The sequence below is a fragment of the Pelophylax lessonae genome, assembly GCF_965119305.1.
Source record: "Pelophylax lessonae genome assembly, chromosome: 9".
NCBI classification, from domain to species: Eukaryota; Metazoa; Chordata; class Amphibia; order Anura; family Ranidae; genus Pelophylax; species Pelophylax lessonae.
In genome coordinates, this window is record NC_138776.1 from 101430395 (window position 1) to 101718752 (window position 288358).

Consider the following 288358-nt stretch of genomic DNA (forward strand, 5'->3'; position numbering starts at 1 on the left):
GGAATATTTTATATTTTGCTACAAGTGTCGGGAAAATTATTATTTCTTTTTTTTTTGTTGTTTTTTTACAGAAAGTTGTCACTAAATGATATATTGCTCACACATGCCATGTGTATATGTGAAATGACACCCCAAAATACATTCTGCTGCTTCTGAGTACAGGGATACCCCATGTGTGAAACTTTTTTGCAGTCTAGCCGAGTACAGGTCCCCGAAAACCAGTCCCCACTTTCAGGCTTTCCAAAGGCGTAAATTGTTGATTTCACTCCTGACTACCTATCACAGTTTCGGAGGCCCTAAAATTCCAAGATAGCACAAAACCCCCCCAAATGACCCCATTTTGGAAAGTAGACACCCCAAGCTGTTTGCTGAGAGGCATGGTGAGTCCATGGAATATTTTATATTTTGCCACAAGTTCCGGGAAATATATATATATATATATTTTTTTTTTTTTTACACAAAGCTGTCAGTAAATGATATATTGCTCACACATGCCATGGGTATATGTGAAATGACACCCCAAAATACATTCTGCTGCTTCTCCTGAGTACAGGGATACCCCATGTGTGAGACTTTTTTGCAGTCTAGCCGAGTACAGGACCCCGAAATCCAACCTCCACTTTCAGGCTTTCCAAGGGCGTAAATTGTTGATTTCACTCCTGACTACCTATCACAGTTTCGGAGGCCCTAAAATTCTAAGATAGCACAAAACCCCCCCAAATGACCCCATTTTGGAAAGTAGACACCCCAAGCTGTTTGCTGAGAGGCATGGTGAGTCCATGGAATATTTTATATTTTACCACAAGTTCCGGGAAATATATATATATATATATATATATTTTTTTTTTTTACACAAAGCTGTCAGTAAATGATATATTGCTCACACATGCCACGGGTATATGTGAAATGACACCCCAAAATACATTCTGCTGCTTCTCCTGAGTACAGGGATACCCCATGTGTGAGACTTTTTTGCAGTCTAGCCGAGTACAGGACCCCGAAAACCAACCTCCACTTTCAGGCTTTCCAAGGGCGTAAATTGTTGATTTCACTCCTGACTACCTATCACAGTTTCGGAGGCCCTAAAATTCCAAGATAGCACAAAACCCCCCCAAATGACCCCATTTTGGAAAGTAGACACCCTGAGCTATTTGCAGAGAGGCATGTTGAGTGTTTTGCAGATCTCACTTTTTGTCACAAAGTTTTGGAAATTGAAAAAAGAGGAAAAAAAATGCATTTTCCTGTTTTTTCTTCATTTTCCAAAAAAAATGAGAGCTGCAAAATACTCACCATGCCTCTCAGCAAATAGATTGGAGTGTCTACTTTGCAAAATGGGGTCATTTGGGGGGGTTTTGTGCCATCTTGGCCTTTTATGGACTTCAAAAGTGTGATAGGTAGTAAGGAGTGAGATCAACAATTTACGCCCTTAGAAAGCCAGAAGGTGCAGATTGGTTTTCCGGGTCCTGTACGCGGCTAGACTGCAAAAAAGTCTCACACATGGGGTATCCTTGTACTCAGGAGAAGCAGCAGAATGTATTTTGGGGTGTCATTTCACATATACCCATGGCATGTGTGAGCAATATATCATTTACTGACAACTTTGTGTAAAAAAAAAAAAAAAAAAATATATATATATATATATATATATATTTCCCGGAACTTGTGGCAAAATATAAAATATTCCATGGACTCACCATGCCTCTCAGCAAAAAGCTTGGGGTGTCTACTTTGCAAAATGGGGTCATTTGGGGGGGTTTTGTGCTATTTTGGAATTTTAGGGCCTCCGAAACTGCGACAGGTAGTGCAGAGGTGACATGAACAATTTACGCCATTAGAAAACCTGAGAGTGTTGATTGGTTTTCGCGGTCCTGTACACAGCTAGGCTCCCAAAAAGTCTCACACATGGGGCATCCCCATACTCAGGAGAAGTGGCAGAATGTATTTTGGGGTGTCATTCCACATATACCCATGTCATGTGTGAGAAATTTATCTTTTAGTGACAACGTTGTGTAAAAAAAAAAAATTAAAAAAAAAAGTTGTAATTTTCCCGAAACTTGTGGCAAAATATAAAATATTCCATGGACTCACCATGCCTCTCAGCAAACAGCTTGGGGTGTCTACTTTCCAAAATGGGGTCATTTGGGGGGGTTTTGTGGTATCTTGACATTTCAGGGCCTCCAAAACCGTTATAGGTAGTGAGAAAATGCAATGAAAAATGTACGCCCTTTGAAATTCTGATGGTGGTGATTTGTTTTCCGGCTCCCGTACACAGCTACGCTCCCAAAAAGTCTCACATATGTGGTATCCCTGTACTCAGGAGAAGCAGCAGAATATATTTTGGGGTGTAATTACACATATACCCATGGCATGTGTGAGCAATATATCATTTCAATGACAACTTTGTGTAAAAAAAAAAAAAAAAATTATTTTTGTCATTTTTCAAACACCTGTGACAAAAAAATAAAATATTCAATGAGCTCAACATGCCCCTCAGAACATTCCTTAGGATGTCTACTTTCCAAAAAGTGGTAGTTTGGGGGGGTTTTGTACTGCCCCGCCATTTTAGCACTTCATGAAATGAGATAGGCAGTCAGAAATTAAAGCTTCGTAAATTTCAGTATTTACACCATAGTTTGTAGACGCTATAACTTTTGCGCAAACCAATAAAAATACGCTCATTGATTTTTTTTTGTCAAAGACATGTAGCTAAATATATTTTGGCCAAAAAAAATGACATAAATTGAGTATATTGGATATTTTTTAAAAGACAAAGTTGAAAATGTCATTTTTTTGCAAAATTTTCGCTCTTTTTTTATTAATATCGCAAAAAATAAAAAGCGCAGAGGTGATCAAATACCACCAAAAGAAAGCTCTGTTTGTGGGAAAAAAAGGACGTAAATTTCGTTTAGGTACTGCATTGCATGACCGCGCAATTATCAGTTAAAGTCACGAAGTGCCAAGTTGAAAAAAGGGGTCTGGACCTTTAGCAGCCAAATCCTCCGGGGCTTAAGTGGTTAAAGGATAACTCCACTTTCGAGGAGAAAAAAAATAGCAAATAAAGAAAAAACAATATAGCGTATACAATTGCGACACAAATCATATTGTGATTGAATGTTATTAAAAGTTACCTTTCCTTTTCAATCTGCAGCTGTTGTATTTTCTGAAATTTCAATGCAATATGGCTACCTGGAGTGTTCTTTACACAGAATGTGTACTGACCACACCCCAGAAACATCATTTCCTGCTTGTGTGATTGGCACACCAATTTTCCCAGAAGTCTGTCTATATAAGTCAGATTTTTGGCATCCCCTGCAACAAAAATGTCGCTTATGGTGAGATACTCCCAATAGGAACACGTCTAAAGGGATGCAGGCCCAGCATCTTTCCTCATTAGTGCTTTGCAGCTGCCACAGCTGATAGATAAATATGAAACCACTCCCATTTGACCCACTCACACAAAGGCATAGAGGAACAAATAATGATTTATTCAGAATAACAAAAGGTAGGAATCTGCAACAAAGTTTGTTAAAATCCTTGTAAAGTACATAAATCACCCAGAGGAGAATGTTTTTTTCTCAACTAAAGTGGAATTACGCTTTAAGCTGAACTTCTGTGTCTCATACCAGCATTACTCTGTTACCACTGTGCTCTCAGAACTCTTGTCTTCTTTTTACTTGTGTCTCAACATAAATCATGACTCCTCCACATCCATGGATCCTTCTATGGTCTCTCAGAATTCCCTCTATTATAGGTCTATTGGTGGGTGCGTTCTCCTTTAAGATGCTCCTCTGTGTATTTTCCAGGATTAGCCTCGCCCAAGGTATAGGAAAATGTGGAAAAAGCCTCTCATAGTGTGATATTGTTTAAACCATTAAATTGATTAAACCTAAAAGACCACACTTACAATAAAACAACTTGGTACAAGCATAAAACCACAAGAACAGGACAAACACATCTGCTTACGTCACCTCCAGTACCTCGCGTGCCTCCGCGCACACCCTATGTGTTACGTCACCATCACGTGACTTCCTCAGGGGATATCCCCTATTAAAATATATTTTTTATACAGATGGATGCCTCACCTGCTTAAGTGCTTTAGGTCCCCAGTGAGAAAAGCTCTACAGAAATAAAAATTAAATAAATGCTGAAAAAGTCCCATGTTAATGAGGCAGGAAAAACTTGACAGCAGTTTTATTCCTCTTCCACTCCATCCACAGTAAGAAGAAAAGTTTTGCTGTACTTACACTTTAATCACTTCTGGACTGGAAGATTTTCCCCCTTAATGACCAGGCCATTTTTTGCGATTTGCCACTGTGTTACTTTAAGGGACAATTGCGCGGTCGTGCGATGCTGTACCCAAACAAAATTGATGTCCTTTTTTTTCCCACAAATAGAGCTTTCTTTTGGTGGTATTTTGTGCAATTTTTATTTTTTGCGCTATAAACAAAAAAAGAGCGACAATTCTGAAAAAAAAACAATATTTTTCACGTTCTGCTATATAACACCCCCCCCCCCCAAAATGTATTTATGGGAGAGGGTCCTATAGGGTAGGTGAGGAGGTGGGGCTACCCGAACGTATGCTGCCATGGAGTCAGGAAACAATATTTGTCACTTTCTGCTATATAACATTCCCAAAATAAAATCAAAAAACAAATTTTTTCATAATTTTAGGCCAATTTGTATTCTGCTACATAATTTTGGTTAAAAAAAAAATCCCAATAAGCGTATTTTGATTGGTTTGCGCAAAAGTTATCGCATCTAAAAACTGGGGGAAAGATTTATATAATTTTTATTTATTTATTTTTACTAGTAATGGCGACGATCAGCGATTTTTAGCGGGACTGCAACATTGCGGCAGACAGATCATAACCCTAACTGACACTTTTGACGCTTTTGGGGGGGGACCAGTGACGTTACTACAGAAATCAGTGCTAAAAATATGCACTGTTACTGTAATAATGACACTGGCAGGGAAGGGGTTAACCCAGGGGCGATAAAAGGGTTAAGTGTGAACCTAGGGGGTGTTTTCTAACTGTGAGGAGGATGGCCTTTTAATATCAACACAGAGACCTGTGTTCCTAAATAGCAAGAACACAGGGGCTCTGTGTTGATAGCAGAGAGAACAACGGTCTGCTGTGTTTACAACAGCAGACCGCCATTCTCTCCTAATGGGGAGAGATCGCGGGTGCCCAGCGGCAATCGCGACCTCCGGCCCTGCGCCTCGGCTTCCTCGCTGGTGATTTGGCACGAGCGCGTGCCCACAGGATCGTTCCCACCAACCGCCGTACCAGTATGGTGATTCGCGGGAACCTGCTAACCTGCCGCCGCATAACTGACAAACTAACAAAGTATATATTAACCTGCCTGTAACAATGGACCTGTTCAAGAGAGGTTTTTAGTAGATAACAAGCAAATATTCATTCTCTTAGGGGCGTGTAACCTTATTCACCTATCAGCCATAACTCTATGACTATCCACCCAATATTGAGTAAGTCCCCCTTATGCCGCCAAAACAGCCGTGACCCATTGAGACATGAATGCCACTAGACCTCTGAAGGTACTGTGGTATCTGGTACCAAGCTGTCAGTAGCAGATTCTTTAAGTCCTGTAAGTTGCAAAGTGAGACCTCCATTACCGGACTTGTTTTTTCTGGCACATCCCAGAATATTTGATGGATTGAGATCTGGAGAATTTGGAGGCCAAGTCAACACTTTAAACTCAATGCTGTGTTCCGCAAACCATTTTTGCAGTGTGGTAGGTGCAAGGCACATTATCCTGCTGAAAGAGGCCACTGCCATTAGGGAAAGGGTTTCTATGAAGGGGTGTACTTGATCACCCACAATGTTTAGGTAGGTACACCTCAAAGTGTCATCCACATGAATGGCAGGACCCACGGTTTGCCCAAAGCATCACACTGCCTCCGCCAGCTTGCCTTCTTCCCATAATGCATCCTGGTGCCATCTCTTCCCCAGATAAGCGATGCACATACACCTGGCCATCCACATGGTGAAAAAGAAAATGCGATTCATTAGACTATGCTACCTTTTCCATTGCTCGGTGGTCCAGTTCTAAAGCTCATGTGCCCATTGTAGCTGCTTTAGGATGTGTATACGGGTCAGCATAGGCACCCTGATTGGTCTACCGGTACGTAGACCCATACACAAAAAACTGCCATGTCCATTTTTTTCTGCTTTCAACACATCAACCTCAGGAACAACATGTTAACTTGCTGCCTAATACAGTATATCCCACTGACTTTCAGGTTCCACCGAAATAAAATAACCAATGTTGAGACTGAATCAGACAAGCCCCCCATATTCAACCTGGTGGTTTTAACACTGCCAGGGACTTGCAGAATTTAGTACCAGCCGCAAGTGATAATCGTATGTAAAATCTGGCAGGCTGATTGTTTTCAAGTTGATCAATCGATCAATGTGGTTAAATTCAGCCTGCCAATACATGGTTCGAATCTTGGCTGGTCTCTGCTAAATCAAACCATCTATGGCTCGGCCTAAGACTGGCCATATATGGGTCGAAATTTGAAATCATTTTCTTTTGAAAATTAGAAATTTTGTGCATTTTGTGATCCAATGATGTCACCATTTATTTCGAAATTCAACCAACCAAGCCTTCAATTTCACCTCATATTGCTACAGAAAAGAATCTTCCTTTCTTCCGGAAATTTTCTTTTCTTGCACTCATGCGCATTTCTTTTTCAATTATATTTCTCACACGATTCTCCAATCATTGATTAGAAAATCATTTGTTTTCAAAGAATTTCCAACATGCCTAATCACTCAAATTCGATGACCGCACGAAAATCGGCCATTGCTACGGCCCACTAATGCTGCAAAATTTGAACAAAAATTTTTAGATAAGATTTTTGAAAGAAAATTTTTTAGAAATTTGACCCATGTATGGCCAGCCTTAAGCCCCGTACACACGATCAGATTATCAAACGATCTGTCGTCCGTTTTTTGTGGCATGCTAGTCTGATGTGGAGAGTGAAGAGGTTATTTATTTTCATACGAATTTTCCCGTACGACAGAATTTTACTTCAGAAGTGATGTCATGTGTTGGATTGCTTTGTATGCGTTCTTTCGTCTCTGAGCATGCCTAGTCTTGCTCTTAAGATTTTTTTTCATTGAAATCTGTACTAATGAGAAGAAAATCCTGCCCACCAGGATTTTGTCAGTCGAAAAGTCGGAGTCGGCTGTCGAAAGCACCATACTAACAATCCGAAAATCGACAGATCGGTCGTCGGACAAATTTTCCCTACAGATTTTCTTATCGTGTGTACGGCCTTTATTCTGACCTAATGTTGTGAATCAACACTCTCTTTTCTTTTTATTTTTTCTCTCTTGTTTTTTTCTGTATTTTTTTTAGCTCTTACAATGATAAATTAAAGATGTATAATTGTATTATAATAAACATATTGCAGCACTATGAGTGAAAATAAATGACAAACCCATAAAATTATTCTCTATCGAGAATAAGGACTCATGCACACTGGACATTTTTACAGCTGCTGTTTTTGGCATCAGACGTTTTTTTTCTACAGCCAGTAAACTCCCCAGCATGTTATCCTATGTATCCATGCACACATAGGCTGTTATCAGCAGTTTTTGGCAGGGCCATTTTCTGGCTGGAAAAAAACCCCAGAACCAGTGGGTTTAGGAGGCGTTTTTCAGCTGTAAAAACACTCTAACTCTGATAATAGCTTATAAATGCCAAAAAACACGGCTTTTTGGCGTTTATCAACGTTTTTGAGCCATAAGATTTTGTGTGAATATAGTTTTGCTTAACCACTTGCCGACTGCCGCACGACTATATACGGTGGCAGTCAGCCCCTCACAGGCAAAGTGACGTAAGGTTACGTCACTAGCCTGTGAGGCTCTAGGGGCGAGCACGCGCCGCCGGAGGCGCGCTCCCGCCCCCGCTCGTTCGCGGACCCCCCCCCCGCGCGTGTGGCCGGTGGACCCGATGTCCACCGGTCACTCGCGATCGTCGGGTGGAGAGGGAGAAAGGCAGGCGGCTAATGTAAACAAAGCCGCCTGTTATTCTCCCCTGTGTAAGAGCAGAGATCATACGGTCCTGCTATGCAGGATCGTATTTCTCTGTTGTTACACAAACAGCCACATCCCTGCACAGTAAGAAACACGCCCTTAGGGACACACTTAACCCCTCCTTCCCCAATAAAGTTAACCCCTTCCCTGCCAGTGTCATTTTTACAGTAACAGTGCATATTTTTAGCACTGATTACTGTAGTAATGTCACTGGTACTCCCAAAAGTGTCAAAAATGTCAGTCAAGGGTCCGATCTGTCATCCGCCGCAGTCCCGCAAAAAAAAATCGCAGATCACCGCCATTACTCGTTAAAAAAATAAATAAATAAAAATTACAAAAATCTTTCCCTTAGTTAGTAAACGCAATAACTTTTGCGCAAACCAATCAAAATACGCTTATTGCGATTTTTTTTACCAAACATATGTAGCAGAAAACAAATTGGCCTAAAATGTTAAAAAATTTAGATTTTTACATTTTTTTGGGGGGAATTTCATATAAAAAATGTGAAAAATATTGTTAGTTTTGCAAAATTGTCGCTCTTTTTTTGTTTATAGCGCATGATCAAAAAATCGCACAGGTGATCAAATACCACCAAAAGAAAGCTCTGTTTGTGGGAAAAAAATTTCATTAGCAGTGTCGCACGACCGCGCAATTGTCCGTTAAAGTCACGCAGTGCCGAATCGCAAAATAGGCCCTGGTCAGGAAGGGGGTAAAATCTTCCAGGGCTTAAGTGGTTAAAAAAAAAAAAGCTAAAAAAACGCTACAGCTGAAAAAAGCTAAAAAATGCTACTGCAAAAAAACCTGAAAAACGCCTTCTACAGCTACAGCTTTCTACTGACGTTTTAATAACTTCTAGTGTGCATGAGGCCTAAAAAGGTGCATACAACAGTGGTATAAAAAAAAAAGTGATCAAGAGAATAAACAATTGAGTAATAAGTGTCCTTATGTGAGATAAAAATTCCAGGTGCAGATGATCAACAATCTCAAAGAATCACCCGTGGTGTCTTTACTCCACCAGGTGAACGAAGTGCAAACTCCGTCAAATCTGGATGGATGGAAACCCTATTTTCCATCTTTCCAGTGGATTGGATCGGATGGGATCGGATAAGAACGGACAGACGGTCCGTTCCCATCCGATTCCCCCATAGAGGACAGCGGGACCTGACAGCTCTGTCTCCGCACACAGCACAGAGACAGAGCTGCCGTCCACCTGCTCAGCGGTGGATCAGTGGATCGATCCCCCGCTGAGAAAAACTGAGTCCGCCAGACGGACTGCCTGTGTGTCCGTATATCATCCTATTTTTATGATTTACGGACATAATGTATGTCAATGGCATTGCGGATGTCAGCGGATGACCATCCGCTGACATCCGATTTTAATCCTTTTAGTTCTGTTCCGTTTTTTGGAAAGGAACAGAACCCTATTTTTGTTCCGTTTAAAAAACGGAACGAATGCAAAATCTGATGTCAGCGGTGTCATCAGCTGACATCCGCAATGCCCATAGACATACATTATGTCCGTATACCATCCGCAAACGGATGGGATGATATGCGGACATACGGAGCGGATGACACAAGTGTCATCCGCTCCGTGAAAAAAAAAAAAAGAAAAGTGCCGGAGCGGATCGATAATCAGTAGGATGTTGTGGATCACCCAATCTCTATGGTGAGGCTGTCAGGGAAACTGCTTACTCTCATCTGACCAGAAACAGGAAAGCCACCAATGCCAGAGAAGAATACTCATAGTGTAGTATTTATTGGAATTCATGAAAATAAATATTAAAAGCAATTATGATCCATAAAAGCATTTTGCATGAGCAGAAATGGGTATGTAATAGCGACTTTCATCAAAAACCGCCAAACACCAAATGTAAGAATGGCGGCTGGATCTTGAGTATAATGCAGTAGATACATACAAGTAATCCATACGGTGAATAGAAAACATAGATTAAATGTCACTTACATAAGATGCCGCCACACTAAACTCAGAATGGCGGCTGGACCTCAGGCATGTAAATCAAGCTCTATAGCCGCTTGACGCAATGCTCGTCATCAGGAGCATGTCATTCTATTGGTCATATTTTTTATACCTAAAAATTAGGTAAAAAAAATTAGGTAGAATAAAAAAGTTCTTGTAAATGCACTAAATAAAAAAAAAAGAAAATAAACACTGATCGCCTGCAAATCATAATCAGTGGAAAACGCTATCTGTTCCAGTTTTCATGTATCATCCTCTGCGGCTGATGTCAGAGCAGCATGTGACCATTGAAATACAATGCTATTAAACATTTTCAGTAGTTACTTATGAGTGTGAGCTTTGTGGATCTACATATCTAATTGAAGGAAACTTTTTAGGATAAAAAACAAATGCTAACCTCCTGCTCAAAAGCCTATTAGCGTGGTTGTTTCTGGCTCACTGACCATGAACAAGCATATAGATTACAGGTTCTGACTTCACTTGCTGCACGCATGTTCTGAATCGCGGGACTTAGAAAGTATCAAGGCATGAGAGAGCTAGGAAAGCAATGTTTTCTGAATCAGCATTAAGAGTCTTCTATTTCTTTGAAGATATGGAACCTAAAGCCCCGTACACACGCACCGATTGTTGGCCGTAAATTTTCGGCCAACGTCCGATCGGCCGATTGTCGGCTTGTTAGTATGATGCTTCCGACAACCGACTGCGACTTTTCGGCCGAACAAAATCTGGTGTGCAGACTATAACATTTTTGTTGGCCGTCAGCAGAACGGCCGATTGTTCCTCAGTCAGTACAGATTTCTGCCGACAAAAATGTGATGATCAAGACTGGGCATGCTCAGAGAAGAAAAAACACACGAAAAATAGACCAGAACATGACATCACTTCTGCAGTTGGTTGTTGTTGGACAAAATTCGTGTGCAGTCTAGAGCACATTTCAACCAACACAACAACACTGGACAACAGACGGCCGATCGGTCGGCCGACAATCGGTGCGTGTGTACGAGGCTTTAAAGATATAACTAAAGGCAAAACTTTTTTTCTTTGTAATGGCATGGGGAAGGATTAGAACTTCTGTGAGTTTTTATTTATGCCTTTGCTCCCATTAGGGAGATTTACCCTCTCTATTTGTCCTGTTTAAAATAATCAGCAAGAGTTAAAGTGATAGACAATCAAACAGTGGGGAAAACTTCCAATGGGGATATTAGTTCTGGCGACCCTGGTGACAACTGGGGATTCCCTGACTTTGGAGGGATTTCCTCTCACTATCTGTTTTGGCTATGGGACAGGAAGTGAGGGGAAATCTCCCCAATAGGACACAGTTTGCATAAAATAAAAAATAAATTAAAAAAATATACTGACAGGGGTTTTTAATACTCTATCCAAAATGAATATAAAATGTTTTTCCAATAGTTCTATTTTATGATAGGCCCCTTTCACACAGGCGGACCGTTCAGATCCGCCTGTCGGTTTTTTTGTGGATCTGAACGGTCACCCCATGCATCTCTATGGGGCATCGGATGTCAGCGGAGACATGTCCGATCCGTCAAATCTGGACGGATGGAAACCCTATACAGACGGTCCGTTCCCACCTGATTTCCACATAGAGATGCATGGGGACCTGACAGCTCTGTCTCCGCACACAGCACAGAGAACAGCTGTCATCCTCCTGCTCAGTGGGGGATCAGCGAATTGAGAGCTGAGAGCCTTACAGATGTTGCAAAATGCTGACATCAACCTATGATGCTCAATTTATTTAACCACTTCAGCTCCGGAAGGTTTTACCTCCTTAATGACCAGGCAATTTTTTGTTATTCGGCACTGCGTTATTTAAAAAAAATATTGTGCGATCGTGCAACGCTGTACCCAAATATAAATGATGTCCTTTTTTCCCGCAAACTGAGCTTTCTTTTGGTGGTATCTGATCACCTCTGCGGTTTTTAGATTTTGCGCTATAAACAAAAAAAGAGCGATAATTTTGTCCCAATAAAAAATTTAAAAAATCGAATTTTTTTATCAGTTAAGGCCAATTTGTATTCTGCTACATATTTCTGGTAAAAAAAATCCCAAAAAGCGTATTTTAATTGGTTTGCGCAAAAATTATAACGTTTACAAACTACGAGATAGATTTTTTAGAATTTTTATTTCTTTTTTTGTTTTTATTAGTATTGGCCGCGATCAGTGATTTCTAGTGGGACTGCGACATTGCGGTGGACAGATCGGACCCCTAACTGACATTTTTGACACTTTTTGGGGACCAGTGACATTAATACAGTAATCAGTACTAACCTCTATGCACTGTTATGGCACTTTTCCACTGCAAGTACCGGCTCGGCTCTACACGGCCCTGCTTGACCCGGTTTGCTTTTCCACTGTTGGTACCGCATGGTACGGTGTTGGAACGGTTCGGTACGGTACGGTATGGTTTGCTTTTCCACTAAAGTAGTACTAAAGTTAAGTGGGTGGGATAACAACGGGGTGGGTGGGATTCTCTGACCAATCAGTGGCTAGTAGTGACTGCATGCAAAGGATTGTGGGATATGGTACCGGGTATGGTACCTGTTGGAACCACAATCGAGTAGGTACTGTTTTTGAGAGCCGTACCGTTCGGTTCCATGCAGTGGAAAAGCGCCGCCGTACTGTACCGTACCGAACCGATCCTACACTATACCATGCGGTACCAGCAGTGGAAAAGCACAAAAGCGAGCCGAACCGTTCGGTTCCATGCAGTGGAAAAGCACCATTACTGTATAAATGACACTGGCAGGGAAGGGGCTAACACTGGAAGTGATCAAAGGGGTTAATGTGTACCTAAATGTGATTACTGACTGTGGGGGGGGTGGGCGGTCGAGGCTCTGTGACAGGCACAGAGAGATCGGGGTTTCAGCTTAGCTGAAACTCCTGATCTCTCCCTGCCTGTCTGACAGAAACAAAGCAGGCGGGTCTTTTTTCAGTTTGTCGCCGCCGCTCCTCCCGCGGCCTGCCTCCCGCGGCCTGCTTCCCGCTGTGTGTAGACACAGCGGGAGTGCGGCTCCGGTGGCGCGCGCGCTGGCGAAACCTCGTGCATGAAATCACATAGTACTACGTGATTTTGCGCAGCTGAGCCGCCCTGCCGCAGAAATACTATGGTGGGCAGTCGGCAAGAGGTTAAAGAATAAGTTGATCTTTGGAATAAGTTACATGTTCCACCATTTTTCAGGGTGGAAATGTAACATGTTCCAGCATCTGCAGCCTCTCACCCCTGATCCCTCCTCTCTGTGACAGCAAATGGGGGATCCTCTCCCTGCATCCACTGGCACAATTTGAAAAGCCTAGCCAAGCAGGGCTCCACTCACACAGCCACGTCATTCATTCACAGTTTCCTGGCCTAAAAATACCACCAGTCTTTGTGGCTGATGGCTTGTATTTCTCAAGGGTATGAGGCACTGGTGAGTGCTCTTGTAGTTCATTGATTCTTCCTGCTCTCAGATGTACGATGTATAGGCAGACAGTTGTCTTGAAGGTCTGCAGGAACCTGAGATTGTACATTCGATCTGATGATTGAGGGTGTAATGCTCTGCAGGCTTCTTAGGCCCCTTTCACACGGGCTTTCCGATCAGCCCCACCTGTCAGTTTTTCAGGTGGACCTGATGGGATGCTCAATGCACCCCTATGGGGCAGCAGATGTCAGCGGTGACATGTCTGCTGACACCCGCTGCTATCCGATCCTGTTTGTGAAATACAAACAGATGGTAACTCTATTTTCCATCCGTGTGGTGGATTGGATCGGATTGAATCGGATGAAAACGGACAGGCGACACATTTTCTTCTGATCTCCGATAGAGGAGAGTGGGGCTCTGACAGGTACGTCTCTGCACAGAGACCGGAGACTATCCCCCGCTGAGCAAAGCAGAGTCCGCTAGGCGGAACACCCGTGTAAAAGGACCCTTAGCAAAAGAAAAAAGTTAAGCACATTTTTTTTAACCTGCAGAAAATGTGCATTTATTTCTTTTTTTTCTCAAAAGGTGAATTTATCATTTAGGAGAAGTGAACTGAACCTGTGTTTGCATTAAATAATAATTCCAGGTATGGATATTTTATACATAGTTTAATTATACCATACCTGGCCAAAGCCCCTGGAAGCTAGAAACCACTGAAGTAGACACCGCTACACCAGTGATCTCCACTTGCTTCCGAGTCATGTCCTGATTGGGTGGCCACCTCATCCCTTTTAACCAGGACACATATTAACTACACAGGTTCTGTGGCTTATTAGGGTGGTAATTGAACTCAGTGCCTTATGTGCATTATATTGGCCCCAGAACCTGTGTAATTAATATGTGTCCTGGTTTAAAGGGATGAGGTGGCAACTCTATGTACTGAGCAGCTGCTCTGCAGCATTCTGCACACAGGAGGTCTGCCGCTTAGCATGGGCGTCCTTCGTAGAATGCTTTGCATTCTCTGATTGCAAAGCATTTTCCAATTGGATGAGGTGAAGAGGCAGGGCGGTGTCGTCACGCTGACTGCCTCATCCAATCAAAGCACTATCTGAATGGCGCCGTGCTGAGCAGCCGGTCACTGTGTTCAGAATATAGTAGGCCAGACGCTCAGCACAGAATCCGGAAGCAAATGGAGATCACTGGACTATCAGTGTCTACTTCAGTGATTTCTAGCTTCCAGGAGGATCGGCCAGGTATGGAATATACAGTCTATAGTTACATTAGTCCAAGCTGGATCAATGTAATCATGTATTAAATATCCATACCTGGAATTCAGCTTTAACTTCCAGTCACGTGCAGAAGTTATTTGTGGTTAGACACAGTGGGAGGAGGACCGCGGGAGGAGCAGGCTCGTTCGCCGCTGGCCTCCCGCGATCTTCGGCAATACTGACAGGAGAGCCGTCTGGAATGTAAACAATGCAAGACGGCTCTCCTGTCAGAGAGGCAGGGAAAGATTGTGTGATTCAGCTAAGCTGAATCGCCGATCTCTCTCTGCTCTGTTAAATCCATCCCCAAAACAGTTAGAAAGCACAAATAGGGAACACACTTAACCCTTTGATCACCCCCAGTGTTAACCCCTTCCCTGCCAATGTCATTATTACAGCAACAGTGCATATTTTTCGCACTGATTACTGTAGTAATGCCACTGGTTCCCCCAAAAGTGTAAAAAATGTCAGTTAGGGGTCCAATCTGTCTGCCGCAATGTCGCAGTCCCGCTAAAAATCACAGATCGCCGCTATTACTAATAAAAAAATAAAAATAAATAAAAATGACATAAATCTTTCCCCTAGTTTGTAGACGCGATAACTTTTGCGCAAACCAATTATTATACGCTTTTTGGGATTTTTTTACTAAAAATATGTAGCAGATTTTTCACATTTTTTTTATTGGGAATGTTTTATAGCAGAAAGTAGAAGATATTGGTGATGCTCTTTTTTTGTTTATTGCGCAAAAAAGGAAAAACCTGCAGAGGTGATCAAATACCTCCAAAAGAAAGCTCTATTTGTGGGGAAAAAAGGACATCAATTGTATTTGGGTACAGCGCCGCACGACCGCGCAATTGTAAGTTAAAGCAACGCAGTGCCGAATCGCAAAAAATAGCCTGGTCATTAAGGGGGTAAAACCTTCCGGGGCTGAAGTGGTTAAACTCACGTAGTGCCTTATGTGCATTATATTAGCCTCAGAACCTGTGTAATTATGTGTCCTGGTTTAAAGGGATGAGGTGGCAACCTTAGTTCACAATGTTGGGCGGCTGTGGTCCGCATTCAAAAAGAGTCCTGTGCGTCTTTTGTTCCGATTCAGGTTCGAATTCAGCAAAAATTTGGACCTGATTCACGATTTGCTTTTTTTATGTTTTTTTTTGAAAAATTTGTTGTTGGGCAGGTCCATTGAAGTCTATTACATGCAAAACGCTGTATTTTGCAGGAAAAAAAAAAGTCCCAGACCCTTTCCAAAAAACGCAGAGGCACAAAAATGCATTGATGTGAACATGTTTCAAAGGAACCCATGTTAAAAAAATGAAATGCATTTCTGAAAAAAGCATGAAAATATGCATTAGTGTGAATCTAGCCAAAGGGTAGACCGTTCATTTGGAGTGAGCTAGCTGTGCATCTTATCACATAAAAAAGAAACATATCTGCACCATTTTTGGCTACACAGTGTAGGTGTGTTGGGGTTTCATTCTAAGTGGAGTAACATGAATTACTACAACACATATTGTAGGTGGGAAGCCAGGCTACAGCAACCTTTTTCAACCAGGGTGCCTTCAGGGCTCTTCAGGGGTACCTTGGCAAAATGCCTAAAAATTGCCATAAGTTGCCCAAAAATTGTCAACAAGCCAGTGAGTGGTTGAAGCCTGCCTTTTTGTTACAACCACAGGATTTTATTGTACAGCATTAAAACCCTGGGCACCGCGTGGGCCTGCCAGTGGCATCCTAACAACCAGTGACATCATTGGTAGATAAGGGGCAGTCGGGCGCCTGCACAGCAATCTTGTTTCCCTCTCCCTTGCCCAGTGGCATCTTAAGAGCATTATAGGCCCCTGGGCAATGCAGTGCACTGGGGCTCTGCCTACAGAATCACCCACGAGAATAAAAATGCGAATCATTGATAAGGCGATATTTATTGGTATAGCAGTGCCAGGCTAATGACAGCTTCCAAGTTGGGCGGCTGGGTATAGTGAACACACACACGGACGGGGGTCAGACTCGACTGTCCTGTGTGTGCCTGTTCCCGTGGAGTTGGACAGGCATTCTTGCAGTTGTGGGCTCCCCCTCCACGGGCCAAGTGGCCTGGCAGTAGCGCAGGGCCGACAGGCGCTTGCCACCTGATAAGTTTGGTGGCGGAATGCACACAGGAATCGGGAATAATGCTTGACTGGGGCTGGGCCCCCCAGGCAAGTGGGGCCCCCGGGCATCTTCGGTAAGATGGCCCTGCCCTTGCCCCTCTCTCTCAGCTCTAAGTCATTTTAGCAGAGAAAAGGAGAAACTGAAGAGAAATCCTAGAGTACTAGTCAGTATCAGTGTGCATAGGTGGTATAAATCACCTGATTTTGGATAGCCTATGTGCTATGTGAGGATGCCGCTGTGATTTAAAAAAATATGAGTTTAGATGTTTACATTTTAGGCCAGGGCTCATAGCAGGGGGTCCGGTGCTTCCCTGTTCTCCATTTCAGGTGCGAATAAGGTCCGAATTTTTGCCTGATTTAGGATCTGACACAGAGCCAAAGACACACAGGACCCTTTTCCAGTGCGGACCGCGGCTGTCCGGGTGCTGTGTGAACTGGCTCCATTGAGAGCCGATCACACGATCATGTCATGCAAATTGGATGCAGGGAAACCCACATCCAACTTGCATAAGTGTGAGCCAAGCCTTAGAATGGGGTGCCTCAAGAGTGTGCAGATTTATTAGGCCTCATGCACACGGGGCATTTGAAAAAACGAGCTGCAAAGCCAGTTCTGATGCCAGGAAAAAGCAGCTGTAAAAACGTGCATTTAGAAGTGTTTTGTTTTGACTTTAATGCACATTTTAGCCACATTTATCAGCCTTTCTCTGCCCTCTTCTTTTTTCCAACCTCAAATCCAACTATTACAGTCTGACGTGGCCTAATGCTGTATGCGGCCCTTAGCAGCATCAGGCGTTTTTACAGCATAACGCTGCTGTTCCAGAACGCGCTGGCCCTGGGGTTTTTTTTTTACAGCTTAAAAACGCCTATGCCATTTACAGCTCCTAAAAGCCTGTGTGTGCATGAGGCCATAGAATAACATGGCGGGGCCTTTTTAACCACTTGCCAACTGCTGACGGTAATCCTACTGCGGCAATGCGGCTCCCCTGGGTCCAGAGATGTAGACCCACGACGCTGCACTCCTAGTGGTCTTGGTGGCGCACGCGCTGCCAGGGGCTCGCTCCTGCTGTGTTTAGACACAGCGGGAGTCGGGTCGGAGGAGGAGAGGCGGCGATTGCCACCTATCTTCCCCGATCGTCGAGGAAAGTGTGAGAAGACCCGCCTGCTTATGTAAACAAAGCAGGCGAATCTTTTCAGTGACAGACAGGGAGAGATCACAGGATTCAGCATAGCTGAACCTGCGATCTCGGTTTGTGTCACAGAACCCCCCCCCCTCCATGTCAGTAAGCATGAGGCATACATTTAACCCTTTGATCACCTATAGGGTTAACCCCTTCCCTGCCAGTGTCATTATTACAGTAACAGTGCATATTTTTAGCACTGATTACTGTAGTAATGTCACTGGTCCCCCCAAAAGTGTCAAAAATGTCAGTAAGACCCCATTCACACTAGCGCGACTTGTCAGGCGACTTGGTCGCCTGACAAGTCGCGGTGGGTCGCCAGCCATTGATTAGCACAGGACCCGTTCTAATAGGAGCGACATAAGTCGCTCCGACTTAGAAAAAGGGTCGTGTACTACTTTGGGGCGACCTGGAGGCGACTTGCATTGACTTCAATTATATGAAGTCCGTGCATGTCGCGCCGAGGTCACAGTGTGCACCGCGACTTCACAGGTCGTCCCAGCAAGTCGTGTCGCCCCTGTGTGAATGGGCGCTTAGAGGTCTGATCTGTCTGCTGCAATGTCTCAGTCCTGCAAAAAAATGCAGATCGCCGCCATTACTAGTAAAAAAAAAAAAAAAAAAAAACAATAAAAATAACATAAATCTTTCCTGTAGTTAGTGATACGCGATAACTTTTGCGCAAACCATTCAAAATACGCTTATTGTGATTTTTTTTACCAAAAATATGTAGCAGAAAACAAATTGGCCTAAAATGTTAAAAAAGTTAGATTTTTATTTTTTTTTTTTTTGGGAATGTTATATAGCAGAATGTGAAAAATATTGTTTTTTTTTTTTTTTTTTTTCAAAATTGTCGTTCTTTTTTTGTTTATAGCGCAAAAATTTAAAAAAATCGCACAGGTGATCAAATACCACCAAAAGAAAGCTCTATTTGTGGGAAAAAAAGGACGTCAATTTTATTTGGGTACAAAGTCGCACGACCATGCAATTGTCCGTTAAAGTAACACAGTGCCAAATCGCAAAATAGGGCCTGGTCAGGAAGGGGGTCAACACTTTCGGTCTTAAAGTGGTTAAAAAAAAACGCCTGACGATCCTAAAAGCAGTTGTAAAAACGCCCTGTGTGCATAAGGCCTATAGGGAGCAAAAAAGGTTGAGAAACACTGGGCTACAGAAACAAAGTGTTTCTCCATGATTGCATATATAGCACAGGTTTACTTCAAGCCAGTCAGTCAGCAATTAACACCTGTTCTATATATCCTAAAACACAATAGAAGTGGCCATGTTATCTTCTTACCCATAAACCATTGTTTCCCAGAAGCCTTTGTGGTGCACTCACACAGGTACGTGACAAGGAGTATAATGGAAGCCTTATGATCCCAATCATGACCCATAGGCCTACGTGCCCCAGAAACATTCAGATTTGGCTGCAGATGCTCCTGCAAACATTTATTTTATCACTTATGCAAACGAGTGTATCGATTAAAAAGAAAACCGTGTGCTGTGACATCGTATCAGAACATCTTCAGCCGAACATGTGATCCTCCCTGCGTTACACACCGCGGCTTCATTTTTTGGCAATCCCAGTTTGACAAATTGATTACAATTTCCTTCTTAAAAAGCCAGATCATGTGAGACTGTCCTTTTCCCAGCAGCTCTCCCACCAGATAAGACTGCTTACTAAACTGGACTTATTTCTCAACGGAGACAGACCTCATGTAGCCTGCACTCAGAGGGATCCATTTACATTTCACTTCTTTCTTTCTTTTTTTTTGGAATTGTTCATTTTTGTCCTTTAAAAAAATCTACAAATAATCCTCACAAGTTCTGCATTATAGATGGATAACCATAAGAAGACAGCCTTCCCGGCAAAGCATATAACTGGGGTAAGTCTCTATAATGCTGGGGAACAGTGAAGGGATTGTTCTAATGATTTAATATTAACTGGACGCGGTCTATCAATGGAACAATTTCTCTGTTTAGTGTCACAAATTGTCAGCGACTAATCAAAGCTTGATCAAAGTTGTTGTGCCCCCTCTGCAAACTTATGTAACCTGCACTACGTTCGTTGTTTTATACATTGTCAAGCCGTATTAGAACAGACGCGTGTTGTTTAGTAAGACCAAGCTCATTTGTTCACTGTTGGTCTGGCATTGATAAATTAAAAGTCATCAAATGGTGTAATTCGCACTATGCATTTGCACACGTTTTGGTTGTGGTTGGTTTAGCTGGAAATTTAGAATTCCGTGCATCCAGGGGCAGATTAGATACAGTGAATGCACATGAATTGATGTAAGCGCAGGTAAAGGCAAATACATCTAAATGGAGGAAAAAGTGATCTGGGATGCATAAAAGTTGTCTACCCTTCTGAGCTAATTTCTCTTGCATTTAAGGGTACATTCACACCTGTGTCTTTTGCCAACTGTGAGCAAATCAGTGGGTGGTCCTGGCGATTGGCTGAAGGAGGCAGCCCCACTGAACACAATGGGAGGCTGCTGGTTCCTGCTACTAATTGCAGTATGTGCAATTATTATTACTACGCTACTATTTGCTATGCGACAATTATCTGTGAGCGATCTGCCCTAAATGCAGACCGATCACTCCCAGGCGATCGCCAGATAGTGATTACATACCAGCGGCTGCAATTAGCTGCGGGAGCCAGCAGACTCCCATTGCTTTCAATTGGGCTGCCTCCTGCAGCAAATCGCTGCCCCCCCCCCCCCCCAATGATTTTCTCACCTGAATGCTGTCAGAAACGCAGGTGTGAATATAGCCTAAATAACCTAAACGCGGGAGTGCCAGTATCAATGTAACCTAAACGCGGGAGTGCCAGTATCAATGTAACCTAAACGCGGGAGTGCCAGTATCAATGTAACCTAAACGCGGGAGTGCCAGTATCAATGTAACCTAAACGCGGGAGTGCCAGTATCAATGTAATGTAAGGGGGTACTCTTGATTTTAGGGGCTGCAAGGGAAATAATCTGGAAGAGACAGACAACTTTTATACCTCCCAGAACTTTTTCCTGTGTTTATATGTTCTTACTTGGAGTGCGAATTTTACATCAGATGTTATTTACTCATTTTTAGGTCTCGTGCACACTGGGTTTAAAAAAAAAAAGACGCTTTTACAGGTGATTGGCTTTCTTTTTTTTTTGCCCGTAAAATCCCCTTTATATTAGCCTATCCATGTCCACATAGGCATATTCAAGGAGGAGCATTTACAGGCTAAAAGAAAAGCATAAAAAGGAGCTTCAAGAAAGGCATTGAAGAGCAGAAAAAACACTGAATGCTACATGCGTTTAGGCGCATTTTAAGTGTTAATGCATTCCAATGGCCAAGATTAATGAATATTCTGGCCAACTGAATCTAATAACCTTCAAACCCTTGATGAGCCTTATCGCTTGTGCAATTCGCACATTGACATTTACATATTGAGGTTGAGCGTCAGCCTGGTTTTTATGTATTTTTCTTTCAATTACGCGGTTTAGGCATGTTGTTTTTTAAGCAGCTTTCCTTCTCGCGGGGAGTTCTGGAATTCAGAGGAAAAAAGCAAATGCCCTGTGTGCACGAGGCCTTAACAGCTTCCGGACCATCTACCACATATATACTGCGGCAGGGCGGCCCTGTGGCTCAAAATCATGTACCTGTATGTAATTTCGTGCACAAAGTCTGGGGCACGCGCACCCCCAGCGACCCGCCCTGTTGTGATTGGACACAGGGAGGCAACCGGGGTCTGGCGGCTGCGATGGTTGCCGGCCACCCGCAATCGTTTGGAGAGGCAGAATGGCGGTCTGACTATGTAAACAAGACAGACCACCATTCTGTGAAAGAAAATGGAGCCCTTTTGTTTCTAAGCAGAAACCTGGATCTCTGTATTCCTCTAGTCACAGCATTTCCCCTCACAGTTAGAAAGCACTCCCTTGGAGCACACTTAATCCTTTGATTGCCCCTGATGCTAATCCCTTCCCTGCCAGTGTCATTTATACAGTGACAGTGCATTTTTTTTTTATAAGCACCGATCCCTGTATTAATGTCACTGTTCCCCCAAAAAGTGTCAGGGTCAGATTGGCCGTCCTGGTAAAAATCGATGTTCCCCACTATTACTAGTAAAAAATAAATAAATAAAACATCCATAAATATATCCCATAGTTTGTAGACACTATAACTTTTGCGCAAACCAATCAAAATAAGCTTATTGGGTTTTTTTTTTACCAAAAATTATGTAGCAGAATACATATTGGCCTAAATTGATGAAGAATTTTTTTTTTCTATGTGTTTCATAGCAGAAAGTCAACAATATTATTTTTTATTTTTTTTTTTTTCAAAATTGTCAGTCTTTTTTTTATTAAAGCACAAAAAAACAAAACCTAGAGGTGATGAAATACTACCAGAGGAAATCTCTTTGTGGGAAAAAAGACATACATTTTATTTGGGTAAATCGTCGCACGTCTGCGCCACAATTGTCAGTTAAAGCAACACAGTGCAGTATTGCAAAAAATGGCATGGTCAGGAGGGGGTAAAACCTTCTGGGGCTGCAGTGGTTAAGTGCAGCATGAATGCATTCCAATGAGTCCAGTTTACACAATTGCAGCGCTTTCATGTGCATTAAAAAAAAAAAAAAAAAAAAAAAAAAGCGGAGCACATTTTTTGCATTTAAATGTACCAGAATGCGCACAAGAGTACCGCAAACGCATGTAAATGCAAAATGTAAAAATCATGAGGTGTGTGACCTTACCCCCATTTTGTCTCCAGGCAGGCACATGTTATCTTATCTAGGAGCATTTAATAAGGAATAGCTGCGCAGTCGCCCATAAAATAATAACCAATCAGCAACTGTATTTTCTCTGAATTGATTGAAGGCGTTTCTATGTGTTGTTGGCCTTTTACATCTTTATGCACGCTGCTTTACTAAATAACCAAGAAAGGTGTTGTATTGAAAATGTAGGGTGGGTCACATTGTACCCACTCTACATATATGGGGCCGTGGCATGACAACCTAAGGAAAAATCCGTTCGATTAGTCAGTCACCGGGAGCAGAGGAAGAAGATTCGTCCCTCCGTCCCGCCCTTAATTCTTCTCGCGGTCCTGATTGTGTATTTTGGGGATTATTTGTTTACATTTTATGGGTAGTTCAAGATTTTTGGCTGAACTACAATTATAAGTTATTAATTGTTTAAAATTGGTTAGTTCAAGCTTTTTGTCTGAACTAAAAAGACATATGTTTATATTCACACTTTTAGTGTTTATTTGAATTTAATAAATGGCCGCGGCCAATTACACCATTGTAAGTCCAGTGTCATATGTGTATTTATTTAATAGGTGTATAGGTTTTGTATCATTGTTCTGCCTGTGGCACCATAATCTCTAGGGGCTTTATACTGAAGTGATCGTAAAAAGAAGTTACATTATTTTCTGACAACCAGATCCAAACCTGCTGTGGAAGTTAGTAGTTGAAAACCATGGGCGTCCGCAGAACTTTTAAGGTCACCCATGCTCCGCCCCTTTTCAACAATTATTTTTGCTGGGGAAACAGCAAAATGTATTTTTAAAGCGTTTGTTAACCTAAAAAAGAAAAAAATTAACCTGTTCCTTTTACAGCATGTTATACAGCACAGTGCTTGTGGTGTTTTTTAATTTGGCCCCTTCTATCACCTGCAATACCTGTCTGATCCTGCCTGGTTATGTTCCCTCCCCCCCCTCTGTAAACAGACCTTGGTATACCATGCCTCCGTTATCTGCAACCCTCCTGTCCTCTCTGCCCCCTCCCTTCCTGCTCCTCTGTCAGCGCCGGCTCCCCTCCCCTCTTGCTGCTGTAGTTTTATTTAAAGTTTTCATATTCTGTCTACAGCCTGTTTTTAATAATCCTGTGTGCCCCCGTGTTGTGTTTTATAAAAGTAAACCATTCTTTACCAGTTTTCAGAGCGCCGATTGGCGCTTACGTGAACCGCTGCCTCTCTCCTCCTCTCGGCCTCTCCTCCTCCTGACTTACATCAGCAGAGAATCCTCAGCCCCACCCACTGCAGGCAGCTGTCAGACTGGGAGAGGAGAGCGCTGGAGGGTCACGTGAGCGGCAATTAGCGCTCTGAAAACTAGTAAAGAACGGCTTACTTTTTTAAAGCATGGGCACACCGGGTTATTAAACAGACCAGACAGGATGGTATAACATGGCTTGACAACTACTTTAAAAGGGAAGCTGAGATTACGGAGGGGGGCACACCACCCCCCCCCCCCCCCCCGTTTGCGGATGCCCATGTTGAAAACCGAAAAGTTAGTCTGATTTTTTTTTTTTTTGTGATCTGTGGGCTCTGATGTATTGCATATTACTGTCAGAGTAATAAAGGGAGCTTGCTGAGGATAACCATATCAGTGTGCTTCTGTCCTTCACTAACCAAACTAACCAAATCCAGGGTGCAGCACCTCATTGACCAACCTGTATTGCTTTAAAGCTGGACTCCAGGTATGGTTGTGTGAAAGTGGAGATTCGCTATACTTATCTAATAGACCCCCAAAGTCTTCATCAAGAGCCCTTGTGATAGCAATACAGTTAAAAAGAAAAAATGTAATAACCCCCCCCCCCCCCCCCACACAGGCTACAAGCATGTATGTAAACTGTGATTGCACCACTCATGTGAGGTATCGCCACAACCATGAGAGCGATAAGTCGAATTGTGGATTTTAAAGCACCAGCTATGAAGATTCTGGGGTACCATGTTTTTTTGGGCAATATCACAGGTCCAGGCAATTTTAAGACTAAAGGCCCGTACACACGTACCGATCGTCGGCATACAAACGTCGGTGGACGAAGGATCTGCCGATTGTACGCGTGTTAGTATGGTGCCTCCGACAGATGTCTGCGCACAATCCGCGGACAAAAGTCTTTCGTGCAAACATGAAAATATTTGTATGCCGACACCAGAACGGACGATTGTTCGCCTGTCAGTACACAATTCGGCCGACAGACCGCAGATTTGCAAGACTGGGCATGCTCAGAAAATAGAAAACACAGGGAAAGTTAACCATTACATGACATCACTTCTGCAGTCGGCGGACAAAATTCTTGTGCTGTCCTTGTGCTGTCTTTGCACTTTTCAGCAGACACCGACATCCCGGGGAGAAAAGAGGAACATTTGTAAGCCGACCATCGGTACGTGTGTACGGGGCTTTAATATCTTTGGTATCTATTTCTGCGATGCAACCCCATCATTTATAATTTACCAAGAGTATGGTATTATTTTCAGAAAATATATGTTTTAGGCAATTTTTATGGCCAAAAATTCATTTTTTTTATTTTTTTTTATTTTTACATGCATTAACAATAAATTGCTCTAAAACAGAATTGGTTAAACAAGGTGGAAAGTCAGGGCAGTGACATCACAATCTTACCCTCTTCCAAAATATAGCTGGTGCTAAGTCTTCCCCAATAGGGTAACAGTTCAAACTGAAAGTAGAATTGTAGCTTTCCTATAATTTTCAATAAAACTACTAAGTGATGCGGCTGCTCTGTGTGCCATAACATACTGTGGTAGCATTGGCAACACAGAGTAGGTGGCACTGTGTTTTGGAAGCAGTATGGGTGACTTTCCGTCTGTTGCCGACTTGCCGTAACAGCAATTGTATCCCAGGAACGGGTATCAGAAGGGGCTGCTGTGGTGCTCTTAGTTATACAACCCAATGATTGCTGCTTTGCTATAAGGGCCTGTCACATATGTTCCTCCTGGGAGTTGCACTGAGTCGCTCCACATCTAGCTTGTTCTTGTGCCCATGGACCCAAACCCAACTTTTCCTTCAACACATGTATGGTAGGGGAGAGTCTTACACACCAGGTTGCTGGTATAACCCAAGAAGGACAGTAACTCTAACAGGGTGACAATGTTTTGTCCCTGTCTTCAGGTTGTGCTCCTGCACATGGCCTCTGATAAAGGTTGCGTAAAAAAACGACAGCACTGTACACAGGAGTGATCAAAGTAATCTATGCTAAATACTCAAAATATCCTAAGCAAAACCTTTGTGTCTTTACAATATTAATATTAAAGTGCTAATAATGTGTAAATAAAATTGATTATCAAACAAAGAACATAAAATAGGTGCTGCTGTGCTAGTAACAAAGAATGTTTAAAGTGTTCAGAAAATAGTAAGACCGCATTCACACTGAAGAGGCACGACTTCGGGGGCGACCTGTGAAGTCGCATGCAGCGCGACTTCGGCACGACTTGCACGGATTTCACAGAATAAATGTCTATGCAAATCGCTCCAGGTCGCCCCGAAGTAGTACAGGACCCTTTTTCTAAGTTGGAGCGACTTGTGTCGCTCCTATTAGAACCGTTCCTGTACTACACTATGGACCACGACGGTGCACGACTTGTCAGGCTGACCAAGTCGCTTGACAAGTCGTACTAGTGTGAATGGAGACTAACAAAGAATGTTTAAAGTGCTCAAAAACTATTTATCAAAAGTCCAACTGGTTATGTAACAAAGTCCACATGTGTTTAAATCCTGTGCATAATCCAAATAAATCTCCCAAACGTAGATTGACAGTTTACCTTCCTCTTCATATATGCTGCCACCACACCAAGTCAAACGTCCACCACCACTTATGACTAAAATCACTTACCAGAAGCAATGGCTGGTAATATTATAAACCAGCAAACAGGCGTTTATCCTTCATAAGGTGCAATCTGCAGAATCTCTAGGGGAGCTTCTCTGTGATCTTCCAATACTCACAAACGGTGTCTCCAAACAGGCAGAACCCCACATAAGAGAGGTCAGCATAGAATAGAATAAAACCTATTTTAAATAACGTTCTCAATTTATAAAAATTGTCATGCACTCCCATTTATAGGTGTCTCCAATAATGCAGGTTAACGAGCATAAAATCGTATGCGGATTTGCTCCGAATCTCTTGATACTGCGTGCTGGAACCCATTTAAGCGTAATGAAGATGCCTTCAGATACCAGCCCTACGGACGTTTCGTCATTGGACGTCTTCTCGTGTCTGGTATCTGGAGGTATTGCCATCATGCTGGTTTGGGTTACAGCTTGGGGTATAGAGAGATTCCAAGCAAACCCATGTGCGATTCTATGCTTGTTAACCTGTGTTGGTGGAGACGCCTATAAATGTGAGTGCATTATGATTTTATTAAATTAAGAACGTAATTTTAAAAAGGTTTTATGCTATGCTGGGCTTTACAGGGCTAATATTGACTATCGCCTAAGCGTGGTCAATGTTTTTCTGATAAGTTACAGGGCCTCTGATAAAGGTTACAAGTGACCATTTCAACACACATTACACTGGTGTGGTTATCACCATCAGGAAACCCACCCTATGAAATACCACGCAGCCATCACTGCATATAGACAGGAAGTGACTGCAAACAGGTTTCAGGAGATCCGCTGTTAAGGATGGAAAAAAGGGGAAAACCGTAAAAAGGCAAAAGTGCTTTAGCAAACTATACATCATTCAGATGGGCTTTACTTATACTTTACATTTCTGTTAAGGTGTTTAAGAATGGATACGCTGCTGTGCATTTTGTTAGGCCTCATCAAGAATTGACCCATCATGCCCAAAATGCAGATAAATTCAAGCTGCATTATGCTATTTCTTCTTTAAAAGAACCTTTAGTGGATACATTTTTAAACAGCTGGTGGATCTGGAACTACAAAAACGTACTTCTTTATAAAATGCATGTGATGAGCAGAGTGGATGTACCAGAGTTTAGTGTATAATGAAATTACTGTACTGAAAATAGAAAACGTGCTGTCACTGATGAGAACCAAGCTGGTATTTGCTCCCATTTATTGTACCATTTCCTGTCAAACTCCCATCAGGGCCAATTCACATATCTTGGCATAGCTTCCATGCACATGCAATATGAATGGACTGCCAATGCACCACAACAGATGAAAAAGTGTACATGGCCCTTTTCATAATGCCCTTTTCATAATGCAGTGCACAATGTGGTACACTGCAGGGCTGTACAATGCGTTGGGGTGCCAATGTGCCATTCACAATGAATGGTAACACACCACACACAGAATTCATTTTAGTGTGTGTTACCACATTGCACAAATGTAAATGTTTGTGTGGGTATTGCTGGAAAAACTGTCAATGCATCCTACTGCCAATGAAAGCACCCTGCAGTTAGGAAGTACAGAGGATGCTTCTGATGTTACCGCTTCTCTGGCTGCCATGCTGCCCTGTGGTCTCACTACTTACTAAAGGGCCAGAGACAGCCTGACAACTGCCATTTTTAGAAGACAAGCAGTGGCACTATATGCATCTTTTCCAATACAGGTCCTTCTCAAAAAATTAGCATATTGTGATAAAGTTCATTATTTTCTGTAATGTACTGATAAACATTAGACTTTCATATATTTTAGATTCATTACACACAACTGAAGTAGTGCAAGCCTTTTATTGTTTTAATATTGATGATTTTGGCATACAGCTCATGAAAAACCAGAATTCCTATCTCAAAAAATTAGCATATTTCATCCGACCAATAAAAAAAAAGTGTTTTTAATACAAAAAAAGTCAACCTTCAAATAATTATGTTCAGTTATGCACTCAATACTTGGTCAGGAATCCTTTTGCAGAAATGACTGCTTCAATGCGGCGTGGCATGGAGGCAATCAGCCTGTGGCACTGCTGAGGTGTTATGGAGGCCCAGGATGCTTCGATAGCGGCCATGAGCTCATCCAGAGTGTTGGGTCTTGCGTCTCTCTACTTTCTCTTCACAACATCCCACAGATTCTCTATGGGGTTCAGGTCAGGAGAGTTGGCAGGCCAATTGAGCACAGTAATACCATGGTCAGTAAACCATTTACCAGTGGTTTTGGCACTGTGAGCAGGTGCCAGGTCGCGCTGAAAAATGAAATCTTCATCTCCATAAAGCTTTTCAGCAGATGGAAGCATGAAGTGCTCCAAAATCTCCTGATAGCTAGCTGCATTGACCCTGCCCTTGATAAAACACAGTGGACCAACACCAGCAGCTGACATGGCACCCCAGACCATCACTGACTGTGGGTACTTGACACTGAACTTCAGGCATTTTGGCATTTCCCTCTCCCCAGTCTTCCTCCAGACTCTGGCACCTTGATTTCCGAATGACATGCAAAATTTGCTTTCATCCGAAAAAAGTACTTTGGACCACTGAGCAACAGTCCAGTGCTGCTTCTCTGTAGCCCAGGTCAGGAGCTTCTGCCGCTGTTTCTGGTTCAAAAGTGGCTTGACTTGGGGAATGCGGCACCTGTAGCCCATTTCCTGTACACGGTGGCTCTAGATGTTTCTACTCCAGACTCAGTCCACTGCTTCCGCAGGTCCCCCAAGGTCTGGAATCGGTCCTTCTCCACAATCTTCCTCAGGGTCCGGTCACCTCTTCTCGTTGTGCAGCGTTTTCTGCCACACTTTTTCCTTCCCACTGAGGTGCCTTGATACAGCACTCTGGGAACAGCCTATTCATTCAGAAATTTCTTTCCGTGTCTTACCCTCTTGCTTGAGGGTGTCAATGATGGCCTTCTGGACAGCAGTCAGGTCGGCAGTCTTACCCATGATTGCTTTTGGTTTTGAGTAATGAACCAGGCTGGGAGTTTTTAAAAGCCTCAGGAATCTTTTGCAGGTGTTTAGAGTTAATTGGTTGATTCAGATGATTAGTTTAATAGCTCGTTTTAGAGAACCTTTTCAAGATATGCTAATTTTTTGAGATAGGAATTTTGGGTTTTTATGAGCTGTATGCCAAAATCATCAATATTAAAACAATAAAAGGCTTGCACTACTTCAGTTGTGTGTAATGAATCTAAAATATATGAAAGTCTAATGTTTATCAGTACATTACAGAAAATAATGAACTTTATCACAATATGCAAATTTTTTGAGAAGGACCTGTACATGTTTCCTTTCAAGAAAGCATACACCCCCAGGAGAGATCGCTTTGAAGGGTGTACAGCAGGCAGAGGTGGGGAACTCGAGTCACGTGACTTGACTTAAGTCAGACTTAAGTCACCAGTTTTAGGACTTGAGACTTGCTTGAATAAAATTTAAAAAAAAGTCTCGACTTTGACTTGGTATTCATGACTTGAGACTTTGACTTGAGACATATGACTCGAAATGACTTTACTTTTTTAAGTTATTAAATATTTGCATTTTCTCAAGATGTGTTAAAGCAAAATGAATGTGCCTGTTATGTTTCTGACACCACAGTCACTTAAACTCCTCAGTGTGTTCTGATTTTTAGGACACTGGCTGTTTAACAATGGAAATACTTAACATGTTTTTAGTGACTGTGGTGTTGAAACATGACCGGACTAAGGATTTTGAGCTGTTTGGGCATTCAAAGTGATTCTTTAATATGCCAAGAAAAAAGCACTAAGCAGTTTTGTTAATGTTGAAAAATTAAAACAAAACCTTTCCTGACCACTGACTTTTAACTGATTTTAAAGGTGAAAATTGGGGTAGATCAGTATTTTGACTTGATTTGTGACTTGACCAAAATAAATGACTTGACTTGCTTGACTTCTAGCAGGGACTCGACTTGACTCGCTTGCTTTTCACCACAGTAACTTGGGACTTTCTTGAGACTTGAAGGTTGAGACTTGCTTGTGACTTGCACATGTGTGATTTACTCCCATGTCTGAAAGCAGGGATCCTCAAACTACGGTCTTCCAGCTGTTGTTGAACTACACATCCCATGAGGCTTTGTAAAACTCTGACATTCACAGACATGACTAGGCATGATGGGAATTGTAGTTCCTGGACAACTGGAGGGCCAGAGTTTGAAGACCCCTGGTGTACAGTATGGTAAGGCTGAAAAATATTGCTTTCATTTCGGAACCGGTATGTGATTGTTACAAATAAACTCCTGTCTGCACAAAACACTTGGCTATAGTTTGCAATGACAGAGCTATATAGAACTCCAAATGTATCATTAACACATTTGCCTACTGTATGCTTTTAAAATAAACTAGTGATGGCTGATGTATGTAGGCTGCCCCTGTAGACCACCTTCTAGAAATGCCAGGTTCTTGTTGACCCACTGGCTTTAATATGGAGTCACTGACCCAAAACAAGTATGCTGTTCAGTTGGATTTCTGATTTGCTTGATAAATAGCTGGATAGTATCTGGATAATTCAGGGGTGGTGATAAAAAGAATTGAAGTCAGAGGGTCGGTATGACAGAAGTAATTAGCATTTTTACTTGAGAGGTCTCTAATGCCATGGTGTGGGTGGTTTTTCTTTTTTTTTGTTAAGGCTGGCATTGCACCTCTGCAATGTGTTAATACATTAAGTCAGCCAGGCATACAGGAGACCACACCTGAAGTCCAGCAATGCTTGGTGGTGCATTACAACTTGCATTGCTTTAGTACATGGGGTACCATTCAAAATGAATGGCACTGACTTGCAGTAATATTGCATGCAATAATGCACATGATAACAAAAATGTAAAGCTGGTCTTGGGCTGGATTAATTTTGAATGGTAGAAACACAAACTTCACCACCCTCTAACAGGAAGTCAGATCACAGCAGCAAAAACAAATAAAAAAAAAATATTTAAAGTTGGCTGAAAGCAATAAAAGGGACTTTTTTTAAAGTTAAGTTAATACATACTTTAATATTTTTTTTTCTTTTTAAACCAGAGTTGTTCTGGATTGCCCAGGATAGTCCTGCATTTTGCAGGTCTTTCCTGGGTCCCAGGAACCTTCATTCCGGGACAATACAGTGTCCTGGAATGAACTGGCAGAGCGAGCAAACCCCGCCATAGTGCTGGCTCCGCCTCTACCTGAGATCCTACTGACCACTGGTTGCTAGAGCCGCCTGGTGACGTCATGGCCGTGACTCCTTGCCCAGTATTCAAAGCGGAGGAGGAGCTAACTTCCTCTCCGCCTAGTGCTCTCAACCACAGACAGCCACCCACCTCCTCTTATCTTCTCCAGGCCGGCTCCAGCATTCTTTACAGCAGGGGTCTTCAACCCCCCCCCCCCCCCATGATTTTTGCCCATTTTTCCACAAAAAAAGTCTTCAAATCCTAAAGGTTCCGTGGGCCTCTTCTATGAGCTGATCTTTAGTTCTTTCCATAGATTTTCTATTGGATTCAAGTCAGGTGATTGACTGACTGGGCCATTCTAACAGCTTTATTTTATTTATTTTTTAAACAAAATGAGTTTCCTTGGCTTTGTGTTTGGGATTATTGTCTTGCTGAAATATCCACCCTTGTTTCATCTTCATCATCCTGGTAGATCGCAGTCGATTTTTATCAAGAATGTCTTGGCACATTTTTCCATTCATCTTTTCTGCAATATGAAGTTTGCCAGTGCCGTATGCTGGAAAAACAGCCCCACACCATGATGTTCCCACCTCCAAACTTGACTGTTGGTATTGTGTGTTTGGGGTGATGTGAGGAGCCATTTGACATCCAAACATGGTGTGTATTATGGCATCCAAAGAGTTTTTGGTCTTATCTGACAAGACTATATTTTAACTTTAAATGAGCTTCAACATGCTGCTTCTTCAGCAATGGAGTCTGAATGTACATACAGGCCATGGCGGTTGAATGTATTACTTATTGTTTTCTTTGAAACAATTGTACCTGCTAATTGCAGGTCTTTTTGAAGCTCTCCACAAGTGGTCCTTGGCTCTTTGAAAACTCCTTCTGATAACTCTTTTCACTCCTCTGTTTGGAATCCAGGAGCACCTGATTGTGGCCGATTTATGGTGAAATTATGTTTTTTACTTCCGGAGTATGGCCCCAACAGTGCTCACTGGAACATTCAGAAATTTGGAAATCCTCCTGTAACCAATGGCATAAAATGTTTTGCATCAATAAGTTTGCAAAGGTTTTGAGAGGGCTCTTTGCTTTTACCCATCATGAGAGGTTTCTTGTCAGTGCAAATATTAATTTGCACTGACAAGGGGCAGGACTGCTTTCTAATTACTGATAGATTTCAGCTGGTGTCTTGGCTTTCCATGCCTTTTTGCACCTCCCTTTCTTCATGTGTACAATACTTTTTTCCCTGTGTCATTTCATTTTATTAAACATAACTTAATTTGTGACCTTATCTGTTTTGGTTTCTTTGTGTATAAATTGCATGGGTTGTAACTGACATGGTGAAAATTTAATGTCAATGGCACCTTTAGAAATATTTACCTAGAAAAATGGTGACGTGTTCAATACCTATTTTATCCGCTGTATCTCAAGCAGTCATGTGTACTTGGTTAGCTGCTTGTGGACACTTTTTCACTGGCACTCAATCTTCTGCACTTCTCTCCTAGACATACTGCCGGTTGTCCTTCCCACCCCAGGTACGTTCCTGTATGTCCGCTGGTTTCAGTGGTTATACCGGGATGATGCCTACACCTACGGGCAGCCATCATCCCAGTATCATTCTTTTCAGCCAGTATCTCTTTCAGGCAGAAGTAATCTGAGTGGATAATTACCCCCCCCCCCCCCTCCCGCTGCCTCTCCCGAGCTCTCCTGTCCCATCATGGAGGCCAGGAGCGATGCGGCGATGACTTCCTGGTACAGAGAGAGAGGAAATGACGTTCCCCTCTCTCTGTAACCCTGAAAACCAAGAGCGATGAATAGCTCGTCGCCTCTGGTTCTGCCCCTTTGTTTACCTGCGTTCGCATTTGTGTGTAAGTCCGTGGGACCGGGCAATTTTTTTACTTGTATACAAATTTTTTTTTTATTACTTTATTGCTATCACAAGGGATGAACAACATCCCTTGAGACAGCATGGGCTGTGACAGATCCTCTTTATGGAGAGATTTGGGTTATCTGCTGGTGTTGGTCCACTGTGTTTTTATCAAGTCCAAATTCAGCGCAGCCCTCTACCAGGAAATTCTAGAGCACTTCATGCTTCCCTCTGCTGACCAGCTTAATGGAGATTCTGATATTTCATTTTCCAGCAAGACTTGGCACCTGCCCACACTGCCGAAACGACCAATACCTGGTTAATTGATTGTGGTATCGCTGTGTTTGATTGGCCGGCAAATTCGCCTGACCTAAACCCCATAGACAGTCTGTGGGGTATTGTAAAGAGGAAGATGAGACACCAGACCCAACAATGCAGATGAGCTGAAAGCCACTATCAAAAAAACCTGAGCTTCCATAACACCTCAGCAGTGCCACAGACTGATCGCCTCCATGCCACGCTGCAGTGATGCAGTAATTCATGCAAAAGGAGCCCCGACCAAGTATTGAGTGCATACTATACTGTACATGGATATACTTTTCAGTAAGCTAACATTTCTGTATTGAAAAATCTTCTTTTTTTTTTTTTTTTTTATTGGTCTTATGTAATGATCTAATTTTCAGAGATACTGAATTTTGGGTTTTCACTAGCTGTAAGCCATAATCAATTATTAAAAAAAAAAAAAGAAATGCTTGAAATATATCACTCTGTGTGTAACGCATCTATATAAAATATTGGTTTCATTTTTTGAATTGAATTACTGAAAAAAAAATAACTTTTTGGAGATTTTCCAATTTTATGAGATGCACCTGTATATTCTAGACTCCTCTCTTGGACATACTGCCCATTGATCGATATTTGGCGCACTCTTTTGCAAATGCTGCATGACCATATGCAATCCTCAGTGGCGGCCCGTCCATTGGGAGCGAAGGTGCGCCGCCCCCCCTATTCATGCGTCGGGCCCCCTAATCTACATGCAGGGCGCCGGACGCATGGATTCCAATAAGGGATTTTTTTTTTTTTTGAGCACGTAAATAGAGCCAGAGGCTCTAATAGGCTTCAAAAAAGGGTGGGCTTGGGCGCAGAGCACTGCCCCTTGAGCCCACCCAGTTGTATGACAATAGAGAATGAATATTGCTATTATCTCACTGATTTTCCTCCCAGCCAATCAGGAAGCGGATCATGAGACCCCTTCCCTGATTGGCTGAAAAGAGAAGCGATTTTACTGGCAATTGGCCAGCAAGAGGTAGGAGATGTACGGCCGGAGGAGACTCACAGCCACTCGGGAAAGGAGTAGGTAAGGATGCTGCCGGATGTCCATACATCCCTGGAGGGGGGAGGGAGGGGTGGTAGATTTGATTGCCGGCCGTCCCGCTGGGGGGGGGGGGTGTTGTGGTTTTGCTGCCCCCCCCAATTTTCATTCACCAGCCACCACTGACAGTCCTAATCATTTCCTGCACATACTGTCTACTGTAATATCCTCTGCACTCCGCCATACCCTCCTTACTGCTTGCTTCCACGTTTATCACTTACCCCTGAAGGAGACACTTTCTCATGCTCCCTGTTCCCAATGCCCACAATTTTCCAAGCAGCAGCATGCTCTCTTACACATCAGGGCTGAAGGGTAGATATTTATTGCATCGTTCAACAATCAAAGAATGTTTCACATATTTGTTTGTCATTCTCCAGTTTCAAAATAACCTGTCCCCTTGGTAATGAACAAGTGGACCAGTGAATGACCCATACCATAACTCCCAACTGTCCCTGATTTCGAGGTACTGTTCCTGATTTTGAACAATGTTCCTCTTACCTCCTCATTTGTCCCTCATTTTGGTCTGATCTATATAGTCGTATATAAATAGCACTATTTATCCTTTAAAAAGTTTTTCCCAGTGAACCAATGGTCTGCCAGTCTTTGACAAACCATCCCCTACTGGCCGTGCATTAGGCCCCAAAGCTTGAGTTGGAGCTCTCAGAATTCAGTTCCTCCAAACTTGGGTGCAGATGCCTGAATGATGTCCCCAGTAAGCAATACTGTTCCTTTTGAGTAATGTGTAGTAGGGTATGGCCTAGGGTACTAGGGTGATGACCTTTCTTGCTCGCTGTCTGGGACTCGCCCGTGGTCCACCTCAGGAGCACTGACTCATCAGGACCTCCATCACCTGGACACCTCTACTTGGGATTTTCCAACTATGGGCTACACCCTAAAAGAGTTTGTGTACAGGTAAGCTAGGGTAGCTGCAGCTAGAGTTAGTTGGAGGGGAAGGATGTTTTGTTTCAACTACCATGAGCCTGGTCTGAAGTTATTCAAGAGGTGTATATTGGGTAGGACCACTACAAAAAGTTAACTCGCAAAGAAGAGTAGGTAGCTTCCATTGGTACCTGGTTGGGTGACGGGTCCTCTGTTAGCGAGGGTGGTCGGTGCGCTGAGTTTCTCCCTAGCCATCCATCTCCTCTGGTGTCTGAGAGCAGACTAACGTTACAGAGAGGCAAGACCTCAGGCACAGAAAGGAAAGCGGTAATGATCACGCATGGGGCCCATTATGTGCTTTTTTTTTTTTTTTTTTTTTTTAACAGTTAAATTTTTATTTTATTGTTACACATATAAACATCACAAACATTCCAATACAATACATTACTCTGCACAAGGAATAGTTTTATCCATACCTACTAACACACACACAAAAAAAAGAAAAAAAAAAAAAAAAATTCTTAGGGAGAGGGAGGGAAGGGGAATGTCAATAAACCAGTTTAGAAACAAGGAGAGAAGAAAAAAAAAAAAAAAAAAAAATTCTTAATTATAATGATAAGAGCCTACTTATATCATTATGGAACCGGTGACTTTGGCTCACCTACAGCGTCGATCCAGGCTGACCAGACTTTATCAAATTTTTTTGGACAGTTCCTACTACCGTATGTAAAACGGTAGAATGGGAGTGTCTTAGTAACGGCAACTATCCAAGATAATCGGATGGGAGGTTCGGGTAACTTCCATCGCAAAAGGATTTCTCTCCTGGCATAAAACAGGGTATATGTAATGCACATTTTAGCATATTTGTCCCCAGCCAATTCTGTAAGGTTACTCAATAAAGTTACCTTTGGGTCCAAAGGAATCATGATGTCAAAGATTTCGCCAATAGTGTCCGTCACTTCTTTCCAAAAAGTTGCCAGGTCAGGGCACGACCAAACAACATGTAAGAATGTACCTATTTCATGCCCACATCTAATGCACAAAGGGTCTTTCGTGGGGAATATCCTGGCAAGACGTTGTGGCGTATAATATGCTCTATGTAAGAATTTGAGTTGTATAAATCTGTCCCTAGCCGCTATCATTGAGGGGATATAATTATTAACCGAATCCTCCCACTCTTCAATAGTCAGATCTGGAATGTCCTCCTTCCATTTATTATAGGTTTTCTCAAGGGACTGACTATGATCTGTTGAGAGTATGGAGTATATAGCAGAGAGAGATTTCCCTATTACCTTAAAAGTTAACATTTTCTCCAAGGGGTCTGATTCCAGGACAACAGGGCCATGGAACTGAGCCCGCATAGCATGACTAAGCTGGCGGTAACGAAACCCCATGGTGGAAGGTAATGAATGGGTGGACTGAAGAGCATTAAAGCCTTGAAGTCTTCCATCTTTAATAACATGTTTCATAGTCACAATCCCTCTAGCAGCCCATAACTGTGGATCAGGGAGATGATATAAATGTTTTAAATTAGGATTACCCCACAACGGAGTGTGGGGGGATATATGCAATGGTGTGTTATATATCACCCGCGCCCGAGTCCATATCCGCAGGACAGTCTTCATCAGACTGGTTATTTGAGGATGTGCCTGTTCCCCCCGAAAAACAAGATTACTAAGGGCCGCATATGAACCCAATAGTGCTGCTTCTAGTGTAACTGCAGAATTAGTTTTGGGCTGAGAGAACCACCACCGGACCGTCACCAGGACAGCCGCCCAAAAATACAATTTAAAGTTAGGAAGCGCTAATCCTCCTCTTGCAAGAGGAAGGTATAGCGTGCGTCTTGCGACTCGTGGAGTACGCCCGGCCCATACAAAAGTTGTTATAATACTTTCTAATCTCGAAAAAAAGGTTCTAGTCATATCAATGGGGGAGTTACGAAAAAGAAACAGAAATTTCGGAAGATAGTTCATTTTTATTAAGTTAATTCTGCCAACGGGGGACAAGGGAAGCATGCGCCAAGACGCGCACTTTTTATTTAATTGTAAAACTAAAGGGTCAATGTTATTTTGCTGATATACCTCCAATGTTGGACCCACTTTGATGCCTAAGTACACCATATCCTGTACCCATTTCAACGGTGTATGAGTATCAATTAAAGATATCGATGGGTGTAGTGGAAAAAGGACGGACTTAGACCAATTAATATTTATACCTGAAAAACGGCCAAAGATGTCAAATAATTGTAAGGCCCTATGTAATGATGTGGATGCATCCGCCAAATAAATCAGGGTGTCGTCTGCATATAAAGACAACTTCTCTTCAATGACCCCCACCTTAATGCCTCGGACTTGTGGGTCCGCTCGCAACCTAATCGCTAGCGGCTCCAAAGCCAAGGCAAACAAGGCTGGGGATAACGGACATCCCTGTCGGGTACCCCTCAATAGAGGGAATTTATCCGATAGAGATGTATTAGTACGAACTCTAGCTGTAGGGTTCTCATAGAGAAGCTTAATCCATGAGACGAAATTAGGGCCGAACCCGAAGCAAGATAAGATCTTCCAGAGAAATGGCCACTCAACAGAATCGAATGCTTTCTCGGCGTCGAGGGAGGCGACCACACCTGTTCCTCCCCCCGACGCCAAGGCCATATGTGTGAGCAATCTCCGGATATTGATATCAGTACCCCGCTCAGGTATGAATCCAGTTTGGTCAGGATGGATCAATCCTGTAATAACACTATTAAGTCGATTGGCCAAGACTTTTGAAAGGATCTTCCCATCAACATTTAATAAAGAGATAGGTCTGTATGATGAACATAGTGATGGGTCCTTCCCTGGTTTAGGGATCACGACAATAACCGCTTCGCTCATTGTTTTAGGGAGTTCCCCATCCTTTAGAGATCCTAGAAGAGTGGCTAATAAATATGGGCCCAAAAGGTCCATATGTGCCTTATAGAATTCAACAGGAATTCCATCCGGTCCTGGTGTCTTATCGGGTTTTAGGGAGGCCACCACTTCCTGGATCTCCAAAAGAGTAATAGGGGCGTCTAGTTTGGCCCTATCTCTATCAGTTAAGACTGGAAAGTCCACTGCCTGTAGATAATGATCGAGTTCATCTCCTGAATAATTAACCTTAGTATTATATAGGGCCCGGTAATAATCAGTGAAGTTGTGATTAATAGTTTCTGGATTAGAGTGAAGAGTGCCTGATTGATCCTGAATATGTGCTATACTATACCCACTTGTCTGTTCCCTAGAAATTTGCGCCAGCATTTTACCGTTATACTCGCCATGTACAAAAATATGTTGGGCTTGAGAGAGCAGTTTTTTCTGTGTAAGGGCTGTTCGTATTCCCATTGCCTCCTTAGTCAAGGATTGAGATCGTGTATAATGAGTGGGGTCTCTAATTTGGACATATAGATTTTCCATATCTCTAGCTTCCTTTTCTTTTTGCAATAGATTTGTTCGCCTATATCGTTGGATCTTCCCAATAGCTGTCTGATAATACCCCCGGGTGCAAACCTTAAAAGCGTCCCAGACCATGGCCACTGATGACGTGCCCGGATTTATCTCCCAAAAGGTCCCAAAAGGCCGCTATCTGGGGTTCGACTAAAGGGTTTATATCAGAATCAGCGATCCAATATCTGGATAAGCGCCATAATCTATGAGAGGGGTTACCAGATAATTCCATTTTTAAGAGAAGTGGGGCGTGGTCGGATATCCCTCGAGGAAGAACCCGAATCTCCCGCACCCGAGATAGTAATGACCCACTTGCAAACATTAAATCAATTCGAGAAAAGGTTTTATAAGTGGCGGAGTGGCAGGTATATTCCCTAGCATGGGGATGGTGCCAACGCCATAGGTCTGTCAACCCATAGATCTCAGCCCATTCAGTGAGATCCGATCTAGAGGAAGAATCTCCAGTCATTCTATCCATGTTCGGATCTGGGACCATATTAAAATCACCCACAATGAGTATATTATCATTCTCAAATTTTGCAATTTCTTTAAAAATTTTATATAACAGCCTGATTGAGGCCGGCGGAGGTATATATAACCCTACCAGCAATAAAGTAAAAGATGATATCTGCAGATTGAGTAAGACAAATCGTCCATCCGGGTCTAAGGAGAGACCCATTAGTCTGAACGGGAGAGACTTGTGGATAAGAACGCTGACTCCCCGAGAATACGTAGAAAACGTAGAGTGGTAATGATGCCCAACCCACGGTTTCTTAAGAGCCAGCGTTCGAGTACCCAACAAGTGAGTCTCCTGCAGGACACATATGTGGGGCTTAAACGCTTTTAAATATTGAAACACTAAAGAGCGTTTCTGTGGGGAATTCAAACCTCTAGTGTTCCAGGAAATCACCCTTAAAGATTCCATATCCACTCAAAAAACAATGTATACAACATAATAACAGAAAAAAAAAAAAAAATACAGTAAATACAATAACAGAGTAATGATTCAAACATCCCCAAATCTCCCCAAAATTGGAGAGGGTTTGTATCCCACCCACCGCGGACCTCATAGTCCACCCTAGGGGGTAAGTGTCAAAGAAAGACGCTATATTACCCCCCCCCTCCTTAAGAAAAAAAAAAAAAGAGGGGGGGGAAAAGACTCCGGCGTTCAAAAGGACAAAAAAGGAGAAACTTATATCTTGATTCACCCAGCTATCGTATAAAGTTTGGGCAAGCAAACTATGACAGACCAAGAGGAAAAAAAAAAAAAAAGAAAGGAAGGGGGGTTCAATTTCAGTCTTTTTTATATGTCTCAAGCCAGGATAATACCTCTTTTGGGGAAGAAAAAAGACGCACATGTTCACCATCTTGTACCCGCAATTTAGCTGGGAACAGAGTACTATATTTCAACCCCCTTTCTCTTAACTTAGAACGGGCTTGATCAAATGACTTCCTCTGACGCTGTGTTTCAACCGAATAATCTGGAAAAATAAAAAGTTTACTGCCCTCATATTTCACTTCACCCTGAAAGCGCGCTGCTCGTAACACAGTGTCTCGGTCACCATAATGAAGGAACCTCAAAATAAAAGTACGTGGAGGAGAACCAGGAGGTCCTCGCTTCCCTGGTATTCGATGTGCACGTATTACTGAAAAAAAAGCAGAAAATTTAGCTTCTGGAAGAATTGTCGGAAGTAAGTGTTCAATAAAGGTCACCGGGTTTACACCCTCGGACCCCTCCGGAAGACCTAAAATCCGTAAGTTATTCCTACGATTGCGATTTTCTGCATCTTCTGCTCGTATTTCCAGCTGCTTAACCCTGGCTTTGAGCAGCTGAACATCCGAATTATAATCTTTCTGTGTGTCTTCTACTTCTGAAACTCGCATTTCCATCTCGGTGACTCTATCTCAAAAATTATCCATATCTTTACGGATAAGTCCTATATCTGTTTGTACACAATCAATTTTGGATGTCAAGGCTGTCTTACAGTCTACTATGGCATGCATAAGTGTCTCTAAACTTGCGGGTGTTTCTACATCCCTGGTCACTGTTGTTTGGTCAGTCTGAGACGCCATGGTTACCGTAGACCTAGACAGTGATGTCAGAACTGCACGGCGTGTCTGTACACCCCCTTTTATTTTTGGGCATTCCTTCCCCCAGAGAAAAGAGGGATTCAGGAGGTTTAAGTCCATCCAGTCCTGGTTTCAGTCTGCTATGGTAAATTTGTTAAATTTGTTATATAAGTTGTTCATGTCATGTATGTAAAATATCGCATGAACATATTTCGTGCCCAGAAAGTAAAAAAATTGTAAAGAATAGTTTATATGGCAGGCTGGCAATATGCAGTAAAGTATGTGTTTTCCCTTCAAGATCCCCTTCAAACAATCTTCTCAGATAGGATAGGATCCAGCTTATCAGTTTCCTCAGGGGGGGGGATAGGGGGGGATAGGAAAATCAGCCAGTGCAAATAGTTCAAATAACTCCTAACCAAGGTTGCTCCTCTTTACCTGGTACAATTCAATGGGGAAGGATCCTGCCAGCTGAGCCTCAAGGGAGTTGTTCAGCACACCAGCACACCAACCTTCTAATTCAGTGGACATACACTGTGGCAGCTCACACCGTTCCAGTCAGTCCCGCCACCCCTGTCTCAGTCGACACTGCAGCGGTCCGGCTTCTGGGTTCCAGTCCCTCAGAGCGGGTACTAAGCTGAGATGAAGAGGGGATGAAGGGGAAGCAGCATGGAGGGTCGAGGGAGCGGAGCGGACGAACCACACAGACCTCCGGAGCAGCCGGAAACAGCCCGCACACAGCCCGCGGCCGCTGACACAGCCGACAGAGCCGACAACCGGACAGTCCGGCGTCCAGCTATCCCCTTGCCGCCCGCACCGAAGACCAACACCAGACAGACATCAGACTGTGGACTGTGGACGCAGCCGAAAACCAGCAGGGGAATCAACTTGGGTGAGTCTCAATCACAGGATCAGACGCCGGAGTCGGGAGCTCAGTTAGAGCACGTCTGCTCCCGGCGCCATCTTAGGACACGCCCCCATTATGTGCTTAGTGGGACTTCATTCTGTTACTGGGAGTGAGGTAATAGAGGTATGCTGGACTGGTGGAGTGGGTGAAGGCTCTGCACGTCCCTCCAAATGCAACATACATCAGTTACAAGTTTGTAGTGTCATGTGATAAGACATCTTACAGGTGAACTCGTCCCTGAGTTGGGGACTGCCTTAAACTGGATACACACTATACAACTTTTGCTGGTAGATTTCCTTTAGATTTACCTTCAACTATGTAGTGCAAGGTCCTGCCTGATTGCATACAAACTGAAAGTGTTAAGGTCTGACCTCATATTATATGGTTTTGGTAAGTCTAAAGGAAAGAATCGAAAGAAAATTGAATAGTGGTGTATCCAGCTTTAATGTTTGTAGTGAGCACTTCTTCGATCAAGGTTACCCAATGTCCATGGGCACAGTGGACTCTGCCCACAGACCTCCTCTTCTTAAACCAGGAGATGTCCACTACTCAGCTTCTCTGCATCCCCGACATGGTGGAAAACAACCTGACAGCAGCTTGCAATGCTGTGTATGTGTTACACCACAATGACCACATCCTCCCTGAGACTGTCCTGAATTCTGGGAATAAATCTTCCTTTTTCTCTCAGAGATCTCTTGTAATGCTGTGATATGGAGTCCTTGAGGCAATATGTAATATAGGTTCATTGTGTCTGGGGACTTCCCCACAAGTCATAGTCCTTCCAAGCAGATTCTGTCCTTCCCACAATCCACAGCAGCTCAGTTTCTTCTTCCTTTTTGTTATCCTGGGTGGTTGGCACAGCTTTCCTTCAGCTCTCTGTTGCTGCATACAGTCCTGAAAAAGACCAGTTCTCGGTCTGTGTCCTTTCTCCTCACTGGCAGCCAGTGCTGCAGCTGTTCTCAATCTCCTGTCCGGTGTGAGTGGCTGCAGCATGTTTGACACTGTCAGTGGCAGCCTGGTCTGTGCAGCTGTAGTCCAGATTTTACCTTGACTGGGGCTACACACATATTGGCTGCCATAATATTCTCTGAACTCCTTTCCTGTGCATACTGCCCACCATTTATTCCTCCACATTCCTGTTGAGCACATGCTGACCAGTGGTCACACCTTTCAAGATACTGTCCGCTGTCATATCCTGTCCTGCACTTACTACCTAGTGATGCATATCCTGCACACTTCTCCTCTCCTGCACATATAGGCCATCATCATTCCCTATGTACTATTTGCTCGAACATCCAGGCCATGGTCTTACCCTCCACGATCCCCTCCTGCACATGGTCATACCTCCCAACTTTCAGACACCTATTAGTAAAAGTATGTAGGCATAGGAGACACACCCTGCCATGCCCCCCCCCCCCCCCAACTTAAAGTAGAATCCCACAAAAAAATATTGGATAAATCCATACGTGTTTTGTGTCATGTTTTTTGTTTTTAACACTACTATTCCTTTACATTCTATTTTTGAACAGATGCAACCATTTAGAAATTGGATGAAAGATTCAGCATTGTAAAACACTTGGATAGATAAATAGTGCATTGTATATACAACTGTAGAATCAGAACAAAAAGGAGGCGAAAAGAGGGACTCTGTCCAAAATGAGGGACAGTCCCTCGAAATCGGAGACAGTTGGGAGGTATGCATACTGCATGCTAAAACACTTTTTTAGCATTGTTTCCAATATCCCAACCTTGTCCATTCTGGAACAGTCACACTTTTTGCTAGCCTGTATATCCTATTTTTTCAAGCTTTTGTAATATAAATATTGAATGCTACATATAAATATTTTGTTTTCTACTATCCAGCCAGTAGGTTGACATGTTGGCTCATTTTTCTGTTTTAATAGTTTTTGTTTGGTTTTAACAAATAGTCAACATGCAGAACTTACGCCCTCGCAGGGGCTAGCATTGAAGTGGTAACAAGGAGTTAGCTCACAAGGAAGGCAAAAATGAGGTGATACAAAAAAAAAGGAAAAAAAACTCTAACACAACTGCAATAAATCGAAGTGTTCATGGACTCATGAGAGCTAAGTGACCCCGGAGAGGCTCCTCACAACTATGAGGTGTCCCCTGGGCCCGCCATAATCCAAAAGTGGTGCAATATATAGCCTAGACCAGTGGTTCTTAACCTTGTTGGAGGTACTGAACCCCACCAGTTTCATATGCGCATTCACCGAACCCTTCTTAATTGGAAAAATAAAATATGATTTTTTCAAATTCAAAACATAGGTATATATTATTTTAGGTATATATTTACACATAGGTGCACAAAATGAACAAAACCATTGAGAATAAAGAACAAAACCATTAAAACATGATTTTCACGCAAAAACATAATAATGAATATTTACTGCAAATTAGTGTGACTTCTGCTGTTGTCTTTCAGAGACCAGTTCAGAAATGCGCAGCTTTATCTTGGCAAGTGCCACTCATGTCATTATCATGTCTCATGTCACCTCACCCTGGCCTGCTTTAAGGGGGGATCTATATGGGGGACGGGACCTCACCTCACCCTGGCCTGCTGTAAGGGGGGATCTATATGGGGGACCAGGTCCCCCATATATGATCCCCCTTACAGCAGGCCAGGATGAGGTCCCCCATATAGATCCCCCCTTACAGCAGGCCAGGGTGAGGAGAGGTCCCGTCCTCCATATAGATCTCCCCCTTACAGCAGGACAGGGTGAGGTGAGGTCCGGACCCTGGCCTGCTGTAGGGGGGGATCTATATGGGGGACCCCAGAGTGACCTAAACTCACCCTGGCCTGCTGTAAGGGGGATCTATATGGGGGACCCCAGAGTGACCTAACCTCACCCTGGCCTGCTGTAGGGGGGGGATCTATATGGGGGACCTCACCTCACCTGGCCTACTGTAAGGGGGAAATCTATATGGGGGATCATGTCCCCCATATAGATCCCCCCTTATAGCAGGCCAGGGTGAGGTGAGGTCCCATCCCCCATTTAGATCTCCCCCCTTACAGCAGGCCAGGTTACCCATAAAATAGATCCCCTTTACATAGTCTTCTCAGTGTTCTCACACAGTCAGTCAGTCAGTCACTAGACTAGTACAGCCAGTACTACTCCAGTCCTACCTTTTTTTCACCTGTGTCCCGACTCCCAATCACAGGCTAGGTTTTCCTCCTGCAGGCTGCAGCACCACTGGCTCTCTGGCCTCTCACCTGCTGGCTGCTTCTGCTGCTGCGGCTGCCTGGCCTGGTGGTTCTCTCCCGCGCTGCGCTGGGCGGCCGCTGCACATGTTAGTCCCTCCCCCAGACAGTCCTTCTCCGCACCACATGCCTGGCCTGTCTTAAAGTGGGCGACGCCGGCTCAGGCTGGATCGGATTCGGCTGGGTGCCGAGCTGCACAGCCAGCAGTGAGAGTGAGCCAGGGGCAGAGAGAGCTGCGAGTGCGAGCAGACTCAGCGGGCGACGGCCAGCCTATCATGACAAAGTGAGGGACATGACACTGTGGAGCGGATGCGCCCCCCCCCCCCCAGATGGCGCGGCCGGCCCCCCCTGCACCCCCCACGCTACGCCACTGGATGTTATGTATTTCCATGATGACGGCGCGGAGTGGGAGCGGAAGGACATGCCCGAAACTGGAGAAATAGTCCCTGACAGTGAAGTGGTACTAGCGGAGGGTGTGCCGAACCCTCGAGACTGACCCACCGAATCCCTGGGGTTCGATCGAACCCAGGTTAAGAACCACTGGCCTAGACAGATCTAAAAAGGAGCAGAAGTCAGAAGAAAGTTAGGTGGAAAGGTGAAGCTGGAGGGAAGGAGCTCATACGACAACTGAGTAGGGAGCTAGAGAAGGAAAGAGGAGTCTAGGGGAGGGAGGCCAGGAGATGGGGGGGGGGGGGGCGTCTAAGGGCTCGGGAGAATCAGACCATCTGTCAGAGGTGGCCCAAGCTGGCAGGGGGCAGGCATATGACAGCCATGGTTCCCAAATTTTGAGAAATTTGGTATGCGGGTTGTTGCTGATGCTCGACACCTGTTCATTAAACATTAAAGCGGTCATAAAATCTCTCACTCCCTGAAAGGGGACAATGGTGTGTGTTTTTTTTTTTTTTTTTTTTTTTTTTTTTTTTTTTTTTTTCAGGCATGGGCAATTGTTCTTTTGGCTGACAGATAATAGATAGGCGAGCTTTCATTTATAAACGAACAGGCCCGCAGTTGGACGATGTTATAAGGCAAACTTGGCTTCTTTTGGTATAGGCAGATGAAACATTATGAATAGGAGGCCAAATACCTGGGACCAGAAGCCAGTTAATCTAGGAAAATTCCACCATATATGGACATCATCACCCTGATGGCCACAATCCCGCAAACAGAGGTCATTGTAGAATGGATTGGCAATGCAGGCAGGGACCCAGTACCAATGTAGGAACACCGTATATGCATCTTGGCTCGCTCTTATGTATATTCATATGTCTCTTTAGGCTCTCACTGACCATTCTTGAATAGCAGCAAGGGTCACCTCTTCCATGCTAGAAAATGCTTTTTCAAAGAGTACTGTTGCTGGCTCCACTACCTAGTTAGTGGGTCACTGACTTGAAAGAAGCAGGTTGTACATAACTCCCCTTTTTGCATGTTTATTCTAGGCCAGCAACTTCTATGGCAGTAAATCTAGAATTACGATAATGACCCTGAAGTCTACCCCCTTTTACAGAGTCAATAATGATAGTTCAGGTGTTCTGTCCCTACAGGTGTCAAGTTTTATAAGTAGTAGTCAACTTACCGCTATGGAAAGTGGTTACTAGGCAGAAAATTCTCTTTCATACCACATAGGGGAAAGACTTTGGACAGGGTTACTACTTCCTTGTGTCACTGAAGTGATGATTGCCCTCTGTATAATAGGAGGCTATATTGGCAGATTGGATATTTCCCAGAGCACAATGGGAGGCAAAATATGTAACGTCTTTAGTCTTTTGTTTGCAGGCCTGTGCTCAGGGTGCCAGGACACCATAATTCTGGTCACATTAAACACACCAAAAAATGGTTGAATTTGTTGTTAACTGTTTGAGTCCATTGCCTCTTTCTGCAAAGTTTTTCAAGTTGCTGTTCAAAACTAAGGTTCACCATTTATACTAGAGAGGAACCAGATGTGTAGGCACAATGTAACCACTCTCGGGACAGCATACATCCCACGACTTTAATAAACTTGCAAGATCAGCTCCGCTAAATTAGCATTTTATTGTCAAAGCAGATAGGAGGGGAGCTAGAGAGTAGCCCAACTGATGTCACTCCTGAGAGCTGCCGGCTGGAGAGTGCTGCTTGCCAATAAAGACCTACAAGTATTGCCAAGTTTGGCTGAAAATGGTTGTATTGGCTGACTGCAAACATATTTTTAATGGATCTTGTTATACCATGTTATGCACTAAGAATATAAGGCCACTGGTTCTTCTCTTATCCTGGCAGAGCAGTGGCAAACCGTTTTGGACAACTGATCCTTTTAATATTGTTCGGCAATGGAGTTCCTGGATGGGGTTGCAGAGCGGATGTACAATTGTTTTGTAAATGTGAACATGACCATCAGATTCAGATGACAATCCTCTCATGTCCCTGGCTGGTCAAACGGTGCTTTAAGAAAGTTAGTTATAACAAAAATCGCGCTAAATGAGATGGAACTAATAAAAGTCCAAATATAGTATTTTCCAATATTCCACACTCTGAATGTTGTGATTGGAAAATGTGTTGTCAGTCCAAAATCCCTCTAGGTAATGTGCTTACCCGAACTTGGAATGGTTAAGGCCCAAAATCCAGATCGGCAAACTTGATGACGTGGTAGTTCTCTTTAGATGAGTCTCCAGATATTGGATATGGGAAATTATAAAAAATAAAGAAACGCCATAGGATAAAATCCCACAAATAGATTGAAGTGCTATTGTTTAGTAAAACACCGGTGATGTTTTTATATTATATTGATAATAGTGAAAATAGAAGTGAATAAGTCCACCACCAGCTTTAGTACTGCTTACCAGAAACAAATGTAATAAGGCAATTCATGAAAGAGCCAAAACCAGGTGTATTAGAAGGAGCTCTTCACCAGAGGAGGAAAGCACCAGAGGTTATCCACCACAAATAGATCAGTCCCTTACCAGACTGAGTGCAAGACAGTCTAAAGAATAAATAAGTCCACCCCAAAGATCCGGCACACCAAGACCTCCAAGCCTCTTACCAGAAGCAAATAGCTAGCAGGTGTCTGGATATCATGGATGGCTGGACCTCCAAATCCCCACAGGAACAGTGAAGCAGATCAGACTCCAATGAGTACACCCAGAGGGTGATATCGAATCCCTTGGAAGCTCAATAATGGTCGGTCCCAAATAAATAAAACATAAAAACTGCCATAGTGTAAAACCGCAATATGTTTAATCGATTAAAAAAGTAGTACACTCACATGTAAAGATATGTACAATGCTTGTACAGCCGCCGGACTGATGGCCCCGCACATCTGCACTCGTCGGACGCTGTAGGAAGTGACGTCAGCATGCCATGCTTTAAGAAACTTTGCTAAAATATTAAGAGACCCCCCACATTAAAAATAACATAGCCCACCCATGAGGCCCCAGCATGGGCACAGTTACCCAAGTCCTGCAAAGAGACTAAAGCTTTTAAGTGTGAAGGCTACAGGAACTCAGTTTTAAATTGCTGTAACCCTGTTTTTCACCCCTCACTACTGTGTGTAGGCTTTTCCTCAGATAACCTTTTATTTACATTTGCTATTCTCAGCAATTCAATTTTATCATGAAGAAAACCTGTCTTGCTTTGTGATTTATTTGGTTTATTGAAGGGTTGGTGTCCCATGCAGATAATCTTGGAAAGCTCCATGTTTTTCTAAAAAACGCCTGTTTCCCAAACCAAACTGCTGTATCTGTTGTGGTTTTCTTCTTTTTTTTTTTTTTACTTGTGCCCTGTATGTGTGATGTGTTTTTTTGGTGGATACTTAGATGAATACATACATACTGTAGATAAAACAAGTGCTAACACATATATATTTTTTTCATTCCTTTAGAACTTAACATTTCCTTTGCTGGCTGTGTCCCTGCTCTCCTCTTTTGGGTCTTCTATGTTGTATGGCTACAACCTAGCAGTGGTAAATTCTCCCTCTGAGGTAAGTATGATTGATGGGTAATGGCAGTTAATTGTTGATGCCTTAAATGCCAGTTTAGGAGGCAAACTCAAACATTTGGAAAAGTTAAGCGTTGCGCTGTCCCTTTTTTTTTTTTTTAACCTTTTCCCAAAAATGCAGTGCAAGAAATACAAACCTCAGTATAGATGTATACAGGTGAAACGAGGTGCTCAAACCACATTTTGACTGGATCAAGTCCATTTAAAAACAATGTGATGGTAATTCTTATTGACAAGTGCTTCCTCCTTCACCACATCAAAACTGGCAACCCTAGCAATACATGCACTACAAGCCGGCAAATGTATACAACACAAAGGAAAAAGCCTTTAGTTCTACTTAAAGGTGCCCTCCTGCAGAAACTTTTTGTAGAACTTTTTTTTTAGGTTCATTTGGAAGGGTTAGAATTTGTGGGGGAATTTTCTCATTGCCTACATCATCACTGGGGAGACCTCTCTCTACAGACCCTAACAAAGATTCTAAACCTTTCCCACTGTTACCAACTGGTGTTACCAGGAGAGGTAACCTGTTGAGCTCTACTGAAGTTCAAATCAGTGTATTTGCAAGTTAAAAACATATCTTGAAACCAACCTGTTTTTTAATTTTTTTTTTTTTTTTTAATTGTTAGTCTGCTAAAGTTTAACATAATGAAAATAATTTTCATTGATTTAAGGTTTAATTAAAGCCAAAGCTCTTTATTTTAGTTTTGGATGAATCCGGGATTGGACCCCTGTAAATCCTTTTTTTTTTTTTTTCCCCACAAAAGGCAGTGAGAGGAGATCTTTTGAAATTGTCACTGGGACACATGTCTTCATTGGAGCGCTTCTAATATTCTTCTTGTTCAACTGAAAACCTTTTTTTTTTTTTTTTTTTTTTTTTTTTTTTTTTTTTATTAAATGATTTTACCTCACTTTCAATCCAATGGTCACAAATTTCAAAAATTAACTACAGTATCTGTTAGGTCTGGAAACCTGCATGTTTTTTATTTAGACTAAGGGGGAAAAGACAGCAATTGACTTCAGAATGCCCTAACAATATCAGTGTTCCAAATAAAGATATTGTTGTTTCCAGATCTGGCTGTAATGGATTGTTTTTCTAATCTCTACTAATTTGAATTTCACGTGTAGCACCAGCCTTTAATCTACTCTTCTCAAGCTTGAGGCTAACTGTGACCTTTGGACCACCAAGTCATATGTGTGGTCATGCACAGTAGAAAGGAATGTCAGGTGATGACTGTGCTTGTTGAAGAACCTCTAAACTTACAAGCTGGCTTTACCAAACAATATTTAAAAAAAAAAAAAAAAAAAAAAGTTTGCAGAACCTACTTGAATTAATTCAATGTACTTACAATGAGAGTTTCAAGTATACAGTTAATATCTACCATTTAAACCTAATGGAGAAGTGTGACAGCTGTCAGCTATATATTTCCTTTAGCTTATAACCGTAGCAAGCACAGAACAAAAATCCTACACAAAAAATATATATAACTTATCAGCATTTTTGTTTGAGAGTGCAGAGGTTTTTACATAGTCTTACAAATGCTATTTGTGTGCTTTTGGGTTTTTTCTTATATAATGTATATTTGTTTCAGTTTAGTAAACTTTTTAAGTTCTGGATTTTCATTTTGTTAATTTTTATTTTTGATTACATTTCTAAAGCTGGTAATTTCCCCTTGTAAATTCTGTATCTGATGTGTTGGAATAAATATTAGAAGTGTGTTCTACAGCAACCAATTAGATCCTACCTGTCATTTTTAAATACAATTTTTTTGTTTGTTTTTACACATTTTTATTCGGTTTTATCTGGAGTATCCAATAATTTTTTTTTTTTTTAAAAATGCCATTATTCATTGTGTAGAATTAAAACTTTGATAGCCTAATAGAACTTTTACAATACAATTGATATTCATATTATATCTGATTACATGCTATATTTTCTACATTTGTCCCCAGTAACTTAATAGGTATTCTTAGACTGTTATTAAAGTGGTTGTAAACCCCGATCTCTGACTTGTGGTTGTAAACCCGGATCTCTGACTTGTACCTATAGGTAAGCCTATAATGAGGCTTACCTATAGGTTCTGTAAATATCTCCTAAACGTGCACTGTTTAGGAGATATTTACTGTACAGTGTGCTAATGATGTCATCGGCACATGCATCCTGAAGGAATGGCTGCCCATGCCATTTCTTCAGAGCCCTGTGCCGTGACCAGCCGCTCTGGCCTGTTACACAGCCAGAGTCCGTGGACCCGGAAGGAAGACGGGTGAAGAATGGATGCCGCCTCCAGCAGGGCTTTGTTTGGAGGCAAGTGTCAACTAATGTGCTAATATGCGATGCATACTAGCTCATTATGCCTTTTACTTTTCAGGTAACAATAAAGGAAAAAAAAAAACACCTGACTTTACTTCCCTTTTTAATTATACCAATTGTCTTAATAAATTACTATTTTACTCTGTTTTAAGAGCAGCCATATACTAAAAGGTGGCTCTACATCAAAGTAATTTGCAGTCCAAATACATTATCTTGTAACCTTTATTAATTTTAGAGTTTTCTTATTTTGCAGCATATTAAAGCATTTTACAACAGTACCTGGCACCAGCGATATGGAGAGTTTCTCGAGCAAAGTCCATTAACCATTTTCTATTCCTTGACCGTGTCAGTGTTTGCGCTTGGTGGAATGTTGGGCTCTCTGTTTGTTGGAATTCTGGTATCAAGATTTGGAAGGTATGTACATGATGACAAAATGTCTGTCCTTCTGGTATTAGCTGTATGTTATTATTTCCAGTGAAAAATAACTTATGTGAATTTTACAGCTCGTATCTTTGGTGGGTTATTTTAAAATTTAAAGGGTATGTCCTGTAAAAACCTCCTTTTTTTTTTTTTTTTTTTTTTTTTTTTTTTTTTAATGGGGAATGATTAGAGGCCCTTCCAGCTTTATAGATCTATTTGGGACTCCATTAGAAAGACATACCCTCACTCCCTTTCCTGCTGTTATGCTATGTTTTAGCAGATGAGATGCAAGGGAGATTCTGCAACAAAAACCAAAATCTTTCTAGTTGAGCCCCAGATAGTGGTAAAAACCAATAAGCAAATGGATAAATAGGCTAAAGATAATTCAAATGAAACAGTGTATCGCCTCCAGTGTATACATGTACTAAACAACAAATAGTGAATAATAATGATCCAATAATGCAAACCATGGTACTGCAGTTCATAAAACGTAAAATAAACATGACTACTTCTTTAAAAAAAATCTTCAAGCCTCTACACCAATCACCTCAGTGCTCTCAGTGCCCTCACCTTAATGTAGTATAGAGGCATGTGCAGTAATATCCAGCTCACTTCCCCACTTGTCAGGTTGGTTTTCCAAGATCCCAGGGTAATCTGTTGTAGGGCCTCCTACTCACTAGGTTATTCTTTTTCACCTAGATCTTCCTTCTCGGTAATGGGGTTGTGGTCCCTTTTTAAAAAAGTGTGGTCCGTATACTGGAGTGCACTCGTATACCATGTGGGGACATAGAGGATAGAGAATAGTGTAATATGCTTAAAAATCGCTTAATTTATGCTTTTTAAATGCTGTTTACATCAATAAAAAAAGGACAGACATGTCAGGGATACTGTTCTTCCTAGTATGGCATAACTTCCAGTTCTCACTCCTACAGACTCCACCCTACGCGTTACGTTGCACATGACGTGACTTCATCAGGAGAAAACTAAATGGACTTCAGATCCTTCCCCATTCTATCCAAAACGTTAAAGGGAAAAAAAAACACTTTGATTGCACTGTAACTTAAAAGTGTATATCATGCAAACAGTGTTTTCAAACCTGTGAAACAAATAGAGCATAGCTTGTTTTAAAATCTGCGTAATATTCTGAATTGAATAACAGCTCTATAATATTTGTCTGTAACTTGTATTCTATTTTCAAAGCCCTTGACAGCTTTTTATAACTCACAGGGATTCCAGCAAAAAAGATCCTTTCATTGCATTTAAAGCTGAACTTTAATCTGCTTTTACTTTGCCTTCCCTTGTTTCTTCTTTCCCACCTCATCAACATGCTAATGACATTTCTAAAAAAACATTTTCTGGTTTCATTATACAGTGGGGAAAATGGTTATTTGATCCCCTGTAGATTTTGTAAGTTTGCCCACTTAAAAATAAATGAAGGGTCTATAATTTTTATCATGGGTGTATTTTAAATGATGGAGACAGAAGATCAACCAAAAATCCAGAAAAAAACACAAACAAATGCTATAAATTAGGTTGCAGTTTAGTGTGTAAAACAATTATTTGATCCCCTAACAACAAAACCTAAATTAGTACTTGGTGGAGAAACCCTTTTTGGCCAGCACAGAGATGAGAAGTTTTTTGTAGTTGGTGACCAGGTTTGCACACATCTCAGGAGGGATTTTGGGCCACTCTTCTTGACAGATTTTCTCTAAATCATTACGGTTTCTTGGCTGCTGCTTGGCAACTTGGAAGTTTTTTTTTTTTTTTTTTTTTTTTGCTCCCTCCATAAATTTTCTATAGGAAAACTATGTGGTGCGGACCTATAGGTCAGCAGGTGTTCACGGATTGCAGTTGTATGGTAGACGTGGACCATATATCCAACATGGAATAATAATCACCTTATAGGGCGTACCAGTGCATATACTGTAAAGGTATCTATACGCTTCTATGTGATATATATATATATATATATATTTAATCTTTATTATATCGTATAGGTCCAAAAGCACTGGTCTATATTTTATTCAGATGCCACCATGGAGAGAGGATATGTAACTTCCTTAGTATAAAGATATATATATAATGGATTAGGCAGGTAGTTATACAGATGGTGATCCTATGGTAGGCAGGACATGCAACCGGAGTTAAAAAGATAGGATATACTTCCCCATATGGGAAGGATACGTGGGACTATTTGAATATAATGTTTCCTGACAACTTACCTACCTCGATTATGGGATTACCTAGGTGCCTAGGATCACCATCTGTATAACTACCTGCCTAATCCATTATATATATATCTTGATACTAAGGAAGTTACATATCCTCTCTCCATGGTGGCATCTGAATAAAATATAGACCAGTGCATTTGGACCTATACGATATAATAAAGATTAAATATATATATCACATAGAAGCATATAGATACCTTTACAGTATATGCACTGGTATGCCCTATAAGGTGATTATTATTCCATGTTGGATATATGGTCCACGTCTACCATACAACTGCAATCCGTGAACACCTGCTGACCTATAGGTCAGCACCACTTGGGAACACTAGCTGGTTCTCTGGTCTCTTAAGCCCTGAAGAAGCGAAGTCAAGCGAAACGCGTTGGCTGTACAGGGACCATATCCATCCAATTCCTGACTGAGAGTCCACTATCCGGTTACTTACCCTGTGTTCTCCAATTTATAACTCGCCTTTTTTTTTTTTTTTTTTATACAAACATTCGTGTATGTGTGTCTTCTAGGCATGTTTTTTCCATGCTTTTTATGTAATACCCAATCTCATTTGGGCCCTCCAAAACCCCCATCTTTTTCTGTAAATTTTTTTTTACATTATGCAGGGGTGTCGCCCACATTTTACGGCACTTGTTTTTTGGGAATAACTCTACTGCATTACACACAGGTAAACAAATGGGGTCCCCAGGTCACCAGATTACTGACCTAAAAGTAGTGAGGTGGATTGGGTACAGTATGGCAATGCTTGGACCCATTTAGGGAAATTTTTGACAAAGTAGGATCTGTTACTTGAATGCCTTTCAAGATTTAAAATGGAAGGAAAACCTAACTATACTGTATCCATTTTTAAAAATATCACCCCCCCTCCCCCCATCGACTATTTTACCTGTATTTTAATCTGCTCTGGTCAAATCACGTGATCGCACAGCTCCCCTGTGTCAGTGAGCGGCTACTGCAAGGGAGAGGAGGAGAGTGCTGGCAATGGCTGGCCTATGGGTGACGTCAAGGCTCCTGGAATTTTAAAACATTGTTTGTTTGAGTGCTCCCATACATTCTGGAGGATCATGAGACCGAACTAGAGTGGAGTAAAAATGGAAAAGTACACAAATCTTCTTTTTTTTTTTTTTTTTTTTTTTTTATACAGGTTAGACAGGATAGGTAGGAGGAGGGTAGAGAGAACACTTTGAGGAATATTATAGCTATAATATACATCAAAATAGTTGGGCTTTTCTTTCAATTTCATTTTCAGTTCTGACTGCAGTGTGCCTTGAAATCACTTTGTTGTACTGGGAAATGTGGAATTCTGATTCTAAACTGAAACCTTAATCTTCAGTAAAAAGCTAGTAGTCTCTTATTCTAAACATGAGATGGAAAATAGAAAAAAATGCAAAACCAGCCTTATTGCCCTCCAACATCTGACTTGCGTAAAGTTGAGTAATTGAGTAAATCTAGTAATTTATGATAATGCTCCTCAAATGTTGATAATTCAAGGGTTAATTGAAGGGTAGACCTCATTGGATGCCACTTAAAAGTTAAAGTCCTTCTTCTCTGTAGGATTTATTAGTTCTGTGCCATTCTCATTCACAGTAATGATCAAACACAGACAATTAATATCCATGGGATAGCCAAGTTGCTCACATCAATAGCATGGCTGTGTATATGATGAGAACATATTGTGACTAGCCGAGCAGAATATAGTTTACTTCAAACCTCATCCAAGGCTGCCTGCTATCTTCCATTCCAGATTAACCACTTTCTCACACTATTAACCCAGGCCTTTTCATTTACATAATGGTTTTCTCCTAATGGCAGGAGCTTGCACTTCTACATAATAACACTTTATACTGCTTTATCAGATCGGGCCTTATGTTTGTCTAACACACATACATTCTAATTGTAGCACTACCCCCATAGGAGCTGCTGGGTTTTCCTACCATTTTACAATGATGACCCGTCCTGAAACTAGACCTAACAACAGACCAATACATAAACGGGCTTTACTAGAAACAGAAAGGAGGTATTTAACAAGCTTGAAAATAGTAAATGCAGTGGTTTAATGACAGTAGCAGAATTCAATATCGCAGCAATTTGAAGAGTATTGTTTTTCGTTTTCTTTCTCGCCACTGAAAGACCTTGCCCAAAATATACTGGCCACGTGGAGAACAATGCAACAATTATCCCTAATAGAGAGCAAAGAGCATGCAGCTAACTACAAGGGGTCTACCTTCAAATTACTGAACCCTCACTAACCTCTGGCCACTGTCTCAAAATCTGTAACTGTCTGTGCTATCATCTGGGCAACCATGTATACAAACAAGCCACCCCCCCTTCCTTTCATTTACCTCCCCTGTCTCCCAACATATTGAGATACCTCGAATGGAAGAAACCTTACAAGCATTTTGAATCTTTTTATAATACATTTTCCAGAATATTTTGCAGCAAAATAGAAAAAACATTTACTCCTACTTACTGTAAATATGACCCTAAGCGTACTACTGTCACAAAGCCTGGCAATGGCGGGGCCCCTTTTAAAGTTAACAGTGGAGTGCTTAACCTTCAAGTTAAGGTATTTATCGTCGGAGGTAAGAGTGTACCTTGGCAAAGTGTTTGAGAGACAGAGAACGGATTTGTGGGTTCTCCAATTATTAAAATTCTGCCAGCAGCAGTAGTGTCCCAGCAAGTGTAGACCAAATTCAACACCTACAAGGATGGCCAGAGGCAGCTCACAAATTCAGTATCGGGCAAATACTCTCCTTGGATGTAGTCTGTTCTCCAAAGGCTACCCCCTAAAGCTGGATGGATGCAGATTAGCATCAGGCCCCACAGTCCTGGCTGGATATTGGTGAGTGCGAGGTAGGTTCCACCATCCCTGGCTGCAGCTGTCTCGCTGGTGGCCTCTGTACAGCTTACACATCTCTAGGGGTCAATCATTCACTGTTTGGAGTGAAGGGCAGGATCTGATGTGGTCATAATGCTCAGGCTGCATGGCTGACCAGGGCTACATAACCTTAAAGATGTTTATTTTGCAATGCTGGCTGCTGATAACAATGAGCACAAAATCATTTTCAGGTGTATAGTATTGACCGATCAACTTGGGTACAATCAGCCTGCCTATACATGGTTTGAATCTTGTCATTTCTGCTGAACCAGCTGAGATTCGAAACGTCTGTGGCCAGCTTTAGTTTATCCCTTTTTAAAAACAATTCTAAGTTATAGGGTTTTGACTAGACCTCTCTCCCACCCCACATGAGTGCACATTGTTCCTGCGGGACCAATCTTCATGTACGGGTGTAAGCAGGTGCTTCCAAGGCATTTACTACATTATGTTTTTTATGTTTCTACTATTGTGGTTTTGATTACTTTTTTTGCATTCCTCTAACACTGTAAATCTGAATGTGAGTTTACTGCTGGGGAGGTAAGGGTTAATACTGCTGGCCAGGTTTTCACAGGCTATTTGAAAAGTACTGCCCTCTGTTGGTTCTAGTCAAATCAAATGCTACTAAAGATGTGAACTGCTCCTTGCAATTAACCACCCTCTGTGGGAACCCAACTAGAGGTTCCAGGGATATGAATTTATGCTGCTGCTAAATGGACTTTGGGAAAAACAGCTATGGGGCACTTACCAGAACAGGTACATGTTTATTGAAGATATCGTGTCAACTTAAGTGTGAGATGTACACCAAATAAAGTTGCACTGTGTGAAAACAAGAAATTGTGCAATAACAAAATCGACTCTAGAAAGTTGAGATAATAAAAAATTGTGATAATAAAAACCAAAGATGAAATCCATTCACAGTAATATGAACACCAGTGCAAAATATATAAAGAACATGTCCCAACACAATATAAAACTCAAATCTTCCCCGTGATAATATGTTCTTCCACCATCAAAAGTGATATCCTCCACCGAAACAGGATAACTTGCTTACCAGAAAAATAGACCTCAATAGGTCCTTAGCGCTTTGACTTATCCCAGCCAGGACTTTTGTCACTGAAGGAGTAGGTATACAGGTATACCTATGTAAGTCTCCAACCTTTGGTCCAGTTTCGCAGCCTCTCAAAAAGTGACATTCCCCATAAAATAGAATAAAGGATTCGCCATAGTGTAAAAACGTACCATACTTTAATAGTATATAGAAAATTGCACTTACAACAGCATAGTGTAAGTCAGCATAAAAAACATAGTCGGCTGGCTACAGCAACTTCGCCCATTCTTCCAGGATATCTACAGTGTGGTGACATCAGCACGTTTATTTGTTACTTCTTGAAAAGCTTTAAAGAGCGTTTATTGTTCACCTTGGCGTGGTCTGAAGTTACTTAAAAGTAATACTAAAAGCTCCAATTTTTTTTTTTTAAAACCAACAAACCTGTTATACTTACCTGCTCTAGGCACAGAGCAGCCCTGGTCCTCATCTTCTCCTTTACAACCACTTTAAGGACCAACTCTTTACAACCCCTTAAAGCGGTGTAATGCATGTATGGCATTTTAGAAGGAACCGGACTTAAAAAGGAGACAAGAGGAGATGGAGAAGATACAGTACTAATGGTGAAGCTGTACGTAGGAAGCTATATTGGCGTTGCTAATGACTACCGTACTAGTGTCCTGTACATAAACAGCCAGCTGGAAAGCGGTCACTTACCAAAGGTGATGGGGGCCCTGGCAGTGAAGGAGCTTTTGTGCTTTGGCTCCTTCCCTAGGGATTTGATTACTGGGTCCGACCTCCCAGCACAAGACATTCTAGGAACCCATCCTAGAGTCATGGAAAATAGAGTGAGGCTTTGGGAGAAGAGCAAGCACGAGTGATGTACATTTTCCTAATATTCAAGTTACACATGCGTATCAATGTTACTGGGAGTGGGGTAATGGGTTACTGTGCTGGTCGAGTCCTCGTACAAGCTGCGCTGCACAATACATAGAGTACACCCTCACATTTTTGTAAATATTTTATTATATCTTTTCATGTGACAACACTGAAGAAATTACACTTTTCTACAATGTAAAGTAGTGAGTGTATAGCGTGTATAACAGAGTAAATTTGCTGTCCCCTCAAAATAACTCAACACACACCCATTAATGTCTAAACCGCTGGCAAAAAAAGTGAGTACACCCCTAAGTGACGATGTCCAAATTGGGCCCAGTTAGCCATTTCTCTCCCCGGTGTCATGTGACTTGTTAATATTACAAGGTCTCAGGTGTGAATGGGGAGCAGGTGTGTTAAATTTTGGTGTTTTTGCTCTTACTATCTCATACTGGTCACTGGAAGTTCAACATGGTACTTCATGGGAAAGAACTCTCTGGGGATCTGAAAAAAAAGAATTGTTGCTCTACAGAAAGATGGCCTAAGCTATAAGAAGATTGCCAAGACCTTGAAACCGAGCTGCAGCACGGTGGCCAAGACTATACAGCGGTTTAACAGGACAGGTTCCACTCAGAACAGGCCTCGCCATGGTCGACCAAAGTAGTTGAGAGCACGTGCTCAGCGTCATATCCAGAGCTTGTGGGAAATAGACGTATGAGTGTTGCCAGCATTGCTGCAGAGGTTGAAGGGGTGGGGGGGTCAACCTGTTAGTGCTCAGACCATATGCCGTACACTGCATCAAATTGGTCTGCATGGCATAGCATCTGTGGGGCATCCTCAAATGGAAGGTGGAGGAGTGCAAGGTTTCTAACATCCATCAGCCTTGTGATGTCATCATGGAGGAGTAGAAGAGGACTCCAGTGGCAACCTGTGAAGCTCTGGTGAACTCCATGCCTAAGAGGGTTAAGACAGTGCTGGAAAATTAATGGTGGCCACACAAAATATTGACGCTTTGGGCCCAATTTAGACATTTTAATTTAGGGGTGTACTCACTTTTGTTGCCAGTGGTTTAGACATTAATGACTCCATGTTGGGTTATTTTGAGGGGACAGCAATTTACATGGTTATATAAGCTATACACTCACTACTTTACATTGTAGTAAAGTAGCAGTGTTGTCACATGAGAAGAGATATAATAAAATATTTACAAAAATGTGAGGGGTCTACTCACCTTTGTGAGCTACTATATGAAGTGTATTGAACTGTTCTCTATAGTGCATAGATTGTAATGAGAAACTGATATTTTAGAGTACAGAAGCTGGGTCAAGGATTACAAGGAGTTTATTGTGTTCCTATGGAGAATCTTTCCTTTGGAGATCTACCTTATTACAGCGGCAGCACCTGAGAGCCGATTGAAAAATCAGCTGGGGTGCTGACCTCACGGGACCCCTGGATAGGTAAGTGTCCTAATATTAAAGGTCAGCAGCTACAGTATTTGTACTTGCTGACTTTTAATTTTTGGGGTGGGGGGGTGGGGGGCTGGAGCTCCACTTTACCCCAACCTTGCATTAAACGGCAGCTTCAGTCTGCCTTTTAGGGGCACTAGTGAGCACTTTCTCTGGGTTTCCACATAGGCACCAGGAGCTTAGCCCACAAGGGGGCTTGTGATTCAGATGTTGCTGCCAAAATGTACATATTCCCATCCTGCTTCTTCTTGAATAGGACAGCTACCCAGCTGCTGTAGATGGAACCCTCCACCATATCGTGTCACACTCCTGGCCATAGGGCTGCTAACGACATTTCTGGCCGTGGGCCTTTTTAGTTGAGAATAAAGGGATGACCGCACACAAATGCATTTTCCACACTTTACTGTAACTTTGTAAGGATTCCATGACCTCTAACATCACTTTTAACATACTAGCAGAAACCTTGGTGAAACATCATACACAGGAGTATACCTTCTGTAGTTGTCATTTAGACATTGAACACCAGCACATACTTTTGTAAGTCATCTTCCTTTATCTCCACCTTTCCTTGGGAGCTATACAGAATTGGGATTATTTACCCCCATGTATACTAAGTCCACAGCATTCAGCTTCCATCAACAAGTATATTCTAGGTGCTCTCATCAATATCAATATACCTGTCTCTCCCAATGTCCCTGTCAAAGCTCTTTCTAGACAGGCATGCTTCCAAATAACCCAATCATTCAAGGGTGTACTAGTACTCAATACATCAGAGGCTCTGGCCTGGCCTAAAAGGCCGTTTGCACCCCAAGGCCGTAAAAAGAGTCAGGACTACAGCTGTTCCTACTGAGTCCTGAACCATGAACATCCAATTACTACTTTTACTTTACTATACTGTCTGTATTGGGAACAGAGCCACCTAGTAGCAAGCTAGCTGTAACAGCCTATAACTATGCCTGAACATCCACATCTGGGGGATGGTGGAGGCAATCAAGCTTATGTAAATGCAGATTTTGAAGAAGTGGTATTTTGTATAGGAATTTTACATGGAATCCAGCAGTGCACTGCAGAGGTGAGCACTAAAGTTACCATATGGTAAAGTATGGTTCCTAGTATCCGGAAGAGTGGGTAAGTTTAGCAAGTTTAGGCAGAGCAAAAGTTCTCATTATTTTGACTTCCCAGTTGCTGATCTATACTTTCATACATAACTTTAATTGTTTCTGAAGCTCGTGGTATAAATCCATTCGCTGGCTAATGGTCAGTACTGTTAATTATGTCCTTCAGGAAAGGAACAGTGATAAAGAGCTCCCCATTGGTCTTCATAGCGGGTACTTTGATGGGTTTCAGCCGGATTTTAGGATCCCCCGAGATGGTGATCATTGGACGGTTTATCACCGGCATTCACTCAGGTAAGGCTTCCTAATTGCTTGCAGCACATACTCATAAAGCAAAAAACATAACCATTTATTGTGTCCCTTTGCTGCAGTGATACTGAAACACCGATTCTGAATGTCTAATAAAATTGCTTTTCAGTCCAGATCCTGTCATCAAGTGTTATAACTCAAACTTGCCTGAGCTTAGTTTAGAAGGCAAAGAGCAATGTGTAAGAAGCAGCAGCCTGTAGACAAAAAAAAAAAAAAAAAAATTAATCAGTAGTAACCTAAAATCAATTTGGTGTGGGTTACTCCATTTTACAATTTTTTGCTCAGTGCAGTCTTTTTTTTTTTTTTTTATTTTGGAACAGATAACTTTTAAAAGTAACATCTTTTTTTCTTTTTTTAAAAGATGAAGCCTTAGGCAATGCAAACCTTGATGGACTTTATTTACAGTACAGAACATACCTGAATGGTAATAGCCTGTGTTATAAATCACTCCAAATACAATTACCCTTTTTTTTTTTTTTTTCAGGGATCTAGTGTGAAGACCTTTACTTTAAATTGCATATTATGCAGGGCTAGAAATTGATTTGGTGGCAATGTCCGTTTTGTTGGAGTTCTCAGCCCTGGGTTCATACCCTGGGACAGTATTGGCATGGAGTTTGTATGTTTTCCCATGTATTTGTTGAGGTCCCAACCCAAAAACAAAATTGCAGGCTGGTCTCGAATATGTTGTGTAGGCTTTAAAGTACCTGTCAATATGTTGGTTCTATTAACCTGGGGAAATAATACTTTGTGTTCCTGCCTTTTAATGTCCCCAAAGCAGAAGGAAAAATACTGGCTTGCATTCGGTGAGAATCCTTGTTGTGTTTTTATTTAAAGGAAATAAGCATTGTAAATTAATTTCCCCTTATTTAGGGATGGTGAATGTGTAGCCCATAGCCAGTCTGGTGTTAGCTTTCAAGGATGGGCATATTTACATGAAATGGCACAAGCATTACTACATTAATTTATATGTAGCACCCTAGGAGGTAGGTGCTAGGCAAAGTATAGTGGGCCTTGGCTGCCTAATAGCAGGGCCATGATTTTCAGCTAGGCTGTCATGTCTCCCAGGTGTTGCTATCGAGACTGAGGAGTCTACCCACTGGCTCCATGAGAAGGGTTCTCATTGGGCAGTGGAGGAAACCCAATCAGTGGCACATTCAGGCCTGTATCTACCCCAGAAAGGCAGATTCTGCCTCACAGGATTCTGGGAGTGGGTATAAGTTTGAGGGGAATGCATGATGCAGCGTCTTTGGCTGGAAGCAGAGTCCCAGGAGGGAGAGTACAGCTGTCTCTCCTCCTGTTAGAAGGATCGGGTGTCTCGAGTGGCTTGCCTGAGGATGCAGAGAGAGCTGAGCTGCAGAGAGGATCCGGTGTGCCGAGGACCAGCGGAGTTGAGGGGGCCCAGTTTCAGGAAAGCATTCCAAGTTTGTGAGAACTGTAACTGCCCTTTGGGGTCTGCCTAGCTGAGAGGGGACCGCTCCAGTGAAGGTCCAAGGGATCCAGGAGCTAGCTAGCGATAAAGGAGGCGCCTAGTGAGAGGACCCTGAAGTGTCAGGGGGGGGGTACCTAGTGAGAGGACCCTGAAGTGTCAGGGGGGGGTACCTAGTGAGAGGACCCTGAAGTGTCAGGGGGGGGTACCTAGTGAGAGGACCCTGAAGTGTCAAAGGGGGCGCCAGCGGTTGGGCCCTGAAGAGTTAATGTGTACAGTGTTGAGAGTTGCAGCAGCACAAGCAGTTACAAGGAGCTACCTCAGTGAAGGGCTGGAGGGAGCTGTTCACAGGACTTTTGAGCTTAACAGAGTGTCAAGAGTCAAGTTTCACTACAGTCCAGGATCTTTTGAGTTAACCAGAGGGTTAGAAGTCCAGTTCTAGCACAGTTCAGTAATAAAGCAATTTTCAAGCGTCAGTAAGCGTTGGTCGGCATCCAGCTGGCATCAAGACAGCTCTAACAGGCATTTTTCTACAGAGTATCCCAGTTTTACCTAGTTGAGCCAGAGGAGTATCCCACTCATTCCCTTATCCCATCCCAATTATAAAATAAACAAAACAAACCAAAGATGCCGTAATGGTCATTGTCTCAACTCTCACACTTGGGTATTCAGCTTAAATGGGCTGAAGGTGTCACCGGTAACAATGGCAGACCCATCTCAGGCCCAATGCCTGGAAAACCTGCTACATATATATTGTTGTTTCTCATTTTCCTCACATAAGCTTCCTTTTCCTTTGCTTCTATACACAGGGCTTCTTTTACCCATGCACCCCCCTTTCCTTCACTTTATTTACACATGCCTACCCCAATATCCACCTTTGTTCGCACACATGACTCCCCCTTCTTTCTTTCTTGTTTATACATGTCCCCTACTTCCCTCACACTTTTTTTTTTTTTTTTTTTGTGTGCCACCTTCTTCCCCTTGTTTGTAAATTAAGCCTAGAGTGATGATGATACTAAAGGCCAAATCTTCGTGAATACGTAAAAAAACAGTTCACTCTTGGTCCACTTCTTTGTTTCTCTTTTAAAGTAATACAATAATCAAATTCAACTAGTGCAATTACCCAAAATTGGTGCGTATATTATACTCCCATAGGCCACTTAAGGTTGCATTTAGACTTCCGGAAGCAGTGCCTGAATTGTGTTTGCCTATAGGTGGGAGGAGGTTTTCTAGCAGAAGAAACAATCCTTTTAATGATACTTACTAAAAATGATACTTAATAAAAATAAAGAAAAGGCCTTCAAAAAATACAAAGCTGAGGGGTCATTGGCAGCATTCCAACATTACAAAGAGTGCAATAAGAAATGTAGAGGCGAAATCAAGGCTGCTAAAATAGAACACAAGAGACATATAGCGGAAAAGAGTATAAAAAAGACCCCAAGAAATTATTTAAGTATATAAATAGTAAGAAAGCGAGACCAGAACACATTGACACATTAGCGATCATAAAAGACAATCAAGGGAATCTGGCCACAGAGGACAGAGAGAAGGCAAAAGTGCTACATTTAACCACTTGACCACCGGAGGATTTTGCTGTCTTCCGTCCAGGCCACTTTTTGCGATTCGGCGCTGTGCGACTTTAACTGACAATTGCACGGTCGTGCGACGCCGTACCCAAACGAAATTTTACGTCCTTTTTTTTTCCACAAACAGAGCTTTCTTTTGGTGGTATTTGATCACCTGTGCGATTTTTACTTTTTGCGCTATAAACAAAAAAAGAGCGTTTTATTTTGAAAAAATAACTATTTTTAACATTTTTTATATGAAATTCCCCCCCAAAAAAATTTAAAAATCAATTTTTTTTTTTAAATTTTTGGCCAATTTGTTTTCTGCTACCTATGTTTGGTAAAAAAAATCGCAATAAGCGTATTTTGATTGGTTTGCGCAAAAGTTATTGCGTTTACTAACTAAGGGAAAGATTTTTGTCATTTTTGGTGTTGTTTTTTTTTAACGCGTAATGGCGGCGATCTGCGATTTTTTTTTTTTTTTTTTTTTTTTTTTTTTTTTGCGGGACTGCGACATTGCGGCGGACAGATCGGACCCTTGACTGACATTTTTGACACTTTTGGGGGTACCAGTGACATTACTGCAGTAATCAGTGCTATATATATGCACTGTTACTGTAAAAATGACACTGGCAGTGAAGGGGTTAATTTTATTGGAGGGGGAGGGGTTAATGTATGCCTGGTGCTTACTGACGTGTGGGGGGGGGAGGTGACTGAGTGACAGAAGGACAGATCGGATGTCCAGCTATGCTGAACACTCCGATCTGTCACTTAGGAGATCCGCCCGCTCTGTTTACACAGGCGGGCGGATCTCCTCACTAGATTCCCCGATGATCGGGGCAGAGCAGCGGCCATCGCCGCTGCTCCTCCCCTGGCCCGACTCCCGTTGTGAATGAAAACAGCGGGAGCGCGCCTCCTACAGGGGGAGGAGTCCAGCGACGTAGGTCTACGTCGCTGGACGGGAACGAGCCACTTTGCCGCAGTACGCTCCATGTGAGCGGTCGGCAAGTGGTTAAATTCTTCTCTTCAGTCTTCACAAAAAAATTGGGGGGCTACACTAACCCAGCTTGTAATGTTAAATATAATACACCTCAGGAAGCACCCCCATGGTTAATGGAAGATAGACTTGGAACTAAACTTGAAAAACTTAACAAATAAATCACGGGGACCCAATGGCTTGCACCCGAGGGTTCTTTACCACTTTAAGACCGGAGGATTTTCCTGCTTAATGACCAGGCCACTTATTTCAACTTGGTACTGCGCAAATTTAACTGACAATTGCGCGGTCATGCAATGCTGTACCCAGGGCCGGTTTTAGACAAAGTGTGGCCCTGGGCAAACCTAAAAGTGGGGCCCCAAATTTTTTTATATTCTACCAAAAATATAGGCGCATTTAATCAATTTAGCCAAATAAAACATACAACTACATGAAAATATGCTTTAATTAAATAACATTAAATAGAAAAAATAAGAAATCAAGTGAGCTTTGCACCTTCACAAATCAGATCACCCCAATTCCTGCACCTTCACACCTCAGACCACCCCAATTCCTGCACCTTCACACCTCAGATCAGCCCCTGGTAGGCTGGCACTGGCAGCAAAAATTTTATTCAAATCAGGATTTCTTCTGCAAATAGGCTGGCATCAGAGTCAGACAATTACCAAAACCAATATCATCATGACACATGATCAAAAAATGAGGAAAAATAAGGATTTATTTTGCAAATAGCCTGGCAGTGACATCATCAGATCAGACAAGGCACTGGCAGGCATTGTACTAGACTAGTACTATGCCTGGCTGCCAGTGCCAGGCCAGCCTATTTGCAAAAGAAATCCTGATTTGAATTAAATTGTTGCTGCCAGTGCCAGTATATTTGCAGAAGAAATCCTGATTTCTTTGAATAAAATTGTTGCTGCCAGTGCCAGCCCAGCCTATCTGCAAAATAAATCCCTAAGTAAAAGTCGCTCCTCTCTCCAGTCCTCCACTTACCTTGGGTGTGCTGTGCGGTGTGGCTGCAGAGTGTTCCCGCTGGACATAGTACAGGAGATGGTCAGAGACTGCAAACATGGTACAGGAGATGGTCCGAGACTGCAAACATGGTACAAGAGATGGTCAGAGACTGCAAACATGGTACAGGAGATGGTCAGAGACTGCAAACATGATACAAGAGATGGTCAGAGACTGCAAACATGATACAAGAGATGGTCAGAGACTGCAAACATGATACAGGAGATGGTCAGAGACTGAGGACATGATACAGGAGATGGTCAGAAACTGAGGACATGATACAGGAGATGGTCAGAGACTACAGACATGATACAGGAGATGGTCAGAGACTACAGACATGATACAAGAGATGGTCAGAGTGCAGACGTGATACAAGAGATGGTCAGAGAGTGCAGACGTGATACAAGAGATGGTCAGAGAGTGCAGACGTGATACAAAAGATGGTCAGAGACTGCAGACGTGATACAAGAGATGGTCAGAGAGTGCAGACGTGATACAAAAGATGGTCAGAGACTGCAGACGTGATACAAGAGCTGGTCAGACTGCAGACATGATACAGGAGATGGTCAGAGACTGCAGACATGATACAGGAGATGGTCAGACTGCAGACGTGATACAAGAGCTGGTCAGAGATTGCAGATGTGATACAAGAGCTGGTCAAAGACTGCAGACATGATACAAGAGCTGGTCAGAGACTGCAGACGTGATACAAGAGATGGTCAGAGACTGCTGACGTGATACAAGAGCTGGTCAGAGACTGCAGACATGATACAAGAGATGGTCAGAGACTGCAGACATGATACAAGAGATGGTCAGAGACTGCAGATGTGATACAAGAGATGGTCAGAGAGTGCAGACGTGATACAAAAGATGGTCCGAGACTGCAGACGTGATACAAGAGCTGGTCAGACTGCAGACATGATACAAGAGATGGTCAGAGACTGCAGATGTGATACAAGAGATGGTCAGAGACTGCAGACGTGATACAAGAGATGGTCAGAGACTGCAGACGTGATACAAGAGATGGTCAGAGACTGCAGACGTGATACAAGAGATGGTCAGAGACTGCAGACGTGATACAAGAGATGGTCAGAGACTGCAGACATGATACAGGAGATGGTCAGAGACTGCAGACGTGATACAAGAGATGGTCAGAGACTGCAGACATGATACAAGAGATGGTCAGAGACTGCAGGCATGATAGAAGATAGAAGGACACTAGGGGGGCCGGAGAGCACAGGGAAAGCAGATAGCACTGGAGGAGCTGAAGGGCAGGGGGGGGGGGGGAACTGGAGAGAATTAAGGAGGGGGGGTTTGGAAAGCATTGCAGGGGGGTTGGAAGGCGCAGGGTGTGGATAGCACTGGGGGGGGGTGGCGGGCAGGGAAAACCAGGGGGATGGAGAGCATGGGGGGGGGGACTGGAGAGCACTGGGGGGGAACTGGAAATCACTTAGGGGGGAGCCAGGGAGCACAGGGGGGTGGAGAGCACTGGGGGAGCCAGAGAGCATAGAGGGAGATGAAAAGCACTGTGGGGACTTGAAGAGCACGGGGGGGGCTAAGGAGCACAGGGCGGGGGCTAAAGAGTACAGGGGGTTTAAGAGCACTGGGGGAGGGGGCTAAGATCACTGGGGGGGCAGTAAAAGAAGTTGAATAGGAGGGGGATGGGACAGCTCAGCTGCATATAGAGAAATTGATATTTCTCCTACAGCCGCAGAATGCCTGCAGAAGGGAGGAGAAGAATCCATCCATCCATCCATCCAGCGGCATAAGGAAACATCAAATCCTCTATATGCAGCCGAGCCGCCCCACCCCCCTCCTATTCAGCACACACATCTTCTATTACAGTGTTGGGACAGAGCTGGAAGCCATGTGAAGTGTATGTACACCATGGGAATAGGAAATCACACACACACGTATACTAGAAGCAGACAGAGAGTGTGTAGACCTGTGTACCATAATGGGGGAAGTGAGTGAGGACTACACTTCCCAGGATTCCCTGCTCTCCCTTCTCCCACTTCCTTCATCATCTGTGAGGAGAGTTTGTTCGCACACAGTACAGCTTGTTATTACAAACATTACATTACATGGTAAGTAGAACACAACTCACACAGCTCCCTTCATTAATGTCCTTTGTATCAAACTCCATGTTGTCTTTGCTAATACAGTGCTTTGTGTTCACATAAAAAGAAAACAATGTGCTGTTATGGAAGACTCGTATGCTGGGGCTCGTTCACACCATGTTCACTCTGTAGCATCCCAGTCACTTACCTTCTCTCCCCGCCGCCGCCGCCCCCCCCGCGAGCAGCCCGGAGTCGGGCTGAAGGAGCTCCCATCAGCAGCGGCCGCGGGAATGAACACACACACACACTGACTACTTGACTTCCGGACCGGCTCCGCGGCCAATCAGCCTTCTGCTCAGGGGGGTGTGACTCACACCCCCCCTGAGCAGAAGGCTGATTGGCTGCGGAGCCGGTATAGCTGGCAAGTACACCGGCCGGCGGCCGCCCGCACTAAGGGAACGTCTTCTAGTGTCTGTGATGACTCTGAGCGCCGCGGCCCACCGGGACTCTGCCCGATGGCCAGTCCGGCCCTGGCTGACAGTGACAAGGGGCCCGGGGCCCCTGGACATTCGGGGCCCTGGGCAGTTGCCCAGTTTGCCCCCCCCCTAACGCCGGCCCTGGCTGTACCCAAACAAAATTGACGTCCTTTTTTTTTTTTCTCACAAACAGAGCTTTATTTTGGTGGTATTTGATCACCTCTGCGCTTTTCATTTTTTGCAATATTAATAAAAAAATAGCAAAAATGTTGCGAAAAATTGACATTTTCTACTTTGACAGTTAAATATCCAATATATTCAAGTTTTGTCATATGTTTAGGCCAAAATGTATTTAGTTACATGTCTTTGACAAAAAAATTCTCAATGAGCATATTTTTAATCTAAGAGTGGAAGATTTTACCCCATTCCTGACCAGGCCATATTTTGGACAATTAACGGACAATTGCGCGGTCGTGCGACGCTGTACCCAAATCAGATTTATGTCCCCCCCCCCCCCCCACAAATAGAGCTTTCTTTAATTTTTGAAAAAAAAAAACAATTTTTCACATTTTGATATATAACATTCCCCCACAAAAAATTGGCAAATCAAAATTTTTTTAACATTTTAGGCCAATTTGTTTTCTGCTACATATTTTTGGTAAAAAAATCACAATAAGCATATTTTGATTGGTTTGCGCAAAAGTTATCGCGTTTACAAACTACGGGAAAGATTTCATATTTTTATTTTTAGTCCTTTTTTACTAATAATGGTGGCGATCTGCGATTTTTTTTTTGCGGGACTGCGACATTGCGGCAGACAGATCGGACGCCTAACTGACATTTTTGACACTTTTGGGGGGACCAGTGACATTACTACAGTAATCAGTGCTAAACAAATGCACTGTTACTGTAATAATGACACTGGCGGGGAAGGATGACACTTGCAGGGAAGGGGTTAACACTGTTGGTGATCAAGGGGTTAAATGTGTGCCTCATGCTTACTGACGTGTGTGAATGCTGAATCCTGTTATCTGTCCCTGCCTGTCAGAGGAGATCCGCCCGCTTTGTTTACACAAGCGGGCGGATTTCCTCAGTCTTTCCCCGACGATCGGGGGAAGAGCGGCAGTGATCGCCGCATCTCCTCTCCTCGCCTGGCCCGATTCCCGCTGTGTCTAAACACAGCGGGAGCGAGCCTCCGGCGGCGCGCGCATGCCGCCAAGAGAGGGAGGAATCTGGCGACGTAGGTCTACGACGCCAGACCCAGGGCTGCCACCTTTCTGCAGAAGCAGCAACGTGAGCAGTCCGGAAGTGGTTAAAGAACCCAGCCAGGTGATAGCCAGACCATTGTTCTTGATCTTTATGGATAGTCTACAGACGGGTATGGTGCCAGCAGATTGGAAAAAAATCCAACGTGGTACCAATATTTTAAAAAAGGGGCGAGATGTATCCCGGGGAACTATAGGCCGGTTAGCCTAACAGTAGTTTGCAGAATTTTGGAGGGGATGCTAAGGGACTATATACAAGACTTTAGTAAAAAAAACAGTATTATTAGTAGTAACCAGCATGGATTCATGAAAAATTGGTCTGGCAAGAACGATCAATTAACCTTCTATGAAGAAGTGAGTTGTGATCTAGATAAAGGAAGGCCTCTAGATGTGGTGTATCTGGACTTTGCTAAGGCATTTGACACAGTTCCCCACAAACGTTTACTGTACAAACTAAGATACGTAGGTATGGACCATAGGGTGAGCACTTGGATTGAGAACTTGCTCCAGGGGCGAGTCCAGAGGGTGGTGATAGAGAGTACTCAGATTGGGCAAGTGTTAAGTTGGGTCCCCCAAGGGTCTGTCCTGGGACCAATCCTGTTCAATTTATTTCATCAACAACCTAGAGGAAGGGGATATCAGCACAATCTCGGTATTTGCTGATGATGCAAAGCTAAGCAGGCCAATATCATCTACACATCATGTTGTAAACTTTAAAGCAGACCTGAACAAAATAATGGGGTGGGCAGCTACATGGCAGATGAGGTTTAATGTTGAAAAATGTATGGTAATGCACTTGGGTGTCAGAAATACGAATGGAAGTTACTCACTCAGAGGGTAACCTCTGGGTGAAACTAAGATGGAAAAGGACCCGGGGGTCATAGTGGACAACAGGCTTGGCAGTGGCATGCAATGCCAAGCAGCTGCAAGTAAAGCCAACAGAATATTGGCATGTATAAAAATGGGAATTCACTCCAGAAATGGATTATTCTCCCACTTTATAAGACTCTGGTTCCGCCACATCTTGAATAATTCTGTTCAGTTCTGGGCACCGGTCCTCAGAGGGGATGTGCTGGAACTGGAGAGTCCAGAGAAGGGCAACAAAGATAATTAGGGGAATGGAGAACATCCGCTAAGATGAGACTGCAAGGATTGAACTTATTCTCTCTGGAGAAGAGACGTTTGAGAGAGGATATGCTCTCAATGTACAAATACTGTACTGGTGACCATAGCATAAGGAACAAACTTCTCAGAGAAAGGGAATACAATAAGACACTGGGCCACTCACTAACACTTGAAGAAAAGCGGTTTAACCTTAAACTACATAAGGGGTTCTTTACTATCATAGCGCTAAGGATGTGGAATACTCTTCCACAAGCAGTGGTATCTGCAGGGAGCATTGATCATTTAAAAAACTATTAGATGGGCACCTTAAAGACCACAACATACAGGGGTATACGATGTACGGTTAGCAGTAAACACACATGCACACACATCCTAGGTTGAACTGGATGGACTGAAGTCTTTTTTCAACCTCACCAACTATGTAACTATGTAACTAGGTTACTAGTAATTGGAAGAGCAGGACAGTGGTGACATATCTTCAGTATAAATTAACTTTTTACAGACTTTTGATAACCAGTTTACAAACATTCAATAGGTGGGTATTCTTTGTTTTAGGGGAATTGGCTAATGTCACCCCTTAACCACTTGCCGACCGCCGCACGACTATTTACGCCGGTGGTCAGCCCCTCACAGGCAGAGCGACGTAGGGCTATGTCGCTAGCCTGTGAGGGTCTAGGGAGCGAGCGCGCGCTCCCGCGTGGTCACGGACCCCCCCCTGGCGCTTGTGCCCGGCGGCCCCGATGTCCGCCGTTCACTCGCGATCGTCGGGTGGAGAGGGAGAAAGGCAGGCGGCTAATGTAAACAAGCCGCCTGTCATTCTCCCCTGTGTAGGGGAAAATCACAGATCGCCGCCATTACACGTTAAAAAAAAAACAACAAAAATGACAAAAATCTTTCCCTTTGTTAATAAACGCAATAACTTTTGCGCAAACCAATCAAAATACGCTTTTTGCGATTTTTACCAAACATATGGTAAAAAAAAAAAATTGGCCCAAAATGTTAAGTTTTGATTTTTACTTTTTTTTTTTTTTTTTTGGGGGGGGGGGGGAATTTCATATAAAAAAAAAATGTGAAAAATATTATTTTTGAAAAATTGACGCTGTTTTTTTGTTTATAGCGCAAAAAGTAAAAATCGCACAGGTGATCAAATACCACCAAATGAAAGCTCTGTTTGTGGGAAAAAAAGGACGTCAAATTTGTTTAGGTACAGCGTCGCACGACTGCGCAATTGTCCGTTAAAATCACGCAGTGCCGAATCGCAAAATAGGCCCTGGTCAGGAAGGGGGTAAAATCTTCCGGGGCTTAAGTGGTTAAGAGTAGTGTTGAGTGAACACGGACTGTATTATTCATGTTCGTACCGAATAATTGGATTTTTGTTACCCGAACACGGACACGAAAACTTTACTGTATGTTCGTGTTTAAAATCCGTGTTCGGTCATTTTATTTCCTGTTTTGTATGTAATGGCGTGCTTTTAATGGTGGGCTTTCAACAGCCAATCAACAAGCGTTTAACTGGTGTGCCTTAAGCCATCCCAGCCATGCCTACTAATGTATTAGTAGCTGTGATTGGCCATCTGAAGCATGTGACCATGTCTTTATAAGTTCGAGAGCCCCCAGCGCGCCGCGTCATTCTGCTGTAGTTTAGGGACAGAGCACACATCATACGTGCTGGCTGCTGATTAGGGACTGACAGTGATTCTGTGAAAAATTGTGTCCGAAAAGAATACAGGGTCAGGTCAGAGTGCAGGCAGGGAGAGTTATTAGAGCATTTTAGGGCGAGGCTGGAGATTAGGCAGGGTCAGTGTTCTACATCGATTTTGCTGTGTGGGGGGTGGTGCAGTGAACACAATCTTTTTGCCCTCACTTGAGCCCACTGAGGAGGAGGAGGAGGAGGAGGAGGGAGAAAAAAAAAATATTTTTATCAGTCTGTTGTGTGCAGCGTTCAGCTATATTTTACTACAGATTGCTGTTCTAATCTGCTATTTAAAAATTACAAATTTAAAGGGGATTTTTTTAAGAGCACTTGCCATGCTCTTAACTACATTTTGCTGCCATTTGCAGCACTCTAGCCCTTTCCATTGGTGTTTTAGAGCCATTTTAGTGTCTGAAAGTTTGGGTCCCCATTGACTTCAATGGGGTTCGGTGTCCGGGTAAAGTTCGGAAAAAGTCCGGGACATGGACCCGGACTTTTTTTTTCAAGTTCGGCCGAACACGGACATCCAGGTGTCCGCTCAACTCTTAGTTAAGAGGCAACATCCATGCTTGGATACAATATTTTGGTCCCGTGGAGTACCTGTTGTTACAGGCCTAAAACCAGTCAAAACTTTTGCTTTGGATAGAGGGACCAGTTTAAAACTCTTAAGTGTTTATTACTGCATGTGTCCATATTTCCTTTTTCTGTTGGGAAGTGAAGAGAAATCTATCCAACAGGGACACAGACAAAAAACATTGTTAGTAGAGTAAGGAAGTGTTAGAACGTCTGACAAAGACTTTTTTTTTTTTTTTTGTTCTCCGTGTCCTACTGCTGTCTTTCTTATTTGTATGAGCATCACAGGAACAGGAAGTGAGGGAAAAATACCCAACAGGGTCACAGATGGGGAAACCTGACCATTTTAATTCATCCTCTGTCCATCCTCAAGCTAAAAATCTTTAGTGGGAACTAGATTTTAAATAATCCTCTTCTGACATGTAAAGTTTTGACCACAGAAACTCTACTGCGTTAAATATTGTAGCATCTAATGCAGGTTTGCCTCAACATTTGGAGACCTGTTTTTGGTTAGCCAGGACAAGACACTGGATCAATTGTTTGACTTCTTGTGAAAGTCTATCTAAACCCAAGAACATGCATTTAATATATTTCAGCTTGGAAGTCCTTAGATGCTTCATTAGTTTTAATTTAATTTTGATATGCCAGAAATGCAGTGCCTTGTCACTTCCTGTGAGCTTAGCTTAAATAATATTCGCCTTCCCTAAGATCTTCTGTGAACTAATGACCTCACTCCCCCAAGTTATAGATGAGGGGGTGTTTGTAGTCCAAATCAGCAGAGCAGCCTAGGATGACAACTTTGTTCCTCTATAAATACACTACAGTAAATTAATTGGAGACTTGGGGACTAAAAACATAAAAGCACAATACACTTTAGGGGGGGAACCTTTGGGGGAATCCAAAAATGGAGAAAGATCTAGGAGTCTTGGTAGAGGATAGACTAAAGCAATAGCATGCAATGTCAAGCGGCAGCTGCCAAAGCCGGCAGAATATTAGCATACATAAAGGGATGTATTCCAGAGATAAAACTATAATCCTACCACTTTATAAAACTCTGGTCCGACCACATCTGGAGTATTCTTTCCAGTTCTGGTCGCCAGTCCTCAGGAGGGATGTGTTGGAGCTGGAGAGAGTCCAGAGAAGGACAACTAAACTAATTAGGGGATTGGAGGACCTTAATTATGAAGAGCGTCTGCAATCGCTTGATTTATTCTCCCTGGAGAAGAGACGCCTGAGAGGGGACATGATAGCAATTTATAAATACCTCAATGGTGATCTCCGCATAGAAAAAAAGCTATTCAGTCTAAAGGATTGCATGAGGACTTGAGGGCATACAATGCGATTAGAGGAGAAGCGTTTTAACCTCAGGCAACGCAGGAGGTTCTTTACTGTTAGGGCTACAAGATTGTGGAATTCTCTACCACAAGAGGTGGTTTCTGCGGGAAGTATGGTTGCTTTCAAAAGACTCTTGGACGTACATCTCCATGATCAGAACATTCAGGGGTATGAGAGATTGGTTACGGCCACACACACCTACACAGGTTGAACTGGATGGACTATTGTCTTTATTCAACCTCAACTACTATGTAACTATGTAATGCTGTCACCAAAAGACAAGAAATGTGATATGTGTAGGATCTACAGGTAGTAATAAAGAGGGGCTACCAAATTTTTGCTCTTGGGTTTTAATATGCATACAATCTCCACTAAAACTGAAATCTTTAAGCTCTTCACACCTGCACAAACAAGATCACAAGATGGAGGGCTTTCTTGCAGGCTCTGTCTGCACAACCGTAATGTATTACATCTTCCTAGCTGCGTGACTTACTGCTGTCTAGACTCTGTATAGGAAGTGCTAACCTGTTTCTTCCCTGTGTTAATAATACTTTAATCAGAAAACTATGCATGGAATGCTACAAAAACCTGCTTAATGCAAACCTTCAAATGACTGGACCTTGCAGATTCAACCAAACTTGCATCTTTGGATAAATGTTAGATTTGCTTTTGTATTAATCCCTCAACACATTATCTTGTTTGCAGGCATTTCCCTCAGCGTGGTTCCTATGTACTTAGGAGAAATTGCACCAAAGAATCTTCGTGGATTTTTGGGTCTGATGCCAAGTATTTTTATCTGTTTGGGAGTCTTTGTCGCGCAGGTTCTTGGCCTACCGGAGCTACTGGGTCAGGTTTGTTGGTCATGTGTACTGTATTTTAAAGGATTTCCTGAAAAAAAAAATGTAATTTTATAGTCCATAGTGGACATTTTAAAAATAGGTTATTTAGTTGGTTTAATGTGTTCACTCAAATTGGAACTCCAGGAATAAACTTTTCTTCAAACTTGTAGATGTAAATATATATATCTATCTCTGATATCTGGCGGGGCCACTGGGGATGCTGAAAATCACTGTAGTAGTCCTTGCTACATACAGCGATAGCCATAATCTTTTAGGTACTGCTCCAGGTACTTCCTCTTTGGACACTGAACACAGGCCATCGTTTGGCACTCCTACCATTAAGAGAAGGCCTTGTATTTTTTTTTGTTCAGTGAATACAATGCATTCTCTGATTGGAAGAAGTGTAGAGTAAGGGATGGTGATAGCACGATCACCACTTCAACTAATCAGAGAATGAGTTGTATCTATTAAAACACCCACAGGAAATTTTCAAATAATGATGGTGCAGTTTGTGTGCAGAGGGGAAAGCCAAGGGAGCAGCACCCAGAAGATTGTGGCTATCACTGTATGTAGCACAGGCTAATACAGTAATCCCCCGCTACATCGCGGTTCAGTTTTTGCGGTCCCGGTAATTCGCGGTTTTTTTTGTAATGTTATTTTACTATATAAATCATTAAAAATGAAATATTTTTGTGTTTTCCATAGCTCTTGCTATGTCTCTTAGTATCTTTTATGTGTTTAAATGAGTTTCTATTGTTTTAAAAGTGTGTTTAAAGACCTTAAAATGCTTCTACACGTACAGTGACAGTAAAAAAACATGCCTACAATGCATTTTAATAGGGTTTTTCTATTTCGCGGAATTTCACTTTTCGCGGCTGGGTCCGGAACGTAACCCCCGCAATGGAGGGGGGTTTACTGTACAGTAATTTTCCATTGACCCATCAGATATGAATACTTGCGTTAAGCCAAGCTGGGCCCTATACATTTGAAAAAAAAACAAATAACAAGTTCTGCTTTAAGCTATCTACTTTCTAAATGTCTTAAAGCTGTTGTGTTGTAAAGAAGATAATAAAACCTACCGAATACCTTTTTAGTATGCTAAAGCACTCTATCACAAACCACTGCCATTTTTTCAAAAAATATACATTTTTTTCATCCTTTGTTGCATCTCAGTGCTGATCTCCTGCACTCTCTCTGGAGCCACTTCCTGTCTACATGCACTCAGGTGAGGCTTCATGGCATTTCTCATTGAGGGTTTCCTGTTGGTGACAACAGTGGACCATGTCTGCAATATGTGAGTTGAAATGGGCACTTTTAATTTCCATCAGAATCCCACATGACGGTGACAAAGAGCAAAGTTGCGAGACAGGAACAAGGAGCGGTGTCATTTTTACCAAGAAGTGCCTGAGCAAAGAGCTTCTTGTTTGATTCCCCATAAATTTCATGAAAGCTGCAGATTTTATAAATATTGAAAAAATTTTTTTAATGACAATTAACATGTTGAAGCTAATAAACTAAAGTAAATTGTTTTAATATGCTTAAAGGTCAACCAGTTTCTAATCTCCTCTGTGATAGTCACAGGTTGTTGGTGAAGACAAACCATTCTATTATTACTCTGCAATAACTGCAAGTAACTAGAGCAATTTTCATAATCAAGATCACTGCACTCTTCTCTATTTCAGGAAATAACGGCTTTTTTTAAATTTCTGTCTCTATTGCCATTTTTTGTGAAGGCTTTTGGTATGCTATCAAGCTTCCTTTCTGGAGCCTGCATATGAGCTGTGGGGGTGAAATGTGTATGCGTTCTAGCTGCTATAACTTTCCCGAGTTGTGAAAAGCCAGAGAGGTGGAACTGGCACAGGAACAGCTTGTGAAGAACGGCTACCTTGCAGTGGTAGCTGAGAGATGTCCTTGAGAACAGGGGCTGACGTGAATGTATAATATACAGTATATGTAAAGCGCTGCGTACATGGACAGCCCTATATAAGTACCTGTGATAAATTATAGAGCTAGCGAGGCATCTCCCACGCAGCAAAGCTTCTCTCTATGGTGGGCACTCAACAGTAGCACAAGCTATAGAAATTCAGAAAGGAGCACCAGACCAAAACCAAAAAAGAGTCAAACATCATTTTTGGTAATAAATTATATAATTGCATCCAAAGGGTTGTGAGGGCTGCACCACTCCCCCATCAGGTCTAACACAGAATAAAACTCGGATGATCTCAGAGACAACAGTGACATCACATCACAGATCTATGTTAGAACCAGTATTGAACTCCCCTTATGGAGTAACAATATGACAGCAGTTGCTAAGCAGCTCCATTCATCTGGTTTTGGTCTGGTGCTAGTTTCTGTTTTTCTATGCTGATAGATCAGAGATGTTGAGGTCCAAAGGTTCTCAAAAGGGAACTGTTAAGCCAAAATGAGGATTAATAAATCCGAACATGAGAGCATGTGTCCTCATTCAGTGAAACCGAACTGTCTATAGAGCTGCTACTAGGGGTTAAAGTAGTATGTATTATAGCAAGATTATTGCTAATTTTATTTACAATAACTAATTTCAGGGTCTCTTTTTAGCCTGAAAGGGAAAAGGAATGTAATAGGCAATGGAAATGTCAATATTTCTTTCTTTGTTTTAAAAGGGTGCATGCTCTGGGGTCATCATCTGTACGCTTGCATCATTAGATGTGTATTGGACACAGTGCAAGCAAGCATGTTTATCTAGCATTCCACTGGTGCTTCAGACTGTGTTGTCCTAAAGCAACCAATCTAGGTAAATCTGATTGCTTGCTGTAGTGTAGGACAAACCAAAAACGTTGTTCACTGAATTGTTTTGATGAAGGGAGACCTATGAAAAAAGAGCTCAAGTGTTCTTGTAGAACATAGTACCTGGCCTGCTTCCAGGTGTTACAGCCTCAAAGATTAGCGGAAGATAAATACAGGCAACAGTCTTTCTCCAGAACCCTCCTATGATGCAATGAGTGCATATGGCTGAACAGCTTATAGGGAGGTTATTTGCCATTGTTGGCAACGCTGCTCTACGTCTGACTCCATCTGCATGTCCTATAGAAGGTATTTTTGCTAGCATGTAAAATATTCTGTGCGGTCCTTTCCTATTCTCACAAAATGTTTTCTCAACAGGATGCCAGCTGGCCCTTGTTCCTTTCCTTGGTGGTGATACCCACTTTGGTGCAGATTTCGATGTTGCCTTTTTTCCCAGAGAGTCCTCGCTACCTTCTCATCGACAAGGGCAATGTGCACGCTACAATAGATGGTGAGAAACAAACCTTGTTACCCTCTGAAGACACTGAGGGGGTTCATTTGTTGAATGATGATATTTACAAAAAATGTATTTGGCATCTCTATGTAATCTTTTATGTGTAATAGATTTGTGTGTTCATAGATTGAGCAACTGAGGAAAAGCTGAAATTAGGAGAGCTAGATTCTGGAATCAACTTTATATCCATGTCATCTTTCTAAAATTTATTTTTTTTGTGCACTGGTTAGCTAAAAAGGACAAGGCAAGAAATGCAATTGTATGTACAGAAAAAGCAGACCATACCTAGCCTTGAAGTTGATATGGTGGATGGTACAGTAGTGTTTTTATTTCTAAGCTTTTAAAGTTGAGCTCCAGCAAAAGCTTTTTTAGATTTGGATAGAGTTGGGAAGTTAGAACCTGTTTTTGGTTGCGAACATATTGGCTTTAAAAATTTAGATATTTTACTGATGTGGGCACAAACTGAATAAACCTGATGGATGTTCTAAACCTTGTACACTCTGTGCACAAGATTGGCCTTGCAAGTCTGCCTGGCTGAAGCAACTTTCTGGATTTTTTTTTTTTTTTTCTTACAAATTTGCAGTCTTTAATATCCAATTACATCCTTAAGGCTTACTTCATATTTGGGGTGCTTTTCAAAAGCAATGCGCTGTCAAGCATCAGGAGTCTAGCCACTTCTTAAAAAAAAAGAGACACGTGCACTACAACCCCATTAGCATTTGGCTCATGGTTGCAGCATAGCTCTATTGACTTTAATGAGCACGTTTTAATAGGTACCGCTGCCTGTCAACTTGATATGTACATTTTAACCCCCCCCCCCCCCATCCCTGGCTGTATGACCGCTATTAGGTGGGTGGTTAAGAGGGTTGTAAACCGCCCGGTCTTACCCCTCTCTGGTTGCCTGTGAAAGAAACCAATGAAGAAAATAAGGAGTCTTCAGGAGGTTTGAATAAATCCTTGTTGGGCTACATTCAGATAGTGAAATATCTATTTATTTAGTTTGCTACATTATATATTTTTTGCACTTAACCCGAAATAATAAAACACTTTTCAATGGTATATTTAGTAGACCAAATGGGAGAAAAAAGGACGTTCATTGTTTGGATTTACATAAACTTTATGGGAAACCATTTCCGGGACCTTGGTCACACAAGGCTTCAGATATTATAACAGACGTATGTACAGCGAGTTTTTGGAAGCTTTCAGCAACAATACCTCTGTCCTGTACAATGACCAAACTTTTCCAGATGTCACAGGACATGTTCACTTTAGATATTTAGTCTACTTCGCTAATCTCAGATTTCATCTGTGTGAAAAGCCATTAGATTTCCTGCTTGACAATAAAGAAGCTTTCACCTTACAACCTGGACATTGGCTGTCGTGTCCTCCTGACAGGACGTGTTCTAGTGCTACAGACCGACTCATGCTCTTAGAAAGATGGATGGGTGATGTCCCGCACAGTCTTGTCTGTCACTTTCATTGCTTCCCTCAGGTTACCAAAGATACCTGTGAATCTCTTTTCTCTCACTCGTCTTTCTGACTGCTTGTTGAATTGCCCAGCGCACACAAAAGCAATGATCATTTGATACGGAGACAACACTGTTGGCTATTATAATGACTCATAATCACCCGGCTGGAAGTATGAGACAAAATGAATGGGAGGGGTTACATGCGCTTCTCATTCTGCCAGTAATAGCTGAAGCTTGTCTCAAATCAGTTTATCTTTATTTTTCCATGTACGGCATGCTTTTCTATACTGATTTTATAATACAAATTGTGTCTATTGTTCACTGAGCTATAATAATTAGCATCCTTTCCCTTTTTTTTCCCCCCCCTTAATTTGATATTAAACAGAGTAGAAGTAAAATGGGCAAACATAACAAACAAGGCACTTTATGTAAAAGAGTTATAAAACCATTTGCAAAATTGTATGAAAAAGACAACACCTAAAAATGTGCAATTTGAGACTCTATTACTATGCAGCCTGCTGTTCTACATAACAAGCTATTTTAGCTTTAAGGAGGCCTTCCAATGGCAGTTGGCACTATCCATGCATTACAGTGCTGTAGTAACTATTTTTTTTCTGTATATTTTCATTTAAACTGTAATAACTATGTAATGTTTGCATAAAGGTTCATCTCTTTTTGATGCCACATCAACATGCTTGACGTGTGCTCTAGGATAGCTTGAGCCTTAAAGCATACTGTTTAAGAAAACTTGGAATATATACAGTGTCTAGGCTGTTATTGCTGACCTGTGCTTTGTAAAATGCTAGTTTACTGGCCATCTTGCTGAGCTTATGTGTCCTGAAAGTATGCAGACATGGAGTTTAGACTTCAGTGGAAGGTTTTTTCCTTATTTTTTTTCTTGGTCTGTATTTCAAATTAGTGAAAATACAGACAGCCAGACAACTAGTTCATTTTAGAAAACCTGTACATTTCTGTTGGTGCAGATTTCCTTTAAGAATTAATCAAGTCCATCTCTTATTTGCGTTCCATGAATTGTCATTTCTCCAACCCAGAGGACAATTGTGGTTCTCTTTTGACTCCCTGTAATTTGGCAGTCCCTTTTTTTATATGTTGATTATTTTGCAAATTATTTTAAAGGATAAGGTCCCCTTTCTAAGTAGTTTTTGCTGTAGGAAACATTTCTTAAAGTAGAAGTCCACCCTAACACTAAAATCCCTGCATCTTACATAGTTTGTGAGGCTGAAAAAATACAGCAGTCCCTCCAGTTCAACCTATGATGTGTGTGTTTGCTATTAACCGTACATTGTATACCCCTGTATGTTGTAGCCTTTAAGGTGCCCATCTAATAGTTTTTTGAAACTATCGATGCTCCCTGCTGATACGACTGCCTGTGGAAGCGAATTCCACATCCTTACTGCTCTGACAGTAAAGAACCCTTTACGTATTTTAAGGTTAAACCATTTTTCCTCTAGTTTTAGTGAGGTGGCCACGTGTCTTATTGTATTCCCTTTCTCTAAAATGTTTGTTCCTTATGCCATCTACATATATCCACAATTGAACACTAACCTATCTAACCCTGTAAAGAAGAAATCGGTATACATACCTTTTTTGAACCCGATCCGACCCGATCCCATGCTGAGCCGTCATCTGCGGCTTCACTTTGGAGACGGGTGCAGAGGACACAGCCAACGACGGAAGCCCCATATTAAGTCTATGGGTGATGTCACTTCCCATTCATTTCACAGTCGTTGATGGCCGTGTCATCTGCAGAGCTTCTGCTGATAGAGTTTGGATCAGCTTCAAAAAAAGGTATGCATACGGATTTCTTCTGTACAGGGATAGATAGGTTAGTGTTAAATCATGGCTGTCTGTAGATGCAGGGATTTTAGTGTTAGGGTGGACTTACACTTTAAGCACTTGAGCAACTTTTAAAAATGTATTGCATACATTAAATGTACTATTGACCATTTTCGTTAGAATGTTTTGAAAGAATGCTCGTTCCAAAATCTACTATTGTGTGGCCAGGTTTACAAAATGGATTATCTGATAACTTTGTATGGGGAGTAGCATAGGGTTGTTCTAAAACTCAGTTCCTACCTGAATCTTGGCCAGTTGCAGTCTTTTTTTTTTTATTTTTTTTTTTTTACTTTGTCACACCACAATAAACCGAGGAAATGATCAAAGGCTTGAATTCCGTACTGCAGAGAACTGCAAGTAATATATATTCGTAATTCACTAAATTTACCTCAAGCTGGCTCTTATAGAATGGGCGTTACAAAATTGATTATCTGATAACTTTGTATGAAGGGTAGCATAGGGTTGTTCTTAATCTTTATTCCTACCACAAACTTGGCCAGTTGCAGGGATTTTTTTTCCTTTTTCTGTCACACCAAAATAAACTGAGCAAAAGATCAAAGGCCTGAATTCAGTAGTGCATAGAACTGCAAGTAATAAGTTTTGTAATTCCCTAAATCTGAGAACCATAATTAAGCTACTGCCCAGAATCACTGGCTGTCTATCAAACAAATATTATATCACTATCTCTTATGCGTCATGACTAATTGTTGTTCTCCTAGCATATGCATTGCACCTATAAATGGTAAAGTATAAAACAAAAGGGGCATATTCAAGGAGATCAGTAAAAGCTTTCCTAAAAGAGGTTCCAGTGTGGAATATTTTTGACCTGCAAGCCCTAGTTGGCCAGGAGAAATCTACTGCATGCAGAAATCTCTCAAACATCTATTGGTCAGTAGCAAGCCACAGAAAGTCACCTGAAAAATTTTATTTGTGAAACAAAGTGTTACCCTCTTCCTTGCCTTCTAGCTCATGCTAACTTGTTTCATGAATAAATTAAGATTAGGACACCGTTGCATGAAGAGAAAATGTATTTAGTCCAAGGCTGGAAGGCATTAGCTTACACTAACTGATTAAAGGATAAGTTCACTGTTTAACAAACATTTTACACCTATATTCAGTGTAACATGTTACAAACGTACTGGTACCCCCCCACCCTCTGGAGATCTTCACCCCCTGCTCACTGTCACAATCACAGCTTCACCCGCCCATCCGCTTTATTCATTCACAGTGTTCTGTGAATAATTGGACTACAACTACCAACATCCTTTGCAGCTGTTGGCTTGTAGTTCTCAATGAACTACCACGGTGCTTTTGAGTGCTAGTAGTTCACGGAGTCTTCCTGTCCGTGTAAAACGACCTGTCTGTATGATGATTAACACTGGTGCAATGCTTTCCAGGCTCCCCAAAAAAAAAAATAGTAAATGCATTTTCTCTTAACTATGGACACGGCACTCAATTTATTCTGACTATAGGGCTATATCACCTTCTGCAGGAGTAGGACTATGCAAAACAAAAAACGTGGCAACACCCATTGGCCGTCCTCAGCTGGTAAATAACCCTCTCTCTGCTATAGGTATTCAGTTTTTCTGTCTAGTCAGGAGTGAAGACCTAGGCTCCCTGCTTGGGATCTTTTGGTCCTAGCAGTTTTTCCCTTTTTTTTTTTTTTTTTTTTTTCCTTTCCTACATCTTTTTGCTTTTTCTCCTGGGAGATGTACAATCAACTACCGGGCTGGGCGACAGACTGGATAATCTAGATCCAGTAGTCACCCCAGTTCAGCCAGCGATCTCATGTAGACCACAGCTATAGGCTAGGTTGGCCACGACATAGCCTCCAATGGATGGAGGCTGGCCCGCGAGTTAAATGTCTCGCAGGGTAACATACGATCAGGCTCTGGCCGAGTCAGTGTCCCCCTGCCCGACATTCCCTCACTTCGGTGGGTTCTGTCTGGAGTGATACAAGTCCATGGAGAGTAAGTACATTCCTCCTCTCCTTTGTGTGGGGTGGGCTGGACTCGGATACCTTCCAGGGAGGGTCGGACCTGCCGGCAGGTTCCCTCCTCCCATCCTAATCTCTGTTAAGCTGGGCTTGATTTCCTCATCTCACCTTTATCCCCCCTCTGTGAATGGTCTATCAAAACCCCAGCTCCCCATTAATGTGCTTACAGCGGTCCTACAGTCCTTGGTACTCCGGGTGGAAGTGGCGTGTGGGCAAAGGCCTAGCAGGAAGCGTCCTCTGCTGCCTTCTGCTCAGTCTTTCTCATCTAATTCTGAGTCTGGTGCCCAGTGGACGTGGCCCATCCAGTGGGACTTGATTTCCCGCTCCTGGATTTGTCCGATAGTGAGGATGACTGCTCCACGGTCGCAGCAGCGAATAAGCAAATGCTGGTGAACTCACTTGCTACTGCAGTACCTGAGACTTTAAAAAGGAGGATGTGGCTAATGTGGCTACAGGCGTGGCTGTCCCTTTTGGTACATACAAGACGTGTACAACTAAGGTATTTTCTTATCTTCTTTATTTTGACAGATTTATCTATAAGGAGTGGGGGCAACCAAAGCAACCCTTTTGTGGTCCCCAAACATTTTGCAGTACATTACCCTTTTGAGGAATCCCTTTTAAAAATTGGACCAGTCCACTGGTGGTGGACTCTCCTGTATTCAGGTTGACTAAAGCAGCCACGATCCCAGTAGAGGGATACCCGACTGGTAGGAAAGGGGAGTTGGTGGCACACAGTATGTTTACTATGGTAGGTTTGCATTGCGACTGGTCCTGGCCTCGGCCCTGGTGTCTCAGACCCCAACCAAATGGGCCAAACTTTTGCGCCAGGGTCTGTGGAATGAGTAGGTTCGCTCTGCTTACTTTGATCTGGCAAACCAGTTGGTCCAGGAGCTGCAGTTTTTGTGATGCAGCTTTGGATGTGGCTCCAGTGCTGTTCAAGCTCTGTTTCAGCGGTAGTGATTAGGCGTGTGCTGTGGCTTAAGAATTGGGTTTACAGACCAAGCCTCCAAGAATGCTCTCATCGATCTGCCCCTTCAAGGTGATAACCTGTTTGGGGCTACTCTGGATGACATCATTAAGGGTCTCATAGGGGTGAGATGTACCTTCCTGCCACAGTCTAAGAAAGGGAAGGAGCCTCAACGCGCATGTGGGCCCTCCTTCTTAGCCCATAAATTATTTCATGCTTCCAGGACTGCATATAAGGGAAATGGATCTTTCAAGTCTTCATGGGAGGTTCCAAACAACCTTGGTCTGGTAAGCCTCGAGCTGGCTTCTCTAGGCCTGCAGACAAGACCCCTTCAGCATGAAGGTCTGCCCTCACCCATAACTGGGGTTGGGGGGGGGGGGACATCTTCGCAGGTTTCCAGCCTCGTGGACCTCCTTCGTAAGTGTCAAGGTATCCACAAAATTATCCTTTTAGGGGTACCAAAGAAGGGGGGCAGAACTTGTCAGTTGCAGGGTTTTTAGGCCCTAAGTCTCCTTGTGCGGATATAATTCCTGCAACGGTTCGGGTGATGTCCGAACTACCCAAGGTCCCCCCTATACCCGTTAAGGAATTTGAATCACTTGGGTCTGACTCTGGATTTTTTGTTGACCGATTTTTATTGTTCTTCTGGTCAAACTTTGGGAACCAGAGGCCGTGATTCGCCAACTGCTGTCACACAGACAGTCTTCTCTCCCGACTTGCATACAGGTTCTGGACCTGGTCATGTCCACCTTCAAAGCAGTTCCGTTTGCACAGGCCTGTATGCGGCTCCTTCAGCAGATTCGGTCCAACAAAAAGATACCAAGGTTCGTGGTGAGGTCAGGGGTTCCTCTGGTAGACACCAAAGTTGTCCTAGTGCCACTGTGGGGCCAATACCTTCCTTTTTCTCGAGCTTCTTCAGCTGTTCCTTTGAAGGACTGAGGGTGAAGGTCTTCTGGTCATTCGAGGGGCTGTAAACGTCCCTTGGGGGCTATCGCTCAGAGAGGACAAGTTGTCCCAAAGACTGAGCTTCCATCCTTCTTTACAGTCACTGGTTTTGAGGGCTTGGATGTTGAAAGCCAGTTACTGAGGGATCGAGGTCAGTCTGGATCAGTGATCCCTACTATGTTGAAGGCGAGGAAGTCGACTTCTAGCAAGATATACCATTGTATGTGGAAAGCATACATTTTTTGGTGTGAGATGATTGCTCATGTGAGGCGCTCCTCTTCGTTTCTTTTCTGTGCCTTGGATCTTGGCCTTTCTTCAACAGGGCGTTGAGCAGAAGTTGGCATTAAGTACCATCACGGGCCAGGTGTCTGCCTAAGCAGTCTTCTTTCAGTGACCCCTAGCCGCGCACTCGTACCTTCATTAAGGGAGTTCGACATATCGTTCCGCCTGTAAGGTCTCTTGCCACTGGGATTTAAACTTGGTGCTCTTGGTTCTCCAGAAACCTCCATTTGAGAATATGTGGGAGATTCCCTTGCCTACGTTGTCCCAGAAGGTGGCATTCTTGGTTTGCTATTAACATCAGCCCGTAGTGTGTCGCACATTGTGAGGACATTGTGTTGCCTTCCATGTGTCCCAAACTATCTCATCCCAAGGAATTTGCTCTGCATACCTTAGATGTAGTTCAAGTGATTCGGGTGTATCAGCCACGGAGTCCTTTTTCGGAGGTCCGACTCGCTTTTTGTGGTTACACCAGGACCAAGGAAAGGGCTAGCCGCTTCTTCGGCTACCATCTCTAGATGGATCAGACAGACAGTTACTCTATTCTATTAAAGGTTGGGTTCCTTCTTTTCCTGTTATGGCGCATTCTACTTGAGTGCTTAGTACTTCCTGGGCCTTCGATCAACAAACGCCAGTATCTCAGGGTGCAAGGCAGCCACTTGGTCATTGGTGCATACTTTCACCAAATTCTACAAAGTAGATATTTTGGCATCCGCAGATACTTCTTTTGGCCGCAAGGGTTTGCAGGCTACTGTTTAAGAAAGGCTGTTCTTGAGGGGTATTTTCTTTAAATTTTTATTTCAGATGGGGCTCCTGTGTCCTGGTTAAACTCCTGTGAGCCGGTTAGGGCTCTTGTGTTTTAGCCTTGGGTTATTTTCTCCACTCCTCATCTTCAGTTTTGCACTACTTTTGGACATCCCAATAGTCAGGATCAATAGAGCGCTGTGTCCGTTGATGAACTAAAGCGAAAATGGGATTTTTGTATTCACCGTAAAATCCATTTCTCTGAGCTTGACAGACACCGCACCCACCCCTCTATGGAGTTTTGATACTTCTAATACTGCTTGCTACTAAACTGAATACCTATAGCAGAGAGGGGGCTATATACCAGCTGAGGACAGCCCACGGGCATAGCCAAGTTTTTCGTTCTGTCTAGACCTACTCCTGCAGAAGGCGATATAACCCTATAGTCAGGATTGATGGAGCACTGTGTCCGTCGATGAGTACAAAAATCCTACTTTTTTTTTTTTTTTTTTTACCTGCACACCTTTTGATCTTGTTAGTTCCCAAAAGAATAAATATTAACCACTTAAATACCGGCACTTTTACCCCCTTCCTTCCCAGGCCAATTTTCAGCTTTCAACACTGTCACATTTTGAAAGACAATTGCGCAGTCATGCAGCACTGTATCCAATAGAAATTTTTATCATTTTTTTCACACAAATAGAGATTTATTTTGGTGGTATTTAATCACCACTGGGGTTTTTTTTTGTTTTTTTTTGCAAAACAAAAGTAGTCTTGTAGAGTGGGAGAATTCTTGTTTCATCTTTGGTGTGAATCCCCATTTTAATACATGCCAGTATTCTGTTGGCTTTGCTTGCAGCAGCTTGACCTTGCATGCCATTGCTGAGCTTGTTGTCTACTAGAACCACCAGGTCCTTTTCCATCTTAGATTCCCCCAAAGGCTCTCCCCTTAATGAGTAACTTGCGTTCATATTTCTTGCACCCAAATGCATCGCCTTACATTTTTCAACATTGAACCTCATTTACCATGTAGATGCCCACGCCATTATTTTGCTCAGGTCTTCTTGTAAGTTCCTGCCATATGTCGCTGGCAGTGGGCTGGCGCAGTGATCTGTCATCGGCTGTGTCTGGGAGGACGTCCTACAACAATGCTCCCACCTAGCCATCATTTTACTATAGGCCAGGTGGGAAGGCACTAAAGGGGTTGTAAAGTCAGAAGGTTTTTATCTTAATGCATTCTATGCATTAAGATAAAATAAAACCTTCTGTGTGCAGCAGCCCCCCTAATACTTACCTGAGCTCTTTCTATCCAGCGATGTCCACGAGTGCTTCAGCCATCCGGGACTCTCGCTCTCCTGATTGGCTGAGACACTGAGCACAATTGGCTTCTGCTGCTGTCAATCAAACTTGTTTAGCCAATCAGGAGAGAGAGAGGGGGCAGGGCCAAAAGGCAGCTCCTTGTCTGGATACACAGAGCTGCAGCTCCGCTCAGGTGCCCCTATAGCAAGCAGCTTGCTGTGGGGACACAACAGGAGGGAGAGGCCAGGAGCTTCAGTTAGGGACAGGAGAAGAGGAGGATCCAGGCTGCCCTGTGCAAAACCAACTGCACAGAGGAGGCAAGTATAACATAACATGTTTTTTGTTATTTTATTAGAAAAAAGAAACCAGGCTTTACAATCACTTTAAAGATTCAACCTTTTTCACCTGTATAAGGGTCCAATTACAGTGTAGCCCCATTCTTTGCAATTGACTACATCTCTTGTATATAATCTCTCACACTCAACTCTCAACAACCAGAAGACCATGAGGACCTATCTCCTCCTGTATATATCCATTCTGAAAAGGAAGTGACATGTTCAGGAGGAATACAAATACCATTTGGGCACCTGCCTACAAGGACACTACCTGCACACGGTTTGCATGTTCTTCCCGTGCTTGCGTGGTCTTCTGGGTACTCTGTTGTCCTCCCACACACCAAAGACATGCTAGTAGGTTTATTGGTTCAACTGAGGGTGCCCAAGATGACTGCCTTGCCTCCTAAGTGATTTGGGTCCCCTGTGACAAAAGCACTATAGAATTAGCAAGTATATCTCTAATACGGTCTGTAATGTGTAGAGTTTTTTTGTGGCTTACATACCATTCCAAGTGTGAAACTAAGATATGTAATTTGGGTCAAAGAGCTCACTTATGAGAAGTGAACATTGATGTTTTGGGAAATATGACGGCAAAAGATGTCTAGCAGTGCAAGATTAGGGATGATCGAACTTTTGAAAAGTTCGGTTCGGCCAGAACATCCGAACTACCCGAAAGTTCGGCCCGGATTTCAGAACCCCATTGAAATCAATGGGACCCGAACTTCGGTAATCAAAAAACACCATTTTGAAGCCCCAAAACCCAATAAATGCCCCTAAAAAGTGCCTAGGGTTCTGGGTCATGCCCCAGGGACTATTAATCACACAAAAAAAAGTTCTTAAAAATTGTCATTTTTGATAGAGAGCCAATTATTGAAAAAATAAAAAAAAAAGAGATTGGATTTAGTATCTGGGGGGTCTAAAAAGTGTACCTCTGAAGTTTCAGCTCTGTAGCATGTCCAGAACCAGAAAAAAAAGAGATCGTTTGTATTTTGTCACTTTCAGAGCACCAATATGGCTCCGCTCCCGTCAGCATTTTTTTTGCTGCAGGCGTTAATAGTGCTTTTTTGAGGACATGTTTGGATTCAGGCATGACATCTGAACATGTCTATAGGGGTATATATGCATACACCCATGTCTGTATATATACACCTGCACATATATAGGTGTTAAAGGAGCAGAACACTATACTTTTGCTAATGAAATAATTTGAACTAATATGGCTAGGCTCCTAACACACCTATATATGTGTAAATGTATAATGCATATCAGTGTGTGTTTGTGTATATATGTATATGTGTGTGTGTGTGTGTGTGTATGTATATATATATATATATATATATATATATATATATATATATATATATATATATAATATATACAGAAGTTCAGATGTTTTGCCTGCCTCCAAAGAACCCAAAAAAATGCCTGCAAGCTGCAAGAACAAACCTGGGAATTTTTTTTTTTTTTTTTTTTTTTTTTTGGCGCTGGCATTTTTTTTGGCATTTTTTTTTGTGGGTTCTTTGGAGGCAGGCAAAACATCTGAACTTCTGTATAGGGGTGTATATATATACACACACACTTCTATGTATATTACACTTACACATATATAGGTGTTGGGAGCGTAACGATATTAGTGCAAATGATGTCATTAGCAAAAGTATAGTGTTCTGCTCCTTTAACACCTATATATGTGCAGGTGTATATATACAGACATGGGTGTGTATATATATACCCCTATAGACGTGTTCAGATGTCATGCCTGACTCCAAACATGTCCTCAAAAAAGCACTAGCAACCCCTGCAGCATAAAGAATGCTGACGGGAGCGAAGCCATATTCCTGCTCTGAAGTGACACAAGAGAAACAATCTTTTCTCTATAGTGGTCACCCTGCTATGGAAGGGTTTTGTCACCCTGCCATAGCAGTCAGTCAGTTAACCCTACACTACGGTCCCCTTACACTTAGCACTTTCCCTACAGAAACTGAATAAATTAAAGCGAACTATAGTGAAAAATAGCACCCTAACTACACTAGATATCCCTTTCCTCACACTAAAAATTGCTAAATGACACTTTGTAACACATTGTAACAGAAGTAACAGAACAGCATTCCATTCTCTTTCATGTCCCTGTATGAGAATGCTAGGAATTTGGTGGGGGCTATCTTATATACTGGGGGGCGTATTCACTAATGATTGGACTATGGACCCCCTAGTCACTCCAATCACATTTCTAGCATTCTCCTGCCCCTCAATTGTCTTTTACTGATGGTTCTGGTCCAATCACTGGCTTTTAAAGCCCATTTCCTGAACCATTGCATTTTGGTCGGTTCTGGTTGCCGAATTCCGAACTTTTTGGGCAAAAAGTTCTAAATTCGGCCGAACCTCGAACAGCCAATGTTCGGGTCGAACCGATGGTCGACCCGAACCGTTCGATCATCCCTATGCAAGATACCTATTTTTTCACTGCTGCAGTTAAAGAACAATTACATGTCTTGTCTTTCCCCCAGCCTGTAACTGGACAGTGAAAGGAGAAGCCGCAGGTCTATCAATAACCATCCATTTATTCTGTATGTGTGTCATATCTGTAATAAAGCTTCTTGTTTGCACATGAGGACTTTAGCACAACTGGTCGGCTCTTTGTGCTGCTTCTACTTTCCCCACTCTAACCTGTGCTTTACAGGGACTGTACTAGGCTGATACTAAATCAAAACAGACCCTCATAGTACACTGTTGGCATTTAAATGCATAGTCATGTGGTACTGACTACAGAGCTTCATGGTTTGTTTCTTCTATTTGCCCAGAATTTAGCTTTAAAGGTAAACTGTCAGAAAATAAATATTGGAGCTTCCTTTTAGTAACCATAAAAGCCTTTAGAGTTGCAATCCTCATCCTGGCTCTACAATCCAGCAGAGCACTGACTAAGACTATTTACCCAGCAAAGATAAAAATCCAACATACATACTTTTTCCAGGCAAGCAACTTTGGAGGGAAATGTGGCTCGCATGTAGAAACAGGGGTAGTAATGAAAGCTTAACTTGCTGAACTCAAGGCAACACCAATAGGCTTCAGGCCTTGTTTGACGCCAGGGTATATCCTCACTCCCATAGGGAGAACTACACTTTGTATTCTGGGCCATACTGTATACCCGGCCCCTAAACCACAGGGTCCTAGGACAGAGTCTATGATGCCCTTGTAGATTATTAATATTACTTTGACTCATTTTACTCTTTCCTTAGTCCCTGGACTAGGGACTAAGGAAAGTGATATTTGCATGTTATTAAAAAGTGTTATGCACTGTACTGAAAAATGAACAAAACCTTGCCATTCATTCAGATGCTCTAAGGTTTGCATACCTGATGAACACATTTTTTTTCTTTTTTGCTTTGAGGCTTTAAATTGAAACCACAACAAACAGCCCTGTGTTTAAAAGCGCAGTATATGGCCTTGTTGCACAGAGCAGCCTGCTGTACAAATGTGCATTGTGCTCCGCTTTCTTCAGGACTCAAAGCAAGCAGAGTACTTTTCAGATAAACAAAGATGAAGAAAAAAAACTGGGAGGAGGAGAGCTTCCTCACAGTTAAAGCGGTGCAGCACTTTGCAGTTTAGAAGCGGAGAAAAAAAAAAAGAATCGGCCTTTAGTCACCCAAAAGTCCTTACCTGATATCATCCATTACCCTCTCTCACCATTCTCTTCACACAAAGAATGAAATGGTAGAGTCCCATTATGTGCTGGGGATTAATTAGGAGGTATAAGTATTCACCATTTGCAGATAACAGGAATGTTGTTTCTTCAGTAAGAGGGAATGGTAGAAAAATGGGAATGACCACCAATGTCACAACAAATGCTCATGACACAAATCTAAGTGCTACCTACAACTTAATATTTGTGAGCATCTCTGTCGAGCAAAGAAGTCCCAATGGCTGTAAACTCGTGAACTTGTTGGTTGGCTGTGACAAAAAAATAAAAAGTAAATTGTAATCTAATGCAATGTCCAATACTCATCAGGTCTGTCTACTTAGCTCTTAGGTGTTTTCGTGGAGAATATGATGTCCAAGACGTTATTGAAGAGATGCAGGAGGAGCAGAAATCTTTGTCCTCTGTGGAGATGGTCTCTGTTTTCCAGCTATTGATGGATCGGACTTTATTCTGGCAGATTCTGTCCGTCATTGTGATCAATATGGGTATGCAGCTGTCTGGAATAGATGCTGTAAGTCATACATATATTGGCACAGGTAACACTAGTGTAAGAAATGAACTGAAAACTAGTTACCACAATTTTAAATGGCTGAAGATTGAAAGAAAATCAAATGCAAAAAAATGTTGCTTTAATCTGCAGGCTGCAGATCTAAATGTCTGATGACCTTAGCTCAGGTATAGTATGATGCCATCATGTTTCGGATATCCCTATACATGCTATGCTGCAGCTTCATCCCTGGAAATGTTTAAACCCAGAAATATCTCTGAACTTGTGTAATGTCTAAACATTCACCTTTAAAATGTTTGCTAGTTATTTTAAAATGTTACTAGTTTGCTCTTTTTTTTTCTATCTTTTATTACAATTTTTTTTTTTTTTTTTTAATATATTCCATCTTTATTACAAATTTGTAACCGTTTACAGAATAAGGTCGAGGCACTAGAACAGACACAGCTCATTAGTGAAACCACTGCTAAATGCATTTAAATCTCCACTTATAAAAATAAATTGAGAGAGTGCTATAGGTTTTTCTTCTAAAATTGTCACATTACATGGATAGCATGTGCCTATTTTAAAATTTGCAGTCTAGAAGTAAGGATTGCTGCAAAGGCTCAAGTTGGTTTTATATGATGTTTTTACTTGACACCGGAAGATTTGCTGTGCAAAATACTATATAGATAGAACACTGTGAGGTATTGCATGTTCAAGCAGTCTCTTGGGTGGGGGGAGAGGTTAAGAGGCAATGAAGTATGAATGTTGCTGTTGGGTTCAACCCCTATGGTAATAGTGGCACCAGAAGAAGTATATTTCCCCCCCCCCCTTGTCTTTTAGGACAGCCACCTCTCGGAGACCTTTGCTCCTCCCTTCTCAGGAAACACCGCCTCAACGATGTAGATTTAAACCCCCTGTCAGCCGGTGCCCTTCAGTTCTGGTGTTTCCTCCAGTGGAGAGACATCGCCAGAAACCAGGGCTGAAACAGCCAGAGGAGGCTAAGGCTGTGTTTCCTGTCACGGGGAGGCTAAGGTCTCTACAATGCGCAGCTAATGGTCTGGGTAGGGAGCCTGGATTACATATTGGGCTGCCTGGTATCACCCTAGCTTCTCCTCAGGGGTCTGAGGTTGCAGGGGTCCGCTCTTTGTCGCTCGGGGGAGCAATGCAGAGGTGCGGCCAGTCCTCCCGCATCTTGCGGCCAGCAGTGGAGCTTTCAGCTGGACCAAGTGGTGGGTGACATCACTTTCGGTTCTAGCCGCAGGGAATTTCAAGAGCGGGCCGGACGATTGGATGGTGTGAGCCGAATGCTGGGTGACAACTGGAGGCACAGCAGGCTTGCGACCACCCCTGGAGATGTCAGAGGCACAGGCCACAGGGACTGCTCCAAGTGAAGCCAGCACCAGCCGATCCAAGGTAAGGAGAACCCTGTGGTGGTGTTACCTTACTTTCCCCCACTTGCTCCATGGTGTATTCCCCCCCCCCCCTTGGTGGTCTGGAGGGGGGGGGGTGATATGTGGTGGTGATTCTGGGACCTTGGTGGTGGTCTGTCCTAGGTACACTCCTTAGGGGCCATACTGTGCTTGCATGTGCTGGGGGGCTCAGTGTGGGTGCTTAGTCTTTGTCCATTTCTTTTGTGTTACAGGGTAAGGCCTCAAACAAGTCTGCCACATAGCTCCAGAAGAAGATGCCCATCATGCAAGGCTAATATGGGGGAATCCTGGACCAAGGTGCTTTGTTAAGAGTGTGTTGAGGGCCTAGTTGGGAAACATTCAGGGGAGCAGTGTACTGATCTGACTGCATCCTTCAAGGAGCTTTCCAGCACCTTTCAATCGTTTAAGGATTTATTTTCAAATTTACAGTTTCCTCAGCCCCAGAGCCCCCCTCAGCCAGCACAGCCGGGGGCACTGAAAAAGAGGGGGAAAAGTGTGATGGTACACATTCAGCCTCCCAGGGGGGAAAAGTGTGATGGTACAAATTCAGCCTCCCAGGGGGAGTCCGAGGGCGAAGGGGTGGATGGTGAATCCACTAGAGCTTTTTGGTACAAACTAATCCTGGAAGTGGTGGAGGATCTTTTGGGAGCTATCCACACCACTTTGGGAATCCAGGAGGAGAAGACTTTATCTCTTCATGACCAGATGTACCAGGGCCTAGATGAACAAAAAGGAGGGTCTTTCTGGTACATGAAGTCCTGGTGGAAGCGGTCAAAAAGGAATGGCAGGATCCCGAGAGAGCCTTTTTTATTTTTCTAGGGACCTGAAACAGAGATTTCACATTTCTGAGGAAGACTTGTCAGAGTGGAACAAGTCACCCAAATTGGACACAGCCTTCTCTCACGTCTTGAGGCAGACAAACCTAGCCTTCAAGGATATTGGCTCTCTTTCTGATCCCAAGGATAAAAAGATAGATTTTCTTCTTAAAAAGACCTGGGATTCCTCATTGGGGAATCTTAAACCCACCATGGCTATGACGTGGTTGCCCGTAACCTGGAGTACTGACTAACCCAGATTAAGGCACACATTGAGGCTGGCACCTCGGAGACAATTCTATCTTCCTTTCCTACGCTTCTACGGGTCATGGCTTATATTGCAGACACTTCAGCTGAATCTGTACGCATGTCCGCTACATCTTCAGCCCTGGCCAATTCTGCAAGGAGGACTCTTTGGCTTAAGACTTGGCAGTGTGATAGTGGGTCCAAGGTTAAACTTTGTGGGATTCCCCTACAGGGGACCACCTGTTTGGGCCAGGCTTGGAAACTGTCCTGGATCGGACGGCGGACAGGAAAAGATCCTTTCCTGTCAAGCGTGGAGGCAATGAACAATTTAAAAAGGTCTTACCCCTCCAGAAACAAATTTCTGCACTGAGAAATGAGGGGCAGAAGAAATCTTGGGGCCAAAGGGGCAGAGGCCAAGGGGGGAGTGATTTTTTTTTTTTTCACCCTCCTGAACAGCCCAAGAAAACTCAAAGGGCATGGCAGAGGCCTTGGCTTACTTGCGGCTCAGGGGCGTTTCAGTAATTGCCTACCTGGACGATCTGCTCCTGTTTGCCCCTTCTCAAGAACAGTTGTCCAGAGACCTACTTGCGTCAAGACGATTCTTGGAGAGCCTTGGGTGGCTCCTGAATCTGGAGAAGTCCAGTCTAATGCCCGTACAAAAGGTCACCTTTCTGGGCTACGAGTTAGATTCCACACTTCAGAAGGTCTTTCTTCCTTTGAAGAAGAGTCAGAAGATTGACAGAGCTATGAGCCTATTACAGAGCAGTCGGCCTGTATCAGTAAGAAAGGCCATGTCGGCACTGGGGTTGCAAACGGCCGTAATTCCGGTGGTACAGTGGGCGGGACTTCACTTCCACCCTCTACAACCGTTCATTTTGGGGGTGTGGGACCACACCCAGTGCTCTCTGGATTCCCTGGTGCATGTACCTGTATGGATGAAAAGATCCCTCTGGTGGTAAAGGGTCTCGAACCTGTCTGTCTCTCATAGGTCCCGACAGTGTCCATAGTCATCACTATGGACGCAAGTGGCACAGGTTGGGGAGCACACTTGGACTCCCAACTGGTGCAAGGGTCCTGGAAGAGCAAAAATTCAAGGCGATCTTCAAACTGGAGAGAACTGAGAGCAATCGAGCTGGCTCTCAGAGCATTCCAGACAGAACTACAGGGACACAATGTGCAGGTCAATTCCGCAGCAGCTGCTTATGTCAACCGACAAGGGGGAACAAGGAGCAAGCCTCTGTGGTCTCTGGCAGAAGGAATTCTTCAGTGGGCCAAAGCCCAGGCGCTCTCCCTGTCGGCAGTTTACCTAAAGGGGGAATTCAACCAATTCCCTGACTTCCTGAGCAGAAAAACCTTAAAAGAAGGCGACTTGACTCTCAATCAAGATGTCTTCACAATGAGATGGGAGGTACCGTGCGTGGATCGGTTTGCCTCTCGGCAGAATAAGAAAATGCAGCTGTTCTTCTCCTTGAACAGGTGGAACAGGGCTCTTGGAGTGGATGTGCTCTCTCAGAGCTGCCATTTCTGCAGACACTATGCCCCCCCCCCCTCTGCCTGTACTAATACCAGCGGTCCTGAGGAAGTTTCAGAAGGAAGACACTACCCTGATCCTCATTACGCCACATTGGCCTAGGAGACTGTGTTTTTTGGTCCTGAAGAGTCTGGCTGTGGAACCCCCCTAGATTCTACCAGTTTGGGAGGACCTTCTTTTTTGGGGTCCAGTTTCCTGTCCCCAGGTGGAGCGCTGGAATCTTGCAGCTTGGCTTCTGAGGAAGAGTTGCTGAAAAGCAAGGGGTTTTCGTATCACTTGGCGAATCTGCTTAGTAGCAGGAAAAAAGAAATGCAGGCCATTGACCTGGAGGCGTTTTTAACAGCTGGTGTGCAGAGAGCTCCTTGGATGTAGGCAGTCAAGTGGCAGTGCTGGAATGTCTGCAAAGTGAGGCAGATAAAGGTTTAGCTGTCAGCACCTTAGAGAGTCAAGTCTCGGCAATAAGTGTCTTTTTAGAAGTATGCTTAGCCGAAAACTCTTGAGTGATTCAATTCTTTAGGCCTTAAACAGGCAGAGACCAGTGAGCAATCCCCCTTTTCCTCTTAGGAGAGCCGTTTGAACCTATTAAGTCTTGTACGGTGACGTTTTGTGACGTTTTTAACCCTCAAGACAGTTTTTTTTTTTTTAGTGGCGATCACTACCGCCAGAAGGGTTAGTGAACTGAAAGCTTTCTGTTAGAGCTCCTTTTTTCTAAAGGTTTTTTCCAGATAACATTGTGTTTAGGACAGATCCCACTTTCTTACCTAAAGTGGCCTTGAAGTTCACAGAGACAAAGAAATAATTTTACCAACTTTCTGCTCAAATCCTTTGAACAGGAGAGTAACTATCATAAGTTAGATGCTGGGTGTGTCCTTCAGTACATGGATCGTGTAAAGGAATTTAGGAAGTCAGATTCCTTCTTTGTTCTATTTTCTGGCTCTAGTAAGGGTTCTAAAGCCGGAGGTCCCGGTGGATATCAGGGCACATTCCACTAGGGCTGTGGCGACTTCCCAGGCAGAGAGAGCTTGTGCTATCCCAGAGCAGATCTGTCTGGCAGCAACCTGGTCCAGTTTTTCAACGTTCACCAAGCACCACAGGCTGGACCTGTTGTCCGCTAAAGATCAGGCTTTTAGGCGCAAAGTCCTTCAAGCGTTGGTCCCACCCTAGGGGTAATTACTCGCTTATCCTCTCAGAGGTGGCTGTCCTGAAAGACAAGGGGGGAAAAACAGAGTTACTCTTACCGGTAACATCTTTTCCAGGAGTCTTTCAGGACAGCACTGTTACCCACCCGAAAAAGTTCTGGGCATAAGATGGTCAGAAGAATGGAGGTTGGTATGATATGTCTTTGTGTGTCCCCAGCTGGCCTGAGGTACTCTTGGAGAACTGAAGGGCACCGGCTTGACAGGGGGTTTAAATCTACCTGGTTGCGGTGGTGTTTCCTGAGAAGGGGGGAGCCAGCGTCTGAGGTGGCTGTCCTAAAAGACTCCTGGAAAAGACATTACCGGTAAGAGTAACTCTGTTTTTTAGGCCATTTTATTCATTGATACTGCTACAGGCTGAATAAACCACTATAGATTGCTGCAGAGAAAGTGTGTCTGATATTAAAAAAAAAAAAAAAATGCTGTAGCATAAAATGTAAGGCTCAGGACAACCTAAACATCCACTTTAATTCCCAACTCTGGGAGACTTGAAAATGATCTCATGCAGTAGGATTTGCTTGTTCTAGGAGAGAGTAAAAGCACTTTTACTAGCCTAATCCTCTACTTCCCGGGATGGCATTGCAACCATAGGCTGGGCATAGATGGATTGGAATTTGGCCGAATCAGTCGCAGTTTAATCCAACTGTTGGCAGGCTTGTTGTACTTAAGTTGAGCTATCGATTGACTTCAGCACAACCAGCTTGCTAGGGTTTTTTTTATTTTGATCACGAACAGTGGCTGTAGCCACTGGCGGTGATCATTGTATTCTGGCCGCAGGGAAACCTCCCACTGTCAGAATACAATGGCTCAACAGGAGGAATTCCCCCTTAAAAACACTGTACTGATGGGAGAATCAAGCAATATACTTTCCTTTTAACCTGAGGAAAAGAAGATTTCATAATGTATGGCCTGGCTAAAGCTCTAGTGGACTGTCCCTTGGCATCATCATGTCTCTGCAAAGATTAGTCTGGCTGTGTGTAGGTTTGGGTAAGTAAATGTTTTTAACAAGTCACCTTGACCAAAATTTGCAAATAACCCTTGCAGTGTGGGGATAATTTTCAAGGTTCCCAGAGTTGGGCTTTATGTTTTAGTTTTAATTTTTTTTTTTTTTTTTTATCCACTAACAAGCTGCAATTTCACAAAAAAAAAAAGACTATGCATAGCACAATCCAGAACCTAGAAAAGGGGCAGGCTTAATAATTCTGACTCTGATTTGTGCACGTGTACATAAAGTGGCCCTTTCATTTGTTTGGATGACTGATTTCTGAAGCTATGTTTATTTGCAGATCTGGTTCTACACCAACTCTATATTTGAGAATGCTGGCGTCCCTTTACCTGAGATCCCATACACAACAGTGGGGACTGGGGCTATAGAGATAATTGCTGGCATGATTGGGGTAAGTGCTCAAGGTAAAGAATTGCTTAAATGTTACCTTTTATTGTACAGTCTGTAAAAAAAAAAAACCATGCCCCTAACTATTCTGCAATCCTTGTTCTACCCTTCTAAAATATTTTAGAGACTAATCTTTTTGACCATGTGACAAAAACAGCTAAATACAATGGCTAAATACACAAATAAAAACAGATCTATGAACTGTTTAACCACTTAAGGACCGGAAGGTTTTACCCCCTCAACCACCTCTCCCTGGGCGGACGTCATATGACGTCCGTAAACTTTGCGGGAGTATACCGGGATGATGCCTCTAGCTAGAGGCATCATCCCGGTACCGTGGTTTAAAGCCGACGTTCGGCTTTCCGTCGGGACCGACCGATTCGGCTCGGGAGCCGCTCGATTGTTACCCGGGGGGCGGGAGGGGACGTCCCCCCCCTCCCGCCGCCTTCCGTGGCTTTTACCAGGGCTCCCGTCCCACCGGGAGACCCGAGCACCCAGCCGGCGCGTCCGCCGGCTGAATGGAGTCCCGATCAATGCCGGAAACGGCTTCGATCGGGTCTCCGATGACGTAACCCGGAGGCGGCGTCCATGACGTCACTTCCGGGTTAGTGTGTTGCAAAAGGCGGCAAATTTGAAAAACGGCTGTATGCAAAAACGCCGTTTTCGGCGTTTTGCATACAGGGAAGTGTAGTGGAGGGGTCTAGGGTCTTTTAGACCCTCGATCCCTCCATAAAGTGTACTGCATATTGCTGTCACAAGGGATGTTTACATTGCTTGTGACAGCAATAAAAGTGATCAGATTTTTTTTTTTTTTTAAACTGTAATAAAGTTAAAAAAATAAATAAAATAAATGGGGAAAAAAAAAAAAAAAAAAAACGTAGCTGCCCCCGTCACCGTTAGCTCGCGCACAAAAAAAACGTATACGGAAGTCGAGCCGCAAATGAAATCGCTGTTCAAACCACACATGTGAGGTATCGCCGCGATCGCCAGAGCATGAGCAATAATTAAAAAACAAAGAGCTACACTCTAACTCTAAACTGGTAACCGTTAAATAAATTTAAAGCGTCGCCTATTGAGATCTCTATTGACCGTAGTTTGTCGCCATCCCACGGGGTGCGCAATTTTAAACCGTAACATGTTGGGTATCTATTTACTCGGCGTGACATCATCTTTCACAATATGCAAAAAAATGGGCTAACTTTACTGTTTAGTACTTTTTAAATGCAGTGAAATGTGATTTTTCAAAATTTTTCCAAAAAAAATGGCGTTTTAAAGACCGCTGCGCAAATACCGCATGACAAAAAATATTGCAATGACCGCCATTTTATTCTCCAGAGTCTTTGCTAAAAAAATATATATAATGTTTGGGGGTTCGAAGTAGTTTTCTAGGAAAAAATACTGATTTTAACTTGTAAACAAAAAGTGTCAAATAGGCCTGGTGGGGAAGCGGTTAATGACCAGGCCATTTTTTGTAATTTGGCACTGCGTGACTTTAACTGGTAATTCTGCAGTCATGCAAAGCTGTACCCAAATTAAATTTATGTCCTTTTTTTTTCCCCCCACAAATAGTTTTCTTATGGTGTTTGATCAGCACTGGGATTTTATTTGTTGCGATATAAATGAAAAAAGACCATTTTCTACTTTGTTTTTTTCATAAGAAAAAAAAAATCAATAAACTCAATTTTTGTCATACATTTAGGCCAAAATGTATTTAGCTATGTCTTTGATAAAAAAAAAATCTCAATGAGTGGATATTGTTTTAAAAGGTATAGCATCTACAAACTGTGGTATATACAGTATCTCAAAGTGAGTACACCCCTCACATTTTTGTAAATATTTTATTATATTTTTTCATGTGACACTTTGCTACAATGTAAAGTAGTGAGTGTACAGCTTGTATAACAGTGTAAATTTTCTGTCCCCTCAAAACAACTCAACCCACAGCCATTAATGTCTAAACCACTGGCAACAAAAGTGAGTACACCCCTAAGTGACAATGTCCAAATTGGGCCCAATTAGCCATTTTCCCTCCCCAGGGTCATGTGACTCGTTAGCGTTACAAGGTCTCAGGTGTGAATGGGGAGCAGGTATGTTAAATTTGGTGTTATCGCTCTTACTCTCTCATACTGGTCACTAGAAGTTCAACATGGAACCTCATGGCAAAAAACTCTGAGGATCTGGAAAAAAAGAATTGTTGCTCTACATAAAGATGCCCTAGGCTATAAGAAGATTGCCAAGACACTGAAACTGAGCTGCAACACGGTGGTCAAGACCATACAGCGGTTTAACAGGACAGGACCAGTTCCACTCAGGACAGGCCTTGCTTTTGCCAACCAAGGAGGTTGAGTGCGCGTGCTCATCGTCCTATGCAGAGGTTGTCTTTAAAACATAGACGTATGAGTGCTGCCAGCATTGCTGCAGAGGTTGAATGGGTGGGAGGTCAGCCTGTCAGTGCTCAAACCATACATGGCACACTGCATCAAATTGGTCTGCATTGCTGTCGTCTCAGAAAGGAAGCCACTTCTAAAGATGATGCACAAGAAAGCCCGCAAACAGTTTGCTGAAGACAAGCAGACTAAGGACCTGGATTACTGGAACCGTGTCCTGTGGTCTGATAAAACCAAGATAACTTACTTGGTTCAGATGGTGTCAAGCCGTGTGGCAGCAACAATGTGAGGAGTACAAGGACAAGTGTATATAAAGAATAAGTTGCGCTGTGAGTTGAACCATCAAATGAAATAGTCCATAAATGTCCAATGACAAATTGTGAATGTGGAGACTTACCAAAAGCTGAATAAAGAGAAGCCAAATGATGGGTAATTCCACTTGTCCTCAAGGTTGTGACACAATAATTCTCCCAATTCCAGTGTACGTCTCCTCAATGGGACATTGAAAATAAAAGACAAGCACCATAGTGTAAATCCAAAAAATAAATGGGAATAGCACCCGAAATATCAATTCACGCCTTGTGCAGGTACCGCTTACCAGAATTCTAAAAAAAAAGAATGGCCAGATAATATAGGGTAACTCCAAACTTCAGAAGTTGGGGATCAGGGGACCTGGTGGTTCCGATGTGGATCTCCAGCAGCGTATGTGTTGAGTTATAAGAAATAAAAAAGGGCAAACGCCATAGCGTAAAACCACAAACAAAAACGGCAAAAAACAGACAACACCCAAGTGATGTGAACACAGCAGGTCTCATGCAAAGGAGGGTCAATGTAGATAGATGAAACACCAACACCATCAGACTCCGTAGGTACCCCTTACCAAATGCTGCATGGAGGATAGCAAAAAGTATGTAGGACACCTATCCCAGTGGAAATGGCTGCTTACCAGATAGACAATATGGAGAGCATAGAGAAGGGGGAGGGGAGACCCCGAACATGCAGACCGGGTGAGCGATGATATGTGTAGATACTCTTACCGACTCCACAAATGAATAGGCAGGGGTGCAAGTAACTCAGCTAAAAACTCCAATGTAGACTCCGCCAGCCCAACAGGTATGTAGGTAAGGAATCGAATAAATCAGCTGGAACCTCTGCTCTGGACTTCACCAAAGGGCTCAAGTTGTAAGTCAAGGGTTAACCAGTGAACACAGAGGAGAGAGCCATAGCGTAAAACCCAAGACAAATTTATTGCACAAAAAGAAAAACACAAAACATCAGAAGAAGGGTGCATGGATGGAGAGGGATGTACAAGCCGCCGGCCGGACGGCTCCGCTCGCCCGTCCTTCGTAGACAGATACGTAGGGATGACGTCAGCACGCCGCGTCCTGATGCGTTTCATCAAAGATGATATTCTCAAAGGTACGGGCGGCGTGCTGACGCCACCTATAAATAGCAATGGAATAGATGACCGGAAGTTCCCTTACCGCCATCTGAACTATGGTAACCCGGAACATTCAACATGGACCGGAACAGGATGTAAATAAACAATAACAATAGCAGTAGTAAATCCCATAAGGGAATTAACCCAGAATTCACACTAGCTATCGCAATATGTAGACACATATCGCAAAGTCAGATCTCCAAAAGGCAAATGGGCCGGGATTCCAACCTATTTGGTCAATGTGCAGAACCACATCGAAAATGGAATTAAATAAGACAATTGGAATAAATAGCCTAAATATAGGATCGGTTGAATATGAGATCTTCCGGTAATGGACTCTTATGTATATTTCCCATAACATTCCATCATAAGAAATAGAATCACATTGTATTTCATCATTAATTTAAAATAGGATAATGTGGGCATTATATAAAAATAAATATTGTACAAATGAATATTATACAGAACCCATTACATTCATAAAATAATTTATAATTATGAATAGAAAATAAAATAAAATACATTCTTCATCAAATACCATTAGGCATTGGAAGACATAAAAAACCATCTAAATGTCAGTATATCGGCAATAAAGGCCACATCAAACCCATAGGGGTTATAAAGCGATAATGATGAGCATTGTGTAAAAAATGAATCATCGAGTATGGCATACATTTTTATGGAATTTTGTGGACATCCTTCAGGAAAAACCCTTACAATACATATCTTGCTACAAGACTTGCTATGAAGCCCTTCTCCACATACCTCTGTACACCTTGTGGTTACGGGGTTGGCATATTGCTCAGTTCTCTCCCCGCCATCATCTGATGTAGTCTTGGGGTTGCTGCCGGGTGAAGGTTTCCTTTTGAACAGGTCTGAAGGAAGAGCGTCCACATGTTTGGCACTGTTACAGAGAAAACATCTGATGGCGATCTTACAGTCTCTAGCTAAATGATCGGAGGATGCACAACACTTAAAACAGATATTATGCTCTTTGAGAAATTACTTGCGTTCAATAGGCTTGTCCTTAAATGCACGACATTTATAGAGAGTTTGGCGCATTATGAATAGGACACTGTTGATTTAAGATTGCTTGCTTTAATGTCTGTAGCTAAGACGTTGGATGCTATCGTGGTCTTCCTCACGGCAATAGGATGCCTTAAATCCTTGAATTTACTGTTGGTGGCAATACCCCTTGAAGTACTTAAAGGAATGGTGGTTGTATCTGGATAGAAGAAGCTTGGGTCATTCTTGGATCTTGCAACCTTCCGCACGAACTCTGCTAAATTAGAAAAGGGAGGGAAGGAAACATGATGTTCATACTTATACTTTGATCCTACACTAGTCCACTTTCCCTGAAGATAACTAGGCAACTTTGCTACAATAGGATTTACGCCCTGAGCAGTGTCTAAATAGCTAAGACCTGGTAAACTAGGATCTAACTTGGCAATTTCAAGTTCATGAAGGAGGTCACCTAACTCTCTAAGCTTATGATTGTCCTTAACAGAGATCTTAGGAAAGTCGTTTAGTCTCTGGAATAAGGCAGATTCAATGACTTCGGGGCTCCCATAGTCTTGTTCTAGACGTTCCTAGGCAGCATCAAGGCCTGCTTTAAAGTTATAAATGTAGACAGATTTAAGTCTCTTTACTTGTTCTGAAGATTGACGCCCCAACCACTTTATTAGTAAGTCAAGTTCTGCTTGAGGTTCAATGTCCAAGTTCTTGGTTACCGCCTTAAAGGTAGATCTCCAACGCCTGTAGTTCTCTGGGCAGTCATCAAATCTAGACAGTCCAGTTGTAATCAACTCTCGTCGAATCATATACTTCCTGAACTCTGCAATGTCAGTACTTTCAGTTTTTATAGCCACAGGGGGTACTGATGGTGCGCCATCTTGGACCATGGTTGGTATATGATGTTGGCTGGTAAGTAGAGAGAAAGGTGTTGCAGATAGGTTTAATCTAGGTAAGGGTCTGTCGTCTGAAGGTCTCTGAGCATTTGAAGTTAAAGAGAGCTGTATCAAAGGGGGTATAGTGTTCATTCTGTAGTCTTCTGCTGTGCCCTTGTAATCTCTATGCACATAGGGTTGTGGTGGCACATGAGCTGCATAGGTTGATTCACTTGATTTTGTGACGTGGGGTAGTTGTGGAGGGTCTCTGTTAGTAGGTGTGTCTAGTTGACCAGCTTGCTTTGGCGACACATTGCCTTCTGATCCACTTGCTGGATGATTATGAGAAGAATCTCCAACTGTAGGTGGGACTGTATTGTCGTGGTTCTGAGTTAAGACAAACTGTAGGGTCCTTTCAACAGGGTCTTGACAAGCAGCCAAGCTGGTACAAGCTGCTCCTTCTTCTTCCAATAGGGCTTGTTCCAAAACAGATAACTCTGCTAAAGCTACTTCCTTTTCTCTATTCTTCTGAAGAATTTCTAGCTGAGCCTCTGTTTCTGCTTGTATCCTTGCTTGAATGCGTTTAGCTTCGGCTTCCTTGCATTTAGCTTCTGCCTTGAAGGCTGCTTCTTTTTCAGAGCAGGCGGCTTGAACCTGGGCTACTGCAACCTTTTGGCGAGCTTTGAGTATTTGGTCGCTCAGTATTGACCTTATAGAGCAGGACCGCAATGACTTAGAAGATTTATGATATGAGCGGACAGACCTAGATGATTTTCCTGAGTGTCTGGAAGAAGCAGATTTACAGGATGTAGTTTCATGTAGCTGTGCTAATCTACCTTCTATCTGTGCCTTTGCTTCAAGATATGTACTATGCCTCTGCTGGTCATTAGAAGTAAAGTCTTTTAATTCCAATGCAGCTTCCTGTATGTTGGAATGTGACAATAGGGAATAGTACTTCTCAGAAAGTCTTTTATAATTCTCAAATGCCTTCTTAACCCTTGAGAGAGCAGTGTTCAATTGCTCAGAATTGTTGCTAGTTTCATTAGTGGCTGTTTATACAACTTAAAGTCTTTTCCCATAATGCAGTCGGGTTACTAGATGTTTCTTCCTTACTTGCTTCATAAACCTCCCTTGCCTTCAAAGATGGATGAGGGGCTCTAACAGGACGAGGAGAATGAAGTAAGGAGTCTGCTTTATCTTGACTAAATGCAGGTAACTCTGTGGAATCTGTCAGACATAAAAAGTACTGTATTTTTGGTGTCTTGTTAGAAATCTGCCAGAGCTCAGCTCTGTAAGTAGTGATTTCTGTTAGTAAGCAGGCTGAGCTGAGGAGCTGGGTATTTGTGACAATAGCTAGCTAGTGCTGCAACTGGTTCAGACTGGATAGCTCAGCTCAGAAGGCTGTAACAGTAATGAAGCATTCAGTAGGTGGCTGGTTTCATATGCAGAGTAATGCTTCTGGTGACACACAGGCAAGTGTTTACTCACGTTTCTGAAGCTGCAGATACCTGTGATGGATGCTTCTGGAATTTACTTTCTGAAGCTGCAAAGATAACCATGTGATGGATTCTTGGAAATTGACTGTTCTGTCTCAACATCGATTGTACCTGTGACCTTCTTGTAGACCCAGTCTGAAAGTGTGTGCAGCAGGTTGAATGATGGCTTTAACAGATAGTTTACTCAATGAATAAAGACTCCAGAGGTGTTCTCCATTGCTTCTTTATGCTTCAAGCTAGCAAAGGCATAAACATAGAGACTTTTCCATAGGTAAATTTCCAATGAAGTTACACAGCTTCCACTCTCTGCAGTCTCCTCATAACTAAACAAAATGGAGTTACAGCAGGAAATGGAGGTGGGAGCAACCAACTAGCCAGAAACAGCAGGGGTGCAAGGAAGATACCAATAACATAGCATAACATGTAAAAACAACTGCTAGACAGTTAAAGCTGCGTGGCAGCACACCTACAGCACTACATTTATTGATTTACTTATAGGCTGAGCGCAAACGCAGTTGCTGTCAGGATAAAAAAAAAAAAGTGCTGCAGCTGATGGGTGTACCTGCAAAGCAAACAATGGTAACCAAAAGCACAGTAACTATAATATACTGCTATACTGTAATGTTTTAAGTACAGTAAGAACAGAACATTAACTCAAAACGACAATAATTTTTGGCTTTTTTAATGTATTTTTTATTTTGTTTTTTTTTTTTACACTTTTTTTTTTTTTTTTGTAACTGTAAAAAAAAAACTTTAAACATACCAGGCTAGGGTCTTTCAAAATGCAAAAGCCATCTAACATCTTTCGAGACCCTGTGTGAAAGTGTACCCTAGACTGTGCCGTGCTGTACCCTATACTAATACTCCACTAGTGTGTGGTAGTAACGGAAACAGTCCCCGATGCAGAGACCAGGTTGGCCAGGACAGAAGGGACAAAAATAGCACGTGTCACGCCCATATCCATGTTTTCTACAGACACGACATCTTCTGTGTGAATTTGGGCCACAACACTTTCTGGATACAGAAGGGCTGTGATGATCTCTTCCTGGAACTTTAGGAAGGATCCACTTCTTCCTTCCTGGCATTTTTGTATAGCACATAAGCGTTCAGCAGAGCCAATTGAAATAAGTTTACAGACACCTTTTTTACCAGCGTCTGGCCTTACAGGCAATTAAGTACGGCACTGTCATCTGGTTGTTGAAGTCCACCCCTCCCATGTTAAGGATGTATTCGTGGACACAGAGGGGCTTCCCAACAACACCAGTCGCGGTTGTAATTTGGACAGTCGTATCTGCTTGAATGGAAGACAGAACGAAAACATTCTGTGTGTCCCTCCACTTCACTTTATTACACTTCAAGCAGGCTCTCTCCCCCCATCTAAGTCGGGGAATCTACGAGCTGTTGGGGGAAGCCCCGGGGATTAGGTCGCACGGTGCAACATGCGCCAATTCCAGAAACAAAAAGGAGTCTAAAGTGGCATGCTTGTGCAATAATTGTCCATGGATAAATGGTATCCCTTCATGAATAAGGATGACACCCAAGTCCCAAACAATCTTGCTCCTGCTCCCTATGTAGTCTGGGCAGTCGGGGGGGGGGGGGGGGGTGCTCCACACTGCTATCTTTTCCTTCGTAAATTCGCAACAAGGCGGCCAGAAAATTTAATCAGGGACTCGTCAATGCAGACAGCTTGTTGAGGTGCATACAAGGCAAGGGGGTGAGGGGGATACTACTACCTAAAATATTTTCTACCTTAATGGAAGGAGTGCATTAAAGTAAAAATGTTTAGGCTTTATACCCACTTTAACACACCCCACTCACACAGCACATTCAGGTGGATGACCTCATTTTCAGTTACAGGAATGTCCCCCTCCAATCCCAGACTGGTGAATGGGCAGTGAAGGAGCAGAAGGGGGTTGATGAGGTCATATCTCTGTTTGCTCTATTATGTTTCTTGTCCTCCTATTTGCACGCAGCACACCTGATCACTAGTTTTATTAGCTACAGTTAATGGTTTATTCATGAATACAGAGCTGCATTTATTTGTATCATTTGTATGTGCCTTGGGTCCAGCTTTTAATGGCGATGTGTAAAAGAATAGCTAACATGTATTTGTTTTTTTTACGTATAGTATTTCAATCTGGTAAAAATGGAGACCTCGTCTACAGAAATTGGGGTTGGATTTCAAGCTGTACTCTGTGTCAAAAATACAATACATATAACCGAAAGGAAAAATATATTTTAATTTGGCTTGTATGATTACATTATTGTAAAATTAATACCCGGCTACTATGCTTCGAGATATTCTATGCTGGCTTTAGGTTTTCTGTGCCTGGTAGCACAGATGGAAAATTGAGCCTTTTTAAATTGCTTACCTATTAGTAGTAGCAGTGTTATTTTTGTGGCCCATGAAATCCATAGTGGGATTATTTAAATCTGTGCTAAGAGAAATACATGGAAAATGCTATCTGTTTGGCTAGTTTGCTGGTCCAAAGGCTCCAGTGCCTTTTTGAGCCACTTATTCAAAACTGTTATGTAGATCCTAAAGTCCTGACTACCAGGTTATTTAGTCAGAGAATGCTAGTGCTAAAAACAGCCAGGCAACTAGTATTTTTATTTTCTTTATGTAGCACCCTCCTAGATAGGTGCTAGGAAGGAGAATAGTTTGCTCTGCCTGCTTAACAGGGGAGCAGCAGGCAAATCCTAGTCTGCTCCATCTGCTTATCAGGGGAGCCTGATCAGTAGTTATGCCTGTTGCATGTGTCCATTTGTGATTCATCTGGCCTGAGGGAGTGTCCCCACTGTATCCAATAGGGGAGCCTGTTGGACAGTGGAGGAAACCCAGCCAGTGACAAACGGGCTTTGTAACTGTCCCAGTGGGTTGGCACAAACAGTGGTGCATCCTGGGATATGTTATAAATGCCAAGGGCACATCTGACAGGGTGTCTTTGGGCAGGAAGCCAGGTCCCTGGAGGAGGGTGACGGCTGTCTCTCCTTCTGTCTGTATGGAAGGTGGTCACAGGTGGTCGGCTAGTGAACCAGACGTGTGGTGCTGAGCCAGGAGGTCCAGTGGATGCTGACAAGTGGAGTTGAAGGAAGAGCAACCTTGGGTCTGTGAGTATCTGGAAGCTTGCCAGGGGTCTGCCCAGGAAGGGGACCGCTCCAGTGTAGTCAGTGGACAGGAGCTAGCACCCACAGCAAGTGAGAAAGGGGGTGCCAAGACAGGATCATATTCTTTATCTTCACTTCAGAGACAAGGTAAAGCAGCGGCTTTGCCACGCACTACAGCTCGTTGTCCTCCGATTTGTGCATGCTTCATAGTTGGAGTATCCCACTCATCCCTTCTCCCATCCCAGTTCAAAATAAAACATAAAAAACAAATCGCCTGGACTGTTCATTGTCTGAGCCAAGCATCTAAAGTGAAACGTTTCCACAGACTGTTGCTACGGGTAACCCAGGGGAATCCAGAAGGTTCAATTCTCAGCAGTCCTCTAGGGGGCAGTGCTACATTTAGAAAAGGTCAAAGATCATTGGCTGCTTTTTCATTTCTCTCCATATTCCTTTGGAACATAAAAAGAGCTGGTGTTGATCACGGATGACCAGTTCTTAGCAGCAGCAGCAGCAGCAGTATGTTGGCATTGTTTTTGGTGGAGTGCTATAAAGATTGTTGTTTCTATTTCAGGAATATGGGGCTGTAATAAGGGTTAATGTAGAGTTTCTTTTAGGATTTGCGTGATGTGAAACACAAACAGCACTACGCTAACTATGTCAATGCTAAATGTACTGCTTTTGATTGGTGTTCGCTTCACTTTTTCTAGATTGTACATGTTCAGCTTTAGAAATGATCTCATTTCTTTATATTCATGCTTCATAGAGGTAAATATTGGGGATCAATAAAAAAATTTCTGTTATGTCCAATGGTAACCAATCCAATTACTACTTTTTTGATATTGAATAAAGCACACTTGAATGACATGTGTTAATCTTTGTTCTTCACTTCTGGACTGCAAGGTTTTAGCCCCTTAATGATCAGGCCATTTTTTGCGATACGGCACTGCGGTACTTTAACTGACAATTGTGCAGTCGTGCGACGCTGTACCCAAATTAAAATTTGATGTCCTTTCTCCCCCCCCCCCCCCCCCCCCACAAATAGAGCTTTCGTTTGGTGGGATTTGATCGCCTCTGCTTTTTTTTTTTTTGTGCGATTAGAAAAAAGCGACAATTCTGAAAAAAACAATATTTTTTACTTTCTGCTATAAAACCTCCCCCCCCCCCCCCCATAAATGTAGTAATCTGTTTTTTGTTTTTTTTTTTCATCATTTTAAGCCAATATGTATTCTGCTACATATGTTTGGTAAACAAAATCCCAATAAGTGTTTATTGATTGGTTTGTGCAAAAGTTATCACATCTACAAACTAGGGGAAAGATTTATGTAATTTTTATTTATTGATTTTTTTTTGCTAGTAATGGTGGAGATCAGCAATTTTTAGCGGGACTGCGACATTGCGGTGGACAGATTGGACACCTAACTGACGTTTTTGATACTTTTGGGGGCACCAGTGATATTACTACAGTAATCAGTGGTAGAAATCTGCAATGTTACTGTACTAATGACACTGGCAGGGAAGGGGTTAACACCAGGGGCAATCAAAGGGTTAAGGGTGTACCTAGGGGGTGCTTTCTAACTGTGTGGGGGATAGGCTTGCTGGATAAACAGAGTACTGTGTTCCTAAATAGGAGGAACACAGGATTTCTGTGTTTATTACTGACAGAACGGCGGTCTGCCGTGTTTAAATTGGCAGACCGCCGTTCTGTCCCCACGGGGAGCCATCGCAGGTGCCTGGCGGACATCGCAGCCACCAGACCTGTTGATTGGCTCCCCCTGTGGCCAATCGGTGTGTATGCCCCCACTAGCGGCTCCTCTAAACGACGTCCAGGTACGTTGTTTCGTAGGAGAGAGCCGACCTGCCGCCGTATAAGTACGGCTGCTGGTTGGCAAGTGGTTAAATTATTCATGAAGAAACACCGCTTGAGGTGAGTACTCCTCAACTAATCCTTGTTGACCTATGCTACGCTGTATGGATTTTATTTATTACAATAAATGGGAGTTGTATCAGAGTGAGGCCATCCAGACATTTTTGTTTTCTTCTGGTTAACCTATTACAAGGGCTTATGGCAAATGTTTAACCACTTACCGCAAAGTGACGTATCGGTACGTCGGCTGACTTTGCGGTATTATACCGGGGTGATGCCTCTAGCTAGAGGCACCATCCTGGTACTGTGGTTTAGAGCCGGCGGTCGGCTTTCCGTTGGTAACGACCGATGCGGCTTGGGAGCCGCTCGAACATTACCCGGGTGAGCGGGAGGGGACATCCTGCCGCTGCTCTGCCTGGGTCTCCCGTCCCACCGGGAGACCCGAGCAACCAGCCGGCGCGTCCGCCGGCTGGATGGAGTCCCGATCTAAGCCGGAAGAGGCTTCGATTGGGTCTCCGATGACGTAACCCGGAGGCGGCATCCATGACGTCACATCCGGGTTACTCTGCTGCAAAGGCAGCAGATTTAAAAAAAACTAATGTATTCAAAAATGCAGTTTTCGGCGTTTTGAATACATGGAAGTGTAGTGGAGGGGTCTAGGGTCTTTTTTAAAAAACATGTGATAAAGTTAAAAAAAGTAAATAGGGAAAAAAAAAGTTAGCTGTCACCGTTGGCTCGCGCATGAAAGAAAACGTATACAGAAGTCGAGCCGCGAATGAAATCCCTGTTCAAACCACACATCTGAGGTATCGCTGCGATCGCCAGAGCGTGAGCAATAGTTTAAAAAAAAAAGAGCTACACTCTAAACTGGTAACCGTTAAAAAATGTTAAAGCGTCGCCTATTGAGATTTCTATTGACCGTAGTTTGTCGCCATTCCACGGGTGTGCGCAATTTTAAAACATAACATGTTGGGTATCTATTTACCCGGCATGACATCTTTCACAATATACAAAAAAATGGGCTAACTTTACTGTTTAGTTTTTTTTAAATACAGTGAAATGTGATTTTTCGTCATTTTTCCAAAAAAATGGCGTTTTAAAGACCGCTGCGCAAATACTGCGTGACAAAAAATATTGCAATGACCGCCATTTTATTCTCCAGAGTCTTTGCTAAAAAAATATATATAATGTTTGGGGGTTCTATTTAGTTTACAAGTTAAAATTTGTATTTTTTCCTAGAAAACAAAAAGTGTCAGAAATAGACCTGGGGCTTAAGTGGTTAAAGGTTCAAGGTATGCTCTTAAAATACTGATGTCAACATACCAAAAAATAGCCTAATCTTTGCAAAGACGCTGCTCCCTCTGCTGCCTTTTGTGAAGAAATAATATACAATGAATATTGTTTTCATCGAGGCTGGTTGTAATAACCATATCATTCCTATAAAATAAGATGAATTTTAATAGTGATGTGGGAAGACGCAGATATACTCTCTGTACTTTATTGTGACTTGAGGCAGAATGGAGGACCGAGAAGGGTGTTGGCCATTAGGCCTTTTAAGCACAAAGAAAAATTGACACCTAACAAGCTGATTGCTTTCATGTCGCTGTCTTGTGTCCCCTCTTGATCCCATCCCCGACCTTCCTTTTCCAGCAGCCTCTTGTTCTAAACCATTTATAGTCTCCTTATCTAAGAGTTACCTCAGTGGCGAACAAATTTATAACCGCGCGCGCCTTCCATATTTTTAACCCAGGGCTGGCCTGTGCTACATAACACTAAATTAGATTTTTGACAATTAGAGAGACTAATGTGAGCCATCAGCTCCCAGGAGCAAAATCTCACAGTACGGCCTTCCTTTAATAAACACATCGCAGTAAAGAAGTGAAATGTAAAGCCTATAACCACCCCTATCCTGCTTATTTACCCCTTTCTGTCTTACTGCAAATCCCCCCTCTTTATTCCACTGTACTCTGACCCGCTAAATGGTCCTCGCCCTCACTATCCACTACTGAGCAGTAATAAAAGTGCTCGAAGTGGTGCAGAAGGAACGGGCTGTGCAGTAACTGGTTCACATTCACTCAGGCAGACTCATAGCTCTGTTCATCTGATTGGTCCTGAGTGGAGACAGAAATGGCACCCAATGGACACTGGGAGATTGGTTATAAAATTACAAGCATTTGTTCTGCTGTCAATATTTTCTGCTGGTTTTGCTCAAAGCTTTTTTTTTTTTTTTCTGCATCTCCTTTTCCAGAGGGGAGAAAGAAAGTTGAAGCAAATGCAGCTCTTCAAAGATTCTTTGTTATGTAGTTTATATAAAGCCTTCAGTTTATTTGATCAATTGTAAAAGAAGAAAGACGGTATTTAAGTTGCAGTTTATTTTCTGTTTGATTGCAATCTTTTTTTATTCTGTTTCATGCCCTTAACCAGGGGTACACCTGATAACGATAAGAGACGGGAAAGAGGAAGGCCTTTTATTGTCAACCATTTTGCCAGAATATATACCCTTGACCCAGCCCCAGTTATTATTCCAACATTTCATAAGGACAGCAGACAGACCAATGGCACATCTGCCAAAAAAACATTTCCATGCAAGTACACTTCAATCCAATTAAAGTAGATCTAAACCCAATCACTTAAATCTCATAAAATACTTGACATGTCTATGTAATTTTAACAGTCGCCACCTTTATTAAATGCCCGGTGAGTCTGCCATAAATGTGCTTGTTTTGGCACTTTGTTATGCGGTTACAACATTCTGTCCCGGTCAACCATTCGCTCTCCTGTGTTGTCACCCTGCCACATATGCTTACTGTTTACCAGTAGGTGACAATGCTGATGCTCACTGTGCAGGCAAGTGACACCATTAGGAAACCCACCCTAAACAAAGACAACCAGGAAGAGATAATCAGCACTGAGATGCAGAGAAAGACAAAGTGAACATTTTATGAAAAAAAAAAATAATACATGGCAATAGTTTGACACATAGTGCCTAAGCAAATTAAATGCCATCTGATAAGGATTTGCATGATATTCTTGCATTTATCTGGTATCGCATTTATCCAGTATTGCATAGGTTTGTGGCCTCTCAAAAATGGGAAATGTTTGAAGAAGGAAAAAAGGCTTTGTGACCACATTCTTTACATACTGCCCATATATTTATGGATGTTTATAGCCCTGTTAGGCCTCAGTCTCACCAACCTCTTAAAGACTTTCACAGTGCTTTGAAAGGTGCTTGACGTTGTAAACATTCAGTTTTTTTTCTGAAGCCAAGTACCATTCCAGTCTGGTAAATCATCAGACAGTTTTAGATGCCAAGCCCTATATTGGCTGAAAAATCGGAGAAGACCATGATTACACCCTTTCTATTATTCACTCTTGAGTGATTTCACATAGAGTAACCGTGCCCTTTATTAAATGATTACATTGAGGACAGACAAATTTTTACATTGATCATTGTATTGGTGCATGCCCACGTGTTACATAGTTACATAGTTACATAGTTACATAGTAGGTGAGGTTGAATAAAGACAATAGTCCATCCAGTTCAACCTGTGTAGGTGTGTGTGACTGTAATCATCTAACATAGCCCTTTATCTCCTGATCCTTGAGATGTAAGTCTAAGAGTCTTTTGAAAGTCACCATACTACCCGCAGAAACCACCTCTTGTGGTAGACAATTCCACAATCTTGTAGCCCTAACAGTAAAGAACCCCCCACGTTGCCTGAGGTTAAAACGCTTCTCCTCTAATCGCATTGTATGTCCTCGAGTCCTCATGCAATTCCTTCGAATGAACAGCTTTTTTTCTAAGCTGAGATCCCCATTAAGATATTTATAAATTGCTATCATGTCCCCTCTCAGACGTCTCTTCTCCAGGGAAAATAAATTGAGCGATTGCAGCCGCTCTTCATAGGTAAGGTCCTCCAATCCCCTAATTAGTTTAGTTGCCCTTCTCTGGACTCTCTCCAGCTCCAACACATCCCTCCTGAGGACTGGCGACCAGAACTGGACAGAATACTCCAGATGCGGTCGGACCAGAGTTTTATTGTTGTTGTTGTTGTTACCTCTAAATAACTTTAAAATAAGGCATTCAAATGACAAAATGCAGAGGAGACCTTTTTTGTATTTCATTTTTATTTTGCTGTCATTAGTGGTATCTTACATTATAGAACAGAATAGGAATGATCGTTTCTGGCACTGGGACTCCACCACCGAACCTAACAGATAATGTAATTGAATCTTCCCACAAAGAGTATTGTATCTAAAAACCTTTTTTTTTTTTTTTTTTTTTTTTTTTTTTAGGGGAGTAGAGAGTGTAGGATGTTAGGTTTATTGGGTTGTTGGGTATGTGTGCCCCTCTTGGGGAGATTCACCTTTTTTTTTTTTTTTTTTTTTTTTTTTTTTACCCAAACAAGGGAAATCTAACTTGTTTGTCACTAGAACAGAAATAGAGGAGAAATTCTCAAGAAGATATACGTGTCTGGGGACAACTATGAATTGCGTACAAAAACAGCCGAGCCTATGGGCTTGCATAACAGTTATAACCCTGGGACTAAAAATTTGTGAAAATCTTAGTGTAAAAGTGAAAATATTGGTAGCTGCAACTCGCCACATGTGCCACCGTACGGGGAGGTTATTCGATTACAAAAAAAAGAGCGCCACGCTTACCAAAACTTTTAAATAACCTTATAGACCCTACAATCTTAATTCTTACTCAGTGTGCTAATGCAGTACTAAGTAAAAATGTGAAATGTGCAATACAAGGTGCTGAATTGAAAAAAAAAAAAAAAAAAATACAAAAATGCAAAGCAATCTTTGTAATCTGACTGTGACACATTCACAGTGAGCCCAATATAATCCTTCAACAAACTTAAACCAGTCAGGATCAATAAATCTTCACAACCTTCAATGCCAACTCGTGCGACTTTAAGTGTGCCTACTCCACCGGTTTTAATTCCCCCCCCCCCCAAATATGTTTAATAAGTGGGTGCTCAAAATGGCGTTTTCCTCCTCCAAGGCAGGACAACCTCAGAAGGACACAGATTTGGTCATCCTATATGCATGTAGTACATAGGAGACACACACCCATAAAAATATCATTGCGCAACACCTTTTGCTTAAATTACCCAAAAAAAACATAGAAATTTGCACTCACAATAGGTCTGTGCCCATCCAGCACCAGGAATGACTGCACAGTACGGTTTCAGGAAGTTGCCACTGCACCGTTTAACCTTGAGCCAGCCTGCATTCCCCCAAGAGGTAATGACCTCACCAGAAGTCCCACATGCTCCTTAAAGATTTCAAGTTGGTGACAAAATGCGTACAGGTGATTGACGAAATTTCCGCTCGGTGGAACGCAATTCAGTGGTTGGTCCTACTGGTTGCCTCCTGAGCGACATCCCTCGATTTAAATATCAAAGGAGCCTAGTGTAAAATTTGTTAGAGGAACAGTGCCCGAATCCAATCGGTTGCAATTATTTGGGTATTTGAGAGCTGGTAGGCCAGCTGTCCAAATACAATAGCCACAGAAGATATGTCCTTTGCGGTGAATAGAGGAATCTGTGAGATTTTTTTCCATTCAGCCCATAGGCTGTATGACCAGCTTTAGACATGTTTATCACTTCCAGCTTTAGGATACCCTGTAAGCAAAGCTGTTCCAGTACTGCGATTTTGGACACAAAAACAATCTACTCCGGTTCAGCCTGGTTTATTTCCTCATCACTGTGTTATCAGTGCCAAATAATGAATTATGACCCTGTTTGGTATTCTTTGGCAAAATGTCATATTGAAAAATATTTTTTTTTTTTAATTTTCTTTTTGCAGTGTTTTACAGTGGAGAAGCTGGGCAGACGGCCTCTTATAATTGGTGGATTTAGTTTCATGGGATTTTGCTGTGCTGGTATAACTCTGGCTCTAGTTTTTCAGGTAGGTTGTAAAAAAGTAAAATAAATATGTAAAGTTATAAAAAAAAATCATCCTTTCTGCATTCATGTTGTGAATTCCAGCAACAAACACTTAAGCATACAGGCAGGATCCAACAGTTCTCAGGCTTCAGCATTGTGGTGGCTCCATACATGTGCAAACAGCACAGCTGAGTTGCATGCTTAGGCCATGGAGAAGGAAGTAGGGTGCCCAATGCTAATGGGGCCTGATTGTAAGCTCTGTTTCCTTAGGCCTACAATTTTGGACCACCCCTTCCTTTCTCCACCACCACAGTTGGAATTGGTGAATACTTACTATCCATAATATCACACTAACCTAATAGAATGTCATAGCTGCACAAGGCACACTGAGGCTGGGGATGGATGAGCTGTAATCCGTGCATCTGCAACCAATAGGATAAGATAAGTAAAGTAAATTTTCCTCCATCTTTCAGATTGATTGAGTCTATAGCACTAGCTCAATGATTAGTCCAGCTGGTTCATTTGATAGGAGACCTGACAAAATAACCAGTTGTGGGCACTTGTGGACTGGAACTGAGACACTGCTCTGTTCCACCAGAGAAACTTCTCACTGTGCAACAATTAGGAACCGGCTTTATTTAACTCAAAATGCAATAATAGGCAGCACTCCAAGCCATACCTAAAAAATGTTATCGAGGTAACCATCCCAAGCGTGAAGATGAAAAGCATGTGACCTCAAAACATTATTGAAGTTTGGTTTTCTTTGTTCTTTGAACTATGATATGTAATTAGGTGCTTTATTTACCTGCTCAGAGGAAATCTACAAAATATCTCCTGGTGAAGCCTAAGGACAGGTTTGAGAAATCCTTACGAACGCACCTCTGTTCCTACAGAGTATTTCGTTTCTATGCTTTTTATAAGAACTGATTTTGTTGTACCCTACACTGGTTGAAGAATGACCATTTGACTATGGCTGCATCTGAGAAATATAGCTATATCTTTCTTTGTATACTTCAATGCTTTTGGTCTCAGACAATGATCCTCTGGATGATAATAGGTGACATGTTCATGTTCATTTTCAGGCAAGAATCGCTTGGATGCGGTATGTTAGTGTGGTTTGTGTCATTGGAATTATAGCGGGTTTCTGCATAGGTCCAGGTAAGTGCTTGTTTTTGTGGGTATATTCGCAAAGTTAATTTTGTTTTATAAGAAAACCTGATATATGGACCATTGATCAGTTATCTGGATCCAGTAGGGATCTCTCTTTAAGGCCACTTGCAGCTTATAGGGCAAGAGTCCAACAGCCCATGGGTGACTTCACCATCATAATAAGAACAAACTTTATTGGCTTTTTAAGATAACGCCTAATAGTGTAGTGTTCTATTTTGTTAGTAAGTTGCAAATTTTTATCCTATAAACCCCACAAGCATTAAATGTGGTAGCTCTGTTAACTCTGATTGATTTACTGGTTGTCCTCTATAAGTTGGAGTCCAGGTTAAACTCCTTATTGAGTGGACTTTCTGTTAGGGATTCTGCAGTGCTGCATATCACTGAACTGATAATTTGTCTATTAGAAAACCATTTATCTGATAAATAAAAATATGTTGTGTAAAGAGGAAATAGATTGTTCTGTTTTACTGGGCATACTTCACTCTCCTGCTCTGTTGTGCCCAATTGTAAATCGGATAAATACTGCATGCAGTGCAAAATAAAATAAAACATTTAAAAAAAATTGTTACTCCAGAGAGAAGAGATCCACTTATAGGTAGACATCCAATCAGTGCAGGCATAATTTGTTCAGACCATGTTAAATAGTCTAAAAATCTTGCACTTTCTTTATCTCTGCATTTAAGTTGAAAATTCTGATTAAACATTCAGTTCCGGAAGGTTTAAACCCCCCCCCCCCCTTCATGACGGGGCCATTTTTTTGCGATACGGCACTGCATTGTTTTAACTGACAATTGCGCAGTCGTGCGACACTGTGCTCAAAAAAAAAAAATTGATGTCCCTTTTTTGATCACTTCTTCGTTTTTTTTTTTTTTTTTTTTGCACTATAAACAAAGACCGACTATTTTGAAAAAGAAAAAATAAATCTGCTATAAAACCTACCCAATAAAAAAATGTAAAAAATATTTTTTCTTCATCAGTTTAGACCAATATGTATTCTGCTACATGTTTTGGGTAAGAAAATCCCAATAAGCATATATTGATTGGTTTGCACAACAAGTTATAGCGTCTACAAACTATGGGAAAGATTTTATAGAATTTTTATTTATTTTTAACTAGTAATGGCCACAATCAGACATTTTTAGTTGGACTGCGACATTATAGGGGATAAATCTAACACTAAGTGACACTTTTTGGGGATCAGTGACAGTAGTTAACATCCGGGGCGATCAAAGGGTTAATTATGTTCCCTCGGAGTGTTTGCTAACTGTGTGGGGGATGCTTTGACTGGGGGAAGACAGAGATCTGTGTCTCTGGTTAGCAGAAACACAAGATCTCCATCTTCCTCTGACAGAACAGTGATCTGCCTTGTTTACATAGCCAGACCGCTGTCTGCCTCTTTCGGAAACTATCGCCAGGTGCTGGCGAACATCGGGTCCACTGGACCCACTGATTGGCTCCCAATGTGTCCAATCACAGCAGTAGCGGGTCGCTGGCAGAACGCATGCGCATTCCGGACCTAAAAAAAAATGTACAGGTATGTGATTTCACGCTGAAGGGGCCGCCTTGCTGCAGTATTTATGCGTGGGGCGGTTTGGAAGTGGTCAAGCTTCCGGTGTTTCATAGGTGTATACAGTATCTCACAAAAGTGAGTACACCCCTCACACTTTTGTAAATATTTTATTATATCTTTTAATGTGACGGCACTGAAGAAATGACACTTTGCTACAATGTAAAGTAGTGAGTGTACAGCTTGTATAACAGTGTAAATTTGCTGTCCCCTCAAAATAACTCAACACACAATCATTGTGTACTCACTTTTTTAGGATACTTTATGTATGGAAAGGGCTCTCAGGAAATGTTATTCTGGCGGCATGCCTGCATCAAATAGAAACAAAGCTCTAACCAGCTTCCCCTGAAAGAATTTTACAAACTTGATTTCTACGGTACCAGGATGAAAGACTAATGCAATAAAAAATGCAGGGACATGCTCTAAAGTGGGAGAGGTTGGTTTGAGAGCATAAGGTTAATGTCTGGACAGACCTCTAAAGTCAAAGCCCTTATCTGTATACTTTTTTTTTGGATTAGCAACGAACAGTAATAAAGACAGAGGGTCAGCATACCACTTGAGCAGCTATCATTAGCCGAAAATGTCAACTGCAGCCGCCAAGACTTTTTCCAGTAAAGTTTTTACTTTAAGATGTTAATAGTATGCTTCAGTATTTTAGGGAGGGCTTTTTGTTTTCATAAGCCCCTCCTAATTTTTTCTGGTTATGCTGTCTCATGTTATTTCCAAAATGTATGCTTTAATATTCTATTATAAAAATACATGTTTGCGCAAATCCACCTAGAACCTGATGTTTCAAGGCCGCCTAACTAGGAAATAGTTAATGCTGTATTTAGATGCTTTGCAGAGTCTATCTTAAAATGATGGATGGAGACTGGGGTGGTTTATCCCATTGATATATTAACTGTGCCTCCAACAAATCTATAATTCATTTTCAGCTAAGAATTTATTCAGTGTAATTACATCTTTAATTAGGATTTTTATGGCTCATTGTTCATAAACAATGATGAATATGACTTTAAAGCATCCAGGATTAGGAAAAAAAAACTACATCAACACCATTCCACAGTCTCCATGTTCTGCATGAATTTTTCTGCATTAAGAGTCCTATATGTGGCATGATGTTGAAATAATGAACTGGTGTCTAAACTTGCTTTTGAAACACATTAAACTAATTACGGCAACAATGGGCTGCCAGTGGAAGATGTTCTATTAGCGTTGGTCTATAATCAGCTGGTGCTCTAGGATTTGATTAAAATGCTAAGTCTTGTCATTCCTGCTGAAACACTAACAGCACAAAATGGACACGACATTTATATGGTTTGACTTCTCTCAAGCAATATTGTCAAATCAATCTGAAAACTATTTTAAAGGAGATTTGTACTGTAAGGGGTCAATACAAGCAGGAAATACTGTATATTTCAGGTTTCAGCGAATGCTAGTGTCCCGAGTTACCCTCTGTCTGTGTATACCTCTTGAGGTTGCCCGTATTGTATTGTCTCTTTCATAGTTGCAGTTCTTGGCTCTGTTCCTGCCCATCTTAGAAATCTACACTTTCAGTTTCCAATTTAATAGATTAAAATAGCACTAGTGGGAGGCCCTTCTAAAGAATGCTATAGAAAAGGAAGTCTAGGAACTCAAGTATAAAAAATCTGAATCCTCAAGAAATATGCAAAACAGTTAAAGCTTGAAAACCCTAATGCAAATAATCATTCTACTGAAGACTGATCAATCAAAGATAGAACTGTTTATTAACAGTAAGAAATATATTTGCAGCAAACCTAAGACAATATTTCAGGAGAAAAACCTCAAATATGGTCAGTACAGCCCAAGTATTGGTCCAGGCAACAGGCATATGTTCCATAAAAAGTCCTGGGTCAGTACAGGCAGAGATATTGGGGATGATCAAACTTTTCAAAAGTTCGGTTCAACCAGAACACCCGAACTTCCCGAAAATTTGGCCCGGATTTCAGAACCCCATTGAAATCAATGGGACCCGAACCTCGGTAATCAAAAAACACCATTTTGAAGCCCTAAAACCCAATAAATGCCCATAAAAGTGCCTAGGGTTCTGGGTCATGCCCCAGGGACTATATTAATCACACAAAAAAAAGTTCTTAAAAATTGCCATTTTTGATCGAGAGCCAATTATGGAAAAAAAAAAGAGATTTCTTTGGATTTGGTGTCTGGGGGGTCTAAAACGTGTACCTGTGAAGTTTCAGCTCTGTAGCATGTCCAGAACCAGAAAAAAAATATTATTTGTGTTAGAATCAATATAGAACAGGGATATGGCTCTGCTATTTTCACACCTTGCCGGTTTTGTAGCAGGCATTTTTGTGGGCATTTTTTGTGGGTCTTTGGAGGTCTTTTATATACCCCTACACAGAAGTTCAGATGTTATGCCTGCCTCCAAAGACTCCCAAAAAATGCCCAAAAAACGCCAGCTACAAAAACGCCCAGGTGTGTTTTTGCAGCTGGCGTTTTTTTGGGGAATTTTTTGGGGGTCTTTGGAGGCAGCCAAAACATCTGAACTTCTGTATAGGGGTATATATACACACACAGTTATATGTATTTATACACATACACACATATAGGTGTGATAGGAGCGGAGACATATTGGTGATAATTATTTCATTTCTCGCAAGCATAGTGTTCTGCTACTTTCACACCTATATATGTGTATATATACAGACATAGGTGTATGTATATATACCCCTACACAGAAGTTCAGATGTTATGCCTGTCTCCAAAGACGCCCAAAAAATGCCCAAAAAAATGCCAGCTACAAAAACACCCAGGTGTGTTTTTGCAGCTAGCGTTTTTTTTTTTTTGGCATTTTTTGGGGGTCTTTGGAGGCAGGCAAAACATCTGAACTTCTGTATAGGGCTATATATACACACACAGTTATATGTATTTATACACATACACATATATAGGTGTGATAGGAGCGGAGACATATTGGTGTTAATTATTTCATTAGCGCAAGCATAGTGTTCTGCTACTTTCACACCTATATATGTGTATATATACAGACATGGGTGTATGTATATATACCCCTACACAGAAGTTCAGATGTCATGCCTGACTCCAAACATATCCTCAAAAAAGCCCTATAAACGCCTGCAGCAAAAAGCTGGGAGACAGGCGAGAAGCCATATCGCTGTTCTGTAAGTGACCTAAGAGAAACTATCTTTTCTCTATAGCGGTCACCCTGACATGGAAGGGTTTTGTCACCCTGCCATAGCAGTCAGTCAGTTAACCCTACACGACACTACAGTCCCCTTACACTTAACACTTTCCCTACAGAAACTAGATTATTAAAACTAACTATAGTGGAAAATAGCACCCTAACTACACTAGATATCCCTTTCCTCACACTAAAAATTGCTAAATGACACTTTGTAGCAGAAGTAACAGAACTGCTTCCACTCTCTTCCATGTCCCTGTATTACAATGCTAGGAATTTGGCGGGGGCTATCTTCTATACTGGGGGGGCGTATTCACTAATGATTGGCCTATGGACCCCCTAGTCACTCCAATCACATTCCTAGCATTCTCCTGCCCCCTCAATTGGCTTTTACTGAGGGTTCTGGTCCACTCCTGCCCCCTCAATTGGCTTTTACTGATGGTTCTGGTCCAATCACGGGCTTTTAAAGCCCATTTCCTGTACCATTGCATTTTGGTCGGTTCTGGTTGCCGAATTCTGAACTTTTTCAGCAAAAAGTTCAGAATTCGACCGAACCTCGAACAGCCAATGTTCGGGTCGAACCGATGGTCGACCCGAATCGTTCGATCATCCCTAATTATCAGCACAGTCAAAGTATTGGTCCAGGCAGCAGGCAGGACCATCAAGCTTAGGGCCTCAATTGGGAGAAAATGGGGACAGGGGTAGAGTCTTCACCCACCCAAATCGCTTTGAAGCCTCCGACTCCAGACCCTGTTCCTGGATTACAAAACCCAGAGAAAACCAAAAACTGGTTTTCTCAACTCAGAACACTATTCTGAAGCCCCTCACAAAAGTGAGACACCTGTGTTATTTTGAATCCCACTACTACAGTAGCAGGGCGAAAGATCAGTCTAAGTGGCAGGCACAAAACATGGTCAGAACAGGCCGAGGTCAGTGCAGGTAAAAGGCAAAAATAGACGGTAGGCTAAGGCAGTGGTCCTCAACCCTGGTCCTCAGGGTCCACTAACAGGCCAGGTTTGCAAGATAACTGAAATACATCCCAGGTGATGTAATTTGCTGCTCAGTGATTGCAGTACTCTAGTCTGCATCTCCTCAAGGTTATACCTAAAATCTGGCCTGTTAGTGGGCCCTGAGGACTGAAGTTGAGGACCCCTGGGCTAAGGCATAATCGATAAACAGTCCAGGGTCAGTTCACATGAAAGGCAGAAACGTGGCCGATAAACAATGCAGGCAGAGGTTGAGTCGATCTACAGGCCAGGGTCGGTTCACATGGAAGGCAGTGATCTGGTTGCTTGAGGCAGCAGGAAAATATTTAGCACCGAAATTGAAAAAGGGGAAGTGGCAGTCTGATGCAATCTCCGATGCATAGGCTAGGTTGGGAGGGACATTGGGCACAATAAAAACTGGTGTCTTTCCTAATTTCTCTTTGCTACACACCTGACACTTTTTTTTTTTTTTTTTGGCGTCCTCTTCCGGTTTCTGATGGTGGGATATGGTCAGGGAAATGGTGCTCATGAACTCTGCTGACACAATCAGAACGAATGCTTTCTGGGGGGGGGGGGTCCTTGCTGGTAAATCAGGACAGTGGCAATATCTTCAAAAAAACTGAAGGAAGGTGTTTGGTGTTTCTGTAGAATTTTGATAGGTGACATATGCGTTGTAAATGGCTAAATGGAAAAAGTAAATTGCGACTTTTTTATACCAAAAGAGGGACTTTCGTGTTGGAGATGGGGCTGCAGCATTTGATCATTTAAATCCACCCCGCCCATGAACTTATTGTACTCATGGATACAACCAGGCTTTCGAACGGGTCCGCGTCTTCTTCGAAGTTCCACTGAGGTGTCATCGTGGATGGTGGGCATGATGTAAACGTCCTTCCTATCCCTCCACCTCACAGCCAACACTTTCTCATTCCTAAGGCTTGCGGATTCCCCGTTTTGTAATTTTGTGGTTACTAGACGCTGCGGGAAGCCCTTCCTGTTTTTTCTTGCTGTACCGCGGGCCAAGGTTTTCCTCAGGTACAGGTGGTGGAAAAGGGGCAAACTTGTATAATAATTGTCCATATAAATGTGGTACCCCTTTTGCAACAGTGGGAATGCTAGGTTCCAGACAATTTTCCCATTTATTCCCATGTACATTGGACACTCAGGGGGGCTGGAGCTGGGAGTCTCTGCCTTTGTACACGTGAAAGGCTTACACATACCCAGTGGTACTTTCACAGAGCTTGTTTAGTTTTAAGCCATAACTAGCCCTCTTACTGGGAATGTACTGCTTAAATCCCAGCCGGCCTGTGAAATGGACCAGTGATTCGTCCACAGAGATGTTCTGGTTAGGGACATGAACTTCAGGAAACCTCTTAAAAAAGAAATCAATTAGGGGGCGAATTTTATAGAGTTTGTCAAAATTGGGATGATCTCGGGGAGGGCACTGCGAGTTATTGCTAAAATGCAGGAAGCGCATTATAATGTCATAGCGGGACCTGGACATGACCGATGAATAAATTGGCATGTGGTGGATGGGTTTGGTGGAACAATAGAAATGAAACTCCTTTTTTTTTTTTTTTTAAGCCCAATGTTGATGGTAGATCCCAAAAACAATTTAAGCTCTTCTAATGTTAGGCGTCTCCATTTGAAAGGACGGGCATGATAGAAGTTGGGTTTGTTCTCTATGAACTGTTGGGCAAAAATATTTTTGTCCACGATGCCTTGAAGGAACTCGTTAGGGAAAAATAAATAAAAAAAATCAATGAGAGACATTTTTGGTGTTGACCTTCAAACCTGGCCAAGTGAAAGTTGTCCTTATCAACTTTATATAGTTCCAGGTGGAGTATACCACTATTCCCTTCTCCCATCCAAAAAAAAAAAACACCCCTAGACTGTTTTGACTAACAAGCCATTGGGAGTAAGGGTGAATGTGTGAACTGTACCCTAAGTGACTGTCTGCAGGTAATCAGAGGAGGCCCATTAAGTCATCACACAGTAAGCCCTACAGGGACAGTGCTACACATGTATTGATAATTTTGTTATGGAAATAAATGAAAAGGCATTTTTGTCTTGTGGTTTTAATTTAAGTGTATTCCTTTTATCTGTATACAATGTTTGAATAGAGATCTAAAGTTTGCCTGCTTGAATATGTTAAATTCACAATTTCCATTTTTCATATGACACTATATATAGATTTGTTTGTATGTGTATATATTCAAGTAAAGAATATTTGTACTTGAATAGTGGTTTAACTTGCCTGGGTTTCCATTTCTTTAGTAAAACTATAAATTGAGGGTGTCTGCCATCTCCTGGCCAGTACAAACTCTGCTCTGTATTTATAAGCATGCAGCAATATGATGCATTCTAATTAGTACCAGCACAATAGGAATTCAATATAAACTTTTAAAGCCAAGTCAGAAGACTGGGGCATATTTACTGAGTGACAAATGATTGGTTTTGCAATCTTTCGCCCCTCATTTGTTCGATATATATGTTATGAAATTGCTTCTACTGTGTGTGTATGTACGTGTGTGTGTGTGTATGTGTGTATATATATATATATATATATATATATATATATATATATATATGTATATGTATATGTATATGTATATGTATATGTATATGTATATGTATATGTATATGTATATGTGTGTGTGTGTGTGTGTGTATTCTGTCTCTGTCTCTCATCTCACAATTAGAACCTGGCAAATACATTTTCTTGCAGTACATGTGAATAGTAAGGGATTATACTAGGTCATAGTATAATGTGCAAATAGTAAAGGATTCTCCCCAATGGGAACACAGACCGTAATAAACTGTAGCCAAACATTTGAAAAATAGTTTTAGCTGGCTGCAGTTTGACAAATTTGTCTGTTTTACTTTATAGTAATAAAGGGTATCAATGTAACCTGCCCAGCAGAGGAGGCACAAACCTCAAGAGAACCTTGATTTGCATTGGATACTGTCATTAACCACATAACGACCGCTTGCCGCAGTTTTACTGCGGCAGGCAGCCGCTGCTGGGCAAAGCGACGTTATGTTATGTCGCTCATTCAGGAGACTCTAGGGGGCGAGCACGCTCCCGCCCCCCGCTCGTTAGCTGGGTAGCCAGTGCGTGTGACTGGCAGCTCCGATTTCCGCCGGCCACTTGCAATTTCCCGCAGCAGAGAGAGAAGGACAGACGGCTAATGTAAACACAGCCGTCTGTCATTCTTCCTGAAGTAATCACAGAGGCTATGTGATCCTGTTATATAGGATCGCATGTCTCTGTGATTACTTCACAAGCCACGCCCCCTGACACTTAGAATCACGCCCCTAGGGACACATGTAACCCACTGATCACCAGTAATGTTAACCCCTTCCCTGCCAGTGTCATTTTTACAGTAACAGTGCATATTTTTAGCACTGATTACTGTAGTAATGTCACTGGTACCCCCAAAAGTGTCAAAAATGTCAGTTAGGGGTCCGATCTGTCCACCGCAATGTCGCATTCCTGCAAAAAAAAAAAAATCCCAGATCGCCGCCATTACTAGTAAAAAAATAAAAAACAATAAAAATTACATAAATCTTTCCCGTAGTTAGTAAACGCAATCAAAATAGGCTTATTGCGATTTTTTTTTTTTTTTTTTTTTAACCAAAAATATGTAGCAGAAAAAAAATTGGCCTAAAATGTTAAATTTTGATTTTTACATTTTTTTTTTTTGAGAATTTCATATAAAAGAATGTGAAAAATATTGTAATTTTTTCAAAATTGTCGCTCTTTTTTTAGTTTATAGCGCAAAAAATAAAAATTGCACAGGTGATCAAATACCACCAAAAGAAAGCTCTATTTGTGGGAAAAAAGGACATCAATTTTGTTTGGGTACAGTGTCGCACGACCGCGCAATTGTCCGTTTAAAGTAACGCAGTGGTCATTGAGCAGCCAAATCCCCTGGTCCTTAAGAGGTTAAGAGTGTTCAATGATCTTTGTAACCCTTTGCATTTATTATGAAAACCCAGTGTCCTCATTTAACAATAAATGTGAGCTCCCAAAGTGATAATTTAGCTATAAATGAAGCCTGGAGGGCTGGGTTATGTTTAGCTTACTCAAGTAAGAGATACCTGCCATAGTTTCAAAATGTTCCTGTCCACCTAGGGATCTAGGTATGGTCCAGCATAGACTCTCCCCCCCTCATGTATATAAGTTCCATTCACAGGAAGGAACTAATACACAGTATTTCTGAAAAGACCAATAGCTATTTTCTGTGGTTGCTGAAAATGATCTTAACCTGCAGAAAGAAAAGTAACGTTCAAGTTGAGGTTCTTGCATAGTTGTATTGATCCATCTTACACCAATGTAACTATGCATTTTCCATACCTGGCTGCCATTAATATAGTGATCGCCTCTGGCTTTCTCAATGAATGCAAAGTATTCTCAGATTGGATGAGATGGAGATTGTGAAATCACCAGCCTGCCTCTCCGCCTCGTCCAATCAGAGAATGTATTGTATTCACAAAGAGAAGTGTTATCTGAATCACATCCAGAAACCATAGTCAATCACTGCAGTAGCGGTATCTACTACAGTGATTTCCAGCTTCCACGGGGGAAGCTGTATCTAAACTTTGCCTTTATTGCAGCCATCAAATCTACGGGCTAGTAAGCTGCAATATATTACATTTCTGTTCTTAGATTTAGATATCCTTTAACACTCTAGTAAATTACTATACAATATATTAATTGAAATTTAATCGAGTATAGATAACTTTAAACTTTCATTAGATTGTTTAGTCAATGTATAGTGGTTATGTTTTATCTCAAGACTTTACTTTTTTGTTCTGCTAGAAAATATATGCTATTTGATGACTGATCTGATTTAAAAAATGAAATTCTATTTATTTTTTTCAGCTGGACTACCTTTTATAATGACAGGAGAGCTCTTCACGCAATCTCATCGTCCAGCAGCTTACATTGTAGGAGGAACTTTGAACTGGTTGTCCAACTTTACAGTTGGTTTTGTGTTCCCCTTCCTTCAGGTATTGTAATTGTCCTCTGTGAAGCTACACCGGGTGTGGGGAGGTGCTGCATGATGCGATGACAGTAAACACTCAGAATCCAAATGCAGAAAACTGAACTTGTATTAAAGTTAAAGTTCAGCAATTCACAACCAGCGCGGGGGGAAGGCACCTGACCAGAAAAACTCAGAAGGTGACAGTGATGTGTAGAAGAGCAGGTTTCGGGAATGTGCCGACAGTGTCTGTCTTGAGGGGCAGAATGCAGTGTGGCTGGTCTGTGCCCAAATGGGGAAGTCTCAAGGAAAGATGGTGTGTCCCTATCCTTCCCCCTACTCATTTGGAACCTCTCCATGTTGCTAATCACTGTCCCTGTCTGACGGGTGACCTATCCCTACACCACTCACGTGAAATGCACACCAAGCCAGGGCCTTACATAGGCTCTGCCCAACCCAAGATGGCTACCAGAGTTGCATGGGGCGGCAGCATCCAATCGGATAGCTTGCCCAGTTACCAAGGAAATCGAGGAACTATGTTCCTCTAGACTTCCCCCTCCAACTGCAATGCCACTGTGGTCAAGGGCTGCCTGCAGTGGAGAAAATAGACTGCAGCTGTCTACAAGGGTGCTGGGTAAAATCATATTTCATGCTGGTGGCTTATATTAGAGCTTAGCAGAAAAGGTGCTTCTAATGCCACTTTTTCGCTACTCTAAATTAGACTATAGTAATCAAATGTTATGTGTGTATATATATATATGTGTGTGTGTGTGTGTGTGTGTGTGTGTGTGTGTGTGTGTATATGTATGTATGTATGTATGTATGTATGTATATATATATATATATATATATATATATATATATATATATATATATATATATATATATATATATATATATATATATATATATATATATATATATATATATATATATATATATATATATATATTATATATATATATATATATATATAATATAAAAATTATGGCTGTTTTATACAACAGCAGCAGTTGACTGCCTGAAATTTACTTTGCTCACAAACTTGGCATGTGTGATTTTGGGTAATCTTGCAATAAAACAGACGCTTATGGGTCATTACATAGGACGGAGGGAAATTAATTAAGCTGGACTTCAGACAAGCCACTAAATAAACAGATGAAATCTATGGGAGCCATTTACCTACCAGAGGTATTCCTGTCCACCCAGTCCTGAGATTTACAGCGCTCTGCCACACAGCACAGCCATGTCTAGCAAATGGGAGACCTGATTTTGTTTTGTGTTATTTTTTTTCTGCCACAGTTGAGTAATACTTATTCTAGTTCCTCATCCATCCACTGTGACTATAGTTATTCAATTTATTTTATCTGCAGAGTGGGCCATGGTTGTCACCCCAGTACACAACTACAAACATGTCTTCCTCTCCATCGCTATTACATGGGGGCAGGGAATTAGTAGTTTAAAGAGAACAGATTGACGATCGGCATATACCATTTGGGCCCAATCGCACTGCAGCCTATCTTTTTTGGGTTGATACTTCTTCTCCTAGTCTGACCTGTGGCTAATACTAAGTCAAATTCAAGTACTTCCACTTCTTTAATTTAAAATAAACACATAAATTAAACAAGGTATTAATGAACATAGAGCTTTAATTTCTATATTTTAGGGCACATTAGAAGAAGCACACGCAATTACTGAATTTAAATGCAGGATCTTTCTGGAAGCCAGATCCTGTGTTTAATACTGTACACATGAATTGTTTGGATAATGTTTACATGCGTACAGCATAAATGGAGCATAATGGCTATCGCTGGCCGGCATGTAAATATCATCAATTCCTAGTCATAGACTATACTCCATCAAAATGATGGCTATAATAAAGCCCTTATGTTTAGTTATATTCTTTGTTGCCCCCACGACTAAATTTATTATCTAAAAATATCAACAATGTGTAACCAGTGGTGCCTGCATCCCTAATTGCACACTATTGGTGTTTACATGTCTCATTGTGTCTGTCATGTGGCAGTGACGTATGCACAGAATGACCTCAACCTTCAGTCATTCAGAAATGGTCAAATCGCTAATGCATGATTGACTTATTCACTGCCAATGAGTAAACGTAAGGCCCATTTCACACTTGTGCGACTTGCCCTGTAACTGCAAAGTCTGATGACGACAAGTCGTACAGCGATTTCCAATGAATACCATTCATAGCTGTGCGACTTCAAAGTAGTCTATGCACTACTTTGGTCTGACTTTGATGTGTTTTGAGGTCCATAGACCTCAAGATTACACAGGTATTGCTTCAAGTCCAGTCAAAATCGCTGCAAAAAATTGTGGCAAAACCGCATGAATTTTAGGTCGCACAAGTGTGAAAGGGGCCTAAGTGTGTAATCGGCAACGTAGGCACTCCTGGCTACCCATAGTTTATACTGACACGTCTGCTTTGAGCAGCAGCAATTTTAGAGTCCCAGACGCAGCTTTTTAATTAATAAAAATAAAATAAAACCTACACACAACATATATATATAAAAACCTCCTGGGATATTTGATCTGGTCAGTTAAGTAGCAGAGGGGATTGTTAATCCGTTTCAGCTGCTTTGGTGTTAATGGAATTAACAAGTGCACTAGAGACAATGAGACGAACTCCAAAAATAGGAATGATTTTACAGGTGAAGGCCATTGACATTTCTTTTCCCTATTCCTCTTTTTTTTTTTTTTTTTTTTTTTTTTTTTACTGTTTTTTTTACTGTTTTTTTTTTCACCAGTTTTTCATTTGGCTAGGGTCAGTATCACTATTGGTAGCATGAGACGATACCTGGACCCTACAGAGATTGTACAGACAGTCTTAACTCCTCCAGTATGGCACATCAATACGTGACATTGCCAGAAGGTTTCCCAGCACAGTCTCAAGGGCATGGAGGAGATTTCAGGAGACAGGCAGTTACCTAAGGAGAGCTGGACAGGGCCGTGGACAGGGCCTTAGAAGGTCCTTAACCCATCAGCAGGACTGGTATCTTCACTTCCAGAGCCCTTCAAATGACCTCCAGCAGGCCACTGGTGTGAATGTCTCTGACCAAACAATCAAACACACTTCATGAGGGTGGCCTAAGGGCCCGACATCCTCTAGTGGGCGCTGTGTTCACTGCCCAGCACCATTGAGCTTGATTGGCATTTGCCATTGAAGACCAGAATAGGCAGGTCCGCCACTGACACCCTGCCCTTTTCACAGATGAGAGCAGGTTCACCCTGAGCACAAGTGGCAGACGTGAAAGTTAGTTCTTAACGCACTAGCCAGTCCATATCAGTATAGATATCCAGCGTGATACTTTTCACCATTGAGATCTGAAGTGTTCCTTTCATTTTTTAGAGCAGTGTGTGTGTGTGTGTGTGTGTGTGTGTGTGTATTAGTATCTCGCACTCACATTTTTGTAAATCGTTTATTATATCTTTTCATGTGACAACACTGAAGAAATTACACTTTGCTACAAAGTAAAGTAGTGAGTGTACAGCTTGTAGAACAGTGTAAATTTGCTGTCCCTTCAAAATAACTCCACACACAGCCATTAATGTCTAAACCGCTGCCAACAAAAGTGAGTACAACCCTAAGTTAAAATGTCCAAATTGGGCCCAAAGTGTCAATATTTTTAGTGGTCACCATTATTTTCCAGCACTGTTTTAACCCTCTTGGGCATGGAGTTCACCAGAGCTTCACAGGTTGTCACTGGAGTCCTCTTCCACTTCTCCATGATGACATCACGGAGCTGGTTGATGTTAGAGACCTTACATTCCTCCAACTTCCATGCGAGGATGCCCCACAGATGCTCAATAGGGTTTAGGTCTGGAGACATGCTTGGCCAGTCCATCCCCTTTCCCCTCAGCTTCTTTAGCAAGGCAGTGGTCGTCTTGGAGGTGAGTTTGGGGCCGTTATCATGTTGGAATATTGCCCTGCGGCCCAGTCTCCTAAGTAAGGGGATCATGTTCTGCTTCAGTATGTCACAGTACATGTTGGTATTCATGGTTCCCTCAATGAACTGTAGCTCCCCATTGCCGGCACTCATGCAGCCCCAGACCATGACATTCCCACCACCATGCTTGACTGTAGGCAAGACACACTTGTCTTTGTACTCCTCACCTGGTTGCCGCCACACACGCTTGACACCATCTGAACCAAATAAGTTTATCTTAGTCTCATCGGACCACAGGACATGGTTCCAGTAAGTAATCCATGTCCTTAGTCTGCTTGTTTTCAGCAAACTGTTTGCGGGCTTTCTTGTACATCATCTTTAGAAGAGGCTTCCTTCTGGGATGACAGCCATGCAGACCAATTTGATGCAGTGTGCGGTGTATAGTCTGAGCACTGACAGGCTGACACGCCCCCCACCCCTTTAACCTCTGCAGCAATGCTGGCAGCACTCATACGTCTATTTTCCAAAGGTAACCTCTGGATATGATGCTGGGCATGTGCACTCAACTTCTTTGGGCGACTATGGTGAGGCCTGTTCTGAGTGGATCCTGTCCTGTTAAACCGCTGTATGGTCTTTGCCATTGTGCTGTAGCTCAGTTTCAGGGTCTTGGCAATCTTCCTATAACCTAGGCCATCTTCATGTAGAGGTGCCAAGTTGAAGTTCCAGTGACCAGTATGAGAGAGTGAGAGCGATAACACCAAATTTAACACACCTGCTCCCCATTCACACCTGAGACCTTGTAACATCGAGTCACGTGACACCGGGGAGGGAAAATTGCTAATTGGGCCCAATTTGGACATTGTCACTTAGGGGTGTACTCACTTTTGTTGCCAGCGGTTTAGACATTAATGGCTGTGTGTTGAGTTATTTTGAGGGGAAAGCAAATTTACACTTATACAAGCTGTACACTCACTACTTTACATTATAGCAAAGTGTAATTTCTTCAGTGTTGTCACATGAAAAGATATAATATATTTACAAAAATGTGAGGGGTGTATCTGGCCCAGGCCCTCTGCTCACCACTGTCGCTTGTAAACACAAAAATCTAGCTTTTGTTTTTACAAGTGACAACTTGTATACCAGCGGCTCCCATAGATCTGACCTCCCAAGTGGTTGCCACTAAGTGCAGGATGGGGGACAAGGGAGATGCAATTGCTGTGGTGCAGTGTGGATGCCAACAACCCCACTGGATGATTTCCCTGCAAGTGAGAGAGGTGGAGCCACCTACAGTGTGCAGGAAGGTAAGACTCGTCTGGGTGCTTCAGCTTAATGCAACAAGAAAAGTAAGATGGAAGATGGTGGCACTTTTAAGGAAGGGGGGGCGGGGGACAGAATATAGGGGCAGTGGAGGTGGGTTGCATGCAGAGGTCAGAGCAGAAGAGGGGTGAAACTGAGATGTGGTTAAGCAATGCAGAGGCAAGCAGTTGTGGAAGAAGGGTGAACTCTGCACTCTGTACATAATACATCCTCAAACTCTGCAGGTAGGGCACCCCTGAACTGTGCACTCTGTATCTAATGTATTTCTGGCATTTAATGCCCTTTCAGGACTCTCCCACTGTTAGTGAAATTTGACCACGGCCACTAGTTGATGCGGCTTTGATGGTGTGTGTGTGTGGGGAGGGGATTTTGGGGGGTCGTGATTGAGTTCTTGGTCCTATTTTCTGAGAAAAAAAGTGTGTGTGTGTGTGTGTGTGTGTGTGTGTGTGTGTGTGTGTTTATATGTATAATATATATAAATTTCATTTTCTTTTCTTTTTTTTTTTTTTTTTTTTTTTTTTATGCTGCTGAACACAGTGCAACATTGCATTGCCAGGTGCAGCTGTGTGAATTGACCCAGTGTTTCTCAACTCCGGTCCTCAGGGCACACTAACAGGCCAGATTTTAAGTATTACCTTGGGGAGATGCAGACTAAAATACTGCAATCACTGAGCAGCAAATGATATCACCTGTGATGTATTTCAGTTTTCTTGCAAACCTGGCCTGTTAGTGTGCCTTGAGGACCGGAGTTGAGAAACACTGAATTGACCAATAGATTTGCGAACAATGCAATCATGACTTGAGATAGGATATCAAATATGGAATATAGGATATCAAATATGGAATATAGTCTAATCACCATACACTACTATAAAACAGATATAATATACTTTTCAATGGAATATTGTCAATATAACCATAATTTCCACATCCACTTGGTATATGATGGACCATGGAGGTTATAGATACTTGTGCTCATATTCTTATATGAAAATAATGTCTGTATAAAATGAGTTGATGACAAGAAAAAAAAAAAACAAAAAACATTCTTCTGTGTTTTACTTTCCCAGAGTTGAGACAATGATCTGGTAATTGAATAACCCATTTTACAGCTGTCTCTTTGGGGTCTGTTAGATGTCCTTGTAAGTAAATCTTCCCCCACAGTTGTCTCACCTGGGATCAGCAGTTTCATGGGCTGTGCTTTCCAGAGTATTATATTCACGGTTCTTCAAATATGGTGACTATAGAATATAGCTCTTTATCTCAAGGGTTAGTAAACTACAGCGTACCACTCTTCAAAAACAAAGGAAAAAGAAACATGACGTCAAGTTTCTCTTTATTGGGGCTCATTCAGTTCTTAAATCTTCACAGGCAATTATGAAAAATATGTCTATTTCTTACAATAGTTCTGACAATTTCTATATATCGCCAATCACAATTGCCAACCATTATGGCTCTGGATAGACTTCTAAAATTTGAATGAAGGCAGCAATGCATACAATTTAACAAGCAAGTCCTAAACTACTCTTGTCTGTCTTCTAGGTATCAGCTGGAGCCTTCTCCTACCTGGTATTTTGTGGGGTCTGTATCTTTGTCGCAGTTTATGTTTATTTTGTGATCCCGGAAACAAAGAATAAAACCTTTATGGAAATTAGTGAAATGTTCTCCTCTGGAAAACCCCTTTCTGCACCCATTGTAGCTGTAGACAACCTGAAACTGAAGAAGATGAATGGGTATGGAGCATTAGAAAGCAGTTCTCTGGAATTTTCTTTATCCTGAAAGACTGAACTATAGACTTAATTGGAAGACCTAGTCAAACTCTCACCAAGTATGTCCTCTACAGGATGAGAACAAGCTGGAAATATCAGTATGGTTTATGAATTGACACATGTCCCATCTTGGGTTTGTAATAAGAAATATGGTAATTTTTGTATATAAATACCCAATACCTTGAAATGTTGCTAAAAATAAATCCTATTGCCCACAACATTGATAACAATTTATGTTTTCACTTTCTTTTAGCAAATATGTGTCCATTGTTGAACAGGGTCATTTTGAATTTTGGAGAGGCTGGTTGCGGATTGCCATGATGTTAAATGTTTCTTGTAAGACATTTCATTTTTTCATTTTGTGTATATATGGGCGATGAAACACACATTATATCTGAGGAAATTATAGCAAAATGGCAAGGGGAGGTCAGGAAATCCCCTGATTTATATGAAATTAAATATCACAATAAAGCCATCTGGAGAATAGTGGCATTTCACCCCTCTATTTCTCTTGGTGACCATCATGAGGGGAAATCCCAAACCTTTTCATTTGTAAATAAAGCAAAAGGTGAGGAGAAGTTTTGTTTCTTCAGCTATCTGGGGGTCGGAATTCTTTTGACAATGGCAAGATTTCTTTTCATTTTCTGTTGTGTTTTCATTATGAAGTGAAGGGAAACCCCCAAACAGAACACAGGCAGAAAATTACTGAACGGTACGTTAACCCTTTCCTCCAAAAAAGTAGAAAAATGTTGGCATTATGTACACTTTAATAGGAAATACGGCAGTGACAACATTCCCCTATCAATTTTGCAACTTAATGGTAAATGACTGGTGGGGAAGTATCCTCCTATATTACAGTTTATTTACAGAGGTGACTAAGGGCTCATTCACATGATTGTTCAGCCCCCTAACACAAAGAGCACTTTGCTTTCCTTTTGTCCTAGTGCTGAGCTGTGTCTAGGCAGCCCATATTACTGGATGGACATGCATGACAAATACATCCGCACAGCAAAGTTTGACAGGTGCGCAGGGACTGGGTCAATGGACTGGAATGAAAAGGTTCTGCGGTAAGGTCCATGTACCCTTCCTTCCTGTATAGCCAATGTGTGTTTCTCTGTCGCTCATTGACAGACGTAGTACTCCTTGATTAATATCAACTCGGGTTTTAATGCCCTCTACAGGAGTAGGACTAGACAGGAAAGAAAACGTTCTGGCCACACCTTAGGGGCAGTCCCAGAGGGAATATCCTCTCTCTCTCTGCTACAGCAAATCATTTTTTTTTTCTGTCTAGTTAGGAGTAAGGACCTAAGTTCCTTGCTGGGATCTTTGGTCCTGGCAAGATTTTTTTAGAAATACTTTTTTAGGCAGCTTTTCTTCTCCAGTGTTCCTGTGAGATCTTCAAGCAAGTACGCTGAAACTGGGCGACGGGCTCGGTGTTGAGATCCAGTGGTCACCCCAGTTCAGCCTACGAGCGCGTGCAGGCCATAGCTCTGCGCTGGGTCGGCCGCGACATAGTCCCACTGGACGGGGACTGACCCTGTAAGTTAAACGTCTCGCCTGGATGCCAATGACCAGTTGCAAACTGAGTCACGGCGTCCGTATTGGTCGACAGCCCCCCCACCCCGGTGGAGAGGGGTTCTGTCAGGAGTTGGCGCCCGCCTGGTTCCGGTATGGTGAGTAGAATGTTCCCCCTCTCCCCCTGTCGGGTTTGTTGGGGGACGCGGGCCCCTCTCTGGGATGGTCGGACACTCAGTTTCTGGGTCCCCCCTCTATCCTATAACAGGTCACAGATCCCCCAATTTGAGTGTGATTTTGTGAATAAGAAACCAGGAGGCTTGTTTTGGGAGGGGGGTCAAGAAAGCGACCCCCGCCTACCCCTATTTCATCTGATACTTCAGAGTCAGATTCTGAGATGGTCATTGCAGCTGCAGGTCCCTCTGCAGGAGCTGTTGTAATGCTCCCTCAGATAGTGAGGAGGACGGTTCTACCTCCGCTATAGCACAAGAAGAAGCATTGGTGGACGCACTAGTTGTGTCTGTCCGGGAAACCTTGAGACTTGAGGTTACACCGGCAGAGGTAACCGAGATGGAAATTCCCTTTGGTACTAGTAAACCTACCAAGACGGCGAAGGTTTTTCCCTTACCCAAATGTTTTGGTAATAAAATTAAAGAGGAAAGGGATCATCCGAGACGAATCCTTACTATTTCTAAACGCATTGCTAGACGCTATCCGTTTGAGGAATCCCTCATTAAAAAAATAGACGTTACCACCAGTGGTGGATCCACCGATTTCCAGACTAAATAAAGCCACTGTTATCCCGTTGGAGGACGCTCCGTCCTTTAAGGATCCGGTGGATCGAAAAGTGGAAGCGGAATCCCGCACTGTTTTTTCCCTGATAGGGTCAACCTTTAGACCAGTGGTTGCCATTGGTTTAGTTTCACAAACATTGACAGAATGGGCAAAATTGTTGCGCCATGACTTAAAGGGGAGAAGTATTCCCCAGGCAGCGTCTGATTTGATGGAGCAAATTATACAGGGATTACAGTTCGTCTGTGACGCAGCCCTGGATGCCACTCCCTTGTTAGCGCATGCATCGATGTCAGCAGTAGTCCTCAGACGTGTGCTGTGGTTAAAGTGTTGGTCGGCGGATCAAGGTTCCAAGAAAGCTTTGGCTAATCTCCCTTTTCAGGGGGATCGCCTATTTGGGGCCACCCTAGATGAGATCATAAAGGATGTCACTGGGGGCAAGAGCACTTTTTTGCCACAGACTGCTAAAGCTAAAGGACCTCGTAACAGGCGAGGACCTTTCTTTTCCGCTCATAAGAGGTTAGTTCGCTCTGCTGGGGCGAGCGTGAAGGGCAAAGCCCCTTCAGGAGGTTTCAAAAGGCGCTGGTCGGGTAAACAAAAGGCCGACTCAGCCAAGCCTGAAGATAAGGCTAATACAGCCTGAAGGTGCACCCCCACCCAGCTCAGGGGTGGGGGGACGTCTTCACCGGTGTTCAGATCCAGGGCTTTCCTGAATCCCGGACTAAGAGGTTCAGGAGATCATATGATCAGGATACAAGATCGAGTGTCGATCACTTCTACCGGTGCGATTCTTCCCTTCCAACATTCATATGCTACAGGGAGCGGTAGTTCCCGTTCCTTGAGCAGAACGTTTTCTTTACCTTTTCCAAAGATCATTCCCAGTTCCCTCCAGGAATCGGATCCGGTTGAGCGAGCGGACCAAGGAGTCTCTAGTCCGGTGACTTCAGTCTCTAATGCTCAGCCAGGAGAAGTCATCACTTCCGATAGGAATTTAGTTTCTGATAAATGTGTGGGAACTGAGAGCGATCAGACTTTGTCTGATTGCCTGGACCAAGCAGCTCTAGGGCAGCCCGGTTCGGATCCAGTCAGACAATGTCATGGTGATGACTTGGGTCGATCACCAAGGATTTCACCACCTGTGTCTTCAGTAGGGCATCCCGCAGGTGGATCTGTTGGCATTTCGGCTCAACAGTAAGGCCCGGAGGTTGGTAACTCGCGCCCGCGATCCGCTAGCGGACGCAGCAGACGCGCTGAACGTCCCGTAGGGGCAGTATCAGCTACTATATGTCTTCCCCCCCCCCCTCTCAAGTTACTGCTGAGATTTCTCCGCAGGATAGAGGTGGAGGGAACTCCAGTTATCCTGGAAATTCCGGGCTGGCCTCGTCAAGCCGGGTACGCCGACTTGGGCAGGCTAGTCGCAGACGCTCCTTGGAGACTTCTTCTCAGGGAGGATCTGCGGTCTCAAGGACCAATCTTCCATCGTGCTTTACAGTCGCTGGTTTTAACGGCCTGGCCATTGAGACCCAGGTACTGAAGGACAGGGGATTGTCAGCTTCAGTTATTCCTACTCTAATTAAAGCAAGGAAAGCGACTTCTAGCAAAGTCTATTATCGCACATGGAAGACTTATGCCCCATACACACGTGCAGATTATCTGCAGACTTTTGTCTGCAGACTTACCAAAACCATATAATATGAGGTCAAACCTAAACACTTTCAATTTGTATGCAATCCGGCAGGCCCTTGCACTATATAGAAAAGGTAAGTCTGCAGACAAAAGTCTGCAGATAATCTGCACGTGTGTATGGGGCATTGTATTGCGTGGTGTGAATCTTTGGGATTTCCCCCACGTACCTATTTGGTGACCCAAATTTTGGCTTTTCTGCAAAAGGGGGTTGAGCAGAAACTATCCTTGAGCACCATCAAGGGTCAGGTTTCAGCGTTGGCAATCTTCTTTCAGAAGCCTTTGGCTACTCATTCCTTGGTGCGGAATTTCATCCAGGGGGTGCGACACTTGGCTCCGCCAGTGCGCGCGCCCTTACCGCCCTGGGATCTTAATTTGGTTTTGTCGGTTCTGAAGAAACCTCCATTTGAAAATATCAGGGAGATTCCCTTGCTTACATTATCCCAGAAGGTGGCCTTCTTGGTGGCCATTACTTCTGCACGCAGGGTGTCAGAACTGGCTGCATTATCATGCCATTCCCCATATCTAGTGGTTCATAGGGATAAGGTAGTTCTTCATCCGAAGCCATCCTTTCTTCCTAAGGTGGTTTCAGATTTTCATCTGAATGAAGATATTGTGCTACCTTCCTTGTGTCCTAAGCCCAATCATCCTCGGGAATGTGCGTTGCATTCCTTGGATGTAGTTCGGGCAATCAGGGTATACTTGAAGACTACGGAATCGTTCCGTAAAACGGATTCACTTTTTGTGATCACGGATGGCCCCAGAAAGGGGTTGCCTGCATCTGCCGCGACTATCTCCAAATGGATTAGACAGACGGTGGTACAGGCTTATTCTATTAAGGGTCGGAATCCTCCGTTCCCTGTTAAGGCGCACTCCACTCGAGCGCTCAGTACTTCCTGGGCCTACCGCCATTAGGCGTCAGTGGTCCAGGTGTGCAAGGCGGCTACCTGGTCATCGGTTCATACCTTTACAAAATTTTATAAAGTTGATGTGATGGCATCGGCGGATGCCTCATTTGGCCGCAAGGTTTTGCAGGCCGCAATTTGAGGAGACCGGTGGTCTACCTCAAGGGTTTTTTTCCGTTGGAATTTCAGTTGAGTCTCCTCTTTTGATTGATGAGCCTTTAAAACTTCTAGTTGGCACTGGTTGGGCCTTCTAGATTGGATTGTTTTTTCCATTTTCCCACCCCTCATTTGTGGCACTGCTTTGGGACGTCCCGAGTTGATATTAATCAAAAAGGACTACGTCTGTCAATGAGCGACAGAGAAAAATGGATTTTTGTAAGATCTTACCGTAAAATCCTTTTCTCTTAAGCTCATTGACAGACGTAGTACCCGCCCCTCTGTTTTCTGAGTTGGGTTGGGTTAAATTCTCTGAACACTGCTTTGTGACATAACTGATTTGCTGTAGCAGAGAGAGAGAGGATATTCCCTCTGGGACTGCCCCTAAGGTGTGGCCAGAACGTTTTCTTTCCTGTCTAGTCCTACTCCTGTAGAGGGCAGTATAACCCGAGTTGATATTAATCAAGGAGTACTACGTCTGTCAATGAGCTTAAGAGAAAAGGATTTTACGGTAAGATCTTACAAAAATCCATTTTTATTCACTTGTATGGGCTGCCTGCATGCAGCTCAGCACTAGGACAGAAAAGCAAACTAAAGGACTGTATGGGGATGAGCACCCTGTAGCTCTAATAGTAAATAGGGAGCAGTGCAACGTCCTCACTGGCAATAAGTCACATCTCTCTAGGCATTAAATCTGCATTATCACCCCCATCCAAGAAGGTGATCTAGGTAGTAGTAAAGCCGAACCAGAAATAGTAAAATGGTCTATCTGGCTTTGCTCTTTGGCAGAGAAGCTGGGGAGAGACCAATGTGTGGTGGGAAAAAAAAAAATGAAAATGAGCAGATGAATAATCAGCCTATGAAATTTTTCTTTGAATGCTTAATGTTGCATTGGCAAGTATAAAACAACCCCCACCCCGCAAGAATAAAAATACAATTTCCTAAATAAGATTCTGCTCATGTTTGTTGATCCAGGAGAAGACTCCACTGGCTTAGTTGCCCACTTATGTCCCCCCCCCCCCCATGCCTATGATGGAATTGAATCAAAGTCAACCCCAGTGAACCACGATCCATTATTCTATGGTCCCAGACTTCACAGAATTTATTACATTTAGAAAAGGCAAAACCAAAGTGGGTAGTTACCCTCTCCTTTCTCTTCCTTTGTTACTGTTTAACAGTGAGGTCTAGAGTGTGAAAACCCCAGTGATGGAACAGCATAAGTGTTATTTTACAAGGGACCCAACTGTCCATTTTCTTCTCACTATGATTAAGAGGAAGGCTTGGAACAAATCTCCACTCTTAACTAGACAAAATAACAGTTATATTTTCCAGTACTAGAATGTTATTGCAATGCCCAATGTGGAGTACTTTTTTTCAGTTTTCCTATTTAACTGCCCCTGATTCAAAACTGCATGTAAAAACTAGTTTCATGTGCCATTCCATTTAAAATAATGGAAATACTTAAGCAACAATTTTTATTCTACTGGTTACAGGTTATTTTAAGGTAAACATGCCTCAAGATTATTAGAAAAAAGTCACCACTCTGTATTGTTTGGTAAATGTTCTTTTTACAGAATAATGTAATTCTCAAGTGAGCAAAAAAATGTCATTGAGGTGAAATGAATTAGACGGCACATGTGAAGCGGTAAAGATAGGTGATTAATGGCACAACAGCAGTTTCATTGAGTTGACTGCCATCCGTGAATTGATTAAATACAGCATGTTATGCAGTTTGTATAATGATGAATGGGAAGCCATACTTTTACCAGCCTCTGGGTGCAACTTTTAGCAGACTTTAAAAATGGTTGAAATTAACTGTTGTCTAAATGTTAAGTCTCTGCCCCTCCACAATTCCTGCAGATGGTGAGCGAGAGGAGTAAGATAACATGTTTAGGTCACATAATAATTGTGACTTTGACTCTACTATACAGTATCTTTACCTGGCTTAAAGGAGAATTACGTTTGTACCAGTGCCAGATTCATAAAAAAGACTCCACTGAGAATGAATCCCTCATCCAGAAGGGTTGTGTTAGTGCAACAGGTTGCAGACCTTTTAGACACTTGTGTGCTTCAAACCTTGTGGCAACTGTTTCAGGGGAGGCTATTTTCTGTTACAGCATAATGATGCTCCTGTGAACAAAGCCAGGCCCATATAGATATTGTTTGAGATGTGAAGGCATTCAAATGGCATACACCTAACCCTGACATCAGCCCTACTGAAGACCTTTGGGATGACTTTAAAGACAGCCTGCGAGCCAGGTCTTTTTGTCCAACCTCAGTACAACAATATCAATAAAATCTTTCAGACACACTCTGAAACTTGTGGAAAGCCTTTGCAAAAGAATGATGGTTAGCTATCCACAAACATTTTAGCCATATAATGCGCAAAGTTGCATGCTAATATTAATAAGGTTGCAAAAAAGAGTTGTCCAAGTTTTAAACACAAAGATTTTAGAATTGGACTGATGCATGCATCCCAATGACACCTCCGGCATCACAGTAGACTATTTTTACATCGATCCTTCCTGGCTGAAAGGCTGTCTGCTGTGGATGTCATCGAAGTGTTGAGTTCTCCAAAATTCTGCTGAAAAATTGAGTGAGTAAAGACTGCCTAGGGAAAAATGTGCTGTACACAAGTGTGGGTAAATGACGATGCAACAAAGCATTGGTCATTAGAGTACAGGAGCATACAGCATTCACTTCTGTGCCACAGTATGCCCCATTTACAGCTCCTTAGCCATGGAAAAACGTGACACTTTTGGTATGCTAGGCACATTTAAAGTGATTGTAAAGTCTTGTTGCTATACTTAACTGCTTTGTGCAGTTGGTCTTGCACAGAGTAGCCCGGCTCCTCGTCTTCTCAGTTCCCTCTTCTTCTGTGTTCCTGGCCCCTCCCTCCTGTTGAGCTTCTTGCTGTTGGGTGCACCTGAGCCAAGTCACAGCTCCCTGTGTCCATTCAGACATGGAGCCGCGACCCGTCCCCAGCTCCTCTCTCTCCCGATTGGCTGACTGACTTTGACCGCAGCGGGAGCCAATTGTGCCACGCTGCTGTCTCAGCCAATGAGGAGAAATTCCTGCAACATCTCTGGATAAAAACGGGCTCAGGTAAGTATTAGGGGAACTGAGGGGGGCTTCTGCACATAGAATGCATTAAAAACCTTCTGCCTTTACAATTCCTTTAATGCATATATATGTCCGTGTGAATGAGGCCTTATTGGTACATGTAATGACTGATGATGGCTGGGAAAAATAGCTATTTTGTGTTACTACACTAAAGACCATGAGGTACCAATTTGACTCTGGAAAACCTCTGGATAATATAAGGATTTTCAGGGATAGAAAGAGTGACTGTATTTGCTGCACTGGACTGCATGGCTCTCTAGAATCCTCCAAAAGCTGAGTTGTCTTCTTTAGATGGATATAGGACACTCCTAGGCTAGATAAGGCCCCTTGACCTATCACAGACAGCTGCAAGATTTGTCATCTTCAAAGTGCACCACTGCCAACAAAGAGCATTCTTTCTTATTTGCTGCTATTACATCTAGAACAGTCGTTCTCAACTCACTAACAGGCCAGGTTTTCAAGATAACTGAAATGCATCACAGGTGATATATTTTGCTTCTCCAGTGATTGCAGTATTCTAGTCTGCATCTCCCCAAGGTGATACTTAAAATCTGGCCTGTTAGTGGGTCCTGAGGACCAGAGTTGAGAAGAACCACTGATCTAGAACATAGGCAGTAAAAAGAACCATTCAAGATAAGGGATGGATTAATGCATCTGCGCTTGATTTGTGGGCCTTCCTTCTAACCCAGTGTATCTCATAATGTATTTATTTTTTCAAGTTAAGGCACCTTTTTACAATTTTGCACAATCTCAAGACACCCCATTCTAAAATGTAAAAACTAAACAAATCATTTTACATAGTGCAGCGAAATCCATACACACATAAGACACTCAACATTAGAAGTGATTTGTTCTTCCAAAGCAAATAAACCTTTGCGCACAAGGCAATGTTTCTCTACCTCATTCAGCTAATGTGACCCCAGTCGAGACTGAGAGAGGCAAGGGAGGGGGTAAACAAGGATGCTGTGCAGGCACCCAATGTCCCGATCAGCCGTTGATGTTTTTCCAAGGCACCCTTCTTGAAAAGGGCTTGTGTAACATATTGTAAACCTAAACACAAATCACAGTGAAATGTATTTTGAAAGTAAATTCTGGCTATTTCTAAGGCAAATAGGCCTTTGCCAGACAACGGGCACAGGGAGCTGGATACTGATATGGAGAACATGTACCAATGGAAAAATAAAAATGTATAAATGTGATACAGCAGAGAGAGGGGGGGCATAGGAAAAGACAATGCATGTCTATTGATGGGAGATGCTTTAAAGCTGTATGTAGTCTTATGGAACTGTACAATCCTTATGGAGAGCATTAGCGACCCCATATTCTGGCTTTGCATATTTTGTATGTCAAATTCTTTTTCTTTTTTTTTTTTTATAGTTCCCAATGGATTAAATACAGCAGCAGCACCCCCAATCTGCTTCAATTCCATTTGGAGGAAAAAAAGCCTTTTTAGACTTTTTCTTTTGCTGTAACGCTTGGATTTTTTTTAATATCCAGCGCTAATAGACCAGAATTGATCAAAGGACGTAGCAGCTACAACAGATCTATAGGCAAGTTTTTACTTCTACAAAAAAAAAATAAAGCTAAAGCCCTAAATTTTGTATCGCATCACATGCATGACCAACAATAATGGCCCACAGCTGCTAGTGCAGCAGGACATACCAACTGGGAAACGGCAGGGCAGCATTTTGTCTGGGCTGTAGTGTAGGCACTCTTTGCCATTGGACCGGTGGTTTTGAAGAATCACTGAATAAGGCCTTTAAGGAGCAGGAGGTAGAGGTGACGTGACGTAGCATCTCTGCCCACGTTTGCTGGAACCTGTCTGTGGACTATGCTGCTGAGTTCCAGTGGCATGGAGACATTGGCTTCCACATGCAGGGGGAAGGAAAGGATGGCCTTCTGGGTAGAAAAAAGGCATTTTGGTACTTGTCAAATATGGTCACAAAATTGTGTAAGGGGGCAGACTCTACTAACTTGGAATGGGAGCAGCTGTGGAGACTGGTAGGAGACTGAGAGGACGAGGTTGGCCTCAAGTCTATCTCCAGTCCAGGCCCCATTGAGGATGGAACCGATGGTGCCAGCAGATGTTGATGAAATAACTTGCAGCAGGAGATGCAGGCTTGGAAGTTCTAGCAGGACATCAAGTCAGGCATTAAAGTGGGGTACGACAGAACAGCCAAGGTTAAAGAGGAACTCTGCCCGTGCCACAGGTTCAGGAGAAGAGGCTTGTCAGGGCTTCCAGCAGACTTGCGACAGGAGTTTACTGATGGAGATATGAGCTAGTGGGGATGACAGCCAGAGTGGGCACTCAGGAGCCATACGAAGCCAAATTAGAGATGGAAGCAAGGTCAGAGGCAGCCGATTTCAGTAGTGGGAGAGCAGCAAGGTACGGAAATGAAGGCAGAAGCATGGTCGGGCGGAGCAGAGGTCAGGAACAGGCGGACAGAGGTACAAGCAGAATCCAGGATCAGGTCAGTAAAGCTGGATCATCAATTGGAATCGGATGCAAGATACACACAGGAAAAGCTGAAGACCAGTTAGCACTAATGGTGAGCAACAGCATCCTTTTAAATAGGCGATCTGGCGCCATTAGTGTTCGCATGCACCTGGTCACAATTCTATGGGTAAAACCATGTGTATGCGCACGCCTGTGTTCCAGTCGTTTTACCAGAAAAACTGTCAAGCCAGAATTTTGCCAAGCTGCCACTGAGGTGCAGGGTATGCAAATGATTGGATGACAATCTTTCTTCCACACCAGCAACTAGGGATGAAAACTGTCTGGCCAATGTTTCTCCTGAAGATGGAAGGGTAGGGGTTATGCATACCCTCAGCATTACTCTGTGCTGCCCATTATCACATGATGTGCTACAAGTTAAACCTCTGCCTCTCCTATCAGACTTCCATCATTTTCTCTTGAGGCTACAGATGTTGCAGCAGATGTACGTAGGAAATCATTTTGAGTGGTGGGGAAAGGTGGAAAGAAGAGAAGGAAGAGTGCTGGCCTTTTCCTGTCACTGATATTATTATTGAGGTGCTGTTCCTTTTTCTCTGTATAGGAGCAGTTTTTCTTTGAACTTTGAGATTGCTGATAGGGTTACTTTAGGGTAGACCTTTGATGAGAGCAACACTGCTGTGGCCATTGCTAACCTCCGTCTGAAAATCTCAATATGACATTGACTGTCTAGTTTCTTTTCCTTAGACCCTTGACCAAGGACAAACAGGTAGTGGGGGAAAGTCCGAGAAAAGTCAAATTCTTTTCTGCATACTCCGTTTTGAGTCTAATGCCTCGTACACACGCAACGATTATCAGCTGACCGATCGGCCGTCTTTTGTCCAGTGTTGGTGTGTTGGTTGAAATGTGCTCTAGACTGCACACGAATTTTCTTGGCCAACAAAAACCAACTTCAGAAGTGATGTCATGTGCTGGTTTACTCTCTGTGTGTTTTTTCTTCTCTGAGCATGCCCAGTCTTGCTAATCAGATTTTTGTCTGCCGAAATCTGTACTGACTGACGGAAAATCGGCCGTTCTGTTGACGGCCAACAAAAATGTTATAGCCTGCACACCAGATTTTGTTCGGCCGAAAAGTCGGAGTCGGTTGTCGAAAGCATCATATTAACAAGCCGAAAATCGGCCGATCGGACGTTGGCCGAAAATTCACAGCCAACTATCGATGCGTGTGTACGAGGCATATGTCAAAACATTGAAGCACAGCAAGGAAATAATAAAATATATGTAAACCATAACCTGGATCCTTTTTTATTCCCTTTTCTTCTGGTAAGTATCATGGAAAGCATTTTGTTCTATCTGTTCAATACCTATTGATTTTATGAGAAATGTAAAGCTTTCTGGTACACACTTCCAGTTTTATTCAATGGAGTCCTTTCAGTTCTTATCTTGCACTAGTGAGCAATTCATCCATATGCTGTGGAGATTAAGGCTGGCCATACACTATACAATTTTCTTGTTCAACTTTCCTTTAGATTTACCAAAACCATGTCATATAGGGTCAAACCTAAACACTTTCAATTTGTATGCAGTCAGGCAGGCCCTTGCACTACATAGTTTAAGGTAAATCTAAAGGAAATTGAATAAGAAAATTGTATAGTGTATGGCCAGCCTTAGAATGGCTGGGATACAATAGGTTAACAAGGGACAACTGGGTAGGGCTGACACCAAATCTTTAAATTTTTGGTGTGGTGTCCTTCACAAGTGGAAATTAGGAGCAGAGTACATTTCTAGCAGATTCAAAAATATATTTTCCATGCGTGTAGGGGCTTTAAAGGGATAAAACATGGCAAAGTGTATTGCAGAGCTGTACTTGCACATTTTTTTATTTTATTTTGCCCTGGACATACAATTCACTCTTGCCCATGTCAAAAACCTTAAAACCCACCTCTGTCCTACGGTGGCAGGAACAACATCTGAAAGATTGCTGGTTTTTTTACTGAGAGTCTGCTATAAGCTTAATTGCTATGAGATTTCCCATAATGCAATTTAGAAACTACTTTAATCTGAGTAGTAAAAAAAAAAGCAGACTTTGTAGTTTTATTATTTAAATGCAAAGTTTTCTCTCTCAACAATTTACCCTCATCTCTATTATGCGGTGATTGTGCTTTTTTTCTGTTCTGAAGACAATTGTAATAGTATATTGCCTACGTACAACAGAGTGTAAATAACTAAAAAGTGTATTGTAAATAGATTCCAAGTTTATCCTTTATTAATGAGGCACTGAGTACCCCGCTGTTTTACAGCACAGAGACTACCATAATATCCAAATCTAAATTACACTTGTGTTGCTTTGGCAAAGCACATGGAGCTGAATAATATGCAGAGCTTCGCTCTATTTAAAGTTATGAAACAAATCTCCCTATCTCTCTCTCTCCTATTTAAAGATGCTCGGAATAATACCGCGTATAGGAAATAAATTAGATTATAATAGTTATTTCTCAGCAAAATGATTGGGATGTTTATCAGGAAGCAATGCTCTCCCGTTGGGTGTTATATATATTTATACATCAAATGTATTAGTGGGATTTATGTTCTATATAGAAGGTGGAATATTCATTTCAACAGACGGTAAATTACTTTCTGCATCATTTTTGCCATGAAAATATTTTTTGTCCAGAGAACAGTACTTTGTAAATAAATAACTTTAAATTTGTTGTTTTTGCTAATAAGCTAGTGCCGATCTATGAATAACAAATAAGGGCTGATCTAATGTACCCCTGTGGCCATAACATCCTATAGCAACCAGTAAGGGCTCATTACCACCAGCCTTCATGCTAGTCTTCATTGCGTAGGAGCAGTGTTTCCTTTAAAGCGGAGTTCCACCCATATTTGCAAGTTGCTTTTACTCACATGCCCACCCGCAGTGTAGCCCTAAATGGATATTATTATTTTTTAATTATGTCTAAATATCTTTCATTTTAAATGTGTCAGCGGCACTTCCGGTCCCGGCCGCCTAGGCGATGTCGTCATCAGGCGATTCCCTTGGACTCCTGGGATATCAGCGTCATCGGTCCCAGAAGTCCAAGGGAATCGCCCGATTCTCTTTTGATTGACAGGTTGCTATAATGGAGCGGGAACTTCTGCTGCCGCCATCGCTATGGCAACCTGCAATTAGGGATGATCGAACTTTTGAAAAGTTCGGTTCGACCAGAACACCCGAACTTCACGAAAGTTCGGCCCGGATTTCAGAACCCCATTGAAATCAATGGGACCCGAACTTCTGTAATCAAAAAACACCATTTTTAAGCCCTAAAACCCAATAAATGCCCCTAAAAAGTGCCTAGGGTTCTGGGTCATGCCCCATTAACTATTAATCACACAAAAAAAGTTCTTAAAAATTGTCATTTTTGATAAAAAAAAGCCAATTATTGAAAAATTAAAAAAAAAAAAAAAAAAAGAGATTTTTTTTGATTTTTACTTTGGATTTAGTATCTGGGGGGTCTAAAAGGTGTGCATGTGAAGTTTCAGCTCTGTAGCATGTCCAGAACCATGAAAAAAAAAAAAGATAATTTTTCAGTAGAACAGGGATGTGGTTCGGGAGCCTCCTTTAACTTTAACACCTATATGATCTTTTTTTCTGGTTCTGGACATGCTACAGAGCTGAAACTTCACATGTACACCTTTTAGACCCCCCCAGACACAAAATCACACAAAAAAAGTTCTTAAAAATTGTCATTTTTGATAAAAAAGCCAATTATTGAAAAATTAAAAAAAAAAAAAAAAGAGATTTTTTGATTTTTACTTTGGATTTAGTATCTGGGGGGTCTAAAAAGTGTACATGTGAAGTTTCAGGTCTGTAGCATGTCCAGAACCAGAAAAAAAAGATCGTTTGTATTAGAAAACTTTAAGCACAGGAATATGGCTTCTCTGCTGTAACACCTTGCCGGTTTAATAGCAGGCATTTTTTTGGGTTCTTTGCAGTCAGGAAAAACATCTGAACTTGTGTATAGTGGTACTGTGCACAAGTTCTGATGTTTTGCCTGCCTCCAAAACCCCCCAAAAAATGCCAGCAAAAACACACCTGGGCATCTTTTTTTTTTGACGCTAGCGTTTTTTTGGCATTTTTTGGGGCTCTTTTGAGGCAGGCAAAACATCTGAACATGTGTATAGGGGGTATATATAGGCATATATGTCTGAATATATACCCCTAGACATATATAGGTGTGATAGTAGCAGAAATATATTACTGTAAATGATTTCATTAGCGCAAGCATTTATTTCTGCTACTATCACACCTATATATGTCTAGGGGTATATATTCAGACATATATGTCTATATATTCCCCCTATACACATATTCAGATGTCATGTCTGACATCAAACATGTCCTCAAAAAAGCACTGGCAGTGGCAGCCCCTGCAGCATTAAAAAATGCTTGCTGGTGAGAAGCCACATGCCTGTGCCGAAGCAACACAGAGAAATGATCATTTCTCTATAGCGGTCACCCTGCTATGGAAGGGTTTTGTCACCCTGCCATAGCAGTCACTGTCAGTTAACCCTACACTACACTACGGTCCCCTGACACTTAACACTTTCCCTACAGAAACTAAATTTTTGAAGCTAACTTAAGTGTAAAGGAGCACTCTAACTACACTAGATATCCCTTTCCTCACACTAAAAATAGCTAAATGACACTTTTAAAGTAAAATTAACAGAACTGCTTCCACTCTCTTCCATGTCCAGTATAACAATGCTGGGAATATGGCGGGGGCGATCTTATATACTGGGGGGCGTATTCACTAATGATTGGTCTAGGGACCCCCTAGTCACTCCAATCACATTCCTAGCATTCTCCTGCCCCCTCAATTGGCTTTTGCTAATGGTTCTGGTCCAATCAGGGGCTTTTAAAGCCCATTTCCTGAAGCATTGCATTTTGGGCGGTTCTGGTTGCCGAATTCCGAACTTTTTGGGCAAAAAGTTCTAAATTCGGCCGAACCTCGAACACCCAATGTTCGGGCCGAACCGATGGTGGACCCGAACCGTTCGATCATCCCTACCTGCAATCAGAAAACTGCTCCGCGCAGGGTCATCACTGCGCAGGCGCGAGATCAGGAGGTGCTTGCCGGGTAGCCAGCTGCATCTATTCCTGGAAATAGACACGAGCAGGCTTCAGATGCCCAGAACTGCGATGGCCCCTGTCTGCTTCCGAGATCAGGTCATTTTTTACAGATTAAAAAAAACACAGTTACATTTGCAACAGTATCCAGATATGGCCACTCATGGGGATGCTTTTAGATAAAAACTGAATATGGTGACTGGAGCTCCACTTTAACTTTACTGTAGTGTCACAAAAGGGCAATTCATGCATTGAGGTGTTGTAGTGCATAAAAATGCAGACATGCTGTATTTTTTACACAATGGACAGTAGCTCAAAGCAAAGTTATGGTGTGAACAGGGCATCTAGAAAAAATGTTTTTAGGATAAAAAAGGGACATGATCTTGTGGTGTAAAGAAGACTAGACCTCCATCCCTGATATACATATAAAAATAAGAAGGAATTGGGGGGAGCAATAGGGGGCGTTGGGACTTTAAATGAGGTCAGTCATGTTAGTGAATATCGATAACGATATAGAATATCAAAAATATTGGCATATATTGTTTAATGAGTATTTCATAGAGGGTACAATAATATAAAAAAGACATACACAGATCAAGAACTGTACATGCAATACATAAATTCATATAAATACTTTTTCCATAAATTCAATAAATGAATAACATTTGGGTCAGCACATTATATATATATAAACAACATGTCTTCAATTGATCTGGCTTCATATCTTCTAGGCTCTACGCGTTTCGTGGCTCACGACCACTCATCAGGAGCCGAAACAAATTATGATCTATAAACCAACATTAAAACATACACATATTAATTATATGTAGGGAATATGACGTCTTGCTCCAAAGAATAAATGTATACACAAAGTTTAGCTACTTACTAGGGTCAACCAGATTCTAAAGGAGAAACAAAGTTAGCCCCCCAATAATTGGCGACTGTCTATCCCGGGGCTGAGGCGGGTATAATCCCCGAGGCCAGGACACGAGGAGGAAGAGATGGAGGGATCACAGAAGAAGGGACATCGCATGATTGAGCAAAATTGGGAAGACCAAAACGTGACTATAATATTCTGAAAAAAATTCCGTTGAAAAATATAATTAATTTACTAGATATTCATCATATTGTAAGGTATTTCACCAAGTGCACAAGAGATTATGATCATGTGTGAGGTCCGAAAAAGGGATACCATCTGCAAATAAATACCCACAGTGTCAAGAGTGAGAGGGAAGTGGAAATTCAGGTGACGAAGTGGTAATAAAGGGGTTGCCATCAAAGAAGAGGATAAAGGATTAGGTCAGTCAAATACCCCATGCGTGAAAACACCAAACTAAAGAGAATAAAAGTGTAACGGAAGACATATTACCGAAGTTGAAAGGAGTAGTAAACAAATTGAACAAGTAAAGCCAACTCAGACCAACCCGTGAAAAGGAGTAGAAGAAATAGTGTCCTGGTCTCTCTCGACTCAATCTCTCCGCTGTGCTGACCAAGGTGGAGTCCCGCCAACGCCATGTAGACGCTGATAATATGGTCGAGGAGGTATGATCTCATATCCGGCGCGCTGCGCCCGGAATGAGACACACCTGACCAGCCCAGCGTCAGAGTGGACAGGAAGGGTTGCCCAAGTAACGCGATACCATGATCGCGGGAGGGACGAACTAGACATGGCGCCGATGCAAATTATGACCACACCCCCCCACCAACCCGGATGATAACAGAGACGGGGAGGGGGAGGGTGCATCAAAGCATGCATCGCAACCCCGGGAGATGGCAGGCCAGGAGGAAAAACTGTCAATCTTGACCCAGATACATGACAAACTGGAGCATAATATAGCCAGATGTCAAATTGAATATGATGTAACATGATATAACAAAAATAATTAATGATAATTGATCAAAGTTGCGCTAGATATATAAGGAGTTATAGATAAGAGAGGAGCAAGAGGTTATATATTCCTACTAACAACACCGGGGATCATGAACAAGAGCGGGTGTCTTCCACCCAATTAATACAGATTAGGATAAAAAAGGGACATGATCTTGTGGTGTAAAGAAGACTAGACTTCCATCCCTGATATACATATAAAAATAAGAAGGAATTGGGGGGAGCAATAGGGGGCGTTGGGACTTTAAATGAGGTCAGTCATGTTAGTGAATATCGATAACGATATAGAATATCAAAAATATTGGTATATATTGTTTAATGAGTATTTCATAGAGGGTACAATAATATAAAAAAGACATACACAGATCAAGAACTGTACATGCAATACATAAATTCATATAAATACTTTTTCCATAAATTCAATAAATGAATAACATTTGGGTCAGCACATTATATATATAAACAACATGTCTTCAATTGATCTGGCTTGATATCTTCTAGGCTCTACGCGTTTCGTGGCTCACGACCACTCATCAGGAGCCGAAACAAATTATGATCTATAAACCAACATTAAAACATACACATATTAATTATATGTAGGGAATATGACGTCTTGCTCCAAAGAATAAATGTATACACAAAGTTTAGCTACTTACTAGGGTCAACCAGATTCTAAAGGAGAAACAAAGTTAGCCCCCCAATAATTGGCGACTGTCTATCCCGGGGCTGAGGCGGGTATAATCCCCGAGGCCAGGACACGAGGAGGAAGAGATGGAGGGATCACAGAAGAAGGGACATCGCATGATTGAGCAAAATTGGGAAGACCAAAACGTGACTATAATATTCTGAAAAAAATTCCGTTGAAAAATATAATTAATTTACTAGATATTCATCATATTGTAAGGTATTTCACCAAGTGCACAAGAGATTATGATCATGTGTGAGGTCCGAAAAAGGGATACCATCTGCAAATAAATACCCACAGTGTCAAGAGTGAGAGGGAAGTGGAAATTCAGGTGACGAAGTGGTAATAAAGGGGTTGCCATCAAAGAAGAGGATAAAGGATTAGGTCAGTCAAATACCCCATGCGTGAAAACACCAAACTAAAGAGAATAAAAGTGTAACGGAAGACATATTACCGAAGTTGAAAGGAGTAGTAAACAAATTGAACAAGTAAAGCCAACTCAGACCAACCCGTGAAAAGGAGTAGAAGAAATAGTGTCCTGGTCTCTCTCGACTCAATCTCTCCGCTGTGCTGACCAAGGTGGAGTCCCGCCAACGCCATGTAGACGCTGATAATATGGTCGAGGAGGTATGATCTCATATCCGGCGCGCTGCGCCCGGTATGAGACACACCTGACCAGCCCAGCGTCAGAGTGGACAGGAAGGGTTGCCCAAGTAACGCGATACCATGATCGCGGGAGGGACGAACTAGACATGGCGCCGATGCAAATTATGACCACACCCCCCCACCAACCCGGATGATAACAGAGACGGGGAGGGGGAGGGTGCATCAAAGCATGCATCGCAACCCCGGGAGATGGCAGGCCAGGAGGAAAAACTGTCAATCTTGACCCAGATACATGACAAACTGGAGCATAATATAGCCAGATGTCAAATTGAATATGATGTAACATGATATAACAAAAATAATTAATGATAATTGATCAAAGTTGCGCTAGATATATAAGGAGTTATAGATAAGAGAGGAGCAAGAGGTTATATATTCCTACTAACAACACCGGGGATCATGAACAAGAGCGGGTGTCTTCCACCCAATTAATACAGATTAGGATAAAAAAGGGACATGATCTTGTGGTGTAAAGAAGACTAGACCTCCATCCCTGATATACATATAAAAATAAGAAGGAATTGGGGGGAGCAATAGGGGGCGTTGGGACTTTAAATGAGGTCAGTCATGTTAGTGAATATCGATAACGATATAGAATATCAAAAATATTGGTATATATTGTTTAATGAGTATTTCATAGAGGGTACAATAATATAAAAAAGACATACACAGATCAAGAACTGTACATGCAATACATAAATTCATATAAATACTTTTTCCATAAATTCAATAAATGAATAACATTTGGGTCAGCACATTATATATATAAACAACATGTCTTCAATTGATCTGGCTTGATATCTTCTAGGCTCTACGCGTTTCGTGGCTCACGACCACTCATCAGGAGCCGAAACAAATTATGATCTATAAACCAACATTAAAACATACACATATTAATTATATGTAGGGAATATGACGTCTTGCTCCAAAGAATAAATGTATACACAAAGTTTAGCTACTTACTAGGGTCAACCAGATTCTAAAGGAGAAACAAAGTTAGCCCCCCAATAATTGGCGACTGTCTATCCCGGGGCTGAGGCGGGTATAATCCCCGAGGCCAGGACACGAGGAGGAAGAGATGGAGGGATCACAGAAGAAGGGACATCGCATGATTGAGCAAAATTGGGAAGACCAAAACGTGACTATAATAAATTTATATGAATTTATGTATTGCATGTACAGTTCTTGATCTGTGTATGTCTTTTTTATATTATTGTACCCTCTATGAAATACTCATTAAACAATATATACCAATATTTTTGATATTCTATATCGTTATCGATATTCACTAACATGACTGACCTCATTTAAAGTCCCAACGCCCCCTATTGCTCCCCCCAATTCCTTCTTATTTTTATAGAAAAAATGTTTTGTTTATGCGCCCTTGCATTGTGCTTTCATTCACCAATGCAGATAAACACAGGTCGACAAACATGGTGTAAACAGATACTAAGATTTCAGCTTTTGTCAGTTTAGTTAGGTAAAAGCTGAGCTCTGCAGTGTCCTTCGGGGGTTAATGATCCAAATATATGGCTTACATAGCTCACTGTAGCTTGATTTAATCAGACTCCTTGCACGGTTTTTGAGTGGTACTGCAGCCATGTCACAAAATAATCTGTAACCTACATCCTCTCTCATTTGTTAGTGTTTTTGCAAGTTTAATGAAGCTTAAAACTGAGGAACTGGGGAGCAATTTTTGCAAACTTTGGGCCTTTCCAGGACCACAACTAATCTGTGCCCTACAGCAAATATTGATGAATGTAACTACTGTAACGATTTGGGGCGATTAATCTCAAGTGGTGCATGCAATTTGAAGAAGTAGTGTCAGTCCAGACTGCGTTTTTTAAGGGCATGGCAACCCATATTTATTTAAAGAGCAGAAAATTCACAAAGCCACAGCAATTTCCCTCACAGGGGGTACCACCATTACTGTATATTTGTTAAATTCAGCCTCCTGGCTTACTCACATGCCACATGGCTGCTTTAGGTCTCACACCTAGGCCTTAGGTCTGCTCCTCAGATCTACACAAGTATCTTTTGGTCAAGCTCCCTTGTATCTTCCTTGGGATCAGCTTCATACTGCGCTGTTGTGGACTACATTGGCCTCCTGCGGACCTGTACGCTCTGACTGCCACCTGCAGCCTCTCTCTCTCAGGGAAGGTGGGAGCCCTCCTGACTCCCATACACAGACTTCGTGTCTGTCTGGTGTCCTCCTGACTCCTGGGCCAGTCCTCCTGTCTGCCCAGGTGCAACTGCCTCCAACTGGGAGCCCTGAGTGCTAACCCTGGGAATAATATGAACCCAGCCCACAGGTGTGCAATCAACAGGCCTGTCTTAATCGAAACCAGGTGTAGATTGCTAACACACACGGTGACCCGGGGTCGACTCTCTACACTATACAGAAAATTAAGGCAAGGGAGTAGGTGAGTTTTTATTTTTTATAAAATGTTGATAAATTACAAATTTTGGTAAGTGAAAATAAATGTGATTCAAGAAAATGCAGTTCCTCTAACCCAGGGGTGGGGAACCTTTTTTCTGCCAAGGGCCATTTGGGTATTTATGAAATAATTCGGGGGCCGTACAAAATTATCAACTTAAAAATGTGCCTGTTATATTTGGTCAAACATTTAATTAACTCATCCCTAATGTGATGGCTGCAACTGCTTCTCTTTGGTGAGGTGTGTGATGTTAGCTGGTATTGATGATGTTGCTACTCGCAACTGGCTTTCCAGGTTTGCGTCGGTCAGTCTGGAGCGCAGTCGACTTTGTGGTGGTAAGTTTTGAAAAGAACTGCTAGCGGGAATAGCTGGCTGGTACTGCTGGTGGGTACAGCTGGCTGGTACTGCTGGCTTGTACTGTGCTGTGGGTACTGCTGGCGGCTACTGCTGGCTCAGGCTGGTACTGCTGTGGGTATTGCTGATTCAGGCTGGTACTGTGCTGTAGATACTGCCTTGGGTACCGCTGGCTCAGGCTGGTACTGCTGGCTGGTACTGTGCTGTGGGTACTGCTGGCTGGTACTGCTGGCTCAGGCTGGTACTGCTGTGGGTACTGCTGGCTGGTATTGCTGTGGGTACTGCTGGCTGGTACTGTGCTGTAGGTACTGCTGGCTGGTACTGTTGTGGGTACAGCTGACTCTGGCTGGTACTGCTGTGGGTACTACTGGCTCTGGCTGGTTCTACTGTGGGTACTGCTGGTTCTGCTGTGGTTGCTGCTGGCTCTGGCTGGTACTGCTGTGAGTACTGCTGGCTCTGGCTGGTACTGCTGGCTCTGGCTGGTACTGCTTTGTGCTCTACTGGCGGGAAATGCTGGCTAGCAGCGGTGCTGCGCTGGAGGAAGAGGCGATGTTTCCTGTATTGGTCAAAGGCAGAGTGCATTTGATATCACTCCACCTGTGACTCACTCAGACTGTCAGATCGGAGCCGGGACTATACAGGAAGCATTGGCTCCATTCTGACAGATCAGCTGAGAGACACAGACTCAGCTGCATGGGGGGCCAGACCAAATGACTTTGTGGGCCGCATACGGCCCCCGAGACGTAGGTTCCCCACCCCTGCTCTAACCTATCTAGGGTCACCACCTAACTAGTATTTTACCAGCCTCAATTGTTCACAATTGTAACCTCTATTGCTGTATGTGATTCTGTAGTGTGGAAAGTTCAATTAAGATCCCATGTAAACAGATAAGCAATCTCAGTAGGAAAGCTTGAGCATACAGTGCATTGCGAAAGTATTCGGCCCCCTTGAACTTTGCGACCTTTTGCCACATTTCAGGCTTCAAACATAAAGATATAAAACTGTAATTTTTTGTGAAGAAACAACAACAAGTGGGACACAATCATGAAGTGGAACGAAATGTATTGGATATTTCAAACTTAGTTAACAAATAAAAAACTGAAAAATTGGGTGTGCAAAATTATTCAGCCCCTTTACTTTCAGTGCAGCAAACTCTCTCCAGAAGTTCAGTGAGGATCTCTGAATGATCCAATGTTGACCTAAATGACTAATGATGATAAATAGAATCCACCTGTGTGTAATCAAGTGTCCGTATAAATGCACCTGCACTGTGATAGTCTCAGAGGTCCGTTTAAAGCGCAGAGAGCATCATGAAGAACAAGGAACACACCAGGCAGGTCCGAGATACTGTTGTGGAGAAGTTTAAAGCTGAATTTGGATACAAAAAGATTTCCCAAGCTTTAAACATCCCAAGGAGCACTGTGCAAGCGATAATTTTGAAATGGAAGGAGTATCAGACCACTGCAAATCTACTAAGACCTGACCGTCCCTCTAAACTTTCAGCTCATACAAGGAGAAGACTGATCAGAGATGCAGCCAAGAGGCCCATGATCACTCTGGATGAACTGCAGAGATCTACAGCTGATGTGGGAGACTCTGTCCATAGGACAATAATCAGTCGTATACTGCACAAATCTGGCCTTTATGAAAGAGTGGCAAGAAGAAAGCCATTTCTTAAGATATCCATAAAAAGTGTTGTTTAAAGTTTGCCATAAGCCACCTGGGAGACACACCAAACATGTGGAAGAAGGTGCTCTGGTCAGATGAAACCAACACACAAAAAGCAACACAGCTCATCATGGTTTGGGCCTGCTTTTCTTCAGCAGGGACAGGGAAGATGGTTAAAATTAATGGGAAGATGGATAGAGCCAAATACAGGACCATTCTGGAAGAAAACCTAATGGAGTCTGCAAAAGACCTGAGACTGGGACGGAGATTTGTCTTCCAGCAAGACAATGATCCAAAACATAAAGCAAAATCTACAATGGAATGGTTCACAAATAAACACATCCAGGTGTTAGAATGGCCAAGTCAAAGTCCAGACCTGAATCCAATCGAGAATCTGTGGAAAGAACTGAAAACTGCTGTTCACAAACACTCTCCATCCAACCTCACTGAGCTCGAGCTGTTTTGCAAGGAGGAATGGGCAAAAATTTCAGTCTCTCGATGTGCAAAACTGATAGAGACATACCCCAAGCGACTTACAGCTGTAATCGCAGCAAAAGGTGGCGCTACAAAGTATTAACTTAAGGGGGCTGAATAATTTTGCACGCCCAATTTTTCAGTTTTTTATTTGTTAAAGTTTGAAATATCCCAAAAATTTCATTCCACTTCATGATTGTGCCCCACTTGTTGTTGATTCTTCACAAAAAATTACAGTTTTATATCTTTGAAGCCTGAAATGTGGCAAAAGGTCGAAAAGTTCAAGAGGGCTGAATACTTTCGCAATGCACTGTAGTTGCTGAGTCTGTGACTACTATCTCGCTTAGTAGCTATTGTGACAAAAGTGCTCTGAAATAGATGATATCTGGAAAGAGATGACATCCAAACCGCTTTAAGGAGAGCGTAAACTCAACAACAAAAAATTTTTAACAAAGCAATTTGTGCACTAGCTTATGTTAATATATCACAAAACAATGCCTTCAATGAAACTGAAATCTGAATATCTAAGCTTGCCATAATGTTAACATCGGTCATCTGCCAATGGTCATAACAAACGCCCCTCTATGTGTCATACTTTAAAAAAAAAAAAAAGTAGTTCACAAAGCAGCATAATAAAGATTCCAATTTATAGGAATCTGATGGTGCTGGCTTACATATTGTTACTGCATTTGCAAACTCATATTGCTCCCTGCAATGCTTAAGTGAATCAGTATTGTTGTTTGTTTTATATTGGAGGGAAAAGCTTAGGGTCAATTTACTCCCCACAACCAGTTAAACAATAGAAGTCCGTTGTTACCTGTACAATTTTTTAAATCTTTGTTTGTACTTTTCTGCATTATAATGCATTGCGGTCAAATGACTGCAATGCCTCTCCATCCATGCAGCAAGGGCAGCTGGTGGGCGTGCCTCCTTCCTTTTTGTTTCTCTTCTGAGCATATGACATCATAGATTGGACAGGGGCGGGACGTGATGGGGGCGGGACGTGAGCTGGACTTGAGCTGGATGTGATGGGGGGCAGGACATGATGGGGGTGGGACTGTTCTGTTACTTGCACAGCCACCGACCACAGTACCTACCAGGAAGTGCCTGTGAGCAGCCACATTCAGCGGCCCAGGCTGAACTGAATAAAAAGAACAAGTTGCCATAGCTAACCTGAAGTCAGAGGCAGCCAGTTAGTATTTTCAGAAGCAAGTCAGCAATGGCTACCTCTAATGGTGTAATTCTTTACAATTTTTCTATTAGGGCTATTGGGTACAATTTCAGGAACTGAAGTCTTGCTGTTTCCATTAAAAGCATTACGGATTATTTTTAAAGCACTGGATACTTTTTGCAGTCATTTAAAGCAGAAGTCTGGACGTAAAATTTTTCATTTAACCACTTGCCGACCGCTCACTGAGCTGGTACTGCGGCAAAGTGGCTCGTTATCGTCTGGCGACGTAGACCTACGTCGCCAGACTCTCCCCTCTCTCGGCGGCGCGCGCACGCCACCGGAGGCTCGCTCCCACTGTATTCAGACACAGTGGGAGTCGGGCTAGGGGAGGAGAGGCGTGATCACCGCTGCTCTTCCCCGATCGTCAGTAAGCATAAGGCATACATTTAACCCCTTGATCAACTACAGTGTTAACCCCTTCCCTGCCAGTGTCATTATTACAGTAACAGTGCATATTTTTAGCACTGATTACTGTAGTAATGTCACTGGTACCCCCAAAAGTGTCAAAAATGTCAGTCAGGGGTCCGATCTGTCCACCTCAATGTCACAGTCCTGCAAAAAAAATCACAGATCGCCGCCATTACCAGTAAAAAAAAAAATAAACAATAAAAATGACAAATCTTTCCCATAGTTAGTAAACGCAATAACTTTTGCCCAAACCAATCAAAATACGCTTATTGTGATTTTTTTTTTACCAAAAATATGTAGCAGAAAACAAATTGGCCTAAAATGTTAAAAAATTTTGATTTATAAATTTTTTTTGTGCGAATGTTATATATCAAAATGTAAAAAATATTGTTTTTATTTTCAAAATTGTCACTTTTTTTCAAAAATTAAAAATCGCACAGGTGATCAAATACCACCAAAAGAAAGCTCTATTTTTGAGAAAAAAAGGACATAAATTTAATTTGGGTACAGTGTCGCACGACCGCGCAATTGTCAAAGTAACGCGGTGCCGAATCGCAAAATATAGCCTGGTCAGGAATGGGGTAAAATCTCCTGGTCTTAAAGAGAATTTTTTTGTTAAAGACATGTAGCTAAATACATTTTGGCCTAAATATATGACAAAAATTGAATATATTGGATATTTTTTAACTGTAAAAGTAGAAAATGTCAATGTTTTCGCAAAATTTTCGTTCTTTTTTTATTAATATCGCAAAAAATTAAAAGCGCAGAGGTGATCAAATACCACAAAAAGAAAGCTCTGTTTGTGGGAAAAAAAAGGACGTAAATTTTGTTTGGGTACAGGGTTGCATGACCGCGCAATTGTCAGTTAAAGACGCGCAGTGCCAAGTTGCAAAAAGTGGCCTGGACGTAAAGAAGGAAATCCTCCAGTGGTAAAGTGGTTAAATACATTCCTTAATAGTCACACACAGGATATAAATCCACTGTGTGTGTACCAAATGTCTTTCTAAAGGAAGATATTTCACTGGCAGTGACCTCATCACATTGATTGCACCAACTAGAGCACATATGTCAAACACAAGGCCGGGGGCTGAATCCTGCTCTCCAGGCCTTGTCATGTGGCCCTCGCACACAGTTTTGCAGCTGGAACATGGCAGAACTCCATTTCACCACCTCCAGCTCTCACCCTTCATTCCTGCTCCCTGCAAGGTGAGGCAGAGCCACTTACACAGGGAGGTACTAGAGCCAGGCAAGATAGGAGAGAGAGATGTGAGGAAGCTTCAGGGAGGGAAATTGGGTTTGCACATTGTGCATAGCGCCCCTAAACCCTGCACTCTGTACGCAGCACACCCCTGAACTCTGAAACATAACACACTCCTGAATCCTGCACTCTGTATATAGCATAATTATGAGTTCTGCACTCTGTACATAACACACTCCCGAACCCAGTACTCTTTACTTAGCACACCCTAGATACAACTGGCCCTTTGAGCGCAACCAAACTGCTGATGCGGCCCACAATGAAATTGAGTTTGACACCCCTATACTAGAGACTGCCAGCAGAGAACAGTGGGGTGGGGGGGAGACAGTACATACAGCACTGTGTTCCGGCAATAGGTCAGGGACTTTTCGTCCTGGTCCCGGAACTTATCCCCTTCATGCCTACGGAACGCAAATATGCAGCCTCGGCTTCAGGGGTTTGTACCGGGGTGATGCCTGCAGCTAGAGGCATCATCCCGGTACCGTTAGAGCGGACGGTCTGCTTTTTTTTAATGATTGATGTGGCTACAGCAGCTCGGCTGTCATTACAAGGAGCGGGAGGGGACCCCAGATCCCTCCATAAAGAGTAGCTGTCACTGCCTATTACTGTCACAAGGTATGTTTACATTCCTTGTGACAGCAATAAAAGTGAAAACATTTTTTTTTTAAATGAACAGTGTAAAAATAAATTTTAAAGCGCCCCCATCCCTATGTGCTCGCGTGCAGAAGCAAACACATTTGCAAGTTGCGCCCACATATGTAAACGGTGTTCAAACTACACATGTGAGGTATCATTGCGACCGGTAGAGCGAGGGCAATAATTTTAGCACAAGATCTCCTCTGTAACTCTAAAAAGGTTAACATTTTTTAAAACGTCGCCTATGGAGATTTTTAAGAACTGAAGTTTGTTGCCATTCCATGACTGTTCGCAATTTTAAAGCATAACATGTTGGGTATCAACTTTGCTTAACATCATCTTTCACATTATACAAAAAAATTGGGCAACTTTACTGTTTTTTTTTTTAATTCATGAAAGTATATTTCTTCCCAAAAAACTGCTTTTGAAAGACTGCTACGCAAGTACTGTGTGACATAAAATATTGCAACGCTCACCCTTTTATTCTCTAGGGTCTCTGCTAAAAATGTGTGTGTGTGTGTGTGTGTGTGTGTATGTGTGTATATATATATATATTAGTAGTTTTCTAGCAAAAAATACTGATTTTAACTTATAAGCAACATATGTCAGATAAAGGCTTAGGCTCCAAGGGGTTAACCACATTAGCCATTCACAGAAATTTTTGTATTTCCCAAATGAATTCAAGGCTTATTCTGATTGGCTGCAGTGGAAAGGCTGGTGGATGAGGTCACTATCTCCACCTCAGCCAGTCATAGGAAGCCTTGTACTCCTTCATAAAATGCAAAACATCCTGTGAATGGCTGAGCAGCACTCTGCTCTGGGAGTGGGACAGGAAGTTCCTATCCCGCTGCAGGAACACACCACTGTAGTGTATAGTAAATGTATTTAATGCTACATACAGTGTTCCTAGAGGGCGCATCTATTAGTGAATGTGACAGTTTGTTTGGACTAACTTGGTCCAAACTAATTATTTTAACCACCTCCTGCCGGCCGTATTGTAAATTGATGGGTGGGCGGCGGCTCTCTCATTCTGGCGTCATCCCACTCTCGCCGGGCACACAGCATGGCGATCGGTGGTGAGCTCTGTCCCTGGGACATGGCACATCACTGATGTCAGTGAAGAGCCAATGATGAGGCTCTTTAAATGTGATCAGCTGTGACTGGACACAGCTGATCACACGGGTAAACAAAGAAATGCTGATTATCAGCTCTCCTTTCCTCACACTGATAGTGTGAGAGGAGAGGAGAGCAGATCAGATCAGATCAGCTGCTTTTCCCCCAGAGGAGATCTGCACAGATAATCAGTGCCCTAATTATCAGTGCAGCCCCAACAGCGATGCCAGTCAGTGCTGCCTGTCAATGCCAACCATCTGTGCTGCATATCAGTGCCCATCAGTGCAGCCTCATCAGTGCACATTAGTGGAGAAAAATGACTTTGGTCACATTTTCTGTATTTTTTTCGTTTTTTTTGCAAAAAATAAAAAAGCCAGTGGTGATCAAATACCATCAAAAGAAAGCTCTATCTGTCTAAATAAAAAATAAAAAAATTATAAAAACTTTGGGTACAGTGTTGCATAACAACGCATTTGTCATTCAAAGTGCCACAGCACTGAAAGCTGAAAATTGGCCTGGGCAAGAAGGGGGTAAAAGTGCCCAGTAGGCAAGTAGTTAAAGTGACAGAAAGCTGGAGATAGGCTTTAATTATCACAAAAGAATCTAAACCTAAAAACAAAAATGTAATATGTTGCAGCTTGCCAGTCCTTATATGTGCTAGCTGCAAATATTTTCTTTTCGTTTTTTAAACTCACCTACTGTCCTACGGTGACAATGCTCACACACCAAACTGAGTATTGTCACCATAGGATTCTCTCCTGTTTGAGCTAAAGAACACTTCCTCTGCTTCTCAACTATGTTTCATAGAGGGGAGTAGTTCACAGAAGATTACTCAGAGGTGTGATGTTTTAGATGACCGCTCATTGCATAGATTGTTCCAAGATTTCTAACAGGATTTGTTTTAGCAGAAAATGTGAAAAAGAAATCTAATGTAGCCATACTAGCAAGCATATTAAAGGACTGTTGAGTTGCTATATATATATATATTTGTTTTGGCCATAGTTATCCTTTAACAATATCTTCTTACACAAGAGCAGAGGATCTAAGTGGTTATTGTTTGTGCCTGCTCTAAAGTGTGCTGTCCAGGGTCCTGAAATAGACATTGGAAAATTTTAGAGCATTGGCAAGTAATTAGAATTCTGATTTCAGAATTCAGAGGAGTTCAGCAATCAGAAACAAGTTCCATGGTTTGCATCCTTGACTTTACTTCTCTACATAGTGAATCACTGATCTGAAATAAGTATGATGTATACCAAAACATTTGCAGATGCATGTTTGTTTTACATTGACAAGGGCAAAGCTGACCGTCATGGATCCTGCAACTTCCAAAGCCAGTCACCAGTGGCAGCATTTGTACACTGCTCAAAAACATTAAAGGAACATTTTTTTAAAACACATCAGATCTCAATAGGGAAAAATATCATGCTGGATATCTATACTGATATAGACTGGGCAATGTGTTAGGAACGAAAGGATGCCACATCGTTTGATAAAAAATGATCAGCCTACAGAGGGCTGAATTCAAAGACCCCCCAAACATCAAAGTGAAAGAATGATGCAGCAGGTTAGTCAATTTTGCTGAAATTTCATTTCAGCAACTCAAAATGGTACTTAGTAGTTTGTATGGCCCCCACGTGCATGCATGACAACATAGGGGCATGCTCCTAATGAGACGACGGATGGTGTCCTGGGGTTTTTTCACCCAGTTCTGGACCAAGGCATCCCTGAGCTCTTGGACCAAGGCATCCCTGAGCTCTTGAACAGACTGAGCTGCAACCTGGCAGGGTTGGATGGACCAAAACATAATGTCCCAGAGGTGTTTTATTGGATTTAGGTCAGGAGAGCATGGGGGGCCATTCAATGTTATCAATTTCTTCATCCTCCAGGAACTGGCTACATACTCTCCCTACATCAGGTTGTGCACCAGAAGGGACCCAAGACCCACTGCACTAGCGTGGGCTCTGACAATGGGTCCATGAATACCTAATTGCAGTCAGGGTGCCATTGTTTAACCTGTGCAGGTCTGTGTGTCCCTCCATGGATATGCCTCCCCAGACCATCACTGACCTACACCACACATGCTGAACGATGTTACAGGCAGCATAACCCTCTCTACGGCTTCTCCAAATCCTTTCACGTCTGTCACATGCTCAGGGTGAACCTGCTCTCACCTGTAAAAATCACAGGGCGCCAATGGCGGACCTGCCAGTTTTGGTGCTCAAACATTTTTATATATTTTCACCTTTCGTGTTAATGTTCCATTATTTACATTGTATGGGTATCGCAAAATCCCGTTCCACTATAAACTGACCCTCCCGAGGATCATTTTTTTTTTTTTTTAAAGTTAGGGAAAGATACCCAATAGCCCTCTCTTTTGCTACCCCTCATCAAGGATTGACATTTGAAATCCTATAGGAACTTAGCTACTTTTAGTATACTATACTTCTTGTAAAAAATACTAAATAACTAATAACATTTTTTGGAAGCAAAGGGAAGAAATATGATTGTACATAATGCAATGTAAGCTACCAGCTCATAAAATGAAGTAAACATCTACTAAAGGGTAAGGGATCCAAAATAGAATAGATTTTGGATGCAAAAAGAACTGAAATGAACCCATAGCATGTATTTAAACTTTACATTTTTCAAAATTATTGTAAGCATATCAAAAGGGCAGTTCAAGCTTTACTAAGAAAAAAATGTAAACTCCAGGTAAATTATTTACATTGCAATCATTTAAATAAACTTTTATTGAGGATTCTATATATATTTTTTAATGTTCTGGAGATATAGATGGAAGTCCTGCCAGCACTTTTATCAAACTGACGGCTAAATGTAAGAGTCTGCCTTCGCTGTTACCACCTGAACAGGCTCACTGTTCTCATAAGTAAAGCATCCCTTTAGGCTAGTGCTACACTGGCAATATAATCCCTTGCTACTAAGAGATTTAACTTTTGCTGGTAGTCACTTAAATAAGCTGGAGATACCAAGAGATTTTAGCAGCTCAAACCTGCTATTAAAATGTCTAAAAATTTTAAATAGAGTTTGGAATTAATTGAGCTTGAAATAGTTAGTTTGGGCCAAGCTGGCCCTACTTGGCCCAAATGAACTATTTAAAGTGCAATAAAACCTGGATTTCTACTCTATTCCTTAGGTATAGTGGATGAATGCTAAACTAATGGAACAATTGATTCCTATGGAGCAGACTACAGAAATAGTATGTAGTAGCAATCAATCTTACAATGCTTCATTCATGTGCAATATAACGTTATGTGATGCTACTTCATGCTACTAGTGTAGTTTTCACCATAGGGAACCCCTTGTTACATTTATTTTGCCATCATTTCTTACACCTAGAGATGAAATTGTTAGCCATTTTAGTAACAGTTTTACTCCCCCATAATTTAATGTGTAGCCTCAGACTATTCTGGTGACCACCAGCAAATAGTAACCTTTCTTAGTAACTAGAGATTAAAATTGCCAGTAGTCTTATTCTGAAAAACTATTTTAAAGTACCAGCTATTGCAGGGAATTACTGTAATTTGATTTTAAGCTCACTGCAGACTTCCAGGAACTGAAGTTAGCCAATCACACAAGCAGGATTTTTTTATTTCTGAGGGTGTTCTATACACATTCTATAGAACGCCCACTGTTTTCAAAGTCATGGAAGCAACTTTGGACATTCTTGACAGTTTAGGAAACTCATAGTAATTGTATAGAGATTGAGAAATTGTACATTAACTTTGTCTAAATATGTTTGCACTATTGCTATTTGCATAACTTTGTATCCAGACAGCCTTCAGGACCCTTTAGGAGTCACATGGTGTCCTGTGGTTTTAGTAACACTACTGCTGCTAATGGTTCTGCAGCAGATGACTTGCTATACCCAAAGCTCAGTTCTTATAATAAGTGAGTGGAATTGTCTTCTGTGTTTTGAGTATGGCTGCTCATTCTAGACTGCATCCATTGCCAGTTTTCTGTCTGTACATACTAGACTTGGACTACCTGCGGGACACTTTTGCCAGTACAGTTCCATTTATGAAGCCTTGAATTGCACTTCTGTATTTTGTAAAGTGTTGATGCATTTTTATTTGAGCCTTGTCACTCCCAGAGCCACTGATACAGCTGCACGTTCTGCATTTTCTGGAGTCGCACCCTTGCCTTTCCAAATGTCAAACCAGTGTTATATGCTCAAACCTAACAATTGTTTCCAAATCCAATTTAAACAGCCTTGTCTGAGTCAGCCAAACATATCCAAGATCATGCAAAGACTTGTAAAATAATAAAGTCGACCTCAGGGCTCTCATCCACTCATCACAAAAAAGTGACAGCACAACACTTAGGCCCTTCAGCAAGCCTGGCACAAAATACGTCATTGCATACAACACATTAGGCTCGTTTAGCCTCAGAGCTGGCTGTTCTTCTAATGCCCAAATATCATTGGTTTGGTTCACACAAGATAAGCACTTGTCAGATGCTGGAGGGAGCAATGTCAGCAGTTGCCCTTAAATCTCTGATGAAAGGGTATTTACATAAAAGGATTGCCTTTGATGCCTCCCCAAGGTTGTGTACCAGCAGACAGCCTTAAACAATTTATGGCTATAGCAAGCTGCCTCTCGGAATTCACTCATGTAGTGGATGTCCTATTATATGGACAGTTGAGCTTAATAGTCATTGTGTACTTAAGCAGAGCAAAACAACAATGTAGAGAAAGAAGGGAAAAAAAAAAAACTTTCCCGTACGTTGGAGGCCCATTTGCCAGCTTGCCAGTCTATTTGTGCAGTAGATTAAAAATATGAATCACATTTTTGCTACATCCCCTAACACCCGTGTTGTCAAGCTTTACATTGTGTTCATTTGTATTACCTTAATTTAATGTTAATTATGTTCTTCATTTGCAAAGAATAAGCAATTCAGATAACATTTGGGAATTTCCCCTCTGCATCTCACTCTGCATTCTATTTGCTTACAAATATATTTGTTTAAGGGCTCCAGAATTCTTTTTATTGCACCCCTCTAATTTGTAGGATCTTTCCTGTGATTTACTCTTGTTTGCTTTTTTTATCATAAGTGATTGGATATACAATATGATTAAAGCTGAACTTCATTACAGATATTTTTTGAAATGCAAGCAGTGTAAGTACTTGCATTTCTCTTGATCACAGTCTCTTGCAGTCCCTGCACAGTAGGAAAAAAAAATGCTTACTATTGTAGCTTTGCCCTACTATGGGTACAAAGAACAAATTGGGCACACATATGTGGTATTGCCGTGATTGTCGGGAGTAGGAGGGATGGAGTCATTTTCTGTTTTTCTTTTTTCCTGGACCTGCATGGACGTTTACATCAGTCTACCCATAGACCCACATGGAAATTCCGATCAGGCCCACCTGAAAAATGGACAGGTAGATCTGATCAGAAAGCCTATGTGATGATTTTAGGCCAGATACCCAGTTATGATTTTCTCTGCCTCTAAAGAGGATTTTGGAACACAGTCCCCCTAATAAATCAGCTAAAACCGTGTCTGGGATGTAATCTCCCTTGATGATGTGTGGGTAAAGTTGAATGAAACAGCTCTCTTTCAAGTTGCAAAAGGGCCCTGGGTCACTTGAGATCAACTGGTCATATTAGGGGCACAGGTGCAGAACAAGTGGCTGGGGAGACATTGTCTATGAGTAAAAGGATGATCTTCCATAGCTATGAGGAACAAGCACTTGGCAATCTATTGTTGGCCATGGTTTTCACCCTGTGGCTCTTCCAGGACTTTAGTTACATGTTGCAGTTAGTCCATTTATACAGTAACATGTACTTGTAAAGATTCTTCAGCAACATCAGACATTTTACAAAGACCTGGAGCAAATTCACAACTGAGGATAGAAGCAAATCCACAACATATTCACATAAATTGCACTGTTTTCGCTTTCTGGCATAATCACACTTAAAAATAATGCTGACTCTAAGAAGCAGTGTTCATCAGAATTTCTATTAAGAAATACACCAATCTGCTCTCTTCTAGTGAATGAGAATAAATTGTGCTGAATAGCTAATTATTCACCGTAAAAGCAGTTTCAAATGCAGCACTACTTTTGCAGGCAACTTTATAGATGGTGGACATTACACTTCTTAGTGAAGATGCTAACTCTGCCTTTCTTCTGTACAACTCCAAGAAACAGTGCTCAGTCCTCCATTCTGTGCTCAGAGCTCGCTTCTAACCTCTCATACTGCTCTTTTACCTTAAGTAGTCTCAAACTCTGTACTGAAAAAAAAAAAATACCCTGTCATAGACAGGTAATCAGTACCTTGGTTCTCTCTGGGCTCACCATACTAGCTTCTCCAGAAAATGGCTGCTGTCCCTTCCTTATTCTTTTTTTCTCAAGTCTTTATCTCTCTCATTGGCTGACAGTGCTCCTGAGAGAAGGTTAGGGAAGCCCCCTTGTAGACCAGCCCTGCAACAGCCACCTGGTAATTTGAATTCTCTGTTCTGCGCCTCGACTCCAAGAACACCTTCAACCACTCTGACACATCTGGTTGAAAGAAAGTTACTGCAAGAACTTATTAGAACACAGGATGGATGGCTTTAACTGGGCTGTGAATTAGTACCAGAAAATAGACACAAGATTTTTTAGTGGTAAATGAACCCAATGTATTGGTTCGGGATAGAATAAATGGTGGTTTCAGCATAAACACACAGAAGGTAGGTTCAGACACAGTCTACTAGACAGAATAATCACTATGCCAAGGTTACTTAGAATAGAGTTCTGTACCACTAGACTGGTAATAATTCACGAATAAGCAAAGTCAGCAATAAACAGTGCATATAAACATTAACTGCAATGTGAATAATAATACTATAAAAAGTGTAGAATGCACTCTAGGAGAATGGCTAAAAAATGATGCAGTGTCCCCTGAAAGGTACCTCTAAGCATAAGCAATAGGTCATGATCTCTGTGTATCAACTGTAACTCTTCAGACAGCTAGTGTTGGGGCCCAGTTGTATCATTGGTGAACATGAGAAGAGTCCCAGTCAAGCCTGCAGGCAGCAATAGAGCTGCTACATGACTGATTGGTCAGTTCATAAGGGGGTGATGCTCTCTAGCAGCAAACAGTAAATCCCCACAGCAGCAGCTCACCAGTCCTAACGATATTGCAGTTCACAATCCGGTCACACAGTGATCAGTATAGTCTCTGCTCTAAACCCATACGACTCTGTTTGTGCTCAGCACTCTGGGTCCCACCAAGGTCACCGATATACAGCAGTGTTGGGGCACACTGGACAGTGATGATCTTCCTCAAAACAATAGGAAGCTGTGTCCTCCACAGCTTTAGAAAATGCTGCCCTTTCCACTCTTCCCGGCAATCTCCCCATGGAAAATGCAGTTCAAAATATCTTGAATATAGTAGAGTCTCTTATGGACTACAGTTCCCACAGTGCAGTATTGTCTGACATTCTATTGAACCCTTCCTGGTCAGAAGCTCCCTACTCTTGCTGATTTATCTGTTAATCAGTTCAGCACCACATGGCAGCAGCAACAGTGAGCAGCTATAGCCAGTGTTTCTGTCACTCTCCATTCTTACCCAAGCTACACCCCCAATCTTTTTTTAACCCATTCCTGCCACCTTTACCTGTTATATTCTTGCTTTGTCTTCAACTCACATCACCTGCCCAGCAGATCCAGCCTTGTCCTGCTGCAATCTGCCGTTCTGGTGTCACAGCCAGGGATATGTGATGGGGATGATCCAGGGGGCTGCTGGAGAGAGGCAACAGAGGGAGTGGGAACAGATAAAAAAAAAATGTAAAAAAGTAAAGAAACCGAAAAATCTTGAGGTTTATATTGTCGAGGGGGGAAGGAGTGTAGGGACTTAAAGTCACTCAGGGGAGTGAAGGCCTGCTTTAGGATTCTACAGGGCCAAGCTTCTGTGAATTTACATGTTAAAACAGTATTGAACCCAAAACCAGAAATATAATATATTGCAGCTTACCAATCATTATATGTGGTAGCTGCATTCATTTTCTTTTTTAGCCTTTTTCCCTCTGTTTTCACCCGCTAATCTTGCCAGTAACACACCTCTTGTGTGGGGCACCTTTGGATAGCAGCATTGTCAGTCTGGGGGTAGGGAAGTGTTAGTGTATCTAAATCTGCTAGTACAGCTAACAAATTAAAGCAAAACCCCAACTAATAGTTTATAAGCTGTTACAGCAAACTGTTTTTCCCCTTTGGCAGAAAGGTTTTACATAAATAAAACTAATCATTGTAAGCAACCCTGCTAGTGTTGAATGGTTTGTCTCATTCCTGTAACCGATAGATTCTGCAAGAGAGAACTTGTTCTTTTGAAAAACAACAAACTTACTGGCCAGATCACCAGATGAAAATGTCATAAAGAAACCCTAGAAAAGCTAACTAACTCAGCCATCACATCTAAGAATTAGTAAGCTACAATGTTTGCTTTTGGGTTCAGTACCACTATAAACTCTAGTTCTCTATAGGGTGTTACAGCCATGACCAAATATTAAGTTTCACAAAGTCTGCTGCTTCAGTGTTTTTAGATCTTTTTGTCAGATGTTACTAGGGTATACTAAAGTATAATTACAAGCATTTCATAAGTGTCAAAAGTTTTTATTAACCATTATATCCTGTTTATGCAAAGAGTCAATATTTGCAGTGTTGACCCTTCTTTATCAAGACCTCTGCGATTCACCCTGGCATTCTGTCAGTCAACTTCTGGACCACATCCTGACTGATGGCAGCCCATTCTTGCATACTCAATGCTTGGAGTCTGTCAGAATTTGTGTGGGGGGGGGGGGGGTTTGTTCACCTGCCTCTTGAAGATTGACCACAAGTTCCCAAAAGGATTAAGGTCTGGGGAGTTTCCTGGCCGTGGACCCAAAATTGTAACGTGTTCCCCAAGCCACTTAGTTATCACTTTTGCCTTATGGCTCTCGGGGGAAGTTTTTGTATCATTCTTTATTCGTGGCTGTGTTCTTAGGCAAAAGTGTGAGTGAGCCCACTCCCTTGGCTGAGAAGCAACTCAACACATGAATGGTCTCAGGATGCTGTACTGTTGGCATGCCACAGGACTGATGGTGGCGCTCACCTTTTCTTCTCCAGACAAGGTTTTTTCTGGATGCTCCAAACAATCAGAAAGGAGATTCATCAGAGAAAATGACTTTACCCCAGTCCTCAGCAGTCCAATCCCTGTACCTGTTGCAGAATATCAGTTTGTCCTTGATGTTTTTCCTGGAGAGAAGTGGCTTCTTTGCTGCCCTTCTTAGGCCCCTTTCACACAGACGGACCGTTCAGATCCGCCTGTCAGTTTTTTTGGCGGATCTGAACGGTCCCCTAATGCATCCCTATGGGGCATCGGATGTCAGCGGAGACATGTCCGCTGACACCCGATCCGTCAAATCTGGACGGATGGAAACCCCTTTTTTCCATCCGTCCAGCGGATCGGATCGGATGGGAACGGACTGACGGTCCATTCCCATCCAATTTTCCCCATAGAGATGCATGGGGAACTGACAGCTGTGTCTCCGCACACAGCGCGGAGACACAGCTGTCATCCTCCTGCTCAGCGGGGGATCGCAGCACACTGAAATATCCGAGTACTAGATAAAAAATTTATTTCCTAAAAGTAGATGCGCTATCACTATAAAGTGCTACAAATAATGATGCAAACTCTTCAAATATAATTGAAAAGTATCAGTGCAATAGTTTAAAACAACATATGGTAACTGAAAACTCACAATGTACTTATCAGCCAGAATTTGTATATAAAAAGAATCCACTAAAAGCCCATAAAGTGAAAAAGTGATAAAGACCTCAGTGTATATAGTCCCAATACTGGCTACTGCAAATTGTAAATCAATCCAAATAGTATGTGCTCTCCAAGTGAATGCCACCAGTGCTCACACACTCATTGCTGGATATTAAGATTGCAATAAAACGAGTTCAACTGTGCATAGCTGTAACACAGCTATTCACTCCTTATGGCAGCTCGATCCATTATGGATCCATTCAGATTGCACATGAGGCAAAGATACTGTGCAGTATGTTAAAATATATTAAAAATGTATTGTTATATTACACTCACATGAGAATCGTAGTATACAGTAACAAAGATGGTGCCGCCCTGAGAGCACATATCATAGGCGTGCGCACAGGGTGTACCGGGTGTGCCTAGGCACACCCTAATCACCTAGGGCACATTAGCATTATCGCTCTGTTTGCCAGTGAGGAGATGGGAAAGATCTCCCTCGGACCTGCTCTGCCATAAGAGAAGTGCCACACACTTCTATTTCACTTTGCCAGCAGGGAGAGTAATGTACCGGGGCCATATACATGTAGGTAAACACATGCATGTGTATTTAAACTTTGGGGTGCACACCCTAATGCAATAGGCTGCGCACACCTATGGCACATATACATTTTGACTGAAAAGAATACTGTGTGTTTTCACTTATATGCTATTTAAACTATTGCACTCATTCTTTTCAATTATATTTTGTGGAGAGCATTTCACTTTACTGACACAGGTCTTGCTTGCTTTAACTTTTACTTAATAAAGTGTAGAAAAATGCTACAACATCCATAGCTTTGATATAAAAAAATAACAGTCCCAACTTCAAAAAAGGCCTGGATTTAAAAAAGACCTGGATTCTTTCCTGGGTGTATTTAATATAAGTGGGTACTAAAATTTTTAAGTAAAGTTGATCCAGGGAATATCTCCAGGGATCAGGAAGGAATTTTTTTACCCTGCTGTAGCAAATTTGATCATGCTTTGCTGTGGTTTTTTCGCCTTCCTCTGGATCAACTGCGGGTATAGAAATGTGTATATGGGATTGTACGGTTGGATTTTCAATACTGTTTTTTTTTTTTTGGTTGAACCAGATGGACTTGTGTCTTTTTTCAACCTGACTAACTATGTAACTTTGGGCAAAACAAGAGGCACAACTTGGTGTCACATTTTCAAACTTTTGGGTTGTCCTTTTAACTTTTACATACAGTCCAGGGGGTACTATGGTGTACTAAATGTTCCACCCTGCTCATATTTTAAATTGTTTAGAAGCCTCCACAGTTCTCCCCTCTAGGCATCCCCCAGGCCCACGGGGTGCCATCCTGCTGAGAGGAAATGCTTCCCTCTCCTTTCACTGCTGCCATCACTTGGCAAAAGACCTCAAAACAACTACTTTTATAGGTATAGTAGGGTGCCTGCTGGCTTTTGTGATGCCCCGCTTGCCCCAACGCCACCCCCCTTCACTGTACTGCTCTGCTGCTGGATGTGTAAAGGAGAAAGCAAGCTGTGAAGATTCATGCCTGCATTTCTTCCTTCCCCTCTGGCCACTGCACTGGCATTGGAGTAGCTCTCTGTGAGAAATTAACCCCCCCCCCCCCCCCCACAATGGCTGTGCGACAGCCACTGACAGAGCAGCTCTGTGTGGATTTCCCCCTCCCCCTCTCTTTCTGGAAATGGTGGATGAGATCTAATCAGGGGCTAGCATGAAGCAGTTACTAAGAATGATTGGATATGTAGTCGTGCTCCATACAAGTGAGTGGAAGCTAATGGCTGCAGAACTACAGGCCCACAATTCCCTGCACACAGAGGAAGAGAAATACAGCGTTTCCTGGGCAAAATTACCAGAGCTCAGACATACCAACGCAGGGAATGAGGCAGTGCAGTCCTGTTGCTGGGGTCTGTGCAGGACGCCAGACACACAGTATGGGCAAACCAGTGTGAGCTTACCTGTGCTGTGCTTGCCTACACCAAGGACAGAACTGGGAGGATCTGAGCAACAGAGAGAGTTGTTGTGTCTTGGAACTCAAACTGTGGATACCTGTTGCCATGAGCCACCACACCAGAGACAACCTGAATGTGAGGACTGAAACTTCTGGGACCACTGATCACCAAGTGTACTGGACCTTATCTGTTGCATGCCGGGAGTGGTGAGCAGATTTACTGAGCTTAACCCCTTACTGGCCACAGTAAGTCCAGCAGCCATTACTTGTGTACAGTCTTAATGGGACAGCTACATGTGCAACACCTACAGAAAGGTCCCAACAAAAGCCGGCCAACACTGACAATTAGGTGCATTGAACTTTAGACACCACAAGGGGTGCCCCTTTGCCAGTAGTGCATAAACCTACCCACTGTTGGAGCTGTATGCATAGAGTGCACCCAAGAACATTGTTTGAGTAGCCATTGCTAAACATTACAGGGAGGTTTCCTTTAAGCCAATAATGCTTTAATGGTTGATGCTATTCTCACTGATACTGTGTGGAATAATGTAATGGGGCTTAGCTTTTTTGCGTCGTAAGTTAATGGCTGTAGGTGAGGCTAACCTTCCCATCAGTTAATCTAACATTTGTCCTATTGATTTGTTTTATGCCTTGCCTTTGCTTAACCTTCAGTAATAGGTTCACTCTCTTATTCCTTAAGTTGCTTGTGGTCTATTTTTCAGTGTGTTTTCATAGAGCAGTAGAACGCTAACACTTAAGTTACACAGGTGTGTCAGAGGGGGCCGAGGGGTTTCAGGAGTCAAGGAACCAAGTGGCTCCTTTGGGGTAAGCGCTACATAGACAAAAGGAGGGGTTAACGCCAGGAGATGACCCAAAAAGCAGGGAGAGTGCTAACTCTTAAAGGAGAATAAAATTCCACCTGCCAACATGCTGGCAATCTTTCAACCAAGATCACTGAAGATTGAAGGAGCATAGCAGAAAATTAAAAGCACTATATACATGACTAAGCAATTTCATACAGCTCTATAAAATCTGACCAGAAATGAACTTTAAAATGAATAAAAATAATCTTAACTGAATGAATATTTTTAAAGAATTACCAACTGCATAACTGTATTTTTATATGTACCTTGAGTTCAGTTTTAAGATGACTGGGTGACTTTTGAGCTATGGAGGAATTTTTAGGGGGTAAAAATCGGAACTGCTCATTATTGCATGCACCATTTTTTCCACTTTTTTTATTAGGTTACAGCTAATTGGGAGAGAGAATCAAGGGAACCCAGGTAAGCAGGAATGCGACTAAGGAATAAATGACTCAAGCCTGTCGTCTTGGTGAGACGCCTACCTATACGATGAGCATAATGTTGCATTGTCTCTCGGGAAGACGTGAATTTGAATATTACCCAAGAGGATGTGCATGCTACACTTTAGCTTGCATAATGTGGGAACAATACACATTTCCAATTAATTGATTTTGTAAGTATGTCTCTTTAAACGGTGTGATGTGCATTTTACCATTTACCAAGGAAATACCCCATTCTCATAAATGGACACAAGTAATGTGAATGTACCATTCGATCCATTCTCGGCATTCTTTAAATGGCGTACTTAACACATAATATGAATGTCACCATTGTGTGCAAAATACTTCTAAGGTTTCAAGGTACAAATTACAAAAATGCTTAAAACACTTAACTAATGGAGCAGAATAAGCAATGATGTTAATTTAACAAGTATTCATTAATGAAAGAATTCAGCTGGAAAATGAAAACTGGTGTAGTTGCTATGTTATATGATCCCAAAATACTGGAAAAAACAGCTGCTTGTATAAGCAAATTTCTTAACTAAATGGAGATATATAATATTCTTATGTCCAAAAACAATCTCATGCTATAATTTGTGATTTTCACCTTATAATTTATTAAATGTATGTTTACTAGGAGTGATGAAGAGGTTTTTTTCTATAAATGTAGTAGGCTATACTTGTGTTAAATATATAGTTCACGTGTCAAAAGCTACAGGATTCAAGTTTTCCTTTTGTCTTATACCCAAAACAAGACCTATTACCCGACCCAGAATATGTTGTTGTTGGAAACTAGCGTGTTACTTTTTACGACTTTACCTTCTAAAGGAGCAGATACAGAGAGTAGCAGAAAACAAATCTCCCAAATCTTGAATTTTTCAATACGAGTGACATTTTAAAGGATTAGATCAGTGGACATTAAATAAACACAATTCACTTGACTGTCCAACAGTGTATTCTTACCGCTTGCTATAGACACTTGTATCTTGTTATGTGCATTATGTGCATTATAGGGAGCAGTTTAGACAAGCTGAGGCTAGAAGGCATGTTAAAGGTATGTGTAAATGAAAAGGAGTTTTCGGTTGCCAGCAGGTTAAGGAAGGCACTCATTTTTCCGCAGGTTCTGGAAGGGCCTGATCTTCACCAGAGCCCCTTGGTGGTCAGGATGGATCTGACTGAAATGCACCTTCTAAGCTGTGACCCTCAGTAGAGCTGAAACTATAGACAAAAAAAGTAACAGTAGCAAAGCATGTTTGTAGTGAGGCTCTGACCAGAGGTTAGGGCATGCACTAATCAAATGTAATCATAGAACCAGGAAAAGTTTAAAACCAGGGGCGATAGAATATATAGTGATTATCTAGATACGTGGATAGATAGAGCAGGCTCAGAAGCCAAATCCAATACAGATTAGGTCTGCCATTGTTACCGGTTACCTCTCCAGCCCATGTGAGCTGCGGCCCTGTGTGTGAGAACTGACACATCGACAACTCCAGCATCTTTGTTTGGTTGTTTTATTGTAGTTTTGGGGGAGGGGAGAAGGGAATGAGTGGGATACTCCTTTGGCTCAACTAAATACAACTAAATACAATTCCGGGACTTTATAGCAAAAATGTCCATTAGCGCTGTCTTGACGCCAGCCGACGTTAGCCAACGCTTACTGTCGCTTTGAACACACTGTATATCTAAAAGCTGTGCAGAACATTGAACTTCTGACACTGCTTGCACTGCAAAGTCACTGACTACTCCCTCCAGCCTTGCACTGGCTTGAGGTAGCTTGCTGTGGATTCCTGTATGGCTGCAACTCCTAACTGATGCACTACATGCTGTGCATTAACTCTTTAGGGCCCAAAACTACAGGTACCCCCTTTATCACTTCAGGGTCCTCTGACCAGGCACCCCCTTTACAGCTAGCTGAGGCTTGGAACCTAGAACCTTCTCCGGAGTGGTCCCCTCTGACACTAGGCAGACCCCAGGGGCAATCCTTACTACTCACTACCTGTGTATGCTTTCCTGGGACTGGACCCCTCTCGCTCTCCGCTGGTTCTCGGGACACCGGATCCCCCTCAGCTCAACTCAGCACTCTCTGGATTCTCAGGCAGCACCGAGACATCCGCTTCCTCTGACAGGAGGGGAGACAGCCGCACTCTCCCTCCTGGGACTCTTGTTTCCCACCAAAGACCATGAGTCACGCACGCCCCTCAGACTTATACCCACTCCCAGAATCCTTTGCAGCAAAATCTGCCTTCTGGGGTAGTTACAAGCCTGAATGTGTCCCTGATTGGGTTTCCTCCACTGCCCTATGAGAAGCCTCTCACAGAGCGAGCGGGGAGACTCCCCTTTCAGCAGACACATCTGGAAGCCATGACACTCTAACCAAAAAAGCAATCATGGCCGTGCTGTTAGGCAGACAAGGCCCACTATGCATTTACCTAGCACCTACCTGTAGGGTGCTACAACTACATAAAGCAAAAGACAGGTTGGGATGTTTAATAAGTGTAGACTATACATAGACACTTAGACCAAGCTCAGATGATGCACCAACATTGGTTGGTGAAAAAGAAACATCTAATTGTCATGAACAAAGAGCAGTAATTAGGTAATTCGAATAATACCGATTTCGAGAATGAATAAAAGGAAAGAAAAACACAAAAAAAGGAGCAACCCACAAGTTTGAATATAGGCAGACATGACATAGCGCTCATACATTGGCATCTTTACATCATCCCCTAGTACTAATTTAACTTGCCTTTCATTAAATAAAGGCTATATATACAGTACAGTATACAGAGGAGAGCTGGCATATGAGGGACATGAAAGTGTCTTAGTCCCGATATGTATGAATACAAAAAAGAAGAATGCCAAAGGGACTTTGTAAGACACAAACCACAAGGTATAAAATGTACAGAATTTATAAAACTTTAAACACTTTGATACATACAATTAAAATAATTCTAATAAACATAAGTACATAGATATATGCATGGGTTTTTTCATAGTTACAAAAATCAAAATATAACTGACAATCCAAGGTGTAAATGTATATATGGTAAGATTCCTCCATGCGCTTCGCGAGACCATGCTCACTTCCTCAGGAGATACATATAAATGCCTGAAATTAGAGACAGTTGTTAGGCCTCAGAGCAGAAAGGGAGGATAAGAAAGGAAATAGGAGGGGGGGAAGTAGGCAAAAAAGGGGGGAGGGAAGATCAAAAAACTAACAATTGTGTATATAACAGTCCTAACAAACTTTCAAACCAGGGTAAACAGTCAAATAGATTTATGGTTCCCGTCGAACTCCCCATTGGAGATGAAGATGTAGGAAAACAGAAAGAGATCCCCAAGCGGTCCATGTAGCTCTATATATACAGTATCTCACAAAAGTGAGTACACCCCTCACATTTTTGTAAATATTTTATTCTATCTTTTCATGTGACAACACTGAAGAAATGACACTTTGCTACAATGTAAAGTAGTGCGTGTACAGATTGTAAAACAGTATAAATTTGCTGACCCCTCAAAATAACTCAACACACAGCCATTAATGTCTAATCCGCTGGCAACAAAAGTGAGTAAACCCCTACATGAAAATGTCCAAATTGGGCTCAATTAGCCATTCCCCCCCCCCCCCCTGGTGTCATGTGATTCATTAGTGTTACAAAGTCTCAGGTGTGAATGGGGAGCAGGTGTGTTAAATTTGATGTTATCGCTCTCACTCTCTCATATTTGTCTCTGGAAGTTCAACATGGCACCTCATGGCAAAGAACTCTCTGAGGATCTGAAAAAAAAATAATTTTTGCTCTACATAAAGATGGCCTAGGCTATAAAAAGATTGCCAAGACCCTGAAGCTGAGCTGCAGCACAGTGACCAAGACCATACAGCAGTAAAACAGGACAGGTTCCGCTCAGAACAGGCCTCGCCATAGTCGACCAAAGGAGTTGAATGCACATGCTGAACATCATATCCAGAGGGTGTCTTTGGAAATAGACATATGAGTGCTGGCAGCATTGTTGCAGAGGTTGAAGGGGTGGTGGGGTATCAGGCTGTCAGTGCTCAGACCATACACCGCACACTGCATCAAATTGGTCTGCATGAAGGAAACCTCTTCTAAAGATGATGAACAAGAAAACCCGCAAACAGTTTGCTGAAGACAAGCAGACTAAGGACATGGATTACTGGAAGTGTCATGGTCTAGAACTGCATGAGTGCTGCCAGCACTGGGGAACTACAGTTCATTGAGGGAACCATGAATGCCAACATGTACTGTGGCATACTGAAGCAGAGCATGGTCCCCTCGTTTTCGGAGACTGGGCCACAGGGCAGTATTCCAACACGATAACGACCCCAAACGCACCTCCAAGATGACCGCTGCCTTTCTAAAGAAGCTGAGAGTAAAGGTGATGGACCGGGCAAGCATTTCTCCAGACCTAAACCCTATTGAGCATCTGTGGGGCATCCTCAAATGCAAGGTGGAGGAGCGAAAGGTCTCTCACATCCACCAGCTCAATGATGTCGTCATGGAGGAGTGGAAGAGGACTCCAGTGGCAACCTGTAATCCTCTGGTGAACTCCATGCCCAAGAGGGTTAAGGAAGTGCTGGAAAATAATGGTGGCCACACAAAATATTGACACTTTGGACCCAATTTGGATATTTTCACTTAGGGGTGTACTCACTTTTGTTGCCAGCGGTTTAGACATTAATGGCTGCGTGTTGAGTTATTTTGATGGGACAGCAAATTTACACTGTTATACAAGCTGTACACAAAAAATGTGAGGGGTGTACTCACTTTTGTGAGATACTGTATGTTGATATAAGAAAAATGCTTTTCTTGTAATACATAGAATTTAGAAAAAATAATAGATCTTAAAGCGGACCTTCACTTTATTTTTTGTTTACTTCATATTTTTTTCTGGCTTAAGGACTCGGCCCCACCCCTCTTAACTTTGGGAATTTTCCTAAGCGAATGACGTGGTGCCCCTTGTGCCTCCTGGGATGCAGGACGTGCAGCTCCATTCAGAAATTGCATGTTCACACCACAAAAATGTCCTCCAGATCTGTTTTGGATGTGTGTCAGTATGCCCGCTTTTAACACTTTTTTGATGTGTTTTACTATACAGTTCTGTGCAGGTAAAAAGCAGCATGTTGTGCTTTTTTCCTGGAACTAAAACTTTGTTTTGTACAGTTTTGCATTCGGTATGTTTTCTTTTTTTTTTTTTGTACTCCTTAAATAAAGCAACTCTGACTGTTAAAAAAAAAAAAAAGCACTGGAACGCATTGCGCTGGTGTGAACTATGCCATTGAAACCCATATTATTATCTACGTTCCATGCTTTTTTGAGGCAGAAAAAATGCACTGTACTGTACTAAGAAAGAGGAGGCGGGCCTAGGGCCACCTATACCCAGGAGGAGCTAACAACTGTCACAGGCAACTTGGCGGCACTGGACCTGAGAAAAGAAGAGGTTCCCAGCAGCTTAAGATCCGCTGCCTAAGTGAGTATCCTTGCTGTGCAGAGTACAGTATCAGGTAAACAGGAGAAAAAAAACAATGGGGGGAGGGGGAAAGGCTGAAATTCCTCTTTATGCACACTGTTCCAACAGGCTTACAACATAGCTCCTAATGGTCCCTGATATGGAAGGACTCTGCCTCTTTTGGAACAAAATCCCTATGTCTCTTTCCTCCTCATTTGTTCCACATTTTGGTTTAATGTATATACAGTTAAGTCCATAAATATTTGTACACAGGCACAATTTTCTTACTTTTGGCTCTGTGTGCCACCAGAATGAAATTAAAATGAAACGATCCAAATAAATTTGAAGTGCAGACTTTCAGCTTTAGTTCAAGGGGTTAAACATAAATATCAAGTACAAATTTTAGGAACTGTGACCATTTTTATACACAGTTCCCCCATTTTCAGGGGCTCAAATGTCATTGGACAAACTAAAATAATCATAAATAAAATGTTCATTTTTTTTTTTAGAAATCTTTTTTATTGAGTTTTCAACAGAAAGAATAATACAACAAAACAACAAAAACGAACTACGGTGCCAGGGTCCACACTGACCCGAACTACTAGGCATTACAGGCATTAAGGCACGGTACCCACGCAGGGGTCCAAATGGGAAACATTGGCAGCAAAGACATCATAAAGGGCAAACACTTCCATCCCATGAAGCCCGACATCTGCTCAGGGGGCCATCCCGTAACAAGACATGTTGCAGAGGCACAGGAGGGCGACACCTCAAATTAGATCGACGCGGGCATCCCCGGCCGCCCTAGGGCGATGGGACGAGGGCCGCATCAGCCGCTCGCAGCCGTAGAGGGATCGGAGAGCCACTTCTTCCACACCCTGTCATGCTCCTTCGGGCAACCTCTATGCGTATACGTGTCTTTGTAAAGAGGAAGTACCGAGTTCACCAGTATCTTCCATTGTAGTACCGTGGGTGGAGATCGTCGTCGCCAATGCAAAACAATGGCTTTCCTGGCATAATAAAGCGGAAGACCCAGCAACGTCCGATCAGCCACCCGGGGCACCAGGTCATCAAGCAAACCCAGGATGCAGATTCTGGGGCTGGGGTCAAGTTTAACCTGAGAAACCTTTTCAATCAATTGAAGCACCCTGGACCAAAAGTCAGAGAGATGGGGGCAGGTCCAGAATATGTGAAAGAAATCTCCCGGAGACTGGCCACACCGCCAGCACTCCGGGGAATGAGATGCATGCATCTTGTGGAGACGGTATGGGGTGAGATAGGCTCTATGGACTATCTTAAATTGGATGAGTCTGTCCCTAAGAGAGACCAGCATCTTAAAGGGGACCTCCCACACATTAATCCAATCCTCCGAGTCCAAGTCTGGAACGTCCCGGGCCCAGCGATCATGGAGGCCAGAGAGCTCCGGAGAGCGGACTCGGAGAAGGTGGGCATACAGAACCGACACCGCTCGCTCCGAGCAGTCGTGTCGCAGAACCCGTTCCAGGTCCGACTGCACCAGCTGAGCACCATCGGGCGGGAAATGGGCTTTGAAGGCATGAGAGAACTGCAGGTATCTGAACACTAGGGATGGCGGGACATTAAACGTATCGACAAAGTGGCACAGTGGAGGGAAGGTGAGATCAGGCGACACATCCGAGAGTTTCCTGATGTTGAATTTAGTCCACACCACCGGGTCAGGAAGGGAATAGAGATGCGGCAAATCAGGATTGTGTCACAGAGGCGCGTTGGGGGAGACCGCCGTGCCCGGATAACCCTCGAGCTGCAGCCCGAGTTTCCAGGCTCGCAGCACCGTGGACATGGAGGTAGTGAGCAAAATGTTCATTTTTAATATGTTGTTGAGAATCCTTTACTGGCAATGACTGCCTGACGTCTGGAACCCATGGATATTACCAAAGACTGGGTTTCCTCCTTTCTGATGCTTTGCCAGGCTCAAACTGCAGCTGTCTTCTGTTGTTCTTTGTTTGTGGGTCTTTCTGCCTTTAGTTTTGCCCTCAGCAAGTGAAATGCATGCTCAATTGGGTTGTGATCAGATGATTGACTAGGCCATTGCAGAATATTCCACTTGTTTTCCTTCAATAGCTCCTGGGTTGCTTTTCCATTGTGTTCCAGTGTGCTTTGGATTACTATAAAAAATTGGGGGTATTGCTGCGCTAAAAATGTCAATATCAGATATGATTAAAATCATATAGAAAGTCGCAAGAACTGCATTAATACAAAGTGTATATAAAATGCTAAAAGGTCACAATGACCACATACATTGCATACAGCTGCCAACACCTAATCTTAAATTAGAATATAAGGTCATGGATAACATATAGCATATATGGTGTAGCGCTCGTATTAGTAATACATTGAACTCAACAGTCCAAATAAAATCAAATGGTTGGAAATGAAGTCCATCTAAGAAAAAGAGAGATGTGCTCCCCGTAATGCATGTCACACTTTCACCATCCTGAAGTCCAGTGCATAAAGACCACCACCAAATGGAGAGAAATGGCCCCTTACTACAATACAATGATCCCCACCACAGAGATCATTAACCGCTTATGTTGGAAATCGGATGAACCATGTAGATGACAGCCCAGCTCACTACGATGACCACATCAGCTCCGCTCAATATGAGTGCATAAATAAAGAAAGGGGACAACTCCCATAGTGAAGTACAGTCACACATTTATTGAAGCAAAGGACTAAAAAGTGGCAACTCACATTTAGAAGGAGATATTGGCTGATGAAACGCGTAGGAGGAGCCTGCGGCACGCCACGCTAAGACACACGAGGGGACGCGGCGGCCATTTTCTTGGTTGGGAACCAGGTCCTGGGATTGCTCCCTTGAGATATATGCTCTAATATCTCCTTCTAAATGTGAGTTGCCACTTTTTAGTCCTTTGCTTCAATAAATGTGTGACTGTACTTCACTATGGGAGTTGTCCCCTTTCTTTATTTATGCACTCATATTGAGCGGAGCTGATGTGGTCATCGTAGTGAGCTGGGCTGTCATCTACATGGTTCATCCGTTTTCCAACATAAGCGGTTAATGATCTCTGTGGTGGGGATCATTGTATTGCAGTAAGGGTCCATTTCTCTCCATTTGGTGGTGGTCTTTATGCACTGGACTTCAGGATGGTGAAAGTGTGACATGCATTACGGGGAGCACATCTCTCTTTTTCTTAGATGGACTTGATTTCCAACCATGTGATTTTATTTGGACTGTTGAGTTTAATGTATTACTAATACGAGCGCTACACCATATATGCTATATGCTTTGGATTACTGCCTAACTGTATTGTGAAGCGCCATCCAATCAACTTTGCTGCATTTGGCTAAATCTGGGCCGACAGTATGTCTCTAAATACTGCAGAATTCATCTGGCTCAGATGATGTTGTGTGCTTTGGATCATGAGCGGTTCCAAGCCTTCTCCACGCTTTTTTCTTCCGGTCATTCTGGTACAGATTAATCTTACTTTCATCCTTCCAAAGAATGCTTTTCCAGAACTGGTCTGGCTTTTTAGATGTTTTTTTTTTTTTTGGCAATATCTAATCTGGCTTTTCTAATCTTATGCTTATAAATGTTTTGCACCTTGTGGTGAACCCTCTGCATTTGCTCTCATGATTGTAGACTTTGAGAATGATTGGCCCACCTCCTGGTGAGTGTCCTTCACTTGTCTGGATGTTGTGAATGGGTTTTTCTTTACGATAGAGAGGATCCTGTGATCACCCACCACTGTTGTCTTCCATGGACGTCCAGGCCTTTTTATATGTTGCTGAGCTCACCAGTGTGTTCTTCTTTCCTCAGTAACATTAGGTGGCCAAATCAACGGTTTGGTACATTCTACTATCTCTCTGATGAATTTGTTTCTTTTTGAAGCCTTACAATAGCCTGTTTCATTTGCATGGACAGCTCCTTTGAACGCATGATGTAAATTCACAGCAATAGATTCCAAATGCAAATATCACACTTAGAATCAACTCCAGACCTTTTACCTGCTTCATTGATGAAGAAATAATGAAGGATTAGCCCACACTTGGTAATGAAACCGCTTTTGAGTCAATTGTCCAATTACCTTTGGTCCCTTGAAAAAGGGGTGGGGGAGGGTGACTATTAATAATCATAAACTGTTTAACCTCCTTCCATCAGGAAGGAGATACAGAAACTTGCGCACTAGAACCAGCAGGTTCAGGGACAGTTTTTTTCCATCCACCATCATACTACTGAACTCAACATTACACCGCTAATCATTACAAAACAAACACAAACAAAAGACTGTATGTAACCTCTGTACTATACATGTACATACTACATAGTATATCTTTTCACTCCTTAGTACATCTGCACTATTTATATCTGTATGTATCTTTATCATTATTGTACATTTTGCCCAATATTTCACATTCATTTGTGTATATAATGCATGTGTATGTATTTATATATATATGTGTATATATATTTTTTAATTATGCTTGATGGTTATCTGCACTGTAAATATGCTAGATATTTATCTGCACTTTTGCTACATTTTGCACTTCTGGTAGATGCTAAACTGCATCTCGTTGCTGTGTACCTGTACTATGCAATGACAATAAAGTTGTATCTATCTATCTATTAAGAGGTGTAATTTCTAAACCTTTTCTCCGATTTGGATGTACATACCCTCAAATTAAACCTAATAGTGTGCACTTTAAGTCCATATCCATTATATAACTATAGCTTGAATATGTTTTGGTAAATAAACTAAAATTGAGCCTGTGTCCAAATATTTATGGACCTAACGATACATGTAAAAAAATGCCTGAATTAAACATAAAACATGTTTTATAATGCTAAGCATATCATCCAATTTTTAAATTGTTATATTTGTACATTCTAAAAGCCAGTATAAATGAATAGTAATGGTTAAAAAGCACTCATGGAGACTCGCACTCCAGGTGTTTTTTTTAAACACTGACGCAGAGAAAGCGCTCGACCGAGTTAACTGGCAGTTTACGTTCTTGGTCCTCAGGCACATCGGAGTAGGTGACAACATGATGCAGTGGCTAGCTAAAATATACTCTAATCCCACTGCACAGGTTAAGGCCAACGGAGTTCTCTCTGAAGCTTTTCCTATTAGGAATGGAACGAGACAGGAGTGCCCTTTGTCCTCCCTCCGTTTTGCATTGTCACTAGAACTTTTTCTCTGTAGAGTCGGATTTAATACAGACATCCAGGGCATACCCTTAGGAGATGGTCAGTGTAAAATTTTGGTGATGATGCTGATGATCTCCTTTTCTCTTTGGCGAACCCGATAGTTTCTCTCCCGAATCTATTACGAGTATTTGAACATAATGATGCCCTCTCTAACTTGAAGATAAACTTCAGCAAATCAGAAGCCATGGGGGTGGGGATCAACCCCCCCATTAGGGAATCTCCGATCAAGGTTTCATTTTAAATGGACGGAATCAGCGCTGAAGTATCTGGAAATGCATAATCCTCCCAAACTGTCTAGAGCGTACGCTCTTAATTTCCCACCCTTGATAGCCACCACCCGTTACCTGTTAGAGAAATGGCACACTGGTCTACACTCCTGGTTCGGTAGATGCAATCTATTGAAAATGTGCATCCTCCCAAAATATCTATACTTACTACGAGCTCTTCCCATCAGGATATCAGGATACCCCCTCAATACTTTAAAATGGTACACTCACTCTTCCTGAAATTTGTTTGGGCAAATAAAAAGTCCCGAAGCTCACGCTGGCATCTCACACTCCCCAGGGATCAGGGGGGGCTTGGCACTCCCTGACATTTGGAACTATCATCAAGCAACTCACCTAAGCAGAGTATTGGTGCCGCCATCATGACTATAAACAATGGATCCAAGTAGAACAGGTACAAACGACAATCCTGCTAAAATCTGCGTTATGGTGTTATCACGATTTGCCTCCAAAATTAAAGCAACACCCAATTTTAGGCACTACGTTATGGATAAGTTACGAAGTCAGTGTAAAACACTCGCTCACATCACCAAAGTCCACCTTTGCTCACCATCATTGGGAATTCTCAATTCCCCCCTAGGCCCTTGTTCCCCTGTACTACTGGCCTTGGGTGATTCGGGCAGTAATCATGTGTCTCAGTTCTTAAGTTCAGGTAGATGGTCCTCTATAGAGAGGTTGAAAAGTCTGGACGGTCCTTATAAACTCCCCTTTGGGAAGGCCTTACAATTACATCATTTTCTACACTCCATTCTGAACCCTGAAAGTTTTGATCGACGACTAACTACCTTTGAGGAATATTGCTCCAATGCAGGTATTCTTCCGCAGACCCTTTCTAAAACGTATAGCATGCTAACTACACAGCCTGAGCAACCTCCCTGCCATTTATTAAAAAATGGGAATCAGACTTACAACGTACCTTTACTGCAGCTCAAATACAAAGCATTATTAAGCTCTCCCTTAGATCATCCATCTGCATAAAAATTCAGGAAATAATTTCAAACTTTTAACTAGATGGTATCTCACTCCACACAAATTGCACAAATTCTATCTCAACACCACTGATTGCTGTTGTTGATGCCGAGGGGACTGTGGGACGCTGCTCCATATTTTTTGGTCGTGCCCTAAATTACTGATTTGACATAAGAGCTATTGTTCAGAAATTCATTGAACATACTATACCTGATGATCCAGCCTTTTTTCTCCTTCACATTTCTGATATTCCTGAGAAACAATACAAAAAAATCTATTGTTTGTCATTTATTAAATGCCGCCAAAGCTTGTATTCCTTTTTTTTTGAAAAATCAACACCCACCTACCATTGCAAACTGGCTATATAAGGTGGAAGATATAAACAAAATGGAGGATTTGATAATTACTGCGCAAAACAAACACGAGCAATATCATAAAACTTGGGAACTCTGGAATCTGTTCATTCTTTCAGACAAGGGCATAGCGTTGTTGAATTCATAAAAATTAGGCAGGGAGATGTGGAAATATGTCCGGTTGTCTGATCCCATCGCCAGCTTCCCCACACAAAATGACCACCCCCCGCCTTTTTTTTTTTTCTCCCCCTCTTCCCTTCCGTCCTACTCGGTCCTCTGGAAAAGGAAAGAAATGGAGTATAGGAAGAGAAGCTACATGACTTTTTCATTACTAGAGATATGTTGTTTACACACAACCATACACACATTTGATTTAACCCTCCTCTTATGTTAGAATTCTGTTACTTTCCACGATGTTAACGGGTCGGTCTTAACCCGTGTTTTAAAATACCCTCTGAATAATTATTTATCATCAAATTTGTTTCTTACCTCTTGGTTACCTTGTTAGGCTTCTTTAGCCTTGAAAAGATTGGTTTTAATATTTTTGGTGTGACCCCTTAGACCAGGGATATGCAAACTGTGGCCCTCCAGCTGTTACAAAACTACAAGTCCCATCATGCCTCTGCCACTGGGTGTCATGCTTGTGGCTGTCAGAGTCTTGCTAGGCCTCAAGGGACTTGTAGTTCTGCAACATCTGGAGGGCCACAGTTTGCATTTCCCTGCCTTAGACCTTTTTGATAGCATACCTCTCATTTTCAAATTTAAAAAATGGTAAAATAAAGTCAGCAACTCTGAAATGTATTTGTCCTATGTTTCTTCACTTTATTTAGAGAAGCAGACAAGCAGGAAAAGAGATATGCCCCTCCCTAACTACAGCTCACAGGGTTGAGAGGGGATTGGCTGTCAGTGTTACTAAGCAGAGAGAGTGTTTATGATTTCAGTTTTGGCACTTATTAGTGTCCTAAAATCCTATATTATAACTGGGTCAGAATTGACCCTAACACCATGAATGTCTTAATTTTCACCACAGTATTTTATAATTTAGTGAAAAGGATTCTTTTTCTATTACATTGTTTAAATAGAGGTTCCTGACAAAGTAAAAAAATCTTGATGCAATAAACAAATTTATGTGATACTTATAGACATTCAAAACCTGAAAACGGGTCGGTTCTGACCCTAACATAAGAGGAGGGTTAAGTACCTTTAGAGTGCTTTGTAGTTATACATGAAACGTGCCATTTGACTGTACCACCAATATTGGTTCTTTGAGTTTCTCTTTTCTTGCCTTGCTCATTTGTAATTATTGTCATGTTATGTATTGGCCCTTTCCGTGCCTTAATAAAGCTATATTTGAACAAAAAGCACTCATGGGTTTAACCAATCATTTCATGTATATTGATTCTCCATGAAAGGGGGTGTGACAGGAGTGTGTCCTATGCCTACATCCTTTTTCTAATAGGTGTCCCTCTTTCCCATCGCAGAAAGTTGGGAGGTATGCTCACAAAATTACTCTAATCTCTACATATTGAAGAGGCATTTTTTCCATAAACATGCATGCAAATCTGCACAGTACTATAAGCCATATCAACCAACCCTCCTCGTGTGTGGTCCATTATGTTTTATTATATAGGTTACTGCATTATGCAAAGATGATATTTCATTAATAGCTACCTTACAGTATACCTCAAAAATGTTTTTTCATTTGGTATCCATGGGGACCACCGTTTTACATAGCCTGTCCTTTTCCTAGGATTAAGTAAATAGGTATTTCTTATGTCCTAATTAGCCCCATATGCATATTTAATTTATTCCAGCAACCTTCGCAACTACCTGCACTAAATGCTTAGTCTCTGTGCTTGACCATAAATTAGCAGACAGATACAGTCTAGATAAGAATCATTGTTACACAAATCTATCAGGGTATATGCAGATTCCTTTTTTGGCTCTTATTTTTGTGCGCTACAGGGAGAGCCAATACAGGTGTGGTTACAATTACTTCCCAGCTTGCTGAGAGGAGGCTTCTAGTTAGCAGGGTTAAGTGCTTGCAATGATTAACTTTTTCCCTGCCAGAGCCAATTTATTTTACTAATTTTATGCACACATATTAGAATGCGCATTTTACAAGAAAAAAAGACTTAAGCCCCCAAAACATTATCTATTTTCTGAAATAAGACCCTGTAGAATAAAGTGATGGTAGTTGCAATATGTTTGTGTTCCACTGCATTGCTCTATTATTTATCAAAAATATATTTTCAGTAGGGATGAGCAAACCTGGCTGGGTTTGCCAAACTCAGCAGGAAGTCTGTGAACCCTGAACTTAGCACTGAGCCCTAATAAGGTCTATGGGAGTCAAAACTACCTTTTTTATTTTTGGTCTCCTGCTAGTTTCTATCTTAAAACAAGTTTTAGACATCATTGGCTCCCAGGACAGAAGGGTAAGCCCAAGACACCTTGGATGGGACTAGGTGGAGGGCAGTGGACATATAAATAATTTTGTATATCATTTTTTTGTGGGCATGTTTTAACAGCCCCATTAAACATATGATATAATGCATTGCAGGAGCACAACAGTGTTTCATTGCACATTGGTACAGATCAACAAACTTAAAATAAAGGAAATTACAATAAGGAATTACAATCTATTGCTACCTCCATCTTCAATAAAAATGTCAGCGTAACTAAATTAGATGGGGACGTACAGTAGTAATAGCGCCAACAGTGGTGCGGCACAGTGGTGTGGGCGGCCCAGTGGTGTAGTGGTTTGCACTTTCCCCTAGCAGCAAGAGGGTCGCTGGTTTGAATCCCAACCACGACACTACCTGCCTGGAGTTTGCATGTTCTCCCTGTGCCTGCGTGGGTTTCCTCTGGGTACTCCGGTTTCCTCCCACACTCCAAAGACATGCTGGTAGGTTAATTTAATCCTGTATAAAAAAAAAAATTGGCCCTACTATGTATGAATGTGAGTTAGGGACCTTAGATTGTAAGCTCCTTGAGGGCAGGGACTGATGTGAATGTGCAATGTATATGTAAAGCGCTGCATAAATTGACAGCGCTATATAAGAATCTGAAATAAATAATAGTAATAAATAACAAGGCTGCAAGTGTACCTTCAGTGTCACATAGAAAGCAATTTTGCGCTAAAAAATTGTATTTTTTGATATTTTTCCAAAATAACAGTACAATGTTGAAACTTTGACTTGGATTGTTCGAGAATCATCCCAACTAAACACTTTTCCAGTGAGATGATGCTCTTCTTAGTCTATGAGTAAGAATAATAGCTCTACTAAAGTTAGGAGTACATCAGGGATGGATTGAGAAAGAGAAAAATAATTTGTTGCAACATTCTCTTTTCTTGCGACTCTAGTAATACTATTTATGATGCATATGCATCCTGGGCAGATTATAATAAAGATGGCAGTGTAGAAACTTGTTCAATATGAGTAAAAGACATTAAAAAAAAGAGGGTGGTCATGAAACAGATTAGATGCTTTTGCAAAAAATTCAGAAAAAAATATTGTCAGGGGGCAGGGCTAAATCAAAAATGGGTAGATTTTGCACTAGTAATGATTCTTTGCCCTCTTGCTTTTTTTCTTCAGGACAAGTTGCAGCTGTGAAAGTTTGAGGAGTGGTGACCAAGCGTAGGCATCTACCATCTGCAATTTTTTAACATAACAGGATAGCATAGCCATGACTAGGGTAGTTCTGATCCTACCTATTTAACCATATTACCTGGATCAGTACCAAACACCACCCCCCTTAACCTTTAAATGACAACACTAACTCAGCATTGGGATTAAATGGACGGTTCGGCCTTTTATTAAACAAAACCATAAATAACAGAAAAACATTAAACAGTCAAACCAATCCAGAACAAAGGATAGTTGCAGATCCTTGATAATATCATCTCCCACAACCTTGGAGTCTGTGGTACCATTAAGTTAGGCTCTGTTCCCAGCTGCCCAAACACCACCTCAAGGACTATCCTAACTGACCACAGACCCCCACCACCTTACACTACCTGGTCCGTCTAGACTGAACCAGACCAACCATAGGACTCCATACCTGAGATGGGTCCCACCATTTTATCAACACCAAGTTGTGAACCCTCGTCAAGGACCCCAACCGCCACAGCGGCACAAGTGTGAAACCTTACACTTGTGCCCACCCCCACACCTGGAAAGCCCTCTGAATACCATCCTGTAATCCCAAGGCTCACAGGTCAATACCCACTGCATTTAGATGCATCCCCTCTAAGGTGCAACCATATGTCTGTCTCCAGCTCCCCATGCCTAATCACTAATCCACCGTTCTTAGCAATGAATCTGCCCACCTCCATATTCACCTTTATCCGGGCATTATTCAACTTCTCTACTGACCTGGCCCCTCTCACTGCAGTGGGGGCCACCATATCTAACAATACTTTGATCATGCCAGGGAAGGAAGACCCAAGTCGCGGGAAGTCCAGGTTCGCATCCCTAATCAGTTCCCTCCTAAAACCAAGCATATAAGGCCAAAACATCCGGCGGTCTGTCCAGCTGGGCAAATCGGTTAACCTCAGGTAAGACCCACTGCCAGAGTATTCCTGGCACCCAATCCATCTAACAATGCCCTCCTTTCTTGAAACTCCCAACTGCTGTCCATTGGGCCTAACCTCCACCTTCTTAGCCCCCCAGAACACAAGAGTGCCTCGGAATCCAGATGAGACACCAGGAAAAATCTGTAAAGACATAAAGATGACCATGCACCATCTGTACCAGAAGTTTCAGCAATAAACAACATGTAGAATACAAGGAACGACAGGAAAAACAGACAGGAGGAAACCCATCTCTGATAGACTAAAGCAGGTGAGGCTGCACATATATTTTGTATCTCTTGGACTCCCACCTGCCTATTGGTTTCACCATTCCTTATTAAGACCCCACCATGACGCCTCGGTGGCTGCCCCTATTCAGAAAGAATGGGAGGAACAATCACCATCAACCAACCCCACCTCCGATAGACACTTACGGAAAACCGCAAGGGATTGAAACTTGGACAATTAATGAATTAATCATTCGAGTGGATGAACAAGGCACCCTCCTCCCTCTCTGGGCTGCAGATTCAGAAATTGTTCCATTGTTAAGACATGACAAAGCTGAGTGCTTTTGCCCCTAAACAAGTCAATCTGCACTCCCTTGCCTTTCTGGTCAGTCTTGGATCGCCTAATCCAGAGTTTTACCGACGAGACTGAACTCAGTACTGAAAAGGAAACTGGTCACCTAGAACCACAACTACGCCTTCCTCTCCGGTAACCCTTAAGCGCCCGATGATAGCAAACAATATATAGCACCAAAGATGACAGGTTCACCCCAAAATCCTCCCACATATCTCCCAAAATCCTCCCCACCTACCTCCTCTGATAAATAGAACTATTCCTTCCACGCTTTGGAATAGGACACCCATGTTGCCGCACTAAGCGAGTCCTATATCAGTCACGTGGGGATTCCAATGCATAGACGCTGAGGACAAGGCACCCCATGTTGCTCCGCCCCCGGTGCCAACACGTGAAACTTGTCCCACTGAAAACGAGACAAAGGGTCTGCTAATTTGTTGGTAGCTCCCAGGATGTGAACAGCATAAATAAATGTATTCAATCGCAAACAACTCAAAACCAAGTAATGCAAGAGCCTATCCACCGATGGGGAAGAAGCTGGGATGGTATTAGTTACTAAAACCACACCCATATTGTCACAATTTAATTACACTTTTTTGTTCTGAAAAGCTTCCCCACAAAGCTCCATTGCCAAGACGATGGGAAATAGCTTGAGTAACACCAGGTTCCTCAAAAATCCAGTGGCCCGCCACTCCTCAGGCCATGGCTCAGCTCTCCAAGGCCCCTGAAAATAAGCCCTATATCCCACTGAACCTGCCGAATCTATGAACAGGACCAGATCCGCATTGTTTACTGGACCCTCCAGCCATAAAGAATGGTTGTTAAAAGATTCAAGAAAAATATCCCAAATACGCAGGTCGGCCCTGAGCCCCATGGAAAGCCGCACATAATGGCCTGGGGCCTTAATGCCAGATAAAGCTGCCAACAAATGCCTGCAGAAAATCCTGTCCATGGGAATAATTCTACAAGCAAAATTTAGCTTACCTAGCAGAGATTGTAGCTCCCACAATTTAATCCTCTGTCATCTGCATGCTTGTCCCACTTCCGTTCACAAAGCCAACAATTTATCCATAGACAATTTGCATTCCATGGCCACAGAATCGATGGTTATTCTGAGGAAAAACCTGTTCCATGGCCGGGCCTTCTGTCTTGTCCGGTGCAAAAGGAATACAGAAACATTCCACAAGATGTTGCAATGTCCCCAGCAGGATCTTGATTCTGGCAGTCCAATGCACATAAAACCATCCAGATAGTGGATGACTGGGTTCATACGTCCTCAGAGCTGCTGACTTCCCCCTCAGAGCAGACCTCTGCCTGTTTGTGGAGCTGCCTTTCCCCTGCCAACCAACCAACTCCTCGTCTTGGACACTGCATGTGCTGCTCCTGTGCTGGGGTACCCTGAGGGCTTAGGAAATGGCCGCATGATCTCCCTCTGATAATGTCATCAGCCGCACCGCCGCCCTTTCAATTTTTGTCGCTTCTCTGGCAGCCGCACAGGCCCCGACCTGGACCTGTATGCCAGCCAAGGAGCAGGATATCTCCTGCAGAATGAGGGCCACTGGGTGCACCCAGAGACAGTCTGACTCTCCCCTGCCGAGCTGACATGCCAACCCGCTCATCGCCAGCAGTGCCAGCCGCCCGCACCTGGGACCGGACTACAGATGAGGGGACCGTGACTGCAGCATGGTTAGCTTCTCTCCCCTGTGGGCTCTGCCTTGGATGGGGATTCCTCCCAGGACCACCACCCGCAGTAGCAGGTAAATGCTTAGCAGGTGGGCCTGGATGGTCCTCTGGGCTAAGGTGCACCAGAGGCCAAGACTTCCAAGCCCGTGTGGTGGCGGGCCCCGGCTGGGGGGGGGGTCCTTCCTGAACCCCTGGCAGTGAAGCTGCTGCCTGGGGTACCCATTCAGGACCATGTACAGCAGCAATAGCTCTGAGTGGATTTAACAGAAGCTCCAACTCACTCATTGTTCTCGCTCAGCAGGCCCAAAATGCAGGAGATGACCAAACAGACGTTTCTCCTATGATCTCCAGTCTGCAAGTTAAGCCCATTCACTCCTCCCCTCCAACTACTCTCTCTCCTGCTACTCCCCATAATCTCGTCTGCTCGGCTAATAAGGTAAGAATCCTGGCCTCTCATATCCTAACAACTAATTTAAGCGCCTTCTGCCTGGTTTTCCTTCCACCCTGTCATGACAATTTGTGCAAAGGCAAAATCATGGAGATTTAGGCACACATTTAGATATTTCAAGTCCCAGAGAACATGCAAGTTCTACAGCAGACAACAACAGTAAACCCATTCTCTTCCTTTTCTTCACTATCACATTGAATACCATTAAAGGATCCAAACCAACGTCATCAAAATTAGCTGCTGTTGGCAAAAATACTTTGCAGGAAGCGAAAAAAATTGAAACTGCAAGTTTTTATGCACAATCAGTATCCCCTCAACAGCAACAAAGGCACTTTTTCCTCCTCCTTTCACCTCCCTATTATTGCTAATTGTTTATTGTGGAGTGTCTGCTTAAAGAAAAAAAAAAATCTCATTGTCCCATTGCATTGCAGGCATCTGTAAACTGTCTTTACTGTTCCAGCCACCGATCCAATGCAAATATAAACTGAGATTTGCATATGGCTGGCCCACCACCATGAACCTGACAGTACTTTGGTCTGCCTGTAGATAGGTAGTGGTTATTGCTGCCCCAGTCAGGAAGTTAGGAGATAATTGTGTTTCCTGGGGTATTTCTTGGAGGGTTTTCCTGGGTCTGACTCCCTAGTCCTGTGTGCAATAAGAGGGACAGAGGTCCAGACGTGAGGGCCAAGAGGGTTTTCTTGTTGCTGTTCTGTCAGTTTGATTCTGGCCAGTTTGCTTGGCCGTAATCGTTCGCTGCCTTTGCCGGTCTCGATTCCCAGTAATATGGCGAGTTCAGAGTTCCCACTATCTAGCAGGATTGTTGGAACTTGCAGTCCTTCCTAAAGATACTATCAATGAACTCTGCCAAGAATGGACTCTTTTCTATGCAGGTATGCTGGGGCAGCCACAAGCCTTATGATAGAGACTAGGGATGTTAGGGAATTACTGCACTTTATTTCAGACTGTTGTCTGTACTTGTCATTCTGTTATTTATTCCAGCAAAGCATTTGAAACTTTGACTTTGCCTGGTCTGAAGTTACTAAAGGTATGTAATGCAAGTTAACAGCACTTATAGCGTACAGGAGAAGAGTTAAGTGAAGTGCAAATATGGAGTCTGTGCTAGGTGCATGGCGGATCCCCATACTGTTACTAGGAGTGAGGTAGTGGTGCTACGCTGGACAGGTGGAAAGGGCAAGGGCTCGGGCTCTGCGTGTCCCTTCTTAATGCACAAGTGACCATGGTGTTGTACAGCAATAATGAGAGAGTTTATTAGAGATAAGTCGTTGTTTCAGTAAAGGTACCCCTGTGTAAGGCAGTGACCCTATTCAAAGCACCCAGCGTAGCCCAGAAGAACCTACCTGGGGTATGTCTCTCATGTAACCCTTGCTTGGCACACATGAAGGAGGAAAGCATGGAGGACATGCCAACCAACCACACCTCATCTAGCCCCCTACCCTTACATGCCAACTGGCCATTCAGGCAGCAAGTACTGACATATATGGGCTTGGACAGGTATGCATGTCTGCCTCATATCTGAAAAAACTGTGTCTTTCTGAGAGTTGCAGCAGCAGATTGGGTGGCATACAGTAGCACTAAAGTTAAAATATGGCAATGTAGACACCTGCTGTGAAGAAGGGGATTATTTGCTTTTTAGGGAGAAGGTGATAAGATTGCTTTAAATTCATTGTTGCATTGAATTCAGGCAATATACACCATTTACTGTTTCTCTCAGCACTGCTGGAAATAGAAAAAAAAAATTAACAAAATCTGAAATAAACAGGACAGTAATTCTTTTCAGACATCTCCAGATAATTCGGCTGTAACGATCTGTGCAATTTATTTTCTTAATTACAAGTCGACAGATTTTCTTTGGGGCATTTCATAACTTATCCTTGGCGCTTCTTCTCCTAAATAGACTCATGGCTTCAGCCCTGGGTGACTAATCTTACGCATTCTTTGAAGTTAAGCATCCGCCTGAGTTCCCAAAGCGGTAAAGGAATACAGCAGATTTGCGGTCTTTAATATTTTTCTTTTAAAGGACTTAGATAGTTGGTTTTAGAAAGAATAAAAGTTATTTTCAGTGCATTCCTGTATGGTTTTACAGGAAAAATATCAAACCAGGGCATGGTGATGGCAATGAAGGTATTACCGCTCCAGGTGTCAGTCCTCCAAGTCACACCTCCACCATGCAAACATGTGCTGGCTTTGCAGTTCAAGCAAAGAAAAGAAAAAAGGGTTCTGGATGACCGCACTCTGAAGGCAAACACCTTTATTGAAGTGATAAAATCCATACAGCATATAAGAACACAAGTATAGCAGCATCTGACGCGTTTCACACCTTTCACTGGTGCCTAATCCTAGCTGGCAAACTTGTATACTTGTACTTCCATTCTTATATGCTGTATGAATTTTATCACTTCAATAAAGGTGTTTGCATTCGGAGTGCGGCCATCCAGAACCTGTATTTCAGGGCACGGTGTTGGGTTGATATAGGTTTGCGTCTTTGGAAGTAACAAATCTAAATACAAGAGTTCAAATGTTAAATAAAGTTGCTTGTAAACTACTATATACTGTAAGTTACTTAAGAATTACAAGATATATAGAGCTGTCACTTTAAGGCTTAAGCAGCTATGGGCCACACAGCCTGTATATGTTACAGTTCTAGCCTGCTATTTGATCTCTGGTCTTCTGGTAAAGCTAAACACCATACACACAAAAAAAAAAAAAAAACTATATTTAATAATAGCCATGAAAGATATAAAGCCCATTTAAAGTGCAAGTAAACCCTCCTATTGTTTTCAGCCAAGAAAGCTGCCATCTTGGCCTATGTTTAATCTTCAGAAATATATAACAGATGCTGGACCAGCGCTATTAAGGGGGAGAATTATAAAAACAAATGTAAACAATAGATATAAAAAAACAGATATAGAGAATCAAAATAATGATAAATGTTTCAGGTGTATATAGATACAAAGTCCATGGAGTAGAATCTATGTAGAGATGGATGGCTGGGTGGCTGCCGGCTCTATCAGCATGCGTGCCCCTTCATCAGACGTCTCTGTTCCAAGCCACTCCCTGACAACTGATGACACTGGCTCCAGCTCTAGCCATATAAGAGGGAGCTTTCTTTGGTCTCTAGGCAATGCCTGACGAAGGGGCACGCATGCCCCGAACGCTAGCACTGCCCCGCTTTCACCGGATGTGATGAGGGAGAAGCTGCGATGTCGACAGGACACCAGGAAGAGCCAGAAGCCACTGACACAGCCAGGACCCAGGGCTGGCTACACCTCTCCTGCCTCCCCTGCAGTGGATCGGATGACTTGCTGTAAAGCCTGCTTTCCTATCACTCATGTGAGTGCATTACCTTTTATGCCAATAAAGGATTGTTTTAATATTACACTCAGGTGGCGCTGCTCTGTTCTCTCTTCTTTATCTGTTTAATCTTCATCTGCCATGATGTTGCACATGGAATCAGTTATGACACCAGCCATTGGATGGTTTGACAGTTTTCTTAAGAGCTCAACCAATGTGACATTGTGATAATTCAAACTGTTAAATCAATGGGTTTACTTTCACTTTAAGTGCATCAAATGCCTTTGGAATCACAAATATTGACTTGTAAAAGAAGCAGTGACATCATCACAAGGCTGAACCTAGCCTGTGCAAAGGGCGGAGCTGTGGGTGAGATTCACTTTTAGGAACTTGTAGGATATATCACCTATGTCTTGCTCCTTTACCTCTGCTGCCACTCCCCCCCAGCAATATCTGGCTGTCTGATTTACATCAGTTAAACAAACCTTACAGGTAGGGATAAACTAATCTGCCCAGTTTTGATTTGTGGCTAGCTTCATGAAACCTCCTTAAAATTCTGAAAATCTAAACTTTCTCTGAACCCCATAGAAATCAATGAGGCTGAATCTTTAAAATTCAGTGTATCCTTTTGAGGGTCTAATAAACAAACTATTGTCAAAAAAAGGCATCGAAAGCTGGGCACTGCTGTGGGGGGTGTGTACAAATGGCAAAATGTATAGAGAAAAAAATAAACGTACTGCAGGGAAAAGGCCTTTACTTGAGAGCTCCGAGCTCCATGCCAGCCTACCACAGGGTATGCCCCACCTTCAGGACCTAACTCATAAATTTGATTCCCTTACCAAGGCTGGCGTTCCTTTCTTTTCCTCCTCATTTCATAGGACCAAGCAGCTTCCCTTACCTGGCTGCAATAAACTTGTGGCTCACAGATTTTCTTTCCAGCAGTTTTGTGTGTCATAAGTTTGCGGCGTGTTACGGGCTGAGGACTGAGTACAGACAGTGGGCGTTTGATGTGCCGGTCTGGTGGTGAGTTATCGAAAAAGATAATAGTATATTTAATTTTTTTTATAAAATGTTATAATTATATAAAATAATGGATGTGGGGGCCTTTAGGTGGGCGTGATTTTTGTGGTTAGATTTCCTTCAGATTTACCTTTTCTATGTAGTGCAAGGGCCTGCCAGATTGCATACAAATTGAAAGTGTTTAGGTTTGACCTCATATTATATAGTTTTGGTAAGGAAAAAGTCTTCAGAAAATCTTATAGTATGTATGGCCCATTAGGGCTCTGGTCTGGGAAGCTCCAGTATCAGACTCCCTTTAGCAGTAGTTAACCCCTTTGAGGTTTATTACCAAACAAGTTAATTCCTATTGCATTGAATTTGTTTTTGAACTGCTTTATTTATTTTCAGGGCTGAAATTTAAAGTAGATGGTTAAATATTATTATCTTTAAGTTACCAGATAACTTGAGTAGCATTGTACATGTTATTAGGGATGATCGAACGGTTCGGGTCTACCATTGGTTCGACCGAACATTGGCTGTTCGAGGTTCGGCCGAATTCCGAACTTTTTGCTGAAAAAGTTCTGAATTCGGCAACCAGAACCGACCAAAATGCAATGGGACAGGAAATGGGCTTTAAAAGCCTGTGATTGGACCAGAACCATCAGTAAAAACCAATTGAGGGGGCAGGAGAATACTAGAAATGGGATTGGGGTGACTAGGGGGTCCAGAGGCCAATCATTAGTGAATACACCCCCCAGTATATAAGATAGCCCCCGCCAAATTCCTAGCATTGTAATACAGGGACATGGAAGAGAGTGGAAGCAGTTCTATGACTTCTGATACAAAGTGTCATTTAGTAATTTTTAGTGTGAGGAAAGGGATATCTAGTGTAGTTAGGGTGCTATTTTCCACTTTAGTTAGCTTTAATAATCTAGTTTCTGTAGGGAAAGTTTTAAGTGTAAGGGGACCATAGTGTAGTGTAGGGTTAACTGACTCTGACTGCTATGGCAGGGTGACAAAACCCTTCCATTTCAGGGTGACCGCTATAGAGAAAAGATTGTTTCTCTTTTGTCACTTACAGAGCAGGGATATGGCTTCTCGCCGGTCAGCCTGCTTTTTGCTGCAGGCGTTCATAGGGCTTTTTTGAGGACAAGTTTGGAGTCAGGCATGACATCTGAACTTCTGAATAGGGGTATATATACACACACATGTATGTATATATACACCTACAGATACATAGGTATGAAAATAGCAAAACACTATGCTTGCGCTAATGAAATAATTAACAGGCATATGTCTCCGCTCCTATCACACCTATATATGTGTATATAAATACATACAAGTGTGTGCGTATATATACCCCTACACAGAAGTTCAGATGTTTTGCCTGGCTCTAAAGACCCCAAAAAAATGCCCAAAAAAACACCTGCGCCAAAAAAAAAAACCGCCCAGGTGTGTTATTGCAGGGGGTTTTTTTGGGCATTTTTTTGGGGTCTTTGGAGGCAGGCAAAACATTTGAACTTCTGTGTAGGGGTATATATACACACACACTTATATGTATATATAGACATACACATATATAGGTGTGATAGGAGCGGAGACATATTGGTGTTAATTATTTCATTAGTGCAAGTATAGTGTTCTGCTATTTTCACACCTATATGTGTGTAGCTGTATATATACATACATGTGTGTGTATATATACCCCTATACAGAACTTCAGATGTCATGCCTGCCTCCAAAGACCCCAAAAAAATGCCCAAAAAAACGCCCAGGTGTGTTATTGCAGGCGTTTTTTTTGGGCATTTTTTGGGGGTCTTTGGAGGCAAGCAAAACATCTGAACTTCTGTATAGGGATATATATACACACACACTTATATGTATTTTACACATACACATATATAGGTGTGATAGCAGCGGAGACATATTGGTGTTAATTATTTCATTAGCGCAAGTATAGTGTTCTGCTACTTTCACACCTATATATGTGTAGGTGTATATATACATATAAGTGTGTGTGTATATATTCCCCTACACAGAAGTTCTGATCTTATGCCTGCCTCCAATAACCCCCAAAAAATGCCCAAAAAAACGCTTGCTACAAAACCGGCAAGGTGTGAAAATAGCGGAGCCATATCCCTGTTCTATAAGTGACCTAATACAAATAATCTTTTTTTTCTGGTTCTGGACATGCTACAGAGCTGAAACTTCAAAGGTACACTTTTTAGATCCCCCAGACACTAAATCCAAAGTCAAAATCAAAAAATCTCATTTTTTTTTTCAATAATTGGCTCTCTATCAAAAATGACAATTTTTAAGAACTTTTTTGTGTGATTAATAGTCCCTGGGGCATGACCCAGAACCCTAGGCACTTTTTAGGGGCATTTATTGGGTTTTAGGGCTTCAAAATGGTGTTTTTTGATTACCGAAGTTCGGGTCCCATTGATTTCAATGGGGTTCTGAAATCCGGGCCGAACTTTTGGGAAGTTCGGGTGTTCTGGTCGAACCGAACTTTTGAAAAGTTCGATCATCCCTACATGTTATATTATTATTTTTATTTGATGTGGAGTTCTTCTTTAGACTTGCTCATTATCCTTGTTTGTCAGAGATTTGATTGCTACTGAGACGGGTGTGTTATTGCCTCCTTGTATTTCTTACTGCATGTTTGCTGCAAAGCCATTTGCTTATAATCCAAAGCCATGAGTGTCACCTCATTCTGGAAGTCAGTCCTTGCAAAGAAGGTAAGGGGCATCGTTCAGATAAGATCTCTTTTTTTAGATCTATGGAAAGTGAACTATGGGCCTTTGGCCATTAGTCTCTCCAGATTGGCATGCATCATGCATCGCCTAAATTTGGCCTGTGCCGCTCATGCCTTGGCAGGCAAAACCGTGTATGAATCCTGTTGGTTCAAGCAGCCAAGGATAAAGATGACGACACCAAACAGGTTCATTAAAGGGATTGTAAAGGCAGAAGGTTTTTTTTTTAATCTTAATGCACTAAGATAAAAAACCTTCTGTGTGCAGCAGCCCTCTTCAGCCCCCCCCCCCCCAATATGTACCTAAGCCCGTCTTTAACCAGCAATGTTGCAGGGTTGTCTAAGCTGCCTGGGACTCCCCTCCTCATTGGCTGAGACAGCAGCACTGCGTGATTGGCTCCCGCTGCTGCCAATAAAAATCATTCAGCCAATCAGGAGAGAGAGGTAGCGGGGCCGGGTCGCGGCTCCTTGTCTGAATGAGGCAAGGAGAGCCGAAGAGGGACCCGCTATGGGGGGGGGGGTCTGGGCTGCTCTGCGCAAAACCAACTGTAGAGCTGGTAAATATAACATGTTGGTTTATTTAAAAAAAAAAAAACAAGACTTTACAATCACTTTAAGCACATGATCAATACACTGCCAGGCTTCACAAGTTTGTTGCACAATTGCAGCAAGTCTGCATTGCATGGCTCCAGATCAACTTTCTTTGCAAACATTCTGCAAGTCTGTTCTGGTTCAGTTATGTTGTGCTATAGTCATCCCACCACAGGGGTCACGGTGGCTGAATTTTCATGCTGTAGGCTTGCAGAGCTCTTGCTGTAGACCCACCACTGCAGCTTTGCTCTGGCTAGAGACTTGCCTTGCAAATTTGCTACAAATTGGAAAAGTGTCAATAAGAAAATGTGCTTCAAGTGCTGTGGAAGTGTACAACTTGCCAGTGAAAATGTACAGCAAGTTAACAGATTTACAGTTCAACACTGCTACAAATTTGTAGCAAGTTATCCTTGTTATCTGGGTTGTATTATTCCTCTGTGGCTACTGGTACCAGTGTATGGGAGAGATAGAGCCGCTCAGGTGTGTCAGTCCGACCTGGTGCTGGTAAGACCCGTCATCCGGATGAAGTGCAAAGAAGTAGTAGAACCGCACTCAGGTAGATGAAAGTAAAAAGAGTACTTTTTTATTCTTCAAATCATAGATAAACAGACAGTGCAGGGGAACAGGCAATCCAAGGTTAACGCGTTTCACGGCACATACAGCCGCTTACTCATAACCGTAGTTACCGCTACGGTTATGAGTAAGCGGCTGTATGTGCCGTGAAACGCGTTAACCTTGGATTGCCTGTTCCCCTGCACTGTCTGTTTATCTATGATTTGAAGAATAAAAAAGTACTCTTTTTACTGGTCCCAGTACCAGTACTTCAAGCACTGTCAATCCACCTGGTTGCAGCTGCCCTTTCACTAGCCCTCCAGGCTAACTTTCCTCCACAGTCCTCCATACTGACTCACACCAGCCCACTCAGCCCAGCTGGCTGACTCTGCAGGAGATTCCCCAGGGAAGGAGGAAGACTAGTTCTGCTGTACTCACACTTTCCTCACACTTGCTCCCATGCCTCCAGGAAGGGCTTCCTCTTTGTGTTGTGGCAGGATCCTTTCAGCATCCAAGCCCCAGCCCAAGGTCACCCCGCCACAGCACTATATCTCCATCTTCAACCCAGCTGCCCCTGCTGGCCTGGCTCATGCCTATTTATAAATGTAAAAAGTTCACAGATTTAGGTTGCTCTTTGAGAGTGTTAGATGCCCTCATGAGAGCATGGAAGAGCAGCATGTACATAGTAAACAACAAAGTCTGGCTAAAATTCCATGAATATGCTTCGTCAGAAGTTTTTTCCAGGTAAGTCAGTGATTGTCATGTCCTCAGTTTCCTTCAAAGAGGTCTTGACATGGACCTGAGCTCAAGCATGCTCAAAGGGCACATCTTTGCCATCTCAGCCTTTCCTGGTACTCAGTGGGCCACTGATGGATTGATTCTTCATCTATAAGGTCATAGTAAAGCTTAGGCCTCCCAGAGCCCCCGTGTTTCTACATGGGACCACACAATAGTACTCAGCTACCTATCCACAATGGAGTTGTCGCTATGGGAATTGTCCTTAAAGACAACTTTCCTGGTAGCAGGAGCCTCAGTCAGGAGGGTTTCTGAGTTGGTGGCTCTAGGATATAGAGAACCTTATACATCCTTCTTGGCAGAAAGAGTTGTTCTGCTCCAGAATGCTAGATTATATTCCAAAGTGGCCTCAAGATTCCACTTAAGTTAAGAAACCGTGTTGCCTACTTTTCATCTGGAAGATGGACAAGAAGTTAGTCAATTGGATGTGGGGGAGATGTTGAAGTATTAAATCAATGTTTGTGGTTCCCAGCGAATCACACAAGGGGACCGGAGCTTTGAGTAGAGTGATTGCTTCTTGGCTTATGAAAGTAATCTCCCTAGCATATAAGGATAGGGGTTTTCCCTTCCGGAAGGAAAAACGATGCAGTCCACAAGAAGTCTCTCAACCTCTGTGGCAGCCGCTTCTTACTGGAGTCAATATGCAAGGCGGCAATGTGGTCATCCATACACACCTTTATTTCACATTATAGCATAGATCTGTAATTTTTGACAACTGCTAGTTTTGGCAAAATGATTATCTCTTCACCCGGAGGTAAAAATGAACCCTATTTTGTTTCCGCATTATCCCACCCTGGTTAGCTAGTTCATTCCCAGTGGTAGACTGACATGGAGCTGTCAAGAAAACAGAAAAATGGAATATCAAATACTTACCGTAATTTTCCTTCCCTGACGAGTTCTGTGCCGGCACAAACTCCCAGCCAGGTGCAGAAGTTTTGTTACGTAACACCCGCCTGGGTGAAGGAGTCAAATTTATGAGTTCCTGCAGGTTGTTGTATGAGCGGGGCCGACAGGAAAGGAAAATTACGGTAAATAGTTATTCGATTTTCCATTTTCATGTGGCTTCAAGGGCTATGTTGAAGATACACAAATAATTCAAAAGACAGGTTTAGGGATGTGGCAAAGCTGTATGCAGTGTAATGGAACAGTGTGATGTTCACAGACAGCCTTAGAGAGTAGGAGGAGGAGGGGAAGAGGGTGTAACACACATAGCTGGCTACTTTGCTCCTGGGGGGATGTAGGTATAGGAGGATTTGCTAAATATCTTTAAACCCTAAACTTAAAACTGGTACCCAGCAAGTTGAACAAAAGAAAAAAAAAACTGCCAGATTGCCCTGCTAAAGTGGGGTACACACACAATGTTAGTGCACTGATCTCCCCCCACTGTGCCTTTGTGTTCTGACGAGGGGACTGCCCCCTCCCCCCCCCCCCCCCCCACAACACACTAATTAGCGCTTGCAGCTATTGCCACAAGAGCCAGCAAGCAAACACATTTTCTGCTGATACACAAAAGAGTCCCAGGAAGGATGATTAGGTCTAACTCTGAATGGGGGAATGGGGTACACAAGGGTATGTAGAAAAGCACAGTATCACACACTGACATTATAGTTGCTTGAAGTCCACCCTTTTTAATGAGAGGGGCTGACTTGTCCATTCTTTAAGATTACTGGCTCTCCAGGGACAAGGGTTGTGTACTGCATTATGAACTCAGGTGTAAATTTTCATCCATCGATTGAAAGTTTTGTCAAACTACTAAACAGTGGGATCTGCATTCCGACTTAAAGTACAAAAACATTTTTTTATATAACATTTATCCATATTTAAACCCCCAGTAATCCTTTGAAATAACTTCTTCCTCCCCCTTTCCCCTTAGCTATTACTTTTCTGCTGCTTCTTTATTTCTTTCACCAGAAACATTATTTTAGTGTAATTAGAAACTGGAAAAATTATAGAATAATATGCTTAGTATTTTTTAATTTGTATTTACAGAGAAACAATTTTTTTTAAACTTACACTGGCCAACAATAAATGTTTTTTTTAATTTTTTTAAAAAATGTACATATTACTTTATCTTAAGAAAGTCATTGCTGAAAAAAATGGTTTATAGCGGAAATCTAAAAATTACTCTCATAAGGCATATAAAAGTATGAGAGCTGAAGCGGTTAAATAAATTAAAGGCTTTTGAACTGCATAGTTATTGGTAAATCTAAAAAAGACATGTTAAAAACTTAACATGATTTTATGCAATGTCAGGTTCCCAAGCAGCTGGGCAGACATTGTACATAATGCCAACCTTAGTAGCTCTAACTGGCACCTACTTTACAAAGCAATGGCTCACACACCAGTTTTGGCCGTGTGCATCTTTACTGCTGTAAAATAACTCTTCCTTGAAATCACAGCAATGATTGTAGTAATTGGAAAACTACAGCTTTATAGAGGTATAGAACAAAAAAGATCTCAGAGCACAGTATATAAATAAAAAAATAGCTTTCTATACTAGTTTTCTAAATAGTGATCTATAAAAAAAAAAAAAATCTAAAATTACAGGGACAAGACTGTACATAAAAGACAATGCACATACAAACCTGCTGAGGCTTCAGCAAATATTAGAACAAATGTATATAAAGCATACCTCCCAACTTTTGAACTTCGCAATGAGGGACACTGAAAGAGAAACCAAACCTGCGGCGCACGCAGCGTGCCGCGGCAAATTGTGGGCGTGGCCAATTGCTTAGCAGTGGGAGGGGCTTAAGGGATAGGGTAAACAAAAGCCAGACTTCCTAGTACTCTTAAAATATGCTTTGGTTGCTCAGCCTACCTTAAAGAAGAACTTCATTAAAATAGTCAGAGACTGGATAGCTTATTTATTTATTGCAAAAATTTCACAGCCCCCCATCTCTCTAATCACAGTGCCCCCTTTTGCACTCTCTGCCTTCCCTGCACAGTCCTACCTTTGGCATAAACAGATCGCTAATACTATTAGCAATGTGTTTAAATTTGAGTAAGAGATTGGAGACATCCTACAAGAGATGGTCAGAGACTGCGAACATGATACAAGAGATGGTCAGAGACTGAGGACATGATACAAGAGATGGTCAGAGACTGAGGACATGATACAAGAGATGGTCAGAGACTGAGGACATGATACAAGAGATGGTCAGAGACTGTGGACATGATACAAGAGATGGTCAGAGACTGCGGACATGATACAAGAGATGGTCAGAGACTGCGGACATGATACAAGAGATGGTCAGAGACTGCGGACATGATACAAGAGATGGTCAGAGACTGCGGACATGATACAAGAGATGGTCAGAGACTGCGGACATGATACAAGAGATGGTCAGAGACTGCAGACGTGATACAAGAAATGGTCAGAGACTGAGGACATGATACAAGAGATGGCCAGAGACTGCGAACATGATACAAGAGATGGTCAGAGACTGCGGACATGATACAAGAGATGGTCAGAGACTGCAGACATGATACAAGAGATGGTCAGAGACTGCAGACATGATACAAGAAATGGTCAGAGACTGAGGACATGATACAAGAGATGGCCAGAGACTGCGGACATGATACAAGAGATGGCCAGAGACTGCGGACATGATACAGGAGATGGTCAGCATTCAAGAGATGATCAGAGACCGCAGACATCATACAAGAAATGGTCAGAGACTGCGGACATGATACAGGAGATGGTCAGAGACTGCGGACATGATAGAAGATAGAAGAGCACTAGGGGGCTGGAGAGCACAGGAGGAGCTGAAGGGCATGGGGGGGACTGGAAAGAAATAAGGGGGGGGGGGGTTGGAAAGCATTGCAGGGGTTTAGAAAGCAAGGGGGTGGAGAGCAGGGGGGGCAGGGAAAACCAGGGAGCCAGGGAGCACAGGGGGTGGAGAGCATTTGGGGGGGGGTCAGAGAGCATGGGGGGAGCTGTAAAGCACTGTGGGGAGCTGAAGAGCCCTGGGGGAGGGGGGCTAAAGAGCACTGGTGGGGGGGCCTGAAGAGCTCTGGGGGGTACTGGAAAGGGGGGGTGTAAAGTATGCATTTATTAGATACCGAGCAGAAAAATACATCAACATCAGCAGTTCTATGGCACATCATATTTATCAGTTAAACACTCTGACCTATACATATCTGTGAACACTTGCAGATTAATATGTGCACAATATTCTAGGTATATTGGGGACAGTGGCAGCTGGTGCTCAAAATTTTTTTTTGGGGGGGGGGGGGGCGCAAACAGAAAAATGTAATAGGCATTGATTTGCAGCAAAAAACGCTGTAAAAAATTGCGTAACTTTGAGGTCGCAAAAGTGTGAAAGGGGCCTTCAGTAATTAAGGTATAGTGTGCCCCCTTCAATGCAGAGTGACCAGCGTGCCCCCTTTCAATGTAAAGAGACCAGCGTGCCCCCTTTCAATGCAGAGTGACCAGCGTGCCACCCTTTCAATGCAGAGTGACCAGCGTGCCACCCTTTCAATGCACAGTGACCAACGTGCCCCCTTTTAATGCACAGAGAACAGCGTGCCCCCTTCAATGCAGTGACCAGAGTGCCCCCTTCAATGCACAGTGACCAGCGTGCCCCCTTTCAATGCAGTGACCAGTGTACATGCCCCCTTCAATGCAGTGACCAGCGTATATGCCCCCTTCAATGCAGAGATCAGCGTACATGCCCCCAATGCAGTGACCAGCGTGTGTGCCCCCAATGCAGTGACCAGCATACATGCCCCCAATGCAGAGATCAGTGTGCGTGCCCCCAATGAAGTGACCAGCATACATGTCCCCAATGCAGAGATCAGTGTGCGTGCCTCCAATGTGGTGACCAGCATACATGCCCCCAATGCAGAGGTCAGCGTGCGTGCCCCCTTACCTACCTGGAGCAGCAGCGGCGGCTTCTTCTCAGTCCCGGTGACCGGCGGTGTGTCTCCACGAGTCCTTCAGGCAGCAGCGGCGGCGGGTGGCTTCTTCTGAGTCCCGGTGACTGGCGGCGCGTCTCCACGAGTCCTTCTGCTTCCGCCTCCTCCTCGGCTAATGGCATGGGGTTTGCCTTGCGGCCAATCAGGAAGCGCGTATCCGACGCGCTTCCTGATTGGCCAGGAGGAGGATCGGTGTGACAATAGCGAATTTTCATTCGCTATTGTCACGCAATGGGTGGGCTCGGGACGCACTGCTCTGCGCCCCAGGTCCACCCTTTGCATCACCCTATTAGAGCCTCTGGCTCTAATCAGGGGATGCCAAAAAAATTAAAAATTCCATGGAACTCCCTGTGTCAGGTGCCCCTGCATGCAGATTAGGGGGCCGGACGCATGGATGGGGGGCGGCGTCCCTGCGCCCTCTGTACACCGGCCGCCACTGATTGGGGATCTTTTACAACCTTATGTGGATGGATTCCAAGGATGCCCCTCCTATCCAGTCACACAGGGAGACTTGCTCAGGCACTCACCTTCTTCCTCCTCCCTTCCCCCCCTCAGGCACTCACCTTCTTCCTCCCCCCCCCTCAGGCACTCACCTTCTTCCTCCTCCCTCCCCCCTCAGGCACTCACCTTCTTCCTCCCCCCCTCAGGCACTCACCTTCTTCCTCCTCCCTCCCCCCCTCAGGCACTCACCTTCTTCCTCCCCCCCCCTCAGGCACTCACCTTCTTCCTCCCCCCCTCAGGCACTCACCTTCTTCCTCCTCTCCCCCCCCTCAGGCACTCACCTTCTTCCTCCTCTCCCCCCCCCCCCCTCAGGCACTCACCTTCTTCCTCCTCCCCCCCTCAGGCACTCACCTTCTTCCTCCCCCCTCAGGCACTCACCTTCTTCCTCCTCCCTCTCCCCCTCAGGCACTCACCTTCTTCCCTAAATAAAAATGGGGGTTTATGGATTGTCTCCATATTTGATAGCCATTTCTTTTGCATGGTTGCGCTATTCTTTTTTAATATACATGTTGCTTGGTCCATAGCTGCACCGGCTTTAGATATACATGTTCAGGGTTTGCTCCCCCAATTTTTTGCTTACTCACCTTCTTCCCCCCCGGCACTCACATTCTTCTTCCTCCCCCCCCTCGGGCACTCACATTCTTCTTCCCCCCCTCAGGCACTCACCTTCTTCCCCCCCCCTCAGGCACTCACCTTCTTCATCCCCCCCGCAGGCACTCACCTTCTTCCTCCTCCCTCTCCCCCTCAGGCACTCACCTTCTTCCCCCCCCGGCACTCACATTCTTCTTCCTCCCCCCCCCCTCGGGCACTCACATTCTTCTCCCCCCCTTGGACACTCACATTCTTCTTCCCCCCCCTCGGACACTCACATTCTTCTTCCTCCCCCCTCACATCCTTCTTCCCCCCCCCTCGGACACTCACATTCTTCTTCCTCCCCCCTCACATTCTTCTTCCCCCCCCCCCTCGGACACTCACATTCTTCTTCCCCCCCTCACATTCTTCTTCCCCCCCCTCGGACACTCGCATTCTTCTCCCCCCCCACACTCACATTCTTCTTCCCCCCCCTCGGACACTCACATTCTTCTTCCCCCCCACATTCTTCTTCCTCCCCCCCTCACATTCTTCTTCCCCCCCTCCCTCAGACAATGACATTCTTCTTCCTCCCCCCCTCACATTCTTCTTCCCCCCCTCGGACACTCACATTCTTCTTCCTCCCCCCCCTCACATTGACATTCTTCTTCCTCCCCCCCTCACATTCTTCTTCCCCCCCCTCGGACACTCACATTCTTCTTCCTCCCCCCCTCACATTCTTCTTCCCCCCTCCCTCGGACACTGACATTCTTCTTCCTCCCCCCCTCACATTCTTCTTCCTCCCCCCCTCACATTCTTCTTCCCCCCCCCCTCGGACACTCACATTCTTCTTCCTCCCCCCCTCACATTCTTCTTCCCCCCCCCCTCGGACACTCACATTCTTCTTCCTCCCCCCCTCACATTCTTCTTCCCCCCCTCGGACACTCACATTCTTCTTCCTCCCCCCTCACATTCTTCTTCCTCCCCCCCTCACATTCTTCTCCCCCCCTCCCTCGGACACTGACATTCTTCTTCCTCCCCCCCTCACATTCTTCTTCCTTCCCTCCTCACATTCTTCTTCCTCCCCCCCCTCTCCCTCGGACACTGACATTCTTCTTCCTCCCCCCTCACATTCTTCTTCCCCCCCCCTCCCCCGGCACTCACATTCTTCTTCCTCCCCCCCCCTCAGGCACTCACATTCTTCTCCCCCCCTTGGACACTCACATTCTTCTTCCCCCCCCTCGGACACTCACATTCTTCTTCCTCCCCCCTCACATCCTTCTCCCCCCCCCTCGGACACTCACATTCTTCTTCCTCCCCCCTCACATTCTTCTTCCCCCCCCCCCTCGGACACTCACATTCTTCTTCCCCCCCTCACATTCTTCTTCCCCCCCTCGGACACTCGCATTCTTCTCCCCCCCCACACTCACATTCTTCTTCCCCCCCCCTCAGACACTCACATTCTTCTTCCTCCCCCCCTCACATTCTTCTTCCCCCCCCTCGGACACTCACATTCTTCTTCCCCCCCCACATTCTTCTTCCTCCCCCCCTCACATTCTTCTTCCCCCCCCTCCCTCAGACAATGACATTCTTCTTCCTCCCCCCCTCACATTCTTCTTCCCCCCCTCGGACACTCACATTCTTCTTCCTCCCCCCCTCACATTCTTCTTCCCCCCCCCTCGGACACTGACATTCTTCTTCCTCCCCCCCTCACATTCTTCTTCCCCCCCCTCGGACACTCACATTCTTCTTCCTCCCCCCCTCACATTCTTCTTCCTCCCCCCCTCACATTCTTCTTCCCCCCTCCCTCGGACACTGACATTCTTCTTCCTCCCCCCCTCACATTCTTCTTCCTCCCCCCCTCACATTCTTCTTCCCCCCCCCTCGGACACTCACATTCTTCTTCCTCCCCCCCTCACATTCTTCTTCCCCCCCCCTCGGACACTCACATTCTTCTTCCTCCCCCCCTCACATTCTTCTTCCCCCCTCGGACACTCACATTCTTCTTCCTCCCCCCTCACATTCTTCTTCCTCCCCCCCTCACATTCTTCTCCCCCCCTCCCTCGGACACTGACATTCTTCTTCCTCCCCCCCTCACATTCTTCTTCCTTCCCTCCTCACATTCTTCTTCCTCCCCCCCTCTCCCTCGGACACTGACATTCTTCTTCCTCCCCCCCTCACATTCTTCTTCCCCCCCCTCCCCCGGCACTCACATTCTTCTTCCTCCCCCCCCCTCAGGCACTCACATTCTTCTCCCCCCCTTGGACACTCACATTCTTCTTCCCCCCCCTCGGACACTCACATTCTTCTTCCTCCCCCCTCACATCCTTCTCCCCCCCCCTCGGACACTCACATTCTTCTTCCTCCCCCCTCACATTCTTCTTCCCCCCCCCCTCGGACACTCACATTCTTCTTCCCCCCCTCACATTCTTCTTCCCCCCCTCGGACACTCGCATTCTTCTCCCCCCCACACTCACATTCTTCTTCCCCCCCCCTCAGACACTCACATTCTTCTTCCTCCCCCCCTCACATTCTTCTTCCCCCCCCCCTCGGACACTCACATTCTTCTTCCCCCCCCACATTCTTCTTCCTCCCCCCCTCACATTCTTCTTCCCCCCCCTCCCTCAGACAATGACATTCTTCTTCCTCCCCCCCTCACATTCTTCTTCCCCCCCTCGGACACTCACATTCTTCTTCCTCCCCCCCTCACATTCTTCTTCCCCCCCCCTCGGACACTGACATTCTTCTTCCTCCCCCCCTCACATTCTTCTTCCCCCCCCTCGGACACTCACATTCTTCTTCCTCCCCCCCTCACATTCTTCTTCCTCCCCCCCTCACATTCTTCTTCCCCCCTCCCTCGGACACTGACATTCTTCTTCCTCCCCCCCTCACATTCTTCTTCCTCCCCCCCTCACATTCTTCTTCCCCCCCCTCGGACACTCACATTCTTCTTCCTCCCCCCCTCACATTCTTCTTCCCCCCCCCTCGGACACTCACATTCTTCTTCCTCCCCCCCTCACATTCTTCTTCCCCCCCTCGGACACTCACATTCTTCTTCCTCCCCCCTCACATTCTTCTTCCTCCCCCCCTCACATTCTTCTCCCCCCCTCCCTCGGACACTGACATTCTTCTTCCTCCCCCCCTCACATTCTTCTTCCTTCCCTCCTCACATTCTTCTTCCTCCCCCCCCTCTCCCTCGGACACTGACATTCTTCTTCCTCCCCCCCTCACATTCTTCTTCCCCCCCCCCTCCCCCGGCACTCACATTCTTCTTCCTCCCCCCCCCTCAGGCACTCACATTCTTCTCCCCCCCTTGGACACTCACATTCTTCTTCCCCCCCCTCGGACACTCACATTCTTCTTCCTCCCCCCTCACATCCTTCTCCCCCCCCCTCGGACACTCACATTCTTCTTCCTCCCCCCTCACATTCTTCTTCCCCCCCCCCCTCGGACACTCACATTCTTCTTCCCCCCCTCACATTCTTCTTCCCCCCCTCGGACACTCGCATTCTTCTCCCCCCCACACTCACATTCTTCTTCCCCCCCCCTCACATTCTTCTTCCCCCCCCTCCCTCGGACACTGACATTCCTCTTCCTCCCCCCCTCACATTCTTCTTCCTCCCCCCTCACATTCTTCTTCCTCCCCCCCCTCACATTCTTCTTCCCCCCCTCCCTCGGACACTGACATTCTTCTTCCTCCCCCCCTCACATTCTTCTTCCCCCCTCCCTCGGACACTGACATTCTTCTTCCTCCCCCCTCACATTCTTCTTCCTCCCCCCTAGCATTCTTCTCCCCCCCCTCGGACACTGACATTCTTCTTCCTCCCCCCCTCACATTCTTCTTCCCCCCCCTCCCTCGGACACTGACATTCTTCTTCCTCCCCCCTTACATTCTTCTCCCCCCCCCTCACATTCTTCTTCCTCCCCCCCTCACATTCTTCTTCCCCCCCTCCCTCTGACACTGACATTCTTCTTCCTCCCCCCTCACATTCTTCTCCCCCCTCACATTCTTCTTCCTCCCCCCCTCACATTCTTCTTCCCCCCTCCCTCGGACACTGACATTCTTCTTCCCCCCCCTCGGACACTCACATTCTTCTTCCTCCCCCCTCACATCCTTCTTCCCCCCCCTCGGACACTCACATTCTTCTTCCTCCCCCCTCACATTCTTCTTCCCCCCCCCTCGGACACTCACATTCTTCTTCCCCCCCTCACATTCTTCTTCCCCCCCTCGGACACTCGCATTCTTCTCCCCCCCCCCCACACTCACATTCTTCTTCCCCCCCCCTCAGACACTCACATTCTTCTTCCTTCCCCCCTCACATTCTTCTCCCCCCCCCTCGGACACTCACATTCTTCTTCCCCCCCACATTCTTCTTCCTCCCCCCCTCACATTCTTCTTCCCCCCCCTCCCTCTGACAATGACATTCTTCTTCCTCCCCCCCTCACATTCTTCTTCCCCCCCTCGGACACTCACATTCTTCTTCCTCCCCCCCCCCTCACATTCTTCTTCCCCCCCCCTCGGACACTGACATTCTTCTTCCTCCCCCCCTCACATTCTTCTTCCCCCCCCTCGGACACTCACATTCTTCTTCCTCCCCCCCTCACATTCTTCTTCCTCCCCCCCTCACATTCTTCTTCCCCCCCTCCCTAGGACACTGACATTCTTCTTCCTCCCCCCCTCACATTCTTCTTCCTCCCCCCTTCTTCTTCCTCCCCCCCTCACATTCTTCTTCCCCCCCCCCCTCGGACACTCACATTCTTCTTCCTCCCCCCTCACATTCTTCTTCCCCCCCCCTCGGACACACATTCTTCTTCCTCCCCCCCTCACATTCTTCTTCCCCCCCCCTCGGACACTCACATTCTTCTTCCTCCCCCCTCACATTCTTCTTCCTCCCCCCCTCACATTCTTCTTCCTCCCCCCCTCCCTCGGACACTGACATTCTTCTTCCTCCCCCCCTCACATTCTTCTTCCTCCCCCCCTCACATTCTTCTTCCTCCCCCCCTCACATTCTTCTTCCCCCCCCCCTCCCTCGGACACTGACATTCTTCTTCCTCCCCCCCTCACATTCTTCTTCCTCCCCCCCCCTCACATTCTTCTTCCCCCCCTCCCTCGGACACTGACATTCTTCTTCCTCCCCCCTCACATTCTTCTCCCCCCCTCACATTCTTCTTCCTCCCCCCCTCACATTCTTCTTCCCCCCCCCCTCCCTCTGACACTGACATTCTTCTTCCTCCCCCCTCACAGTCTTCTCCCCCCCTCACATTCTTCTTCCTCCCCCCCTCACATTCTTCTCCCCCCCCCCCACCTCCCTCGGACACTGACATTCTTCTTCCTCCCCCCTCACATTCTTCTCCCCCCCCTCACATTCTTCTTCCTCCCCCCCTCACATTCTTCTTCCTCCCCCCCTCCCTCGGACACTGACATTCTTCTTCCTCCCCCCCTCACATTCTTCTTCCTCCCCCCCTCACATTCTTCTTCCTCCCCCCCTCACATTCTTCTTCCCCCCCTCCCTCGGACACTGACATTCTTCTTCCTCCCCCCCTCACATTCTTCTTCCTCCCCCCCCTCACATTCTTCTTCCCCCCCTCCCTCGGACACTGACATTCTTCTTCCTCCCCCCCTCACATTCTTCTCCCCCCCTCACATTCTTCTTCCTCCCCCCCTCACATTCTTCTTCCCCCCCCTCCCTCTGACACTGACATTCTTCTTCCTCCCCCCTCACATTCTTCTCCCCCCCCTCACATTCTTCTTCCTCCCCCCCTCGCATTCTTCTCCCCCCCCCTCCCTCGGACACTGACATTCTTCTTCCTCCCCCCCTCACATTCTTCTTCCCCCCCTCCCTCGGAGACTGACATTCTTCTTCCTCCCCCCTCACATTCTTCTTCCTCCCCCCCTAGCATTCTTCTCCCCCCCCCCCTCGGACACTGAGATTCTTCTTCCTCCCCCCCTCACATTCTTCTTCCCCCCCTCCCTCGGACACTGACATTCTTCTTCCTCCCCCCTCACATTCTTCTTCCTCCCCCCCTAGCATTCTTCTCCCCCCCCCCTCGGACACTGACATTCTTCTTCCTCCCCCCCTCACATTCTTCTTCCCCCCCTCCCTCGGACACTGACATTCTTCTTCCTCCCCCCTCACATTCTTCTCCCCCCTCACATTCTTCTTCCTCCCCCCCTCACATTCTTCTCCCCCCCTCACATTCTTCTTCCCCCCCCTCCCTCGGACACTGACCTTCTTCCTCCCCCCTCACATTCTTCTCCCCCCCCTCACATTCTTCTTCCTCCCCCCCTCACATTTTTCTTCCCCCCCCACCTCCCTCGGACACTGACATTCTTCTTCCTCCCCCCTCACATTCTTCTCCCCCCCCTCACATTCTTCTTCCTCCCCCCCTCGCATTCTTCTCCCCCCCCTCCCTCGGACACTGACATTCTTCTTCCTCCCCCCCTCACATTCTTCTTCCCCCCTCCCTCGGACACTGACATTCTTCTTCCTCCCCCCTCACATTCTTCTTCCTCCCCCCCTAGCATTCTTCTCCCCCCCTCGGACACTGACATTCTTCTTCCTCCCCCCCTCACATTCTTCTTCCCCCCCCTCCCTCGGACACTGACATTCTTCTTCCTCCCCCCTTACATTCTTCTCCCCCCCTCACATTCTTCTTCCTCCCCCCCTCACATTCTTCTTCCCCCCCTCCCTCTGACACTGACATTCTTCTTCCTCCCCCCTCACATTCTTCTCCCCCCCTCACATTCTTCTTCCTCCCCCCCTCACATTCTTCTTCCCCCCCCCCTCGGACACTGACATTCTTCTTCCTCCCCCCCCTCACATTCTTCTCCCCCCCCTCGGACACTGACATTCTTCTTCCTCCCCCCCTCGCATTCTTCTCCCCCCCCCCTCGGACACTCACATTCTTCCGTCGCTTCCTTCGGCTCTCAGCTGCAGCCAGAAGAAGACGGAGGGGGGTGGAGGCGGAGCCAACGCTAAGCGGCAAGGAGAGGAATTTGAAATCCTCCTCCGCTCCGAGGACCTGTTCGGACACTCGGGGCTATTAGATGGAAATGATCCACAGTGAGACCCGGCGCTTTTTGGGGGCACACTCGGGGCTGAAGCCCCGGTCAGCCCCTCCCCTGCCGACGCCACTGGCTGGCAATTAACAGCGCTCTCCCATTAGTTGTTCGCAACCTCTGCCTCTAATTGGGATGGAGAGGAGAGGTGGGCGGAGTTGGGTTCCCCGGGAAGTGTATGGTTGCCATGCCGCCCTGAACTTCCTGGATACTATCCAGCCGTTACAGTGATGCGGTTGGGGCGGGTGTTTTTGCAGAACTGACAGGCCGGGCAGATTTTCCGGGACTTCAGGCCGGCTCCGCGGGACTGCGGGACTCACGCCAATTTGCGGGACAGTCCCGCAAATTCCGGGACGGTTGGGAGGTATGTATAAAGGATGCATGCTGGCAAATATAAACATAAAAAATGCTCAATAAAATCTCCAGCCTGAGAGACCTGAAATCAAAAAGAATTAAAAAATAGTCAATATTTCACAATTGTTTTTGCATATATCAGTCACTGTTCATGCAATACTCTGCCTCACCTATGAACCTATGTGTCAAAAGTTGTTTGACAAAAGAATCCCAAATCAGTTATCACTGTAAAACTACAACTTTGAATCTCAAACATTCAGCTATATATTTAGTCCATATTTAAGAAGAACCATCTGGTCAATCCAAACAAATTCTCCACCACAAGGCATTTACCACCTTAGTATTCACCCTGCAGGTACATTCGGCAGTCTAGCCACTGCCCTACATGGCTGACCTAAACTCCGTGATAAAAGTTGCCACTGTGGAAGGCAGGACTTAAGGCCCGTACCCACGATAAGAAAATTGGAAGTAAAATTTAGTCCGACGAACGATCTGCCGATTTTCAGATCGTTAGTATGGTGCTTTTGACAGCCAATAACGAATTTTCGTACGACAAAAACTGGATGTGCAGGCTATAAAATTTTTATCGTACGTGAACACAACGTCCGATTTTTCGTTTAATTAGTACAGTTTTCGTCTGAAAAAAATCATAAGAGCAAGACTAGGCATGCTCAGAAACTAAAGAATACATACAAAACAATTCAACACATGACATCACTTCTGAAGTTGAATTCTGTAGTACGAGAATTTTCATATGAAAGTAACCTCTTCACTTTCCATGAGACTAGCATGCAACAAAAAACGAAAGAAAATTTGTCCGATAATCTGATTGTGTGTATGAGGCTTTATTCTATGTTTTCTAGCCTTTTCTTTATGGTCACAGGTTGTTTATCATAAAGGGAAAACCCAATTTCAACTGCACCTGCAAACATCCTGCCAAGCTTGGAATCAGGTGCTACAAACCATCTTTGGTACAGTGTAGTATGTACACGATCATCCCTTAATCTAAATGCAGTTTTTAAAATGCTTTAAATAACAGTATAGACATCAGGTACCTATTACTCAGCCCTGTAGTGTTTGCCATTGCAATGTCTATGAGCACCTTCACACATAGGCAGACAATCACTAGAAACTCTTGTCCCCCTTGAGATTTAGGGGTTTTTGAAGAGCCCAAAGACCTATAGAGTGATGCAGTATGGAAATGCATGTCTTTCTGGATGGGACATAGCCAAGACACGGTCAAATAATTTAATGGCCAATATTTGATTTTATTGCCATCTTTTCACACCACAGAAATGCAGTTTGGATGTGTCCTAGATATGTTTCTGCATGTATGTTTTTTGATGCATTTTTTGCTGCCTTCTAGTGCATTTTGATGCATTTTCAATGCATTATTTCCTTTTTCTTTCCCAAAGTTTTCAGGGGCTTTTCTTTATTTGCTCTAATGTGTTTTTTATGTTTTTAGATGCCTTCTGGTCTGTTTTTGATGCATTTTGCCGCATTCTGATACAGTTCTGTGTAATAAAATGCAGCATGTTCTACTTCTTTTTTCTGCACTGGAACTAACAGCACTGGTGCGAACTAAGCAATTGGAACCCATATAATCTACTGTCCATGCATTTTTGATGCGTAAAAAAACACACTAGACTGCATCTCGTGTGAACCGGCTTTAAGTCTCTATTCACACTTGTGCGACTTGTCATGCAACTTTGGACATCAAAGTCGCATGACAAGTTGTTCCCCATGTTTCCAGTGATAACCATTCATATATGTGCAACTTCAAATTAGTTCATGCACTGCTTTGCTCTGACTTTCATGCAACATGAGGACCATAAACGTCAATGTTAATCCTCAAAAGTTGCATGAAAGTCATACCTCAATGTTATACAATGCAACAATTGTGCAACGGTTGTCCATTATCACTGGTCAAAGCCAAAGTCGTATCCAAGTTACACCCATCCAAAGTTGCACCAAAGTTGCACTCCAAAGTCGATGCAACTTTGGAGTCAAATAAGTGTGAGTGGAGCCTAACCGTAATTAGGAAAAGCTTTCTCCAGTAGTTGTGTGTAAGAAGTGTTTTGATAGGGTCTGCTCAGGTATGGTTGGATGCTGCTCATTTGTCTGCCTGTTCGCACTGGTCAAATAGGGCAACACGTATTTGACAGTGGGAGAAAACCTGACAAATGAGAACATGGGTATAGATACAGCCCTGGCCATTGGCAGAAGAAAGTGCCTCAAGACATGCTGGGTGACTGTATTTATACCAAGAGAGCACGCGTGCAGGGGGTTTTGGCTGGAGAGCGGGGTCCCCGAGGGAGGGAGCCGCTGCCCCTCCTCTGTACAAGCTGCCATGAGGCCTCAGGTGGTTGACCTGAGGGCCGGAGTTACAGAAGCTGCAACTCTGATGTCCAGCAGAACTGACTGAGAAGGGGATATACCTGGAAGGATCTGTTTCTGATTGCTGTAATGACAGATCTACATCTGGGGGCCTGTTCGGTGAGGGCCATCCCTTCATGCTGGTGAAGTCAGTGGATGTTGCCGGCTAAAGAGGATACTGATTAGTGTCCTGAAGAGTCAGTGTTTATTGAGTAAGCTGCCAGAGTGAATAATGGACTTTTCCATACAAATCCTGCATGGTTCAGCAGAGGATATGCTATCCAGGTCAATTAAGTGAGGCTAGGTGGGAGTTGTCCTCTTTTGTGCATAGTTCAAGTTGGAGTATCCCACTAAACCCTTCTCCTATCCAAGTTCTACCAATAATTACAAAAAAACAAATCCCCTGGACTGATCATTGGATAAAGAGTGGATGAGTGTGCACCTGACTGTGTAAAAATACTCAATTGTCTGGCTGCAGGATAATCAGTGGGAGACCCAGGGACCTTCATACTCAGCAATTCCTACGGAGGCAGTGCTACAGCTATACATACAAATAACTCTTATTTAGGTAGGTTGTACTAAAACAATAAAAGTAGTTATAACCTTTTGTGTTTTCCTTTCTTTGTCTATGCTCTGTAGGTTGTATGCCATTGTTTTATTAACATAAGTGGTCAGCAAAAATTAGTGACTTGTCATAGGGGTTGGGCCTGGTAATTGATGTATGAAGCAAGTTTAGAGCTTGCTCCCGGGTCAGTCTCTCAGATATGCATCAAGTGAGCTCTTTCTGGTATTTCTCTTTCCCCGTGACTAAGAGGGGGAACCTAAGGAACCTCAGTTCACCCATAAAGCTGCTTTCTAGCATCTTTATGATGAAGCTATGCCAAACCATCTCTCTACCTCAAAAACGACACTAATCATAGCACCTCCTGAATCTGCCAAGGTTGAAGTAGCAAAATCATCATCCATACCAGCTTCCTTGTGCACCCCACTCCTGGATAGTGAGTCTCCATTCCCTCTTCTAAGAGTATTAGCAGACAGGCTATACTACTACTACTGATGCTGCCCCTCATGGGGGCTCTAAGCACACCCCACCAGAAAGAAAAGATAACATCCTGTGATGCCCACCAGCCCTGCACTTACCCCATCCAGGTCACGGGCGGGTTCGGTGGCTTTCCCGGCTTCTCCTCCAGGCCAATCTGGTCGCTTCCCCCTCCTGCCAATCCAGTCTTAGGACCCGCTTCCTGTCCTGATTGGCTGGGAGGAGAAGCAGGAAGACAACAGCGAATGTTGATTCGCTAATGTCACAAGTGGGTGGGCTCAGGGCGCAGTGCTCTGCACCCTGAGCCCAGCCTTTTTGAAGCCAAATAGAGCCTCAGGCTCTAATTATTTGTTAAAAAAAAACAAAATCCCTTATAGAAATGTATGCGTCCAGCGCCCTGCATGGAGATTAGGGGGGCAGTGCCCCTGCACCCCTTATGGACCTGCCACCCCTGGTCAGTATACAATAACACAGCCTGGAGGATTCCCACATCCACATAGCATATATGGATGGGGAAATCAGGTGAGTTTTTTTCTTTCAACCAACTGGTTTAATGGAAGCAAAAAGCAAAAACTGAACCATGTATGGGCAGCTTTAGCCTTAAGCTGGATACACATTATACAATTTCCTTTAGATTTTTTTTCCTTCAGATTTACCAAAACCATATAATATGAAGTCAAACCTAAACACTTTCAATTTGTATGCAGTCAGGCAGGCCCTTGCACTACATAGTTGAAGGTAAATATAAAGGAAATTGAACAACAAAAGTTGTATAGTGGGCGGGCACAGTGGTGTAGTGGTTAGCAGCAAGAGGGTCGCTGGTTTGAATCCCAACCACGACACTACCTGCCTGGAGTTTGCATGTTCTCCCTGTGCCTGTGTGGGTTTTCTCCGGGTACTCCGGTTTCCTCCCACACTCCAAAGACATTCTGGTAGGTTAATTGGATCCTGTATAAAAAAAAAAAAAAAAAAAAATTGGCCCTACTGTGTATGTATGTGTGATAGGGACCTTAGATTGTACGCTCCCTGAGGGCAGGGACTGATGTGAATGTTCAATGTATATGTAAAGCGCTGCGTAAATTGACAGCGCTATATAAGTACCTGAAATAAAAAATAAATAAAGTATAGTGTGTATCCAGCTTTAGGGCCCCTTCACACTGATACGCTTTTGCGCTGCTGAAAAGCACAAGAAAAATGCAATAAAAATATTGCCCTTTAAGACTCATACACACGAAACGAAAACCGGAAGTAAAATTTTGTCTGACGAACCATCTGCTGATTTTCGGATCGTTGGTATAGTGCTTTCGACAGCCGAATTTTCGGACGAAAAAACTGGATGTACAGGCTATTAAATTGTTTTATCGTATGTGAACACAACGTCCGATTTTCATTTACTTAGTACAGTTTTCGTCCGAAAAAAATCGTAGGAGCAAGACTAGGCATTCTCAGAAATGAAAGAATACAAACAAAACAATTCAACACATGACATCACTTCTGAAGTAGAATTCTGTCGTACGGGAATTTTCGTATGAAAGTAACCTCTTCACTTTCGATATGAGACTAGCATGCAACAAAAAACGGACGAAAGATCGTCCGATAATCTGATCATGTGTACGAGGCTTAAAATCCAATGAAACTCTTCATAGCAGAGCACTGTGGGTGCAGTACATTTTGTAAAGTCCTGCATGCTGCATCTTTGGTGCCCTGTTTCCATAATGCATCACAAAGACCCCTCCCATTGATTTCAATAGGAAACACATCATAAATGCATTACCAAATCACCAGCTGAGTGTTTTTTGGTGATTTTTTTTTTTTTATTCAGATGTTCACATTTCCCAGGTGCATGCTTGGGAGTCAAGAATCCGGAAAACGCAGCAAAAACCCATTGAAAATTGCATTTTTGCTAAATGTATACTGCATTTTTAGGCGCACCTGTGTGCAAGGGTCCTAAGAGAGACTGAAGTTTTAACTCAGAAGAGCAAAGGTAAACCTGAGGGCAATAGCTAAGCTGGTACTGGGTAATACCACATATTGAGATCGATTTAATAAATAACCAGATTTGGTACAAAACCATTCCACTATTCTAGATTATGTTTTATGTATTTTATCATTTGAATAATAGTTTCCCTTAAATCCTTTAGAACAATTACCCTGTTAAGATTTAAAAGAACACTCTATATTCTTGTACAGATCGAAACAAGAATGATAAGAACAGATTTATGGCACTCTAAATTTGATCATCTTTATATTGTTATCATAATCATAATCCTCTATTTGATTCACACACATTGTGACAACAGCACCACTGTTTGCTTTTCTCTCCATTTTATTTTTAATCCCAGTCTTGTGTTTTAGAGCATTCTGAAGCCAATTATGACATCAGAGGGGATTTTACAGGTGCAATAAATCATTAGCTGTCGTTCCTAAACTAGCTTTCTACACCATTAAAAAGACCCTGCAGCATATCACTAATCAGATCACTCCATCCACCTGTTATCTCCTGTGCAGTTGTTTCTTTGTGCAGATGAATGGCAATCAGATTGTTCCACTCTGCAAGGCATGCGATATTGACTGTTTTAACTTCATTAAAATGTAAAGTGGAGAGATTATGAAACACCTGCTTGCATGAGAAAAGTAGGTGTTTGTGAGACATCTTCTATTACTCTGCAGACGGCTGCAGTCAAAAGTGACTTTCTTGGCGTCTCTTAATTTCGCAGTGGAAAACATTCCTTTGATAGCATAGGTGTCTATTTTTTCATTTTCCATTATGTTATGGCTATGATTGCGTCCCACTTGTTGTTGATTATTCACTAAAAGTTACAGTTTTATATCTTTATGTTTGAAGCCTGAAATGTGACAAAAGGTCGCAAAGTTCAAGGGGGCCGAATACTTTCGCAAGGCACTGTACATTCACATCAGTCCCTGCTCTCAAGGAGCTTACAATCTAAGGTCCCTAACTCACATACATACACAGTAGGGCCAATTTTTTTTATACAGGATCCAATTAACCTACCAGCATGTCTTTTGGAGTGTGGGAGCATTTATATGATTTTATTTTTGTATACATCTTTTACAATGTATTTTAATTATTTTTTTCACAATGCTTTAACCACCTCCCAGATCATCTCTTATTGACAGCTCTCCTTCCTCACACAGAGACTGCGTGTGAGGAAGAGGTGAGCCGATCAGCGGTTAGGGGACACAGAGAAATGTAATCAGGGCACTGATCGCCAGTGCCCTATTTAAACAAGAGGAAATAAAATGCCATAACTGCCCACTATCAGTGCCCATAGTGCTGCCAGTCAGTGCCCATCAGTGCCTGCTCATCTAGGCACTGATGGGCACTGACTAGCAGCACTATGGGCACTGAGTGTGGGAACTGATGGTGCTGCCCATCAGTGCTCATCAGTGCCACCCGTCAGTGTCCATCAGTGCCGCCTCTCAGTGCCGCCTGTCAGTGCCGCCTCTCAGTGCCCAGCAGTGCCACCTCTCAGTGCCCATCAGTGCCGCCTATCAGTGCTCATCAGTGCGGCATATTAGTACCTCCTCATCAGTGCCACCTCATCAGTGCCCATAAGTGCCACCTCATCAGTGCCCATCAGTGCAGCCTATCAGTGCCCATCAGTGCCGCCTCATCAGTGCACATCAGTGAAGGAGAAAAATGTATTTATTTTCAAAATTTAAGCCCCGTACACACGTACCGAATGTCGGCCGAACGATCGGCCGTCTTTTGTCCAGGGCTGTCGTGTCTGTTGAAAACTGCAAAAGACTGCACACTAATTTTGTCGGCCAACAACAGCCGACTGCAGAAGTGATGTCATGTGATGGTTAACTTTCCTTGTCTTTTTTCTTTTCTGAGCATGCCCAGTCTTGCTAATCTGCTGTCTGTCGGCCGAAATCTGTACTGACTGGCGAACAATCGGCCGTTCTGGTGTTGGCCAACAAAAATTTTAATGCCTGCACAACAGATTCTGTTCAGCCGAAAAGTCGCTGTCGGTTGTCGGAAGCATCATACTTACAAGCTGACAATCGGCCGATCGTTCGTCGGCCGAATATTTACGGCCGACAATTGCTACGTGTGTACGGGGCTTTACTCACAGAAAATAAGAAAAACTTTTTTTTTTTTCAAAATTTTCTGTCTTTTTTCTTTTTTTTTGTAAGAAATAAAAAACCCAGCGGTGATTAAATACCACCAAAAGAAAGCTCTATTTGTGTGAAAAAAATGATAAAAATGTCATATGGGTGCAGTGTAGCATGACCGCGCAATTGTCATTCAAAGCGTCAGAGCGCTGAAAGCTGAAAATTGGCCTGGGCAGGAAGGGGGTGAAAGTGCCCTGTAGGCAAGTGGTTAAGGAGAGGGAAGTGGGTGGTTGGATGGTGCTAGTAGGGCAGTGGACTGTGTCAGTAGTTTTTTGTTTTGTTTTTTATAATTTTTTTATCTTATTTTGTAATAGTTTTTTTACACTGTTTCTGGGGTGTGGGGGGATGGCAGTAGGCCAGTTGACAATGTCAGTTGAGCAATGTATGGTGTCAGTAGTATTTTTCTTTATTTACTTTTGGGGGGGGGGGGGTGGGTGGTGTCGATGGGGCAGTGCAGGGTGCCAGTATTTTTTTTATTTTTACACATTTTTTTATATAAAATTATTTTTTACAGTTTATTTTTTATTATTCTTTTTCCACACTGTTTTTTTTTTTTGGAGGGGGGTCAGTTGTTTTTCTATTTTATACTATTGTTTTACAATTTTCTTTTTACAATTTTAATTTTCTAATATTTATTGTAATTCTTTTCTTCTTCTTTTTTTTTTCTATCAGCCCTGTTAGGGAGTTTTGGTGAGATATCAAGGGTCTAAAGAGACCCCTGACATCTCCCCTTTGAGACATTGAAAGGAACTGAGGACAGAGATAGAGATGGCCTTGCGGGTTCGCCCAACGGTCGGTTTGCGGTGAATTTTGCTCGTTCGCTACCCGCCAAATTTTCGGACACATGGCGTCATTCGTCGCGGCCATATTTGTTTACATTGGGGAGAAATTTGACCCATGACACAGCCGTCAGGTGGAACGGGACAGCCAATTGAAACATTTGTGCACATGGACAGTCCCCCTACCCTATAAATTGACCTGACCTGGCGGCCCTTTCACATTCTGCTTTCTGCCAGTGTAGGGAGAGGTCTGCTGTGCTCATTAGGGAGAGTTTGCTAGACACCTATAGCGCTGTGAAGATCCACAAAAGTCCTTTCCAGGGCTGGTATTTTGGTATAGGCCTTCTACAGTCTCTTTTCAAGTTAGGGACAGGTATCCTGTGGTTGCTTTAGGGGCAGTTAGAGATCGGCTGCAGTCAAAAATCGCTCTGTCAATGTCCACAAAAGTCCTTCTCAGGGCTGGTATTTCAGTATAGGCCTTCTACAGTCTCTTTCAGGTTAGGGACATGTATCCTGTGGTTGCTGTAGGGGTAGTTAGAGATCGGCTGCAGTCGCACAGAAATCGCTTTGTCAATGTTCACAAAAGTCATTTAAAATGCTGCAATGCCGTTTTAGGGTCTATTACAGTCTCTTTAACATGAGGGCCAGGTATCCTGTGGTTGCTTTAGGGACAGTTAGATATCGGCTGCAGTCGCACAGAAATCGCTTTGTCAATGTCCACAAAAGTCATTTAAAATGCTGCAATGTCGTTTTAGGGTCTATTACAGTCTCTTTAACATGAGGGCCAGGTATCCTGTGGTTGCTTTAGGGATAGTTAGATATCGGCTGCAGTCGCACAGAAATCGCTTGGTCAATGTCCACAAAAGTCATTTAAAATGCTCCAATGTCGTTTTAGGGTCTATTACAGTCTCTTTAACATTAGGGCCAGGTATCCTGTGGTTGCTTTAGGGACAGTTAGATATCGGCAGCAGTCGCACAGAAATCGCTTTGTCAATGTTCACAAAAGTCATTTAAAATGCTGCAATGTCGTTTTAGGGTCTATTACAGTCTCTTTAACATGAGGGCCAGGTATCCTGTGGTTGCTTTAGGGATAGTTAGATATCGGCTGCAGGCGCACAGAAATCGCTTGGTCAATGTCCACAAAAGTCAATTAAAGGGCTGCAAATTTTTTGGTATTGCTGTGCAGTGCACTACAAAGGGGGGGGGGGGGTAATCCACAGTATAATATACTTTGTATAAAGCATATTATAGTGGATTAGTACTATTATTGTGCACTGTGCAGCATTGTGACAGGTGTGGTGGCGAGACTGAGCGTTTCTGCAGCAACACTACACACAGTGACAAAAGCACTTATAATGTATTATAACTGGTGTGATAGACCAATTGCCCCCCCCCCCCCCCCCAATGCCACACATTGAAGTGGGGTGTTATCTGAATAAACTTTTTCAAGTGTATTTGTGTCATGCAAAAATATTGCCTAGTTTGCTGAGTGAAGTCTGGTACACACTAGGGATGATCGAACTTTTGAAAAGTTCGGTTCGGCCAGAACACCCGAACTTCCCGAAAGTTGGGGTCCGGATTCCAGAACCCCATTGAAATCAATGGGACCCAAACTTCGGTAATCAAAAAACACCATTTTGAAGCCATAAAACCAAATAAATGCCCCTAAAAAGTGCCTAGGGTTCTGGGTCATGCCCCAGGGACTATTAATCACAAAAAAAAAGTTCTTAAAAATGTTCGTTTTTGATAGAGAGCCAATTATTGAAAAAATGATTGAAAAAAGAGATTTCTTTGGATTTAGTGTCTGGGGGGTCTAAAAAGTGTACATGTGAAGTTTCAGCTCTGTAGTATGTCCAGAACCAGAAAAAAAAAGATAATTTTTCTTAGAATTTTTAGTAGAGCAGGGATGTGGTTCCGCTCTTTTCACACCTGGGTGTTTTTGTTTCAGGCGTTTATTGGGCTTTTTTTGTGGATGTCTTTGGAGGCAGGCATGACATCTGAACTTCTGTGTAGGGGTATATATATACACACACACACACATATATGTATATGTACACATACACACATATAGGTGTGAAAGGAGCGGAACCCCATCCATGCGCTAATGAAATTATTTGCTCCTTTCACACCTATATGTGTGTATGTGTATATATATATATATGTATCTATATGTGTGGGTGTGTATATATACCCCTATACAGAAGTTCAGATGTCATGCCTGCCTCCAAAGACACCCAAAAAATGGCCAATAAACGCCTGCAAAACACACCTGGGCGTTTTTGTTGCAGGCGTTTATTGGGCATTTTCTGGGCGTCTTTGGAGGCAGGCATGACATCTGAACTTCTGTATAGGGGTATATATACACACACACACATATATATATATATATATATTGTGGGAGATTAGCTCGGTGGCGGGCGTGGATGACCCCTTTGGGGGGGGGGGGGGTTCGTTACACAGGGAGATAGCCGAGAAGTGGTTGCAAACAACAGTTTGGTTTATTCTTGCAATTTACTTCACACAAGTGCAAGCCTCAAAAACAGCAAAATAAAAATAAAACACAAAATAAATCCTTGCCACTGTGGGCGGCTACCTTCTCACATACAGGAACCTACCTACGGAGTCTGTCTCCAACCTACTGTTGGGCAAACTTTGCTGATCCTACAGCAGACACTCATTAGTCCATGTTTTTTTCTTCACACAACAAATGTCCATTGAACATGTCCCTTTTCCTCTTCACATTGAACATGTCCCTTTGCTTGTTTCTTCACATAGCAAACATTCCTTTATTTCTTCCACATAGAAATAGTTCATTTTCTCACCTTGAGAAGTCTTCACACTTTTTACCCTCCTCAGCGCACATCGCTTAAGGAGGTCTTCACACTTTTTACCCTCCTCAGCGCACATCACTTCAGGAGGTCTTCTCCCATGCTCACACAGCGTCGGGAGGCACACATCTGACTGTTCTCCTCTACCCACACGGCGTCAGGAGGCAGCAATCCTTCTCCCATGCCCACACAGCGTCGGGAGGCACACATCTGACTGTCCTCCTCTCCCCAGCGTCAGGAGGCAGCAATCCTTAGACTTCCTTTGGACAAATTATAGAGGCCTTAACTTTCTCATTCCGAACAGCTGAAGGCCTTTCAACTTCCTTAAGACAGTTCTGGCTACCTCTGCAGCCGACACCCTATAGTAATTGGTGAATTTTCTAAACCAGGTGGAAATGTATCTCCTGTCTGTGACTACATCCACAGATTTACCTGACTTCCTGTCACATACCCCCCCTCTTGTTTCAACCCTAGGGTTGGGACACAGTTTTCCAGGCATGCATATGTCAGGCACTGCTCTTGACTCTCACTAATAAGCCTCCTAGTATCTTCCCAAGTAATGTTCAGTCCATTCGATTCTTGGTCTGCTTCAGCTGCCAGAGATACATCCTTCTGAGCAATCTGCTTTGCTTTTTAATTCAGCCACTGTCTTTCATGCTGATATGAATTTATTTCCCTCCCCGGTTCATTAACAACTGCTAACCTTTGTTGAAATGCTTGTAGGGGTGGCTCTTTCTTTAAGTCCGTTAGCTTGTCTATATACACTTGTTTTGGCTGATCCTCTCCATCTTCATATAGCCAATTCTCTGTATCTTCAAGCTTCAGGATGAAACCGCTTCTGTCATCTTCATTGACAGATTCTTCACAAATGTCAGACAACTCGTCCCTCATCTCATATACACATTCTTCAACTGCATTTTTAGCATCATTTCGCTCCTTCTCAAGTTTGTCCTGCATAACCGTCTGTCCTATCCGCCATGGAGGACCGTGATCCATAGGCAACTCAATTGTGCTAGTCTTAATGTCTTCAACATTCTTGAGCCGCCTCTCTCTGCAATCAATAAATGATTTCCACAAAACTTTGAGAACCTCTGCTTCACTTGGCTTTGTTACAAGAAATGCCTTCTTGAGCTTGGCTTGCTCTAAGATGCTGTGCAGAAGGCCTTCCATTTGTGACAACAGGCTGTCACACATTTCTTCAAAGTGACCCCTGTTCATTTTTCCAGCGACATCATCAACTTTCCTTCCACCAACATATGGGTCAAAAGCAACAACACAGTCTATTACAGGTTTCTTCAATGCACTCTCTACTATTGCATTACTTTTCCCTTGTAGCTTCTTTTCTTTATCTGAACTCCACATGGAATGTATCTCAAGATCACGCTCAAACTTCTGCCACCTGTCTTTCACCAGTTCCATTTTGGAAATATTCCCTGAAAGGCACTTATTCATTTGCTTCACGTTTTCACCAACAGCCTTAGTTTTCTCTACTAGGTGGCGTTTTTGAGAGAAATGTTTATTCCAGAGGGGTGATTCAAAAAACATGTCATCAAATTTCTGATGCTCACTCAGGACAGACCCCAAAACACTGATCCTTTTATAAACTGCATCAGGCACACTATCCCCTCTTTTGGACAGATCCTCTGTTGCCTGTAATTCCTCTTCAAGTTCCTGCAACGGAATCTTCATCTCTTCTAGTTGCTGTTCTAAGGCTCGCTTAGACTTTTCTAGCTCCTGAACGCTTTTCCCAACATCAGCCTTGGAGCTGACCAAATCTTCCATTTCTGTACACAGCTGTTTGTTAACTCTTTCTAGTTCAACCTTATACTCAAGAGTTTCCTCCAAGGAGCCAGCCAAGAACAGGGCTTTGCTCTCTTTATCACGTGCCTCCGCTTCTGCACGGTCACGTTCTTCTGCATATTTTGCAGACACAGTCTTCTCCTCACCAAGCCTCTGATCCAACTTCTTTTTCACATTTTCAACACTCCCTAATGAACCAGCGCTTTCTTCCATGCGTTTTTTCATATCCGCTATCTGAGCTTGCAGTGTTGCGACTTGCTCTGATAGGTTTTTCTTGGCTTCCTCCTCCTCTTTTAATTGTTCCAGGAAGCCATTTTTCTCATCTTCCATTTGTTTGAGCTTTGTGCTAAAACTCAGCCTTTGACACCTCTCTTCCTCTCAGGTGTGAATGTGGAGCAGGTGTGTTAAATTTGGTGTTATCACTCTCCCTCTCTCATACTGGTCACTGGAAGTTCAACATGGCATCTCATGACAAAGAACTCTCTGAGGATCTGAAAAAAAGAATTGTTGCGCTACATAAAGATGGCCTAGGCTATAAGAAGATTGCCAAGACCAGTGGCGGCCAGTGCGTTGGGGGCACAGGGGCGCTGCCCCCCCTATCCATGCGTCCGGCCCCCTAATCTACATGCGGGGCGCCGGACACATTGGGGTTCAATGGGGTTTTTTTTCTTCTGAAGCACGTGATTAGAGCCAGAGGCTCTAATAGACTTCAGAAAAGGGTGGACCCGGGGCGCAGAGCAGTGCGCCCTGAGCCCAACCATTGTGTGATATTAGCGAATGAATATTCACTATTGTCACACGGATCCTCCTCCTCTCGGACCCACTTCCTGATTGGCCGAAAGGCGAACCTTTGCCATTGGCCAAGGAGGAGGACTTGGGAAGCTCGGAGGACTGAGGAGAAGCCGCCGCTGCATCAGGTAAGTGCACTGGTCTCTCTGCACGCTGGTCACTCTGCATTGATGGGGGCACGCTGTGGTCACTCTACATTGAAGGGGGCATGCTGTGGTCACTCTATATTGAAGGAGGCACGCTGTGGTCACTCTACATTGAAGGGGGCACGCTGTGGTCACTCTACATTGAAGGGGGCACGCTGTGGTCACTCTACATTGAAGGGGACACGCTGTGGTCACTCTACATTGAAGGGGGCACGCTGTGGTCACTCTACATTGAAGGGGGCACGCTGTGGTCACTCTACATTGAAGAGGGCACACTGTGGTCACTCTAAATTGAAGGGGGCACTCTGTGGTCACTCTACATTGAAGGGGGCACGCTGTGGTCACTCTGCATTGATGGGGGCACGCTGTGGTCACTCTGCATTGAAGGGGGGCACACTGTGGTCACTCTGCATTGAAGGGGGGAACACTGTGGTCACTCTACATTGAAGGAGGCATGCTGTGGTCACTCTACATTGAAGGGGGCACACTATACTTTGATTACTGAAGGCCCCTTTCCCACTTTTGTGACCTCAAAGTCAAGCAATTTTTTTGCTGCATTTTTTTCCTGCAAAGCAATGCCTATTACATTTTTCTGTTTGCGCCAGCCGCCACTGGCCGAAACCCTGAAACTGAGCTGCAGCATGGTGGCCAAGACTATATAGCGGTTTAACAGGACGGGTTCCACTCAGAACAGGCCTCGCCATGGTCAACCAAAGAAGTTGAGTGCACTTCTTCTTCCAGCACATCCCTGTGACTGCATATCAATGTCATCCCAAAGTACAATGGTAAGTGGCAACCCCAGCCTTGACTCCGGTCAGGCCATGCCCCAATGTCTTTCGCTCTGCCCCTTGGAGCTTAGTCATGACTAAGCTGTGAGGGGTAAAGAAAAACACATTGGGGCGTAGCCTGGCCGGAGTCCAGGCTGAGGTTGCCACTTACCATTGTACTTTGGGATCACATTGATGTGCGGTCACAGGGACACATTCCTTCATATTGAACAAGTTTTAGGTGTTGACTTGGCATCCAAATTCTCGAGATCTGAATCCAATTGAGCATCTATGGGACACATCTAGGGAGCCTGGACAGGCTCCCTCCTGACCAGCATTCCCAACAGTGGATGTTAAGGATTGGTACCCATTTCAGTGAGCCGACACACAATACAGGTCTTTTGGGCCACCTCAACCTCAATTTTGCAGTGTGGCACGGTGCATTATCCTGCTTAAGAGGCCACTGCTATTAGGGAATACCAATTACATTAAGGTGTACTTGGTTCCCAACAATGTTTAAGTAGGTGGTACGTGTCAGGAAATATCCACATGAATAACAGGACCAAGGTTTCTCAGCAGAACATTGCCCAAAGCATCACACTGCCTCTGCCAGCTTGCATTCCTCTCATACTGAATGCTGGTGCCTTGTCTTCCCCAGGTAAGCAATGCATGTACACCTGGCCGACTACATGATGTGATAGAAAACCTGATTCATCAGACCAGGCCACCTTCTTCCATTGCCCTGTGATTGAGCGATATGCACAGGAGTCCTGTACGTCTTTGTTTCAGGCCTGAATTTAGACAAAAATTCAGACCGAAATTGGACCAGACCCCTGCTGTAAGCCACTGTACATGAAGGTGTGAACCCAGCCTTAGAGAGTTTGGTCCATATTGACATGATAGCATCACCCATTTGCGGGATATTTGTTGGCTGCACATCCATGATGCAAATCTCCAGTTCCACCTCATCCCAAGGGTGCTCTATTGGATTGAGATCTGGTGATTAAACGATGCTCAATTGGTACTAAGAAATTATCGCCCACACCATTACACCACCACCAGTCTGAACCGTTGATACCAGACAAGATGGATCCATGCTTTCATGTTGTTTACCACAAATTCTGACCCTACCATCTAAATGTTGCGACTCAAGACTCATCAGACCAGGCAACGTTTTTCCAATCTTCTGTTGTCCAAATTTGGTGAGTCTGTGCCATTTGTAGCCTCAGTTTCCTGTTCTTAGCTGACAGAAATGGCACCCGGTGTGAATGCTATGGTCATCAATAAGGCATTTTTGTCCACGCAACTGCCGCTCACTAGATATTTTCACTTTTTTCCCATCATTCTCTGTAAATCCTAGAGATGGTTGTGCGTGAAAATCCCAGTAGATCATCAGTTTTTGAAATACTTAGACCAACCCGACTGGCACCAACAACCATGCCACGTTCAAAGACACATGAAGCGTTTGTTACCCCAACACTTCATATTCCTGATATGTGCCTGCTGTACCATGTACTTGTATGAGAAAGTATCCTATTCTCTTTGTATTGCATTCTTTATATGAAATCCCTTGTGTTCCTGTCAGTCCCTCTGCTTGCCTGTTAAAAACTGACCACACTAAGCAGGAGAGCACATCGTGGTCAGTTCTCTAGCTGTGCTGGGAACGCAGCCTGCTCTCCTCCAATGATCAGACTTGTCCTGAAACACCCCACTGCACAGCCATTCACTGGGAATCTCAGTGTGCTGATTCCTCCCCCCAGGTCTCATGCAGCTGAGAACAGAGGGAATATGGTCACTTACAGTTAGGTCCATAAATATTGGGACATTGACACAATTCTAATCTTTTTGGCTCTATAATGGATTTGAAATGAAACAAACAAGATGTGCTTTAACTGCAGACTTTCAGCTTTAATTTGAGGGTATTTACATCCAAATCAGGTGAAAGGTGTAGGAATTACAACTGTTTGTATATGTGCCTCCCACTTTTTAAGGGACCAAAAGTAATGGGACAATTGGCTGCTCAGCTGTTTCATGGCCAGGTGTGTGTTATTCCCTCATTATCCCATTTACAATGTCCAATATGCAGGCTTTCAATCCTCCGCTTTCTCTATCAGTTGTGGCACCAGGCAAGGCTGCCCCTTATCCCCTTTCCTCTTTGCCCTCACCAATGAACCACTAGCCCACAAAATCCGTACCAATCCAAGAACTTGGAGGACACCATCACAAATTATGCCTATTCGCGGACGACATCTTCCTATTTCTCACGTCCCTACTCACCTCCACCCCTAATCTTCTCGCTATCCTGACTCAATTCACCAAAATGTCCGGTCTGGTTGTCAACCCCCATAAATCGAAAAAGCTCAATATCTCCTTACCCCCCCCCCCCCTCTCTTCTCGCAGCTACAGGCAGTGCTTCCCTTCTCCTGGGCGACCCACCACATACCCTACCTGGGAATTAAACTTACGGCAGACCAACTGGAGCTTTTTGCAGCCAACTATCCCCCCATGCTACAACATCTAACTAAATTAATGAAATCTTGGACTCCTTTGCCTCTTGCCTGACTGGGCCGCATCACTGTCACCAAAATGGCCATATTGCCTAAAATACTATACCTGTATCGAGTCTTACCTATTTGTGTCCCCTACCTATTTGTGTTACCTCCGCCAACTTCAATGACAAACTTTCTCCTATGTCTGGGGTAAAACCAGACCTAGGGTATCACGCAGAATTCTCCATCTCCATAAACTCTAAGGCGGCTTGGGTCTTCCTCAATACGCCAAGTACTATCAAGCGGCTCAATTAGCTCAGCTAACCAAATGGCATGCTACTCGGGAAATCCCTCTTTGGGTGACTCTCGAAGTGGTAGAATGCGATCCTCTTTCTATTGCCAATCTATTGTGGCTGGCACCGCCTGACCGCCGATCAGTTCTGAACCCTATCCTTCACCACTCCCTGCGTCTTTGAGACACCCTAAAATTTAAATATAAGCTCCAATACACCATAATCCCTTACTTTCATTCCTGCATAACCCATCCTTTCCCCCAGCTTGGGAATCCCCATCTGGGTTCCACAGATATGAGATGGCAGGCCTTATTAGAGCACACTCCCTGATACTATTCAACTCGTTCAAACCCTTTCCAACACTCTGCGACTCATATAACATTCCGAGCTCTGAAATTTTCCCCTACCTTCAAATCGAACACTTTCTGGCCCAATGTATCCGCACTGACTCTTCCTTGCCTACTCTGACCTCTTTTGAACACACTTGCCTACATGACCCACACACCCGTGGCCTTCTTTCATTAATTTACTCCAGACTCACCGACTCCCCTACTCGAACTCCCCCCGCCTACACTACTAAATGGGAACAAGCCCTAGGAACCTCACTAGATCTTGAAGACTGGTCCAAAATATGGCAAACGACAAAGGCAGCTTCACAAAATATAGTAGCCTTGGAAACTAATTACAAAGTGCTAATGCGCTGGTACTTAGTACCTGCACGCATCGCAAAATGCTCACCCTCATATCCTGCAGTATGCTTTCGGGGCTGCCCAGATGCAGGTATACACGTGAACATCTGGTGGTCGTGTCCTAAAGTGCAAAAGTTTTGGCAGGGCATCTTCCAAAATCTTTACACCCTTATGGATGTGTCCATCACACCCTACCCCTCTCTGGCTCTTTTAAATAAGAAGCCAGACAACGTCTCTAAAATTCGACACAAACTATTCTTACAGGTCACAATGGCAGCTAAACAAACCATTGCAAAGGCTTGGAAATCTCCACACTTGCCTTTACCTGAAGTAAAACATCAAATCACCAATGCTATGATTCACGCTAAAATTGATGCTGTCTTGACAGATAAGATATAGAGAAATTTGATTGACTCTGGCAACCCTGGGTAGAAAAATTCATCCCCCCCCCAATTTTGATAACTCACTGTTAATGCACTGAACCTTCACTGTGCATTGAATACATCCACTCCTTATGTACCTGCTCCCCCCCCCCGGCGACTTACTTTCCCCCTCCCCTCTATCTATCCCTCTCCCCCTTCCGCTCCTCCCCTCTCTTCACCCCCCCCCCCCTTCCTTTGTTCTCTTTCTCCTTACACTACTACTTTCTTTCTGCATACACATGTTGTAGCACCTACAACGTCTCAGTCCAGTTCAGCCCTTGTTGTCTTATCTACAGCTGGATGGTTAATAAGTTAAGCGATCCCCCTCTCTTTAGCCGCCTGTAATCTTTGACTCTCTTGTCTTGGTCCATGACAGTGAAGTTCCTCTCTTTCCCATGTCTCTCCCCACATGGTCCTGAGAACTTTGGTATTGTTGCTTCTCTGTAATACTATTAGCTGTTGGTTGCGCCTCCCCACCCAGGCACAGCGAGCTCCCTTTATGGGGTGCCTGTGGGTTGGCCACGCCCTACTTCATACTCTCTCGATCACCTACCCTATCGCCCCCTTTGTCTACCAACTAGCACGGTTTATCTGAAGTTACAGTTGTTTATTGCACTATGTTACCAACTTTAGACTTAATTTCTTGTATTGTATTCTGTATGTCAAACATTGTGTTACATTTGAATTCTCCAATAAAATTGTTTGAAAATGAAAAACACACTAAAGTGAATCTTAGGGCAAATAAATGCAATAAACTACTCACATTTTTGGTAAAATATAAACAATGAGGTTGCACCGAATAAATAGATACCCAACATGTCAAACCTTAAATTTGTGTGCCCATGAAATGGCGACAAACTTCAGTACCCTGTATTTCTATAGGCGACGCTTCAAAAGCCCCCTATAGGTAATCAATTTAGTGTTATGAAGGAGGTCATTTGCTTGAATTATTGCTCGCACTCTGGCGTGCGCAGCGATATGTAACATGTGTATCTCAAGTTTATGCGTTTATGTTTGTACGTGCGTATATGTGAAGGTGGGGGGGCTTCAAACATTTTTGGGGAGGAGGATTTTATGTGCTTGGGTGTAACTTTATCTTCTTTGAAAAAAAAGTTTTTCTCTGAACATTTTTTTTTTCTATCACATGGGGACAAAAAGAGTGCAGATGCTGATTGCATTGCAAAACAGATATCGCTTTCCGGGTCACAGCAAGAAGGGGAGGAGAGTGCTTTTTTCTCCTTCCCATCCCTCCCCTCCCGCTGGAAACCGCTATGTAGGTCCAAGGCCCGCTATTGGGCAAGCAGAGCCCGAAAAACATAGAGGAGCACGCACAGGAGTCTGCCTGTCAGTTTTACACACAATCCCAGTGGCTGCAGTTCATGGATTGTGAAATAAAAATGCGCTATCTAATAATCATACAAAAATTTGCATGTGATGAACAATAATATAAAGAGATAAAAAATCAAATGACTATACAACTAGAACAGATCCAGTCCCATAAGTGAAACAGTGACAAAGCCCACAGCCAGTGAAACAAAGTTAACAATGCTGAAATAAATATTCCTCCAGGTGCTCAATGATCCACCTTCATGCTGATTGATAGATAATGGCCACTCACCAGAAGGCTGCGGTCTTGCAGCATAATAAGAGATTCCTCCATACACAAAAAGGCTCAATACCGAACTCCGATACACAAAAGGTTTGCTTTACAATCTGTTTTGTGGGTGATGGGGACCAGCCCCACACCGTATAGTGAGGAAAACTGCTGTATAGTTTAGCGCCGGACGGCAAGGATTTATTTAGCTGTTTTGTTGATTTTTTTTTCATATGTGCAAACCTCTGGTAAATAAAGCAGGCAACCCACCAGACTTTTTAAACTAAATTGCCTGCATGCTGGCCTTATTTTCCTGGAAAAGGTGATCCCTGTGAGCTAATCTCCCACACGTGGTGGACTCAGCAGGCATATTCTAAAGATGGTGGAAATGTTAAAGGCCCTGCTACAGGCCAATGCAGCTCAGCGGGAAACCAACCGCAGCACAACAGGCGGCCCAGCAGGAGATGATCCGACAGTTCACAGAGGCTCTGTTGGAGTTGAAAAAAGCGTTTGCTTCTCCTGTGCCAGCTGAACCAAAATTGGTACGTGCCTCGTACCACCTGCAGAAGATGACACCGGCAGATGATTTTGAAGCACACCTTGCGACTTTTGAGAGGGTCGCTGTCCGTGAAGGTTGGCCAAATGAACAGTGGGTGGGTATGTTGGCCCCATTTCTGACCGGAGAACTACAGAAAGCGTATTTTGACCTGGACCCGGATAAGGCCCAGGACTATGAGACTCTAAAGATGGAGATTCTCACACGTTTGGGTGTCACCATGGCAGTCCGGGCCCAGCGCGTGCACCAGCAAGCCACCCCATTCCCAAATGTTCGACCTGGTCCACCTCACCAAAATTGGTTGCAACCAGAGACCTTGAAGGGCCCCCAGATTGTGGAGCGTGTGGTAATGGACCGGTACCTGCATGCACTCCCTGCTGCTCTGAGGAAGTGGGTCGGACAGGGGAACCCCAAAACTGCAGACCAATTGGTGGACCTAGTGGAGAGGTACAGTGCTACTGAGGACTTTTTGAACCCATCTACGCCCCACTTCAGTGTGTCTAGGGGTGCAAGATCGCCCAGCGGTTCTGGTAAGACTGTTCCAGGGTTCAAGTACAGGGGGAAACTAAATAAAACTGTTGTTACAGCTAATGAGACTGTGGGTCCTAGGCCTGGAGACTGGCCAAAGAAACCAGGAAGGTCTTTGGGACCGCTAAGAGGACTGGGGTTAGAGCACATACAGTGTTTTCGCTGCCATGCATTAGGGCATATTGCTGCAAACTGTCCTATAAATGATGCAATGCGATTTTGCTTATAGGAAAAGATGCATATCTGTTTGCACAGGTCGCATATACTGCATCATGTCAGAATCACATTGAAAAACAAATGTGTGTTATTGCAGTGGATGGAAAGCTGCTCACAGCCCTGCTAGGAAGTGTGGTGACCCTAGTCACTTCCTAGGAAGCCCTGGAAGTGTGGTGACCCTAGTCAGAAGTGATTGTGTAAATCCCACAAAACTAAACCCCAGTACCATAGGGGTCATTTGCATCCATGGGGACACTCTGGACTACCAGACAGCGGTGGTCGAGGTTGATACCCTTGGGGCAGTGTGACCCATTCGGTGGGGGTGGTGCCTTCACTGTTTCATGAAGCTTTAGTGGAGAGGGATTTCCCCCATTTTTGGAGGTTGTGGGAGAGCAAGGGGAGGCTGGTGGATAGAGCTACCCCTCTTCTGGAAGCCCAGGAACTCTCCCCAGACCCTTTTTGCCAAAGGGAAGGAAAGACTGTTGGGGAAATCGAGGGAGCTGGTGATCCTCTTCCTTTCCCTGTCATGGCTGGGGAGTCGGAGGATCTGGAAGCTAGCTCCCAGCTGGAGGGTAACGAACAGGAGGACATTTCTGGCCCTGACAATGAGAGTAGCCAGAATGTGGTACCCAACTTAGAGGTCAGGAGAGAGGATTTCTGTACTGAGTAACTACGAGATGTCACCCTCCTTGGAGTCAGAGAAAACGCTAAGATGGAGGATGTCCTCACTGGGGGGGGGGTGTCTTTTCCCTACATGGCCATTAAAAACAATTTACTGTATCAGGTGGTAAAACGTGGAGAGGATGAGGTTGAACAGCTACTAGTTCCCAAACCCTTCCGCAGGGTGGTCCTAGACCTGGCCCATGTTCATGTAATGGGGGGACATCTCGGTATTGAAAAGACCAGGGAGAGAATCACCCAGAGATTTTTCTGGCCCGGGTTGCATGCAGATGTCAGGGAGTACTGTGAATCGTACCCTGAGTGCCAAATTTCAGCACCATCGCCCCATTTCCGCAGTCCCCTTGTCCCTCTACCAATCATCGAGGTTCCTTTTGAGAGGATTGGCATGGATCTGGTGGGGTAGTGAAGTCTGCCCGGGGTCACCAGCATATTCTAGTAATCCTCGACTATGCAACGCGCATTTCTGAGGCTATACCCTTGCGTAACACCTCCGCTAAGGCCATCACCAAGGAGTTAGTCCAGGTGTTTAGTCGAGTGGGAATCCCAAAAGAGATTTTAACCGATCAGGGCACCCCATTGAAGTCCAGGGTTACCAAGGAACTGTGTAGGTTATACAAAATCTCCCATCTCTGTACCTCCTGTCTACCACCCCCAAACAGATGGTCTGGTCGAAAGATTTAATAAAACTTTGAAAAGTATTTTAAAAAAAGTGGTTGACAAAGATAGGAGAAACTAGGATTTATTGCTGCCATATCTTATGTTTGCCATACGAGAGGTTCCGCAAGCATCCACAGGCTATTCTGCCTTTGAGCTCTTGCATGGTAGACATCCCAGGGGGCTGCTAGATGTTGCCAAGGAAATGTGGGAAGGTGAGGCCACCCCATAAAGAAGCATCATAGAGCAGATCTCCTTGATGCAGGATAGAATTGCAGCTGTCCTGCCCTTGGTGCGAGAACATATGGAGAGAGCTCAGGAGGCCCAGAGGAGGGTCTATGATCGGGGTGCCAAAGTCCGTACTTTCAGCCCCGGGGACAGAGTGTTGGTACTGGTTCCCACGGTTGAAATTAAGTTCCTAGCCAAGTGGCAGGGTCCCTTTGAAGTTATTGAAAGGGTAGGAGAGGTAAACTATAAAGTCTACCAACCAGGGAAAAGGAAACCACAACAAATTTGTCACGTGGATCTCTTAAAGCCCTGGAAGGACAGAGAGACTTTATTAGCAGCATCTCCGGCCCCAGCAGATCAGGTACCGGTGACACCCGATGTCCCCATAACAGATTCCCAGTCTGTGGCACAACAAAATGATGTTAGGGGGTTTGTGTACAAAAATAGAGACTTTTTCTCACCTTTACCTGGACTGACTAACGTGATCCAGCATGATATAGTGACGGAACTAGGGGTTCTCGTAAATTTAAAGCCATATAGAATTCCAGAGGCCAGGCGAGATGCAGGCACAAAGGAAATCAAAAATATGCTAGAGCTGGATGTGATAGAAGAGTCCCACAGTGAGTGGTCAAGCCCCATAGTACTGGTCCCAAAACCTGATGGCACTATCAGGTTTCCTAAGGATTTTAGGAAACTCAACAGCGTATCCAAGTTCGATGCATACCCGATGCCTCGGGTCGACGAACTCGTGGACAGGTTGGGACAGGCCCGCTACATAACAACCCTAGATCTAACAAAAGGCTATTGGCAAATACCCCTAACTGAATTGGCCAAGGAGAAGACTGCCTTTTCCACTCCTGAGGGCTAGTTTCAATACAAGCAGACGCCATTCGGTCTACATGGAGCCCCTGCGTCCTTCCAGCAAATGATGGACAAAACTTTGAGACCACATCGCTCGTACGCAACTGCTTATTTGGACGATGTTGTCATCCACAGCCCAGATTGGGACTCGCACCTGCCCCGAGTACAAGCAGTGGTAGATTCCCTTAGGGAAGCAGGTCTCACAGCCAACCCAAAAAAGTGTGCCATAGGCCTGGAGGAGGCCAAATTTCTTGGGTACGCTATTGGTCGGGGACTGGTCAAGTCTCAGACTAATGAGATTGAGGCAATTCAAAAGTGGCCCCAACCGGTTAACAAGAAACAGGTTCAGGCCTTCTTAGGAATTACAGGGTATTACCGGCGGTTTATACTCAACTTTGCCACCATTGTCGTCCCTCTAACTGACCTGACGAAGGGTAGTGGGTCGGTCATGGTCAAATGGAATCCTGAAGCGAGGTGTTTCAGAAGTTAAAGCAGGCCCTTTGTGTACTACCGGTGCTGGTGACCCCGGACTTCACAAAGGAGTTTGTGGTACAAACAGACGCCTCGGAGGTGGGCCTAGGTGCTGTACTATCCCAGAACCCAGAGATGGGGAGGAGCACCCAGTTGTATACCTGAGTCGAAAGCTAAACAAGCATGAAAAAACAATGCTATTGTCGAGGGAGTGCCTCGCTATTAAATGGGCTTTGGACTCCCCGAAGTATTACTTGTTGGGGAGGTCATTTAAGTTGGTCACTGAACATGCTCCCCTAAAGTGGATGTGTGACAACAGGGACAAGAATGGCCACGTGACAAGGTGGTTCCTGGCTCTACAGCCCTTTAAATTTACAGTAGAGCAAGGGCCAGGCAAGCTCCAAAACAATGTGGATGCCCTCTCCCGCATTCACTGTATGCTTGGGTCAATTGCTCAATCACCGGCGCTTGAGCAGAGGGGGAGGATATGTGATGGTATGCGAAGTGAGGTAGTCAATAGATAGTCGGTATATTTCACCTCGCATACTTTCGGTAGTAAGAGACTGAACCGGAATCCGGCCCGGGTTCTTCCAGCCTCTGTGACAGGCTAGGTTCCGGTCTGAAGATTGTGGGTCACCTGACTCCATGCTCAGCTGGACTTTAAATGAACAGGAAGAGAGCACAGGAATGCTCTGGCCTGAGACTCTGAGAATCCCAGGGAATCTGAGAGAGGAGCTCTTTTTGGACTTTAAAAGAAAAGGTTTGCTTTACCATCTGTTTTGTGGGTGATTGAGACCAGCCCCACACCATATAGTGAGGAAAACTGCTGTATAGCTTAGTGCCGGACGGCAAGGATTTATTTTGCTGTTTTGTTGATTTTTTTTTTCATATGTGCAAACCTCTGCTTAATAAAGCTGGCAACAAGACATTTTCTGCATGCTGGCCTTATTTTCCTGGAAAAGGTGATCCCTGTGAGCTAATCTCCCACAATATATATATATATATATATATATATATATATATATATATATATAATATATATGATAAATATAAAGTGCCAGCGCTTAGGATAAAAATGTGTATTCGATAAATAAGTCAGACGGCTTGACGCGTTTCGCTCCGCCAACCAGAGCATTTTCAAAAGCTTTTGAAAATGCTCTGATTGGCGGAGCGAAACGCGTCAAGCCGTCTGACTTACGTACTACGAAACTTCCGGTTTATGCGGGTGGAACGCACGGCCATTGTCTGGCATCCCACAGGGTAATGTGAAGGCTGACTTATGATTGTTACATTGTAAGTGCATTTCTTTTAAAGCGTGTGAAATAAAGAGTTTGGAATTACCGCACAATGATAGCTATTCTTTTTTCATGATAACCCTGTACGGATACTGATACTGGATGGTGCTAGTTGGAGTGTGCTCCGGTTGTTTGGTGGTTTTTGCTGTCCCTAACCAGTGAGGAGTAATCCTTAAGGCTTATATAACACTGCTGTTTGGTGAGTAGGGGACCGAGAGGGGAGCACCTACTCACACTTTGAGAGCACCGGCACTTTGGATGTCTCATCCTTACTAAGCAAGCACTGAGCACTTTTGTGTGGATTTATTTCTTGTACAGAGACTGGCACCCAGCACTTTAGAATATTATATGAACTTTTGTTATAGATATTTATCAGTTTGGCATTCTTTTATTTATCACTGAAGCACTGAACACTTTAATATTATATATTGTATTTATTTTATGCATCACATTTATATGCTTTGAGATGTATTGTATTGATATGGATTTATGTTAGTTACCCATGAATTAACTTAACACAAGTATATCACTTTATTTATTTGCACAGATTATTTATAGTGTGGTTGAGATACCCATTGTTGAATCTTAAAATATAGTACACTGAGCAGCGCTGATACACTATTTTTCTATATATATATATATATATATATATATATATATATATATATATATATATATATATATATATATACATACATACATACATACATACATACATACATACATACATATAATTAGGGATAGACCGATATGGTTTTTTTCCGGGCCGATACCGATATTTTGGACACAACATATCGGTATGGGCTGATATTTTGTACATTTAAAGTTTGGAAAAGTAAAGACAATTTTTGACACCAATCTGGCACTGAACATGTTAATTTTTGTTTAATGCTTAATGTCTGGCTTGCTAGCACCATGTGGTGAGTGGCTGGCTTGCTGGCACCCTGTGGTGGGTGGCTGGCTGTCTGGTACCCTGTGGTGGATGACTGGCTGTCTTGTACCCTGTGGTGGATGGCTGGCTGTCTGGCACCCTGTGGTCGGTGGTTGGCTGTCTGGCACCCTGTGGTCGGTGGCTGGCTGTATGGCACCCTGTGGTGGGTGGCTGGTACAAGGCCTGTGGTTAGCTGGCTGGCTGGCACCCTGTCTGTAGCTGGCTGGCTGGCACCCTGTGGTGGGTGGCTGGCTGGCACCCTGTGGTGGGTGGGTGGGTGGCTGGTACAGGGCCTGTGGGTGGCTGGCTGGCTGGTACAGGGCCTGTGGGTGGCTGGCTGGTACAGGGCCTGTGGGTGGCTGGCTGGTACAGAGCCTGTGGGTGGCAGGCTGGCTCGCTGGTACAGTGCCTGTGGCTGGCTGGCTGGTACAGGGCCTGTGGATGTGGGTGGCTGGCTGGCACCGGGCTGCTGTGGGTGAGTGGGTGTGGGTGGGTGTATGGCTGTGATACACTCCCACAAGACTAGTCCCAATTACAGACGAGGCTGTCCGAGGCGAGGGAGGTGGCCTAAGAAGGCAGAATGATGCCACAAAAATATCGGCAATATCGGCCAGTACCAGGGCCGATAGCGATATATTGGGGAAAGTGCATATCGGCCACCGATACATCGGCCTATCCCAAAAATATATCTATCATATATGTGTGTGTATGTATATATATATATATATATATATATACACACACACACAGTATTTTCAAATATATGTGAAGCCACACTGCCATGTCAAGGCCCCTCTACAAAATGCAGTCCCTAACTCTACTCTAACATTTCCAAATTGAGACATATATAGCAATAAATAAACTTATCGTCTAAACCAGTTCAAGAATGTTGTTAAAACAGAGGTTTTGTTGCATATATTTGCAATCCTATTTGAAGCCCCAAAGAGCTCCTAGCTTGGGACATGCTGCTATCATACAATGGTGAACCCCACTGGGAGGCAGTAGAGCCATTGGATCTACCTTATCGCTTATGCTTGGTCACAGTGACACCTCACTATACTATGTATACTGCCCTCAAACCCACCCTAACCCTCCATTCACATTTGTACAACTCCAAAGTAGCTTAACTTTGGAGTGCAACTTTGCCGCTGCTTTGGATGGGTATGAGTTGGATGCAACTTTGGCTTTGACCAAAGATAACAGACAAATGTTGCATGTAAAACATTTAGGTATGACTTTCATACAACTTTTGAGGTTTAACAATGAAGTCTATGGTCCTCAAGTTGCATGACAGTCGGACCAAAGTAGTGCAACATATATGAATAGTTATCATTGTAAAAAAAGGGGTACTGTTTTTTTTCCCAACTTTGATGTCCAAAGTCAGATGGCAAATCGTACACGTGTGAATGGACACTTATAGTCAGTCCAACACACGCCTAAAAAAAAAAAGGTTGCAGCCTCCAACCTCCAATTTTAGCTAATCTAACACACAACTAAGAATAAAATACAGGCCTCCAACCTCCCCTTATAGCCAGCCTAACACACTCCTCAAAAAAAGTACCAGCCCAGTCCAACCTCCTCCTATAGCTGTTCCAACACACACCTTAAAAAAGTACTATCCTCCAACCTCCCCCCCTATAGTTTATCAAACCCACGTCTGAAAAAAAGTCAAAGCCTTCAACCTCCAATTTTAGATAATCCAGAACAGGCCTAAAAGAAATATTGTTCTCCAACCCCCTTTATGGCCAGTCAAACACATGCCTGAAAAAAAACATACTATCTTCCAACCTCCAATTTTAGCTAATCCAACAAACATCTAAAAAGAAAATATGGCTTTCCAACTTCCCCTTTTAGCCAGTTCAGCTCATGCCTAGATAAAAGTACCAGTCTCCAACAATCCTCTATAGCCGATCCAACACACACCAAAAAAAAAAACTTACCTTATAACCAGTCCACCACACGCCTGAAAAAAATACCAGCCTCTAACCTCCCCTTTATAGTTAGTCCAACACACGCCAAAAAAAGTACCAGCCTAAAAAAGGTACTGGCCTCCAACCTCCCCTTGTAGCCAGCCCAACACTCCCTAAAAAAAACTACCAACCTCTAACTTCCCTCTAATTCCAGTTCAACACATGCCTGAACAAAAAGTACTAGCCTCACACCTCCCCTATAGCAAACACCTAAAAATAAAATACTGGCCTACAACCTAACTTAATAGACACCCCAAAGCATGCATAAAAAATGTATTAGCCTCCAACCTCCCCATATAGCTGGTCCAACACATGACTGAAAAAAGTACCAGCCTCCAACCTCCACAGTGAAACTGGATTAAAAGGGGGACATTTGCTTGAAACAATAGCTATAGCTAATCCAAGACCTCATTTAATGCCAGTCAAACACACGACTAAATAAAAGTACCAGCCTCCAACCTCCCCCTATAGTTAATCCAAGACACACCTAAAAAATACCGGCCTCCAACCTCCCCTTATAGCCAGTCCAACACACGCCTAAAAATACTAGCCTCCAACCTCCCATTTTAGCTAGTCCAACACAAGCCTGAATAAAAATACTGGCCTCTATTCTCCCCCTATAGCCAGTCCAATACATGCCTAAAAAAGTACCAGCCTCCAATCTCCCCTTTTATCTGATACAACACATTCCTGAAAAAAATACTGGCCTCCAACCTTCCCTTATAGCCACTCCAACACATGACTAAATAAAAGTACTAGCCTCCAACCTCCCCCTATAGCTGATACAAGACACAACTAAAAAAATACTGGCCTCCAACCTCCCCTTATAGCCAGTCCAACACACGCCTTGATAGAAGTGCCAGCCTTTTACCATAGCTGATCCAACACACACCTAAAATAAATACTGGCCTCCAACCTCCCACTATAGCCAGTTCAACTGTTACCTAAATAAAAGTACCAGCCTGAAACCTACCCCTGTGTAGATAAGGGGGGAGGGGGCAAACCCCAGTATGTTCTTGGTTTCAGACTGGTCAAATGCTTTGCATCTCTTCCATAGTGCAGAAAAAAGAATATCTACAGTAATGCAATGTTTGTAGGGGGAGCTGATGGTACCTGTGGCCTTGTCATTTCTCCCCATCTGCTGCTGGTGAAAGAGTCCACAAAAAAAGCTTCTGGTCCTTTGCTTTTAATTTGGGCTTCTGTTTTAGTTTGGCAGGGTCTATGATTTCTTCCATTGTCATCACTGTCGTCAGGTCTGGGGGGCACTGTAAAGAGAAGAAACATTATTGCTGAGGATTATGTACAATGATGACCTTTCTATTAGAAATGGTTATACACACTCATGTACTGGGAGAATATAGAATGCAGAACATTGGACAATGCACTGCCATGGACCCATGTGTGGTTCATATACTTACTGTGCTCATGGTAAATGGGGGGCTTACTTCTCCAGCCTCCAGTTACTTCCAGTCTATGCTCTTAAAAAATGGGTGGCTTCGCAGATCTTTAACAAGAATCTCCCTCCTTTCTGGATATTTGCATAGGAGCTGTAAAAATATGCAAAAAATGGGTTATCCATGGTACAAAGTAATAAAATAGCTCTTAAATTGCTGGTTACAGATGGTGTTTACTTTGTCACCTATGAGGTCCTTGAGATCCGTATTAAAATCCTCAGGGAAAGTTGGACAATGGTTGCAGATGTAGTATGCGTACACCTCGTCTGAATCTGTGTCTGAGTCGGCATCTGAATCATTGCCTGGATCGTTGTCTGAATCATTGCCTGGATCGTTGTCTGAATCATTGCCTGGATCGTTGTCTGAATCATTGCCTGGATCATTGTCTGAATCATTGCCTGGATCGTTGTCTGAATCATTGCCTGGATCATTGTCTGAATCATTGCCTGGATTGTTGTCTGAATCTTCATCTGAATCTTCATCTGAATCTTCATCTGAATCTTCATCTGAATCATTGTCTGAATCTTCATCTGAATCTTCATCTGAATCAATGTCTGAATCGTCATCTGAATCATTGTCTGAATTATTGTCTGAATCATAGCCTGAATAATTGTCTGAATCATTGTCTGAATCTTCATCTGAATCATTGTCTGAATCTCCATCTGAATCATTGTCTGAATCATCATCTGAATCATTGTCTGAATCGTCGTAGGAATCGTCGTCTGAATGTTCATCTGAATCGTCATCTATATCATTGTCTGAATCGTCGTCTGAATCTTCATCTGAATCGTCATCTATATCATTGTCTGAATTATTGTTTGAATCATTGTCTGAATCTTCATCTGAATCATCGTCTGAATCATTGGCTGAATCATTGTCTGAATCGTCGTCTGAACCTTCATCTGAATCTTCATCTGAATCGTCATCTATATCATTGTCTGAATCGTCGTCTGAATCATTGTCTGAATCTTCATCTGAATCTTCATCTGAATCGTCGTCTGAATCATTGTCTGAATCATTGTCTGAATTGTCGTCTGAATCGTTGTCTGAGTCATTGTCTGAATCTTCATCTGAATCTTCATCTGAATCATTGTCTGAATCGTCATCTGAATCATTGTCTGAATCATTGTCTGACTCTTCATCTGAATCATTGTCTGACTCTTCATCTGAATCATTGTCTGAATCGTCATCTGAATCATTGTCTGAATCGTCATCTGAATCATTGTCTGAATCGTCATCTGAATCATTGTCTGAATCTTCATCTGAATCTTCATCTGAATCGTCATCTGAATCATTGTCTGAATCTTCATCTGAATCTTCATCTGAATCTTCATTTGAATCATTGTCTGAATCTTCATCTGAATCATTGTCTGAATCTTCATCTCAATCGTCATCTGAATCGTCGTCTGAATCTTCATCTGAATCGTCATCTATATCATTGTCTGAATCGTCGTCTGAATTATTGTCTGAATCATTGTCTGAATCTTCATCTGAATCATCGTCTGATTTATTGGCTGAATCATTGTCTGAATCGTCATCTGAATCTTCATCTGAATCGTCATCTATATCATTGTCTGAATCATTGTCTGAATCGTCGTCTGAATCATTGTCTGAATCTTCATCTGAATCGTCGTCTGAATCGTCGTCTGAATCGTCTTCTGAATCGTCGTCTGAATCATTGTCTGAATCTTCATCTGACTCTTCATCTGAATCTTCATCTGAATCATTGTCTGAATCGTCATCTGAATCATTGTCTGAATCTTCATCTGAATCGTCGTCTGAATCTTCATCTGAATCGTCATCTGAATCGTCGTCTGAATCATTGCCTGGATCCACATCTGAATCATTGCCTGAATCGTTGTCTGGATCATCGTCTGAATCATTGTCTGGATCGTTGTCTGAATCATTGTCTGGATCGGCATCTAAATCAGTGCCTGAGTCAGTGTCGGAGCTGGTAAATGGATAATTTCCTATCGCCATCTCGTAGACTATAACTCCCAGGGAGAAATAGTCAACAGCAAATCCATATGGCTCCCCAAACCAGATCTGTGGAAATATGAAAAAGAGTAGAATGGTCAGTACTGATTGTTTTACTGACAAGAAGACAGGAAAAAACAAAATGTTCCAATACTCACTTCTGGTGCCATGTATTGTGTAGTGCCAAGGATGGAAGTCAGCGTTCGGGATGCATGCACCTCTGTTGCTGATAAGCCAAAGTCAGCGATTCTTACTTGTCCTACACTATCCAGCAGAATGTTTTCTGGTTTGAGATCACGGTGTACAAGCCCCCGATTTATGCAGGAACTGCAGGTCAAAAAGGATTTCCGCAGTGAGGAATGGTGAGATAGAAAAGATTATATATGAGGTTATTATATTGTATAAAACTTTTGTATGGTAATCTAAGCCACAAAATAATAATTTATTTATTCCAACACTTCAAATGTCAGGCATTGTCATGTATGATTGTAATCACTAAATCAGGTGGAAATAAAATACTAATGGTAGATCATAGCACAATATATACATAGAAGTGTTTTTATATGGCTGTTTGAAATTGTTGATTCATTTGTAGTAAATACGCTTTGCGAATTCTCACAAGTTGTTTTTTGTGATAGTAAAGGTGTCCAAATATGATTGAATGTGATTTTACAGTCTCTCCTAAAGTGTATGTAAGGCCAAAACAGAAAGCAATAAAAAAAGCTTCCCCTTTCCATCCAATGCTACAAAAAAGTTTTACATTTAAAGACAAATGTTATCAAAAACAAACATTGTACCAGGACCTATTCGATGGAAATCGAATTGATTAGTTGGAAGACCCCCCATACAATATAATTGCTTTGAGAGGAGATAGGTTAGAGATTGCCCATTTAAATGAAGGGTTGGAAGCTTCCACTGCATGATGAACTGGCCAATAACGGTTAAATGGATTATAACAGTATGTACTGTATATAGATACACTGGGGGAGATTTATTAAAACTGGTGTAACAGAATCTGGTGCAGCTGTGTACAGTAACCAGCTTCTAGGTTTTATTGCCAAAGCTTTGTTGAACATGCTGAAGTTACTATGCACATCTGTACCAGATTCTATGTGCACCAGTTTTAGTAAATCTCCCCCACTGCAACATCTGTAGACGCATCATGATATCAGTCTCAGTATAAGTTTAAGATATGTCCAGTGCCTTGGATGTCTGTTCAGTGTGTGATAGGTAGAGCTTTGGAAGGACAGATGTACTGAAAGTCAGACATTCTTGCTGGAATCACGTGTCTAGAACAAGCCTTCATTTTGATATGATCTATTTACAGTAGGATGTTCTACCTCCAATCCTATTGTTATGGTATCCTATTGTATCATCTATCTTGTATCTAGGAAAAGTCTATGCGTTGGTGTGATCTATGTACAGTATTATATTCTACCCCATCCCTATTATCATGGTACCCCATTGCCTTACCTTGTCGTCACAATATCTACTGGTGCCCTTTTGTCTAAGAAGTTCTGCAGGTCTCCACCACTCAGGTATTCCATGATGAAGAATACAAGATCCTGTGAAGAAGGAAAAAAGATCCAGGTTATTGAAATGATTCGCTCTGTGAATCCCTATGCAGGTTTGGGTAGGTTGTGAGAAAAGTAGGTGTCATTTACAGAGGTATTCTGAGAGGATAACCATTTAACACCGACCTCTCCCACAAAAGTAGAAGGTAGAGTCACTTACCTTTGTCTGGAAGGTACCATATGCATGAGTGCAGAATGGGCTGGCACAAACTTCCTTTAAAATGTGGCTCTCGTTGAGGGTTTCTTTGTATTCTTTCTTGATCATGATTTTGAGAGCCAGCGGTTGATCACTGGAGGTGTGTGATGCTAAAACCACCTGGAGGGAACAGAGGGAGAAAAAATTATGGTTGACGATCAGAGAAGTTCATTCACGTTTAATACTTTATTTATGGGTCACCAATAATGGTAGAATCACCATAATGGCATTTTATTAATTACAGGGTCTACATTGGTGAAACAGCTGAAATTCCGGGACCTCTTCTCACTCTTGCCTGGAATTTCACTCATCCTGGTGCACTGAGATATATAAGTCAATGGAGGGGATTTCTGTCTGTATCCTTGTTGTAGATTTTTCATCACTTCCTGTGTGGTAAAACTGTTGTCAGCAGGACAGGAAGTGAGGGGAAATCTCTCTAATGTAGCCCTGGATAGTTAGTGATAAGGCTAGACATGGGTTCAAATCCTTCCCCACTCTACCTGGACATTTAAAATCTGAGATAAGATCTGACCACTTACCTTTCCGAAACTCCCCTCTCCGAGAGGGCAATGGAATCTGAAGCCATCCAATTTCATTGGGATGATCTCCCTAGTGCTAGGGGACTGACGGTAACATCTTGGTGGAGTCTCGGTGTTCATTTCACGTTCAGTTTCGCTCACTTGGGCAAAATATGATAAATAAATCAATCAATCACAATAACTCTTCAATATTATTCTATGTAAGAAGGTGCTTAACGTATATGCATAAATCAATAAATAAAATATAGAAAGGACTTAATATTAAAATAAAAAACAAAGTGTACAGTGGCTTCAGTGTAATAAATAAATATTGAGTATAAAGTGTATATAGTAGTTATAAACTGTGGTGCTGTGCAATGATGCAAAAATCAAAAAAGGTGTTGAAATAAAGTGCATATATAGTTGTGCATTAAATTAATTTATGATACACTGTGCCATATTACAAGACTTCAAAAAAAGTCCTTGAATGAATCTATAGTGCATAAATGGTGTTGTGCACAGATAAAATCTATAGAATAATAGTGCATTAATAAATAAAAGTGCCAGTGCTATTTAAAAAATATTAATCCATTAGACAGTATAATTCATATAAATGAATAAAAGTCCATATAATCTTCTGATTTAAGACAAATCAATTTTTTACAGTGCTTCAGTGTTAAAAAAACACGTGGTGATGTCCCAATAAAAAACTCTCAGTGCTCTTCAGTGTTTAACCACCTCTATGGACTTTTATTCATGGTAAATTTTCAGTTTTGGGTGGAGTCACACACAGGTTTGAAGATAAATATATCGAAACATTGGATATTATCGTTTTTTTTTTTTTTTTTTTTTTGAGTGTGGAGGCTATTTTTTATATTTGTGATGCAGCACACAGAATAGAAGATAGTCATGGTTTGAATGTGGAGTGTGGACATTAATATTGGATATTTATATCTATATACACTCCCAGATAGCAAGCAATTGAGCTGCTAGTTTGAAAATGACATGCTAAGCTATTGCTAGACCTGCCAGGCTTCACAAGTTTGTTGCACAACTGCAGCAAGACCGCATTGCATGACTCCAGATCAACTTTCTTTGCAAACATTCTGCAAGTCTGCTGCAAGTTCTGGTTCAGTTATGTTGTGCTATAGTCATCCCATGACAGGGGTCACTGTGGCTGAATTTTTCATGCTGTAGACTTGCACAGCTCTTGCTGTAGACTCACCACTGCAACTTTGCTCATGCTAGAGACTTGCCACTTAAATTTGCTACAGATTGGAAAAGTGTCTACTAGAACTTGTGCTTCAAGTGCTCTGCAAGTTTACAATTTGCCAGTAAAAATGTGCAGCAAGTTAACAGATTTCCAATTAAACACAAGTTTGTAGCAAGTTATCCTTGTTATCTGGTTAGTGCTGTGGTAGACTTCCAAGTATCTTGATGCGCTTCACAAAGATGCTTCTTCAGGGGTGTTCTGAAGGCTGAAACAAACAAGTGAAAGCAAGAAAAAAGACACACAATACAATAATTAAACCAATATCCACACAATATGGTATGGTTTGCCACTCACAGGTCATGTAAACATGCTCATGATAAAAGGGTAATGAATAGTATATTTACAGATATAGACACCTAAATGCAACCAAGGTCACAAACAGGAAATTATGTACTCAATGCAGTGGAGAGGAAAAAGAGGGGCACCACATTATCTTAAAACAACACAGATGGGAGAACTTAAAGCGGAGTTAGATCCATACTGAAAATGTATATGTATCTCAATTGCTCAAGATAGAGGGCATATGGTAAGAATGTCCACAATGTATTTAGAGACATACACTAACCCAATCGCAAGCACTAAGAAGGGGGAGCAACCATCGAAAGGAGCAGGATCCAAACTCTTATCAAAGTTCCTGAAATTAAAAAGTGAGCATCAAATAGTCTATTCAAAAAGGAAACAAAGCCTGCACCAAAGTCTACAAAGTTTGTTACCCATTAGTCATGAGAATGCAGTGCAGTCTGTTCACCGCAGTTTGATGCACAGAGATCTGTGTTTAACCTCCCTGGCGGTCTGATTATGTCAGGATTTCTGTGCTAAAAGCGCATGGAAATTTCATGGAAATCTGTTGTTTTATATTTTAAAACTCACCTTCCCCTGCGATTCCCCCGCCATCCTCCAGCCATCCTCCCGCTGCCCTCCCAGCTGATGCCGGCACCTGTCCTCCGGTTCCCCTCCCTGCGAGTTTTGCGTTACATTCAAAAATGTAAATACACTAAATGACATGATACAAAGTTTGTGATCCAAACGGATTACACTGTATCATGCCCTTTCACCACAGGATTGCACCTGGTGACTTTTCCAGTTCTTTGTGCCTGGAAAATAGAGAGCGACCATGGCATCCAAAAAGTGTTCTTTTTGCGCAAAAGCGCTTTTAGACGAACTGGAAAACAGCAACAGCGAAACTGAGTTACTTGAAGAACTGAGCGATATCGATTTGTGGGAAAATTCGTCATCAGGTACGGAAAGTGACGACAGCGACGATTCTGATGTCTCTTTCTGGCACATCGCTCCTTTGGAAATTCTGAAGAATCATTTGATATATTTCCCAAATTCCACAAGCTATGTGCCAGAAAGAGACATCAGAATCGTCGCTGTCATCACTTTCTGTACCCGATGACGAATGTTCTCCCGAATCGCTATCGCACAGTTCTTCAAGTAACTCAGTCGCTGTTTCCCAGTTCATCTAAAAGCGCTTTTTCGCAAAAAAAAAAAAGATTTTTGTACCCAATGGTCGTTCTTTATTTTCCAGGCACAAAGCACTGGAAAAGCCCAGGCAGGGCACTGGAAAAGTCACCAGGTGAAATCCTGTGCTGAAATGGCATGATACAGTGTAATCCGTTAGGATCACAGCTTTTTATCATGTCATTGATCACAGCTTTGTATCATGTCATTTAGTGTATATACATTTTTGAATTTGCCGCCAGTTCCACCCCCCTGCGTCGCAACGCTCGCAGGGAAGGGAACCGGAAGGCAAGTGCGGGCATCTGCCGAGCACAGAGCGGGGACAGAGTGTGAGGACGGCGGGAGGACGGCGGGGGAGGATGGCGGGGGATCGCAGGGAAGGTAAGTGTGCTTCTGGAGTATTCCCGAGTTTGGCTCGGGGTTACCGCTTTTGGTACTGAAAGTTAACCCCAAGCCACACTCCGGAATACCGCCAGGGACGTTAAAAGTGTATGTGTGTGTGTGTTTGAACTATTTAAATAGTCACACAGACCACACACGGCCACCATGGGATTGCTCCACCAGAACACCAGGCTTATTATTTTTAACTTTCATCTGTAGGCTTGTAACTGCTAACCTTACTATGAGCTTGTAATAAGAATTACCAGTACCATGCTGTTGTATTTTGTAAAATGCTTTCATTTTGCAGTTCTGTTGGGTTTATTATGATTATTATTTATTCTTGCAAAGACAGGTATATTTATGTCCCTGAGAATTATTGACACTCAAAATGCATCAGAAAGCCTTAACATCAAGACTAGTACACTTTATCCTATGAAAGCTGCATATAGGGCTCTATTTTTTATATATTTTTGTGATATAGTTTTATGTTCTGTAACAAACTGTTTTTTAAACCATTTTTGGTGTTTGAATTATATCTGGTGCCATGAAAGTCCCATGTACCCATAACACAATTTATTGAATAGACTATTTCTGGGATATTGACACCCAAGTACCCTCCAATCACACCAGTTATCTTTTGACGTTTACCTTTAGAAAGACCCAGATGTGTCATTATATTCACACAGCCCCTCATGGAATGATTCAGACATGTCATTTATACATACATTTTTCTATTGAATATCCCAGATGTGTCATTTTATAAATACAGTTGAGTAAGAAATTACCCAGATATGTAATTGTATTCATACAGGCCCTCCTGGAATGACCCAGACAAGTCAATGTATACAGTAAATACATTTGCCTAGGAAATGATCCAGATATGTCGTTGTCATAGATGTCAACTGTCCCAGATTTTCTGGGCCCAGAACAGTCACTCATTTTGCCCCTCTGTCCTGATGATGCTCCGTCCTGGAATCACAGCATCACCCTTATTTGAGTTCCTGAACATATGCAGTAACTCAAAAAAGCGTGATAACTGTGGAGATCATGGCCTCTCCCGGACGGTTACCACATACTTAAGCTGAATACACACTATACAATTTTCTTTAGATTTTTTTCATTTAGACTTACCAAAACCATATAATATGAGGTCAAACCTAAAGACTTTTAATTTGTATGCAATCAGGCCGGCCCTTGTACTACATGGTTAAAGGTAAATCTAATGGAAATCTACCAACAAAAGTTGTATAGTGTGTATCCAGCTTTAGAGTAAGGTGAGAGTGTGGGGTGCGGGGGTGACAGTGCCCCATGGCCTGGGGCTGATGTGTTGTTAGGAATACATTATAAACATACAGTCCCTTTATAGAATGACCGAGACATGTCATTGTATATATACAGTTCCCTTTTAAATGACCCAGATGTGCCATTGTATGTATACTGTTCCCAATCAAATGATCCAGTCATGCAATTGTATACATACAGTTCCCAATTAAATAACCCAGACAGGTAAATGTTTACATACAGTCCACTATAAAATTATCCAGATGTGTCATTGTGCAAATACAATTCCTAATTAAATGACCCAGGTGTCTCATTATATATGTTCAGTTACCGATGGAATAACCCAGACATATTGTATACATATAGTCCCCTATGAAATGACCCAGACGTGTCGTATACATACAGTCCCCTAATAAATGACCCAGATGTGTAATTATACATTGTATACATGCAGTCCCTTATGGAATGACCAATGTGTCATTGTGTACATACAGTCTTCTATGAAATGACCCAGATGTGCTGTTGTGTACATACAGTTCCCTATAACAAGATCCAGGATTGTCATTGAATGCATATATTTCCCTATAAAATGTGTCATTGTATACATATAGTCCCTTGTGGAATGACCCAGATATATAGTGTTATACATACAGTTCCCTTTGGCAAGATCCATGCCTGTCATTGAACACATAGTTACACACATAGTTACATAGTTAGTCAGGTTGAAAAAAGACATTAGATACATTTCCCTATAGAATGACGTAGATGTATAATTGTTTACATACAGTTCCTTACGGAATGATCCAGATGAGTCATTGTATACATGTAGTCTGCTATTGCATGACCCTTACATGCCATTATATGCATACAGTTTCCTATCAAATTACATATTGTATACATAGACTTCCCTATGGAATATGCCAGATTTGCTATTGTATCCATAGACTTCCCTGTGGAATGACCCAAATATGTCATTGTATACATACGGTCCCTTCTCTAATTTCCCATACATGTCATTGTATACATACAGTCCACTATGGAATGACACAGATATTTTGGCAAAATTGTGTAGGATAATTACAACTCAGAATAGTAACATATTACAGAAGAAACCTATCAATATGGCACTTTTGGCAGATAAAATGTAATGGTAATAATTGTAAGGTTATTAATCAAAGTTGTAGTATTATTACTTTTGCTACGCAATAACTAGAATACGAAATGAGAAAACAGAACTATAGAAGGATTTAGGAATACCAATTAACTGTATGCCACTCAGCAGAACTCAAAGCCAAGCAGCAAATGCCAAAGCAAATAAAATCTTAGGATGCATAAAAAGCATATAAAGTATAGTATTTCTGGATTTGTTCTTGTGAGCCCATGTTGTGAACATGAGGGACCACACTGTGAGATGGACCCTGAAGATTTGGAGAGGCTTATAGATGAGTGATTTAACAAGAGATGCAAGGTCTCATTCACAATGGAATGCTAAAATTGTGAGGCTTCTTAATTTTGCAAAAATCTATCAAAAAGGTGATCTAAATAATATGATATATACTCGCAATGGTCAGTTCATTAGAAATTTTTATCTAGTCACCATAAAGGGGTACACATGGTCAGCAATAAAACTTGCTGTGGCACATTCATATGATGCTCAGTAAGTATTAAAGCAAACCAGTTTAGAGAGAAATACAGTAGCCCGGTATTACCGAGGTATATGCGTCAGCACTGTCATCCTCACCCATTCTTCACTAACTGGTGAATCAGCGACCTTAAACAAACATACAGATGCATCTCATAAAAGTAGAATATCATCAAAAAGTTAATTTATTTCAGTAATTCAATTCAAAAAGTGACACTCGTATATTTTATATAGATGCGTTACACACAGAGTAAACAAGCAAAAAATTGGGGGAGCAAACCCTGAACATGTATATCTAAAGCCGGTGCAGCTATGGACCAAGCAACATGTATATTAAAAAAGAATAGCGCAACCATGCAAAAGAAATGACTATTAAATATGGAGACAATCCATAAATAAAAATGGGGATTTAGTCCCACCATATGGCCATATCGTGCTCAAGCCCACCACTGCGTCAAAGTACCCCATTATCAGTGGGTCCTACACTATCCATAAAAAAGGGGTGAATCCAGCCTCTCCAACCCTTGGAGACAACACTCCTTGCTGGGATGGATGTGCTAATGCACTACAAAGGACTCCTCCGATATCTACCTGATGGTGGACTCTGATAGAGTACAGGTGTGTGTGGGGGGTGGGATGCTCAACCTCAGAAGTCTGGTCAGACCGAATACATAATAAACAAGCAAAAAATTGGGGGAGCAAACCCTGAACATGTATATCTAAAGCCGGTGCAGCTATGGACCAAGCAACATGTATATTAAAAAAGAATAGCGCAACCATGCAAAAGAAATGATTATTAAATATGGAGACAATCCATAAATAAAAATGGGGATTTAGTTCCACCATATGGCCATATCGTGCTCAAGCCCACCACTGCATCAAAGTACCCCATTATCAGTGGGTCCTACACTATCCATAAAAAAGGGGTGAATCCAGCCTCTCCAACCCTTGGAGATAACACTCCTTGCTGGGATGGATGTGCTAATGCACTACAAAGGACTCCTCCTATATCTACCTGATGGTGGACTCTGATAGAGTACAGGTGTGTGTGGGGGGTGGGATGCTCAACCTCAGAAGTCTGGTCAGACTGAATACATAATAAACAAGCAAAAAATTGGGGGAGCAAACCCTGAACATGTATATCTAAAGCCGGTGCAGCTATGGACCAAGCAACATGTATATTAAAAAAGAATAGCGCAACCATGCAAAAGAAATGACTATTAAATATGGAGACAATCCATAAATAAAAATGGGGATTTAGTCCCACCATATGGCCATATCGTGCTCAAGCCCACCACTGCGTCAAAGTACCCCATTATCAGTGGGTCCTACACTATCCATAAAAAAGGGGTGAATCCAGCCTCTCCAACCCTTGGAGACAACACTCCTAGCTGGGATGGATGCGCTTACACACAGAGTGATACTGTATATTTCAAGCATTTTTTTTCTTTCAATCTTAGATGATTATGACTTGCAGCTAGTGAAAACCCAAAATTCAGTATGCCATAAAATTAGAATATTACTTACGGCCGATTAAAAAAAAAGGATTTTTAATACAGAAATGTTGTCTAACTGAAAAGTATCTCCATGCCCAGCAGTCGACTCTTTCTGAATAGCAAAAATACTACTTGCCAAACCAGGTCCAAGTTCTACCCTCCTAAGACAGAGGATGCCAGTAAATGTTTCAAGAATGTTGCACTGGCTAGACCAGTACTCTCTCAGTAGGGAGCCGTGAATCCTTCAATCGGGATTTATTCTGGGATTTTGGATCCCTTTCATGCGGCCCCTAATGCTCCTTGTGGGTTTCCTCACTTGGTGTGGTAACCGAAAAAGAACCAAAAAAAAATTCAAACTTATACACCACTTTTCTATCCCTGCAGGCTTGTCAGTTAATGGTATTATCAGGAGAAATCCCAGGACGAATACTCCACTTTTGATACAGCAATTTCTTTGCTGAGTTTTCTGGTACTTCTACTCTTCTGGTGAAGGCCGACATTAGGTCTGTCTTTAACCTCCTTCCTGCACACTTTGACTGTTCCATCCCAACAACTCAGAAGGTCCAGCCCATCTTCTGTCCTTTTGGACATTAAGATTGACATTGTAGAGATGGTCTGTCAACTTCCTGGGGTAAATTAGCTTCTGTCCTTGGTTACATTTCCAAGGTACTCTTGGAAGCTCTGGCTGTAGCAGCTTCACTAATTTTGGGCTATCTTGTTTTCACAGTCCGTGTACTTCTTATGGGTAGTGCCTTTTGTGGGCGTGTATGAGATGTACATCAGATACACGCCTTTACGTAAAAATGATCAGACCTATGTGTGATGACTTGGAAACGCAGTTGTTTTTCTTGCACTCTAATGGTCATTCTTTGATAAATGGAGGAATTGCTGAACTCACGGCTGGAGTTTTTACAGGGCTGCATTCGGCTCCTGTAGCTTTCACATTTCTTCCAGGGTGACTGCTCTGCTGAACCTTGGCTGGCCTCATGGCCCAACTCAGAAGTGGCTCAGAAGTAGAATCAGTCAGGAGGGAGCAAAGGACTGAAGGCAGTTGTAGGGTCAGCAGCGACAGTAGGTCCACAATGTCAATTGGCAGGTCTGTGCGGGAGAACCTCAGACCAAACAGGAATAAACATAACCGCCAATCACGTTTAACTTCCGTAAAACTAAGAGGGGTATATGCTAATGCCAGGAGCCTAGCTAATAAAATGTATGAGTTGGAAATGTTAGTACATGAGGATAACATGGACCTTGTGGGAATAACAGAGCCGTGGTTCGACCCCTCACATGACTGGCTGGCCAATATCTAAGGGTATTCAGTGTCCCGGAAGGACAGGGTAGGAAAAAGAGGGGGAGGGGTATGTCTCTATGTCAAGAACAATATAAAGGTGATAGAAAGGAGTGACATTATGGATGGGATGAGCATGGATTTAGAATCTGTGTGGGTACAACTCCATAGGGAAGGAGAAAATGGAAAAGTAGTTGTGGGGGTTTGCTATAGGCCACCTAACCAAGGGGAGGAGGTAGAGCTGGAATTTTTAGCACTAATGGGTAAAGTGGCAAGATTGGGATCAGTCATCATATTGGGGGACTTCAATTATCCCGACATTGACTGGGAAGAGGGGACTGCACACTCACAGAAGGCCCGTCTATTCACGGAAACCTTACAGGACAACTACATGTCACAGTTGGTGGATTCCCCTACCAGAGAAAACGCAGTCCTGGATCTATTGATCACTAATGACCCAGACATAATCTCGGAGGTAGGAGTCCAGGACAACCTGGGCTCTAGCGATCACAGGATGATCACATTTAGTATAAATAACAATATAACAAGGCAAGTGGGGAACATAAAAAACCCTAAATTTCAGAAGGGCAAACTTTCCAAAATTGTACTCATTGATGGAAAGGGTAAACTGGAACCAAACCCTGGGATCACTGACCACAGAGGAAAAATGGGAATGCTTTAGGAACATATTAAGCAAATGCATCTTGCAGTGCATTCCTATGGGAAATAAATTTAGAAGAGACAAAGCCAAACCTGGCTGGCTAAACCGTAGCGTTAAAAAACTTATTAGGGGAAAAAAATTGGCCTTCATGAAATATAAATCAGAGGGCACAGTATCGGCTTTCGAGCAATGCAAGGAGGCAAATAAGAAAAGTAAACAAGAAATCAGAATGGCTAAAATCAACTTTGAGAGACAAATAGCGGAGGATAGTAAAAAAAACCCAAAGAAATTCTTTAAATATATCAACAGCAAAAAAACTAGGGCAGAGCATATTGCACACATAATTAACGATGATGGGAGGATGGTTACAGGGGACACTGAAAAAGCAACCGTGCTGAATGCTTTTTTCTCGTCAGTCTTTACACAGGAAACGGAGGGGTACACTGACCATGACTGTATGGTTAGTAGTAATACACAGGACTTGCCACTATGGCTAACAGAGGTGAAATCAGGGAAAGGCTGGATAAACTTAACACAAACAAATCACCAGGCCCGGATGGCGTACATCCGAGAGTACTCAAGGAACTCAGTAAGGTTATATCTAGACCACTGTTCCTGATCTTTGCTGACAGTATTAGGACAGGAGATGTACCAGGGGATTGGAGGAAAGCTAACGTGATTCCGATATTCAAAAAGGGCCAGAGGCATATCCCGGGAAATTATAGGCCTGTCAGTTTGACATCAATAATATGTAAACTTCTGGAGGGGATGATAAGGCACTATATCGTAGAGTATGCTAAAGACAACAACATCATCAGCAGTAACCAGCACGGGTTTACAAATGGGCATTCTTGTCAAACCAATCTCTTAGCATTCTGTGGGGAGGTGAGCTGTGAGCTAGATAGGGGCAGACCAGTGGATGTGGTGTACTTGGATTTCGCTGAGGCGTTTGATACAGTTCCCCACAAGCGCTTAATTTATAAAATAAGGTCTGCAGTTATCGACAGCAGGGTTTGCTCTTGGATACGAAACTGGCTAAAAGGCCGTGTCCTAAGGGTGGTAATAAAAAGCGCATACTCAGACTGGTCTGAGGTAGTAAGCGGGGTGCCCCAGGGCTCAGTCCTGGGACCAACCTTGTTCAATTTATTCATAAACAGCATTGAGGAAGGGATCAGCAGTTCGTTATCAGTTTTTGCAGATGACACAAAATTGGCCAGGGCAATAACTGCACAGCATGAAGCAGATATCCTACAGAATGACCTGGACAAAATTACGGAGTGGGCAACGACATGGCAAATGAGGTTTAACATGGAGAAGTGTAAGGTTTTGCACTTGGGGACTAAAAACATAAAAACACAATACACGTTAGGAGGGGAACCCTTGGGGGAATCAAAAATGGAGAAAGATCTGGGAGTCTTGGTTGATGATAGATTAGGCAGCAGCATGTCAAGCGGCAGCTGCCAAAGCCAGCAGATTATTAGCATGCATAAAGAAAGGGATGTATTCCAGAGATAAGACTATAATCCTTCCACTTTATAAAACTCTGGTCCGACCGGATCTGGAGTATTCTGTCCAGTTCTGGTCGCCAGTCCTCAGGAGGGATGTGTTGGAGCTGGAGAGAGTCCAGAGAAGGGCAACTAAACTGATTAGGGGGTTGGAGGACCTTAACTATAAAGAGCGGCTGCTCTCCCTGGAGAAGAGATGTCTGAGGGGGGACATGATAGCAATTTATAAATATCTTAATGGGGATCTCAGCTTAGAAAAAAAGCTGTTCATTCGAAGGAATTGCATGAGGACTCGAGGACATACAATGCGATTAGAGGAGAAGCGTTTTAACCTCAGGCAACGAGGAGGGTTCTTTACTGTTAGGGCTACAAGATTGTGAAATTGTCTACCACAAGAGGTGGTTTCTGCGGGTAGTATGGTGGCTTTCAAAAGACTCTTAGACTTACATCTCAAGGATCAGGACATTAAGGGCTATGTTAGATGATTACAGCCACACACACCTACACAGGTTGAACTGGATGGACTATTGTCTTTATTCAACCTCACCTACTATGTAACTATGTAACTCTATTTGTTGTGTAACATGATGATGTTAGAGGTCTTTCCCAATGTGGTGACGGTGGAATTATCGGTGGAAAAATTGCAGAATAGGCGAGTGGTTTTATAAACAGAAGAGTGTGGTACAAGTGGTTTACTGCCCCACTGCACACTCTCTAGCCTTGTTTCTGACTCCTATTCGACCCTGTCTGTGTTTTCCCTCCCAAAACTCTTGGGTAACCTGCCAGCGATTTTGGGATGAATTGGTGACTTTACCTGGCAAGGAGATCTCCCTTTCCACTTGTGGGACAAGCATCTGGCTCTTTTCTGCTACCTCTCTACTTGCAGGATATAGTTGTGGCTGGATTGACGGTGGGTACCGCTCTCTCTGCTGTTTTGTTTGTTTCAAACTATCCAACTTGGAGGACACATACAGGATTTTTTTTATACAGAGGGTTTTAAAGGATTGGAAACATCTGACTTGTTTCCCTGATTCGCGGCACCTGTCTTCTGTGCCCGACTTAAGCGACATCCTCTCCATTTTGCCCTCTGTTGTTATTTGCATTTAGATTCTAGTTGCCTTTTCTTGGGCATTCTTTGCACCTTTAGGATTAGTGAACTTGTCGCCAAGGATAAACGCTCAGTTGGTGGTAACTCAGAGAATGTGCTGATCACAGAATTCTTTGTTTTTATTTCACGCTGGTTCTTCCAACCTCAGCAAATTCCAATATTTACGGGTCTTCCGCCTTTTCCTTTCCAAGCTGGTCTTGCCACCTACTAATTTTTCCTACATACTCTTTCCTCATTGGCGCAGTTATGGCAGCCCATGGGATGGGTTTTTTCGGATGAGTGAGATGGCTTTTAGATAGATGAGAATCATTTCAACTTTTTGCTATAAGTTAGTCCTCACCTTTATGTTCGGATTTAACGTTTCTCCCAGCATTACTTTAGATCATCGCTGACTTCTTTGTTTATTGGGCCTGTTGCCACACCAAATTTTGACACTATGTGGAGAATTTTCCTTTGCAGTTGGCAGAATTTGTTGTTGCAGTTTTCATGGCCTACGCTGGTTACTGGTATTACCTGAGACAATTGGTTTCAGGTCCCTTCATTCTTATCATTCATGTATAGGGGAACAAATTTGAGCATTACCGGTCTGTAGGTTCAATCTCCTCCATTAGGCATGTTTTTTGCTCGATGTTGTGACACTTTTACCAATCTATTGTTTGGTCCAACATTGTCCCCTTTTTCTGGTTTTGGCCTGTCACATACTTTGTTCTTGTTTCTAGTTCTTGTTTGGAGCTTTTTTCCGCAAGGTGAATGCCTAGGCTTTCAAAATTGTCCACTGGATTGGTGGCATTGTTGCATGCAGGAGTCTTAGGGGAGATAACAGTATTTATTGAGAACTTATGGGGTTCATTTAAATGTTAAATGATTCTCCTGAATATGGTAATCTCAGTCTACAATCTGGTTTAGAGCAGGTGCTGGCTGTGGTGGGGTGCTCCTCAGTGTACCACTAACTTGCGTGTTGCGGTTTTGACCTTGCCAGCAATTGATGTTGCTTTATGGGCTGTGCCTTCAAGTTAAATTCTGGGGTCAGTCTAATTTCTGTCTGGCACTTATGGTAAGGATAGGCCTCTTAGACTAGGTGAAATGGCATACTGATATTGAGGCTTGTGAGAAAATTTATAGGGGTTGCCACTGATCACCAAAGTGAGACAGAGGTCTGCAATTGTCGCTGCCACCTATCTCTCATGACGTGTATTTATAACCAGTGAAGAACCTGCCTGCATGCAGTGGCATAGCTAGACATTCTTTCACCAGGGCAAACAATCAGTTTGCCATTCTTGTACTCATAAAATATGCATAGATTAATAAAACAAATGTCACTGTAAAAATATGAACTTAGCCTACCTTAAAAGTGGACAGTGTAAGTAGGGCAGTGGACAGTGTCAGAAGGGCAGTGGACGGTGTCAGTAGGGCAGAGGACAGTGCCAATGGGGCAGTGCACTTTGTCAGCAAGGCAGATGACGCTGTCAGTAGAGCAAAGCTTGCCGTGTCAGTAGGGCAGTGGACTTTGTCAGTAGAGCAGAGAATGGTGTCAGTAGGGCAGTGGACTTTGTAAGCAGGGCAGTGGACAATGTCATTAGAACAGAGGTTGGTGTCAGTAGGGCATTGAACAGTGTCAGTAGTTTTTTATTTTTTATTTTTTTTCTATTATTTTGTTTTATTATTTTTTACAATATAAACACAGTTTACTATGCTTCAGTTATAAATGAACATATTGAGCAATCGGTACTGATCACTCACTGTGTTAACCATGCTCCACCCCTTTTCAACAATGTCATGAAGAGGAGGGGCTTAGTCATTATACTTGTTTTGAGTATTTATTTTTAAAGAGCAAACAGCACCATTTATTTTTAAAGCATTTGTTAACCTAAAATACCTGGCTGATCTTGCCAGGCTATTGTCCTCCCCTCGTTAAGGTGACCATGGTATACCATGGCTGCTGAGCCCTGACACTGTGGTCAGTTTACATGCCTCCATCATCCGCAGCCCTCCTGTCCTCTCTCCCCCTTCCTCCATGCCTGTCTGCTCCTGTGTCAGTGCCCACCCCCTCCCCTCCTGCTGATGTAGTGTCATTTAAAGTTTCATATCCTGTCTACAGTCTGTTTAATAATCCTGTGTGTCCCTGTGTCTGTGTTTTATAAAAATAGGCCATTCTTTACAAGTTTTCTGAGTGCCACTCGCCCCTCACGTGATCCGCCCCCTCTCTCCTCCTCTCCCCCTCCCCGCCTCCTCCCCTCCCAACTGACATTAGTGAGGAATCCTTGGCCCCGCCTGCTGCAGGCAGCTGTCAGACGGGAAGAGGAAAGAGCCGACGGGTCACGTGAGCGGCGTTGACCTCTGAAAACTGGTAAACAACTACTTTTTTTTTTAAAACACATACACAGACACACAGGATTATTAAACAGACCAGACTGAATGGTATAAAGTGGCTTAACAACCACTTGAAAGGGGAAGTTGAGATTCCAGGGGAGGGCATTTGCCCCCCGCCCCTACCTGCAGATACCCATGGCCGGTAAATTACTTATTTACCATCCCTTTCACCTGTTCTCCATCCTGACACATCCCCACAGCAGCTAGTGGAAGAGGAGAGGAGGGAAGCCAGTAGTACTGTGCTGGGGATGGGGGGGGGGGGGGGGGAGGCAGCAGAAAGGCATGAAGCCTGGATGTGAGGGGTGGTTGGGGCACCAATTACTAGAACTGATTGGCTGTATTTTTATCCTGAAACCGCTGAATGTGGTGGGAAAGAGAGGAGGAGAAGCTGGCTTTCAGCAACTGCAGAAGGAAAAATACAGTCAATTGGTTCTACTAAATGCCACCCCCCTGTCGAGGTGTGACAGGGAGGTCACATGGGCCCCCTGGAGCATGGGGAGCCACAGTCTTGACTGAATAATGTGTCTAAGTTTCAGACGGACTTAAACTTGGACACATGATTAAAAACCTGGACAGGTGGCACCCTAGTAGCAGCACCCCTCTTAATGCAGCCTAGTTTTGGCCCTGCTTGTGCTAGAATGTATGGTGTAGAAGGGGGCTGATATGTGCTGGGGGGGTGCTTTGGGAACGGAGTGGGCTTATGCTAGAAGGTGGAGTGAGGAGGACGGATGTGTGCTGGGGGGTGGTTAGCTTTGGGAACAGAATGGGCTTGTGCTACAAGGTGAAATGGGGGGTGGGGGTGTGTGCTGGGGGTGCTTTGCGAGTGTAGAGGACTTGTGCTAGAAGCCAGGGGGATTTAAAAATCCAATACTCTTTCTGGCACAAGTTCTCTTCTCCCCTTCCAAAATGCCTCCCAGCACATATCCTCTTACCCTGGTCTACCTCTCCCCAAATCACTCCTCCAAGTGTACATTCTTACCTGCCCTCTCCCCCCCCCCTCCATCCTGGTCACTGTGCCCACCCCTGTAAGTCTACATCAAAAATAAACTGACTGCAGACCTTGGAACAGAATAGCTCATACAAGACGGTTCCCCCGGCTTCTCCTCCTCCTGTCTGTGCACAGAAGAATGTCAGAGCCGAGGAGGAGGCAGCTTCAGTTCTCCACCGCGTGTTCTACAGGCAGCTGGCGGGAAGAAATGTTGTCTGCCAGAGGTGCAGATAGCGGTGGTTCCCACTTCCCGGACAACTCATAAGAGATGCGGGCAGGTGTATTGGCTGGGCACCCATGCAAGGGTGCCCCTGTCAGACCAGTTAAAGAGCTCAGTGCCAGCATCGGGCTCCAGAATGCAGCACAAATTCGCTGGGACGCCAGAATTTAAATCAAATCTCGGGACTGTCCCAGCAAAAACCTGAACAGGTGGCAACCCTAGTGGCGCCTGTGGTACATGCCCTCCCTGCCCCCCCCCCCCCTTTGTTTCGGCCATGCCTACAAGAATGGAACCATGATCAGCACAGGGCCTGCAAAGCTTTTTAGAAGCAGTCTATAATATACTTCTACATTAGGAGTAGACTAAAATTATGCTTATAAAAAATCTCTCTCAGTGCAGCAGCCATATTGCAAATAAAAGGTTCTTGGCACTTGAGAAAAGCCAGATCTCTGCTTGAAATCATTCAAGCTATAATCAACTTTAAAAAATACACCCTGCACCAACAACAAATAAATAATAAAAACAAAAATATTTCAAAAATTTATTTTTGCAAAAGTTTTTTTAACAAATAATCGAAGAAAGTCCCATCTGCCGTGTATTTAAAATAAATGTGAATCTTCCTCAATTCCCAAAACAAGGTGTTCTACCACGTGTGTTTTTGGGGGACACTCACCAGATCTTTATGGCCATATAGGCCTAACCAGCCTTATGATTTATGCCTGTTTTTAGCATGGATACTGCCTCCAATGTGTTCTCCTCTTGCATATCCTGAATGGATTTAGAAATCCCCAAAAGGCAATACTATGTATATAGTGTAGTGCGCTTATTAAAATCCACAATAAAATACAGTAAGTCTGTTGCACTTACATATTTTTGTGCCTCGGCCGTCTCTAGCTCAAACAGCGCACATTTGTTATAAAAACCGGCCCACTCTCCCTCTGAAAACACTTCGTGCGTTCCACCTTAAACCGTATGTGATGTCACCAACACCCGGAAATAACAGCAGCTACCTGACCTCAGTGCATTTCACCAATATGGCGTCTTCATAAAGTCAGTTACTCGCCATTTTCCCAAAGCCTATTATACCCACTGATGTACCCTGATTGTATGGGACATGATTAGGTTACCTAGCAGAGTATTGCATAGGTGGTTGCATTCATATTTTGTAGTAGCGGCTTACGTTACCTTTTTGTTAATTTTTTTGAATGAGAAGTCCACTCAAAGGGGCAGTTACCAACTAACTGACAAGGTTGGTGCCATTTATATTCTATCATTACATATTTAAAATGATATCAAACCTGGAGTTTGGATTTAAAGGATAGCTAAACTCAACAATGGAAATGTAATATATTGCAGCTTACCAGTCCTTGGATGTGGTGTGCTATATTAAAGCCAAGTTTACGCATGACTTTTCATTCATGGTTGCATTGGTCCAATTTAAATATGCATATGTCATAGATGGCTGATCCCTGTGGAAACTGAAAATCGCTGTAGAAGTCATTGCTAATACAGTGGTTGCCGCTAGTTTTCAGGTCTTCATGTCGAGTGGCTGCCCTGCTGCTTAATGAACATAGTGATTCACTTGCTTAGCATGGGGACCATTTAGAGGATACTTTGCATTTTTTTCAATGCAAAGCATTCTCTGATTGGATGAGGTGGGGTGGTGATGTCATGCTTACCACCTTGTCCAATCAGTGAATGCTTTGGATTTTCTCAATGAATGCAATGTGTTCTCTGTATGGCACCCATGCTGAGAAAGCAATCTTCTGTGTTCACTAAGCAGTAGGCAGGGGACATGGAAGCCAGCGGCAATCACCACAGTAGTGCCTAATGCAGTGATTTCTAATCTCCACTGGGATTGGTCAGGTATGGCACATGCATAGTTACATCACTCCAAGACAGACCAATGTGACTATGTAAAAATAATGCTACCTAGACTTAACCTTTAAGGAACATAAAAAAGAAACAAATTATTTCAAGTTTGTATTCAGTATTACATCATTAACCACTTTACAACCGGAGGATTTTGCTGTCTTCCGTCCAGGCCACTTTTTGCGATTCGGCGCTGTGCGACTTCAACTGACAATTGCGCGGTCGTGCGACGCCGTACCCAAACGAAATTTACGTCCTTTTTTTCCCACAAACAGAGCTTTCTTTTGGTGGTATTTGATCACCTGTGCGATTTTTTACTTTTTGCGCTATAAACAAAAAAAGAGCGTTTATTTTGAAAAAATAACAATATTTTTCACATTTTTTTATATGAAATTCCCCCCAAAAAAGATGTAAAAACCAATTTTTTTAAAAGTTTTTGGCCAATTTGTTTTATGCTACATATGTTTGGTAAAAAAAATCGCAATAAGCGTATTTTGATTGGTTTGCGCAAAAGTTATTGCGTTTACTAACAAAGGGAAAGATTTCTGTCATTTTTGGTGTTTTTTTTTTAACGCGTAATGGCGGCGATCTGCGATTTTTTTTGCGGGACTGCGACATTGCGGCGGACAGACCGGACCCCTGACTGACATTTTTGACACTTTTGGGGGTACCAGTGACATTACTGCAGTAATCAGTGCTATATATATGCACTGTTACTGTAAAAATGACACTGGCAGGGAAGGGGTTAATTTTATTGGAGAGGGAGGGGTTAATGTATGCCTGGTGCTTACTGACGTGTAGGGGGGGAGGTGACTATGTGATTCATGGACAGATCGGATGTCCAGCTATGCTGAACAGTCCGATCTGTCACTCCCTGTCACTATGGAGATCCGCCCGCTGTGTTTACACACAGCGGGCGGATCTCCAGACTCGATCCCCGACGATCGGGTAAGAGCAGCGGCGATCGCCGCTGCTCCTCCCCTGGCCCGACTCCCGCTGTGAATGAAAACAGCGGGAGCGAGCCTCCGGCGGCGCGCAAGCGCCGCCCAGAAGGGGGAGTGTCCAGTCACGTTAATACTACGTGGCTGGACGATAACGAACCACTCTGCCGCAGTAGTATTACTGTGAGCGGTTGCAGAGTGGTTAAATGTAAGCAGTGTAAATACTTGATTTGGACTTAGTATCAGCTTTGCAGTCCACTGTGTAGCAGAGCTCAAACTTGGACAGGGAGAAACAGCACAAGGTCTATAAAGACATGGATGAGCGAGTTTGGGGTGGAGGAACTTGACTGGCCTGCACAGAGTCCTGACCTCAATCTGATAGATCACCTTTGGGATAAATTAGAGCAGAGACTGCGGGCCAGGCCTTTCTGTGCCTGACCTCACTAATGTGCTTCTGGAAGAATGGTCAAAAATTCCCATAGACAAACTCCTAAACCTTGTTGACAGCCTTCCCAGAGGAGTTGAAGCTGCTATAGCTGTAAAGGGTGGGCCAACTCAATACTGAACCCTACGGACTAAAACCGGGATGCCATTAAAGTTCATGTGCGTGTAAAGGCAAGCGTCCCAATACTTTTGATAATATAGTGAATATCTATTTATTTCTTCTCTATGTTTAGCTGTTTGCTTGGAGTTTAGCTTTGACTTGAGCTTTTTCCAGATCTCACACATCTACGGGCATCCAGCAATGCTGAGAGCTCCCTGGGGAAGGGGGTGGGGGTGGGGGGGGGGGGGGCGGTTGAGCCTGGAAAGAAATTCAAATTACTGGACTAAAGCCTGCACATTCATTTTGGTATGGTATGATGGCTAGACTTCATGGAACACTATTTGTCCTAGGCATCATAGAACACCCAAAGGGTGAAAAGGGATGCTTGCTGTGTATAGGGCCTTTCAGTAAGTTTTGCACATTTTGAGACTGTTTTTGCGTTTGTTCCCGATATGGTGTATGCTCGGCGGATTTAGAAAGAAATATAGAGCTGTCAGTTAAACTGACATTTTATATAACACCTGCTCACTCTGAGCCAAACAGACTCCATGCTTGTGCCTGACATCCAAACCTGCACAAACATTCACAAGTACTGATATGGCACACACTAACATTTTAATTAATGACAAGACATTCTTTTTTTTTTCATAAGTGCTTTAATGTGTGTTCATTGCAGCAGCAGTCCCCACAGTCATGGAAATATTATGTTGACGGATGTGCTCTGTCGCCAGCGTTCCCTCAACGGGGCCAGCTGTCAGCTCGAGATGATGACATTAACACGGAGAGAAAGTGATGACAAATGCCCGTTATCAGCGAACGAGGCCGGTGACAAATCGAATGGAGGCTCCCGAGCAGCCCCATTACGCTGTAATAAAAAAAGATGGATGGCTCTCTCTGGCGGGGCCCTGCGTTAATGCGATTTTGGCTAGTCTCTCTGGGTTCCAATTAAGGAAGAAAACAGAGAGAAGAACAGGCGCCTTAGAAAGGGGGGGAAATTCAGCCACGCAAGCTGCACTAATTGAGTCTGAACAGCCGAAGGCAATCCCTCACCTATAAGCTGCAGTCAAGTCGCGGAGTTACACCGCAAGCCATCATATTCCCATGTTCCACTGCATCCAGCGGTCATGCGTCTGTGTTTGTTTCTACATAATATGTAGGGCAGATAGTAGATATACTAGAAAGGATAGATAGATAGATAGATAGATAGATAGATAGATAGATAGATAGATAGATAGATAGATAGATAGATAGATAGATAGATAGATAGATAGATAGATAGATAGATAGATAGATAGATAGATAGATAGATAGATAGATAGATAGATAGATAGATAGATAGATAGATAGATAGATAGATAGATAGATAGATTAGATGCAATTTTGCTGTGATTTTTTTTTTTTGTATTTCAATATGCACCTCTTGTATGTTTGTGGTTCCTGTCTGGTGTATAAAGAAATGCCAGATGATAATGCTGAGTATTTGCTTTGACATTGTCATGACTAATTTGCACCTTCAGATTAATAGAGTAGTCGCTATTTTTTGATATACAATATACACTACTGCAATAGAGACTGTATTTGGGACGTCATCACAGTCTCATGAGAATTTCAGTAGATGTTAAACTTGGCTTGCCATGGCAGATATTGGAATTGTAGTACGAATATACTATAGAAAAAAAAAATCTAAGGACACATCCATATATACACTATCTCACAAACGTGAGTACACCCCTCACATTTTTGTAAATATTTTACTAAATCTTTTCATGTGACAACACTGAAGAAATGACCCTTTGCTACAATGTAAAGTAGTGAATGTACAGCTTGTATAAAAGTGTAAATTTGCTGTCCCCATCCAAATAACTCAACACACAGCGATTCATGTCTAAACCGCTGGCAACAAAGTGAGTACACCTCTAAGTGAAAATGCCCAAATTGAGCCCAATTAGCCATTTTCCCTCTCTGGTGTCATGTGACTCGTTAGTGTTACAAGGTCTCAGGTGTGAATAGGGAGCAGGTGTGTTAAATGTGGTTTTATCGCTCTCACTCTGACTCTCTCACTCTAACTGGAAGTTCAACATGGCACCTCATGGCAAAGAACTCTCTGAGGATCTGAAAAAAAGAATTGTTGCTCTACATAAAGATGACCTAGGTTATAGGAAGATTGCCAAGACCCTGCAACTGAGCTGCAGCACGGTGGCCAAGGCCATACAGCAGTTTAACAGGACAGTTTCCACTCAGAACACGCCTCACCATGGTCGAACAAAGAAGTTGAGTGCACGTGCTCAGCATCATATCCAGAGGTTGTCTTTGAGAATCAAAGGTATGAGTGCTGCCAGCATTGCTGCAGAGGTTGAAGAGGTGAAGCGTCAGCCTGTCAGCGCTTTGAGCATACGCCGCACACTGCATCAAATTGGTCTGCGTGGCTGTTGTCCCAGAAGGAAGCCTCTTCTAAAGATGATACACAAGAAAGCCTGCAAACAGTTTGCTGAAGACAAGCAGACTAAGAACATGGATTACTGGAACCATGTCCTGTGGTCTGATGAGACCAAGATCAACTTATTTGGTTCATGAACAAGCAGAATAGGAGTTGGCGCATCACACATACCTATATAGCATCAAGGGGTATGCAGTTCATGTATAGTCATTAGTCTGGTGTAGTTGATGGCTGAAATAGATGACACTCAGGGCCAGCTCAGCTGCAGAGAGAAGTCAGCTCTGAAAGTGAAAATAAAAACAAAAAGCAGAGCGCCTGTTATCAGTTTAATTAAACAGGTAAGGCAGGTACAGGAAAACTGCTCACATTTAAAACAGTATAAAATAGCTCATCTGTTAGGTGGTCTGCAGGAACACAGGGGTCCATGGCTGGATGTTGTGGCTCCAAGAGGTGGTGCAGGGGATGGTGAGGGAGGGAGATGCTTGGAGGGCCAAGAGACCAGATAGTAGGATGGCCGGCGGCTTCAGGAAGGTGTTCTGTTCCTCAGGTAGAGGCCTGGCGAGCCAAGGGACCGTTTGGTAGGATGGCCGGCGGCTTCAGAAGGGCGCCCTGCTCCTCAGTACATCCAGCGCCGACAGACAGGGGAGCCCAGTGTGAGAGATCCAGCAGCCAATCGCACAACGCATTTCCGAGCGTGCGCAGTAGCCTCACAGGGCGTGCGCGCTCCTTTCTCAACCAACTTATTTGGTTCAGATGGTATCAAGTGTGTGGCGACAACCAGGTAAGGAGTACAAAGACAAGTGTGTCTTGCCTACAGTCAAGCATGATGGTGGGAGTGTCATGGTCTGGGGCTGCAGGAGTGCTGCCAGCACTGGGGAGCTACAGTTCATTGAGGGAACCATGAATGCCAACATGTACTGTGACATACTGAACCAGAGCATGATCCCTTACCTTCAGGGACTGGGTCCCAGGGTAGTATTCCAACATGATATTGACCCCAAACACACCTCCAAGATGACCACTGCCTTGCTAAAGAAGCTGAGGGTAAAGGTGATGGACTGGCCAAGCATGTCTCCAGACCTAAACCCTATTGAGCATCTGTTGGGCATCCTCAAAGGGAAGGTGGAGAAGCTCAAGGTCTCTAACATCCACCAGCTCCATGATGTTGTCTTGGAGGAGTGGAAGAGGACTCCAGTGGCAACCTGTGAAGCTCTGGTGAGCTCTATGCCCAAGAGGGTTAAAGCAGTGCTGGAAAATAATGGTGGCCACACAAAATATCGACACTTTGGGCCCAATTTGGACATTTTTCACTTAGGGGTGTACTCACTTTTGTTGCCAGCGGTTTAGACATTAATGGCTGTGTGTGAAGTTATTTTGAGGGGACAGCAAATTTACACTGTTATACAAGCTTTACACTCACTACTTTACATTGTAGCAAAGTTTCATTTCTTCAGTGTTGTCACATGAAAAGATATAATAAAATATTTACAAAAATGTGAGGGGTGTACTCACTTTTGTGAGATACTGTAGTTACAATTCTGTGAACGACATTTACTTTATTTGTTGTTTTTCCTAAAATGTTGATTTATGCATTGGTATGCATCCTTAGACCAAGTCTGTCCAGACAATATGGTCACCTGATGATTTGCTCTTCAATAATACAGAAGCTAAATCCAACGTGATTTTACTTCAGCTCATTGTAGTACAGAGGATGTTTTTCCAGTCTTTTGAAGTACAAGAAGACAATGGGGTGGATTTATTACAGGCAAATAGACTGTGCACTTTGCAAGTGCAGTTGCACTAATTTTCCCTAGAACTTAAATGTAAAAGTAAATGTGGTAAAGCTCTGCTGATTTCTATCATCCAATATTGTGCAATCAAAAATTCTGTGTTTTTTTTACTTTCCTTGCTCCTGATTGGGTATTCTTTATAAACTGAAGCTTCACAACATTCATCAAGCTCTGGGGAAAATCAGTGCAACTGTACTTGCAAATTTATTTTCCTTTAATAAATCCAACCAAATTACTTTCCAAAGCCCTGACTCTGACAACTGAGTGTGGAAACATGGAAAAAATGGGGAGATTCTAGCTATTACTGAACTAACTAGCACTAAACATAAGGTGTGGACAGAGGGAGAAACCAAAATCACATTAGTAAACAAGTTGCAGTGTCCCAAAACTGCTACTAGATGTCAGAATACTGCAAAAAAATAGCAACCTCATGCATTTCAATACAAGACATACAAAGTACAGTACATGAAAGTGGGGCAGAACAATTTCATTGTATTGTAACTGTCCCTGTACCCTCATGTTGTAAAGCGCTGTGCAAACTGTTGGTGCTATATAAATCCTGTATAATAATAATTATAGTGCTACATATATAAAAAAATAAATACTTCAGAAACCCAGTGAACCATGCAACTGAGCAGAAGGAAGTGACTATTTTTTTTACTTGTTATATACCATATATAAAGCAACTCTGCTGTTAGGCCTGGTTCACACCTATACATTTTTTAGTGCATTTTCAGTTTTGCAGAAACGCCCTACACTCCAACTAACATGGCTTTCTATGGTCACATTCCTATCTGTGCGTTTTATGGAAAGGGCCAGGGACTTTTTTCTTGTTTTTTGTTTCATAGACTTTAATGGATTGAAAATGCAAAATGCACTTGGAATATGCAAACCGCAACCTGCATGGGTGTGAACCAGACCTTAAAGTAGAACTATAGGCAAAACTCGTTTTTTCCATTTTAGATAGAGCAAGGGAGGGTTATAACCCCTGTAAGATTTTTTTTTTCACCAACTGTGTCTTATTGCAGAGATTTTCCTTCACTTCCTTTCCCCTAGCCAAACAGGAAGTGAGAGTAAATCCCTGAAAATTAGGGCAATTCCTTGGCGGCCCCAGGTCACCAGAAATAAAGTTTACATTTAGTTATACTTTAAGTTAAAAGAGAAAAGAAGCACCACCTGCAGGTTTATACTCACTTGTCCCACCCCCAGTTCTTCCATTCTTTGCTCTGTTTATAAGCTGCAATTTCTGGCATATTACTAGCAGCGCAATGCCTCAGTAAACAGGTAATGGAATACATGGTAGTATCACCCCCAAAATCTCTCCAGGTGGTGGTGCAAAAAAAAAAAAATTGGTTGCCCAAAACTAAGAACGTAATATAGTGCAATCAAAATGCAAGTATAGTACAATAAATAAATGTGCAGAAAAACTTTTTAAAGTGCATCAATGAACAAGCGGTATTAGGAAAAATGTCTATATAAAGTACATCAGTAAACAATATCGCAGGTGCCCATAAAAAGTGCATCAGATAAGCAAAAATTAGTGCAAAAGTATAGTGCAATCAGTGTCCATATAAAGTGTGTATAAATGGTTGCTGGTGTATTATAGCCTCTTCAAGGTGCTCTAATGAATTGATCCTTTACAATATTGCAATCAATGTGGAATGCTATAGAGAACAATGATGATGACACCCTCCGTGCTCGTGGAATGTGATAGAAATGCACACTCACCAGAAGTTGTTGACCCCTCACTACCATACAGCAAGGAGGTCAAAAATAGCTTCGGACAATAGAGGAGACTGTGGATGGTGAATGGTGGATTTTTGTACAGCCGTGAGGGTGCATATCAGTATCCTGCCTGGAAACCTGTTGGCAGGGGAAGTTACCCTCTCCAAAAGTTGGGGACTGTTAAACTGCAACATTAGTCCTGAACGCTGCAAGTCGGTCTCCAGCTGTTAGCAATCTTCCAGGTGATTGATGGTGAGCAAGCCCCTGGATGTGATGTAAGGTTCTTGGAACCAGGAAGTTGATCAGGGGAACCAGGACCATCCAGGACCAACCGGGCAAGGACGGATGACACAAAGACCTGGACCGTTGTCCTAAGCTATTTTTGACCTCCTTGCCATATGGTAGTGGGGCTCAACAACTTCTGGTGAGTGAGCATTTCTATCACATTCAACGAGCACGGAGGGTGTCACTATCATTGTTCTCTATAGCACTCCACATTGATTGCAATACTGTAAAGGATCAATTCATTATAGCACTTTGAAGAGACTATAATACACCAGCAACCATTTATACGCACTTTATATGGACACTGATTGCACTATACTGATTGATTATTGCACTGTACATGATTTTTTGCACTAATTATTGGTTATCTGATGCACTTTATATGGGCACTTTATATTATATGAGTGTAATGAAGGACCAGGTATCTGGTACATCTAAAAGCTGTAGTTCTGCAAAGGAATTCAAACCAAAACCTCAGTGAACCATTGAATATATAAGCAAAAACCAGGCCTTCTGAATCAATGTGCTGTGAACTGATAAATCAAAGATAGAGTTTTTGGCCACAGTAACAATAAATATCTTTGACTCAAACTGAAGAGAGCATTTCAAGAGAAGAACCTTGTTCCAATTGTGCAGCATGGTGTTGAAAATGTTATGGTTTGGACTTGCTTTGCTGCTTTAGGGCCTAGGAAACTTGCAGTCATTGAGTCAACTGTGAACTCCGCATCTGTGTGGTTGATGAGACTGTGAGGCCAAGTGTACAAAAGTTGAAATGAATCACCAAGGGATGGCTCAAATAGAAGAAATGGAGGGTTATGCACTGGCCTTGTCAAAGTCCCAATCTGAATCCTATTGAAATTGTTATGGGGGATTTAAAAATGTCAGTTCACATCCACAAACATCTTGCAAATTAAAAATTTTCCCAAGAGTGATAAAATATTTCACTTAGGCTGGGTTAACACTAACAGCAGGGGGTCCGGTGTTTCCCTGTTCACTGATTCCGGTGCAAATCAGATCTGGGAACTGGCTCCATTGAGAGCAAGTCACACTCTCCTTTCATGCAAATTGGACGTGGGGAAACCTGCATCCAATTTGCATCAGTGTAAACCCAGCCTAAGGCTGGCCACACATTATACAATTTTCTTACAATTTTCTTGAAATTCACCTTTAACTGTGTAGTACAAAGGCCTACCTAATCGGATGCAAGTGAAAGTGATGTTTGGCTTTGACCTCATATTATGTGGTTTGTGGTAAATATAACAGAAAATTGTATAAGAAAATTGAACATGTATGGCCAGCCTAAGTCAGTATCAGGGACTGGCGGGTATTAATGCACATCTATTGATATTTTTCTTAAATAAGTGATTGAAAATGCTAAATTTTCTTGTGTTTATCAACTTTATACAGTATATACTGAAGGTAATGCTTGAATGAAGACCTAATATTTGCTTGTTTAAATATGTTAAAAAAACGTCAATAATATTCATATATATTACTTTTAATATTCATGAAATTACTTTTTCACATGATTATACTATATATAGGCTCAGCAGTCAGCAGATTCTACTTCAATGTCCATTCACATGCTGGGTACAGGATGGAAGCTTCATTGCTTTAACCGCTTGCAGACCGCCACACGACTATTTACGTCGGCAGTCAGCCCCTCACAGGTAAAGCGACGTAGGGCTACGTCGCTAGCCTGTGAGGCTCTAAGGAGCGAGTGCGCTCCGCCGGAGGCGCGCTCCCGCGCGGTCATGGACCCCCCCCCCCCCGCGCGTGTGCCCGGCGGACCCGATGCTGCCGGGCACTCGCGATCGTCCGTTACACCGGAAGAAAGGCAGGCGGCTAATGTAAACAAAGCCGCCTGTCATTCTTCCCTGTGTAAGAATGGAGATCAGACGGTTCTACTATGTAGGACCGTTGATCTCTGTTCTTACACTAGTAGCCACAGCCAATCACAGTTAGAATCACGCCCCTAGGACACACTTAACCCCTCCCTCTCCAATACAGTTAACTCCTTCCCTGCCAGTGTCATTTTTACAGTAACAGTGCATATGTATAGCACTGATTACTGCAGTAATGTCACTGGTAACCCCAAAAGTGTCAAAAATGTCAGTCAAGGGTCCGATCTGTCCGCCGCAATGTCGCAGTCCCACAAAAAAAATCGCAGATCGCCGCCATTACTCGTTAAAAAAAAAACCAACAAAAGTGATAAAAATCCTTCCCTTTGTTAGTAAACGCAATAACTTTTGCGCAAACCTATCTAAATACGCTTTTTGTGTTTTTTTTTTTTTTTTTACCAAATATATGTAGCATAAAACAAATTGGCCGAAAATGTTAAAAAATTTAGATTTTTTTAAATTTTTTTTTAGGAATTTCATATAAAAAAATTTGAAAAATATTGTTATTTTTGCAAAATTTACGCTTTTTTTCTTTATAGCGCATGATCAAAAAATCGCACAGGTGATCAAATACCACCAAAAGAAAGCTCTGTTTGTGGGAAAAAAATTAGTTTAGGGACAGCGTCGCACGACCGCGCAATTGTCCGTTAAAGTCACGCAGTGCCGAATCGCAAAATAGGCCCTGGTCAGGAAGGGGGTAAAATCTTCCTAGGGCTTAAGTAGTTAATGTAGAAGAGAAAAGCAAGGTCACCAACCAAGCCAGGACAATAGAAACAACCTCTTGCTCTCAGATGTGGTGTTCAAAGACTAATAGGTTTCCACTCTTTCAGTCATGACTAGCACCACCACGCTTTGCTGCCCTTTTTTAGGGTATCCCATCATGCACAGCATTAACTGTTTGTTGTTTTTTAGTGCTGTGCACAATGGGACACCAACCAGGCTGTGCTGTCTGACAATGCTGTGTTAGGCTGGGTTCACACATATGTGGCTGTGGTTTCAGTGCGGCAGTCTGGTGCATTTCTGTTGACAGGTTCAGGTACGATTCAGGTGAAAATTATAACCTGAAATTGCATCGGAACCAGACCCAAAAATGCACAGGACCCTTTTTAAAACTGCACCGCCCCGCACATGTGTGAACCGGGTGCATTCACATTCACATGTTATGCAAACTGGATGTGGTTAAAAACGCAGCCAATTATATATGTGAACCCAGCCTAAATGTCTGAATAAAAACAAATCCTTGGTAAAACAGGGTCCATGTATGTATTTCAACTATGTATTTAGAGGTTTTCCTGGGGATAAGCAGTGTTCACATACTGTATGTCTTACACACATCGGACAGGGTAATGTTATTCGTTTTCTGGTGTTTAAATATTTTTGTGTAATTACCTTTCGCTGAAAGGTGATTTGGTCCTTGATGAACTTTGTATGTTTGCTTAGTACAGCCTTTCTCAATCTTTTCAACACAGAGGAACCCTTGAAATAAATTTCTGGTCTCTGGGAACCCCCGCTAAAAATTAGAAATCTACAACTCATGACACATTAGTGTGACAGTCAGTGGGAAGAATGCTCCTTACTCTTGTCATCATTGGGAAGAATTAACCACTTACAGATAGCTAAAAGAAAAAATGGTGTAATTGGGAACTTATCGGAGAGGCAGAATTTGCCGTTTCTCAAGGAACCCCTAGCAACCTCAGGAGGAAACCTAGTGTTCCACTGAACCCTGGTTTAGAAACCCTGGCTTAGTATGTCTAGGTGAAGGTACCATAGATTTTAGCACAATGTACTTCATTCTACAGAAGCAAATCTGAGCTGGCAATACATTGCCTTTGTTGTTTCTTTGTTTGATACATGGTATACTAACAAGTAAATTTTCATTTCTGAGGCTTAAGAACCATAAAAGGGGTGGATATTGGGTACACATTTGGCTGGAACTCTTTTATTAAAGACATATTAGCATAACTGAGATTAAATTGCATGAAAGTTAGAAATTAACAGGATAAGCAGTAATTTAGAGCTTTTAACTTTTACTAACCATTTGGTCTAGAACTGCCTAAGCTTATTAGATAACTGCAATCTCAAAAATGGTTAAACCTTTATGTTCAGCTGTGTATTGTAATACCCTACCTTGTTTAATAAATATATATATATATATATATATATATATATATATTTTTAGAATCCACTTAGAACTTTCTGAAAATAAGCTTTACAGTTTGAGTCATCGTGCCAACGTTTGGTTTGAGGGTACCCAGTACTAAAGTGAACTAGTTTCCCATTGTGCTACAAAATATGTTATTCTCTGCTGAATATGCTAAATTGTATGCAATGTTAACTTTTAGTAAAGCATGCCTTGAAAAGTAAAGATTGGCAATGATGGTTTGAGAAGTTTTTGGAATAAGTAAAAATGTATGTCCAATGAAAACAAAAATTTTAATGGCTAGTTTATGCCATGGAAGCACTGATATGTCGTATGGCAGCAATGTCTCTTGACTAGTCTGGTGTTTTTTTTTCTTTTTTTAATCAAGAACAGTTTTATTGAGATGCCAACAACAATACATTTATAACAGGTGCATACATACCTAATGTTACAGAAATACTATTCATTATAAAAAATTGCAAACATATAGCTGGTATCGCCTCTGCAGTTCCTCCCAAGTGACATTATAAATTCCATTATTGGCACAGCAATCTATCCAGTACCAAGTCCGCAGGGGCCAGGCCTGGAGTAGCCAACCATCTACCCCACACCTTCACAAATTTGTAAGGGGAGCCCCTATGTTGATAAGTTTTTCAATATGCAATGTATTACCCAACTGTTCAAGCCACATCTCATGCGTGGGAGGTTCAGATTACTAACAAAAGTCTATGTGCCTGAAACAGGGCTCTTGCTGCCGCCTCCCCTAGACATCTGCCCTGGGTGACCGTATCAAGCATGCCCAACAAGCATGGTCTAGGATCTAAAGGGACCACTACACCTAAGAAAAACAAAACAAATGTGCAGCGCTGGTAATGATAGATATGTATAAGTAAATAATACATAAGAGTCCAACAAACATGAAAAGTCCACTAAAAAAATTCCATGTGAATAATGGTGATGAAAAAATTCCAACAGAGAATAATGTGAACTAGTTGTGCAGCAAATCCCAACACCAGTGAAGATAAAGTGAATTGTGCTCACCACATGGATGGGACCCAGATACCATATAGTATAGGGGTCAAACAGGCTTGAGGGGATAATGATGGAATGTCCCAGCAGGATTCACTGGCCTCGATGGATAGCGTGTAGATCAGTAGCGAGTATGAACACTCAAAGTCTCCACTCCAACACGGTAGATGGTAAATCAAAGAAAGGGGGGACAGACATAGCGTAATACTGCTAAAAACAATTTATTAGAAATAATCATCCGTGAATGAATAACATGTCAAGTATGTCCTCTATATATAATATATTGAATGGTTTGTTCCACCTGGGGGAAATTACCGCTGTGAACCGCAAGGAAGCCTGCAATCACGCCAGTGTGCGCTTCAAGCCTCACTATGGAATACCGCCAATAGAGTGACGTCACTTCCGGGACTCAGTGGAAGTGACGCTGTTGGAGCGCAGCGGGCTACGAACCGGAAGGAAGCCTGTAATCACGCCATCATGCGCTTCAAGCCTCACAATGGGAAACCACCAATGGAGTAACGTCACTTCCGGGACTCAATGGAAGTGACGCTGTTGGAGCGCAGTGGATCACAGACCTGTGGTTCAAGGCTCCTTGCCATGGTGTGTCTCTATGGTCACTTGCGGAATAAACAGGAAGTGACAGTCAGAGACCGAATCCTCATACATAGATATGTTAATGCAGTAGGAAATACACCACTAACAATATCTAGGCAAATTTCAACACCGGAGGAACAGAAATTAAAACAAAATGAAATCAATAATCAATGACAAGTGTAGAGATATTAATAAAAAGTATTATGCAATGTAATGTATGAAACGACCAGTTAAAGTTGCATATCATATAATTTCATACATAATTTTAAAATACATAAAAAATATAAAAATTAAGATTAGTTAAAATATGTTAAAACCAAAAAGAGTTAAAACATATCTAAAAAGGATGGAGGAAAGGTATAAATGGCTAAAAAATAAGACATATGGAATAAGTATATGAGTGTACACATCAAGCTGTATTGATAAAGGCATTTATGTCCCACTCAATATTTAAACCATATGGGTAATATGATTTAAGGGTATAGATCCAGTAAGTTTCTCTCCGGGAGACACCTCAAATTTTTGAACCACCCCTCCATGGAGATGTGTACTGGTCTATAATCTGGAAAAGGGTACCTGTAGGATCTTTTTGATGGAACAATAGATAATGTTTGGATACATTGTGTTTATCCTTGCCTGTAATAATACTGGTAATATGTTTATTAACACGAACATTAAAAGATCTAATGGTGTGCCCCACGTATTGTTTTTTACATGGGCACGTCATCAGATAGACTATGTGAGTAGTAACGCACGTGGCAAAGAACTTTATTTGGTAAAGACTATTTGTGACTGTAGATTGGAAAGATAAAAACTTTCTCCTCTTGTCACAATTGTATTCACACACCCTACATCTACGACAAGGGTAAAAACCAATGAGGTCTGCAAAAAATTTTTTGGGCTTAATTGGTTCATCTGGTATATTAGGGGCCAGTTGTCCTCTCAATGCAGGAGCTCCCCTAAAGGTAACAGATGGCCGAACAGGCAAGGCAGTATTTAAAACAGGGTCATTTTTGAGCACGTCCCAATGTTTTGAAAAGATCTTTTTAATTGATCCATATTGTGTGGAAAAATCAGTAAAGAAAGACCATTTAGCAAAATTGGACTGATCTTTTTTCTTATTTTTGGATCCGGATAGTAACTGCATCCTATCAATCTGTGCAACCTCCGTGATAACAGACTCAAGAACATCAGGGTTGTAGCCCTTGGTCAGCCCTACAACCCTGATGTTCTTGAGTCTGCTATCACGGAGGTTGCACAGATTGATAGGATGCAGTTACTATCCGGTTCTAAAAATAAGAAAAAAGATCAGTCCAATTTTGCTAAATGGTCTTTCTTTACTGATTTTTCCACACAATATGGATCAATTAAAAAGATATTTTCAAAACATTGGGACGTGCTCAAAAATGAACCTGTTTTAAATACTGCCTTGCCTGTTCGGCCATCTGTTACCTTTAGGGGAGCTCCTGCATTGAGAGGAGAACTGGCCCCTAATATACCAGATGAACCAATTAAGCCAAAAATTTTTTTTGCAGACCTCATTGGTTTTTACCCTTGTCGGAGATGTAGGGTGTGTGAATACAATTGTGACAAGAGGAGAAAGTTTTTATCTTTCCAATCTACAGTTACAAACAGTCTTTACCAAATAAAGTTCTTTGCCATGTGCGTTACTACTCACGTAGTCTATCTGCTGACTTGCCCATGTAAAAAAACAATACGTGGGGCGCACCATTAGATCTTTTAATGTACGTGTTAATGAACATATTACGAGTATTATTACAGGCAAGGATAAACAAAATGTATCCAAACATTATCTATTGTTCCATCAAAAAGATCCTACAGGTACCCTTTTCCAGATTATAGACCAGTACACATCTCCATGGAGGGGTGGTTCAAAAATTCGGGGTGTCTCCCGGAGAGAAACTTACTGGATCTATACCCTTAAATCATATTACCCATATGGTTTAAATATTGAGTGGGACATAAATGCCTTTATCAATACAGCTTGATGTGTACACTCATATACTTATTCCATATGTCTTATTTTTTCGCCATTTATACCTTTCCTCCATCCTTTTTAGATATGTTTTAACTCTTTTTGGTTTTAACATATT

The 288358-nt window shown here is 43.0% G+C and overlaps 1 protein-coding gene across 1 annotated transcript; it reads left to right on the forward strand.

Annotated features, from left to right (window-relative positions):
• Positions 1-19699: 19699 nt before the first annotated feature.
• Positions 19700-137584, forward strand: LOC309563537 (solute carrier family 2, facilitated glucose transporter member 9-like). Its single transcript, XM_082267989.1, has 12 exons — positions 19700-19924; positions 49419-49517; positions 52096-52256; positions 62056-62180; positions 76427-76572; positions 79702-79834; positions 93749-93936; positions 100420-100530; positions 118526-118627; positions 119688-119763; positions 130398-130525; positions 137265-137584. Exons 1-12 carry the CDS (start codon positions 19877-19879, stop codon positions 137499-137501), a joined length of 1554 nt encoding a protein of 517 aa, XP_082124115.1. The 5' UTR covers positions 19700-19876; the 3' UTR covers positions 137502-137584.
• The last annotated feature ends 150774 nt before the right edge of the window (positions 137585-288358 follow it).

Coding starts and splice junctions, on each gene's coding strand:
- LOC309563537 (XM_082267989.1), top strand. CDS start 19,877: ATGGATAACCATAAGAAGACAGCCTTCCCGGCAAAGCATATAACTGGG. Junction 118,628..119,687: donor CTCTGGCTCTAGTTTTTCAG/GTAGGTTGTAAA, acceptor GTTCATTTTCAG/GCAAGAATCGCTTGGATGCG. Junction 119,764..130,397: donor GGGTTTCTGCATAGGTCCAG/GTAAGTGCTTGT, acceptor TATTTTTTTCAG/CTGGACTACCTTTTATAATG.